Below are 288,358 nucleotides of genomic sequence, written 5' to 3'. Positions count from 1 at the left end.
TGGGTGTCCACAGGAACACCCTCAGAGTCTCGACCAGCACAGACGACACCCAAAGCACCACCGAACACCTGCACTTCCAGATCCACACTGATCCCAACACCACCCTCAGAGGAACCCTCATCTACAGACCCCCTGGGCCACAGTTCAGCGACGCCATCGCCGACTTCGTCAGTACGCACGCCCTTGCCTCCACAGACTACATCCTCCTCGGGGACCTGAAATTCCACCTCGAGAACAAAAATGACACCAGCTCCACCACCTTGATTGACAACCTCGCCAACCTCGGACTCAGACAGCTCGTCACAACACCCACCCCTTCGGCTGGCCACACGCTTGACACCATCTTCTCCGCAAGCTCCCACGTCTCCTTCAGCCACACCACCGAACTCCACTGGACCGACCATCACTGCATCCACTTCACCTTCCGGAAACCCACAATGCACCACCACACTCAACAGATCCCTCGCCAATGCTGGAGTAAAATTAACCGAAGACCAGCTAAACACCACACTCGCCCGAAGGCCACCCGTCGACCCCACTGACCCCGACACCGCCGCCCGCAACCTTAGACAGTGGATAGACGACTGCACCAACACCCTCGCCCCACTCAAGAAACCCTCCAACAGACACACCAACAAGAAAGCCAGTTGGTTCACCACGGACCTCCAGGCATCCAAGCAAACCTGTCAAAAACTAGAGAAGAAATGGCACCGCGATCAGATGCCGGACAGTTACGCAGCCCACAAGAACGCCATCCGCAGACACCATCACCTCTTCAGATCCGCCAAAAGGACCTCCTTCAAAGACCGCCTAGACAACAATGCACACAACAGCAAAGAGCTCTTCAACATCGTGAACGAGCTCTCCAACCCCAGCTCCAACACCAATGACATCCCACCTTCACAAGACCTATGTGACGCCCTCGCCAGCTTCTTCCATCGCAAGATCGCAGACATCCACGACAGCTTCAACACCCTGACCACCCCAAAATCACCGAGACCTCCGACCTCACAGCCACCACCCCCACCGATCCCCTGCTCACCTGGACCGACATAAACAACGACGACACCATCAAAATCATGAACACCATCCACTCCGGCTCTCCGTCAGACCCATGCCCACACAACAAAGCCAGCCCCACCATCGCACCCCACCTCCGGAAAGCCATCAACATCTCCTTCGAGACAGCAACCTTCTCAGAGAGCTGGAAGCACGCAGAGATCAACGCCTTACTCAAAAAACCCAAGGCTGACCCCAAGGACCTCAAGAAGTTCCGGCCCATCTCCCTGCTCCCGTTCCCGGCGAAGGTCATTGAGAAGACCGTCAACAGACAACTGACCCGCTACTTCGAGGAGAACAGCATCCTGGACCCGTCCCAGTCCGGGTTCCGCAGCAATCACAGCACCAAAACTGCCCTCATTGCCGCCACCGATGACATCAGGGCCCTGCCGGACAACGGAGAAACCTCGGCCCTCATCCTCCTGGAACTGTCAGCCGCCTTCGACACCATCTGCCACCGCACCCTGCGCACACGCCTCCACAACGCTGGGATCCGAGACAAGGCTCTGAACTGGACCACCTCATTCTTCTCTGGCAGAACCCAGAGCGTCCGCCTCCCCCCTTTCCGCTCCAAAGCCACCAAGATCACCTGCGGCGTACCCCAGGGCTCATCCCTCAGCCCGACATTGTTCAACATCTACATGGCACCGCTCGCCCATGTCGCCCGACTGCACGACCTCAACATCATCTCCTACGCCAACCACACCCAGCCGATCCTCTCCCTCACCAAGGACCCCCTCACCACCAAAACCAACCTTCACGAAGGAATGAAAGCCGTCGCCGAGTGGATGAAGAACAGCTGACTGAAGCTAAACTCGAACAAGATGGAAGTTCTCATCCTCGGATCCACCCCCTCGGCCTGGGACGACTCCTGGTGGCCGACCACACTAGGAACAGATCCAACAACCACCGACCACGCATGCAACCTAGGATTCATCCTCGACTCTACTCTCTCCATGACAAAGCAGGTCAACACCGTCTCGTCCTCCTGCTTCAACACCCTCAGCATGCTCCGCAAGATCTACAGGTGGATCCCCACTGAAACAAGAAGAACGGTCACACAGGCCCTCGTCAGCAGCAGGCTAGACTACGGCAATGCCCTCTATGCAGGAGCCTCGGCCAAACTCCTGAGACGGCTGCAACGCATCCAGAACGCCTCAGCACGTCTGATCCTCGACATCCCCTGCTGCAGCCACATCACACCCCACCTAAAAGACCTGCACTGGCTTCCCGTCAACAAGAGGATCACCTTCAAGCTTCTCACCCACGCACACAAGGCACTCCACAACACCCGACCGACATACCCTCAACAGATGACTCACCTTCTACACCCCGAACCACCAGATCCGCTCCGCCGACCTCGCCCTCACCACTGTCCCCCACATCCAAAGAGTGAACACCGGCGGCAGATCATTCTCCCACCTCGCCGCCAAAACCTGGAACACCATCCCCATCCTTCTATGGCAGACCCAGGACCTACTCACCTTCAGGAGGCTACTCAAGACATGGCTATTCAAGCAGTAGCAGCACCCCTCCCCCCCGCGCCTTGAGACCCTCACAGGTGAATAGTGCACTTTACAAATGTTATGATTGATTGAACAATTTTTTAATGAATTCTTTTTATTGTCATTTTCAACTTTCTAAAGCATATTGCTGTATATACCAACACACAACATATTGTCCTATTTTGCCTCAGAGTTTGTCTCTTCCCGAAGACTCATTATTGCTAGTCCTATGTCTCCCTCAAGCCGTAAAACATCTCTTCATAGGTCCTGTTTTTGTCTTCTTCTGTGTCCCAGTTACCATGGCGTATCTCCTATGGACCCCGTAGTGCCCACGTCTATCTCCCGGGAGACTTTTCATTGTTCTAGTTGTGTCTCCCAATAGACCCTGTTTTACCCCAGTTGTGTCTGCCAGAAGCCATGTTGGTTCTCTCTAGAAAGCCCTGTATTCCTCTTTGTATGTTCCAATAACCCTAGTTGTTTCCCACAACCCATAGCAGTATTCCAGTGGGCAATGTATTGCTACAGGTGATCGTAGTTAAATCGCATACATGCAGGGGACATCAAATATGTAAAGCCCTATATTACGGGCTGTACTGTAACACAAAGTGAAACACATTTATGGTCAGTATAATAGTGTGGGACATAAAGTGCATTCACGTGCGGATTTTGTACAGGCAATCGCAGTATCACCAAACACGTCGACTGCGCCTTTTGAATTTGTGAGAAGTATTACATTTGGTGAATCAAATAATAATGGAATTTTGAAGGAACTGATTTACCATTGGGCGACTTTTAGTACCTCACATTTCCCTTTAAACGATTTAAATGAGACTGTACTGTGCAGGATAAATTCATTGATAACTGGGCCAATTTTCAGTCATACTCAGCTGTCGCCAAACATAATCTTACTGTTTTGTTCTAAAGCCTGTGTTGGCACCTCCAGAGTACAAAGATGATTCCGCCATATTGGGTCACAATATGTGTCTGTTATTCCAAGAAGTGGGATGTGGCCATACCTAAAGCAGGAGCTATCTGATACTAGCTGAGAGCATCTCATTCAGTCAATGACCAGAATCTCAGTTCGGTCAGCAATGAGCGTCAGCAAGAGGAAGTGAGTGATTATCCACTCCTGCATGACAGGCATCTGAAAGAGACCCGTTAGTGATAGATTCCTTACCTTAGAGTATCCCCAGGCGTCAGACTGGATCCGGAAAAGTTTTTCGTCAGCAGTACCCCTGCACATCGGTAGGTGGCGTCATGCGTCTCCGCGTCTGTCGCTGGTGTCGTAAGTGCAGAGATGACATCACGGAGACTACTTAGGCGCCACCCATGCGCGCTGACATCAGGTCTTTCTTTTTCTGTGCCAGTAAGCGCAGATCTGGTCAGAGCACGTACCTTAGTCACTTTTCGACTATCTTTTTGAGACTTTTTGTCTCTTGTAAGTTGAGTCTACTCTGGTGCACGTAGGGATGCCTGGTTTTAAGTCTTGTGGGGCCTGCCGTCGCAATATGTCAGTGGCGGACCCCCACGACGTCTGTCTCTACTGCCTGGAGAGAGACCACGACTCCCGGTCCTGTATGGACTGTTTGGCCATGGCCCGAAGGCCTTGAGGGAGCGGCGCCGGAAGCTGTTTGAGGTCCGGCACTCGTCCCTGTGCCATTCACGGTCCAGGGGCCGCTCCAGGGACCGCTCGCGGGGCCACCATCATCGCTCCTTGGGCTCCAAGTCTTCACCCTCGGATTCGGGTAAGAGAACACACAAAAAGAAGTCGAAGAAGCGTTGTTGCTCTCCGACGTCCCCACGTCGGTCCCCGGATGAGGATGAGGGGAACAGGGGTTCTGCCCCTGTAGCTCCTTTGGAGCCCGGGAGTCCCGCGGCCTACCCACCTTTCACAGGTCCGTCGGTGACTCCTGCTCAGGTGCAAGAATTTCTTGCTACCATGGACCACCTGTTTAGGCCTCAGGCTCCCGCCGGCGCCCCCTTGGGCCCCGCGGTCCCGTATCAGGATCCTGTCGGGCCGTCGGCGGCCCCGGTGCCGGCACCGCAGGATCCTGCGCCGCTGGCTCCGGCCACGGCGCCACAAGGTCCAGCGCTGCCGGCTCCAGCCCCAGCGCCAACCTCGGCTCCGCTTCCAGCACCGCAGTGGATGCCATTTGTTTCGCCCCTGCCCAGGTTCCCGGACAATTCTGTCCCTACCTGGGATCTGCATTGGGACACAACGCCGGTTCGGCCCCGTCCGGCGCCGGTTTGTTCCTTCCCCGGTCCCTGCCCTGCCGCCGCAGTCTGTCCCACATACGGCAGAGGTGGAGGGCGACTGGGAGGGGTCCGAGGACCCTCTTGTTCGTCAGTGTGACTTCGAGCAGGACTGGGCGGACGAGTTAGAGGAGGCCGGCGGCCTTGATCTCTCCTCTGACCCGGGGTTTGCCTCTCCTCTGCCTACCATGGAGGAGGGCGCTTTGTACAAGATGTTGCTTCGTCGGGCCGCTGAGGTCCTCCACCTCTCCCTAAGGTGGCCCTAAAGACTAATCACCTCACTGAGGTGCTCCAGACGGCGTCCACTTCGTCGGAGCCCCTGCTGCCATTTAATGACGCCCTCACTGACGTCTTACTGGGCACTTGGTCATGGGCAGCCACAGGGGCCCCTGTGGATAAGAATGTCTCCAGGCGTCATCGCCCGGTGCCGGGTGACCCTGCCTTTCTGACCACTCATCCTACGCCAGAGAGCCTGGTCATCCAAGCTTCGACGTCCCGGAGTGCCTTTCCCACGGCTCTGCCAGATAAGGACTCTAAGAAGCTGTTGTTCTCTTCGGCCAGCTCAGGGCTGCGGTCGGTCAACACCGCATGCCTATTAGGACGCTATTCCCACGCGGTGTGGGATGCCACTGCACAGGTGTTGCCTCAGTGTACTGAAGAGACTCAAGCTGTGCTGTCTCAAGCTATTGCTGAGGGTAAAGATGCGGCTAAGTTCACCATTCGGTGTGGTTTGGACACCGCGGACTCACTAGGTAGAGCAATTTCTACGACTGTGGTGTTTCGTCTCCATGCCTGGTTGAGATCTCGCCAGATGTACAAACCTCACTCATGGACATGCCCTTTGATGGCACTCGCCTGTTTGGCGATAAGGCCGACAGTGCGCTGGAGCATTTTAAGAACTCGCGGGCTACGGCCAAGTCCTTAGGTCTTTCCACAAAAAGCCCAGCCACTCCTGGTTTTCGTTCCTTTCATGGCCACGGAAGGGGCGCCCAGGCACATTCCTTCAGCAAGCCTGTGCAGAACCAGCCTCAGCGCGGACGCGGTTTCCACATGGGCGGGTCTGGGAATCAGCGTGGGGGTCAGCCCACCTCCACCCCCGCTGCTTGTACCTCCAAACCTTCCTAATCCAAGCTTTGTGGGGCACCCCACGCCAGTGGGTGGCAGGGTCACCATCACCTCCCCCACTGGCATGCTATCACATCGGACAAGTGGGTGTTGCAGATTATCCGCGAGGATTACTCCCTTCCCTTTCAGTCCATCCCTCCAGCCATGCCACCTCAGTACCACCGCATGTCAGGGGAACACTTGGCAACTCTCCAGCAGGAAGTTGCAGCCCTCTTGGCCAAGGGGGCCATCGAGTGCGTTCCTGGGCCAGAAGTAGGGAGTGGTTGTTATTCCCACTACTTTCTGGTCCCCAAGAAGGACAAAGGGGGTCTGCATCCCATCTTGGACCTCTGGAACGTCAACCGCTTCCTCCGGAAGCAGAAGTTCAAAATGCTGACTCTGGCTCAGGTCTTGGCTGCCCTCGACCCTGGAGACTGGATGGTAGCGTTGGACTTACAGGACGCATATTTTCACATCCCCGTCCTGCCGGCCCACCGGCGTTACCTGCGGTTCACGGTAGGCCAGGGGCATTTTCAGTTTGCCATGCTCCCCTTCGGCCTTACCAGCGCCACTCGGGTGTTCACGAAAGTGATGGCGGTGGTCGCAGTTCATCTGCGCAGGTCAGGGGTGTCAGTCTGGTTGTTGAAGGCGGGCTCGCCCCAGGCAGTTATCTCCCACCTTCAGACTAGGGCCGACCGCCTGCATTTGCTGGGGTTCTCCATCAATGTGCCGAAGTCACACCTGGGTCCCTCGCAGCAGCTCCCCTTCATCGGAGCGGTTCTGGATTTGATACGGTTTCGGATTTATCCTCCCGAGCAGCGAGTCCAGGATATTCAGGCTATGATTCTGATCTTTCAGCCTCTATCCAGGGTTTCAGTCAGGATGACCCTCCGGCTCCTGGGCCTGATTGCCTCCTGCCTCCTGCTAGTGCAACATGCCAGATGGCATATGCGGGCTCTGCAGTGGGACCTGAAGTTCCAGTGGGCGCAGCATCAGGGCAACCTGTCCGATCATGTCCAGATCTCGGAGGGCACTGCACGGAAATTGCAGTGGTGGCTCACGAATCGCGATTGGGTCAATAGCAGATCCCTCTCCCTTCCCCAACCGGAGTACACGGTGACGGATGCGTCCCTCCTGGGATGGGGAGGCCACTTGGGAGAGGCGGATATCAGAGGACTCTGGTCTCCGGCGGAGTCCCAGCTCCATATCAACTTTTTGGAGCTTTGGGCGATCCGACTTGCACTGAAGGCATTCCTTCCCTCTGTTCGGGGAAGTGTGGTGCAGGTGTTCACGGACAACACCACCGCCATGTGGTATTGCAACAAACAGGGCGGGGTGGGGTCCTGGACCCTATGTCAGGAGGCTCTGCGCATCTGGACATGACTGGAACATCAAGGCATTACCTTGGTGGTTCAACACCTAGCAGGTTCTCTGAACACCAGGGCGGACAAACTCAGCCGCCGGTGCTTGATGGATCAGGAATGAACTCGGACGTGGCGCGAGGTCTCTTTCAGCAGTGGGGAGAGCTTTGGTTAGATCTATTCGCCACCGAAGAGAACGCGCAATGTCATCAGTTCTGCGCGTTGGAATTTCCAAGGCAGCACTCGCTAGGCGACGCTTTTCATCACGAGTGGAGTTGCGGTCTATTGTACGCCTTTCCGCCTATACCACTTCTGCCCAGAGGGCATCCTTGTGGCTCCGGATTGGGCACGAAGATACTGGTATCCTGAGCTACTCAGCATGGCAATCGATCCCACGATCCGACTGCCTCTTCAGGAGGATCTTCTGTCACAGCAGTAGGGGACGGTCCTCCACCCAAACCTGTCCAGCCTCCACCTACATGCGTGGAGATTGAGCGGCGACAGTTGACAGCTTTCGATCTTCCTCCTGATGTCTGTGATGTCATTCTGGCAGCCAGGCGTCCCTCCACTAAAACGGTATACGCCGGCAGGTGGAACAAATTTGTGGCATGGTGCACAGCAAAGGCTGTGGATCCCCTCTCTGCTCCTCTTTCTGAGGTTCTTCTGTTCCTTCTTTCTTTGTCCCAGCAGGGCTCTGCTTTGGGCACTAACAAAGGTTATCTTTCGGCCATCTCCGCCTTCTTACGGCTTCCAGATCAGCCTTCTCTGTTTAAGTCCCCTGTTGTTAACCGTTTCTTGAAAGGCATTACGTGCCGTTCATAATGCCTCAATGGGACTTAAACATTGTTTTGACATATCTGATGTGCGCTCCCTTCGAGCCCCTTCATAACTGTCCTTTGCATCTTCTCACTCTTAAGACGGCTTTCCTGGTAGCTATCACCTCTGTCAGAAGAGTGAGTGAGCTCCAGGCTCTTTCTTCCAAACCTCCTTTCCTTTCTGTTCATCCGGACACGGTGGTTTTAAGGACCCGTCCTTCTTTCTTGCCAAAGGATGTCACTCCCTTCCACATCGGGCAGACCATCACTTTGCTCACCTTCTTTCCGCCTCCACATCCTTCAAAAGAGGAAGAGTGGCTCCACCGTCTGGACCCAAAACATGCGCTCTCGTTCTATCTGACAAATGCAAAAACAACAGTTGATGGACAGAATGCAGAACAATGTCATACATTCCCCCCAGTACAGAGATCTGGGCCTAAATCCATCGTTTTTTTGCTCACCATGCCATTCCAGTTTGAACCCAGCCATATGCAAATCAGTCTTGACCCTGTGCCTCATGGGAGCAGTCCACCCCGAACTGCCAAGCCAGGTCCGCCCTGGACTGGAACCAAACATCCTAGGACCGGTTTCGGGGTTTCACCCCTCTTCAGCCAGGATAGCTTGATTCCAGTGGCATGGAGAGCACGGGACTGACGTCTGAGCATACCAGTCCCACTCGGGGTGAAAAATGCAAAAACAACAGTTCTATCTGAAGTGCACACAACATTTCTGGGTGGATGACCAACTCTTTGTTGACTACGTGGGTGCCAAAAAAGGTTGGGCTGTGCACAAACGAACCATCTCTCGTGGGTTGTTCTGTGCATAAAAGCATGTTACGCTTTGGCAAAGAAGGAGCATCCTGTGGGGCTGCGTGCCTTTCTACCAGGGCAACAGCAGCCACTACTGCCTTGGGATGTGGAGTTCCCTTGCAGGACATTTGTCAGGCAGCTACGTGGGCTTCACTGCACACGTTTACCAAGCATTACTGCCTTGACTGGCAAGTCCGGAGAGACGGCTTCTTTGGCCGTTCTCTTCTCTGTGACTTTCTGGTGTAATCTTGTTCGCAGACCCACCACTGGGGTTGGTATTGCTGGGGTATCTATTCTAAGGTAAGGAATCTATCACTAACGTGTCTCTTTCAGATGCATAAGTTACCACTTGTGTAATGATATATGTTAGAGTCGGGGATCTCTGGTTGGCGCAAGGTTGCCCTTGTGTCAAGCAGGAACCCTCTCCTCCACGTCAGGGCGCAGGATAACCCCTCGCGAATGACCCTTGCTCACCCTCTAGGTGCGTGGCGTGAGCAGCCAAGGCGATTCCTCAGGCGTTGTTGGTTAAGCACTTACAATCGTACACACAGTAAATACATCAATCCCCCCAGAAACGGACACCAGACTTGGATATATATAAAAATACGATTCTTTATGTAAAAATAAGGTATATATATCTCAACAGACTTATCACAAGACCAATAACGTTTTCGCTAGGCCACCAGTTTATACAGCAGGCAAATGTTCTTGGTTCGTAGTTTCAAATGGATAGTTCGTAGGTTCTTTACTTGTAGTTCCAGTACTCACAGAGATCGGTTCCCGCGAACGGGGAAATAAGGCGTTGCGGGCCCCGAGCCCGATACTGGAACTTCTTTCGTGAGGTGGAGAGTCGGCACAGGTCGGTGCGACTCTCAGCTTGGGAAGTGTTCTTGGGTCCTCAATCAGCAGGTGTGGGCACGTAGGCAGGCGCGGCCAGCGACCCTTTAGCACGGCGGTGCAGGAGGGTCTCCACAGCGGGGGCGGCGCGGCCTGAGATGTCCGGGGATAGCGAAGCGGGGTCGCAGGGCACGGTCAGTGCAGCTGGATGACCCGGCGTAGATCACAGTCGTCGGACGGCTTCCGGCAGGAGGGGTGATAGCACGTTCAGCGCACTCCAATGGCAGGCGGTGACAGGGATGCAGGCGGCCTGGCCCGGGAACAGAGAGCGGCTCCGGACGGAGCGGGGCTCTCACGGGTTTGAGGCAGGCGAGCTTCTGGGTGTCACGGCCCTAGGAGGGGCGCAGTCTCTTTTCCAGCGGGATGCACACACGGCTCGAATTGGAGGACGAGCAAGAAGCACAGAGAACCCACTGTTCCTGGGGTTCAGTTCAGGGGGCAAGCTCAGATCAAGCCCTTGGAGAATGTTCAAGCACAAAGTAGCAAAGTCTTTTCAGTAAGTCTCTTCCTCTCCTCTCTCAGCAAGGCAAGCAGCAGGCCAGCTCCTCCGGCGTCTTCTTCTCCTTCTAGTCGGGCAGAGGTTCTTTGTGGTAAACAGGATTCTGATTTCTTAGGAGCCAGGCTCCTACTTTTATACACCAATTCTTTTGTTCTTTAGCGCCAGGGGGCCTAGGCCTGGCTCAGTCCAGTTCTGGAGCACTTTGTTATGGTGACTCTGCTCTTTCCTTTCAGCAGCAGGGCAGAGACATCAGCCGCCCCACAGGGGGTGGCGCCGGCTTTGTGGTGGCAGAGCACAGGTCTATTCAAGAGTCAAGGTGTACTCCTCCCACCCATCCAGGTGTAATCTCTCTACCCACCACCTGGCAGCCAACCTGTCTCTGGGGATTCCCCAACCCTGCTCCTTACTGTTGCCAGGCAGAACACATACACACAGCAGAGGCGGACTGAGATGGTCAGGTCAGTAGATACTAACTTTCTAAAAGTAGTATTTACAAACCCAGGATACTAAAATAAACTTGACTACAAGAAGTATTTTATTATTCTGAGTTCAGGCATACCAAACTTGACACTCTACCATGCTCTCTGAGTCCACTGGGGTCACAGCGTTGGCGTGATCCCAGCAGCCCATTCTGGCCTATGGAGAGCAGGTAGCCTTCAATAGTGAAGAACGGAAAGGGCTGTAATTCACTACTAAGACATGCCACACACACCAGGGCATGTCTTACCTTATGCCTACAATGCACCCTGCCCTTGGGCCTACCAGAGGGGTGGCTAATATGTAGGTAAGGGAAGGTTTAGGGACTGGCAAGTGGGGGCACTTGCGCAGTCAGCGCGACGGTCCCGGACCGCGCACAGGGTCTGCGGTGGCAGACCCTAGACACATTTTACACGGCCGCTTCTGTGGGTGGCGCAACCAGCGCTGCAAGCCCACCAGCGGCATTGGCATTCACGAGCCCTGGCACCCCTGGTGCACTTTACTGGGGACTGACAGTGAATCCAATAAACCAATCATGGACATCAATTACAGGTACACTTTACGTAGGGAGCACTTGCACTGCGGCACGGATTAGCCGTGGCGCAGTGCCCTGAGCGGACAACACCAGCAAAACAATCGAGGCACACCATCAAAAAGTGGAAGGGAAACTCACGCCAAGGTGCCAGGTCTAACACGTGTCCCCTCCAGCTGAAATGTGGGGAGAACTACCCTTGCCCAGGGGGTTCCTCGTCACTAAGGCGGAAATACCTGGACAGACCGTCAGCGTTGGCGTGATCTGTACCAGGACGGTGTTCCACCGTAAAGTCCATACCCTGTAGGGAGATGGACCACCTCAACAGCTTCGGGTTTTCACCCCTCATTTGCATCAACCATCGGAGGGGCCTGTGGTCCGTCTGAACCCGGAAGTGAGACCCAAACAAGTAGGGTCTTAGCTTCTTCAGCGCCCAGACCACAGCAAATGCTTCTCGCTCAATTGCACTCCACCTACTTTCCCGTGGAAGTAACCTCCTACTGATGAAGGCTACGGGTTGGTCCCAGCCCTCCTCAGTCATCTGTGAGAGAACAGCCCCTACACCATGCTCTGAAGCGTCTGTCTGGACTAGGAATTCCCTGGAGAAGTCAGGGGCCAAGAGCACGGGCGCCGTGCACATGGCAGTCTTCAGGGTGTCGAAAGCTTTCTGACAGGTGTCAGTCCAAATCACGTTCCTGGGCTGCTTCTTGGAAGTCAGCTCTGTCAAGGGGGCAACGATCGTTCCATAGCCCTTGACAAACCTCCTGTAGTACCCAGTGAGCCCCAGGAAGGCCCTCACTGCGGTCTGCGTCTTGGGGGGTTCCCAAGCCAGGATGGTCTCAATTTTGGGTTGCAAGGGTGCCACCTTGCCACTCCCCACTTGGTGTCCCAAGTACACCACGGAACCCTGCCCGATCTGGCACTTGCTTGCCTTGATCGTGAGGCCTGCTCGGCGCAGCGCCATCAACACTTCCCAGAGGTGGCGCAGGTGTTCAGGCCAGGTGGCACTGAACACTGCGATGTCATCCAGGTAGGCGGCACTGAACGCATCCAGCCCAACCAGTACCTGGTTGACCAACCTCTGAAAGGTGGCAGGGGCATTCTTCATCCCAAATGGCATGACTCGGAACTGGAAGTGCCCATCTGGTGTAGAGAATGCGGACCTCTCTTTGGCCCCATCGGTCAAGGCGATCTGCCAGTACCCAGACGTTAAATCAAACGTACTGAGGAACCGGGCAGCCCCCAGCCGATCAATGAGCTCATCAGCTCTGGGGATGGGGTGCGCGTCAGTCTTCGTGACTGAATTGAGTCCTCTGTAGTCCACACAGAACCGGAGTTCAGGTGTGGCTCCCGGCGCAGCAGCTTTGGGGACCAAGACCACGGGGCTGGACCAAGGACTGCTGGAGGACTCAACCACCCCTAGCGCAAGCATTTTGGAGACCTCCTCCTTAATGCAAGCTCTGACCCTGTCAGTTACCCTGTAAGCCTTGTGCTTTACAGGTAAGCTGTCTCCTGTGTCCACATCATGGACGCACCAATCTGTGACACCAGGAACCAGGGAGAATCGGTCGGAAAACTGTCCCAGCAAGTGGCGGCAGTCTTCCTGTTGTTCGGGCGTCAGGGTGGGTGAGAGGTTAACTCCATCCACTGACCCATCTTTCTCAGAGGCCACTAAGAGGTCAGGAAGAGGCTCGGTCTCCTCTTCCATTCCATCATCAGTGGCCAGCAGCATGCCCACTTCGGTCCTCTCTAAGTGGGGCTTAAGGCGGTTAACATGTAGGACCCTCAAAGGGTTCCTGGGAGTCTGCATGTCCACCAAGTAGGTGATAGGACTTTTGCGCTCCACAACCTCAAATGGACCGGTCCACTTATCCTGAAGTGCACACGGCTCCACTGGGGCCAAGACCCACACCTTTTGTCCAGGTTGAAGCTCTACCAGAGTGGCATTCCGGTCGTACCACCGCTTCATCTCCTCCTGGCTGGCTTCCAGATTTGCCTCAGCAAGTTGCCTGAAACGCCGAGTCTGGTTTCGGAAGGCCAGCATGTAACTATATACATTCTGGGGAGGTTTCCTGGGAGATTGCTCCCAGCCTTCCTTTACCAAACTCAGAGGTCCCCTTACCGGGTGACCATACAGAAGCTCAAAGGGGCTGAACCCTAGAGACTTCTGTGGCACCTCTCGGTAAGCGAAGAGCAGGCATGGCAAGAGGACGTCCCACTTACGCCTCATTGGACCGTCCAGGCCCATGATCATGCCTTTGAGGGTTCGGTTGAATCTCTCAACCAACCCATTTCCTTGGGGATGGTAAGGAGTGGTGAACTTGTAAGTTACCCCACACTCCTTCCACAGGGATTTCATATATGTGGATATGAAAGTGGTCCCCCTGTCGCTCACCACCTCTAGAGGGAATCCCACTCGGGAGAAAATTCCCATCAGTGCCCGTCCCACCACGGGGGCCGTCACTGTCCTCAGAGGGATGGCTTCAGGGTACCGGGTGGCATGGTCCACCAAGACCAGGATGAACCTGTTGCCCAGGGCTGTCTTGGGATCCAGAGGCCCCACAATATCAATACCCACTCGTTGGAATGGCGTACCGACCACAGGGAAAGGTTGCAGAGGAGCCTTGTGCTTCCCTCCGCTCTTACCACTTGCCTGGCAAGTCTGACAGGTTCGGCAGTAGGAATCTGAATTCTTATGCATTTGGGGCCAGTAAAAGTGGGTGACAAGCCTGTCATAGGTCTTGTCCATCCCCAAATGTCCTGCTAACGGCACATCATGAGCCAGCCCCAGTAGGAAGGTTCTGAACTTCTGGGGTACCACCAGCACACGGGCTGACCCAGGTTCAGCAGCCTTAGGCTCGGAATACAGGAGGTCACTCTCCCAGTACACGTAGTGTGTTTTGGCCTGAACACCATTGGCCTGGTCTGCAGCCTGTTGCCACATACCCACGAGAGAAGGGCATTCTTTCTGCTCCCTGCAGAATTCCTCCCTGGAGGGACCTCCTTCTTGCTGCCAATGGGTCAGCTCAGGCAGATCTCCCAGTTCGGCAATCTGTTCCCCGGTAGGCTCCAGAGCATCCCCCTCAGGGTCTACTTCCTCCTGGGCCGTGGGAACTTCGGGGGCCGGTTTCCCGCGCCTCCTGCGCCTTCTCCCTAAGGCCGGTTCCTGGACCTCTCCCTCAGGCTCCAGGACCCTCTCAACACCCCTACTGGCTGCCATGGACCGGGTGGTCACGCACGCCCAGTCGGGTAGACCCACCATCCTCAGATGCGTGGTCTTCTCCACCTTTTCCCAAGGGGAGCTCTCCAGGTCGTTCCCTAGCAGACAGTCTACAGGCATGTCAGTTCTCACAGCGACTTGTAGAGTACCAGAGACCTCCCCCCACTCAAAGGGAACTTGAGCCATTGGACAACGACTCTCTACGTTGTCAGCATTGACAACCCTACAGTAGGCATTGGGTACAATCTGCTCTTGAGACACCAGGTGTTGCCTCACCGAGGTCACGCTGGCTCCTGTATCTCTAAGAGCCTCCACCTTCCTTCCATTGATGGTCACCACTTGCCCATATTTCTTAGTGTTAGAGGGCAGGTAGGTTACAGGGACCATCTCACTGTCTCCTAGCGAGACTAGGGTCATCTGCCCGGGACCCCCACCCTCCTGGACTGCTACTTCCTCCCCAAAGTTAACACTAGCTACTTGCCGGGGTGGAGCACCAGTGGGTGCGGTCTTACCGAACAGGCGACACTTAGGATCAGAGGCAATGTGACCCGGATCACCACACTTATAACAATTGAAGGGCCCCTTTGGAACAGGTCTACCTGTCGGGGCCCCGTTCTGCTGCGGGGGTGGGGGAGGCTGAGAACCCTTCTGCTGGTTCCCTTGGGAATTACTTTGGGGGCCTTTTTGGAACCCCTTCTGTTTACCCTTGTCCCCCCACTCTTCTGCTGGGGACCCTGCCCACCTTTGGCGGAGTCTCCCACTTGACCCTTGTGGACCCTGGTGCTGAGCCAGCGGTCCGCCTCCTCAGCAAGCTTCCTCGGGTTGGACAGCTTGCTATCAATCAGGTGCTGGCGTAGCTCAGGAAAACATTGACTGGACAAGTGCTCCCATGCAATTAAATCAAGCAGCCCTTGATAATCATTCGCTTTGCTACCCTTCACCCAACCATCCAGCGCTCTGCAGAAAAAGGTCACATATTCCACATACGTACTCTCAGGGATCTTCTTTGTCTCCCTGAACCGCTGTCTATATAGCTCCGGAGTTAACCCATACCTGGTCATTAAAGCTTCCTTCATATGGGGGTATGAGGTTTGGAGATCTAAGGGTAAATCTAACAGCGTGTCACGCCCTTCAGCAAGGAACCTTCCCCACAACCCCGCTCCCCAGTCTTTCTCAGGGACCCGGTGTGAGGACATGGCCACCTCGTAGGCCCTAAACCACTGCCCTATGTCATCCTTTCTGAAATACTCCTTTACTACATCTTTGGGGATGTACACCTTGGACTCTACCTGCGCTGGTGGAGTGCTGCCACCAGAAGGAGCGGTGTCCAAACTTTTCGCCTTCAGCTCCAACTCCTTCAATCTGATATCATGATCCATTTGGCGTTGTTGTGCCTCCAGGGCCAACTTCTGCTTTTCCATTTCCATCTGTCCTGCCAACTTTGCCATCTCCATTGCATGCGCCCTGTCTGCTGCCCTGTCTGCCAGCTCCTCTGGCGACCGGACTCGGCTGGGCTCCTCCAGGTTGTCGGGTGGAACGATGTCCCCCGCATTCCGTAGGTCTCGTGACTCCTTCCAGGCTCTCAACGCCTTGGTGTACTGGGGCTTCCTCTTGCATCCAGCATGGGGGACTCTGAATTGTACACTGTAGCCTTTCAATTGCTCCATCGTGTAGCCTTCCAGTCTCTCCCAATCCACCTCATCGATTCCAGAAATCACAGAGAGTGCTCTCCCAGCGGAGTGTGAGCCAGGCATGGTTGCAGTAATGGCAGATGTCTCAACAAAGTTCAACAATTACAAACCTGTGGCTGCGTTATTTGGTCTGCTCTCACTATCTGGTGATTAATAATTCACTGTATGCAAATTACAAGTGCAAATCCGAAATCCCAACCGCTGCCAACAATGTTAGAGTCGGGGATCTCTTGTTGGCGCAAGGTTGCCCTTGTGTCAAGCAGGAACCCTCTCCTCCACGTCAGGGCGCAGGATAACCCCTCGCGAATGACCCTTGCTCACCCTCTAGGTGCGTGGCGTGAGCAGCCAAGGCGATTCCTCAGGCGTTGTTGGTTAAGCACTTACAATCGTACACACAGTAAATACATCAATCCCCCCAGAAACGGACACCAGACTTGGATATATATAAAAATACGATTCTTTATGTAAAAATAAGGTATATATATCTCAACAGACTTATCACAAGACCAATAACGTTTTCGCTAGGCCACCAGTTTATACAGCAGGCAAATGTTCTTGGTTCGTAGTTTCAAATGGATAGTTCGTAGGTTCTTTACTTGTAGTTCCAGTACTCACAGAGATCGGTTCCCGCGAACGGGGAAATAAGGCGTTGCGGGCCCCGAGCCCGATACTGGAACTTCTTTCGTGAGGTGGAGAGTCGGCACAGGTCGGTGCGACTCTCAGCTTGGGAAGTGTTCTTGGGTCCTCAATCAGCAGGTGTGGGCACGTAGGCAGGCGCGGCCAGCGACCCTTTAGCACGGCGGTGCAGGAGGGTCTCCACAGCGGGGGCGGCGCGGCCTGAGATGTCCGGGGATAGCGAAGCGGGGTCGCAGGGCACGGTCAGTGCAGCTGGATGACCCAGCGTAGATCACAGTCGTCGGACGGCTTCCGGCAGGAGGGGTGATAGCACGTTCAGCGCACTCCAATGGCAGGCGGTGACAGGGATGCAGGCGGCCTGGCCCGGGAACAGAGAGCGGCTCCGGACGGAGCGGGGCTCTCACGGGTTTGAGGCAGGCGAGCTTCTGGGTGTCACGGCCCTAGGAGGGGCGATGAGGGGCGCAGTCTCTTTTCCAGCGGGATGCACACACGGCTCGAATTGGAGGACGAGCAAGAAGCACAGAGAACCCACTGTTCCTGGGGTTCAGTTCAGGGGGCAAGCTCAGATCAAGCCCTTGGAGAATGTTCAAGCACAAAGTAGCAAAGTCTTTTCAGTAAGTCTCTTCCTCTCCTCTCTCAGCAAGGCAAGCAGCAGGCCAGCTCCTCCGGCGTCTTCTTCTCCTTCTAGTCGGGCAGAGGTTCTTTGTGGTAAACAGGATTCTGATTTCTTAGGAGCCAGGCTCCTACTTTTATACACCAATTCTTTTGTTCTTTAGCGCCAGGGGGCCTAGGCCTGGCTCAGTCCAGTTCTGGAGCACTTTGTTATGGTGACTCTGCTCTTTCCTTTCAGCAGCAGGGCAGAGACATCAGCCGCCCCACAGGGGGTGGCGCCGGCTTTGTGGTGGCAGAGCACAGGTCTATTCAAGAGTCAAGGTGTACTCCTCCCACCCATCCAGGTGTAATCTCTCTACCCACCACCTGGCAGCCAACCTGTCTCTGGGGATTCCCCAACCCTGCTCCTTACTGTTGCCAGGCAGAACACATACACACAGCAGAGGCGGACTGAGATGGTCAGGTCAGTAGATACTAACTTTCTAAAAGTAGTATTTACAAACCCAGGATACTAAAATAAACTTGACTACAAGAAGTATTTTATTATTCTGAGTTCAGGCATACCAAACTTGACACTCTACCATGCTCTCTGAGTCCACTGGGGTCACAGCGTTGGCGTGATCCCAGCAGCCCATTCTGGCCTATGGAGAGCAGGTAGCCTTCAATAGTGAAGAACGGAAAGGGCTGTAATTCACTACTAAGACATGCCACACACACCAGGGCATGTCTTACCTTATGCCTACAATGCACCCTGCCCTTGGGCCTACCAGAGGGGTGGCTAATATGTAGGTAAGGGAAGGTTTAGGGACTGGCAAGTGGGGGCACTTGCGCAGTCAGCGCGACGGTCCCGGACCGCGCACAGGGTCTGCGGTGGCAGACCCTAGACACATTTTACACGGCCGCTTCTGTGGGTGGCGCAACCAGCGCTGCAAGCCCACCAGCGGCATTGGCATTCACGAGCCCTGGCACCCCTGGTGCACTTTACTGGGGACTGACAGTGAATCCAATAAACCAATCATGGACATCAATTACAGGTACACTTTACGTAGGGAGCACTTGCACTGCGGCACGGATTAGCCGTGGCGCAGTGCCCTGAGCGGACAACACCAGCAAAACAATCGAGGCACACCATCAAAAAGTGGAAGGGAAACTCACGCCAAGGTGCCAGGTCTAACAATATATCTGTAAGAGACATTAGTTAGTAATAGATTCCTTACCGCCCCACCCATCCTCCCCGTTCTGCATACTGATTCTAAGGTTAAGGTCATCCCTTTCAGGGCGCTAGTTTCATGGCACCAGTGGTCAGTTTCTTGCATGGCTCTGCGTTCCTGGCGCAGAGAGTCGTGTACAGAACTGACGTCAGCGCGCATGGGTGGCGCCTAAGTACTCTTCGTGACGTCATCTCGGCGTTTACGATGCCAGCGACGGACGTGGAGCCGCACGATGACACCTACCGACGCACAGGGGTACTGCTGAAGAAAGACTTTGCCGGATCCAGTCTGACGCCTGGGGATATTCTAAGGTAAGGAATCGATCACTAACTAATGTCGCTTACAGATATATCGTTACACAAGTAGTAACTTGTGCTTCAGGTGGGATAATGAATTTCACATTTTCTGTTTGTCTGCATCGGTTTCGCAGAGAGAAGGGGACAGTCAGCTTTGAGAGGTGAGAAAGGAAGGGGCTGGTTAGCTTGTATGCTTCTGAACCCCCCCTGGATGCAGTTCCGCAGTGACAAGGACAGCCCTTGTCGATGATTTGTAGGGATTAGACGACCTTGTATGGTCCAGTGCATTGAAGTGGTGTATAGGTCAAGAAGAACTAATATGCATATCTCATTCCTGTGTTATGCCTAGAGGAGGGTGTTGACTAGGTTGATTATGCCTTTTACATGCAGCAGATTGTCTAGGAGGCAAATTTCCTCAGACACGTGCCAGTTTGATACTGTAACGTGGTTTCACAGTTGAAGTGTGATTGCATTTCCTTCATAAAGGGTGGGTTTGCGATAGGCCTGTATTTATTATTTTTCTTTTTTGGGATAGTTTAGGGGAGTTTGCAATCTTTAATTCTGAGTGATTGGTTTATGATTGATCATTGCTTTTTGACGGTAGCCTGGTGTATGGGAGGTTGTGAGTGGGCTTCAGTTTTGGATGTATGGTTGGTGTACGGTAGGTTTGTGCTACATCTCTGGTTTTGAGTTTGCTCTGACTAGGGTCGTTTTGTTCTACTGCTTTAGTGTTGGATATTTGTTTGGTTAATGATAGCTGTGCAATATGCTTTTAGTTTTGGATGTTTAGTTTGGCCTAGAGTACGTTTGCAATTCGTCTTTAATTTTGGATGCTTGTTTGGTGCACAGAAGAGTGTGACAGCCTTTTAATAAAGGAGATGTGCCTGGTCTTTGTTAGGTTAGCAATAGGACTTCCGTTATGGCTGTGTGTTTGTGCGGAGTATAAACTCTGTAAAAGACATACTAATGATGGACAGAATGCTGAACAAATCAAACATTCACCCCCAGTCAAGAGATCTGGGTTAAATCCATCGTTCTCTTGCTCACTACTCCACCCCAGTTTAGACCCAGACATATGCAAATCAGTCTTGACCCTGCTCCTCATGGGAACAGTCCAGCCCGAAATGCCAAGCCAGGTCCTCCCAGGGCCAGAAACAAGCATCCTAGGACTGTTTTCAGGGTATCACTCCTCATCAGCCAGGCTAGCTTGAATCCAGTGGCACAGTGAGCCCGGGGGCCACGTCTGGGCATACCCGGCGCCCTTAGGGTGAGAAAGCAAAAGACACACAAATGATTAAACCCAGCTCTATGACTGGGGGATAATGTTTCATTTGTTCAGAATTCGGTCCATCATTTGTTCTTTTTACTTTTGTCGCCCTAAGTGGGAAGGGAATGCCCTGAGTTTTTGTACGTATGTACTTAGGTGCTAGGCTTTACTTAGGGTGCTTGTTTGGCACAGTAGGTTTGTACTTGTTTGCAATGTTGAGTTTCATGCAGGTTTACTCAGGCATGGTGACACTTGGCTGGTTTTGAAGGTGAGAAGGTGGTTAGTAAGCACAAGCCAGTGGAGAGTCCGAGCAGGCTCTAGTCCTTGAAGCATCCCCTGGCTCAGGCCTTGGCGGGTAGTAGCTGCTCGCATGCCTGCCAGGCCTACGCTGACGTGGTTGAGGCTTATCACGGGCATCCTTGGGACGCCCGGCATGTGTCAGGCACGAAGCACTAATCTAGGCCTTGGCACCAGGCCACCCCCTCTCAGATGTCAGGGGCTGATGTCAAACATAGCTGAACCCCCATCTCACCCTAGAGGGCCCGGCCTTCAGACCTGGAGCGAACTGTCCTCAGTCATCGCAGGATTAATGAGAGTAGGAATGACCTTAAAGACAGTGAGGGGCGAAGACAAAAGGCCCAAAAACAGTGCCCGAGGGACAGCTGCCACCCATGACCTATTGTCTCGCCTTCCTCCTCCCTGTCCATTATTTCCTTCATCCTCCCTTACCCCTTGTGCCCTCTTCTTCTCTTTGCCTGCCTGTCTCTCTTTCTCCTCGCGCCTCACCACTCCATTCTCACCAGTGCACTTGTCCTTCCTTCTCAATCCATTTAGTCTTAATGACTCTTTGCCCCCCCCCCTTCTACCTTGCTCCCTTACAGCCTGGGGTCTCTCCTTATCAGTGCTTAATTTGAGCCGGTTGCAAGTGGGGCCCACAGGCACTCATTTGTGGAGATCAGCACTTATTTTTCCTCATCAGACTTTGACCCAGAGCAAGAGAGAGAAAACACAAATGGTGAGAGAAGGGAAAGACGTAAAAGAGTTACATAAGGAGAAAGCAGGGGTAACAAAGAACCTGCTAGTGTGAGATAAAGGGGCATGTGGTGCCTGGGGGTGGATGAAAGAGGTTTGAGGTGGAATCAAGACTACTCACCCTTTGTATTTGTCCCCCAACATTCGGTTGAAAAGACTGCGGGCTTCTGGTGAAAATGTTTGGCCCCAGCACCGAGCTTCCTTACGCCTATGCACTTGTGCCCATGTGTCCTCTGACTTTGCAGTCTGCGCCATCTCGGAATAGTGTCTCTCCTTCTGACCCCCTGCGCACTCTCGCAGTAGTGTCTCTCCTTCTGTGCCCTTTCTCCTGTGTGACTACTGCCTTCTCTCCTTTCTCCTCTGACTTTGCTCCCTGTGCCCTCAACAGAGGAATCTTTCTCCTTCTAACCGTTGTGCCCTCTCGGAGCATTGTCTCTCCTCTGACCTCTGCGCCCTTCCGAGTAGTGTCTCTCATTCTGACCCCTGCTGCCTCTCTCCTGTGTGCCTACTGCCTTCTCTCCCTTCTCCTCTGACTTTGCTCTCTGTGGCCTCTCAGAGTAGTGTCTCTCCTTCCAACCCCTGTGCCCTCTAGGACTAGTGTCCCTCCTTCTAGGAGTAGTTTTTCTCCTTCTCCCGCCTCCACCCTCTCTCCTGTGTACCTACTGCCATCTTTTTCCTCCTCCTCTGACTTTGCTCCCTGTGCCCTCTTGCATTAGTGTCTCTCCTTCTGACTCCTGTGCCCTCTCTCCTGTGTGCCTACTGCCTTCCTCCCTTGCGCCATCTACTTCTTTCATAACCTCTGTGGCAACTCTGCCCTCTACTCCATACCCTCTGCCCTGTCATATTCACCCTTCTCACTCTTCTGCTGTTGCTCCTTACTTCTTTGCCCCCTTGCTTCTCTCTCCAAGACTCTCTCCTTCGATGTGTATGCCCTCTTTCTACCCTTCTTGTCATAATGAACTCTCCCTTTCTTTCCCCCATCCCTTGCTTCTCTGTCCCCTCTCTCCTGTCTCTTTTGGATGCCTTCTCTCCAAACACTGTCTCTGAAAGTGCCTAGCTTAATTTGAGCTGGTGGTTTCTGGTGCTCAGCACCAGGCACTTAATTGTCAACACACTTAGACAAACAGCGCCTACATGTGGCAGACTGCTTTAATTTAGAAATCATCACAACAACTTTTATTTATTAATTCAATGTACATTAAGTATGTCTAAAACATGTGGCCACTCTTATAGATATGGGGCCTAGAATAGTCTGAATTGTCACACCGCTAGGTGTGTGGTGGTAAGTAGTTAGGTTGGTACTGTTATTGGCAGTGCTGGTAGGAGCAATGCATGGTGCAAGCAGCAGCAGGGGCAGCTCCTCCGCTAAGGCGGAGGAGCGTCGCCCCACTGCTTTATGCAGTGTTAAAAAAGGACAGATAAAATGATAACTTGAAGTTATTATCATTTTATTTTTTCCTGTTACAGCGTCTTTGTGGGGCAGGGCTGCTCTGAGAGCAGGGGGAAGAGTGGATTGCAATCCCTATGTGAGCATGAGTGATTGGCTGGCCCTCTCGGGCCGGCCAAACAGTCATGCATATATAGCTTGTTCTCCATGTAGGTTGCATTACAGGCTGTGTGGAGACCATGGCCACCTCTTCAGACCCTGGCTGAGCGCCGTGTCACTGCGCTCAGAACAATCGCAAAACTGATTTGCTGCTGGGAGCCTGGGAGCCCTGGTGCTTCCTGCTTCTGCCTAGAAGCCAGGAAGAAAACACAGGAGAGGCATCGGCGGCGGGCAGCTGGCCAGCTGGGAGGTAAGTGATTATTTTTTTTTTTAACCCGATCCCATAACCACACATATTGTTTTTTTAATGAATAACACTATTAATATAGGGTACTTTCAGGCCTAGGGAGAAGTGTGAAGTCACCAGAGTTTTAAACTGCAATGCTTTGCAAAGTAAAAATCTCCAGAAGTTTTTAAAAAATATAAAAAGCAGCCAAGTGGCCCTGTATGTCGGCAGAAACATTTTTGTTACTGCACATGACTGGGAGCATGCTGCAGTTTTAGAGTTCTGACAAGCAGCGTCCCTTCCCTTCCCCAAAGCCGTAAGCACATCAGAGAAAGCGAAGTATGTAGCACCTTGGATGCTGATTCTTCGGTTAAAAATGTCAAAAGCGGACAGATGCCAATACTTAAAATAACAGATCGATTAAACTCCTTTTAGCTCGAGCCCTGCTCTATGAGGCAAGCTGTATTAGCGTATGGACTTGAAGCCCTGCCCACTTTTCGCCCATATTTGTCATTGGCCTAAATGCTGGCTTCTGCTTCGTTAATAGGCTTGTTAGTGCCTCCTTAGTACTGCCTTGTCTTCATTTGTAACCTCCCTTGAAGACTGGCCCTTTTACTTTGTTTGTTACACAGTACGTCTTATTTAGTCTGGAAGCCCTATTTTTTTTTTATGAGTTTCTCCTACTGCAGGCACGACAGGCTTTCCTGAAACATTCAGCGTGCCATGCACGCATTCATTTTCCAAGCAGCCCGGGACAATTGTAGCCGGGGTCTCGCATTTACAAGAGTTTGAGCTATTGGCATTGTCAATTATCAAAACAGATAAATAAGAGTCATAGTTATTTACAATGTCAATAGCTTAAACTCTCCCAAATGCCAGACCTATTGCATTGCAAATGCTTGTTTGTTTTTTGGCCAGTACCCATTCATCTTCATGGCTCACTCACGCCTCTTTACGGCCCTACTAAAGAAAATATCCTAGAGCCAGGCCTGCTTATCTCTCTATTCTGCACGCCACGTTCTTTCCATAGCCCTTTCCCTTCCCTGCCTCTACTCTTCCTCGTCACCGCTCAGTCCTTTCCCGACTCCTGCTCACATTAGAAGGCTTCGTAGTGCAGCCCCTCCATTGTTGCTCTGTGGTGGTGGGTGTTTCTGGCCCATCCCTTGCTGTTTTAATCTTAGAGACAGCCTGATCATCTTAGCACAGCCCAGGAGGTCTCGAGGCACGGGCTTTGCACACAATTTATGTACCTTTCTATGGCATTTGGAAGATACCAACCATCTACCAAAGGCAGGGGACAAAGATGTCCAAATTAAATGTGCGCAACACTCCAGTCCTTTCAAAATGAAACACAACAGAATAGATGGATGCCACTCACATGAGAGAGCTTCAGTTACTGCACAGTCTCTGTAGCCCTGAGGCAGAGTGGAGTTGGTGCTCACTGTATCGTGGATGCTGTCACATGCTAGCCCGAGAGAACAGTGTTTGGTCAGAGTTGTCAGACAGAGGGTGTAGTGCTAGAGACACTCTTGTGGTCTGACACCCTGTGATGACCTTTGACTACCATTATTTTAATTGACTTTGGTGTGTTAGTTTATCCTAGCTTGAATGTACAACGTCCTGCATATGCCTTGCTTCTCTTAAAGGTTTATTTCTTGTAATCTTGCTGTCTTTCAGTGGGAGCTGTCACGGAGTAGAACAGCCTTGCCAAGAACAGAACATTTGGGATGTGAATTTGAAAGCATGAGATGAATAGAGAGGTGCAGAATGTACTTTTTGGTCTTGAAGTGCAGTGTTGTGAGCAGTGGTGCACAAATGTGCACTGTGTTGTACATTGAGAGATGAAGTATGTGATGCTATAAGCAGTGGCGCACAACTGTGCACTGTGTTGTACATTGAGAGATGAAGTATGTGATGCTATAAGCAGTGGTGCACAAATGTGCACTGTGTTGTACATTGAGAGATGAAGTATGTGATGCTATAAGCAGTGCTACACAAATTTGCACTGTGTTGCACATTGAGAGATGAAGTATGTGATGCTATAAGCAGTGGTGCACAAATGTGCATTGTGTTGTACATTGATAAGTATTATGAAGTTCTTACTATTGGCTTTGACATGGCCTCATGCCATCCTGAATTCTGACTCTGCCTGGCTTGAGCTTTATCTGCGTGCACAGCCACGCTTGCAAGTTGTTTGGGTTAATCACGTTCAAGGATTGTTTTTGTGAGAGATTGTTTAATGTACCCTGAAAGGCTTTTGTGAGCTTCGACAAGAAAAAGGCTCGAACATGTGAGACTGTAGAGGAAACGTAAGAACTCCTTCCTGCCATGGAATGCTTGCTTGGAAGCTAGCCAGTCCTAGTAAGATTCCTTTGGTGCAGGGGGAAGGTTTCTCGAACCTTCTAGTGCGAGTTTTGAGATTATAAAGCTGAGGGTTGTTGACTTAGAAACCGGGATTTTGGAATCCGAATGGGAACGGACGTGTCTACTTCGGTACAGCGGAACCGTGGTTGCTGAGGCTCTTAACCCTGGCTGTTTTAATCCCCCGGTCAGGAGTGGGCTAAGATGCAGTGTTTGCACCAGGTGAAGTGTTGAGTTTTGATGATTGCCATCGTGATGTGTGACTGAGTGAGGTGCACATCCAAAGTAATCATTTGATGTATTCAGTGTATATATCAGTCTGATCTCTTTCAGGACGTCCCATTATATCTGCTTGAGTCTTATCTCATATTATTTACTGCTTGTTCATTCATGGTATTATTCATGCATTTAACTGTTGCATTTACCAAGTGCACTATTATTGCTTGCATATAAACATATATATGTCTTTGTGTATTTGAATGTTGTGCATTTGGCATCTGGGAAAGCCTTTCTGGTAGAGAGCATTGTGTAAAACAAAACCCCGAGCCTTATTCTAAAAAGAGAATCTTTGCATTTTGTAAAGTAAAACCCTTTTCTAAAGGTGTTGTTTGTTTTGTGTTATGTCTTCTGCTTCGCCAAGTGTTGAGCCACCGTGTGGGAGATTCTGTATTATCTGGAAGGCGAAGCAAGACAGAGGGTATTGGGAATCGGATTGATGTTGGATCTCTGAAGACCCAGAGATATAGGATCTTTGAGGCCTCGGTTGCATTTTAATCTTCTGGTAGGCTCTAACTCACAATGCCGGACTGAAATATTTTCATTGGAATCTTCAATGGCAGTGCTGGGGATGGAATAAACGTACTTCGGGAACCCATACATTGGGGCTCAAAGTGTGACAGCAGAAAAGGGATGGAGTCATCAGCTGCAGAGTCATGAAATTGGTAAATTTCACACAGCACCAGGACACCCTCGGGTAACAGTTGCGCTCTATTAATGTTATAAATAAATAAAATGAAATGAGGAGTCTGAGAGCGAACGTATATATATTTTTAAAATTCTGCTGCAGAGATATTGGCAACAAAGACAAATGTGACAGTAAATCTGTTCTGGATCACTTAATTGATCACAAAGAGGTTGCATTTTACGAACAGTAAATCTATACTTCATCTATATCCATTTACCTTTTGATATTTTGTCCATGATATTCTTGCCCCAAGATATTCACATCCGCAATATTCAGTAGTACATTCTTATTCAGTGGCGCAGCTAGGCGTGAACTTCAGGGGAGGGGGTGGGGGTGAGGCTAGTACTTCAAGCTGCAGTGGTGGGGCTACCACGTCTTAAACTGTTGGTCAAAACATCCTTGGAGCCAGTATGAAAGCACACCTTGCATGCGTTAGACCATGAAACCCAGACATATCGGCAAACGCCATTTGTTCATGTCTGTAGTTTCACGTTTCAGCACATGACTGCCAGATTTATTGGCTTTGCCAATCATTTCCACTCAGACACTATGCACTGCTGGAGCTTTGAGAGTATTCACAACACCTGGGAGCATCGGATGCTGCAAGGTGGTTGGTACTGAGCAAGCTGTGTGCATATCTGACACACAGACAACAACGCTCTGAAGCCTTATTGGAAAGGTGTCTTTTCTTACCAAAAGCAACTAAAGACACATAATAAACAAATACTTCCATGGAACACGAAGATATGCATGGGGGAGCTTCCAAAAAACATTAAGAAAGTGCTCCCACAGACATCACAAAGTGTGACACGTGTACTGAGATAATGATTATTATATAGGACTATTCCCTGAATGTTACAAAATGAGGGGGGTTCACAAAGAGCTCAAAATGAATGCACATTCACAGAGCAGATTAAGCGGGGTAAATTCACAATGTAAAAATATATTGGTGTTATAGCAAAGACTTACGCGGAGAGTTGTATATTATAAAGAGTAATGGAAGCCGAAACAAGATTCCATACATCAAGTGAGGGCTTAAATCTTTGAATTACACACAATTAAGGCATCATCAGAAATTAAGTGATTTGCCCAGAACTGTGCAATTTTAGGTCCACTGCCAAGCTGCATTCAAAACCAGGTCCCTATGTTGAGTAAGTCACTATACCACATCTTCTTCCTTCGTTGATGAAATAAAACATTAAAAAAGGGTAAGAGTTGAAAATTATCCCAAAGTTCAGCTTCACCAATCCGTGAGAACACTTATGTTCTTTTATTTCCCCATAGGCATTATGCTGTGTTCCCCAAGATGTCTATAGAGTAGATGAAATGCAAATTCTTGTGGTATGTAGGTATTATAGAGTGGTCACACCTTGATTATGTTGTCTCTCATTTAAGTTTCAGTTTTGTCTATGTGTATATGCACTATGGGTTAAAGTATAATGTGATATATAACATAAATATTTACGTAGTTCTAAACAATGTAATGATTTATTAAAAGCGATGCATCCTTTGTACCCATCACAGTGGAACAGAGGTCATGGTCTAGATGATGAGTAAGTTTTTACTGTGGTATTTTCTATCATTTAATATAGTATACAAAGGGTTAAAGAATCTTTTTTCAGTCTGTCCCTTCAATCCTTTCTTGAAATGTCTATGCACTGCTGTGACATGAAAGCACCAACATTGCAAATTACCACTCTACAGCCAGTTTCGGTTTGAGAGTTGCAGGTTAATTGAGATTATATCTTGTTATGGTGAGCATCCACAGTACAGGACACTGCTGCAGGATTAGATTGAGAAATATAAGGATACACGGATGGAGAACCATGTATGTGGGAAGGTATGAGCATGCCTGTGAACCCACTGCCCCCTCACGCTGTGGTGCTGTAGCTCCAGCTGGTTGGCACCACCTGCACCACTAACCAGGAAGGAGCTCATGTTCCTCAGCCTGAACAGATGCCGATGACCTCTTGCAGGAAGATGGAAAGAATAGCCAGTAGTCTAGGGGAGCGCTTAGACCTTTTGTCTGCTGAGCCTACCATGACTGGAGCCTGAGACTGCTGAAGGAAATCCGTCTTCTTGTATCCTTGAAGTAGACCTACTCCCAAAGGTTTTATTTTTCACACATCCATCCACTCAATTTGGGGTTTGTCTACTTTAATCGAGCCTGCAGAGGTCATAGCAGAAGGACCGACAGCCGGTTCACCAGTGAAGGATAGCATTGTGCATGATGTTCTGAAGAAGCAGGACACTGGCATGATTTATATCCATTGACAACAGTACTCAGAGTGAAAGCAGAAGGAACTGGCAGTATATTATGCGCAACAGCTTCATCCCCGCACAGTGCTTGGTTAGTTAAAAAAAACACATAAGTGCTGTTACTCAAAATGTTTCTTTGCACCTGCAACTTAAACTGCTAGCAGTGCCATCGGTGACAGTCAGACTTCTGGTGAAGAGAGCAAAAGGAATATGTAAAATCTGCAGTAAAGTTTGCCTTAGCATAATTTCTTACTGCTTGTTCATATATCACTCTTTCTGTCATTTTCCATTTCAAAAGCTTTTTCTCTTCTTCTTGTCTCAGTCACATTATCCTCTAATTTCTTTCATCCATTCATTCTTTGTCACTATTCTCTATCTCATCTCTCTGTCGCTATTTGTTCACAATTTAATTCCTCAGTCCCTTCGCTCTCTCTCGTCCTCTCTTCTACCCTCCCTAACTTCTCCTCCTGACTCGCTATCAGAGAGAGGCTTAGTCAGATGCTAACCACTCCCACAGATTAGGAGCTGGTGAAAGGTATCTCAGTCCCCAAAGAAGCTCAGCTTTTACATTGCAGGAATTGATACTGAAAGAGTTAAACTCTGCCTTTGAACTGACTCAACGCAATCTGTGAGTCAACACAACTCTTTGGGTGTAGGGGCTCAGCTCTCTATACAGGGACTCTCATCTGGTCCAGTGCAAGAAATAAACTGCCTCCAAAGAAACTCAACATTATATCTGGAGCAGCTCAGCTCCATCTTTGCACAAACTCTGCTGTATGTGTGCAGGGGCCAGAGCTGTCGACTTTAGAACTGACGAACCAGCTTTAAACCTTGGTGCCAGCTCACACCACCTGATTCTGGCCAAATCCCTTAATATGCTCATACAAAAAGTTTGGGCTATACAAAACTGTGAAAAACGCCAACTCTACCTGTGAATGAGCTCCACTCTTCAATGGGATGGGGTCTGTTTCTGACGGAGTCCTACGCTCCCTGCATTTGCAGGAACTAATTTTATCTGTGCAGGAACTCACTTATGTCTTCAAGGTATTCCAGCGCATCTTTAGAAGTGTAACCAACTTCAGTTTTGGCTTTGTGGGAGCAGTAAAAAAGGAAGCGGTATATGGAGAGTGTGACTACAGGGGCAATGAGAAGTATGAAAGTATGAACAGTGCTGAAGCCCAGGTGACTGCCTATGGACGATGTGATAGAAGCCAAAACGCACTGCAGTACATGGGAAAGAAAAAGTGGACCTGGGCCGAAAAGCAAAAGACAAAGAACTAATATGAACAAAGTGGGCTCCATGTTGGAGCCACCGGCATTTAGACAGGGGCCAGTGGGAGGATGGAGGTGGTGCCCAATCTCTTAGGGACACGCATTGGTCACATAGAGGCGACTGCATGATGTTGGCGAAAAACCTAACAAGCTAATAGCATGGTTAGAGAGGCAAGACCGGATCCAGACTGGGTCGCGAAGTTACGACAAGCACTGAGGGGACTCTTAGCTCCGGAGCGGACATTGCGGAGGCGGTTACGGTGTATTACGAGAATGTTTATCAGTCGGCATCTACTAGGTCATTCAATAAGTCCATGGACCTGCTTGCGGACCTATCCCTGCCAACTGTCACAGGAGGACAGGGAGGACAATGACCGGGACCTAACGGTGGAGGAAGTAAAAGGGGCCGAACTCTTTAAATGTGTGGTGACCATCGTGGTGAAGCCCATGCTGGAGATGTTCGTCGCTGCTCAGCAGGAGGGCTTTATACCCATTGACCTATGAAGCGCCACAGTTGTGGTCATCCCCAAACAGAATAAATCCCAGAGCTTTGTGGCTCTTACCAACCCCTATCCCTACTCAGCTTCGTAACAAAAGTGTTAGCAAAGGTATTGGCAAACCGGCTTGCCCATGTGATTTCCTCAATTGTCCATCCGGATCAAACAGGGTTTGTGCCGCAGCGTAACACCAGCCTAACCTTCGACGTCTATACGGGGTGATGCAAACTGCACCGGCTAATCCAAGCGAACCCGCAGCACTGCTATCACTTGACGCCAGCATGGCGTTCAACAGCATCAAATGACCTTACCTCCAGGTGGTGCTAGCTAGATTCGGTCTGAGTCTAAGCTTTGTTGCACGAGTGCGCCTTCTGTACTGGGACCCCAGCGCCTGTGTTCGGGTGAATGAGGTGATCTCCAGACCCTTTCTGCTCCACAGAGGTACACGCCAGGGTTGTCCCCTATCCCCATACTCTTCAGGTTAGCGCTCGAGCCATTAGCGGCGTGGATCAGAGGAGATCCCATAGTGAGGGGCATAGACATGGGGGATATGGGACGAACATACATCATTGTATGCAGATTATATTTTACTCTATGCTGGCAGACCTTGACAGACATTCCATAGGATCATCAATATAATCCAGCTATTTGGTACATACTCAGGTTACCAAATAAACTGGGATAAATCCCTCATTTTCAACCTTGCAGGAGTGCTTCCCCCACTCACTTCCGACAGCGTGGCACTGATACAGCAGGACAAATTAAAATATCTGGGAATCTGGATCACACACTCTCCGGAGAAATTCCTTTGCATGAACGTTCACACGCATTGGCGAGACTCCGCGAAGACACTGCCCACTGGCTCCAACTTCATATTGCTCTTTTATGGGAAGGGCAGTGTTGTTTAAAATGATGGCCCTCCTGCGCCTTCTCTATGCGATACAAAACTCGCCGCATAAACTCCTGGACACTTTTTTTCGCGGCATTGATGGGGAACAGTGCAACCTGCTGTGGAGTAGCGGCGTACAACGAATAGCACTCCTCAAACTGCAACAGGGGTATACGAGGGTGGGCTTACCATACCAGATATGAGGAACTACTACCTGGCGTCCCAACTCATAATATTAATGGCTATGTCTTTGCACCACAATCTGAACCTGCGTACAGGGTGGACCGCCAGGCTATGGGAACGGCGGGGTACCCTTTGGCGTTATATCAGGGCAGTGGGAGGAGGCTACTCCCTGCGCAAACTCAGGTGGTGGTACCGGTGTGGTATGCTGCCATCAAGGCCCTAGGATGGAAAGGCAGATTGACACAACAAACCCCATTCTGGTACATCGATGGGTTGAGTGAGGTGGGACGACTTAGGGGATTCCGCAGCTGGAGTCACATAAGTATAGATACCCTAGGGGACATACGGCGGGGGGGCAGGCTGCTTACCTTCAGTGAATTACAAAAAGAGTACCAACTGGCAGATAGGGAGCAATATCGGTACATTCAACGGAAACATGCGCTAAGGTGTCACATTAGGGACAGGGAAGCTATACCTGAGTACGGCCCTTTAGAGGACCAACTGTTACTAGACCGAATCCCTGACAAAGCAATCTCCCTTACATACAAGAAACTAACGAATAACCTACCTGACCCTCTTGGGCCACTCCGGGCGACCTGGTAATTGGACATAGGTATTCTGGAGGACGATGACCGGTAGGGGGTGATACAGAGCCCCAGAGAAATTGCTATGCGGCCAGATTCCGACTAATCCAGTTACGAATCCTGCACAGAGTGTATTATCCCCGCACACTACAGTACAAAATTGAGCGAGCGGACTCGGACCACTGTGTTAGAGGCTGTGGATCACCCGGCACATTCCTCCATATACTCTGGGACTGCCCAATATTACAACAATATTGGACAAGGGTTGCGGGAGTGATGTCGAGGGTTCTGGGGATCCACATCCGGTCCGGGAAACGGCCACTACAACGCGGCCGTTTCCACGCATTACCATAACCACACATGCATTACAACGCATGCGTGGTTTCCCTTGAACAGCCTGTACCACGCATACCTTTACTACGAGATACGTAGTAAAGGCATGTGTGCTAAAGGGAAAAAAAAGGGGGGTTGTGGGGTCTCCCCCCACCCCAAAAAACATGGGATTGAAAAGAGGGGTTGGGGGGTCCGCCCACAAAAAAACGTACCTGTTTTCCGTCGCGATGTTGAGAAGTGAATAAAAAAAGAACATTCATGAAATAGAAAACTGCACTTACCACGAACAGAAGACAGGAATTCACAAACATCGGAACGATTTCACAGGATACAGGACCGGAATAGCAGCAGAAGATCGAGAATCTCAAGCGAAAATCTTCTTCCTTTAAACGCATGTTCGGCTTCTGGTCAGAGCGTACTTCATTGAGTCATTTTTCGCTTTCTAGGATCATCGTAGATGCGTTTTGTGGTTTGTTTCAGAGGTTGGTGGAAGTCAATGTCTGATGTAAGACATGGAGCGGGTAAGGACATTTACTTTACTTTAAATTAATTCTTTATATATGTTAATAGAGGATAATTATAAATAAAATACGTTTTAAAAACATTTCAAATCATGACTAAATGTGTATTTTAAAATGTAGTTTTGAAAATACCAAGTGCCCTTATTTGAAAGGAATTTCAGCCATCTTGCTTGGGGACACGTTTGTAGAGGGTCACTGAAAGTGACGAAAGAAAAACGTTCAAAAAAGTTACGTGACATAATTCAACCAATCAAAGTAATTAAGTACATTAGAAGGGGAAACGTGGTCAAGGAACGTTTTATGTTTAGGGACGAATTTGCAGTTTAAAAGTAAGCGTGGTAAAATGCTGCGTTGTAAAAAGCTGCGTGCTACTGCCACTTGCGAAGTAACATTTGCGTGGTTATGCCATGCGTGGTAATTGTTTGCGAAGTAAAATCATACAACCGTCCGGCCCCAGGCGTATGTCGGTCCCCCCCTTCCTCGATGGTTCGGAACAGCAGCGATGCAGCACCCCCTTCCTGCGCCGTGCACCTCCACCCCTCTCTACTCCGTTCAGCAGCTAATAAAGCGCCTCTTTGATGCTGGTGTGACTTTCAATGCTTTAGGAAGTCCATCCGTGCGGCCAACGGAGGCGAACCAAGTACAAAGAGATCAGCTTGGGACGTCCAAGGGCCACGAAGAGGAAAACAGTATTTTTTAGCAGCCACGGGGGTATTAAGGAAAAGAAGCAAATCAAATAAATGCGACCATTTAATTGGGAATAAAAAGGTGTGTGGATTCATTAAAAAAAAAAAAAAAAAAACGAAAATGCTGTTTTTGCAGTGACTCTAACTTAAGTACTCACTCAAAGAAAAATAGCGATTTACTCGCGAAACCAGTTTAAAGTTTCGAAGAAGATAAAGAGAGTAAGATGTATATTTACGGGGTGCGGACAAAATAGAGATTCGGTAGAGTGCGTAAATAGTACTATGTGGATAAAAGCAGATTAGCAATAATGAATGAACACAAATCCACACGTGTATAAAAAAAAAACGATTCGCAGTGTGTAAATGGAAGGATCAGATGTAAATAAGCAGTTACTGTTTCAGGTATTTCATTGGAAAATACGTTAATTCCTGTAATTAATAGCCTAGGGAATAAAAATCGGGCGAATGAGACATACATTCTTTTTATTTCACAGTTCTCTTTGAGACTTTTAAATGTATAACTCTCCATCCTAGTATTTCTTGAAAAGGGGACAGCGCAGTCTTCTTTCTGGTCCGCGGTTCCAGTCGCGGAGCTCGGTTAGCAGCAATAACTTGGCAGAAGCTCCAGCGAAACACAAGTAATCACAGAGACACGCTGAGGTAAAGCGTACATGGTTTATTTGAAATTCTGCAGCGTAAACAGACACTAAATCGTATCCAGCGTGCACACGAGAGAACATAAATAATTATTTAGAAAACAAAAAACAGGCACCGGGGCAACACATGTGCCCAGTTCCCTGGAAAGTGCAGTTAAATAGTTAAACATTTGTCAATTGTTTGTGACTTTTAGGTTAAATATTATTTATACGACCCATCCTTTTGAAAAAAATAAATAAAGAAAAGACTCCTGGTGTGTGACGTTTCTAAAGGGGGGGTACAGGAGGCTGCGGGGAAAAAGTAAAGAGGTGCAGGTGTGCAGGTCGCCGTTGAGGTGAGAGGTTAAACTGCTGGGGTGCAACCAGCATAAATTGGGGGGTTCGTGGTTTGATTGTCAGAGCATCTCACAGTGGGGGAGGAGGGTGGCAGGGCTTTCATTGGGTCTGGAAATGTCACACTCGGGGTAGAAAAAACGAATCCCCTCAGCACGAGAGCCGTGGAGCGTGTTTAAACAAGCCCGGAACTGGTGCGCGCGCGAGAAGGAGGAGGAGCCCGGGAGTGGTGCGTGCGTGCGCGTGCAGTCTGCTCTTTTTGGAAGCACTGCACTTGTGCTTGTGGCCCGCCCCTGCTCGCTCCTGCAAGCTGGATGCCGCCACAAACACGAGTATGTTCTTCCAAAAAGAGCAGAGCTACGGCTAAAGGTCCTCCTAAGCAGCGCATGCGTGCTGCATAGGCGAGACCTAAAAAAGAAAATGTTATGACTCCTATTGATGTGAATTATTAATATACATGATATACATGATATAAATATTTTGAAGTGTGGCAATATCAAGAAAGTTTATTTATGTATCTTTAAAATGACCCGAGAATGTTTAATTCTCCAAAACAAGTTGTGTGGCCTCAGGCTACTTTATTGCTTTATTGGTGAATGCAGCTGGTTTCGTGTATTTGCCCAGATGTTATTCCCACTGAAACTCTGCGAGTCCCTCCCTTGTGTTAATGTGGACCGTTGTCTCTGGAAACAAGCTTGAGCTTTAAAATCCCTACTTCAGGAAGACATTCAAACAATGGGAGGTATCTGTACCGTCTCACTTTGTTAGGGGCAGTGCCAGGTGTTGTCTATGCACTGTGCCATGCAGACCCACTTGTCAGCCTATTACATGTTCCGCTCACCATCACCGAGGGCAAGAAGAACACACAGAGTTATGTGAGGTGGACTGTGAGAGGTCAGAACCAGCAGCCCTTGATAAGTCGCAGTGGAATATTGCAACCCATGCATGACCTTATTGTGCGGCACATGCCCCGCCCTACCCAAACTGAGCTAGATAGCAATCATGAGGTAGAAGAGCACAGTGACAAGCTGCTTTTCTCTGCTGCGTTTGTACGAAGAGCTCCAGTAACTGCATGACTATTACAGTAACTGAGACATGATGTTATTGTCAAACCATCACCCGGACGCCAGTACTTCCTGACAGACTCATAGGTAACATCAATGCTTGGGCCATGGCTGGCCTTCCTTCTGGTATAGAACAGTCAGCCAGGAGCATTATACTCAGAGACTGCCCTCTAGACTATATATTAAAAGTTTCTGGGCCCACTAATAAGTTCTGGTACCACCTATCATCAACCACCGAAACAAAGTAACTGCTTCACAGACCCATATTTCCCAATATCACTTTTCATGTTTTGACTTTTTAGCCAGTACATGGCATTTTTAGAAGCAAAAACACAAGCGCCCCAGAATGCAAGATGTTGTTGGTAAAAAAAATCTGGACTTCCTGATGGACACCGAATCACTGAAATAGCATTTAAAACAAGAAAAAAACGTTCTCCTCTTTTTTTGCATGTATACAGCGCATGCTGCCATTGCCAAGGGTAGTAAGCGCTATATACATTCAATTACATACAATCAGAGTCACTGGGATTATGTGACTGGGAGGGCCAAATTATGCAGCAGGGTTGAGCAAATAATGCAGCAAGAAAAGGCACATTATGCTGTGTAATGTGGCACATTTTGCGACACTGTTACTTCATTATTTTGTAATTTTTACACTTATGAACACTGTCCGGCCATTAGTTTCAATTTATTAGTACCAGTATAACAGAAACAGAACACCCCAAAAAAGCAATAAGAAACAGATAGGTGATCAGTCAAGCTTTACAAATGGTCTTCCACTGCCCAGTAACACGTGTTGCTGCCTGCTTAGTAACTTTTAAAGCATTTGAGCTAGAAATAGTTTTTTGTTAAAATCTGAAGATTATGAAGCAGATTATGGATTATGTGGCAGATGCAGTAAACTATGGTTATGCGAAAAAAACGCTGTGGCACCACAATCACATAATTCCAGTGGCCCTGCATACAGCATAATTTGTGATGTGTACCATCTTTGTTTGGAAGGACTCAGGTTAACAGTCAGGTTGGGAACAGGGCAGAGAACGCCATTCAAGCGTAAATGCTGCCTCTGTCATCACAGTGTTAATGGGTAATCATTGTCAAGTCGAAATAAGCTTAATTCGAAATCACCTAGTGAATCATAAAAGAGGCAAAATACATCCATGTCAAAACTTAAAAATCAATTTAAAAGAATAAAAAGATAACGACAGAGATCTAAAAACGGCCATGAATAAAAACAGTTGTCCTCTGCATATTCAATAGCATTTCTACAACTACTGCCTATAATTAATAACACGTATTTACCATTGGACACTGTAATGGCGTTGTTTACAAGGACTTCCATAAAAGGTGTATATTATGAAAGGGCTCGCATTACTGTTAGAATGTCTCTACTAGTTTGATGGGTTCCACGCACGTATTGTCACTAAGTGGATCAAGCTCTGCCGATTTTTGCTGTTTATATACATGAGTAACCCAGTCTTTGTGTTTAATGTTACTGTACAGATGTCAGTGGTTGGGCTCGATTTTGTAAGTGTCACTACAATACGCACAGCATTTAGCCAGTATTGCAACAGTTCAATAGTTGTCCAAAGAGTAATGTCATGAAGACTCTTAGCGCGTACACGCATTCAACACAATAGATACTTTTTTTCCGGAGTCTTTCTTCTAACTCAAGATCAGATTTTAGGTATGACAAGCATTTAGCTGCTGACACACATGGTACGTCACGCGGCAGCTGACTTTTCACCGTTCAACTTAAATAGGGCTCACGTACAAGCAGCTTGCTCTCCCCTTCCAAGAGGAACGTTTGACCTACTAGGGTAAGTGCTCTGCGCAATCGTGAATCTTCCATATTAATTTTGCGTTCTCCCTTTTGGGGTTTTCGACCGAGTTACACCCTGTGAGGCTTAACTCTAGAAATGCTCTATTATGATATTCTTTTGAGGACACCGCCTTGACAGCATGGACCACCGGGTTTTAATTTAATATACTGCTGATTTGACTCCCGGTTACAGCATACAGTTAAGCGCTTTGTAATTAGTCTCGGCCGTCCCTTAGAGCGGCACGCTGTTCTCGGTAATGCGGGAGCGGTTACGGCCTCACATCATTTTTCGGCCGATTGTCCAGTCAGTTTCACGTCATCTCTTTGATAATACTTAAGCAGCCTGATTTCACAGCCCATAAATAAGCACATATTGTTATCAGTGGGTTTAATACTGCGCGCCTTCTGTCACCCACGGCGTTTGACTCACGCTTAATATTTTCATGCCCTGCTCTGATGATGCAATGCTCGAGCCCATATATAAGCACTTAATGTCTCTGTCGGGCTCAACACTGCGCGCGGCACGCTTTAGCCTTTTCGTTATACACTCCCTTTGACTCAAGCACGGTATTGATGTTTACATGCCCTTTACCCGCCCCTAGCTCATGACAGAAGTACGGGACCTTTCTCTCCTGAGAATGAGCCCCCCTGTTTTAATGAGGCGTTCTCGTGCAGTATGCTATCCTGGCACTGCTCTCTACTTACTCCATTCACTGTAGGATCCTAGCACTGACTGCCTCTTTTCCGCCCTCTCCATCACTTCTAGATTCGTTGGAGTAAATCATTTGTGATTAATTTCACCGCGTGACCGATGGTACAACCACGGTCTTCCAAGCAGCAGTAATTCATTTACTTCTCTGAGTAAGTTTGCTTCAATTTCTGTTTAATTTAGTGACCAGGGAATCTTTTTAGGTCCCTTTGCTGACAGACACCTTATCTCTACAGGTGTCCATCACTCTCACCTACGCCCATCGGAGCCATTGGAGCCCCATCGTCCTTGACGAAATTTTGTACCTACTAGGCTTTTCTCACATCAGATACGGTAAATATAGAGACATATTACCTACCTCTGTTCTCGTCCTTGAATCCAATTATCGGACATGACAAACTCCTCATTTTACCCCTTGGTGCCCCTCTGCACTCACCTTCACCATTGTCCTGAGGAAGACCCCGTTAGTAAGGACTAGAACCAACCTACATGGTTTTAGGGGTCGAAACGTCGACACATCATTGATGCCAGTATCATCAACAGTGCACTTTGCACTGTGACTTTCTATTGTACATGGCTACGTAAATGATTGTAAACTATTTGTTATGAATTTTATTATGAATGTGTGGCATTGAGTAACATGCCCAACAATTTGATTGTGATATTTTCTTGAATATTGTATATCACTTGCCTCACTACCTCACTCAAGTCACTCTCCTCCCTCCCTCCACCCAGTTGGGCACACCAACGGTTTTTATGCTAATGTTTTCTGTAAATTGTTTCCTCAATTAATATATATCAGGTGCTTAGTGTGATGAAATAACACTTTAGCACAAATCAGTCTTCCTGTGTTATTGAATTTTTGTTATTCCTTTTAAATGTATTTGTACTGGGACCACCACTTTCTATACTATAATTAATAACAGCCAGCAAAAACCGAGACAATACAGCACATATATACACGTTCGGAACCGTTTGCAGGTACATAATAGCTGGTTGACATTGTGCAAAACCTAGCTGTAGTAACAAGGGTTTAATAAAGTGTTTTCTCAGGCCAGAATAGCATTCACAAAAAAAAAAGTGTGCATTGTACTCTGCATGGAAATATCATCACATGGGCACTTCACCAGGTCAGGCGACCAGTTGTTAATGGTGGGAAAGCTGGTTAGGTGATGGAAAGTATCCAGCCGAAACCGGGTCAACACAAACCTATGACGCAGGTTGTACACATTAGCTGAGTAAAATTGCATATGGTAACTAGTCAAAATCATCTGAGTTTTCAGCACAGAAGGTTTCGTAATCTCTAAGGATAGTCTTGATTTCTCTAGTAATGATAGACATTTCAATTTAAGGGCTTTCCTTTGAATAGTAATCAGGCGCTCAGGATGGTCAAAAAACTCAGGATGACCAATGTCTGCCAAGAAATTGTGCACAAATTTGAGCCAGGGGATTTTGAGTGCAGACGTAGATCTAAGACAGTCTACAATGATTGATCAATTGAACATAGTGTAATCAGAGGACCAGATTTTATACCAGAGTAAAACTAGTCTTCTAAGTAGGGAACACCTAATTCAGAATCACAGACATAAGTTGGACTGCTTTTCGGAAGGGCAAGGAGATTCCTTAGGAACGCATTTTCTGCTAATTGAAGGGCATCAGCATTCACATATCCCCAAACCTCAGACCTGTATGTGGCAGTAGGTCTACATTTGGCCTTGTAGATAGTCATCAGTACCCTCTGATGTTTAATACCTAGTTTTCTGGCAAAATAGTGGTTTTAACAAAATGGAGCCCCCTTGATTTAATTGCCCATGACCAATTCCCAGCTTGACTGCATATAATCCCTAAATATGAAAATGTGGCTGTGAACTGAATTTTAGAGCCCTCGATAAAAATGTTGCAACAACAAGAGGCCCTATTCCCAAGTTTCATTGCAAAAGTTTTGCTCATGTTTATTTTTAAACCATGGGTCTACATGAACTGGGCAAATTCATCAACTAGTCGCTGGAGGCCAAGTGGAGTGCGAGCCATCATTATCTCAAAGAGGAATGCTAAAGAGCATGACCCTGAAGAGTGAAAGCTTCCACTTTGGGGTCTATGAAATAGCATTGTATAAATTACTGGTGACCTCCACCCCTCCATTAAAGGCACTATCCAGCAGGAGGAAAAGCTCAACCTGTTTTTCTTTAAAATAACGACAAGGTTTTCTCTGACGCCGGCTTCCCAAGCTTTCCCTGGGACAAGCCCCCATGAAGCTGCAACCCGGGCTTCGGCTCACGACGGAGGGGCTGAAGTCCTTTTAGCCCAATGGGTGTTGCACTCCTGATCTTATTAGCGTAATTACTCATGCAGACAAATACACCTGACATTTGTACAGTACATGCATTTCTCTTTCATATGGGTGTTGAACAAAGTCAAAAACGTCCCTGGAAGTCACAATTTCTCTTACGTACTTGTGCAGTGATAACAAACTATGTACCTTTGTTTCCCTCCATTGAATTGGCATTTAGATGTAAGGTTCCAGGTGGCTCCCAGACAGGATTATACTCGAACAAAAGGAGAGCTGATGCCCTTCCAATGAAGCCTTTGTTTTGGGTCCAGCTGGATGGCATGTTGCTGCTCTGAACGGAAAGTAGACACCATGCAGGTGCTGCTGAATGTGTCCTGGTATCCGCAAATTACACCAGGACATATTCAGCCTATTTCATAGAGGCAAGCCCAGCTCCTGAATCCAGGTAAGCAACAGACACCAGATCTGGGATCCAGGTAGATTGCACTCATTTCCTACACTGTCCATTGGTGCTCAAAAATTCTTGACAGATAATACATTCCATGTCACAGTTTCTAGCCCTTCATTTTGCAATCACCATTGTGCCGTGGGCATGTATTAAGGAAGAAAAAAATGGTGTTGCCTCCACCAACACATAATTCCTTGCATTTATCTAGGTCATTATTGTAGGAGAGTAGGGTCTGCTTTCTATGTTCACCCCCACTTTTTGCTTTGCTTTACTGGTTTTCGACTTAGATGTGGATGTGGGCCTGCTAATCAGACCCACAGCCCTGCTGCTCTCTCTCTAAATTATTACTATGTACTTTAGGTGCATAACCCATTTGGATAGGATCACCTTATTGGCCCCTGTACAGTGTACCTTAGGTACCCAGGGCATAGGTGTATCCTAGGCCTACCAGGGGCTGCAGCATGTATTATGCCACCCCTGGCCTGGCCTTCCATTATGACACAACTGGCTGATCACTCATCTGGGGCAAGGTCGTGTAATCACCCCTTGCTTAGGTGTAGTATTCCTATACCTATCTTATATATAGACACATGTGTACCTATCAGCCACTCCTATGGCAGGCCTTAACAATCCTGGAGGCAGAGTGCTTGGTAACATGTGAGATGGTGCTCTAGCATGAGCTGAGCCTGTCTGCAGCTTTCAGAACCATGTCCTTATAGCTGTTCTATGATATAGCCTACCATATACTCTTAAAGTGCCTTATAACCTTAAACGGTTATGGTAACTATGGTTTGGCTTTATCAAAACATGTCGTGTAAGGTGTCTAACACTTTGGAATAATACCCCCATCCCATTTCTGGGGATGAGGATATTATCCCTCCCTTCTAGAGGGAGAAGACATGTTGAAACCTACTTACCCGGTTAAAGTTAACCAGAGCCCCAGCATCACGAAATGGATGCTGCTGCCACGACACAAGTCTGACCTCCTGCTGCTGGGAGTGATCCCGGCACGGGAGGCTTGGACAATAGGTTTCCTGCCTTGGGAGGTGCGAGCACCACCCCAGACAGGCCTTAGTGTATTGGGGCAGGGAGGGATGAATGAAACAAGACACTGCCTGGGGCACACAAGGTGTCCCATGCATAGTCCAGTTCAAACCGGTGCTGGGGCACACCAGCCCCAGTCCTGGCGCGAAACTGGACAAAGGGAAGGGGGTGTAACCACCCCCCTCCCAGGTCCCACCCATAAGGCGTGACCTAGCAGGCAACCCAGCCCCCCAGATTAGTATAAGAGTGGTAGCTGGGCCCCAGGAGATTAGATTATCCTGAACCTGCAACTTGAACAGAAACTCTGGACCTTCGACATTCGACGAAAGAAGAAGACTGAATAATCTCCCTTGTGGCCAAGGAGTGGCTACCCTGTGCAAACAGGCACCATCAAGAGACTTACCCTTTGCTTTGCTGAAGTTCTACGAGGGACCGACTGCAGAGCCCGACCAGAGCCTTGACTTCCAGACTTCTCCGACCCTGATCCACATCCACAGCCGAGCTGAGATCCGTGGAGGCGACGAGAGACGTGGGACCAGCTACCTGGGAAAAGTGGCGAGTATCTTCCAGCGCAGCTTCTGAGGTACCCTCGAAGTTGTGCACCGGGGATTGAGAAGCCCCAACCCCATGCACCATCTGCACCGAAGATCAGCCCCCCACACTCCACGAGTCCTGCGTGGGGCCCTTCTGCATTTTCCTGCTTGCCGTGTCTGTCCGGTTGCTTGCCCGTTGGCTAGCGGCCTTTGCGACGACACACCTTTTAATCTTCACTGCTGGTTTGGCTCCTCCAGACTGGCTCCCGCTTCTCTGCAAAAGAGAAGCACCCCAGACCTTCCTGGTCTGCACCAGAAGCAAGTCCTCCATTCTTCGTGGGTTCCGCTTGCCAAGGCTTGGTGAGTCCTAGTTCGACTTCGACGCCGCCGACAGCAAGAGCCTTCGTGGGACAGCTCGCCTCCTGGTCCTGGTCGTCCTCGACGTCTCCTGGTACCCGTGGCTGCTGCGACAAGCTTCACCTCTTCGCCTGCAATCTTCACGACATCGCCTGGTTCCTTCCTGGTTCCACGTGGTCACTGGCTAGTGACCTTGACTCTGTCCCTTCTGCTTGCAGGTATCCTCTCTTCTTGATCCCAGCCTTGGGATCCACCGGACACTCTTCACTGACTGCCTGTCAGCAACTTTCCTTCAGGCATCCATAGAAGTCCACGACGAAACCCGACGCAAGTTCACACCTATGCACCCACAGCCCGTGGGCTAGGTAACTTGGGTACTTCGGTGCTCACAAGGGTAGTGACTATCTAGCTATACCAGAAGTGTCCTAAAACTGCTTATTTCTAACTGCTAGTGATTCTATTGACTTATACGCATTACGCGTGAGTGTTTCCACTCTGCACCTGAATCCCGTGGGCCTCCCACTTCCTAACTGTTGGTAGTGTAGTGTAGTCCCAGCGATTCCCTAGGCCTATCCTATTTCCGTGACAGTGGTCCTTATACCACTTCTTTAGTATATGGTTTGCGTGGCCCCTAGGGCCTAACTGAATTACTTAACTGTGTGACTTAATGTATGCTTGTAAGACTGTGTTGTACTTACCTCGAATCTCATAAAGAGTGCTGAGGGTTTGACTAGAATAAATACACTTTATTTTATATATATATCTGTTGCGGTGTACTTTCATTTGGTATTCAAGGGATTATATATGGTATCACAGCTGGCTTCACATGCCATTCAGAGTTTAGCCTAAGACTGCTCTTGTCCATGCTACCACTAGGATAGCTGGTCTATAAGGTTGACTTTACAACCAATCACCATAAGGGTTGTTTGGACTGATGTAAGGTGTACACTAGAACTAGTGACATCATACATCAGGCCAACTTCTCACAATTATCACACCAATGTCTGCTGGAGATGGGCTCCAGAATAGATGATGGGTAAACACATTACATTAAAATCGACCTAAACACAATTGTCTCACAGCCTGCCCAATGTAGCATAAGGAGCCTGTTGATACTCACATAAAAAATAGTCACCTCAAGGTACTGTCGAGAAGCATGGGCAATTAGGCCATAGTAAGTATGATTGCATGTGTGTATATGGTAATTGTATAGCACAAATCTAGCCAAAATGCAGAGGAGTGCTGTACAAGGTCAAAGGCAAGGTTGCAGCGAATAAGTGATTAGAGAGGTAGCTGGTATGTGGACTGATACTGCAACATGATGTATTGTTTAAAGAGGTGGCCCTTCAACTCTCCTGAACTGAAGCAGGGTTGGGGTGGTCCTGATGGAATTTTGTACATTTCTTTGTATCAGTCTGATGGTTTCCTGATTGTGGTGGTGCTGAGAGCCACCAGAGATGTTGAGCCTGTCAGCCAGATTGGTGTGGTATAGTTCTTCATGGTATTGTAAATAAATGCAGTTGGTTGTAAAGATTGGTGTGGGCAGGCAATGGGAGCCAGTGGAGGTGCCTGAATAATAATAATACTAATAATAATACATATTTTATAGAGCGCGTAGCTACTCTTGTGAGGAGTGTCTCTGCGCTGAACAGTTGGAAACAAGCTGAGGAGACAAACAGGAGAGGGGGGCCGAAAAAAGCCAAGTGTTAAGGTTTTTGCTAAACTGGGGTTCTGACTGGGATTGCCCCAGCTGCAGAGGAAGGAAATTCCAGAGTTTAGAAGCAAGAAACCAAAAAGATCTACCACCAGCACAAGCTTTCTTGTTTCTGGGCACTCGCAAAAGAAGTTTCTCCGAGGACCTTAGGCCCAGTCTTCCTATTGATCCTATAAAAGTAGCATAGGGCCTTAAAAGAAAGGCGCTTTTCAAATAAAAGTAGCATAGGGCCTTAAAAGAAAGGCGCTTTCCACCGGGATCCAGTGCAGTTTCTGAAGTGCCCTACTCATAGATGCATGCTTGGGGAGTTTAAGCAACAGGCGAGCCGCCGAATTCTATATTCGCTGGAGTCGCTTGATCCTAGCCTGAGAGGCTCACAGGCATAAGACGTTACTATAGTCCATCGGAGAGACCACTAAAGCTTGGATAACAGTTTTCCTGGCCAAGAATGGTAGGAGATGGATAAATCATTTGAGAGATCTAATAAAGCCAAAACACTTGCTTGCTAAGTCTGTGATTTGACTCTCAAAAGTGAGTTTATCACAAACCAAACACCCAAGGCAGCACCATACGACCCCTCAAGATCAGGATCCTAGAACACTATCGGAACATATCTAGAACATAAATATAACCGAAGTGGGTCCCCCACTAACGGAACAGTACCATAAATACCACCCACATCAAAAAAACTTCAAATTCTTTGGCTTGGAACAGGTGAAACCATCTTCCAGAGGGGGCAACTGTGAACTAGTCCCGAGACAGAAAGAGAGCGAATACATCTTACGCATGGACGCGGTGGAACAAGGACTAAACAAAGACGCTGAGATGCATTACTTGTTCTTTTGAATGCCTCTTTCACTTTTCTAACGCATGCCAACACATTCTACTAGTCTATCACCTTTTTACTTCATGAAAGTTACTTTTAATCCTGATCTTACATATGACACCTTAAATAGACCTAAAAGGTGTTACATATGATTAATAATATTCTTCCTTCCTTGGTGTATGTTACACTTGTGGTTCGGATCATAATTCCATCACCAGAGCTGGCTTTAAGACTTTCACACATGGCATCTGTCTTTTCTCTCTGATTTTCCTTTTTTCCTTTAGTTATTTTCAGGTTTGCCCCAGAGGGCCTCCTGCCCCGCTTTGAATCCAGGACAATATGTTAACAGATGAGTAGAAGTATTCAACATCTTTTATTCTGATTCGTCAATTACATGTAATGCTGATAAGCACCTTCATTTGTTTAAAAGTTGTGCACCTTTCTTGGCTTGCTGGCTTTTGACCGTTTTAAGGTTCTCTTTCAATATACTTCTATATTCTTCTGCATCAATGGATCGAACTGGCCTGACATAGAGTATATCTTCTGTGTCTTTTGATCCCTTTTGGTGATGAGCTTTGTCATCTACTTATATTTCCTGCTTTTCTATTATGTATTGTTTAATTTGTGGATTCTCTTGAACATGCCTCTCTTTTTCTATATTACTTTATTCTTCTGCCACAGTACCTCTTCCATGTCGCTCCAACTAATCCAAGTTGGATGACACCAGACGTCGCCCACATCAGGTGAGAGTTCATTTATTACAGTGCGGCCCGGCCCTGAACTCACACTGTTCTTGGGACCGCAGAGACCACGTCGTTGTGACTACGGAATCATGTAAGTGATCATACTCGAAACGAGCTTCCATTTAGGACCTAATCTTATGCGCGCATTCTTTTCTTAAAATCGTTTCCCCTAGGATGTAACCTTTATATTAATTTGTTCACTAGAGACCGCACTAATTAAAGCGCACACTTCCTTTTTGGTCAATATACCACCATCAGCGCCACATAAACGGGCGCCTGTATTTTTAGGTCTCGCCTGACCGAGCGCATGCGCTGGTCTGGCGAGACTTATTGAGAGGGCTCCAAAAAGTGCTACCAGGCCAGCCTAGAGCTACAGTGCATGTGCGCGGGCGTGCGCGCGCTTTACCACGATTACTTTCCCTTTCACGGCCGCTTTGATGTGTGATCGCGATCACTTTCACGGCCGCACGGCCGCTTTGCATAGCCAATAGGTCTCTCTTTTGGGACCTTATAAGTATTTAGTTATGCAACTGTTGCATGCCTAAACACTTATAAAGTCCCAAAAGCCAGACCTATTGGCTATGCCAATGCTTGTTTAAACTGCATTAGCAATAGAACATGACCTTTGCAATCGGTTTTATACCCGAAACCGCATTAATGCACTTAATTGTTTGTGGGATACTGAACCACCATCAATGGCACATAAACGCGCGCTTGCATATTTAAATCTCGCTAGTCATTGTACGTGTTCTTGACACTAGTCTTTATACCCGATAGCCGCATTAATCAACACGCACATTTGTTCTTGAGATTACGGACCCGGTTATGTTTATTTAATCTCCTTCACCCACATGCATTTATGGATGTCTAGGCAATTCTAGCTCGGGAACCAACCATAACAGCGCAACCATTACAACGCATGCCATTACATCGCATGCCGTTGCAACGCAAAAGGTGTGCAGAAGTGGGTAGAAGGTGTTGGATTTAACTCCAACACCTTCCCTACTATTGCACACACTGGAGTTGGAATAGAAAATTAAACTTCCAGCACAACCCCCTCCCCCCCAACAGAAAGTCGGAGTACAAGTTTGCTTGCAACAGTGATCCAGCGCAAATCTGGGAAATGGGGAATAACATTTACCGATACCCTCCCTGCGTCGCAGACCCAACGTCACACTAGCTCATACACACACGCAGTCATTTGTGGGGCCCATAACACCAACGCTCACACGTCTTTTTCACGAGTCTACACACACAGGAGGGATGAGTAATTCAAGCGCTAGACATGTGGGGGGAAACCTTATAACCTATAGGGAGAGAAAAGTTATTTTACAAAATATACATTAACATCCTTCACCAACAGATCCTTAATCCTAAACATCAAGGCACTCCACCCACTTGGTCAATGGACCAATTTAGTTGGATTGGTTGATGGTGATTTAGAACCAGCTAAAACACATTTTAAGACTCAGAATCCTTATTTTTCTTAATAAACCACAAACTCAAATTTCTCGTTAATCAATATTTGTTTATCTAAAATTTCATAATGACTTATATTTGCATTTATTTCACCAATGTTTAGAATTTCTAGATTAATTCAAGTAAAACGCGGAACATCATATTTACCTAATCTGGCTATTTGAAGTCCTCTAGTTCATTGGCTCTGCATAACCAAATTTTGTCGTAAATTGTCCGAAAAGCAGGCCAAAGCTCAAAGTTCTTTGCTCAGCACGTTACAGTCCCAATTTCTCAAAGGACCAGAAATTGTGCAAGCATCTATCATAGCCCGTGGATTTAGAAAAAGTTCGCAGTCATCAAGCGGTCGGGCAGCATCTGGATCATCAGGAAAGGCGTCACAAACAAAGTCGTGAAAAGGAAAATAGGGAAGAGCAGTCTCAGCCTTTTTCTCCCTATTCTACTACCCTTTTTAGATCAAATCAAAGAAGATACAATTTTAAATTTTAGAACAGTTGTGATTGGCTGGTCAAGATCGTCCGACTTATTTTTCCAGATTTTCAGTACAGTTCGAGGGGTGAGGTCATTGGTCAGCGAAGTCGGCTTGTTCCGGTTTACTGTAAGGTTGATTGTTATCCTGTCTTGGCGGATGTCCCGTTCTACTTCCTTGACCGGGGACATGTCGTACAGGGGTCGCTGTGAGGTTTAGGAGATTTCTTGCACATGCGCAGCCCCCCCGCGCCTCATGAGACAGTGGCCACTTCGGCGTGTGGTGACAGCGGCCATTTTTGATTTAGGCCCAAATGCCAACTTAAGCAAAACAAACACAAAAGAATAATTAATACATAGAAATAATGAATCTAATGTTAATCCCTTACTAATCCCTCTATGTGCTTGTATTTATCTAGAATATAGCAATATTTAAAGCCATTATATTCACCTTTTCGATCCAATCAGGAACACAAACATCACAAAAGCAACATATATCATGCAGTATTCTATTACCACATATACTATCGTTGATATGCGTACAGAGTTTAGTTATAAAGGTTATTTCGCCATGCAAAATGCAAATCCCATATGTAATTCAATTTTTAATAATGTTGACTAGTACACATGCAATACTTGTTTAATAATATTATAATTAATAGATTATATAATTAGTATTTTCATGCAACAATGGAGGAGGTATACAAAATGTTGCACTAGCTGCTCCATCAATCCCCCCTTTGGTGATTTTATCACCACAATACCTAACATTTTGTAAATTTTATAAAAAGAAGATGAATTTTCTTGATTTTTAGTTCACATTTCTGTTTCCCCAATTTCTTCTTCTCTCGCTTTTCTATACATACTATCTTTCATTTCTTCTAATTCTATTTCTTCAAATTCTCTTTCTCGTCTTTTATTTTCTCTCTTTTTCAATGTTTCTCTTGTTCAATTTTTCTGTATTTTCTTTCTTTTGCAACATAAGCATCCTAATCTTAAAACGAATACTAGAAAAAGTACACATGTTAATGGAAATAAGATTTTACCAATAAATGTACTACCTAATTTTAATAAAAAATCTTTAATAGAAGATAATTTCTTTCCAATCTTTTCCCAAACACCTTCAACCTCCAGTGGTGCAATTTCCTCATGCAAATCAGTTATATTTTTAATGTATGACTTTAGATCTTGACTTTCATCAGGAATGTAAGTACAACAATGTTGAACTTTCAGCATTCCACAGACTCCACCCTCTTTTGCCAAAATTATATCAAGGGCAAGTCGATTTTGCATTACCATGGCACGCATGGCAACCATTTCTGTATTTACCAATAAAAATCCTCCAGCGGTGCTTGTTGATAAGCGATCCACTACTGTTGATAATTTTCTAATTTTGTGTGCATTCAGAGATATTCCCACTGCTCCAAAAATGTCTCCCACAATTTCTGACCAAGACTCTCTCTTTCTACGTGTTAGTTGTCTACCTAACTCATGTACACCATTTCTTCCTCTTCCCACATGGAATATCTTTGGGAAAACCAGGCCCATGTAACGTGCCAAACCAGTGATCTGGTAATCGATAATATGCTTTGTTCCCGCAGATAAAATATAATCCAGGAAAAACTGGATCATTTCCTCCTTTAAATCCCCATCCACCCATGATTCAATATGTATCATGGCAATCACTGTTACCTACAAAATAATTATCATATGCAGTTTGATTCCTTCTAATACACAACTTTCGTTTCTGAGGCCAATCTAAAGCCATTGTTGGACTAGCTTCTCCTTTCAAATGTTTTTCCTTTTCAACATCCCAGACTGTCTTTTCCTCTCTTCCCTCAGATGCTTTCTTTTGCATTTTCAATCTCCTTTCTTCAACCATATCCAAAAAACACTTTCTCCTCCTTCTTTAAACTACAAGTTAGATTATTTCTAAATATGGACTCTAATGTTAGTGCTTTAGTTTCTAAGAAAAACTCACCTAATACCTTTGCTGGTTTTACTTTATTTAATTTTTTAATTACAGGTACTTGTGAAAATATGTTATCTACATCTGAAAAATAATATTCTAATTTCCCTATTTTGTAAAACAAACTTGCTATTACACTACATGTTATTCCATACGTTACTGGGAGGTGATGATAGGTCACTCCCTCAGACACAGATGCAGGTAACTGCATGCAGACTTAGCAGTCCCTCACGTCCATCGTCTTTACATATTCATACAATAATTTTGAAAATACATTGTTAGAGAAATCATTTATGGACCTGTCTTTATGTAAGTAATTTCTATCTATATTAGTTGGATATACTTGCTGAAACTTTTCTACATTGGTTTTATTCTCACTATGTCCTTCTATTGTTTCTAATGCAACTTTAAATGAAATCATCAAAGCCAATGCACTCCATAGAAGAATTAGTAATCCTGTACAACAACAACACATTTTGAACCACCTTCTAAGAAATACACATTTAGTTTTTCTATTCTCTGTGTTTGCCATTTCGAAAAATGATCAGTGTCTTTTGACATCGCCTCTTCTACTTCACAACTAGTTTTGTCTAACCCAAGGCTCTAAGCACCTGCTTGGTTCTATCAGTTATGTCCTTTCCAGCTATTTATTGTCTTTCCATTAGTATCACTTTGGTCTTTTCAGTTTGGCATTTGATAGTCTTTCACTTTTCTCTCACAATCTTGATACAGAACTTCCTGAACATCCGTTTCTTCTCCAATGTCGGACAAGATAACTCTCAGGATTTCTGATTCTTCGTCTTCCTCAACCACTTCTGGTACAGTCACCTCAGGATTTTCTTGGCTATCCGTCTCTTCTTTTATTTCAGGCAGCGCCACATATGACCATTCCGGCGACTTATACTTCTGGTTAGGTTTTCTTGCTCTCTTCTTTTCCTCAGTTGTCGTTTTACCTTCGTCTTTCAACTTTTCTTGACTAGATACTTCATTCACTTGTTCAGCTCTCGGTGAATTCACTCGTGTCAATCGGTATCTCAATCTTTTTATTTTGTTTGGACAAATTTCATCTTTTGCTGATCTTTTCAATGTATTTCCTTTATCATTCTTCTCAGCTCTTTTCCTCAGAACTCGACCTTCAGGTACCTCTTCATCACTGTCTTCTGATTCTGTTGTAACTTGACTCTTACCTTCAACTGTTTTTCTTTCCACCACCTTTTCAATTTTCCCTACTTCTGTCCCTCCTTGTGTATCTTGCAAACAATCTTCCTGCTGACTAACTGTACCTTCCTCTAACTGGATGCTTGAATACCCTACAACTCCTCGGTGGTCTTCCGCAAAAATCTTTCCCTCACTCTCTGTATCTGGCACCTGACCATCTACTTCTGTTACTTCAGGTGGAATTTCTCTAAACTTTTCATCAGGGACTTCCTTATCGAAGATTTCTTTAATTGTTTCTTCACTGCTTTTCTCTTGACCAGTATGTACTTGTGCTTGTTCAGTTTCTGAGTCTGAGCTGGTGTCTGAGATCTGCAACTTTCTTCTCAAGGGAATGTTCTCTGGGGCAATGGTCAAATTTGGTTTCAACTCCCCCCTTTCAGGATTTTGTCTTGTTCTGACGTCCTCAGTATCAGATTCGGAACTAGTTTCTGACTCTTCAAAATATTCTCCTTCCTTGCTATCCACTGGGTTTGGAATTCGCAAGGTATGACTGGCATGGATCCAGTTCTTTACTCCTGCACACTTCACAGCTGTGGTCGTAGTTAGGATCACTTGTTGTGGTTTTCCCCAACGTGGGACCAAACAGTTCCTTCGTCTGTGCACTTTAATTCTTACCCAGTCACCTGGGCTTAGATCACGAGCTGGCTTCTTTTCAAGGGTGGTGGCATCCGATCCAACCTGATGAAACACAGAATGTACGGCGTCAGCCAGCCAATTACAGTAATCCAACACCAAGTCATCAGAGATAGGCAATAACTTGTTGACTGGTATGAATACATGTCTCATTGCTCTCCCCATTACAATCTTGTGGGAACTCAAACCTGTGTTTCTATCTGGAATTGATCTAATAGTCATGAGTACCAGAGGCAAGACATCAGGCCATTTCAGTCCTATGGCTAAACACATTTTTCCTAATCTGTTTTTAATAGTGCCATTTACCTGTTCCACCGCAGCAGAAGCCTCTGGGCGATAGGCACAATGCAGTTTTTGTTGTACATTCAATGCCTCACAAATTAGCTTCATGATTTCATTATGGAAATGTCTTCCTCTATCTGATTCAATTGTAACTGGAAACCCAAATCTAGGGATGAATTCCATCAAAAGCAGTTTGGCTACTGTAATTCCATCACTTCTTCTTGTGGGATATGCTTCTACCCATCTAGAATACAGGCAGACCATCACTAAAACATACCTCAACCTGTTACAGGGAGGCATCTCAATGAAGTAAATTTGCATTCTGGTGAAAGGCCCTCCTTCTCGACCTATCGTTCCTAAACTTACGACTGTTTTCCTTCCAGGATGGAACTGTTGACAAATAAGGCATCTTTGACAAAGGGTCTCAGCTACAAGTCTGAATTTTGCATTATACCATGTCTGTTTAAATAATCTAATCATGGCGTCTCTTCCTACATGTGCTTGTCCATGATACATCCGTGCCATGGGTGACACCATGCTATCAGGCATAACTGGTCATCCATCCCTATAAACCCACACATGATCTATTTCTCTTGGTGCACATCCTGCTTTTACCCATTGTCTCATTTCCTCATCTCCTGCTTCTTCCTGTAGCTGCCTCACTTCTTCCCATGTATTCACAATGTTAGTAAACAACAAGGGATATGAATTCATTTCCTTCTCTTTTGCCCTGTTCACCGAATTCTGGTTTCTCACACAATATTGAGCTATACCTTGTCCCTACTGCTACATAATCTCCGGTCTTGGAGTGTGCAGCACACTTCACAACAGCCAATTGCTTAGGCAGCTGTATCGCCTCAAGCAATTTCCCAACCACTTCAGCATTCTTTATAGGGGTTCCACTTGAAGTCAAAAATCCTCTCTGTGACCAAATCTGGCCAACGTCATGCACGACACCAAAGCCATACTGACTATCAGTTATCACAGTCACTCTCACATTCTTTCCCAATTTACATGCTCTTGTTAATGCGAAGAGCTCATCTACCTGGGCTGATTTTACTCCTTTTAGGTAAGATGCTTCCATTTCTGCTGCAACTGTGCATACTGCATATGCTGCACTCCGATTTCCTTTGTCTGTTCTCAAGCATGACCCGTCCACAAACATCACATAATCACTTTCTGACAAAGGTTCATCTTTTATATCAGGACGTGGTTTGGTACAGAAAACAAGTGCATCCAAACAGTCATGATCCACATCGTCTCTGACTTCCACATTCTCAGCATCTGGCAATAACGTTGAAGGATTCACATTCAGACATCTCACAAGGCTCACATTTGTTGCACCTAATATGACTTTCTCATATTTAGTCAGCCGACTATGCGCAATGAACTGAGTACGGCTCCTTGTTAAAAGGATTGCCACATCATGAGGTACAAACACTCGCAAAGGATATCCCATCACAATTCCTTCACTCTGTTCCAGACTCTTACAAGTGGCAGCTACCGCTTTCAAATAACCTGGCTGTGCTACAGCTACAGGGTCGAGTATAGCTGAAAAATATGCAATTGATCTTCTCAGTTTTCGGTGTTTTCTGTATTAATACAGACAGTGCACATCCATTCCTTTCACTGCAGTATAACTCGAACTCTTTTTCATAATCAGGCATACCAAGTACTGGTGGCTCGCACAAACTGTCTCTCAACTGTTTAAAAGCTGTTAGTTCTTCCCTATTTAATTCAATGGGGTCCTTTAAATCACTTCTTGTCAGGCGTACCAAAGGTTTTGCAATCAGAGAAAAGTTACTTATCAACTGACGACAATATCCAACCATTCCAAGAAACATTCTTACTTCTCTTTGTGTCATTGGGGCTCTCATTCCTTTTATTATCTTGAGTCTTTCTGCTGTTATTTTCCTCAGTCCTTTTTCAATTTTGTGGCCTAAATATTGTACTTCTTTATGACAAAATTGCAATTTCGATGGGGATACTTTAAGTCCTCCATCTGCTAAATGATTTAGCAATGCTATGGTATCCACTACACAAGCTACTCGTGTGTTTGACGCCACAAGCAGGTCGTCAATGTATTGGACTAGTACTGAGCTCTCGGACATCTCCAGATCTTCTAAGGACTTTTTCAATATCTGGTTAAATATTGAGGGGCTCTCTGTATACCCCTGTGGGATTCGGCACCATGCCAAAATACGTTCGCCAAAACGGAACGCAAAAATCTGCTGACTGTCATTATGCAATGGGATGGAAAAGAAAGCATGACACAGATCAATCACTGTGTAATATTCTGCATCATGTGGAATCTGATATAAAATCACAGATGGATTTGGTACAATAGGACTACATGACAACAATCTTGTTTATTTTTCTCAAATCTTGCACTATTCTAAATGTTCCATTAGGCTTTTTCAGTCCCATAATTGGTGAATTACATGGACTACTCATTATTTCTCTCAAAATACCTTGTTTGATCATTTTCTCTATTATAGGAGTAACTCCTCCAATTATTTCGGGTGTCAATTTGTACTGAGGAATATTTGGGTAACTTATTCCTTCTTTTACTGTCACTTTTATAGGATCTACATTTTTCATTAATCCCACATCCTCTCCTGTGAAATCACAGACTTCTGCTCTTACTGTCTTTTTTAGTTCTTTTGGTAGTTCTTCTGGGTTAAATACAGCAAATGCTTCAGTAATTTCGGTTTCCATATTGGCCATAGTCATTTTATACAGTACATCTTCATCAGGCTATATCATCGGGAGTGCAAAATATGGTGCAATTCATTTTGCACAACAAATCTCTCCCTAACAAAATTACAGGGCTTGAATCACACACAACAAAGCGGTGCATTTCAGAAAATTTCCCTATGTTAACCTTTACTGGTTCAGTAAGATACGTTTTAATCTGTCTGTGGGATACTCCAACTACTTGGATTGTTTCGTCTGAGAGAGGAAGGTTTTAACATCAGCTGACCTGACTGTGGATCGAGTAGCACCAGTATCTACTAGGAAAGTAATATTTTCATCATTTACCTTTCCATCCACAAAAGGACCTGTCTGGTCTACTTCTAGAGCTGTGCCAAGTACGCACTCTTCTTCCACCCCTCGGCACCGTCAATAACTTTCTTCTGACTCACTCTCATTGAGTTGTAGCCAATACTGCGAAACAGCACCAGCCCGCGGCAGTTTAGTTACCTGTTCTTCATTATAGAATCCTGTCTCATTACTGTATTTCTGAGGATTTACGCTCTGTAGAAAAGGCAGTTTTGGCACCTGATTCTGTTGGGCAACAACCTGCTGCTGTCGCTGTGGTGAACAACTCACCACTTTCTGCACCTGCAAATTCAAGGATGCATTATCACCATTAGTACTCAGGGGAAATTTACACTCGGATTTTCAGTGCCCTATTCTTCTGCAATTATGACATGGCCACTTCTTTTTGGCTTCTTCTATATTAAATTGTCTCTTTCCTTTGCCATTATTAAATTTTGGTTTCATACCTGCACTATTGGCTTGTTCAATCAATTGAGCTTCCTGTCTTTCTGCCACCCTGACCTGTGCCCACATAGCTTTTTCTTTTAATTTACGCTGTTTAGCTTCAATTTCATCACTAAAATATTTTGCATGTCTCAGTACTTCATCTATTTTCTTATTTTGCCAGTCCACTGTATGCTGTTTAATCATTTCACTTATATCTGGATGCAGCCCATATACAAATCGGTATACAAAATGACTTAAATCTTTTTCACTCAAATTTTCATCACCACTAAACTGCTTAAAGGCAAGGATTAACCTCTCATAATAGGCATGTACCGACTCTTTAGCTTCCTGATGAGTCCTGTCAATTTTTACCCAATCAGTCTCTTTGGGAGGTACTTTGTTTTTCAGAAAGGCAATTACCTGTTCATATTTTTTCATGACTTCGGGGTCAGGGGCTCCCGTTTTTGGATCCCTAGGGTATTCTTGTGTAGGCCAGCTAATCATAATTTTACACTCTGCCCATAAATCTGCTGGTACTATTATGTCAAAAAGACTATTTAAATCAATCCATAAAACTTTTGATAATTTTACGAACATATCCACTTGCCTATACCACTCGACTGGCTTTTTGCGTAGTCGAGGGAAATCATTGGTAAATGACAAAATATCTTGTCTAGTCCAAGGGACATGTACATATCCCCCTCCTGGAATTTCTCTAATGGGACATTCTGTTACTACCTTTTCCTTTTCTCTTACAGGGACAGCTGCAAAGGTTTTGTCTGAAACATCTTCTCGTTTCCGAAACCACCTACTTTTCCATTTATCCACATCTCCCCACTTCCTTAACAAAATAATTATGTCTTTAATCTGAGTTGTTCTTCCTGCGGTGTTTACATTTTCAATGTCCTTTTCAGAAAAATCTACTCTGTAGGGTAGCTTTTACTTTCTCAAAGTCTATGCCCATTTCATTTGCTACTTCTTCTAGTCTTTCATGTAGGTTCCTTGCTCTCCAGGTTATACTTTTATATAAAAATAGTAATTCTTCGTCCTGATAAGCTTTTAACTTCTCCGTGGGGATAGTTCCTACTATTAATTCTGCCAAAACAATCTTTAACTTGGCCACATCTATAGATTGGGATTCTTTATCTTTCTGCTGTAAACTCCTTAGCCATTCACTTAATTCTTCTGAAGTAGGCCCTACACCATCTTTCTCAGCATTTTGTTGTGCTAATCTCTCTGGTGTTCCTGGGACCGATTCGGTCGTCATTATTATCCTATCCACTAAACTTTGATTTACTGTCAAATTTTTAGGCGTACTCTGTTCTGAAATACTTGTTGTTTGTCTCCATGGGTTCTTGTCTATTTTCTTTTCTGGCCTCTCTGTTTGTTTATTGCTGTTATAAGGAATCATCAGACAATGCTCACTATCCTTCTGTTTATCAAAAATAGGCATTACAGGTCCTATGGTTACAGGAACAGTTACGGCTTCCAAATTTTTAGTTAATTCCCTAATTTTCTCAGTTAATTCTAAAGTGGTTTTCGCTAGTTCACCTGAATTTTCATTACCCGCTTTACCATGTTGTGTTTGCTCTATTTCTTTAAAAGGATTGTTTCTTCCTGTCTCTTGTGATACTGATTCTAATTGTATATTCCGTGGAGTCTCTCTCATTGGGGCACTTGGTGTCAATAATGTGGAATCTGACTGATAAGGGGGTGGATTTTTATAAAACATGTCGTCAAGAACATCATCCTCCGATTCATGCACACCATACCCTTTCAACTCGATATTATTTCTTTTCTCCATACTTTTTCTATTGCTAATTTCTTCAGCATTTCTCACGGGAAACAAACCCTCAGTCATATTTGCGCTTCGCCATCTCCTCATTCTAGCATCATGATTCTCCTGTCCATATGATCTACCAAACATGTACTTGTACCTTCTGCCACTCCTCTGCTGTTCCCTGTCATGCATCTCATCTTCCCATTCAGTCAATGCTTCAAACTGTGTTGGTCTAGGTCTCGGTTCTAGATTCATCATTCCCTCTCTCAAATTTCTTAAAACCGCTAAATTAAATGAACCATGTTCTGGAAATGCTAACACTCCATCATCTTTTGTATACTTTGCCCAATTGTCCAACCAAATACATGTATGATATCTGTATTTCGCAACCATAAAGGATGCAGGCGATTTTGGTGCAGGAAGCAACTGTCCCTCTCTAGTCACAATCGGTTTATCCTTTTTGAATAAACTCTTGATCTTTCCAAACCAGGTCTTTTTCTCTTTTTCTGGTGCATCGTAATACATCATTTTGTCTTCCGTGTATCGCTAGATTTTCCTACGACTATTCTGTTGTTTTAACCAATCGTAGCGCGACTCACACTAACGCACCAATCCGGAGCGTCTATGTCACCCTGTAATTCTCCACTCTCAGCGCGGCATACACTAACGCACCAATCAAGAGCGTCTATGTTTCCCTGTAATTCTCCAATCCCAGCGCGACTCACACTAATGTACCAATCAGGAGCGTCTATGTTTCTTACTGACTGGCCAATCCCAGCGCGGTCTTTCTGACGTCAGCTTTTCTCGCTACTCCTGCTTCTGCTGACCCCTCCTTTACAAAATTTATCTGCAAACTTTCTTACTTTCTTTCTGACTCACAAATCTGTTAGTAACGACATAAAAACGCCACCATTATCTGTTTTGCTAACAAAAGAATAGCTAATGACCTTTCTTACAAGAGTTCCGTCTTTCCCGAGAGCAGCGCTTACCTCTGCCCTACTACGGAATCGTTACTGCCGTTGATAAAGTAGCATATCCCTCTACCTTACCCTTCTAACAAGCATTAGCTAACCGTTTCTCCAGAATTAAGACACCTAGGTGGCGATTACGATCCTGGAAAAAAATTCCCCGTACGACTCGTATCCGGTCTTTTTACCGTACGAATCGTACAAGTGCCGTACAAACTGCCAACTACGATTCGCATGGGAAAAAGTCCATACGAATCGCATTGGGAATAATTCCCCACACGTCCTCGGGTCGGAAAATGTGTCTGACACGTCCCCGGACGATTTACCGTATAAATGTGAAAAGTGAAGTCCGACCGCGCAAGTACGATCCATCCTGTGCGTCTGATGTTACAACCGGATGGAAAAAACACTGTCCGCACCGAACTCCTATAGCAACCATGGAGACATGTGCCCGCATACGCGCCCAACACCCCCCCCAGCCCCCGTATGTACGCGCCCAACCACCCCTCCAGCCCTCGTATGTACGAGTCGAACCCCCACCCGTGTATGTACACCCGTGTACGTACGAGTCGAACCCCCACCCGTGTACGTACGAGTCGAACCCCCACCCGTGTATGTACACCCGTGTACGTACGAGTCGAACCCCCACCCGTGTATGCACACCCGTGTACGTACGAGTCGAACCCCCACCCGTGTATGCACACCCGTGTATGTACGAGTCGAACCCCCACCCGTGTATGTACACCCGTGTACGTACGAGTCGAACCCCCACCCGTGTATGTACACCCCCGTACGTTAAGGCCCGTACCCCCACCCGCGTATGTATGGAGCCTACCCCCACCCCAACAGTGTATGTACGGACCGTACCCCCACCCGTGTATGAATGGACCGTACCCACACCCGCGTATGTATGGAGCGTACCCCCACCCCAACAGTGTATGTACGGACCGTACCCCCACCCGTGTATGAATGGACCGTACCCACACCCGCGTATGTATGGAGCGTACCCCCACCCCAACAGTGTATGTACGGACCATACCCCCACCCGTGTATGAATGGACCGTACCCACACCCGCATATGTATGGACCGTACCCCCACCCCAACAGTGTATGTACGGACCATACCCCCACCCGCGTATGTATGGAGCGTACCCCCACCCCAACAGTGTATGTACGGACCGTACCCTCACCCGCGTATGTATGGAGCGTACCCCCACCCCAACAGTGTATGTACTGACCGTACCCTCACCCGCGTATGTATGGAGCGTACCCCCACCCCAACAGTGTATGTACGGACCGTACCCTCACCCGCGTATGTATGGAGCGTACCCCCACCCCAACAGTGTATGTACGGACCGTACCCCAGGCCCCAACACCAGCACCCTCACCCAACATCGCGCATGTACGAGTCGTACCAAGCCAGAGACAAGGACAGCACTGTACAACAAAATGGCCGATGTACACACCGTACAGATGCTAAAAACACACGTACACAACCAGGACAAAGCAAAACAACACAAGAAGACTCCATTCGAGTCGGACAAAGCCACAAAACATGTCCAACAAGCACAAATACAACCTATTCACTGACCTGCAACTGCCAAACTCCCAAACAGAGGCCCAAAACACAACCACTCCTTATAACACACCCACCCAAAGTTCAAACACAGCCACACCCACCAATGGACCAATAAAAAGACCAAACACACACAAACCATGATCCTTTGCAACAGACCCACTGCTGCCAGACCACACCGAGAAACAACTGCACCATACTACAACCTCCACTACACCTTACACCTGCACACCTTCACACAACCACCTTCACAAACACCCCCTCATCACATTCACACACACACCTGCACAACCACACCCACACACCCACAACCATCCACACCCACACCCCCCACAACCATCCACACCCACACCCCCCACAACCATCCACACCCACACCCCTCACCATGCCCACTAACAAGAATCCAAAGTTCACTAGCCAAGAGTTGGAGGTCCTTGTCGACGAAATCCTCAGAGTCGAGCCACACCTCTTTGGAACATTGGTCAGACAGACCAGCATTTCCGAAAAAACAGCCATGTGGCAGACGATTGTCGATGCTGTGAATGCTGTTGCGTCCACCAGAAGGACCAGGCATGAATGCCAAGCCAGGTGGTACGATCTGCGGAGGACGGTCCGCCGCAAAATGACCGACGACCACAACCAGGCCAACATCACTGGAGGAGGGCCGCCCCGCAGACGCGTACAATACCATCCCTGGGAGGAGAAGGTGATGGCCATACTGCCGGTGGTGGCAGTGGACGGAGTAGAAGGACTCCGAGAGCCTGGTGAGTACACAAACAACTCATCTCACATGGGGGGAACGTCATCCACAACCAAACTCACAATCATGCACGCAACCACCCCAAGCTATCGCATGACTCAACCACACTCCATAAACACGCACATGCCACTAGCGCCACCATGCCCCATGCACCCAGCTGGACAATGCCAAGTCACAGGCCACAGAAAACACCAACACAAGACACGGTAACCCGGATGGCGGGAGTGTGGGCCTCAAAAATCACATAGTGCAACTCAGAAGCAGACAACAATGCCCTCTGCCCATATGGCCTAGGTCACAGCCAGACAAACAGTGGGCCCGATTCACAGAACAAACTTAAGACAAAATCCTAAACTTAGTACCATTTTGGTATTCACAGAATGCACTTACTACTTCTGGTATTCACAGAATGAACTTACTACTTTTGCTATTCACAGAATGGATTTACGACTCCTAACTTTACGTCCGCACTCGGGCCGGAAATTCCGGCCCGGAGGCAAAGCTTCCGGGCCGGAGGCGGGGCTTCCGGGCCGGAGGTGGGGATTCCGGCCAGTGGCGGAGATCCGCCACTGGCCGGAATCCCCACCTCCGTGCCGGAAGCTCCGCCTCCGGCCCGGAAGCCCCGCCTCCGGGCCGGAAGCTCCGCCCCCGGGCCGGAAGTTCCGGCCCGAGTGCGGACGTAAAGTTAGGAGTCGTAAATCCATTCTGTGAATAGCAAAAGTAGTAAGTTTATTCTGTGAATCGCAAAAGTAGTAAGTTCATTCTGTGAATACCAGAAGTAGTGAGTGCATTCTGTGAATACCAAAATGGTACTAAGTTTAGGATTTTGTCTTAAGTTTGTTCTGTGAATCGGGCCCAGTGTGTCCCCACACAGGAAAGACTTGCCTGCAAATGGCGGACGCCTTGCATGAAGACATGGGGGTGAAGGCACCTTTTTGCACATGACAGCAGCCAATGAACAGCCAACACTGTGAAAGAGTGGCAGCACACACCACCACAGCAGCAGCGCAGACACAGACACTACACCCAATGGGTGCCTGGAGATCATAAACAAACTCGCATGAACAAGCCAAGGGCCATTCAAAGATCTGCAAAAAGTGTGTGCCTAGGAAGCTGGGCTGAGGTGACAGAGGGTGACACACAGAGGGAGGGAGAGGGGGAGAGAGAGGGAGGGAGACACAGGGAGACGGACAGAGGGAGGAGGCTGACACAGGGAGGGAGGGAGAGGGGGACAGAGAGGGAGTGAGAAAGGGATACACAGGGAGACCAATTCAGCCTTGGGTGGTGTGGGAATGTCTGCTCGTCAGCAGGTGGACTGCGTGCATGTAGACAAGGATGGCCAGTGCCTGAATCCCCCTCTCTTCTCCATGGCAAAACACTGGGCCATGTCTCAACCTGTGCATGAGCACAACGACAGCTACCTGCATTATATAAGTGTGTGGAACAACTCCATGTGCCCACGTACAGTGCAACATGGAAGGCGCCAATGCATGGCTCGCCACACCTGCTCACTCCACTGCAGACTGCAGTCACAATTGACGCAGCAAGTAAGACTGTGTCACACATAGGTAAAGTCTCAAAGGCTGTGGCCAAGGGACATACCCATGCACAAGTGCACTGTGAGTGGAATGCAAGACATATCCAAATACCCAGAGGAAATGTGCCAACTTTGAAACTAATGAAACATGGATGTTGCATGGAACAAAAATAACATTGTCTCTCACACAGTATTCTATTTCGGGGTTGGTGGTTTATCGCCCCCCAGGCACTGACGTTGCTTTTAGAGAGGCTTTTCCTGATGCCGTCAGTGCCTTGGCAGTAGGGTGTGCTAACTTTTCTATACTGGGAGATTTGAATCTTCACTTGGATAACCAGAAGTCCTTGGCTGTTAGCAACTTTCTGGCGGACCTCGAGGCCCTGCAACTGTTCCAAAGAGTCTCTCATCCTACTCACTCTGGAGGGCATGTATTAGATCCCTTTTTTACAAACCTGACGGAAGCTTCAATCCGCTCCGTTTTGCCCCTTGGTTGGACTGACCACTTCCTTGTGGATATTCAGGTGTCTTTACCTGATACTTCTCCAACTTCCTTAGCTCGATCTATCCCCAGAAGACAATGGGGCAAGCTTAGGTTAGAGGATCTCCATCTCGCCCTAACTACTACCCCGCTCGAACTCTCGAGTGATGTTGAACTGGGCTACGATCAGTTCTGTACTTGGGTTACCAGGGGGTTGGACCTTCTGATTCCCATCCGGACTAGTAAGATCAGCCCTAAAAGGTCTAACCCCTGGTATGACAGTACATTACGAGCACTGAAAGGAAATTGTAGGCGCGCCGAGAGAGAATGGCGGAGATCCTACGATACGGCGAAGAAAGTGCTATATTTGGCCTCTATTAAAACCTACCATCGCGCCATTTGTAGGGCTCACGCATCGTTCTATTCCCTTGAAATTCGCAATAGCCTCAATCCTTCCAAGACTATTTTCAAAGCTCTTAAGGAGCTGTTGTCCAAGCGTTCCATCTCCACAGTCACAGCCTCTACCTCGCACTGTGAAGCATTAGCCTCTTTTTTTCTGGGAAAAGTCCAGAACATCTATCGTGCCTTTCCAAGCTCAGAGCCCGCTCAGCAGACCGTGCTGACTGCCCCTGCGTGTTTGACGCTGGCATCTTTTCCGCAACTTTCCTCTGAGGTTTTTGAAACTTTGGCTCAGAAGGTTAAATCTGGTTCGCCTCTGGATCCGGTATGTCCTGCCCTGTTTAGGAACCAATCTTTTGTGGGGTCTCCTACGGTATGTTCCTTGATTAATGCTTCCTTGGCCATGGGTACGGTACCACCTAAATGGAAACGCGCTGTGGTTACTCCTATTTTGAAGAAACCTAGCCTGGACCCTTTGGGACCAGAGAACTATCGGCCCATTTCCTTGCTTCCATGGCCGGCTAAGCTGATGGAAGCTCATGTTAATCAGGTACTTACTGACCATCTAACCCAGGCTAACATTCTGGATGAGACTCAACATGGGTTCCGAGCAGGGCATAGCACGGAGACCGCCCTTCTCGCCATGGTAGAACATCTCCGGTCGGTGCTAGATCAGGGACAGACGGCGGCGCTAGTTTTATTAGATCTGAGCGCCGCCTTCGATACGGTCTCGCACCGTATCCTTCTGCACCGCCTGGAAGAGTGTGGTGTTGTGGGAACTGCCCTCCAGTGGTTCCGTTCCTTTCTTGTGGATCGGTCCTTTTGCGTCGCCATACCCCCCCATCAGTCCAAATTCCATCCTCTGGACTTGGGAGTGCCGCAAGGTTCCTCACTGAGTCCCACGCTATTCAATCTTTACGTGAGACCGCTGGCTGATGTCCTCAAGCAATGGGGCATGTTCATGGTCTCATATCATGACGACACTCAGCTAGCGGTTTCTATCAGTGGCGATACCGATGTGGATGCTCCCAAGTTCCAAAATGGGCTTAGGGCAGTGGCGAACTGGATGACCGCTAACTGTCTCCAGTTGAACGCAAAGAAGACCGAGGTTATGATCGTCGGGAAGGGAAGGGACCTCTGGGGCGACAGATGGTGGCCGCCGGAACTTGGTGTAGCCCCAACCCCAGTTATGGAGTTGCGTAACTTGAGAGTTTGGCTGGATGCTGGTCTCAGTTTCGTGGGGCACACCAAGAAGACCGCGGCGTGTTGCTTTGGTGTCCTGCGGGGCTTAAGGCCGGTCCTTAAGTTCTTCGATCCCCCAACCAGGCAGATGGTAGTGCAGGCTACTGTTCTTTCCCGCCTGGACTACGCTAGCTCGCTCCTGCTGGGGAGTAATCAGGCAGAACTTTTGCGGCTTCAACGCGTGCAGAATGCCGCGGCCAGAGCTATTGTCGGTTTACCTAGGTTCTGCTCGGCCTCTAGCACTCTCCGAGCACTACACTGGCTACCGGTTAAGTCGCGTATCCATTTTAAAGTTTTATGTCTGGTTTTTAAAATTTTGAAAGGTTCTGCCCCTCTGATGCTCTCCAATCTCATTTCTGGCTATGTTCCATCACGTGTATTAAGATCGTCGGAGCAGGCGCTCGCTTTAGTCCCGAGGTTCAGGCTCTGTCGAGCTGGTGGGCGTTCTTTTCGGGTGAAAGCTGCAGCCCTTTGGAATACGCTCCCTTTCCATCTCCGCTCTACCAATGACCTTCTGCTCTTTCGGAAATCCTTAAAAACGTTTCTGTTTTGACCTTGCTGTCTCCGTGGTTCTATGTTGGATATGTTGTACCTTGTCGCGCGTCGGGACGCCCCTTAGCTGGGGCAGCTGTGCGCGTAATAAATGTTACTAACATAACATAACATAACACACACAGGTGAACATCGTGGATCACCCCCCCAACACTGGGGGGGAAGACTCACATGACCCGGCTCTGCGGGATGACGATCCCACCGGCAGCGACGACTCTCACCACTCTGTGGACGACCCCGACCAACCTGGCCCCTCTGGTGTCCAACCACCTGCAGCACCTACGTCAAGTACAACTGGGCCAACCACCACCCCCACTCCTGCCACATCCCAGGAGACACCCAGGATCCCTGCCCCACCACCACAACGCAGCCAGGCTGACCAGGAGGAACACGGTGTACCGGGCACCCAGGAGGAGGCAGGCAACAACGCAAATGCCACCCCTCAGGGGTCCCGGAGACCCGATGTGCCGACAAGGGCAGGCCAGGTGCAAGTGGGCAGGGGTGGTGGGAGTGGAGGACGGCGGAGGCGCGAGCCTGACCAGTTGGCTGCGGAACCGGTATATTCCCATGTAAGAAACATCCTGGGCACATACCGGCAGGACACCACGGGCATGAGCCAGGTTGTGTCCACCCTCAACGAGATGAAGGGGACCCTCGAGGAGATCAAGACCCAGCAGGCCCAGCAACATGCGGAGCAATATGCCTGTCAACTGCGACACCAAGGGCGGATGGAGGACAGACAGGCTGAGATCGTGACGGTGCTCACGGGAATTAACCGTTCACTCCGTCGGATAGCCGACAACATGGGCAACCCTCCCTGTGCCACCAGGCGAAGAACATCACTACCCACAGGGAGGGATCAGGAGGAGGAGGATACATCCGACGGAGCATCCCAAACATCGTCACGGCCTGCTTCTGAGGGTTCCCGTAGGAGGGCGGGTCGTCCACGGAAAAGACCGTGAGGGTCGGCGCAACAGCACCATCTCCCAGGACACCTGGCCTGGCACCTGGCCCAATGGACCAACAGCAGTACATCAGCAAATGACATTCTCTGCCACATGGACTTGCTGGTCACTGTCTGACCAATGTTGACAAAGACTGTGGCATGGACTCTGATGATTTCCAATGGCAAGGACACCAACTCCCCCAGTGAACTTTGGATTCCACACACCCGGAAAGCCCCTCTTGTCATACCCCCCCCCCCCCAACACGTACCCCAACACAAATAAAAACTTAAACGATAAAGAGATGATGCCTACATTTTGCTTATTACCTTACATGTGTCTTGTAAAGTCTAACCATGCCTGAGTTCTCATATGACTTCAACCATCAATACCCTGGGGCCTGAGTCTGGCACAGGACACACATGGGTCACAATGTATTAGGCAAGACAGACATGGAGCACCATACACACCCGTGATGGGCCCAACCAGCTGAGGGGGTGGCCGCACAACCGTGCCGACAGACATATTGAGTACAGCAACAGTCATGCGCAGAGGTCAGGGATCATGTGGAGTGTCCTGGGGGGCACCCAGGTAAGTGTAGACAGGTGGCAGAACCATGTCCTGCAAGCTTGAGTCAGGTGGATGCAGAGAATTGTGGCCTGGCCAACGTTGGATGCATGGGGATGGCACATGTCACAATACCCACACAGTTATGGACATCATGCACAATGCAGAGTCTAATCCCACACAAACAGCTTGCATCTTGCTACTCTACACATAGACACATAGCCACTATCACTGAAAGCCATGCCAGACATGCCGTATGCACCGTGGCAACACACCAGCATTGACTGAGAAGAGGCACCTTGGAGGCATAGGGACACCTTTATTAGTCATGTATTCCGGAATGCAGAGGCAACTCGGAGTACACATACACAGGTCATGTGGATTAACATGTGGGTCCAACACTGGCACCCCCTTCTGCACCACAAATGCGTGATATCCATGGAACTGGCACACAAGTGTCGGGTAACAGCTAAACACCCCCTGCTGCTCACGGAGAGGCTGCCATACACCATTGATCCTCTGATGTGGAAGTCCCACACCATGTCAAGTCAATGCAAACCGTATGTGTCCGAGGGCAGTGTTACACACATTGATGCCATCATCACAATCCACTATCCCATTACAGATGACTGTCAACAAGTCTGACCATCTATTCAGGTGTATCCAGCTACATGTAATGTGTCCCATGGTTATGCGACATGTCTGCAGAGGAACCAAACATCGACAGGGGGAGTGTGCACACATCGTAAACAACTGCCACACCCAATACACCCCTGATGCATCCCTTACCCTAAGGAGACTTCCAAACTTGTCCGTGCGTGTAGCGCTGAGTCAGCACACGATGACGTGTCCATGAGGAATAGCAGTGCCACAACAATGCAACCAGCAGACGCCATGCGCAAGTACCTAGGGATGAGAGACACACAAGAAGTCAGCCACAAAAAGCACAGCCACTTGCATGTGCATGTACTCGACACATGTAAGGATGACAACATGCTAGGTCACAATTATGACTGGGGAAATACACTCATCACTGGCACCATCACTCGAGTGACACATCCACACACACCTCTGACTCACGTGGCATACATGCAGATGGACACACACATCGCAACACATGCCACACGGGGACCAATGCGTGCACACTCAGACACTGGTACTCACCACTAAGCAAAGAAGTCGCGTATGAGCCGACTCCGGATGTCCTCTTGCGGAAACACATCCTCCACATCACTAGCCCCATTGCCAAGCCCTTCGTCCTCCACGGGTGGATGGTCCTGATCATCTTGATCCAGGATGAGTGGCACAGCTTTCTCAACTGCCATGTTGTGCAGCATGCAGCAGACCATGAAGATTTGGCAGACCTTCAACGGGGCATATGGGAGGGCGTCGCCGGTCTTGTGTAGGCACCGGAATCGGCTCTTCAGGATGCCAAATGTCCTCTCTATCATTCGCCTTGTCCGGCCATGGGCGGTGTTGTAGCGGAGCTGGGCCGGCGTGCTGGGGTTGCGGAGAGGTGTGATCAGCCATGGCATGTTGGGATAGCCAGCGTCCCCTACATGGAAACCACATGGACATAAGTAGGAGAGGAGAAGCGGCCGGGCTGGAAGTCTACGCAAAATACAGGACAGACAGAGTGTACCCACCAACAACACATGCTCGTTCGTTGCGCAGTTGCGTCATCATTTCAGGCACCCTGCTGCGCCTCATGATGTAGGCATCGTGTGCTGATCCTGGAAAACGAGCACAGACATGTGAAATCACCATGTTGGACAGACACACCACAAGGGCATTGATGGAGTGGTAGTGCTTGCGATTCCTGTACGCTACCTCCTGTGCCTGTGGTGGTACCAAAGCCACATGTGTCCCATCTATGGACCCAATGACATGGGGCATCCCTCCCAGGGCATAGAATCCACGCTTGACAACAGTCAACTGTTCAGGAGTTGGGAAATGGATGAACTCATCCAGGTGAAGCAACATGGCCTCTATAAAATCATGCAGCACACGGCTGAACATGCTCTGGGACATGCCACCAACATGAGCTATGGTATATTGAAAGGTACCCGTGGCAAGAAAATGTAGGGCTGCCATTACCTTCAGCTTGTGTGTCAGTGCCGTAGGATACCTGTGCAGCGGTTGCAGGTGTGGTGCCAGCCTTGCCGTCAACTCCTCAATCAACGGTTGGGGGAAGCGGTAGCAGCGTATACAGTCATTCTCCCGCATGTCAGCCAAGTCCGGAATTGGTCGGGGAAGAGGCGGCGCTCTGCAGTAATTTGGAAGTGACAAGGAAGAGTGAGTGCACTACAACAACAATTTATATGTACTGAGCACATGTTAATCTGTCAATACACATATGCTACATAGGGAGTCAGGTATGTGCTACATGCCCTGGACACGTATGGCTGCCAGGTGACACTCCTACCAAGACCCAGCTACACACGGAGATTGTGAACCTCCACATCCCATGGCATGGGACTAGCTGTGTCCCAGTGTAAGTGAACAGCCAGACGCAATACAGGAGTGACATACATCAACATATCAGCAGAAGTAGGATGTTGATTGCAGAGACAGGTAGCGGAACACTAGAGCCACAGGTCACATGACATTACACTAGGACAGCCCACACACCTTGCCATGAAGGTGTACATGTCATGACTGACCACACATACATTGAGAGGATGCAGACAGGTCCTTGTTACGCTACTCCGTGTCCCATGCATTCATACACACCTTACATCCGATACCACATGTGGCCAGGTGTGCGTAACAGTGTGCCATGTCCATCTACACACAGACACATGTTGGTTGCAGCAACAGCAGATGCTTTTGAGGGAACACCAACATCAAGCTAATGTGAACACACCACACATACATGACATAGTCACATCGTGCACCGTGGGTAGTCACATGTCTGGTGTGGTAACCCCTGTAGCGGGCATCTGGGGACACTTGCGTGTGTTGTTGACTGTGCGATGCCAGTGACGCTCATCTCAAGTGTGCTGTACGACATTCACACATGTCAAAGGAGTGAAGGGCATGTCTGGCACATATAGCACCATCACACATAACATCTGTACACATCTCATCATACATCTATTGCCTTCACAACTCAGGAGTAATGTGCCAGCTCACAGCCTTTCACACCTGTGCCCCACACATGTAGTACTGGCCAGACAATGCCTTGATGTCCATCCATGGACAAGTATGTCAGCTCTATTCCTTTCTGTGTGCTGCCTGTCACCACTGTTATGTGTGTAAGGCACCGTACATTCGCTCTGAGGGCGTGTGTACGTTCCCTATCACTATGGGAGTGCTGCCGTAGGCCTACCCATAGTGATAGTGAGCGTACGCGCGTGTGTACGGTCCGTATCACTATGGGTACGCATACGCGAGCACACCCATAGTGATAGTGAGCGTACGCACGTGTGTACGGTCCGTATCACTATGGGTACGCATACATGAGCACACCCATAGTGATAGTGAGCGTACGCGCGTGTGTACGGTCCGTATCACTATGGGTACGCATACGCGAGCACACCCATAGTGATAGTGAGCGTACACGCGTGTGTATGGTCCGTATCACTATGCGTTTGCGTACCCATAGTGATACGGACCGTACATACGAGCGTACGCTCACTATCACTATGGGTGTGCTCGCGTATGCGTACCCATAGTGATACGGACCGTACACACGCCTGTACGGGCCGTTGCTATGCATTTGGGGTGCCCTAGGGCCCCGGAACGCACCGTACCTGTGTGTGAATCTCCAAATTACATAGGGGACACATGAGGGACAAGTATAAAGGCCTACATGCATGCTGGTTGTCATGGAGACCAAGTTTAAAGTATGAATTTTTTTCAGCAGGTGCACAGCAAAAGTCGGTTTGAATGAATCTACTTTGTTGCAAAGTGGTTGTGGAGTTTACATCATGCTCAAGAAAAAAAAAACGAGCAAAGCCACTGACTGTGCTAGGTTTAAAGGAATTGGGGGAAACATAGGATGCAAATGTGAGTGACCAATCACTCTGTACTCCTGTGCATGAAACAGGCCAGCAAGGCAGATATAAGGCAGCCAGGTCCCATGAGAGAGCACTTGCCTGCACATCTTTGGATTCTACGACACTGCTGCTGCTCGTGATTCCCTGGCACCATGTCAAGGTTTGTGGAGAGGGCCCAGCCTTTCACCCTGGAGGAGAATCTGGCATTGCTGGATGTGATCCTCCCACAGTACCCCCTGCTGTATGGGCGACCAGGGTTTCAGGTGAGTGCAGAGTCCACTAGCACAGACTGTGTCCCTTTTTTGTGACTGTGACTTCTGGCATTGTGTCCAGGTGTGACACACATGCAATGTACTGTAGGGGGGGCCCCAGGGGGGGAATGCCTGATGTCTCCCAGCCAGAGCATGCTGTGGTGCATGTCTGCCGTCCTCACTTGCAATGTGTTTACTGTGACAATCACTGCATGGTGCATGCCACATTCTGCCTGTCTAATCCTCTTGGGTATGTTGCCTCTACAGTCCTCATGTGATTATGTGGTCAGCCCAGTGTGACAGGTGACTGTACCCACAGATGTGTGTTAGTTCTGTGTACCTGTGCTGAGAGTGTCCACATGATGTGTTCGTACCCTGGACATCGGTGTGTGTTTAAGTCCCCTGTCATGTGGGTGGGTGCATATGTGGAGTGTAGCACCCAAGCTGCATGAGGGATGGATATACCCTGCCCATCTGATGTGAGCAGGGAGCAGTGCTGTGTGTCTGACGTGCAGAGCCAGCCCCACACCTGTGAGCCCCCCCGTCTAGTGGCACATGTGCAGAGTGAGGTTTGTAGCTGCATTTGACAATGGCAGGTGAATGTCCTGTGCCTGTGTGTGTCTGTGTACTCTGCTGAGGTAGCATCAGTGGCCTGTGGCATGTGACTGCTCTGAGGTGCTGCACATAATCCTGGTGTACCTTCTGATGCACAGTGTGAGTCTGGATCATTTATTGTGTCGTACCCCTCATGCCACCTGTGTACTTTCAATGGCACGTGGTGCATTTGCCATTACACAGAGAAAAATGTCCCTATGCCAAAGGTGCAATGCTTTGGCTGCATACTATGCCTTGTTGAAACAGCAAAATTGATCTAATGTGTGTCTCTGTGATATGTGGCAGGTGTATTGATGTAGTCTCACTTTTTCAACCCCACAGGTAGGCGCCGTTGCCAAGGAGCAGATCTGGAGGGACGCCGTCAGTGCCGTGAGGAGGACGGATGGTCGCAAGCGGCGCCTGGCCCAGGTGAGAAAACGCTGGCAGGATTTCCGGTGCTGGACGCGGAGGATCGCACGGGTCCTGCTGGGGGACTCACCTATGGGCCCTAAGAACCATGGGCATCGCCGTCTGACCCACATCCACAAGCGTGTGCTGGCGGTGGTCTTTGCAGACATGGACAGGCGCTTACGGGAGAAGCAGCAGCAGGAAGGAGGTAGGTACATGTGTGTTTGTTGTGTGTCACCAGCATTTGCAAGTGCGCAGTTGCATGGATACACTGCCAGTGTTTAATTTTGCGGTGCAGGTCCTGTCACCCACAGTATAGCGGTGCTGTCCTTCCTCCCTTCCCCTCCTTGTCATGTGTTCCCTGGTCTGTGTGTAGTCACTCTTTCACAAGGTCATCTGGGCTGGCAGTTAATCCACGTGACCAATGCTTGCAGCATCATGTGTGGGGGTGGTGTGTAACAGGTTTTGGCACCTTGCCTGTGCCCTGTCCAGTACAGTACTTGTGGGGTCCATGTCAATTGGCACTGATGCTGAGTCCAGACATAGGAGTATGTCTCTGAAGTGTAATGCCTTACAGCAAGCATGTCCTATGTTGTGGCCTGTGACATGATGTGCATGAGTGTGCGATACGCAGAGTGCAGGGATGGTGGCCTGTGTTGCAGTCATTACCATTCAGGACCATGGAATATTCTGGCCACTACTGTCCCCTGGGGCATACTTTGCTAGGTATCATGTGTGTCATCACAATATGTGGACACTCTCAGAGTCTACAGCATAGGAGGTGCTCTGTGCCATTGTCCCCTGGCACCATGTATATTTACGTAACGTGTTCTACAAGTGTCCACTGTACAGCCTGACCTAATTTTCCTCGTTCATACTCACGGTGGCCAGATCCTGTGTGTCTTGTTACAATTACTGATGATGGCCATTTGTAAATGAGATCGTTGTACAGGCGCACATGGGGTATTTTGGGTGCAATATGGGTTTCTGGCAGCCCATGTGTATTTCTCCCAGACTAAGAGATGCAAGTGCTTCCTGTGTCTCATCACATTGTCTCATGTAGGGGGTGGTTGGTGCGGGCAAGGCCTAAATGTCGACCCCTGAAATCTCATTGTTTGGTCTGGCCAGTGTGTGCTGTTTGTCTGGACATACACTCAAGGTGCAGTGTCCCATTCATGTTGGGCATGTCTTTAAGTATTACCTTTGCAGCATGTGCCTCAAGTTCATGGAGATGGTCCCTGCTCATCCCTAGTTAGGGCAACGCTGTGTGGTGCAGATGCAGTGCTGGATTGGCCCCAGAGCCTGGCTCCTCTGTCCAATTCCATATCATGTCATTTGCAAATGTGTCATGCTCTCTATAGGTTCTCAGTGGCATGGTGGGTGAACCAACTGTGTGTTGCAGGGCCTATATATGTACCTTGTATTGTAGATGTTACTCATCTTTCATTTCAGGCTATGCACTGTAACCTATGTTGATTTGACTCATGTGACATATGTATGCAGGTGTCTGATTAATTCCTGTTTATTCACCTTGCCCACAGCATCGTCGGGGGACACGGATGGAGACACCAGCATGGACCGTGCGGAGCGACCGGGCACCAGTGCCAGCAGTGACACCTTAGCTGGCACATCGAGTGGAACTGAGGCCGAGGGGAGTGAGCCGGAGGACCTGTCCACTGCCACCACAGATTATGAAGCTGACGGGTCCGAGGCTAAGCACTCCGAGGGGGCGGAGGCTGCTCCAACAGCTGACAGCAGCACAACATCTCTCCCCGCCCCCTCCATTGCCATCACCGGCCTCCCACTTGCTCGTGTCCCTTCCTGGCGTGCTAGGTCACCACGTGTCTCCTTCCTGCCAGGCACCGCACCCCCTGCCCCTGTATCCACTGCTGCCGCCAATGCCGAGTCCGTGGACATCCTGCGGCAGTTGCAGGTTGGTCAGGCTGCGATGCTTAATGTCCTCCATGGCCACGGCCAAGTGCTCACCAACATGGAGGCATACTTGGATGGCATTTCAGCATCGCAGGCTGACCAACGCAACTTGCTGCGGTCTATTGACTCGACACACCCCCTACCCATGCCCCATCCACACTTCCCACTCCCATGCCTGTCCCACGTACACCCAGACGTCAGCATGCACACACCCCACCAGACACAGGCACCACACCAGCAGGGAAGGCAAAGCGCACACCTCCCGGCACGCACACACAGGGTGAAGTAGGCACACCCACTGGGTCGGGGGGTAAACGGAAGACACGCAGCCAGAGTGGGAGTCCACATTCCTCACGACCACCACCCTCCAAATCCACTCCCCTCAGCTCTCCTGGCCAAGAGTCGGACACAGGGTCAGTCCTGCCCAGTCTGTCCATCAGCCCCAGTGTGGCACCACCCCGCAAGCGGTGGAGGAAGGACACCGGCAGGGGAGTTGAGTCCCCCCCCCCTGTCCACACCCCTCCCAGTAGCGCTGCGACCCATCCCTGTGACCCCCCCCTCCTTGGGGCCTGTGGTTCCTTCGGTGCAGGGGAGACGCTGAGCGACCTGGCAGTAGTGTGCAGCGCCGTGCTCGAATCCACCTTTGGCGCTGCCCCACCCCCTGTGTTGGAGTCGTCCGTCCCTGCACCCACAACACCTCCCATTGCCTCTCCTGTCCCTGCGGTGCCTGGTCCTTCCCCCCAACATGATGCCCCCCCCCTGTGGAAGACAAAGGAGTCTGACTGTGCAGGCAAGCTAGGGGACACACGTACCACTGTGTCCCCCATCTGGATTGGAGTCCTGGACTGCCCTATGGGCCTTGTATATATTGACATTTATGTTGCTTTTTACTTACATCATGCTGAATAAAGCAATTTGTTTTTTCCTTTGTACACTACTGTTTATCTGGTGTTGCTGTTGGTGGACCAGCTCCATGATTTTGGGTGGTGATAATGTGTTGGGTGTGTGGGAAATGTAGTCTTGTGCTGGTCATAGGGTGGACCCTGGTATCTGTGTGCCATCACAAGCTGTTGGCTAAATTACTTTGTTCATGTAAGCAGTTACTGCATGGTGACATCGTCCCAAGGTGTGTTCCTTCCTCTGTGTAACCTGACATCTTCCCTGCAGGGTGTTTCCACTATGTGGTGCTGAGCTGTGTCTACATCAGCTGGGGGTGTGACGGACTCCTTCAACTTTGCACATGCATGCTGTGCAATGTCTCCACCTGCATCATTTGTGGCATCCTTGGTGGTCACTGTACTTGTGTGTGTAGACTGTTGAGAAGACTTCATGTGGACATGTTCTCTTTTAGGCGCTATGCAGGTGTGTACTCCCAGCCTCGCACACATGTGGTACATGTACTGCAGGGTCTTTGTGCACCTGACTGACATTTGTGGGCATTGTATCTGTGGGTACTCCACACTTTGCGTTCCATGGGCACTGCTGGGAGGACTCTACACCCACCCCTCCTGTGTCTGGGCACTGCTGGGAGGACTCTGCACCCACTCCTCCTGTGTCTGGGCACTGCTGGGAGGACTCTGCACCCACCCCTCCTGTGTCTGGGCACTGCTGGGAGGACTCTGCACCCACCCCTCCTGTGTCTGGGCACTGCTGGGAGGACTCTGCACCCACCCCTCCTGCGTCTGGGCACTGCTGGGAGGACTCTGCACCCACCCCTCCTGCGTCTGGGCACTGCTGGGAGGACTCTGCACCCACCCCTCCTGCGTGTGGGCACTGCTGGGAGGACTCTGCACCCACCCCTCCTGCGTCTGGGCACTGCTGGGAGGACTCTGCACCCACCCCTCCTGCGTCTGGGCACTGCTGGGAGGACTCTGCACCCACCCCTCCTGTGTGTGGGCACTGCTGGGAGGACTCTGCACCCACCCCTCCTGCGTCTGGGCACTGCTGGGAGGACTCTGCACCCACCCCTCCTGTGTCTGGGCACTGCTGGGAGGACTCTGCACCCACCCCTCCTGCGTGTGGCCATGTACGCTCCATACATACACTGTTGGGGTGGGTACACTCCATACATACGCGGGTGTGGGTACAGTCCATTCATACACGGGTGGGGGTACGGTCCGTACATACACTGTTGGGGTGGGGGTACGCTCCATACATACGCGGGTGTGGGTACGGTCCATTCATACACGGGTGTGGGTACGGTCCATTCATACACGGGTGTGGGTACGGTCCATTCATACACGGGTGGGGGTACGCTCCATACATACACGGGTGTGGGTATGGTCCATTCATACACGGGTGTGGGTACGGTCCATTCATACACGGGTGTGGGTACGGTCCATTCATACACGGGTGTGGGTACGGTCCATTCATACACGGGTGGGGGTACGGTCCGTACATACGCGGGGGTGGGTACGGTCCATTCATACACGGGTGGGGGTACGGTCCGTACATACACTGTTGGGGTGGGGGTACGCTCCATACATACGCGGGTGTGGGTACGGTCCATTCATACACGGGTGGGGGTACGGTCCGTACATACACTGTTGGGGTGGGGGTACGCTCCATACATACGCGGGTGTGGGTACGGTCCATTCATACACGGGTGTGGGTACGGTCCATTCATACACGGGTGTGGGTACGGTCCATTCATACACGGGTGTGGGTACGGTCCATTCATACACGGGTGGGGGTACGGTCCATTCATACACGGGTGGGGGTACGGTCCGTACATACGCGGGTGTGGGTACGGTCCATTCATACACGGGTGGGGGTACGGTCCGTACATACACTGTTGGGGTGGGGGTACGCTCCATACATACGCGGGTGGGGGTACGCTCCATACATACGCGGGTGTGGGTACGGTCCATTCATACACGGGTGTGGGTACGGTCCATTCATACACGGGTGGAGGTACGGTCTGTACATACGCAGGTGTGGGTACGGTCCATTCATACACGGGTGGGGATACGGTCCGTACATACACTGTTGAGGTGGGGGTACGCTCCATACATACGCGGGTGTGGGTACGGTCCATTCATACACGGGTGGGGGTACGGTCCGTACATACACTGTTGGGGTGGGGGTACGCTCCATACATATGCGGGTGTGGGTACGGTCCATTCATACACGGGTGGGGGTACGGTCCGTACATACACTGTAGGGGTGGGGGTACGCTCCATACATACGCGGGTGGGGGTACGGTCCGTACGTACCCGTGCCCACGCTGTGGAGTGCTTGTGCGGGCCGTACCCAGGCCTTTGGCACATGGGTACGGGCCGTACCGCCATTGTTGGGGTGACGTGGGCGTGGTACGACTCGTACCCACGCTCTTAAGGCGTGGGTACGGTACGTACCTGTATTGTTGTGTTGCCGGTTCGCGTCGTCGCCCACTTCCGTTGTGGCGGACGCTGGCATTGCTGGACACGCTCCCACCCCCTCGAAGTGACCAGGGCCTGGAGGTCAGGTGTGTGCAGGGCATGTGTGCTGTGTGACTTGGGTGGGGGTTTTGTGTCCTGCCCCTGCCCATGCCCCCCCCCCCCCTTTGCCCCTGGGTGGTGTTCTGACCTTCTGCGGCGTCTGCGTCGGTACCTGTAGCGGAGGCCAAGAGTCAAAAAGGAGGGACTTAAATCACTATTAACCAATACCAAGTTCACCATTTTGAAAGGCACACTCAAGAACAAATGAAAACAACGATTTAAAAAGAGGCGGTCAGCCACATAGTAAAGTATATACTGCATGTCTCAGCGAGACCGCGCATGCGCTGCCTAGGCGAGACCTAAAAAGACTGTCACTAGCATCCCTCAATCTCCAGAAGTGAACCTGCAGCATTTGGGGATTGTGGTAGAGAACGTGGCCATCCTGCTAGAACAGCAGGCTTGTCCTGTGAGAGGGAGGAAGAGGTGGCCGGGAACTAAGTGTCAACAAACTGGATTACCAGATCTTCATTGTTTAATCTGGGGTGATCAGGATCAACTGCGCCTGATACTCCTGTATCTTCAACTGGACTTTTGGTATATGTGGAATCGGTAGAAACGCGTGCAGCATACCCTGAGACCATCTGAATATAAAGGGATCCCCAAGGGAGCCTTCGGCTACAAGTGCATGGTACAAAACTGAGGACGCATTCTGTTCAGGGCAGTGGCGAACAGATCCACTGGTGTACACTCTAATTTTAAGATCATTTTGTCGCGTTGCCGTGTACTTCCCTTTCAAAGTATTCTAGCAAAAGTGCTTGCAGTTATGTTGATGTATGGGACACCACCAGCGTAATCCCCCGTACCTGTGTCAAGGGAAAATATATCAGCCATGGTAGCCAACACAGAAAACGGACCAGCTGATCGTTAGATCACAAATCATGAAGTGGCACCCAGAGGGGCTTTCAAGAAGTAGAGCTGGCTGCCTGGATTCCTCTCTGACCCAGTCAACTGCTAACTAAATAACGAAACGGTAGGAACTGACTTAACCGCTCAATGCTTCTCATTGGGCTTCTGGAACTTGTCTGGGATGCATAAACTCACAGAAGATACAAATCTGACTGATTGATTTAAGAGTTTTTCAATAATTTGTCTGCAGGAAACCTGGGTCAAGGCAGAGATCGCTCTACCTGGCTTCATCTCAGTGGGAAAGCCATCAATACGACTATCAGTGCATGGTCGTCTGTAGAGGGGACTGGCCACCCCTATATCATCGAATCTGGAATTCATCTGGTTCGCAGTCACAATCCCATCAAACTACATCTTGGCTTCTGAAATTACTTTTCATAACGCTGGAATTCTCTACAATGTTTACATTCCTCCAGATCCCATTATTAAAAGACTCACTCAGAATACACTATTATATCATCTCGGAATCTATCAGTCTAAATTTCTGGTCTACGAAGTACTCCTAACTGGTGATCTAAATGAGGTATTGAGCCCAGAAGCACTTAAATCTGCGGTGCTTCATGAACCAAGTAATCTCTATTACATTCCACCTGTATCATGTGAGCACTCGAAGAAAAGCAGGAACGGAAAACATGTTTGGGCATCAGTGATCTGGGCCTGATAAATCTAAATGGCCGCTTTAAACCGGACATTCCTACAAGAGCTACTCAGTGAACAAGCTACTCAGCAAATGTTCTGGAATACACATTAGCCACTTCACGCCTCCTACAGGTAAGTAAATCATTTTGGATTTCAGACAGTGCCAAAAGTCTGGTGTCCACAATAGTGGGGCCACTCCAAAGAGCATGATTTCAGTCTTGCCGGCATTCAGCTGTAAGAAGTTGTTTCTCATCCACTGTGAGATTGCCAGCATGCCGAAAGAGAAGGAAGCTTGGGTCGTCTGAGAGGTCTTGTTGAAGGAGAAGGTAAGTTGGGTGTCATCTTCATAGGATATCCGGATGAACCCATAGTTCCTCAGTAGTGAGGCCAAGGGGGCAATGTAGATGTTAAACATGGTTGGGTTTAAAGATGAGCCCTGAGTCACTCCCTTGGTCAGTTCTTTCGTGCTGGAACGGTACGGTCCCAGATTAACTGTCTGGGTGCGATTAGAGAGGAAACTAGTCATCCACTGAAGTGCCGCTCCCCCAATCCCGGCTTCCCTCAATCTCCTGAGCAAAGTTTGGTGATCGACCGTATCGAATGCGGCGGAAAGATCTAATAGCACCAGTAGTACATTAAGACAACCTACACTCTTTCAGTCATCAGAGTTTATCCAGTCTTTTAAAACCTAGGGGTTTGTTTACTCCAAATCCTGAAGTCTGAACCTCTACTGAGAACTGGCTATCAAAGATGACATACTTATGAGGAAAGAACAAACTTGCTCCTTTGCTTCAACTGAGAAAAATTGTCTTTTCACTCGATTCAAGAGGGCGAAAGCTTTCTGTCCACAGCCGCCACTAGATAGAAATAACCACTAAAGCATGTCATTTTTTTTTCCAGCGGTGGCAAACTACCATGCTATACAACTCCAGAGACGCCACTAGCCAGAGTGCTTCTGCCCCTGTCAAAATGGCCAGAGCCAGTCCCACCACCCAAAAGGGAGCCATTATACTACTCCCACTTTGTCCTTGTAAGGAAAAACAAGACGTTTCATTGCCATTTTAGAGGCATTTATTCTACCCCTTCCTCCCCTGCAAATATTCTTAGTCACCGCTTTCCACATATACTTTTTAGACAGCAGTCTAACCACTGCGCATTTTACTTTTCACTTTCAGCATTTTACCGTACTTGTGAGGGCTTAGCCATAGCATTTTAAAATGCCTGGGCATTGAACACGTGTGTTTTCTCCCGCACATGAAGATCACGTATTGTCAGAAGGTAAACTTTTTTGGGACTCGTTTTGAGTGAGCTCTCATTTTTTTTTTGTTGCAATAATCAGAGCACAGTCATATATGTTTTCGTTTTTCGCATTCAGACTCTGGTTGTATGCTCCACGTATCGTCAGTGTACCGTCTGACATCGTCAGAGGCGCAACTAGAGCCAAATTTCGGGGGGGGCTGAGCAAAAATTTCGGGGGGGGCTGAACTTTAAGCAATAGGCAGAGTGGAGCTGCAGGGGCTCTTAGAAGGGGTGAAACAACAGCAAGGCCTCATTAACATGCAAATGGTCTTTTAAAGACCTGTGAAGTGCTCGGGTGCGGCTGCTTTTTTGCCCGGGAAGGTGTCTCATCCCGGGCTGCCACACACGACGGGGGGGCTGAAGCCCTGTGAGTCCAATGGGTGTTGCGCGCCTGGACATCGTACAAGTTAGTGCAGTCTCACCGTGCATGAGCAGTTGAGCACAGTATCGTCGCGTGCACGCACAGCCATATGCATGAGGCAAGTTTGTATTTTTGTCAGATGCGGCTTTTTCACTTCTTAACTGCCCTTAGGGCTAGTTCTTATGAATTGTTTCCTAATAGCTTATCAGTTTGGATGCGTGCACGTTCGATTTTAGTTTCTTGCCTGGCGGCGCATTGGCATCTTTAGCATATTTGCACGTGGCGCTGTAATTGGTTCATTTGGGCATCAATTTCAGACAGTTCTCTGCAGCTTGCTGCCCATTGGTTTCTGCACAAATCCGCATTTTGCATGGCACATGGTTATCAATTGTCAATCATGAATCAAAGACAGTTTTCCTATGGCATGTTCTGATAAGACCTTGTTAATTTTTCACATTCGTTACCCCTGACGAATGTTTTTTCCTGAAATGCATTGGGTTCACGATGTAAATGTTACTAATGATGAACTTTGAATTGGCATGTGCGGCTGATACATCGTTGGAGTGGTATCTAGTATGAATTTGGAATAACATCATCATCAAACAACTTTATCTCGTTTCAAAGAACCATCAAAATACACAGTAGCAAACATCTCAGTGGTAAATAAAATACATGATGGATTAAAAAAATACACAGTTCATTACAGTACATCTCAGTGATAAAGAACACAATGAATAAAACATACACAGTTCATCATAATCCCAATAAATAAAAAAAGGTTATGGTTATATGGATCTCTGTACTTTAGATCACAAAGAGTAACTCTACGCTGAGACATTTCCAAAAGGACAAATACGCAATACATTACAAGCAAATTATTTATAATTAGTTAAGAGCATATTACATCTGTTTACGATAGAGCACATTAGAGTACCTCCACGCTAAAACAAGTTCCAAAAAGGCAAAACTTCAGATAGAAACTAAAAATGAGCTCTAAGAGGGTCCGCTATGGCAACCGTGATGTCCAGCAGTACACACTAGTTTGGGGATACTCAAGCACTATGCAGGTAAACAAAGTGCACAGAGCATAAAGTAGAACTCTAAAATCATTGAGACATTAAAAATCACCCCTGAGATAAGATATTTATCCCTGCCTTTGATCTAAAGTACCAGATTGGGCTCAGGAAATAGGAGACTGAGTTTACAGTGCTGCACATACTATCTGATTTACAGATTCTCAAGGCTATATGTTGTCTGCCAAGGTCGAGAAGCAGACAGGGTCCAAATACAGAATAAACAAATAGTCACAAAAACCTTTTTTGTATGCATCAAATTGAAATTAGGTAACTAGAGACAGCATAAACAATAAAAGTGTGTCAGTATTCAGAATTCTAAGTCGCTCAGAGTAGTGCAATGTTCCTAGATTCCTGCAAAATTGGACTAGCCATTTGGACGTAGGTTTCTTCTAAACTAGACAAAAAATAAAGCATGGGCCTCTGTTTCATTAACTACGCCGCAAGACAAACATTTTTGCGTCGATTCAAAGCCCTTACCTCTCCAGAAGATGGTAAATATGTGCAGGAGAAGTGATCCATGCCTAAACTGGATGTAAAGCTTTCTTGCTAAAGCTGGTTGGACTTCGTCCAGAAAATATTCCAATATGTAGCTGTCTTTTTGCCCTTAAAATCTTGCTGTGAAAACACCCAGAGAAGAGCTCATCAGGAGGGAAGACAACTTAAACCCCTTATAGCATTTAGCAAGTCCCTCTCAGACACATTCAGGCAGGCCTCAGCAGGGTTATCCCACAGGCTCGCTTCACCTAAGCTTTTTAAAGTTACCCTAATGTAATGGACCCATGGGAGCCTTTCTGCCCACAGTAACACTAAAATCTCCTCCCGGGTAAATCTATAGGAGATCAGCTCAGGAGTGGCCCAGATTCTTCTTCAAAAGAGAAGGGGTCTAAAAACATTTCCCTCTGGAGGGGGACTAACGGAGTTCGGGGGGGGGGGGGGGGGGGGGTGAAGGTGGGTGGAGGGGGGGATTCAAAAATTGCCAAATGAAGCTATTCTTTGTCTGCATGATGTCGCTTACAGACTTGTGTCCCCAGAGCTCGGCCCATGCATAGTAGCACCTAGGGCTTGTGATTTATAAATCTCAATAGTGGTACTAAGAGGTTTAAAGAAGGACCCCCTGAACAACCTGAAGATTCAGCGTGTGTGTTGTTCCAGCTTAAGCCTTTGCTTGGCAATATGGAAAAACAAATTCATGTGTTCACTATGCCAAGCGCGACCATCCGGAGCACTCTTAGGACCCGGCTCCCCCCCGCCCCGTGCGACACACCCCCTTGGGGGCGTCAGCTTGGCCGGCGGCCTGATTGGTTGCCGGTCAGCGGTTGTCCTTCCGGGTTATAGCAACGTTGGGCGAACGCACATTTCCGGTCAAGATGAGTGGAGGTGGGGCGTAGGGGCTATTTAGGCCCGCTTCTCACCTTCACTCATCCTCTCTTCCTGCGGGGACGACGACTACTCCGGAATCTCCCACCCACCCGTCCCTTGAGTTAGGGCTTCAGCTGGTTGGTTGGGGCAAGTGGGTTGCGGAATAGAGGTCACAGGGTTGTGATTTGAAGACAACGGGAGGCCTGTTGGCATACTCCTGAACCCAGCATTGAGGGGAGAGATGGTAAGCTCTCCGCAGGGAGAACGGGGACACCGGCTGTTTGGGAGGCAAGGGCGACAGGTCACACGAGCCTCCTTGAACAGCCTGGTGGCGAGGGGTGGGCCCCCGGTAATACACGGACAAGGATCAAGGGCATTGGGGGCTCACCACTCATGGACGCAGGTAGGTTGCGCCTTGCGTGGTTCTCAAACGGCGGGGACGCGAGCCTGGAGGCCCCTTGGTGCTGGAGGGTATCATGGTCTAGAAGGATATTTAGGTTGTGAAATATGAACACTTGGTTTAATTGTGTGATGTTCTTAAAATTCATGACCTAAGAATTGTCAAATGATATTTGATTGTCATGTTTGTGAAGAGTTATTGTATTAAACATGGCCTGTTTTTTCCCACACCAGGAGTGAGGTTACTTTGTGGTTGCATGGGGGGAGCAGGGGCGAGATGGGGGGTGTCCGGGTTCTAAGAGTTATCTCAAGATAGTCAAACGTGGATACCCTCTCTAAAGGAGTTTCATTCAAACTAGGGTATGGGCATGTTGAGTGGGATGGGTTGAAGATCATAAATTTGAACTTAGTGATGTTGATTTCTAAACCACTTAACTTGCTGAAAGCATTCAAATTATTCAGTACCCTTTGGATACCCATTGGGGTTTTTAAAAGAAGAGGGGTATCATCAGCAAACATCAACGCTGGCATCTTGACAGAGGCAAGCCGAGGAGCATCATTGTTAGTGATGTTCAGTGTGTCCATAAGGTCATTAATATGCAGACTAAATAATGTCGGGCCAACACACATCTTTGTCGAATCCCCTGCTGACAACAAAGGGTTCAGAAAGTTCCCCCAATTTACCACAGCGGACCTGTGCAAAGTTCTTCTCATGGAGTCTCTGAATTATATGACACAGGTAGGAGGAGACACCCATATCAGCCAAAACGCACCAAAGTAAATCTTTTGGTACTAAGTCAAAAGCTAACTTTAAGTCTACAAATATCAAGTAGAGGCCTCTACCCTCAAATACGACAATTTTTAAATCTAAAAGTTGTAATCTGAAAACTTGATCTAGCGTGGATGCACGCTGCCTAAAACCTGCTTGACAGGGGCTAAGAACCTTATTTTCGTCCATTCAATCCTGTAGTCTATCTAGTATTACTGTGGAGAATATTTTTTGCATTGTATCTATCAAACAAATAGGTCTGTAGTTACCAGGCAACAATAGGGAACCTTTCTTATAGATGGGGTTGATTTCCGCCCCCACCCAAGAGTAAGGGATGGGCATCCACTACATGAAAGTGTTGAAGATCTCCCACAAATATGGGCCCCAGACTTCAGTTTCAGAAAGATTAAGGTCCACAGGTATTTTGTCAATGGCAGGTGCCCTACAAGGGGCGATCTTGCTAATGGCCCTAAGAACTTCCACAAGGGTTATCACAATAGTCCTTCTGACTATGAGAAGACTACTCCCTGCTTTGCCGACCTTTGCCAATAATTCTGGCTACGTGTTCTCCGTCTCCCTCTGGGGCACCATACAAGGACCCGTAGTGCTCATTCCACACGTCAGCTGAAATATTATGCTCTATGCTAACTCTACCCTCAAGGTTTCCAGTCGAAACTATACTCAAGGATGCATTGGACTCCTTACACTTCGTAGCACGAAGAAGGGAATCCCATTCAGCTAATTCCCTCTTTTTTTGCAGAGCTAGTGGCATTTTTATAAGTAACTCTCAGAATTTGGATCAAATTGCTATCTTAACTTGTTAATGCCTCTAATAAGACTAATTTGGCGACTTTGCACTGTTTATTAAACCAGGATACACTCTTGCTAGTGCCCCTAGAATGTGCTTCTACATGAAATAAATCCTTGAGTTTGCAACCTAGCATTGCATGAATCTCGGCCACCCTTACAAGTCGGCAGAATTTACCATCAGATGTGATAGCTTTGCCCAGATCTGTTAGGGAAGTACCCACAGCCTTCTACCGAGCGTCTATTGAGTCTGGGGACTGCTTCAACGCAACCCATTGTATTCTACGTTTGGAGGAAGTCAGTCTACTATTCAACTGATTAGCTTGTGTTGCTGTTGCGCTTCTAGTAGGTAGAGCCAGATCAAGGGACAAAGCATTGCAATCGCTATCATGTCTGGGCAGAATTTCCAGATCTAATACTAAGGGCCATAACCTTACATCAACAAGGATGTAATCTATTAAGGGTGAACACCCTACCCGATTAAACATTGTGTTCATTTGTTCATTTCATTTGGAGCAACAGAGGTACCATTACTTAATGAGGGTATAGACAACACTAGGATGGCCCTCAACATATCCTCATCATACAAAGTATTGTTCTGATTGGCTTCAAGGGGCTCAAAGTGACAATTAAAATCGACCCCCACCACCTTGAAAGCACTCTCCGTTAGTGGAGAAAAAAGTAGTTAGTTACTCCACACCGGGAGATTTTGAGGATGATGGTTAGTAAGATGCACAGAATGTCATTGGAGAGAGTCTCTATGTGAGAAAGTGCCCTCTTTCTGCATGGTTGCCCCCACTTTTTGCTGAACTGCTGATGTACTTTGATTAAGTGTGCCCTGGGTTCCTGCTAATCAGGAACCCAGGGCCTATGTTCTTTCCCTAAAACTGCACTGAACACCAAACCCAATTGGCACTATCTGGCTACAGGTCAGCCCCTGGTAAATGGTACCCCAGGTACCCAGGGCACTGTAACCAGGGAAAGCCTCTAAGGGATGCAGCAATTATTTTGCCACGGATGTATGTCATTACATCGCATACTAATACCACGCATGCCATTACAACGCGGGTATTACTACGCGATGTCAATGACGACATGCCATTACAATGCAAATTTTTACCACGACTATGCCTTTACCACGCATGCCATTACAACGCAAAGGCATGCATGGTAAAGCTATACTCGTGGTGAAAGTTTGCAAGGTAAGTGACTACCCTACCCCTACACAACCCTCCCCCGCCCCCCAGTCCTCTCCCTACAATAACACTACACTACCCTGCACGACCCCACAACACTACACTAAGACACTACAACACTACCCTAAACCCTAAAACACTACACTTCTAAAACTCTACAACAGTATCCTAAACCCTAAAACACTACCCTAAACCCTAAAACACTACACAAGCACTACTACACTACCCTAAACCCTAAAACACTACACTACACAAAACTACAACACTACCCTAAACCCTAAAACACTACACTACTCAAACACTACTACACTACCCTAAACCCTAAAACACTACACTAACCCCTAAAACACTACACAAACACTACAACACTACCCTAAAAACACTACACTACACCAACACTACTACACTACCCTAAACCCTAAAACACTACACTACACAAACTCTACAACACTACCCTAAATCACTAAACTACACAAACACTACTACACTTCCCTAAACCATAAAACACTACACTACCCTAACCCCTAAAATACTACACTACTCAAACACTACAACACTACCTAAACCCTAAAACACTACACTACATAAACACTACTACACTACCCTAAACCCTAATAAACTACACTAAACACTACAAAACTACACTACAAAAAAAACACTAAAACGTTATTAAAAAACCCCACACAACACAAACATTACAACACTACTTTTACACTTCCCTAAACCCTACAAAAGTAACCCCCACCCAAGCGCAAAGCCCCTTACCTCTATCCTCTCCAGCGTCGCCGTCGCTGCTCCTGGTTCCTGCTTGGTGCACGTCGTTGTGAGGTAACACCCTCAGTTTTCTCAGAACGACTTGGACAGCCGCCGCCATTACACATTACATCGCATGCGTTGTAAAAGCGCATGCGATGTAATGGTATGCGTGGTTTTTACCATGCGCTGTAACATCGCATGCGTTGTAACACATGCGATGTAATGGCAACGCGTGGTAAAAACCGCATTGTAATGGCTGTTTCCCTTTTGCCACACTTAGAGGTCCTGTACCTTTACACTCACACACTGCCTTTGAAGGCTGCGTGTTTTGGTGAAGAACAAAGTGAAGAGTCGACATGGCACACATCCCTGTGTGCCATACCTACAACCCACAGCCCTGGCATGGCTCAGTCACCCCTCTAGCTGGGTGCACTATACTAGTGGTGAGGGTACAGGGGCATGAGCCCTGTACCCCTACAGTGTCTAAGTCAATTCTTAGACATTGTAAGTGCAGTGCTGCCATTAAGAGTATATGGTGCTGAGAGTTTCTCATTATGAACTCCACTGTGCCATAATGGCTGCACTGAAAACTGAGAAGTTTGATATCAAACTTCTCAGCACATTAAACCCACACTTTTTTAAAAAAATGCACACAGTGGGTGTGACAAGTTGGCCTGATATATGCTGTCCACTAATTAAAGTGGGCACCTTGTACCAGTCCAAAAAACCCTTATGGTGATTAGGTCAAAGACAACCTTTATAGAAAGCTATCCTAGTGGTAGTTGTGGAGAGCAGCCTTCAGGCTAAGTCCCGAAGGAATGTAAAGCAGCTTGTTTTACCAAATCAGAACCTTCTGATCAAATGCAAGGAGAACCACACCAGTGTTATATAAAATATATGTATTTATTACTAAACACTCTCTACTAACCTCTTTATGAGATTAGAGCACAAGGCACACAATACTTAATCAACAGAACAACAGCAAATAGCACAATACACAGCGGGCTCCAGGGGGCGACCGAACCATATACTAAAAAAGTGGTATAACAACAATGACTTCACTAGACACAGTGCCTAGAGCACGTAGAATCGCTGGGACCCCAAGGAACCACCCAAAGGAGTGACACAGGGAACCCACGGAGGACGGGTGCAGTGTAGGAACACAGACGCGAGCTCCGTACAACTCGATGGGAAAGTCGCGGTTGGGAAATTACAGTTTAAGGACACTTCAGAGAGGACTTCAAGCAAACCATTTGGAACATAGAAGGTTCTAAGGCCAGCACCCTTGAGAGTACCGAGGTACCCGTGTTACCTATCTCAGAGCAGCCGGGTGCATAGGGGTCAAGTGGTGTCGGAAACCCTAGTCGTTTTCAATGGCGTGTTGTGAAGAAGTGCTGCTGCTGGGAAGATGAAAAGTGTCCGGTGGAATCCAAGCCTGGATCTGAGGTGAAAAGAACCTGAAAACAGAGGGGGACAGAGTCTGGGTCACTTCAGGGTGACCAGGGGCTCGGTAGACGAATGCCCACCGATGTTGGGTGCTTCAGGTGTGAAGATAGGATGCTTGACTCTGCAGCCACAGCGACAACGAGACGTTGACGACAACCAAAGTCCAGAGGTTAGCTGTCTCACGAAGGATGCAGAGTGCTCAGTGTCCGGATTGAACACCAATAAGCCTTGGCCAATGCAACCTGCGCGGGAAGAGGAAACAAGTTACGGTGAGGACCAGCAAGGTCCAGGAGACTCTCCAAGCTATGGGGAGTCAGGGCACGTCTGGAGCAACCAGGGAAGACCACGGGAAATCAAAGTTACCTTCACAGAGACCCACAGACCAACAGACCAGGGGTCGCGAAGGGACCTCGAGCTGAATCATGAAGTACCAGCCCACAGAGCACTCGTGGAGTGGAGGCCGGAAATCTTAGGTGGAAATACTGCTCGGGGGTCAGGACTACACGTAGCCCAATGCACAGCATCAGGGATCACCAAAAAGCATATACAGCTGCAAAAGTACACGGTGCACAGGGATTCAGGTTGCATGGTCCCCACGAGGGATACTGGTCTCAGGATTGCTGAGAGAGCAAATCGAACTCAGAGACGCTCGGGAACCCACCTCCTGTGTTGCAGAAATCTTCGGAGTCCTTAGGAGCTCGGGAGATGCAAACCGTTCAGATGTATTAAGGTGCCTGCTGCTACAGGGGAGTAACTCCTTTACTCCAAGGGAGATTCTTCTGTCGTCCAGCTAAGTGTAGACCGTCAAAGTACTTGGTTTCTGCCTGCAGAGTTTAGTCCAGGTAAAATCTAATGTCCTGTAGTCAGGTTTCCTACTTTATACCAAAGGAAGGGGTTGGACTAACTCTGGGGACCCACCTAGGGGAGGGTCAGGACAGAGGGGTGACTACACCCTTGTCCTTTGTCCAGTTTTGCTCCAGAGCAGGGGCAAATGGCTCCTGCAACCGGTTTGAGCTGGACAATGCACAGAGACACCAAACGTGCCCCCAGTGCAGACTTTCTGGCACTCTGAGTGCACCCACCCAGTCCCAATACACTAAAGCCTGTCTGGGAGGTGGTCACACCTCCCTGCGACAGGAAACCTATTGTCAGGCCTTCCTCTGCTCGAGCTTGGCTCAGCAGCAGGAGGGCAGACTTGTGTCTGTGGCTGGCAGCATCCATTTTGTGATGCCCAGGTCGAGAAAGCTGGTACCGGGTGTACCGGTGTTTCACATAAGTCCCTCTAGAAGGGTGGAATCATAACTCTCCCGTCAGTAACTGGCACGGAGGTATGATTCCAAGGTGTTTGACACCAAACACAACATGTTTCTAAGCAGCCATTTTAAAGTTAGCATTTACCGCAAGGTTATAATGCACTTAAATATATATGGTTGGCTGCATCACAGACAACCCCGGAAAATAGGTTACAAAGGCTGCAGAGGGGCACTGCTCATGCAGGGGCACCCTCTCACATAAAACCCAGCACCCTGCTTTCAGGATTGATAAGGCCTGCCATAGGGGTGACTGATAGGTTTATTTATGCAGTGATTTAGAATAGATATAGGTAACCTATATCTACGTCAGGGGTGCATGTACCACCTTACACAGGCTGCAGTAGCAGACCTGTGGTGTCATTTTGAATGGTCTCTCAGGGGTGGCACAATACATGCTGGCACAATACATGCTGCAGCCCCTGGGAGGCCTCAGGAGTACCTATGCCCTGGGTACATGGTGTACCATATACTAGGGACTGATAAGGGTACCCCAGTATCCAATATGGAGTGTACCTAAAGTACATGCAATCAATTTAAAGGAGAAAACAGATAAGATTGGAGTCCTGGATAGCAGGATCCCAGTCAGCCCAAGTCGAAAACAGTAATACATCATCAAAAAGTGAGGGGAACTATAAGAAGCAGACCCTACTCTCCTACAGAGGGCATCTTAGAGATGCCCCCTGAAAACGACCTAACACTAGTGTCAAGGTGGAGTGGCTGCTTTCAGCTGCCACCACTAAACATGTTTCCGGACCTCTGGGTCGAGAGCTTGCTGCTCTTGGGCCTGAAACAATGCACATCCTGGGACGAGGTTCTGAGCCTCCTCCCCAAAGATGGGCAGGGTTCACAAAAAGGAAGCTTCAAAGGCCTTCCGCCTTTATGAGCTTCCCCAGGCGTGTTGCTGCTTTCAGGAACCAGTTCTGACCCTCACTTTGGGCGGGAGAATCGGCAAGAAACTCAAGTGAGGTAGAGAGGTGTGCCCACCTTTGCCAACCCTACCCCTCAGATGAGGGAGGTGAGGTGAAGCACAACTCTCAGTCCACGCCATCTTGCAGATGGGGGACCCTAGCCAACCAGAGTGAGGCATATGCCCCCTCCCACTGAAGGGTGGCATAATAGGTGGGTGTACCTACCCCATGGAAGGGACCCATTGGTCTCATCCTTTACTTACCGGAAACGCACATAAATCTAGTAATTAGGGGGCACCCCGAACCTTGGCTCCTCAGGCAAGCAAAGACCAAGAAGAAAAGAAAAAGAAAGACCAAACAGCCGTGCCGAAGCTAAAAAGAGGAGGACACCCACTGACTTGCCCCAGATCTACCGGCCTGTCCCCGCCTCAAACCTACAGAAGCAAAACTCCGGTGTGTCCTGCAGCCAGCAACCTCAAGAACCCCGAGGACCTGCTCTGCCTTCCAAGGAAAAGACTTTGTCTCCCATGAACACCAGATTTGTTCACCCACAGACTACAGCTCCAGCAAAACCTGCGAGTCTGCACCACTCTGCACCCATCATCCATGGACAGAGTTCGAGTGGCCCAACACCGCGAGGAGGTCTCACCGGCGATCCAGACCAGAAGGTCGCCTCAACTGCGACCAGGAGCTGGTAAAGAGATCCGACCCTAAAAGACACTCCTGCACCCGACACACTACGTCCTTGGGTGGCCCGACGACTGTGTCTAACCAACTTCCAGCATCCCAACTTACCTCTCCAAGTGATTTTCGCTCCAAGAAGACCTTCGTACCCGAGCCTGCAGTGTGTTTGCAAACCGGAGAATCCCCACTGAAAGTAACAGGGCACCCGACGACAAACCAGCACCCTGCACCCGGACGTCCTAATGCCGCTGAAGGTGCACCTTTGGTGCTATCTTGAACCCCCATTTGCCCTGAGCTTAAGTCCAGGAGCTTTGCTTCCACAACCTTGTGGCCTGCTCGTAAGCAGCCACCAACCGGAGGCTCCCTATCCCCCATTGGATAACATTGGGCCTCAGCACTCTACACCTGGCCGCCCTAGTGCCACTGAGGGCGCTTTGAGAGTGCATCCTCGACCCTGGGGGATCTCCGAGTCTAACCCCAGAAACCCAACTCCCACAACAAAGTACTTACCTCTGAACCGATAACACTATTTTCTCCCACAGGGTAACATTGACTGTTTTTCTATGAAAAGTTTCTAAGTGTGGAGTTGGAAAATCTATAAAAGTCTTTAAAACTGTAACCAAATAACCAAAATGCTTTTACTTACCTCTTTACAGGAAATGTCCCAGTGCAGTATCCAGGTATAGTGCACTGTGTAAGAAAAGTAATCTGTAAAGTAATATACTTGACATCAGGAGAAGTGTAGCTCACTGGTTAGAGGAGGCATACCCTGAAGCAGAGGTCAGACCCGGGACCAGGGTTCGATTCCCGACGCGGCAGGGTCTGGAGCCCAATTGTCCACGGACTCGATAATTCTCGCTTCGGTGCCTACTCTAAGCACGAGTTCACACTATGCAGCTCTGGGCAACAAGCTTGCTTAATCTCCACAACGGCCCCCCGCGGCGGGATGCCTGGCTTTCACCTTGGGGATGCCCAGTACGGGTTATCTCACAGGGAAAAACCAGGACGGGTTCCCAATGCAAGCGCCGAGATGCCCAAGGGTAATTTGAGCGCTATATAAGACCGCACATACATACATACATCCTATTGAAAAGCCAATACAAAGTATACGTATAATATTTCAAAGCATTGCATTAACAGTGATTCTACAGTAATCAAACCAAAGTATATATACAACTGCAATTAAAACTGTATTATTGCTGCAAAGTACAAATCACTTAACTGTGACATGCTTGCTTGGTTCTAGGAAATAAAATAACGAAAAGAATATTTTTATACAAGACCAATTGATCTGAAGGTCAGTCTTTCAATCAATCAATCAAAAAAATTGTAAAGCGCACTACATACCCGCAAGGGTTTCAGGGCGCTGAGGGAGTGAAGAGGGGGGGGTGCTGAAGCTACTGGTCGAAGAGCCAGGTCTTGAGTTGTCTCCTGAAGGCTAGAAGGTCTTCGGTTTGTCGTAGGATGAGGGGGAGGGTGATCCAGGTCTTGGCGGCACGGTGGGAGAAGGATTTGCCTTCGGCTGTGGTTCTCTGGATGTCTGGGACGGTAGCCAGGGAGAGGTCTGCGGAGCGGAGTTTCCTGTTGGGCACGTAGAAGGAGAGGCGACTGTTGAGATAAGCTGGGCCGGTCTTGTGGAGTGCCTTGTGTGCGTGGATCAGGAGCTTGAAGGAGATTCTTTTGTCGACAGGGAGCCAGTGGAGGTTCCTCAGGTGGGGGGTGATGTGGTCGTGGCGCGGGACGTCGAGGATCAGGCGTGCAGAGGCATTCTGGATTCTTTGCAGTCTGTTGATAAGCTTGGTCGGGGCTCTGGCGCAGAGGGCGTTTCCGTACTCGAGTCTGCTGCTGACTAGGGCCTGGATGACTGTTTTCCTTGTGTCTGTCAGGATCCATCTGTAGATTTTGCGGAGCATACGGAGGGTGTTGAAGCAGGTGGAGGAGACAACGTTGACTTGTTTGGTCATGGTGAGTTTTGAGTCGAGGATGACTCCCAGGTTTTGTGTGTGGTTGGTGGGTGCGGGGGGCGTCCCCAGCGACGCGAGCCACCAGGAGTCGTCCCATGCTGAGGGGTTGGGCCCGAGGATGAGGATCTCAGTCTTGTCTGTGTTCAGCTTAAGGCGGCTATCCTCCATCCAGTCGGCGACGGTCTTCATCCCCTGGTAGAGGTTGGATTTGGTGGTGAGGGGGTCCTTGGTGAGGGAGAGGATCAGTTCCGTGTCGTCGGCGTAGGAGATTATGTTGAGGTCGTGGTGTCGAGCGATGCGTGCCAGAGGTGCCATGTAGACGTTGAACAGCGTCGGGCTGAGGGAGGATCCCTGCGGGACGCCGCAGATGATCTCGGAGGATTCGGATCGGAATGGGGGGAGGTGGACTCTCTGGGTTCTGCCGGAGAGGAAGGAGGAGGTCCAGTACAGGGCCTTGTCTCGGATCCCTGCATCGTGGATTCGTGTGCGTAGTGTGCGGTGGCAGACGGTGTCGAAGGTGGCGGAGAGGTCCAGAAGGATGAGGGCCGCCGTCTCGCCGTTGTCCAGTAGGATCCTGATGTCATCTGTGGCGGCGATGAGGGCGGTCTCGGTGCTGTGGTTGCTGCGAAATCTTGACTGGGAGGGGTCCAGGATGCTGTTGTCTTCGAGGTAGCGGGTGAGCTGGATGTTGACTGTCTTCTCGATTACCTTAGCTGGGAACAGAAGCAGGGAGATGGGCCGGACGTTTTTCAGTTTGCTCAGGTCCGCCTTGGGTTTCTTCAGTAGGGCGTTGATCTCGGCGTGTTTCCAGCTTTCAGGGAAGGTCGCGGTCTCGAAGGAGAGGTTGATGATGTTGCACAGGTGGGGTGCGATGGAGCTGCCGGCTTTGTTGAAGATGTGGTGTGGAAAAGGGTCAGAAGGCGAGCCGGAGTGGATTGTGCCCATGGTCTTGATTGTGTTTTCGGTGCTCACGTTGGCCTAGGTTGTCAGGGGGTCGTGGTCGGTGGGTGGTTGTCGTGGTCGGTGGGTGGTTGTGGTGGTTTCGGCGCGTTGGAGCTTGTTGGGGTCGTCCGGGGGTTGAAGCTATCGTGAATGTCAGCGATCTTGCAGTGGAAGAAGGTGGCGAGGGAGTTGCACAGGGCTCGCGACGGCGTGATGTCTTTGGTGTTGGAGCTGGGGTTGGAGAGTTAATTCACGATGTTGAAGAGCTCCTTGCTGTTGTGTGCGTTGTTGTCGAGGCGGTCTTTGAAGGAGGTCCTCTTGGCGGTCCTGATGAGGTGGTGGTGGTGGTTGAGGATGGCGTCTTTGTGGGCTGCGCGGCTGCCCGGCGACTTCTCGCTGTGCCATATGTTCTCCAACTTCCGGCAGGTGCGCTTTGACGCTAGGAGTTCCGGGGTGAACCAGTTGGCTCTGTTGCTGTGTCTTTGAGAGTTTGTTTATTCAGTGGGGCTAAGGTGTTGGCGCAGTCGTCCATCCATCGTCTGAGGGTGCGTGCACCATCGTCGGGGTTGGTCGGTGGGTTGAGTGCGAAGTTTGTCTGTATTTGTACTTCGGTGATTTTGCCCCGGCAGCGACGGGGGATCTGCAGGGTGCGGTGATGTGTGACGGGTTTCCGAAAGGTGAAGTGGATGCAGTGGTGGTTGGTCCAGTTGGGTTCGGAGACGTGGCTGAAAGAGACGTGGGGGCTAGAGGAGAAGATGGCGTCGAGCGTGTGTCCGGCGATGTGGGTTGGCGTCGTGACGAGTTGTTCCAGTCCGAGGTTGGCGAGGTTGTCTATCAGGGTGGAGGAGTTGCTGTCGTTGTTTTTCTCCAGATGGAAGTTCAGGTCTCCAAGGAGGATGTAGTCGGTGGAGCGTCGCAGAATTGTGGTCGGGGTCCGGGTGGTCTTTATATGAGGGTACCTCTTTGCGTGGTCTTGGGGTCCGTGTGGATCTGGAAGTGCATGTGTTCAGCGGTGCTGAGAGTGTCGTCGGTGTTTGCTGAGACCCTGATAGTTTTCTTGTGGACGATGGCGATTCCTCCTCCGACTCCGTTGGTGCGGTCTCTGCGGGCAATCTTGTATCCGTCGGGGATGGCTATGGCGATGTTTGGAGAGGAGGCTTCGTTCATCCAGGTCTCAGTCAGGAAGGCAACGTCTGGTGCTGCGGTGTCGAGTAGGTCCCAGAGCTCGACGGCGTGTTTGCGTGCGGAGCGGGTGTTGATCAGGATGCATCGGAGCTGGTGGTGTTTTGTCGTGGCGGGTGTCTCTGCGTCTTTGATGCAGGAGAAGCTGCAGTTCCGGCAGGCGAAGGGACCGTGGGTGCGCTTTGGGGTGGCCCTGCAGCAGGTGGGGGTCCGTCCTGGGTTGAGAGCGATGAGGGTGCTGGCGTCGTATCGGGGAGGGTCTTCATGGCTGGTGCGGGGCCAGGGGTTCTGGCGCTGGGTGCGGTCCAGGCACGGACGGACGTAGATGTACTTGCCTTAGGTGCGCCAGCGGTGCACCCATTGAGCGCGGCCGCGCAGCGGCCGCCATTTTAAAGGGAGGTGGGAGGGAGGAGCAGCTGGGTGGCGGGAGGCAGGTGGCAGTGGGCAGCATATGGGCGCGGGACCGCAGGGGATGCAGCGGTGGGAATGTACAGATGGAAAAAATGGGCAGCGGGGCACCGGGGGACAAAGGCACACACTGAAGCGGGGAAACACAAGAAAAATGGGCAGCGGGGCATACTGCTCGCCCACACTACCACAATATACAGAGCCAGCTTCCTACACTCTACCATTTTGGTCGTACATCCCAGATGAGTAGCTACCCACGTGAACAACCCCCTGATGGTTTACCCCTCCCACCTCTGATGGCTGCCTTACAAAAGGCTGCAAGGCCTGGGCGCTGGGCCCCCTTGGTTAAACAGGTTTCTTGAAACAGACAAATATAGTACTTGTCTATAAATGACCCCCAAGGACTGCGATCCAATTTGCTCTTCAGTCAGCAACATACACCACTTTAATAGACTTTGTAGCTAGCGCAATGCCCTGAGGTACCATGATGCCATCCAAAGCATTAGACTCTCCCAGTTATATGGGCCCTGGCTCCAGCCCCCGTATCTTAGAGTTGTTTGCACACCCAGAGGGCTCACTAGGATCAAATTCACAACCCACTCTACTATTACCCTTAGCTTCAGAAAAATCTTCTGAAGAAAGGAACTCTTGGCAAGGTGTATAGAAATCCAAGGGGTCACACACCCTCATGACCTGACCAGCCGCTAGACTTGGAACAGTTATAATCCAATCCCCACCATGGAGCCAGGCCCTGAATGTCACCACTTCCTCGTCGGCCAACAGACTAGAAGTCTAAGACCTCTTCGACAACTTCTTTTTGTGCCTCGACTTAACGGATTGCCCCGAGGACTTGAAATGGGGGGGATGACATCGGACTCCACAAGCACCCCAGGACCTTCTTCTCGACAAGGACCTTGATTTACGTGGAGTGGCATGCGAGGCCACCATGAGCTTAAGGCACCGCTCCCTCAAAGCCTTTGGGTTCATGATGTGGCAATCTGAGCACGATTACGGGTCATAGACACGTTTCAAAGACAAGGTGTGGGCCCAGTCACCGACATCGGCCATTGACAGGCTTCGCAGGGCTTGAATCCTATCTTTCTAGAAAACATCTCCTAAAACCAGGAGGAGAATCCTAAAAAATACTTGAGAAAACGTCGAACAAAATCCACTCAGTGACTGAGGGGCAGCTCTTCTCCGTATCAGCACTGGCTAGCACGGAAAAAAAAGAACTGACGTCAGTGTGCCTGAGTTGAACCTATATAGGGACTGTGACTTCACTTCCGACGCACACAATGGAGGCGGAGCTAATCAACACCACATACCAGCGAGCAGAGGTACTGCTCACGAAAAATCAGTCGGATGCCAGAGAAATTCAAAGGTAAGGAATCTGCAGCTAGACATAGTCTCTATCAGATAAGGCATTACCGAAGTTAAGTAATTTGTTCAATAGAACACTTGCAAAAGGGGGGGGCCGTGGCTTGCTAGCTGAAGATGGTGGACACGTGAGCAGAGAGCTCCGCACCAGCCAAATTATCATGCATTAATCGGAGACGGCCAGGGCCCAATCCGTCTGGAGAGAGCCGGAGGCTCGTTTGCCTGACTTGGAGTCCGGAGGGAGTCGGAGAAGCAGAGGCCAGGAGGCACGCACGCAATCGGAGCGTGCACAAGATGGCGGCCTAGGTCCGGGAGACTAACACTGAAGGGAGAAGAGCCGGGGTTGTGAAGCGATTGCAGAAGTCCTGTGGACGGAGGACCTGTGGTCGGGTGAGCGGCGTTGGAAGTGACAGCATACGGCGGTGAGTCGGCGTGTGAGATTAGTGGAAGCAACGAGGAAGAGCTACTGACGCCGGAGCATGGAGCATTAGTACCCGGCCGGGGGCGAGGCACAGGCGGAGGCCACGGAATGCGGGGAATAGATTGCCTGGACCCGCAGTGGTGTGAAGGAGAGGGCCTAGAAGCAGAGGAGTGGGCTGTGACCTTGGTAGTGTAGTGAGATCCCTGAATATTAACACAGACTTGCACGCTTGGAGATCAGCTGAGAGGCCCGGTGGAGGCGCGGCCCGTAGGATTAGGAGCAGGCCTGGGTGAAGGATACGATCGGGGGCCAGCTGGAGGCCGAGAAGTACTTGCCTAACGAAACCACCACCCAAATAGAACGCGGAGGAAGCACCATGAGGAGGTTCGATGTGGGGCCAGGAGAAGCTCAGTTGGTGAGACACGACAAACAAGGCGGACGGTGGGCACGTCCCAAAGGGCCCAAGAGAGAAAAGAGCTTACCTGAGGCCTAAAACTGAATTTCCGGAATGGTTCTGAGCTGGGGACCTTTGAGATTGGAGGTGAGAGACGGGCCAGGGAACTTTTATAACGACGAGGTCTTGGTTCCCCTGAGGGAACGCTTGGGGAGAGCAAACCATACACCACAGACTACTAGGAGCGAGACCACAAGCAGTATCTCGAATGGGGCCCAGAATCAGACTTTGACAATCCAGAGGGGATACTGGCTAGACTGTCCGGTGGATAACACCCTCTTCATACTATGGGAAAGCCCAGAGGGTAGCAACCAGGGCCCACTCTGGAGCATGAGGACACCACACAAGAATTAATGCAGAAGGAGCCAGGAAGCGACTCCCCTGACAACCCGGTTCAGCAGCAACTGTCTAAAATACTGGAGGCTATTTCAGATACTAAGGCAACGCTCCACCAGGACATAAGCTCGGTGGCAGTGGGCCTGGGCTTGTTGAGAGCAGAGCATGCCAAACTGGCAGACAGAGTCAAGCTGACCGAAACCTCCCTGGCTGATATGGCACCGGCACAACAAGCACTGACACTCTCAATGGGAGACCTGAATAGCAGAGTCTGCATGCTGGAGAAAAGAGCAGAAGATGCAGAAGGGCGGAATAGAAGGAACAATGTGAGGGTTGTGGGGCTGCCTGAGGGAGTGGAAGGAGATATGATTAAATATCTGGAGGGGTGGCTCCAGGCAGTGTAGGCTTCAGAGGGATTGTCACCCTTCTACACACGGGAGAGGGCCATCGAGCACCGGCTAGGCCGCCGGCCCCTGGGGACCCCCGTGCCCTGTGGTGACTCGACTCCACCACTTCAAAGATAGGGATTACCTACTGCAAAAGGCATGTTCGGAGGGACCATATACGGTCGGGAACAGTAAAGTCTCTCTCTCTTCCCGGATTATACGCTGGAGTTCCAGAGGAGGCGCACCTCCTTCCTAGAGGTTAAGAGAGCGTTAAGGGAGAAGGGGATTCAGTACTCATTGATGTTCCCGGCCCGGTTGCAAGGTATTTTGGATGGGAAGACGCACTTCTGTGAGGATCCAAAAGCAGCATGGATTGAGGCCTACAGAATGGAAATCCTACCAGCCACACAGAAAGCAGGAACACGGCCCAGCGAACGAGAACCTGGGAAAAGGCCCAGGAGACGACAGGGGCAGGGAACCACCAAGAAACCTATCCTTTTGCAGATGGAGAAGGAGAGAGCTGAGGCGTTGAAGGCTGTGACGGACATGATGCAGAGCAGAATGTTATCGTCGGAGAAAGGATCCGGATCCAGGAAGGGGTCTGATGGGTTGGACTCGGACTCATCGGGACACAGTAGTGTTTAGCTGCCAGTTGTGACCCCGCATACTGTGGATGATATTGTCTAAATTATCAGGCATCTTTCTTCTCCCCTTCCCCCCTTTCTTGTTTATCTTGGCCTCTCTTATGGGCACGGACCTCTGGGCGAGGCGGGGGGTGGGGGGGGCTGGCCAGGGAGGCTCCTGGGTCCAGGCCAGTTTAGCCTCACAAGGCTACTGTGCCACATGTAAACGTGTGGGGAGTTGTCCTATGGGGATTTTTAGTTGTTATTCTTCTGTGTTTTAAGTGCAGAGGGGGTTGGGTGGGAAAGACAGGGAGAACTAAGGGCTGGGAGCGCAGTAGGGACCGAAGTGGGGGGGATATCCATTCAAAATGCCATCCACATATACTGGATTAAAATTCATAAAGTGAAACATCAGAGGGATTGGACTATGGGTAAAAGACAAAGAGTACGCATATTTAAAGAGGAGGGATGTTCCTATAGCCCTCTTACAGGAAACCCACGTGATCAGTAGTGAAGTGGAAAAACTGTGCAGGAGATGGAGGGGTCAGATACCTTCTGAGCGTATGCCAGAGGGGTGTTGACTGGGGGTCTCCTTTGATCATACCAGTACCAAGATCGATAGCGAAGGCAGGTACGTCCTGGTAACTGGGAGGCTAACGGGGAGAGAGGTGATGCTGGGCAGTGTATAAGCGCCCAACACGGAGCAGGTGACTTTCCTTGGTGCTTTTTCAGCTCAGATGGCTGTCAGCACAGGAGGGAGCTTTGTGATCGGGGGTGATTTTAATTGTGTTGCGGACATCACAGCAGATCGCTCGCACCCTCCTCTCAAGGGAGCACAGGCACACCGTGGGGCAGCTGGGTTCAGGGACTGGATAGAGCAATGGGGTCTTGATACCTGGAGGGTACAGCACGCGACCGATAGAGAATACTTGTACTTCTCCCCTATGCACCAGGTACACACTAGACTGGACACCTTTCTGTGCACACCGGACTTTAGCACCTCCGTTACGCTCACAGAATAACTGGGTAGGACCCTCTCGTATCATAGTCCTTTATTATTGACATATAAACCCCTCGGGAGAAGTCCCCCGATCCCATTTTAGAGGCTAAATCCTTTGATGCTGGAAGATGCGCCCTTTCGAGAGTCTTTGGGGGCTCTTATTGGCACTTTTTTCTCAATTAATGCCAACTCAGCGTCCTTTGTGTTGGTGGAGTGGGAGGCATTTAAGGTGGTGGTGAGGGGGCACTGCTTGGGTCAATCAATCGATGCACAGTGGGAAATTAGGCATGTACTCTTAGATTTGGAATCCAAGATCCAACAATTAGAGAACATACAGGGGCGGGATGATGCCTCAGCGGTGCAACTGCGGGAGGCCCAAGCGAGCTACAGTGACACATTGGACAGGCTGAGATGCCACAGGTATAGGGAATACCTCGACATGGTGCAGAGGGAGGAAGGGAAAGCTGGTCGTTTGTTGGCATGGTTGATTAGATCTGAGAGTAGGAGGTCACCGATCACGCAGATAGAGATGGACACCGGTGAGCAGGTATATGACCCAGATGCCATTAATGATCTGTTCTGTAGATACTACGAACGGCTGTATAATGCACCAGCGTCAACTTCGCGCTCTAGTATTAGGGACTTCTTGGAAACTTTACCGCTTTGAACGTTGGAGGAGCACGTGCAAAGGGCACTAGGAGGTCCAGTGACCTTGCAGGAAGTCAGAGTGGCCATTGAGGACATGGCGATCGGGAAAACACCGGGGCCAGATGGCCTACCAGCGGAATTCTATGCACGTTATGTGGACCAATTGGCGCCACATCTAGTAATCATGAACGCCAAATCCTAGCACCAGGGGGGGGCTCCCTGAATCCACCCAGAGCGCTCTGGTGATCCCTCTCCCTAAGACTAGGGAGATTGGAGCTCCAGTCACACAGTTTAGACCTTTATCTATGCTCAACATGGACTTCACTTTCGGTCGATCTAGAGAAAGCATTCGACACAGACGGCTGGGACTACCTTTTTGAAGTAATGATATGGTTGGGCTTAGGAGAAGGGTGGGTGAAATGGGTACAACTTCTTTATTTATCCCTGACGGCGAGGGTTCGGACAGAGAAGACTGTGTCCTCCCAATACTCTACACCGCGAGGAACCCGGCAAGGGTGCCCCCTCTCGCTTTTATTGTTTGCTCTAGCGATTGAACCCCTGGCGGAACTGTTCCGAGAGGGTGGGGAGGAAAATGGGACTTAGGCTGGATGGATGGCTGCACACTATCTCCCTATATGCTGACGACCTGCTGGTATATCTGAGGTCAGACATGAAGGGTACTATAACGACTCTTAAGCTCTTGGAGCCCTTTGAAACCTTATCGGGCTTGAGGGTCAATAAGAAGAAAAGTTACCTCTTCCCAGTGACAGGACCGACACCTAGGCCGGAGATGCTACCGACAGACATTAACTGGGCCCCACACTCGTTTAAATACTAAGGTATACAGGTAATTCACACCGTGGAAGACCTGAAAGAAAGGAACTTGGGCAAAGCAATGTGGTCGCTTCGAACCTGTGTGTCCTTCTGGTGCACTTTACGGCTGTCCATACTTGCACCGGTCTTCCTGACTAAAATAGTAATGCTACCTTGGTTATTATATTTTTTTGTGAATTTACCGGTCCTGATGCCGCGTGGATGGTTTGGACCGCTGAACTCCTTACCTTGAGATTTGATATGGGGAAATGAGAGACGGAGAGTATCTCTGAATATACTACAGTGGCCCTTGACAGAAGGGAGATTAGGAGTGCCGGACTTCGAACTGTACATGCTGGCAGCCCAGTTGCAGTGGCTAGAGCAATGGGTGGAGGGGTGAATGCAGAGGGGACTTGGCTGAAGGACCCTAATGATCACCATGAAGTACTGTTAGCCTAATTACTGAAACCAAAGACCGTCACTTCCTATCGGTCAGAGCTACAACTTATAGCCCTTCAGACCTGGAAGCAATGTGCGCGTAGACTGGAGGGGTCCCCATGGTACACCCCTTTGCTGCCATTGGTTGGGCTCCCACATGGGGATCCTGTTACGACGTTCACGACTGAGCAAATGATACCATGGACGGAGGTGGGCCTGGACTCGTGGGAGATTGTCTCCAAGAGGGCGCCCTGGTTCCATTTGCTGACCTGATGGACAGCAACGGTCTGCCCCCGGGTCAGTTTCTTCGATATGAAGCTTTGGTCCGTACTTTTGATCAGCTGTGGGGCAAGGGAAGGAAGGAGCCGAAGACTCACCCGGTGCTACATGCACTGATTACACTGGGCAGTGTGAGGAACCAAGTAAAGTGACACCATGAACCTTTGGTCTCCGCATCCACTACCCCATTGGGGGAGCTTCGTAGGAGATGGGAGAGGGTGGTAGATAGAGCGTTTACAGATGCAGAATGGAGTAAGGTCCTCCTGTCCCCCAAGAAGATATCACGAACACCAGACTCAAATACGCACAGTTTAATTATATTCACATGGCCTACATGACGCCTCATCAACGTAATGTAATATATGGCGGAGATGTGAAGAACTGCCCGCGAAGTGCTAATGTGGACGCTGATTTTATCCACATGAATTGGAGTTGTGGAATCATACATACATATTGGGAGGAGATCTTAGCCAAGATCAAAGACGCACTGGGGCGGAACCTGGCCCCCACTATAGAGACTTGCTTGCTAGGGCTTTTCCCAAGACCAACTAAGTGAAAGATGGGGAATAGATTGATAGACCTGGCCCTGGGACTGGCAAAGCGACGGATAGCGCTAGAATGGAAGTCCTCGTTTGGGCCAAGGGTAGCCAGCTGGAAACAGGACGTTATTGGGTGGGCCGGAGCAGAGGGCAGAGCCCTGAGTTGGGAAGAATCGAAGGGCATAAGGAGACGGCCCATAGCAGACCTGTGGGAGGAAGCCTTGATAGCCTGGGAGAATCCTGATCCAGAGCGGAAAACGGGAGGAGCGATGGGGAGAGATAGTGGGTAGCTCACACTCTACTACCACAGATAGCCATCCACCTGTCGGGATGGATGGGTGCAGGTAGTCAGCAGGGAACATAAAATAGACACCCTTTTAAGCGGAGGCAAGGCCATAGGTTGCGATATGACCAGACGTGGAGAGAGGATAGCCCCCCTGAGAAGGTACGCAGAATTTGGCGTTCAAGGCTTAGTAACTGAGAGCAACAATGCATCCCTAGAGTCCGATACCCTGTAAACCCACTCCCCCCCCTGCACGATGTTGGGTTAAATGTTTTACATTTTAATGACTGAGTTTGATATGATGAAGACATTATTGAGCCCTGGGCGATGGCCGGAGTACATGCACTGGGGTGGGACTGAGATGTTGCGATAGGCATTGTCCAGAGAAAAGAGGGCTACAGGGAATCATTGACTGATTGACAAGATCTAGGAAGAGTAACGATAGACTCTGGGAAACAGGAAGTGGTTTTAAGATGGGATATCAGACTGAAATGTGTCTGGAAATGCCTATATAATAACGATTATGCAATGTAAAGTTGAAAGTGAGTAATGTTTTTATATAAATGACTCAAATTACAAATGCCAATAAAAATATGTTTATAAAAAAAAAAAGAACACTTGCCAAAAGGCCTATTCTGCCTCTGCAGCGGTTACAAAAGGGCTGTCCAGAGAAAACACAATGAGTTAATTGCAAAAGATTAATTTCATCACATAAACTCACTGAGGAGTATTTCTGCTCCCCCTGGCAGGAGAGTGGCACACAACATTACATGTTACACCACCATAAGAACAGCACTCATGGTAAGCAGGCTAGAACAAGGCATTAGTGTTCAAACAGCATTTCAACCTCCTTGGACCTGGACCATAGCATTACATGAATACTTTGGAGTCCTATGGTCTGCTTCCATTGACCATACCCAGTTTGAAACCTCCTTCACTTTTCCAAGTTCAGGTTATTACTTTCTAGGCTAGATGAATAGATTTGCTTTTTCAATCTGGCTTCAGATTCTTTTTTCCATTTACTAGTAGGCATAATGCTAATTACGCCATCTGATTGAAATAATTTTTTGGACATCATGTACTTTGCGATTCAATAAAGTTTTTTTCTTCACTCAAAACCGTCTCAGTAGACGTTTCAATTGCTTTGTTATGCTATGCCGCAAGGCGGTGGTGACGTTTCTATTGAAGTTCACTGCCCATTCCTCAAATGCCGAACTTTCTCGGTCACAAAGTCATGTTGGCCTGAAAGGTGGTCCCCATGAAAGTAACTTTTTCAAACAGTAATGCAATTCTGGAAAGCAAGTGAAGTCAGGGTGACCAGCAAGCAACACAAGGCATACATTATCAACCCCCCACCTGCTTTGACAGTTCGAGGTTCAACCTCTTAGGAGTGTTTAGAAAAAGTCAAAGAAAGCCCTTTCTGCAAATACTCAGCCTTGATCAAGTACTAATAAACTGGCACGATTACTCTCTCACCACACCTACTCATTAATATCTGAGATGTTCACAGCTTTAATGGCTTGGGTCGACAGCTATTAAAATGTGTGCTTTTATTGGAAGAAGTCTTTTGCAATAGTTACAGACCTTGACAGAAGACATTAGCACCATCAGTTCATCCCTTATTTATAACATTTATAAGTGCCACATACACAACAGAGGTGGTTTTAAGCTGCTGCCTTATTACATATAGGAAGAAAAATACAGATAGGAGAATGAGAAAGGGACACACTTGAACAGGAGTGGAGATGAGATAAAACATGGGAAAATTATCAGTTGAACAGGGTTGTGCAGGGATAAATGTCTGCAACCAGAGAGGCATGCTGTTTCATAGGTAAAGTTCTTGAAGGAAGAAGGTTTGTCTACGCATTCAACATTTCTGGAAGAATTAGTTATGGAGAAGGTCAAAAAAGGAATTTGGCTACAGTGACTGGAGGGAGTGTATCTTGATAAAAATCATGCATGTTCTATCAGCCAACATTCTTGATGGTAAGGATAACTACAGCAGTTGCTAATGATCTACGAAAGGAAGCGATATCTATCCTTTTGTGGATGTCTGGTCACAAAGTGGATCTTCTCTGCAAGGTACTCAGAAGTCAATCATTTCTCTAAAGTTTCAAAAACAGTACTAAAAAAATGCAATTTGATTTCATCTTCCAATTTCTACAAGCCATTGTCAACACACTGAGGGGCTCCAAGTATCTTTTCAAAAACTGATTCACTCTTTATTGACCTCCTTTGGATTTTGAGGCCTGGGCTCCTCGCCTAGTAAGACAGTTAAAGGTATTAGTAGAGGTGTCCTACTGCTGAATTCCTAAGCATAGGAAACTATTGCTGGGATGTACTGTAACCAGTGGCCACAGGCGGCAATGGAGTGCGAACATCAGGTGTTCGTTTCTCAAGGTATGGGTTGTTCCATGTGTTGATAAAACATTTTTAGAAGTCCTCAAAAAAACGTTTTTGGGTCCAAATAGGAATCCTTTACAATAATGAACAAGGTGGCTCACACATTGGCGATTAATTTATACACAGAACCTGTGTAGATAGGCTCAGTGCACCAAAAAAGTCATAAAGGATCATGCAATCCTAGCAGTTGTCAATCTGCATGCATCTTATGTTCCTTCAGTGTACTGATGGATGTATACCACTTCAAAAAGAGCCTAAAACACTCTTGAAATTTGTACTCTCGAGTATGAAAATGTAATGCTAATCCCAATAATTCTTGCTTCAAACACAGCTGTTTCTACAAATGTTAGACGTTAGTTCCTTGAGAGGAACCTTAATCTTCCAATTAGTGTTTCTCTCTTACATTTAAGGCCACAAATTGGCACAGATTATAGAGAAAATGTGGCTTACCAATAATAGTGGCAACACTATCACTACAGATCAGAAAAAGGGGAGCTGGGCACAATTAATACCAAACATCTGGTTTTAAGCGGCAGCAAGCAGACCACTAGAAAGGAACAACTTTAACCTCCTCGTTAACCATGCATCTACCCGAAAGTAACTAAGATTGCCTGCTATCATGCCCCTTAACCATGAAAGGAATCAGCTTCCTCAAGGGTCATTTTGATTCCACATCAAAAAGGAGTAGGAGAGCGGTCAGCGACTGGGTACCTACCCCTGGATGGTATCTGTGGAATTATTTTTGCATGACCCTGTCTAGAATCTGATTATCTTAAGTTCAAATTAGTCATAAAACCCATTCTTGCCAACTTTACTGGCAGCCTACCACACGGTATATACACAAGAAAGGGGGGAAGAGGGTCCGAGGAGAAAGTTTTAAGATCTGTGAGGGTCGGCTCCCCAAACAATCAACCAAAACACAATATGGGACCCTCGGGTCTGAGCAGAGAAACAAGAAAGATACAATTCATCCAAAGTAAGCCTTAAAGTCCCTTGGGGGAATCTCTTTCGTAGGACGAAATTCCTCACCAACCATAGGTGGCATGCTTTATCATTGTCTTCCCGTGAAGGGAAGGCCTAGTCCTGCCACGGGCTACAGCCCCCTCTCTGAGACGGAGGAGCTCAGGGATGTTTTGTTCGTAGTTAGAGGATATACTAAATCCAACAATGACGAGTAAACTTGGTTAGGCGAAGTATGCAGCGCAAAAAAAGGTATGAGTGAAATAGGGGAGTTAAAACTAGCTACCAGGTACGTAGTCTACCTTTATTAGTTCGTCCTGGGGCCAGGATTAAAAAACAGGGCACTAGCAGGGTTAACATGTACCTGCAAGTTAGTGACGAACTGGTAGGTCTACATTTTGCAGCCTGTTGACCCTCACTAGAGGTGTTGCAGCTTTCGTCAGGACCAATGAGTGCTGCTTCTTGTTATTACATGATTGTCCACAATTATTGGAATCGTGTGAGACAGTGTTAACAGTGGAAAAATGAAGAAATTAAATAAATACAAAGCCAGTGATCTTTAATCTTCTTTGACGATTCACTGGTGATATCTATATAAAGACATAATCATAGATTAACTGACTAGATTGACCTTCATAAGGCATTAGAAAGGCATAAAAAGATATGCCTTTTTTTGTATTTTAGGGATGTTGTTAATCTTTCTTCGTTGTATTTTGAAAGCATGTCTATGCGGTCAAGTGTTAGGCCTTTTGTGCCAACTTAATAAATTCATATAAATAGGAAACCATTGTTATATGTTCATATCTTACCCGTATGTTGCAGGGAATGGCCGCACCTTAACCTATCAAAAAGCTCAGGGAGGGGGCACCACTCTGAAAGAGAGTATGTGAAATAATGCAATTAATTAATTACTTATTCTCACACACAATCAATCACAAAAATGATCACTGGACTGTATCAGGGGAAGTAAAGGAAGAGGTTATTGGTGTAGTGTCCCCTCGTAATGCTACATTCTTGACATAAACCCGAACGTTGATGTTAACAGGGTTCTGAATCTCAGTTTGGCAGCGCAGCCTCCCCCTTCCGGCTGCAGACAACGGCCCCTGGAGTACCGACTGAGAGGTATGAGACCCTTCGATTTTATAAAGGTTTTATGAAGGTTTTTTGAAAAAAGGTTTTTGATAAAAATGTTTCTTTGCAAGTGCCCCTAGAGTTGTTGTGACATGACTACTTACACAGAATATAGTCAGACACCCCCTTCAGGTAGGTTACACACTCCTTCTCACCATACTACACCCTCTTTGCCACTAGCAACTCTGGGAGTACTAACTGTGACTTAGGGGTTATGCGTCTGTGGTGTGACCAGAGACTCTTTCTAATTCGGTGCATGAGTAAACCGCTAGCAAGTGCCTTTGGCAGCCGTACCCGCACTAGCTAGTTTCCCGGCACGACTTAGGGACGGTTACGCCCGGGTACCTCAGAGGGTGCCGGTATGCTCAATAGGGCTCGGTTCTCATTTTTTCCATTCTATGAAAGATGCCAATTAGAATCTTAGCGCCATGACCGGATGCCTTTAGTGGCGCCAGGATGCTAAGCAGGCGAATATGGGTCTTCGCTTTCCTTCTCCTTTTACATTACCTATTCTGTCTAACCTAATAGATGGGCCCACATGGTTGGAGTTCTCTCATCCATTATATGAGGAGCCGTAAACTAGCTTTTTGCAAACTGAGATTCAGAACTCTGTTAACATCAACATTCGGCTTCATGTCAAGAATGTAGCATTATGAGGGGACACCAATAACCTCTTCCTTTACTTTCCCTGATACAGTTGAGTGATCATTTTTGTGAATGATCGTGTGCGAGAATAAGTAATGAATTAATTGCATTATTTCACATACATTTCTTTGAGCGGTGCCCACTCCCAGAGCTGCATGCCAGGTTAAGGTGCGCCCATTCCCCGCAATATACGGATAAGATACGAAAATATAAAAATGTTTTCATATTTATCTGAATTTATTACGGTGGCACATACGGCCTAACACTTGACAGCATTGACATATGCCTTCGAAATACAATGAAGAAAGAATAACAACAGCTACCGTACTGAATTTGCTGTCTACGTGTTGAGTTGCACATGCAACTTACAATACGTAGGCAGCACAAAGCTCCCGGTTCATGTACGCATTCTGCAGCATCTGAGAGCAATAGTCAATTCAGATATGACTTACCCAGTGGCTAGACACTTCAAGGCAATACATAGGAACAAACTAGAAGATCTAAAATATTATGTCATAGCTGCGGTTCCACCAATGAGAAGGGGAGGGAACAGGGAAAAAGTCCTTAGACAATTGGACGCGAAGTTTATACTTGAACTAGATACTCACACTCCCAATGGACTCAATAATGGGGAAGAATTGCACAACTTTCTAAAAGGAAAACTGCTTTTTAGATTTTGTGGTTTGTTTTTTAGAATATTTGTATTTTACGGAAATTGAATATTTTACATTTTTCTATAATATAATATTTATATATATATTTTTGTGGTTATTTATGAAATCATTAAGATATTATATTATTTTAACAACTTATTATATTTGGAATGTAATTGTGAAAATCTACACACAGGCTTAGACCTCCCCTATTCAGGTATACCAATGTTTACATATTTAAATACTTATATATTTTAAAAAAACTTCCCCCTTTTCTATCGAGGTCCCCAAGGGAATTTACCCTGAGATTGTATCTCTAAGTATGGATTGATTATCTGGAATCATTGAAGTGTGTCTCTATATATATGTGTCTATATATATATATATGTGTCTATATTCAGTGAAAAAAAACATAGGTTTCACACGTTATAGTTAGCTGGACATTTTACTGATAAAAAACCAATGAAATTCCCCCGTTATAGTTAGTGCAGGCAACTATAACTCACGCGACCGCAATCCTCTGCTGATGCTAATACTGTATTTAGACAATTATTTGCCCATGTCTTCTTCCATTAAATGTTAGCTATACATATATTACAAATATTTTTTTTTCATAAAGACACATATGTCATCAGCAGAGGATTGCGGTCGCGTGAGTTATAGTTGCCTGCACTAACTATAACGGGGGAATTTCATTGGTTTTTTATCAGTAAAATGTCCAGCTAACTATAACATGTGTGAAACCTATGGTTTTTTCACTGAATTTGCAAGGTTTTTTAAATGCTAATTCCTAACTATAACGTGTGTGAAACCTATGGTTTTTTCAGTGAATTTGTACGTTTTTTTAAATGCTAAGTTACTTTACGCCATTCGTGGCGTGCGCGCCAACTTAACGCAGTTCGTTCCGTGCGCGCACAGTGAGCACGCGGTGCGCTTCGCGCACCGCGCGCCCACTTTACGCAGTTAGTGCCGTGGATGGGCCATGTACGCACGATGCGCTTCGCGCACCGTGCGCACATGGAGGACACATTATGCGCTTCGTTGTGAAAGGTAAACTTTTATGTTTTTACTATAGCAGATATGCAATGCACATATGGTGCCCGGCTGGCACCATTTGCACACGGGGTGGGGAGAATGTGGATAATTTTTTTTTTTTACATTTTTTATAACGTACGCGTACGGTAAGCGTAATCGGCCATTTTTCATAAAAACATAAAAATGATTTTTTGGCCTTGGGGGTTCTTTGGGGACACATTCATCAAGGCTAGGTGGTTAGGAGCTGTCTAAACAGTCCCTTTCCTTGTTTTTTGCCTTTGTTTTTCCTCCCCCCGTCAGAGTGCGAGAGAGAAAATGGCGGCCGCCGCTTCCTGGTTTCGAACGATTCGAATGTTTACTAAGATCTAACAGCCAATCAGAATCACGCTCGCGCACGGCACCGTACGCGTACGGTAAGCTTACCGTAAGCGCACCGTAAGCTGGCTCAGATATATATATTGATTTAAATTGAATATGCTACTTACCAGTATGCATCTGTTCTTGGCATGTAGGGCTGCTGACATTCATATCTGTGCATAGATCGCCGCCTAGTGTTGGGTCCGGATGTTTGCACGTTGTTGTCCTGGAAGAGTCTTCGAAGTATCCTTGGATAGGTGACTCCTCCCCTGGACTACAGTGCGCATGGGCATCCTCTCCATCCTCAGATTGTTTTTCGCCATTGTGGCAGTGATGGAGTAGATACAGAAAGTGATGACCATGCTTGCAGTAATTCTGAGAGCTGCAGCTGCGACAGGCGCCGGGGAGGAGGGAGGGCGATATGAATGTCAGCAGCCCTACATGCCAAGAACAGATGCATACTGGTAAGTAGCATATTCAGTTCGAGGCATGTGGGCTGCTGAATTCATATCTGTGCATAGAATACATAGCAGTGCCCTCTATTAGCGGCGGCTACCCGTGCCAGCTGCAGCGGTCTGAAAAAGTGTTTTGAGAACAGCCTGTCCTACAGCTGCCTGCTGTTTTGACTGCACATCTACGCAATAGTGTTTTGTAAATGTGTGTGTAGTGGACCATGTGGCTGCTCTGCATATATCATGCAGGGGAATATTTCCTAGGAAGGCCATGGAAGCCCCCAACTTACGTGTTGAGTGGGCTCGTGGTGGAATAGTTAATGTGCGTTTTGCCTTTTGATAACAGATTTGAATACACTTAACTATCCATCTGGCTATCCCTGCTTTGGAGATGGCGTTACCTTTGTGGTGTGGGGCAAAGGCAACGAACAGTTGTTTTGTCTTCCTGAATGGTTTAGTCCTGTCGATGTAGTACATGAGGGCCCTCCGTACATCTAGTGTATGTAGTGCCCTTTCTGCAACAGTTTGTGGGTTTTGGAAGAAAACGGGCAGTTCAATAGTCTGGTTCATGTGGAACTGTGATATTACCTTGGGCATGAACTTGGGGTTGGTACGTAGTACGACCCTGTTAGCGTGAACCTGAATAAATGGCTCTTGAACGGTTAGTGCCTGGAGTTCACTAACTCTTCTGAGGGAAGTGATCGCTACTAGGAAGGCCACTTTCCAGGTAAGGAATTGAATCTCGCATGAGTGTAGAGGTTCAAAGGGTGGACCCATCAGGCGTGTGAGGACCAAGTTGAGGTTCCACATTGGAGCCGGTGGGTGACTAGGTGGAATGACTCGTTTGAGCCCCTCCAAGAATGCTTTGATGGCAGGCACTCTGAATAGAGAGAGGTGCTGCCTGGTTTGCAGATAGGCTGATATTGCGGTCAAATGGACACGTATAGAGGTGTACGCCAGATTGCATCGATATAGGTGTAAGAGATAACAGATGATGTTTTGGATGGATGCGTCCAGCGGGTTGATGTCATTATTTCCGCAATAAATGACGAACCTTTTCCATTTGGCTGCATAGCAAGCTCTGGTAGTGGGTCTCCTGGCCTCCTTGATGATGTCCATACAGTCAGGTGGCAGTTTGAGATAGCCAAACTCTAGGACTTCAGGAGCCAGATCGCCAGATTCAGCTGTTGCGGATCTGGGTGCTGAACCTCTCCATGGTTCTGCGTCAAATGCGCGGGTTTGATCCGCAGCCTTTGATGCGGCACCACGGAAAGTTCGAGGAAGGTGGTGTACCACGGCTGGCGTGCCCACGTGGGGGCAACTAGGACGAGTGTCAGGGAGTGTTGTCGGAGTTTGCGGGCCACTAGCGGTATCAATGGCGCTGGGGGAAAAGCGTACGCAAATCTGCCGGACCAGTTCATCCATATCGCATTGCCCTGCGACTGCGGATGTGGGAATCTGGCGGCGAAGCTTGGGCATTTTGCGTTTTCGCTTGTCGCGAATAGGTCTATCTCCGGATGACCCCACTGCTGAAAGTACGGTTGGAGTACTGATGGGTGTAACTCCCACTCGTGCATTTGATGGCTGTGTCTGCTGAGCAGATCCGCCATCTGGTTGTCCTTGCCAGGGAGGTGTTCCGCCATGAGGAACATGTTCCTTTGAATGGCCCACTTCCACATGCTCTGAGCCAGATGAGACAACTGTGGAGAGTGTGTGCCTCCCTGTTTCTGTATGTAGTACATTGCGGTCATGTTGTCCGTCCGGATCAACAGGACCTTGTTGCATAGATGTACTTTGAACGCCTTCATGGCTAGGAAGATTGCCATCAATTCCAGAAGGTTGATGTGCAACTTCTTTTGTTGTGTTGTCCATAGTCCTTGCACTGTGTAGTGGAGTACATGAGCTCCCCATCCCTGGAGAGACGCGTCCGCTGTCAGTACTATTTGTGGGACAGGCTCTTGGAACGGTCGGCCCTTGCAAAGGTTTTGTGGATTCCACCAATGCAGAGAGTTGTATGCCCGACCGCTCACCAACACTAGGTCCTTTAACTGTCCTTGAGCCTGATTCCACTGACGTGCTAGGCACTCCTGAAGTGGGCGCATATGTAATCTCGCGTGCGGGACTATGAAGATGCAGGAGGCCATCATGCCTATCAACTGCATGAACACTCGCGCTGGAAGTGAGTGATTGGGTTTGAATTTGGAGAGCAGCAGTTGTATGCTGTCGATCCTCACTAAATTTGGCTGAGCTGTGGCCGCCAGAGTGTCTATAGTCGCACCTAGGTACTGTTGTACGTGTGCGGGCTGGAGATGGGACTTTGGATAATTCAGTGAGAATCCCAGACTGTGAAGAAGGTGAATGGTGCGGGACATGTGGCTTGCACATTGCTGGGCTGACTTCGCTTGAACGAGCCAGTCGTCTAGGTAGGGGTAGACGTGTATATGCTGCCTCCGTAGATGTGCTGCCACCGTAGCGAGGCACTTCGTGAAAACCCTGGGCGCTGTTGTCACGCCGAAGGGAAGGACTTTGAACTGATAGTGCTGCCCCTGAACAGTGAACCTGAGGTATTTTTTGTGTGAGGGGTGGATGGGTATGTGAAAGTACGCATCCTTGAGGTCCAGTGTGGCTAGGAAGTCTCCCTGCTTGAGAAGCGGAAGGACTTGCTGTAGAGTGAGCATATGAAAGTGCTCTGAAAGAATGTACTGGTTCAGGGGTCTCAGGTCCAATATAGGTCTGAGCGACCCGTCCTTTTTTGGAATTAAGAAGTAGAGGGAGTACACTCCCGCACCCTGCTCGTGGATGGGTACGACCTCTATAGCGCCTTTTAGAAGCATACTTTGCACTTCTTGCTGTAAGAGCGTTAAGTGCTCTGAGGACATAGGACGGCTTCTTGGTGGTATTGTGGGTGGAGTGGAGGTTAACTCCAGACAGTAACCGTATTTTATAATATCTTTGACCCACCTGTCCGTGGTGATGGAATTCCACGTGGTCAGGAACCTTTGTAGCCTTCCCCCGACAGGTGTTATGTGGTCGGGAGGAAGGGAGAGGGCGTCACTGCTTGTTCTTGGGGGAGGACCTGGTGTTGCCGTAGCCGCGTCCTCTGCCCTTTGTGCTGGAGCCACGATATCCACCTCGGGTGTTTTTATCATAGGTGGTCTGTGTATTGCCTTTGTTATATGTTTGTTGTGACCCCTGTCCTCTACCTGCTCCCTTGTTTCCGGGGCGACGAAAGGAGCCGCTCCGAAAGGACTGAGTTTGTAGTGTGCCCATGGACTTTGCAGTGTCCGTATCCTTTTTTATCTTTTCGAGGGTGGTGTCAACCTCTGGCCCGAATAAATAGTCGGGGTTGACGGGCTGGTTCAGTATATTGTTTTGTACCTCAGGCTTGAATCCTGAGATCCGTAGCCAGGCATGTCGTCGCAACATGACGCTTGTGTTTATGGCTCTGGCAGCTGTGTCTGCAACATCTAGTGCGCATTTGATGGAAGCGTTCGTTAGTAGCTGTCCTTCTCTGATGAGCATTTCTGCGCCCTCCTTGAACTGGTCAGGGAGATGTTGGAATATTTGCTCAAGTGTGTCATAGTGCGCTCTATCATAGCGAGCAAGGAGCGCCTGAGTGTTGGCTATGCGCCATATGTTGGCAGCTTGGGCGGCAACTCGCTTGCCAGAGGTTTCTAACACCTTGGACTCTTTGTCCGGGGGAGGAGCGTCACCTGTTGTTTGCGAGTGTGCCCTCTTGCGTGCATTCGCTACGACGATGGAGTCGAGTGGTAATTGTCCTCTGATGTAAGTAGGATCCCCAGGTGCTGATCTGTATTTTTTATCAATCCCGGGGTTTATCACTCGTGCCCTGGTGGGTTCTTTGAAAATGTCCTTGGCTGGTTTGAGGACCCCCTTCAACATTGGCAGAGTCTTTACATGTCTTTCTGAGGATGCAAAGGTGTCCATTAGAAAGTCATCTTCGATGGTATCAGAGTGAAGCTGCACCCCATGGTTATTGGCAGCACGTTCGATAAGAGCATTGAACGCTGCAGTATCCTCCGTAGGAGATGTCTTTGCCCCATAGAGTTGTGGATCCTGTGCATCGAGAGGTGCACTGGGGTCTGCAGGGTCGCCCCAAGTTTGATCAGGGTCCTGCTGGTCATCAGGGTCCGTGTCTACATGGTAGGGGACTTGGTCAGCCATGTAGTCCTCCAATGCGTCTGTATCGGAGCGTGTGGGGGAGAACCGGTGTGGATCCTGGTAGGATGAATGGAAGGGTTCATAAAGGAGAGGTTCCGATTCTGCAGGCAACTTCCTTTTTAGTGGGATCCTGAAAGGGTCCAATGGCGGCTCCGAAGTTATCCTTCGGTCCTGGAGAATCATTCTACCAGTGCCGGCGTCGATGATACGTGCTGGAGACGTCTCAGCAGGTGTGACCGTAGGTTGGGTGACCCGTGTCCTGAGTTGGAACATTTTTGGGATTGTTGACGGAGGCAAGCCGAAGGTAATGTTGGTCGGCACCGAAGAGGCTGCGGGAGCTCCGACCGAACCGGAGCCCGACGTGTCCTGGAGGACAGGTGTGGTTTTGCTGCCTTGCGTCACACCAGGTCGTACTTGGGGCGCCTTCGAGGCTTTGGCACCGGCCAGGCTCGTAGAGGCGGCCGTAGATTTTTTCGGTGCCGGAGGGTCATCGAGTCGGGGTGAAGAGATCACCGTCGAAGTCTTCGATACCTGAGGCTTAGGTGTCGTCGAGGGAGCGATGTGAGACACAGCAGGCGGTACGGCCCTTGGTGTCGTCGGTGCCGGTAGCCGAGCAGGTTTGTCGGTGCCGATGGCTTTTTTCCGTTTGTCGACTCCAACGTCGCCCGCCTCAAGTTCGGCACCGAAGTCCCTCTTGGTGCGGTCGGTGCCGACGCGGTGCGCTGGCGTCGAAGGCCTCGATCCGACCAGCGCTACTTTCAGTTTCGGTTTCGGTGGAACCTGAGCAGCTTTCGGTTTCGGTTTTGTGATAGGGAAACCAGCCTGTTTATGTAGTAATGGCTGCCGCTGAACGTCCGAGGCCGGGCCCGAGGGCGGGGCCGAAGAACTGCGGGATGGGTCTCGGGTAAGGCCCGAAGGCGATCCCTCGACCGGAGCCATAGGCTGTGGCACTGGTGTTTGAACGGTTTGAACAGGTAGGCCTTGTTCATCATTGGAGCTACTTTCTTCGGCCCCGAAGGCCTCCTCGTCGTCTCCTACCTCGGTGTCGTCTTCACCTCTGTGGAAGAGTGACTCGTCTTCCTCGTCCGATCCGGGTTCGTGTTCGGAAACGGGACTGGAGGGCAAGACTTCCAATTCCTCGACGTCCTCGGCCTCGCCGAAGATGTCTGTCGGGGCCGGTGCCGCGTGCTGCGCCTCGAGTCTCGCCGCTCGTCGATTCCGCAGAGTCTTCTTCGAGCGGAACCGGGCACAGGCCATGCATGTTGATTCGTCGTGGTCCGGCGAAAGGCATTTGTTGCACACCGGATGGACGTCGATGTGTGGGTACTTCGCATTGCATACCGGACACCTTTTGAACGGCGTCCTGGATTCCATCGTCGAAGTCGTCGATGGACAGGTAAATGCGAAAGCAGTCGGTGCTGAAAGTTAGTAAACTAACAAATTCTATCGAAACCCGATCGATAAACAGTACCGACGCGAACTAAAGGCCTTTTGGCCTCGAAAAAATATTTTCCTAACTTGAGCTAAGATAGCACATCCGAACCCAATGGCGGAAAAAAACAATCTGAGGATGGAGAGGATGCCCATGCGCACTGTAGTCCAGGGGAGGAGTCACCTATCCAAGGATACTTCGAAGACTCTTCCAGGACAACAACGTGCAAACATCCGGACCCAACACTAGGCGGCGATCTATGCACAGATATGAATTCAGCAGCCCACATGCCTCGAACGCTATTTTCTCAGGAACTACTGAACAGATTTACACCAGACCTACAAAAGGCACTTCCTTGACCTGAGGACTACCTCTCTGCCAAATTTCAAGTAACTCTGTTCAGCCGTTCGGGCTGTAGCTGTGTCTAAAGGTCCTATGGAAAAATGCATGGGAAAAACGCGTTTTGGGACCCCCCTTTTATCTCAGCCCCCGCTTGACGAATCCCCCCGAGACTTTCAGGGTAGGAGCGGAGCGTAGCGCCCCACCTATTTTGAAAATTTCGCGAGGATTCGTCGACCGGCGCCAAAATTATTTCAAATAGAATGTTGCGGATTTCCTATGGAAACAGGGTCCTAACTATAACTATCTACTGGCGACCGCCAGTAGATAATATATATATGTGTCTATATATATATACGTGTCTATATATATATATATGTGTCTATATATATATATATATATCGAGCCAACAGTGACAACAAAATCATGCATTGCCCCCTCTCCAATCAGGAAAGTCACATTGATCGAAGAAATGTTCTCCATTAATCAGTATGCTTATGACAATTAATATAATCAGCAATTTGCTTAATCTTCCCCCAATACTCCTGAAAATCTTGATTTTTTTTTATTAATAGATCTTTATAGTCACAATAAGTACAATTGCGATTATTTATTTATTTTTTTGGTTTTGAAGCACAAATACACTTTAGAAAGAACTTTTTGAAGCACTTTAAAGTATATTCCAATACGTTTTTTTACACAAAGATCAGCAATTATCAAAGCAACATGGTCGTGAAGGATTCAAATAGATCGTTCATAAGCAAGATACAAGGGAACTTCCCATGAATTATTGTGGTTAATCATGTTACCTCTAAGAAGAAAGTAATCTTGAAAGTATTCGCACCTTTGCAAAAGATATAGCGGGTAACACCACGTTGCAGGAATGTAGTATTTCCCTTGGGCGGTTATAGGCACATAAAGTCAAATGACGTTTGTGACATTCATGATAATGATATGTCTATCTTATATATACACACATGAATGTATTTTAATAACTATTTTTAACATGCCTATTTTATTTTGCACTTGACTCGTAATTGTATTTAAACCAGAATTATATATTTTTTCATGATTTTATTCACCCATGTTGCCTTCTGTTATTTATATTTTATCTGGGATTGATCCAGTATTGTATTGCTTTTTTAAATAGGTAACTAAGGAAATTACTGATTGCCAAATGGATATATATATATATATAAAGTATTTATTTTATATTCACTAAATCATGTGACGCAATGAGTGAAGAAAAAATGTGTTTAAAAACTGCGGGAGACGGGAGTCTCATCATGTGAACAAGCCCACTTGTTCGGCGAAACGCGTCTTCCACCATGCCGAAGTGTCTGCCTTTTTAAATAAAGAAAGGAATCGCGCAGTACCTTGGAGTCCGTGTCCCATTGTTGTTTCGATCATGGAGCAAGCTGTGGGAACTCAGGTGTATCTCATATATATAAATATATATATATTTATTTATGCTTTTCTAATGCCTTATGAAGGTCAATTTAATCAGTTAATCTATGATTATGTCTTTATATAGGTATGACCAGTGAGTCGCCAAAGAAGATAAAATATCACTGGCTTTGTATTTATTTCATTTCTTCATTTTTTCACTATTGACACTGTCTCACACAATTCTAATAATGGTGGACAATCACGTAACATCAAGCAGCAGCACGCATTGGTCTTGAAGAAAGCCGCGTCACCTCTAGTGAGGGTCAACAGGTTGAAACATATAGACCCACCAGTTCGTCACTAACTTGCAGGTATATGTTAACCCTGGTAGTGCTCTGTTTTTAATCCTGGCCCCAGGACATAATAATAAAGGTAGACTACGTACCTGGTAGCTAGTTTTAACTCACTTTTACCTTTTTTTGGGCAGCGTACTTCACCCAACCAAGTTTACTCGTCCTTGTTGGATTTAGTATATCTCTAACTAGGAACAAAACATCCCTGAGCTCCTCCCTCTCAGAGAGAGGGTCGTAGCCCGTGGCGGGACTAGGCCTTCCCGTCACGAGGAGAATCCCTATGATGAAGCATGCCACCTATAGTAGGTGAGGGATTTCGTCCTAAGAAAGGGATCCCCCAAAGGACGTTTAAGGCTTACTTTGGATCATTTATATCTTTCTTGTGTCGATGCTCAGACCCGAGGGTTGCATATTGTGTTTTAGCCTACCACACAGGCCAGATTGTTATATTTATGTCCTCAACTGAACTATGCACAGGCAGTGAATTACTCCTACCCAGTATCCAATAGGCACAGCAGGTGACCATACCCAGCTGATACAAGGCTTAAGGCATGGGCAAGTGGAACGCTCTGGGCCCAAGACTCATGCTGACTGTGGCCACTGAGCACAGCATGTTGGAGTGCCTTTAGGGGCAGTCAAACTCAACAAATAGTAGGCACAAGGTATTGCCAAATGAAACGTCCTGTACTCATTCTCCATGTTTCAATTACCCCCAGAAGTGCTGTTGAAAAGGCACGGTCTTGATCCATTCCTTGCACAGCACTGTCCGCCAAGCGCCGGTCACAGGCCTGTGTCAATTATGTATTGCTCCAGTTTAAGTCCGCTCGCCCCAACGCCCCTGCCCATCAACTTATTTGAGACTCTTTTAACACCCTAGGTGTAAAGGATTTCTAAACATTTGCATAGCGGTTTACTGCTTACTGATAAAAATGTCTCAAGTGTGACTTTGGGAAGTGGGAGTTTGGGATATGGGTTGAAGAGTGGTTGCATAAGCTGTGCTCCCCCCACCATCCGAAGGGTTAGGGCATCACCTCCTTAGGTCCATAATAGAGACAACAAGCTATTTTGCAAGTGAGATTTATAAAAAAAAAAAAGGATCAGGCAAAATTTCACTTAATTTGGCATAATCTTGCATAATTTCCAGGGTTTCGCTTTACTTTTGCTATGCGTAATTCCCAACTTTACGCAGTCACATCATGGAGCATTATTCGGCAGCATTTGTGGCAAAATTCAAATGCAGACGCAGGAACAATGCTGAGGTCCAGAACAAGAGTGGCTGTAGTTGGTGTACCTTGTGTTTTCAGCCATTTTTTTGTGTGAAATGCGTTCTCCCTTCCAAAACAGACAAGCCAATTTTGCATCTTGCGTAACTTATCCTAATTATGCAAAAATAAACTACACAAACTTTGCACACCCTAAACAATGAGCCAATACGTCAATCGCAAAGTGATGCTGAAGGTACAGGCAGACATTGGATTGAAAAAACCCGCTCTAAAGTTCGAAGTATATATACATCAATAGGATAAATCCCCATTGTGCCAAAACACTCCTTATGAAGTTTACAGTTGGCAGCCTAGCACTGAACAGTTACACCTGCAAATGAAATAATGAGTGCCCTGACAAAACGTTTAGTATTTCATGTTTGGACTGGGTGGAGACCATTGAACACGTCTTGTTGATCTGCCCGCTAAGTGCTAGAGAAAAATGACTGAATCCCTACTGTCAAATATGGGTTTCCGGAATTATTCCCCTGCTCTACAAATTCTTAGTTAGGATACGAGCAGGGTAACTGTCTTTTGCTGGAGTAGATTTCTACTTGCAGTGGGGGTGACTAGGAAACGCTTGGGCCTCCTGCTATAGTATATGCTTGGTTTCTATATTCTGTTGCATCAAATCAACCTGCAGCTGGCTCACTCAGAGCTGGGAGATATGGATACAACCCAGAGGATTACTCTCCTAGCACGCCTATATTGTCCCTTGTTTCGATCCTAAAATGTGTTGCATGTCCATCCCGTGGGGCTCCATTATATAATGTCATCATGGATTTATATGATGTGCATATCAGTGCTTGAAATTGAAAAATAGAAGTGCAGGTACTTTGTACCAGTGTACCTGCTTGTTTCTGAGCAGTGCCAGTACTCTCCAAGTAAAAGCATTGCATTTCTCTTGAGAAGTGCCGGTACTCTCCCCCTCAAAACAAAAAAGTGCTGGTACTCCGTACCGGACAATTAAAAGCCCTGTGTATAGTGGATATTATCCTTGGTTTCAGAAGATTTTTTAACCTGCTGGTAATGCAGGTTATCTTTATAGCACTTGCACTTTATCTAACCCGGTTGACCCGTGGAATGGTGGTGGGCATGTACATGTTATATTGTATTGGGGCGCAAGAGTTAGTATGCCGGGTGCATGCGGTTTTAGAAGAGAGTTAGGCTGCTGTATTTTAAACTTTTTTAATTCTTGTGTGTTTTTTATTCTGTAATTGGATAGGCCTAGTGATGATTTTTGTATGATGTATTTTTCTGTGTTATAGTGCTTTATGGTCTTTGTTACTGAAATAAAGTATTATGACTGACTGGCTGATGCTGAAGGTGAAAGTTTCAGCATTTCTCAGCATATCAGATTATAAATTCAAATTTCAATATGCAGTTATGGTACACATTTTTGTATATTGGGAATAAAAAACAACACTGTACAGATTGACAACAAGTCACCAAAAGCCATATTGTGTGCAAATTCATCAATAGTTTGTTTTAGTTATTATTAAAAAAGATTTCAATTTAAATAAGAAACAGATCTTTTCCGACCCCCTTATAACTTTTGACCAACCAGCACAAATTATTTCAGGATTAAGCTTGTGTCTATAACGTATCATTTATTTTATTATGCAACATTTCGAGCCGATTTATCACGAGGGACGAACGCAAAAAAAAGGGTGGTCTCCCCCATCAGCTTCCGGGTGCCTATGGCTGATTCTACTCCAAAGCTTAGCATTGGTCTTACAGTCAGAGACTTTGGTCAAGAACTCTTCTCAAATATTATGACCAATCGTTGCAGCTCTTTTAAGTGTGTTTCGCAAAATATAGAATAGGATCATGAACACGACTTGGGTTGGGGGGATGGTGGGGGGTAAAGCAACAGCAGATATTCACTGTACTCCCTCGTCCACCAGTCTCCCGATTTCCCCACAATGTGCCAACCCCAACCACTTCTAAAGCATGTCACACTGGTATTCGGTGTTGTGATTGTAAACGCGCTGGTGCAATGTATAGCTCTGAAGGGACAGCGGATGTGGACATCCATTCAAAAGTAGATGCTGAAGAAGCTAAAAGCAAAACAAATAAAAATATGAGACGAGACAGAACACACAAAAACTATTACCATACACACATGGACAACACGCCACCACAGATGAGCTACATTGTCAAACCACTATTTTATTAGCAACACGTTTCAAAGGCACTTGGTAAAAAACATAAAAATAAAAAGTTGTTTTCCCCCAGTTTATTTAAAGTGAACAAGGAACTTAACCACCAATTTATATACAAAGAATATACTCAATAAAGTGTACCAGACCCCTTTTCACCAGTTAAAATAAAGTCTACAAAACCTACATCCACCTCCAACAGTTTATGATTGCTCAGATTTATTGTTAAAGCAGCAGCGCCTCTTAGCGAAAATGTTCGTTGTTGCAGTCAAAGTAGCACCAGATATTATATGCATCTGAAGTGGTTGTATGTACACAAGAGAACATAAAAACCTCTCGGAGCAGGTGGGCCAACTAATGTGCGGGAAGGCTACAGCGGTACCAGCAGAAAAGATGACTTGATCTCGTGACTCGTTACAGGTCTCATACCTGTGGTAAAACTCGGCGCGCCGGGGGTGGTGGGGAGGGTACCTGTCTCGGTACCCACTGTGGGTACCACCATCAATCACTTTACAACCAATTTGGCTTTCGTCTATATGTATTAAAATGTACATTCGGCGTGCTAATCTTTTCTTGCTATAGCTGTGAATGCTTCCGTTTGTTCCTGCGTCATTCTACGGTGCCCCTGACCCTCCTGCAAACGGGCATTCCTAAAAACGGCAAGGACACAAGCACAGAGTAAATCAGTGCTGCGGTCATTTAGAAAGAAAGACCAGGCTTTAATAAGCTGTGTCCGAGGAAGAACAGCTGCTTCAACAATAAACACAAACACTCGAGTGTGCCCTACCCCCTTACGAAAAGCCCAGGACGTGCTTTTAGTGGTACAAACGATGCATTCCCATTAGCATATCCGACAGACTATGAACCCACCCTTCTCATTTCTACCTCCGCTAACACTCAACGGTCTGAAATGTGCCCAGGCCTGCTCTCCTCTGCCCAAGGCATGCCCTGAAGGCACAACCACATCACCCGCATTCCAGGTCTGTCACTGGTGCTCATCCCACACTTCAGACTGCGCTCTTTCCCTGACCCTGCAGAAAAAATGCACTTGTCTGTCTGGCCTCTCTCCACAAGACACTGGATGGGTAAATCACCCGTCCTTAATGACCAATCCGTACTCTCGGCCATGACCCCTGAGGGGTAAAGAGTCCCGCCCTACCTAAGCTTTCGACCCCGTCTGATGCACACAGACAATCTCATCTCCATCCATGCATGTAAATGTTGGCCACGCCTATATTGTTGGTCATCAGTGCTCCTCACAAACAAAGCGCAAAACTCAAAAAATGACTCATCGTCAAAACCAAAGCCTTCAAATAAAGTTATGAAAAGTGTCACGCGCTGACAGCAGCGATCTCCAGCCCGTACAGGACTGCGCGGTACTCACTGGTGATCCCAAACAGGACTCTTTAACGTTTTACCTCCAGGAAGAAATCTATTTTTAAAAGATCTGTCTGAAATCGCAGTCGCTTCAGGGCAGTTCTTCTGAATCATGTTAGTCGTGATGCGGTGATGGGCCGAGGACCTGTGACAAGCCCAGCTCCATTCTCGGTTTCTTATGGTACAATCCAGATATGCTTTACATAGTCAGTGTAATAAGAACAATGCCAGAGGAAAGATGGGGTTTGGACGCACACTACCCACCTAACAGAAAAGGAACATTTTGAGAGGCTCTAAAAACCTACCCGTCCCACCCCACCCACCGCCGTTCTCATCAATCTGGGGGTCGTCGCCTGGACACTCTCCCGGCTGCATATTGTTCCTGCCCGTGTCGGCTTCCTTGCTCACACGCAGCACCAGCGACTCGTTGAGGCGGTGGGGCCGGCCCGAGAGACCCGGGAGGCTGGTCTTGAAGTGAGCCTTTGTCTAGATTTTTGTAGTAAAATATCTTTCCGCTTTTTGGAAACGTGAGGCGGTTGGAGTGTTGCGAGAGGAGGCGGAGTGCCGACGGGCTTACGCAGGTAGACTGAGTTTCTTGCCTTTGAGAACTGCAAAGGAAGAAAATGGATAACACAATGGTTAGGTCACTCACCTAAAACAAGATATGCAGACATCGGGTCACGCAGAGACCAGCTGGGATTCAGATGCATGCTCACGTGGCGCCATTTATCAAACAGAAGCTGGGAGTATAGACTCAGCCTGCTTTCTGATCTACGAGTGGATTATTCACTAAGGGGCATATGTATCAAAATCTCCATTTGCGAATCTCAAATAGCGATTTTTTGAGAATCGCTATTTGAGAATTGCAAAACGGGATGTATTTAAAAATTTGCACATATTTTGCGAATTCTTAATATTGCTTAATTGCGATTAGCAAATTGCGAAATCGCAATTAAGGAATACCTTCCCATTCATTCCTATGGGCCAGGAGGCCCATAGCAATGAATGGGAAGTCATTCTCAAATTGCGAATCGCAATCTGCTAATCGCAAATTGAGAATAATTTCAAAGGTGCAAGGGTGTCATGATGACACCCTGATGCACCCCTGAAATTAGCATGTGTGCGCATATGGCGCACATACATGCCCTGAGGGCATGTATGTGCGCCACATGGCACTTTGAAAAATGCCAAAAAGTGCATTTTTCAAAGAAATCGCAAATTACCACCAACTTGAAGTTGGTGGTAATTTGCGATTTCTTAAGGAGAAATCGCACAACTTGGGTGCGTGCTACATAGCATTTAAAGAATTGCAATTTGCGATTCCTTAAATGCTTATGCAAAATTAAGAAATCGCAAAATTAGCGATTCCTTAATAATGCGATGCCAAAATGGCTCATACATCTCATTTTGCGATTTTGTATTTGCAAACGCTGTTTTTTTGCGAATCGCAGCGTTTGCTAATACAAAATCGTTTGATACATATGCCCCTAAATCATTAACATTGCGAGTATCTGACAGTATTGTTGCAATTAACAATAGACATTGGCAAAGAATCTACGCTTATTGCCTAACCAACACTCAACACCGCCCTGTTGCTGCCTTATCGGAGTTCTTAATGAATTAAAAGGCCTCTTTCAGAACATTTCAGACTAACCCATTTTTAGTGATGTGCACTTAAACTATCAACACCCAAAGGACCCAGAAAGCAAACCAGTATACCCTCATCCAAAGCCTCCAGAATGTAACCCAACTTCAACCACATGGAGCTCTCCAGAGACCAATCCACACTACTAGTATCCAAAGTCTATCAAACAGCAAACCATCCGCCGAACCCCCCATTAGAACCATCCACACACACCGTCCCTTACAAACACCAATGAGGAACCATCCACATTACCAACAGACAAAGCTCTCAAGGTAACATCCACACTACTGTCACTCGGAGTCTCCCAGAAAAGTGTTTTAGGTGCTCCCTGCCAATTTTCAATTTTTGGGGATTCACCTGCTGGTATTCCAGAAATCAAACACTGGGAAACTTATCTAGTGCTCAGTGTGTGTGATTTGAGCTCCAAAACATGTCGAAATTGGCTTACAACTAGATTGGCACATTTACCTTTCATTCAAGGCCACGCGATATGGGGCAGATATATTCACCCATGCCATGGAAAGTTAAATGAAACTTGTGGACTGCAGCACCTATTGTGCCATCCACTTCAGAGGACGTGAAAAAACTGCTTCAGGCCACCCTGTGCAGCCTAACAGCAGCAGCATGAATCCTTCTGCACAGACCTACAGCTTTTAATGATTAAATAGGTCACCCCCTAAGTGCACCTTGCAGCACACAAGTTAAGGTGCGCAATATTTAAGAGTGGAACACAGGTGACACTAGCAACGGGATGTTCCCCCAGTGACAAGGTCCAAAATGACACTGTCACTGTCCAAAATGACACTGTCCAGGCTGTGGGTGGCAGATAGGAAAAGTCAAAGTATAGATAACAAACTTAAATCTATAACTTTTGACCTGTACCGGCTACCAGTTCATCTATTTAAAGACTCATTTCTATATTTAATGAAAATCCAATTTTTCTAGTCACTGCCCAGCAGATATTTGGCCTGAATTAGGTGTGAAAACTTCTCCCAGAGCATGGACAATGGCCTGAGAGTGGAGAGATGTTTTCTTCCCCAAGCAGGAAGATCAGGGGCCTTATAACAAATTGGGCCCCAGGGGTGCAACATGCGCGTGTGCCTGTTTTCTGCGCTTTCGGGGCACTATAGTATTACAAAAGAACGTGCAGATGCTTGTGTACCATCTTCTGTAATACAGATACACCTGGTGCTGTCTTCAGGGAGCGTTCGCTCATTAGCATGGGGGTATGATCCCCATGCTAATGAGGGAAACATTCTGCCTTTGTGCCCTATAATGGACGTGTGTGCAGGCAGTCAGGAGGTTATCGACTGCGCCACAAACAGGCGGCGCAGTCAGTTTACAATAAGGGCGACCCCTGCAAGGTGGCAAATGGGTCCCATGGACCAACCAGGCAGACAAGTTACTTAGCTTCGGTAACGACTTATCTGGTAGAGACAAGATCTAGCCGCAGATTTCTTACCTTTGAACTTCCAGGAGTCAGGCTGGATCCGGAAGAGTTTTGATAGCAGTACCCCTGCGTGCCGATAAGTGGCATCGGGCGACTGCACGTGACATTGTAGGTGTCAGGTTCGTCAAAGTCCGCATCGTCTACATAGGCTCCACTTTGGCGCGCTGAATCAGTACTTTTCTCGACTTTCCACGGCAGAAGCGTGGAGCCATGAAGTGACTGACCATGGTATGTTTAAAAAGAACTAGGGCTCTGAAAGGGAAACAGCCCTGACTCTAAAACTAATCTGCAGTGCGGGGAGGATTGGTGGGTCAATAAAGAATCTCCGGTCTAGATCTAGTCAGATAAGACGCAACTTGTCCATCTGATAGAGACATCTAGCTGCAGATTCCTTACCTCTGAACAGATACCCAAGCAATACCATCCCCTTATGAGGGACTGGGGAGAAGCTTCAAACCAAGAAGTCCTGCAGAACAGAATGGCCAAAAAGGCCCTCTCTGCGGACCTGGTTATCCAAGCAATAATGCTTGGCAAATGTGTGCAGAGATGCCCACGTGACCGCCTGGCAAATGTCATGGATCGGAACACCACGCTGAAGAGCGGTAGAGGCTACCTTTGCCCTGGTAGAATGGGTCCCAAGGTCTTGAGGAGGCTGTTTCTTTGCCAAGGCATAACATATTTTAATGTAAAGGATGACCCAACATGATATGGTTCTCTTCTGAGCAGCACGTCCTTTCTTTGCTCCAACGTACCCCACAAAAAGTTTGTTGTCCACCCGAAACATTTTAGTGCGGTCAATGTAGAATGACAACGCTCTTTTTGGGTCCAGACGGTAAAGACACTCTTCCTCTTTATAAGGATATGGAGGAGCAGATTGTTCCATGTGAAAAGGTGTTACTACCTTGTGCAGAAAGGAAGCACTACTTTGTCCGGAAAGACGGTAAGGTAAGGAGGCTGAGTTGACAGAGCCTACAGTTCGCTCACCCTCCTTGCAGAAGTTATTGCCACTTAAAAAGCTGTTTTGATAGTGAGCAGCCAGAGGGGACAGTTATGCAAAGGTTCAAACGTTACGCACATCAAGAAAGTGAGAACCACATTAAGGTCCCACTGCGGCATAATAAAAAGTGAAGGAGGAAACAAGTGAGTGTGCCCCTTTAGAAATTTCTGTACAAGATAATATTTTATAAAGCGATGGTTGGTCTGACAACCTGAGAAAAGCAGACAAGGCCAAAAAAAAGCCCTCCAGGGTGACCAGAGCACAGTCCTGCTGTGCTAGAGAAAGAATGAACAGAAGAATGTCTGAGAGGGAAGCAGATAAAGGGTCAACAGACCGTTCTTTACAGTATTTACAAAATCTTTGCCATCAACAGCCATATACCTATTTTGTGGAGGGACACCTGGCTGCCAGGATAACTTCACAGACTTTGGCAGGAAGGTCAAAAGCTGTCAACTGTCGCCACTCCATCGCCACGTAAGGAGGCTGAGAGTGGACACGTTCAGGTGAAGAAAATTCCCCTGCTGCTGCGACAGAAGACCCTCCCGAAGGGGCAGCTTTTTACAGAAGCTCGGGATACCAGACTCTCCATGCCCAGTCCTGAGCCATGTGGATAACTTGGGCCGGGTCTCTCATGATATTTTTGAGCACTCTGGGCAGGAGTGGTATGGGTGGAAAGGCATACAGAATGCCTGTGCTCCACTCGCGACAAAATGCATTGCCGAGCATGAGCCACTTTCGAAACTCCAAACACACAAAACTGCTGACATTGCGCGTTCTCTCCGGAGGCAAACAGTTCTAACCAAGGCTCTCCCCACCGTTGAAAAAGACCTTGCACCACCTTCGGCTAGAGATACCACTCGTGATCCGCAAGGCATCAACGGCTGAGTTCGGCTGCTCTGGCATTCATAAAACCGGCCAGATGTTGAACCACAAGGGAAATGCCCTGTTGTTCCAGCCAAGTCCAGAGACGCAGCGCCCGGTATGTTTCAGTATCACATGGCAGTAGTGTTGTCTATGAACACTTGAACTAGCCTTCCCTTGAGGGAAGGTAAGAAGGCTTTTATTGCCAATCGGATCATCTGAAGCTCCAGTAGGTTGATATAGAGCCTGGCTTCCGCCAGAGACCAGAGTACTCTAATCTCAACCACTCCCAGATGGCTGCACCATTGCAGAAGTGACACATCAGTCACTACTTCGAGATCTGTTTGGGAAAGGGAAAGTGGTCTGCCTCCGACCCAATAATGGTTTGTCAGCAACCAACGCAGGTCGTTCGCAGTCCCCCGATAAATGAAATAGGTCAGTGAGATTTACCAAATGCTGAGCCCATTGGATTTTCAAGTCCCACTGCAGAGTCTGCATGTGCCATCTGGCATGGTCCACAAGCAAGATGCAGGAGGCCATGAGGCCCAACAGCCTCAGTCATTCTCAACGGTATCCAGGATACAGGCTGAAACATTGGTCTCATATCCTGAAAATCCTGGACTCGCCGCTCGAGAGGATAAGCCCGAAACTTCACTGTGTCCATAACTGCTCTGATGAAAGGGAACATCTGATAGGGAGTCTGGTGTGACTTCGCACATTGATAGTGAACCCCAGCAAATACAGGAGGTTCACCGTAGCCTGGAGGTTGGAGACGACAGCTTGGGATGAGCCAGCTTTCAATACCAGTCGTCGAGATAGGGGAAGCCTGGAACCCCTGATCTCCGTAGATAGGCTGCGACCACCGCCATCACCTTTGTGAACACCCGAGGAGCAGCACTGGTGAGGCCGAAGGGGAGCAGGGTAAACTGAATGTGCACTTGGCCCACCATAAACCTCAAGTATTGGCAATGGGAAGGCTGGACGGGTAAATGGAAATAGGCGTCCTGCAAGTCCAACGCTACCATCCAGTCTCCCGGGTCCAGGCCAGACAGGACCTGAGCAAGGGTGAGCATCTTGTCCTTCTCCTTTTTGAAGAAGTAGTTGAGGGCTCTGAGGTCGAGGCTAGGGAACCCTCATTATAGCTCCTTTGGCCAAGAGAGTCTTGACTTTCTCGCTGAGTAGGGTAAGGTGATCCTCAGTAAGCCGATCGTAAGTTGGCGGCATGGAGAGAGGGGTAGCTTCGAAGGGGAGGGAGTAGCCCTTTGGACTATTTGCAACACCCCCCTGTTCGAGGTGATATCCTGCCAGTGGTGGAGGTGATGGCCTATCCTGCCACCAACTGGAGGGATCGGCCTAGGAAGGTTTTGTAGTTAAGGAGGGGTTGTTTGTGGCATGACCTGACTTCTGGCCATCTGACCCGCGAGGTTGGGGTGAACAGTGTTCACGGCCCGCAGAGGTTGTTGGACTTGCGGGATCATTTGGCTGGAATAGGGTTGGCACAGTTGGAAGCCCCTTCCATAGCCACAAAAGGCAGACACAGGCTGGGGCAGAGGCCCAGGGACTTGGCCGTAGCCCAAGAACCCTTGAATTGCTCAGGCGCTGCATCTGTTTTGTCTCCAAAGGGACGGGAGCCATCAAAGAGCACAATCATGAGGTTAGCTTGGACATCCCCCCCCAAAAGCCCGACGTCCTCAGCCAGGCGTTGCGCCTCACGACCACCGTTGAGGAAATCGCTCTGCCTAGCGAGTCGGTCTTGTCTAAGCCACATTGTATGACAAACTTTGCTGCATCTCTCCTATCTCTACCATCTGTATTAGCCTGGGAGAGTAGACCCCGGTTCTCCTCAGAGACCCTGGGTAGCACTTGCCCAACCGTATTCCCTAGCAAATGGGAGTAATGGTCCAAGAGGCATGCAGTGTTTACCGACTGCAATGTGAGGCTGGTGGAAGATAAGATCTTCATACCGAAGTTGTCTAGCCTTTTGGATTCCCTGTCTGGGAGTGCGGAAGGGAATACGCCATGGGAAGTGGAAACTTGGACCACCAAGCTCTGTGGGGTGGGATGGTTGGTGGGTGCCAGTGACATTGAGGGTCTCAATATCGGATGCGGCGCCAGGGAAGGTCAAATTGGTGCAACCGGCACCGATCCAGATACAGGACCAGATCCAAGAAGAGGCCGTGGCCGGAGTAGGATATGTGGAAGCCATAGGGTCTCCTTCTGCTGATCCGGCAGGGCCCAAAGGCGCGCCGGCAGGGTCAGGCCTCCCAAATATGGCACACATGGCGTCATGAAATTCTTTTTGTTGGGTAGGGGTCACTCCTGGCCCCGGAAAGGGACGGAAACGCTGAGCCGACCAAAGCACCCGCTTTGCAGAGCGGGGCCTCGAATGTCGAGACTCCTCTGTCTCATCACGCGACGGATGGGGCGAAGTCGAAGCACACTTTGACTTCTTGCGCTTCTTCTTACCTGACCCCGATGACTTCAACTGGGAGGCTTCGACTACCTGGAGATGTGCTTGGACCTTCCTCCCGACCGAGATCAATGCGGAGACCTCCAGATTGCCATATGCCGGGCAGCAATTAGCTTTAGGGACTGCTCCCTCAAAGCCTTCGCGCAATGGCCCGGCAGTTGGAGCACGACTTCGGGTTGTGGTCACACCGCAGGAACCAACGACACACCAGATGGGGGTGTGACACCAACATGGCGCGATGACAGGCGCAGCACGGTTTGAACCCCGAGGTCATCTTGCTTGACATCGTAAACACCAAAAGGATTCAACAAAAAGTCTGTCAAAAAGTGACAGAGGGTAGCTCTCTTCGTCAGATCTGCGCTGGCTGGCGCGGAAAGAAAAGAACTGATGTCAGCGCACTGAGGTGGCACCTATATAGACGACAAGGACATCATGACCAAGACGAACCCGACGTCATGCGGAGACAACCAACGCCACCTATCGGCTTGCAGGAGTATTGCTATCAAAAATCTTGCAGATCCAGCCTGACATCTGCAAGTTCAAAGATAAGGAATCTGCGGCTAGATGTCTCTATCAGATATTCCCCTGCAGGCAGGTGCCTTAAGTCCCCAAGGGCAGCACAAGTTTGCAATTGCTCTGTTGGCAGAGCATTACTTGTAATAGGATGCAAAGGCCCAGGTGGGTTGGGGCCCAGTTACGTTTTTAGGTGTTAGGTGACACCTGGAAAGGCCCAGGGTTTTGTCCCCCTATTCAGGCTGGCACCAAAACCTTTGGGAGTAAACCTACCCCCAGAACCGGTTGAGGGACCCCAGTGAAGGGGACTGCTCATCACACTGGCTCTGAGTGGGCACACTTGCTCTGCACATGGGGATAAGGGTTTCCCCATCTTGAATTTTGAGAATGAGGGTCACTGTGAGACTGTTTGCAGTGAGGCAACCATGAAATACTGAACAAGTTGATAGGATAACATCTGGGAACTTCTACCCCTTTGGACAGGGCGTGCCCAAGAGTCATCCCCACCCACTAGCTGGTGTCAGGCATAAATGGGGCACCCCCAGGTATCCGTCTCAGAACACTTTCTGGACCTGTGGAAGATCAGAAGAGGACTGGACCTGCTGTTTGTGAACTGAGAGGAGCCCTGAGGGACTGGACCAGCATCCTCTTTTACCCGGGACAAAGAGTGGACTCCAAGGGTCAGTTGGCTGATCTCCTGTGTCGCTACAGGGACCCAATACGAAGCTAGAGGCTTTTTCCTGGAGGTACAGAGTTGACTAGTGGCAACTAAACCTGAACTGGACTTTGCTTTTTGCCTCTGAAACACCGACAGTCTCAAAGTGCCCTTTCCTGAGTTCCTAGGTGTCTTAGAAGTGTATTCCTGTGGTTGTTTGGGCTCCAAAAGAAAGTCAGCAAACTTTGAAAAACATTTTCTCCAAAGCTTCAGGGGGACTTGTAGGAGTAAGAATCCGACTGACAGTTCCATGGTGTGAGATTGAACTTCAGCTTCGTTACAGTCAAGGCAACCAGGACCGCCGAATAAAACAATGAAGTCACATTTTGCTTTGGGAGTTAGAACATTTTCAGTAGGAAATCATGGAAACTTTAGTGGGACAAACAAACTAAGTATCCAGCCTTCAGTTCCCCAGCAGCGGCTACAATATCAGTGGTAGTCTGTTCTAGGAGGCCTTTTTTTCTCAAAAAGTGACAAAATCCCTTCCTGCATTGCTCATGGCTTTGCAAACAGCCATCCCCATTAACAAATGTACAACTGAAAAAAGCTCTCGAGTACGTTCTACCATACTATCAATTCAAAATCCCCTAGTACCTTTCATACTTTTCATTCACAGCTCCGCATGTACGATGCAAACTGCAATCAATCACAGCCCCATAAATAACCATCTATATTACCACCATCCCAGGCTCTCCAGCAAACCAACCCTACCATAATTCAAAGCTCCAAGAGAGCTACCAAAACTAATGCAACTGTCAGCACAATTACACCATTACCAGAAGTTAATCAGAGAGCAATACGCTCTGCCATTACACAAATCAGTACTATCCACACTACCATCACTCACAACTCCCTACACCACGAACAACATTATGAATACTCACATCTCCCATAAGAACCATCCAGAGTGTTAACATTTGTATATCAAAGTAGATAAAATACTGAAAGTACTGAGATGTTTCATAGACAAGACCTACTGGATTAAAACCCCTTGCATTTCTAACAGCGTGTTCCCCACTTTAACTCCAGCAAGAAAAAGTATCGCCTTTCTTGAAGCCAATTCGCCAACAATCCTACAGACAGAGGATTGGAGGCAAACCGTTAAGTGTTTCAGACCACATGACACTGAAATACCTTAAACCTTTCCTTGAGTGCAGAACCCAACCACTTCCATTTCAGGAAATTACTGAAAATATGCTCTATAACTCTTTAAGCTCGCTTTTCCGAGGAACACCTACTATTGTGAAAGTATGACTTATATTAAAAGGGGTATTTCCTGCCTGCACTCTATTGGAGGCTTTCACATGGTTATAGCTTATCAACTGTCTGTGCTAGAGCCATGTCAACATATTGCTTTAAAACAACTGCAACTAAATACATAACAAATACATTTCTGCCAGACTGGAAAAGGATAATGTTACTTACCCAGAAAGCCTCTGTTCTTGGCATGTAGAGCTGTAGAATCACAGGCTTTGCATACTCCTGCCATCTAGTGTTGAGTACGGATGTTTGCAAGTTGTTTTTCTTTGAAGAAGTCTTTCAAGTCAGGAGGTACGGTGACTCCTCCTTTCGGTGATAGTGCGCATGAGCATCAAATCCATTGTTATTTTTTTTCCCCCGCAGAGGGTGAGAATGGAGTTAGTAAAGGTAAAATAGATGTCTATGAGTATGTATAGAAAGTAAGAAAACTGCAACAGGTATAGGTACCCGGGGAGGCAGGTGGGCGCATGTAAATCTACAACTCTACATGGCAAGAATCGATGCTTACTGGGTAAGTAAGATGGCATGTGAGCTGTAGATCACATGCTTTGCACAGACTATACAGCAGTAAACTCTCAAAGCGGTGGCTAACCTTTAGTTGTTACAGTTGTTTGAAAAAGTGTTTTAAGTACTGCCTGGCCTACATTAGCTTGTTGCCTCGCTAACACATCTACACAATAGTGTTTGGTGAATGTGTGCGGTGTAGACCATGTTGCTTCCTTACAGATGCCAGCTAGGGAAATATTCCCTAAGAAGGCCATAGTAGGCCCTATTTTTCGTGTGGTATGCGCTCTAGGGGGTATTGTCAAGGTTCTTTTCGCTTTCACATAACATGTTTATATTACATTTCACAATCCATCTTGCAATGCCCGATTTAGATATAGGAATGCCTTTGTGTAGTGGCGCAAAAAGCAACAAAAAGCTGTTTTGTCTTTTGGTTCTTTCTACATAATATAGTAATGCTCTTCTAAAATCTTGTGTGTGTAGAGCCAGTTCTGCTACAGAATCAGGTTGAGGAAAGAATACAGGTAACTCACCTGATTGATTGATGTGAAAAGCAGAAACCACTTTAGGAAGAAGTTTGGGATTGGTTCAAAGAACCATTTTGTCTTTGTGAAGCTGAAAGAAAGGCTCTTGTATAGTTAGTGCCTGGAGTTCACCAACTCTCCTTAAGGAAATGATTGCAATAAGAAAAGCAACCTTCCATGAAAGAAATTGTAGTTGACACTTGTGCATTGGTTCAAAGGGTGGACACATTAGTTTTGTAAGGACTATGTTCAAGCTCAGACTGGTGCAGGTGGAGCTCATGGTGGTACTACTCTTTTTAGCCCTTCCATTTAGACCTTTATTACTGGTACTCTAAATAGAGATAAGTGCTGTCTGTTTTGTAAGTATGCAGCTACTGCTGCTAAGTGCAATCGAATGGATGTGTAGGCTAATCCAGATTGCTTTAAGTGGAAGAGATAACAGATGATGTTTTGCACTGAAGCACCAAGGGGATGAATTTTGTTATTGAAACAGTATATAGCACATCGTTTCCACTTCGCTGCATAACACGCCCTAGTAGAAGGTTTCCTAGGCTCTTTTAGGATAGTCATACACTCTGGTGGCAATTGTAAATAACCAAACTCTATGACTTCAGGAGCCAAATCGCTAGGTTGAGTTCCTTGGGATTTGGATGCCTGATTTCTTCATGGCTCTGAGTGAGGAGACTGGAGTTGAGATGCAGCTTTTGGTGTGGAACTACTAAGAGCTCTATAGCAGGGTGGTGAACCAAGGTTGACTTGCCCATGTGGGAACTATGAGAATGAGTTTGAGGAATGATTGTCTGAGCTTCCGAACAACTAGCAGAATGAGTGGGAAAGGTGGAAAAGCGTAGGCAAATATCCCTGACAAGTTCACCCATAGGGCTTTGCCTTTGGAGAGGGGGTGTGGGAACCTGGCGGCGAAGCTTGGGCATTTTGCATTTTGAGCTGTGGCGAACATGTCTATGTAAAAAAAGTCCCATTCCTGAAAGTAGGGAAGAAGGGTTCTGGGGGTGAAGTTCCCACTCGTGGATTTGCTGTCTCTGTCTGTTGAGATGGTCTGCAATCTGATTGTTTACTCCTGAAAGATGTTCTGCTAGGAGATACATTTTGTGATGTATGACCCAATTCCAAAAAGCTTGTGCTAGGCGTGTCAGTTGGAGAGAGTGCCCCCCCCCCCCCTTGTTTTTGTATAAAATACATAGCTGTCATGTTGTCTGTGCGGACTAGGACAGTTTTGCCTATTAGGTGAGTTTGGAAGGCATTGAGCTCTAGAAACACAGCTAGCAGCTCTAGGTGATTTATATGGAAGCTCTTGTACTTTAGACTTCACAATCCCTGGATTGTGTGAGTCGGTAGGTGAGTGCCCCAACCAGTGAGTGATGCGTCTGCTGTTAGCACTATCTGTGGAACAGGGTTGAGAAAAGGCCACCCTTTGGATATCTTTTGTGGGTTCCACTACTGCAGAGACCGACGGGTGCGGCCATCTACCAACACTACATCGGTCAACTGACCCTGCGACTGGTTCCACTGACTTGCTAAGCATTCTTGAAGAGGACGCATGTGAAGTCTTGCGTGGGGAACAATTAAAATGCAAGACGCCATCATCCCTAGCAGTTGCATGAATACTTTTGCTGGTAATGATTGGTTGAGCTGAAATTGAGTGAGAAGGGACTGAATGCCATGAATCCTGGATGTATTGGGAGAGGCTAGAGCTTACTGAGCGTCTACAGTGACTCCCAGGTAAATTTGTGTGTTGGAAGGCTATAGATGAGACTTCAACACATTTACTGTAAACCCTAGTTGGTGAAGTCATTGAATAGTGATTTGAGTGTGTTGGAGACACATTTGGTAAGTGCAGGCTTTGATGAGCCAGTCGTCCAGGTATAGGAAGACACGGATGTGTTGTCTTCTCAGATGTGCTGCGACTACTCCCACACATTTGGTAAATACCCTGGGAGCAGTGGTGACCCCAAACGATAGTACTTTAAATTGGTGATGATGATACGCTATCATGAATCTGAGGTATTTGCGATGAGCAGGGTGAACTGGAATGCGGAAATATGTGTCTTTTAAGTCTAGGGTAGACATAAAATCGCCCTGTTGTAGAAGTGAGAGCACTTGTTGAAGTGCCACCATGTGGAAATGCTCTGAAAGTATGTAGGGGTTTAGTTCTCTGAGGTCTAGAATAGGTCTCAAGGAGCCGTCCTTTTTGGGGATGAGAAAGTACAGGGAGTAGACAACTGTCCCTTGATGTTGTGACGGCACAGGTTCTATGGCTCCTTTGGACAAGAGCGATTGGACTTCTTGCTGAAGTCGATGAAAATGTTTTGGTGACATTTTGTGAGAACGCAGTGGAATGCTTGAAGGATTGCTGGTAAGCTCCAGGCAATAACCATTTTCGATAATTCCTAACACCCATTTGTCTGTGGTGATAGATTGCTAAATGGGAAGGAATTGTAGAAGATGTCCCCCGACAGGTGTTAAAATGATCCGGAAGAAGTGTAGGCAAGTCACTGTTTGTTGGGGGAGGGGGAATTACGTGGTGTGGAACTCCTGCCTTGACCTTTGCTGCTGTTGCATCTATATCCTCCTCTAAAGAAACCCCTTGTAGAGGAGGATTGATTGTTGCCTTTGTAGGAGGTGGCAGTATTGTCTGAGGACATGGTTTTCGACCCTCCACGGTAGAAGGAGCCCCGATTAGAGTAGGACTGCAGAGCTCCCATAGACATGACTACTTCTGTGTCTTTTTTCATTTTTCTAATGCTTTATTGACTTTGGGAACTAAGAGATGTTCCTTGTCAAAGGGAGTATTTAAAATAGACTATTGGACTTCGGGATTGAAACTTGAAATCCTTAACCATGCATGTCTCCTTAATAACACACTAGTGTTGATCTCTCTAGCTGCGGTGTCTGCAGCATCTAAATGGCAATCTAATTGAGGAATTGGATATGAGCTTCCCTTCCGGGCTTTTGATTTGTATTCATCTGGGAGGTGTTGTAGCAATTGCTCCATTTCATCCCAGTGCGCCCTATCATACCTGGCTAGCATGGCCTGGGTGTTGGCAATACGCCTATGATTTGCTGCTTGGACGGGTACTCTTTTACCAGAGGCGTCTAATAGTTTTGTCTCTTTGTCTGGAGGGGGAGCATCCCTTGTAGTCTGTGAATTGGCCCGTTTACGGGCATTAGAGACCACCAAAGAGTCTAGTGGCAACTGCCCTTTAATAAAGACTGGATCTGAGGGAGCAGGCTTATATTTTTGATCAATTCTGGGGATGAAAATGCGAGCACGCACTGGATCTTTAAAGATATCATTAGCATGTCTCATCATACCTTTATGAATAGGTAGTATGGATAGCCCTTAGTGTGCTACTGAGCATTTCAAATCGGAAATCTTCCTCTAGAGATTCCTTGTGTAACTGTACCCCATGACATTCCGCAGCTCTAGTAAGTAATTCTAAATATCGTACATTGCAGTCAGGAGGGGAAGGCTTTGCAGGGTAAAGATCTGGGTCGTTATCTGTAGGTGAATCCGTGTTATAATCTTTCCAGGGGTCTATTGGTAAAAGTTTGTCTCCCCTCCCCCCCCCCCCCATCTCCATCTTCATCATCATCAGGTAGTGGTGGTGGAGAGTTAGTTGTAGTAATCAGCAAATGCTGCAAGGGTGGAGAAGTTGGTGTAGGGGAACATGGTGGTGGAGGGGAGGGGTTAGTACTTACATTCTTCTTCTTCAAAAGAATATGGTAAAGAGTGTCTTGCGTTTTGGAGGTGGTTTAGTAAGAACACGTCCTGTATCTGGGTTTATATAAAGTTCCTTCTGTTTCGAGTCCGATTTAGGCGTTAAGGCATCGAAAATCGGGACCTGCAGCTTCAGAGGACCAGTTTTAGGTTTCGGCATCGAGGATTTCGGTGCCGAGGTGGAATATCTTTTCGGCGTGGAAGGTTTCAGTGCCGAAGGAGGTTTGGATTTAGGCGTCAATGATTTCGGCTCCGAAGTGGTCTTTGGCATCGAGCCAGAAGCTTTCGGCTTGGTGTCAGACTTTGGCCGACTCAATCCCGAGCCTGAAGGCTTCGTGCCATGTTTCAGTGCAGAGCCGGAGGGTGGGGTGTCTGAAACATCTTCTCGGTGCCGACCGCAGCCCAAAGGCGGGGGTGGGACCAGAGCCTTTTGTTTCGGCTGAATTGGAGTTTGGGTCAAGGGGCGCTTGGTACTCACGGGACGTTGATCTTATGGCAAGTCTTCTTCCATCTCGGAGTCCGATTCAGAAATGGAGACAAGTTCCTCTTGTTCTTCATCGGGCCCCTGAGCGTCAAATTCGTGCTCGGATTCTTCGCCAAAGATGTCCGGCGTGTCTTCGACGTTTTGACTCTGCATCTCGCATTGTCGAGCCCGACGATCTTTGATCGGAATGATCTGCACGCGTCACAGTCCTGTTCGTTGTGCTCCGGAGAGCACAAGTTGCAGACTCCGTGCGAGTCGGTGCTCGGATACTTTGCGTGGCACCAAGGGCAGAATTTGAATGGAGTCCGTTCCATAGACTGCGAAGTGGACTGACGCAGGTTGGCCAGACATCCTTCCCGAAGATGTTCGATCGAAATAGAGGTTTTCCTTGACGGATACGATATGCAGAGAAGTGGGATACGCGTTCAAAACAATACCAACGTGGGTAGAGTGGATTGTGCACCGAGGGGAACCCGAAGAAACTGTTTTGCACCGTAGAGCAGCAATACATGTCCGAACCCAATGGCGCTAAAAAACAATATAACAATGAAGTTGATGCCCATGCGCATTATCACCGAAAGGAGGAGTCACCTTACCTTGCGACTGGAAAGATTTCTTCGAAGAAAAACAACTTGCAAACATCCGGACCAACACTAGATGGCAGAAGTATGCAAAGCATGTGATCTACAGCTTACATGCCTCGAACAGAATATTTCCACCGTAAAGTGAAATAGCGGATACCTTAAACCAAATAACCGGAGTAGTTGAGGCGTGAGATGCACAAACCAATCCTAGCCAAACATTCAGTGGCATAAATTTCCTGGTAGAAGTCACTAGAGATGAAGAACACCCTCCAGTGATTTAGCAAAAACCAAGTAGCAGAGCCATTCAATTTGAGACCCTCACAGTTGTATTGTTAAGGCATAAAACAAACTGGCTTTGGTGCCTAAGAGTTTCAGGGACATAACAGCTCCACTTGTCACATCCCCTCACCTTTTGTGATGTACAGGTAGAAGAAGTCGCAGTACAGAATTGTCTGTACGAGCCCTGCAACAATAGCGATGAGATCGAAGAAGCCCTCTGACTGGTAGCGCCAGATCCAGTTGAAGAGATAGAGGGTACGATATAGACCAAGGGCGAAGAGATAGTGGCTAGTGATGGTCTCTGCCTCACCAGTCTTGCTCACCATGAAGAGCTGGGGAAGAATGGCCACCGACTCCAAGTAGATGGAGAACGTCCACAGGATCTGCAAATGGAGAGGAAGCATAAGAAGACTTGTAAGGCAGGAATTAACAGAAAAAACCAATCCAGATATGCCCAACGCCAGAGATCAATGGGAATATTGAACAACACATTCCATTCAGTTCCCTTACACACCTGATTTCTTACTATCGCTTTGGGAAAATAAATCACAGCTACTAGCAGTTCTTCCACTTGGGTCAGATCTCCAAGCAGGTATGCCTTTTGAGTACATTCAATGATGAACATCAAAATATGGTGTAATCAGCGGAACCCTTCAGAGATTCCTCATTACTGGCAAAAGTGTTTTTTTCTCAAAATAGTAACTCCTATATTATCCTACATACTGCTAGTGTACCACGCGCTCAAATTCACTAGTTACTTGTTAAATGTTTCAATACTTTATTTTGTCAATATGCCATAAAAGCAGAAGAAGAAAAAAAGTCACATTTAAAACATACAAGCGCTTCACATAAAATAATGAATAATAAAATAGCAATTAAAACCTCATTCAACACACAAGAAACGCTCAGTTAAAAAGTAAAGGCACCCATGCTTCCTCCTTCAGGAGAACAGTATTTGGGTGCACACCATTCGAAGAGCCAGATTATTACAATACCAGAAACAATCATTCGCTTACACGCCCTTTGTCTGATCCTCCACATAGCTATTAAAAAGCGGCAAAGAGAAATGACCAAAAATTGTCTAGCAGCAGTTTTTATAATACAAAGTGCAGCTACGTGTTTCCTAACACCTAAAAGTCGACATACAGGGATCATCCACTTTTTCCTGCCCTTTAAATATGCCAGTCAAAATAATAAAACCTACTCTTCTGTTTCCCTGTCTGCCCCACAAGAATGGCAGGTACACATAGCAAGGTCTACTGTACTGCCACATTTGGCAGTGACAGAGACAAACAGTAGTGTGCAGTATCTAAACTGCAAATACAGCTTCCCGGCTTGGGGGTGGGGGAGGGTCTCAAGCTCGTGTAAAAAGTGTTCCAGCTTGTAATCATCCTTAATCTGGAGAACTGAGTTGGTCAAAGTGCCATAGGAGGTGAAGGCCAGCATTAGATTTGTTTTGTACTGCCACTACTTCCTTTTTAGCGTTATTTCACCAATCATGGGAACTGCCCCCGGATCTGTCCACAAGTCACCACACCGCATCTTTGTTAAGAGAGGATGTAGCCTTACGGCTAGAGCGGTCGACCTTGAAGCTGGGGAACCGGGTTCAAGTCTCGGCAACAACGCTCAACATCCTGTGATTATGGGCAGATCACTTAATCTCCCCGTACCTAACATAACAAGCATTGGCATAGCCAATAGGTCTCGCTTTTGGGCCCTTATAAGTTTTTAGCCAGAGCTATTGGCTATGCCAATGTGTTTAAGTTATGTTGAACAGCAATGTGGCTACTGTCCAGCATGTTGATATGTTATAATAATAAAGTGTTATAAGTATTTTTGTTACCTTATATATAACCAAGAAGACATTATGTATAACTGAACAACCTTATTAAAAAAATAACTGATTAAAAATGTCTGAGTTTTTGTTTTTGTTTTTTGCAATGCTGACAACTTCTTCTTGCCTGTTTTGATGCTTGTTTGTTATAGTTTTTTTTGTTATGGGGAAGATACATAAATAGGAGGGTGGAAGTTGGGAAACAGTACCTAAATTACAACACGAGGAACAGACTGACAGTAAGGGAGAATGTACAGATGCTTAATTGCGAGGGCAGACTGCATTTATAGCAATGGGGCACATTGGAAACTGATTGGACAGAGTATGAAATCAGTATCATCTAATATATATAGAAGCTTTGAGGGCAGAGATAGAGAATGCAACACTGAGGTAAGAGGGTGTGTGTGTGTGGGGGGAGAAATAAACATGTGAGAAATACTGACTGAGTTAGTACGAGAGGAGAACAATAGATTAGAAAGAATGCTACCTATAGGAAGGACAAATGGTGATAGAGAAAGAGCAATATATTGTGTGGGTGTGTGTATGTGCTTGAGAGAGACTTAGAGGAAGCGTAAAAGAATGCATAAAACAGAGAGGGGGCGCACACACAGTGCGAGTGAGAATGAGTGGGACCATTGAGGAAGTGAAATCAATACGCATTAATTATGGGCCATAAAGAAGGAAGAATTAAAATTCACCATATCAAGCTCAATGCACGTAAATATGGGCAACCGTGACAGAGGAAAAGCCAAATGAGCATCAAGAATGTGCCATTATGTAGAGAATAGGCTCACTGTACCGCAACAAAATTCTATTAGCCCATAACAGGACCCAGTTGGCGTAAGGGTCAGAGCTGCCTACTTCGGAGCTGCTGAACTGGATTCCAGTCTCGGTGTCGCCTCAACAACCTGTGATTGTGGGCAAAACACTTAATCTCCCAATTAACGAATGTGTCCTTAACGGCACCGGCTGCGCTGAAGGATATCAGAGACACTGGGAGGGAGGGTAGAAGCCATTGCAGAAGCAGATCACAGGCAGACCAGAGTCAGCCCGGACAACAGCCATCGCAGAAGAGACGGAGGGCCAGGATCACAAGGGGTTCATAGCGACAGCTGAACGGCAGTGAGAGCGCAACGGACGCAAGTCGGTCAGCCGGTCAGCAATTTTGGAAGACCGGGTTTGGGTTACAAGCAACGCGAGACGGTTGGAGGGTAGCTGCTTCAAAGGAAAATGACATCCAGGTGGGGCTTAAAAGGATAGCAAACGAGACGCGTGGAACCAGACAGCAAGAGACATCTGGCCAGAAGGAAAGAGGTACCCTGGCTACAGATGTACGGTAATAGTGAATGATTACGAAAGAGACACCCTCGGAGAAAGATAAGGGTACCCAGGAAAGTAGAGAGGCAACGGAACCCTTGCGGAATAGACTGTTCGGGTAAATAAATGACGCTAGTTGATTGCAGTAAGCTGATTTAGTGAATGCTCTGTTTTTATTAACACCTGTATTCTGTGCACAGTTGCTGGGGGTGACGGGGGTACACGCCGTCCGCCAACTGTTATTCACGGGGTAGGCGCCATCCCTCCTGCAAGAAGTGGACCCCACTGAAATATGCAGAACTTTTTCCGGTGTAATTCTCAGACACCGGGACGCATTCAGCAGGAACCTGCAACATGTCTGCTTTCATTTCTAGCAGCAACGTGTAGGTGGCGAGGGGGCTTTTCATATTTCAGACTCCAGCTGGGCCCTTAACAAAGGCCGAATTTAAGGGGCCATCAGGCCTTCTTTTGTTCCAACATCCTAGCTGGGGCTACAAGAGTCTCAAACCTAGATGAAAATTCAAGGGAGTGGAAACAAAAGCACACAGCTTGTTATCACATCACAAACACCAAGGAGAGGCATGCTTTTTAAATTGTTCAATCCCTGTATATAAGAGATATGGATGTACTGTAACAATGTCAGAAGTGTTGGTCTGCTCCAGTAGTTACACAAATAATTTAAATACCACTATTTTGTTTTATTTCTTTTATGGTACTACTTATCCCAATGCAGGGAGTCGGAGCGCTTTACATAACACGTACACATTATACATTGACAATAAATCCTATTAATGTGTAAATCAATGAGCAAGATGTGTTATATAAGACAGTGAGGGTTACAAGGTGTAGGAGTCGCGTGTCCTTCATGCTTGCTGTTCTATATTAGAAGGATTAAAATTTATGAACTGCGAGTAACAAAATGATATGTGTATTAAAAGCAGTAACTCACCTAGCTATATAAAATAAAAATAGGCCATCTGCAAGTTAGAAGATGTGCTTTGCAGGAGACACATGAACCCTCTACCCTACTTTGATTTAAAACTGGGAATAGAGAAAAGACTGGTCCCTCCAGCAAATGCGTTACCCTACAAACTTATTTTACTATTATTAGTATTCCCTGGGATTCACTGGGCAAGCAATGATCATGATCTCTGCAGCAGGTGCCTTAATCCTGTAAGATATTTTAAAATGAATACTTTGCAACCAATTAAGCTGATTAGATGTACTGCTATGTTTTTCCTTATTGCCAACTTCTTTAAGGCAGAGTTAAAAAAAAATAATAATCATATGAAAAATAAGGACCATCTTTTACGTCTGGATTGCATCACTTATTTGGCACAATTCAGACACAAAATCAAATTTGTTAAATCTTATAATGCACTCAAATGGACTCATGATAGACCTCCGAAACGTGTTAAGTGTTCAGATCTGATGCCACTTCTTGTGATGTCACTTCCTAGGACATCAAGGTTTGTGATATCACTTCCAGTGATGCCATGGTGTGATGTCAAGCATCATGATGACACTTGCATACTAATAAGACAAAAAAGAGTACAAAGTTCCTCAGGCCAGAGAAGAGAAAGTAATGGTCTCAGCAAGCAATGTCGTCTGTCATGGAAAGGGGGAAACCCTTTTGTTGGAACTAGGGCCCTCACACACCCAGCAAGCTAGGTGTCATGCTTCATCATTTGAGCCTGCCCCTCGTCAGGTCGGCGCTGCAATTCCTGACGGGCTCCCAATAATGGGGCTCTTTGGCGGGGATCTTCTGTTCCTGCCGAAGGGTGCTGTGGGGGTAAGGGGCCCTAGACTGTGTAGATGTGGTGTGAGGATAAAATAGGTACTGTTAGTCCACAAAAATAGTATTTAATAAAGTGGTAAACAGCCTAATTAAAAAGAAAAGTGAGGTGGGGATAGCTACTAGTGATTATGACGCTAGTTGTGTATGCCCTACTCTCAAAAAGATCAACATGTTTCTTGCCTATAAAGCCAGTGAAAGGTCACGGCAATTCGTCAGGATCAAAAAAACATAGACTATCTACAACGGAGGTATGTGCGTTTTACATACCAGAGAGGTGCTCAGGAGTAACCTATGGAAAGATAGGAGACATAAAAAACATGACAAAATACTGTATGGTAAACAATACACACATAACATAATGAGCTGAAATCATCAAGAGTGTCTTGGGGGGTGGCTCCCAGGGGGGGTATTAAAAGGTCACAGAGGACGAGACCAACCAAGAGACAGGACTAGGGGCGGAGACAGACAGAGGGGAGGTGCAGAACTCACCTCGTGTACTAGCAAGGCAATCTTGCAGCAGTCTCCGGCGGGTAAAAAGGACTCCCAACGTGGGTCCTGGGGTAAAAAACCGGGAAGAGCGATTATAAAAACCATGAGTAGACCAAAACCATTAGTGGCATGATCTTCCCAGCAATCCAAACGGTAAGTAGAGTGCTGGAGGGTGATGGCAGCCTTACATTTCAAAAAGGTACTAACATGAGCGATATGGTGTGCAGCCATGGTAACCCTCATACTCAGGGGCCAAAGCGTGTCGCCGCCCAAATAGTCAATGAGGTCAATAACAGGATTGTTACGGAAAACTCATGAGCAAAAATGGGGGTAACCGCCGTAGCCCTTGGTAGCGGATGGGTCAGTGCAGGACGTTCTCGCTCGTGGAGTCCGCCTGTTTGACAGTAATCGTGGAATCCTCAGAGAGGTTTTTCAAGAGAAGGGTTTCGTGCCTAGTCAGATTATGGAAAGGGGCCTCCCTGTGGGGTGAATCTAGTTCTTTCAAAACCGCTTTTTCAAATGTGAGGATCTCCACAGGAACCATGTTATTCTGTGGAGTGAAGGTAGAGGGGTTTCTTAATCCAGAATCGATAACCTCGTTGTGAGGTTGGTCCTGAAAGAAGGCTTTAAGGCGTATCTTCCGAAAAAGATTATGGATTTCACAGTGATCCCTAAATCTGTCAACCCTAGGAGTGGGGACAAAACCAAGACCTTTCTGCAGTAGTGATTTCTCAGGAGCTGTGAGGACCCTATGTGAAAGATTCACTACTAGTTCCTCTTGTCCTTCGTTCTGCTCCTGGTGTCCATGCCGCTGGTTGGTAGTTCTTGCCAGTGGACCTGTTTCTGTGCGCCTCTTCTGTTGCGCCTTCTTCCTCTGCCCCAGCCTCTGCCTAAAAAAGGCTGGTTGTTACCATGTAGAATCACTTCCTGACACATACCGGATATCGATAGTTAATCTAACTACCCGTTCCAACATGGCCGCACCACTGTCCATTCCCCGACCAATGGGATCGAGACATCCGTGGTCACGTGACGTAATTGACGTCTCCCGATTTCCTCATCTGGCCAAGACCGACACTGTACGGGACCCATCCCAGGTCCGGCGGTAGGGGTAGGTCTTTCATCCCAAGCGTCGAACGACGCAGGTGAGTGCATCGGGCTCCGCCGCTCTACTTTCCATAAGGTGAGTTTGGCGACACGTAGGGGGCTTTTTGGCGCCTCCATGACTTCTAAGACTCCACGAGCGAGAACGTCCTGCACTGACCCATCCGCTACCAAGGGCTACGGCGGTTACCCCCATTTTTGCTCATGAGTTTTCCGTAACAATCCTGTTATTGACCTCATTGACTATTTGGGCGGCGACACGCTTTGGCCCCTGAGTATGAGGGTTACCATGGCTGCACACCATATCGCTCATGTTAGTACCTTTTTGAAATGTAAGGCTGCCATCACCCTCCAGCACTCTACTTACCGTTTGGATTGCTGGGAAGATCATGCCACTAATGGTTTTGGTCTACTCATGGTTTTTATAATCGCTCTTCCCGGTTTTTTACCCCAGGACCCACGTTGGGAGTCCTTTTTACCCGCCGGAGACTGCTGCAAGATTGCCTTGCTAGTACACGAGGTGAGTTCTGCACCTCCCCTCTGTCTGTCTCCGCCCCTAGTCCTGTCTCTTGGTTGGTCTCGTCCTCTGTGACCTTTTAATACCCCCCCTGGGAGCCACCCCCCAGGACACTCTTGATGATTTCAGCTCATTATGTTATGTGTGTATTGTTTACCATACAGTATTTTGTCATGTTTTTTATGTCTCCTATCTTTCCATAGGTTACTCCTGAGCACCTCTCTGGTATGTAAAACGCACATACCTCCGTTGTAGATAGTCTATGTTTTTTTGATCCTGACGAATTGCCGTGACCTTTCACTGGCTTTATAGGCAAGAAACATGTTGATCTTTTTGAGAGTAGGGCATACACAACTAGCGTCATAATCACTAGTAGCTATCCCCACCTCACTTTTCTTTTTAATTAGGCTGTTTACCACTTTATTAAATACTATTTTTGTGGACTAACAGTACCTATTTTATCCTCACACCACATCTACACAGTCTAGGGCCCCTTACCCCCACAGCACCCTTCGGCAGGAACAGAAGATCCCCGCCAAAGAGCCCCATTATTGGGAGCCCGTCAGGAATTGCAGCGCCGACCTGACGAGGGGCAGGCTCAAATGATGAAGCATGACACCTAGCTTGCTGGGTGTGTGAGGGCCCTAGTTCCAACAAAAGGGTTTCCCCCTTTCCATGACAGACGACATTGCTTGCTGAGACCATTACTTTCTCTTCTCTGGCCTGAGGAACTTTGTACTCTTTTTTGTCTTATTAGTCGTTTGGGTATGTACACTGGACCTCGTTAATCTTACCCACTCATCCCTCTCTTTGTTGACAGACACTTGCATACTGCCTAACTGCGTTAGTCACTCCACTTAAAAAAAAAAAAAAGTAAGGACTCCTATTGCAAGGCCACAAGTCGGCGGTGGTTCAGCGTGTACAGAGTCCTTCACTATGAAGGGGCCTCCGGTTCCCTTAGAGGAAGCTGGTGTGTCATCCTGTGACGCAGCACTGCAACTGCTAGCATCAGCAAACACTGTACATGTGTAATCTGTCTTCAGGGAGGTTCTTAATCCCCACTGGCTGCATGAGAGAGGGCCAGTATAGAGTTATCTTTGAATCTCTTTATCTGAGAATTAGCGGAACATCACACCGTTAACGCTTCTATTGCATAATGAACTACAAATGCGAGGCTAGTTTGTGCTTTGGAACACATAACCTTAACAACAAGCTTGAGTGTTTGAATACATACACCCAGTACATTTTGTTTACTCTGAATAAAGCTGCAACATCTAATAGTAAGCTCGACACATCAGTCTAAAAATAATGCCAATTTTGGACATCAATTGCACAGTGAAATGAGAGAATCATACATGTGATTTATGAAAATTAAAACAACCCAACAACAATCATCTTTTCACATTTCTGCATGATAAAGTAAGCTTGTTTTAACTGAGGAATACCATAATGACAGGACGTCATTGTGAATAACATATACTAATCTCCACTCACAGCCATTTTCTGAGAAATTGAGCCTTGTACATTGCCATTATTACTCGCCTGTTTGTGATGGAAGCAGCGTGCGATCATGTTCTAAGTCAATCATTTGCGCTAGTAGACCATACGATGGCAGTATTGTATCAAATACTCCTTTGTATGCAAGTAGCTAGTGACACAGATGACATCAAAGACAAACCCAACGTGAGGTGGGGTGGGCCTGCTTCTAAAGGGGCAAGAGAAATGTTGCATGCACTGCTTTCGAAATAAAGAACCACGCCCACGCCGAACACCCAAAGCATGCCTTCATAGGCAGCTAATTAACTGTACTCTACCTTTTGCATCTTCGAATATAGATCTACATTTAGACGCTCTTGAAAAGGGCACAGCGGAGCAGAGCATCGGGAAAAAAGCACGCGAGTGGTGCGTGTGCGTAAAGAAGCCCGGGAGTTGTATGCACGTGCGCGCTAAAAGAAAATTTTTAAAAAGTACGCGCGACGGCAAAAGTGAAAGCAGGCTGGCGAGTGGTGTGCGATGTGCGTGCACCATGACGAGAGAGGAAAGCAAGATGGCGCCTCTGCTCGTCATTGTGCGCGTAACCGCACGCTCTATGCCAGCCAAAAAGCTGTGGTCGGCTTTTTAAAGCCCACACACTAAATGTATTGCCAGAGCAGCGCATGCGCCTGCTCAGGCGAGACCTACAATTAATGTGTCCATCTGTAACGGAACTGGTGCTCATGTAAAGCGCTCGGATACCCGATGTCTCTGGCCTAGTTCGCACTATATATATAAAAAAAATATATAAAAAAGCTGTCTTTAATTTACCTGATCCATGGTAAACTTCCTGAACCAAGAATTGCTAGGACGTCTTTGAGCCCCTCTTGATAAAAATGTAACTCGGATGTGGCCCTAATTCATCTCCAATAAAGTATAGTCCTCCTCCTCGCCCCCTCCTTGATTGGCTGAAGTCCCAGATTGAGCCTGAGTGGAAGTAGTAGTGTACTATTCAGGAGCCCAAGCAGGTGGCGTAGGAAACATTTCTCAGTAACTAACAATTTGGGCTTATCCTTAGATAGCTCTTGTGTTTCTAGGGCATCATGATGTGGAAGTGTGCATTCCAGTAATCAGCAGGACGACATCTTGTCATAACGTCATTCTGAAACTGCTTGTGCACACACATTGATTGGAGGGGGGGGGGGGCACAGGCCTAATAATTAATTGCCCTGTGATCACAAAGTAGTAAACAGGGAATACTTTTTGATCACTTTCTGCTTGTTAAATCTTGCAAAAAAAAAAAAAAGGTCTTCCTTTAACAGAAAAAAAGTTCATGTTCTTGCCTTTGTATGTTTGAGTTTGTGATACTCTGCTCTTCAAACAAGCCACATGCTGTATCAGTCCCTTAAAGTCTTTATCAGTTAAATAGCTATAGTTACGTATTTTCAAATATGATGGAATAATTTTAATCACACCTCTAGTTCCAAACAGGTGTCTCTTATGCAGCAGCTATGTACACCTGGTCACTAGTTAGGACCTCTTCTGACGTTATGGACATTGTTGCTACCTTAACCTTTTCCTCAAGAGAACGGTCCTTGGATGTCTTATCCTTGTACCAGGAGCTGGAGTGACATTTTGCATACGCAGGTTTGTAATATTGTGCGATAAGCATGTGCTGAATAGGCATCCGATTTCCCAGAACCCTACCAAGTGAGAAAACACTACTGCAGGGCTCTCATGAACAGGGTTGCTTTCATTTCTTTTTGCATATGACCTAGAACATTATCAACATATTGAGTGAATAGGCGATACCCATCAAATGGCATATTAGTATACTGGGCATCTTCCTTGTGGCTCAATCCAGAAAGCCACAATAAGCCATGGCGTCTTAACCCCTTGAGTGCCCATGACGAGCTGGACTCGTCATGGGCCGCGGTTGCGCTGTGCCCATGACGAGTCCAGCTCGTCATAGACCCCGCCCGCTAATGCAACGGCCGGCACAGGGCGGGGAAAGGGGCGGGCACTCAAGGGGTTAAGGCCAAGCCTGTTCCCAACAGTCTACCTGCTCTGTCAGTCACTTAAAGAGCTGCCTCAATGCTAGTTTTTGCCTTCTTGCCTCTTGCCACTTACACAACTGCCGTTATCTTCTACTGTTCTTCAGGTAAGTACCGTACATTATTCTGAGCATCTTCCACTGTTGGCAGCCATACATACCAATAATAGCAGTTGAACTGGCATTGCTCCTGCAATACCCGCCCCAGTCTCTGCCTTCTTTCACTCTGCATCAATCCTTATACTTTCTTCATCAGGCAGTGATATTTTGTTTACCCAATAGTTGACTGGTGTGGGAGGCTAGCTTAGTATATGGTGCTCACTTATGTAAGTAGCACCCTGCACTAATCCAGACAACCCTTTTTAAAAAAAAATATTTTTTCATCAGAGCAGTACAAGAGTAGTGTTACAGAAGTAAACAAGAACGTATCCATAAAAGGCAAATACATGTCACAGCATGGCCCAACAACGTACAACGAGAGAGACCGATAAAGTGCATACGTGCATAGCAGCAATCTAGTTACTAGATGTTCTTACATAGATTTTATAGCTTCTGCATTCATTGACCTACATAGCATCAGAAAAATAAAGTGCAACAGCGCAAAGTGCAATTATAACGGCATAGTACTTAATTTATTAAAAAATATACAATTTCATCAAACAATAGATACCCATCTCCTGATTTGCTACATTCTCTTGCACATCTTGAAAATATCCACATAATGCAACAACAATCTACTAAATATGCCTGAGAATCATTTGACATACAATGTCGAAAGTGCAAATAGAGCAAATAAAAACCAAAAACCATTCCTACTGTATTCACATTGATTAACTTATAAAAAGGAGAGAAAAGCTTGCCCATATTAACCTAAATCTTCGAGTGGCACAAACTCTCTTTGCATAAGCTTCCTCAAAGCTATATGTCCTACACATTTTACTAATCCAATAACCCATCGTTGGCTGCTCAGTTGTTCACCAATTCTGTAAGATAAGTGATCTTGCCACAGTTATCGATATCAATATAAAATACAGCTGAGGTTTCCTAAGGCATTTAACCTCCCCAGAAGAACCAAATAGAACCAACATACATAATGGGTCGATTGCAGTGGACACACAGAGAGAAATAGTTATAAACACTTTGGTCCAAAATTGCTGTAAATTACTACATTAAAAAAATATATGTACCCAGCCGCCTGCATCCTGCTTGTTACATCTAAAACAGTGGTTACTCATCGTGGGATACATCTTATATTTATTTCGACGGTGTATAATACAGCAACCACCTTGACAAAAAAATGTATTCTTTTAAAATTGGCTCCCCGTAACCATTTGTAACTTAGCTCGCAGAGCGATGACCATTCTTTTAAATTCAATTTACAGCCTGTCTCAGAAAAAAGTTTCTGCAATTTGTCCAAGATATCTTTTTTGCCTTTAACGCTGGTGTGCAACAGATGATACCATGTACCTATCCCCGATGTCTTGATGGCCATCTGTTTAGCAATCTGATATGATGATTCACTTAGAATGCTGTAGTTACTTTTTTAACAACTCGCAATTTGAAAAAAACATAAACATAAATCTGTACTTTGGCTACCGGCTTGCATCTGAACCGTATCCCATGTGATTAATCCATCAAATTTTTTTTAAAAATCCAAGTCTAACAAATTCCAGTTTTTGCCAGAATTGCACAAGTCTTTTAGACAGAGCTAAGCCACCAGTTGGCAATCTTGAATAGGGGTATAAGCATGATAGGCCAAAATATTTTGTGAATTGAAAAACACCTGGATTCTCCCTCACAATGCCAGTAGCAACTTATATCTCGTTTTCTTGGGGAGTTTTGCTAATTGTAGGAAAGTTGGCAATTTTGTTGCGCTTTTATTTATCACATGGTTCAAGAAGAATTATCATAAACTGAGTTTGACTCACCTTTTTGGCTTATCAAATTGAACAGAGATGCCTGATAATATCTTGCAAAATGAGTTAGTGCTAAGCCACCTTATGATGTATTCAGTTGAAGTATAGATAACTTCATGCATGGCTGTTTATTATTCCATTCAAATTTCCGAATCAGACCATCCAGTTCTTTAAAAATAAATTAGGAACTTTCAAAGGGAGGTTGATAAAAAGAAAGAGCAGTGGAAGAAATGACATTTTAACTATAGATACCCGTCCAACTAATGATAAATTCAGTAACGTCCATTTATCTAGTAGTTTCTTCACCTTTGCCAACATCCCTCAATAATTTAATGAGAACAGATCCGCATACTGGTCTGTGACTAGAATCCCAAGATATCTAATAGGGCTGGGCGATACACGTGGTAAACAAGCGGGTATCTCTGCGGGAGTCAAATTAATGTAAGAATTTCTGTCTTTGTTTGGTTAAACCCATAGCCCCCAATTTTCGTAAAATTGTCAGTTTCATCCAACACATTCTTTATATTTGAGCCCTCCGCCTTAAGATATAAAATCATATCATCTACATATAATTTCATTTTCTGCATTCCTACCATAGGGATTATGATCTGTACATTATCCCGAATTTTAGCTGGCCAGTGGCTTAATAAAAAGAGCGAACAGCAGGGGGGATAATGGACATCCCGGCCGAGTGCCCCTGTTAATATTTACCCTGGCTGCTTCTGTTCCGTTAATAATAATCATGGCTTGGCTACATAGTTCTTTTAACATACCTATCAGCTGATTATGAAAACCAAACTCTTCTAATATAAAAAAATAAGGCCCGTCAATCCATCAAATCAAAAGCCTTCCCGGGGTCCATCATCAGTATTGCAGCCTTAATCTGATTAGCCGAGAAGTAGTCTTTTGCTTGTATTCAAAGATAGGTATTAGTTGCCAATAATCTCCCCGGCAAGAAGCTATTCTGATTTATGTGCACCACTGAAGGTGCAATTCTTCTTGCCCAGATTTTCTTAAAAATCTTATAATCTGTATTTAACAGACTGATCAGTGGATATGAAATAGGATTATAAAGATCTTTATCATTGTTGCGAAAAATAATCACAACCGACTCCGTAAATTCCTTAGGAACAGCTGCTCCCTCTTTTATTTGATTAAAACGTTTGGATAAAACTGCAAGTAATTCAACTTGAAACCTCCTATATACTTCTACCGGGATCTCGTCACAACCACAAGCTTTAGCATTGGGCATATTTTTCAGTACGTCTAGAATTCAGATGCTGGATATGTTCCCTCGATACCTATGGTAGCTGAGCTTTGATCATGCTCTGCTATTAACTGCGTGCATTTTTAGGTCTCGCCTGGCGAACGCAGCGCGAAGCGCTGTCGCCAGCGAGATCTATTGTTGCTGACTTGCCTCGGAAGTGGGACAGGAGATGGGCACGCGCATGGTCTCGGCGGATTTGAGTTGGTGTACGCGCCTACAGCCACGCGGCGTGCACATCTCCTGTCTCCCTTCCCTCAGCAAGCCAGTATGCAGTTTCACTTTCGTCCTCATTGTAGAAGTTGTTGCATCTCAGCTCATCCCCTGTCTGTCTGTCTGGGTCCCTCTCTCTTCAGTATGTCTCCTCCCTTTATATCAGTGTGTCCTTCTCTCTCCTCCTGCCCGCTCGTTCCCGGCCCTCTCTCTTCACCTGCCTCCCCAGTCCTGCCTCTCTCAAACCTCTCCTCGGTGTCTTAGCCTCTGTCTTCGGCGCTCCTGCTTCAGGGCCGGTCCGTTTTCATGTTCTCTGTAAATTTCCTTTCTCCGTCTGTGCGCCCCCGACACCCGGCCCCGACTCTCTCTTGCCCACCCGTGTGCTCTGGGTCTCCTCCGCCCCCTCACGGACCGCTCGGTGCGCAGCTTCTGCTGTCTTCTTACCTTCACTCCCCGGCCCAACAACAGCTACTATTGCCCCGCTCTCTCCGGTGTCTTCTGCCCGCTTCCCATCACAGGCATTCTCTCTCTTTCTCTCCAAACTCCCGTCTCCCCTCATTTCCCCGCCCGTCCCCATCCCCCCGGCCGCGGGCGCAGCTCACCTGTCTCGGCGGCTCGCGCTCGGCCCCGCGCGCAGGGCTCTGGCTATTGGCTCCCTCCTCGCCTGGCCCATGCCGCCCGCGGGATGCCGGGCATTGGGGGGTCCGCTCCTGACGGCCTGTGCGGTGGGCGCTGCAGGCAGGTGCCTCGCCCCCGTGGCTCGAGACTGGTGGGTTCTGAAGTGACAGCGCTCGCCATCTTATCTGCCGATGCGTGCTCCCATTGTGCTCGCCTGGACACCCGACAGGAGATGTGCACTTTCCCCCCGGACAGTCCATGTGCACGCTCACGCCGTCTGTTCTCTGCCAATGCGCGCTCACACCACGCTCGCCTATACAGCCCAACGCCACACGGACACGCTCGCACCACTTGCGGGACGCAGCATTTGGTTTGCTTTAACATAAAAGCCGTCCCGAAGCTGCTCTGGCCTAACCACATCCCTTAATTTAGGCCAATAAACCACTGTTGGTTGAAATGGTGCTCCCGATAAGGGCAGATACAAGACTATACAACATCACGTCATCGTAGCAGTCCAGACACTACCGCTCAATAACCGTTCAAATAGCCTCAAATCACAGTCTCAACCACATCACCAATCTTAACGCACCCCATCAAATGGGCTCAAACGCCAACTCCTTCCTTTGTCTTCACTACCCACGTTGACCCCTGGAACTTTACCACCGTCCAGCTTCCCCAGAGCACGTTTGGGTGGTTACAAAGGATTGTTCACATACGCAACTATTTTATTTCTCCCCCGCGCGATACTCACTACGTTGTTCCAAAGCCTACCAGGGGGAGTCGCATAGGAAGGGAAGAACACGTGCCAGTGCTCCCGACTCTTGGGGGATTAAGGACATCCGGAGCTGAGCGCTCATGTTCATCAGAACAGGACCCCCGCCCCCATACCAACCAGCGAGCCACCATTACTGCACTCGGCCGATCTTCACATCTGCCCGGTACGCACACACAGAATCACTCACCTGCCGGTCTCACCCAACTGCTCCAGCTGTATCTGGGTGAAATGTCTCGCAAGCCGGTCACTGCCCGGATAAAAGCATTTAACTTTCAGTTATCACGCGTGCGTAGTGATAGGAGTTGAGCTGAGAGACGTCACGTACGTAAGTAAATTCTACAGAAAACTGCGGGGGCACATTGAGAAAGTAAAACTGCATGAGGCTTAAAACAGCTGACTACTCTGCACGTCTGGCGCATAGCAGTTTCCGTTTGGTTCCCAGTACTTCTAATTCAGTGATTCCCAAACCAATGCTGTGCGCGTGTTATGCTGCGCTGAATTGACATGGTGTGGAAGAGGATTTCGAGACCCCAGTGTATGGTAGGTCGGTGTGTCTAGAGGGATCTGTGATAGGTGGGTGAGTCTGTGGCATGCCGGTCAAGTCTCTGGTAGGTCGGTGTGTCTGGATGCGGCTTGCTGTGCTCGGTTGTGAGTGAGTGCCCTCCGGGGCGTCTGTGTGTTTGAATGTGTCAGTTTGTGAGACCTGTTGTTGGGATGCGTTTGCCGGTGTGAGTGTCATGTGTGTGCAATGCCTGGCTGTGCGTGTGCTCGCCTGCCTGTGAGTGTGTGTGTGCGGAGCAGCGTGTGAGAGCCCTGGCTGTGCCAAGCTGTAGGTGTGTCTGTGTGTGTGTATGTGTGTGTACAACCAGGAGTCCATGTGTGTGAAAAATGTAGGTGTGTCAGCGTATGTGCAAGCATGAGTCAGTGTGTGTGGAGTTGTGGGTGCGTGCATGAGCGCATCAGTGGGAGGTGGCGTGGGCTGGAAATCGCAGTTTGTGGGCATGGAAAAACTCAGTAAAACATTGTATATTCATTGCTTTTAAAAATAAACAGGACATTACGCGCACATGACGCCATTATGGCACTACACTACTAGTGGGTCCTGGATCCCATGGTCACAATATCCCCTTCCTATACCAGACACAGTATAAAAGGATGTCATTTTAAATAAGGGAGGCCTATGGGCTTTTCATTTAATTAATAACAAGCATTTGCAATGCAATAGGTCTCGCATTTACGCAAGTTTGAGCAATTGACATTATAAATGCCAATGCATTTTATTTATGTTTTGGTTTTTAAAACATAAATAAAAGGCATTGTCATTTACAATGCCAATAGCTTAAACTCATGTAAAGGCGAGACCTATTGCATTGCAAATGCTTGTTTTTAAATGCGAGAGAACGATATCCGCAAACTTCTGATTATCCTCTTCTAATTGATTAGATATCGGATCCCTCAACTGGTTTATTATTTGGGAGCTCTCCCGACTTTTGAAAGACCATGCTAAAAATGTGTCAATCTGCTGGTTTTCCTCAAAGTTTTTGTTGGTATGCTTTACTCCCTATGATTTCTACCACCAATAAAAGTCCCTTAGCTCTTCCTAAGGTTTAGATAATTCCTGCTGCCATATTTTTAGCGATTGTTCCTCAATTGCGGCCACATTTATCTTTTGTCTGGCTTTGTCCACAGCTGCTGGCAGCCCCTCAACCTTTTGCTTACACTGTTTAGCAATCCGTGCTTTATAGGAGATAACTTGCCCTCTAAAGGCTACATTAAAGGTCTCCCAGAACGTGAAAATAGAAGCAGTATTTAAATTAAATTTGAAGAATTCTTTCATAAAAACTTTTGTCTCTTCTAGGCAAGTAGGATCCTCCAGCAATGATTTGTTAAACTGCCATTGTGCTTTCTTCTTACAGATACACTGAAGGAAGAATATAAAAGAGACTACCGAATTATCTGAAAAGGAGTTGTCAAAAATCTCAGTCCTACCATTAGCCAGGAGTTTGTCTACCAGAAAGAAATCCAGTCTTGAAGCTGTGCTATATCTGGAGGAATAACAAGTGAACTGGGAGAAGCCCGGGTATCCCGCCCTCCATGGATCTACAAGCGCTAAATCCGTTTTCCTCATATGTACTAACCTTGCCGTCTTAGGTTTCACTTGGCGCTTAGTTTTATTGGAGGTGTCAAATTTCAGATTTTGAATCAAATAAAAAAAATCGTCCACAACGACCAAGGCGCCTTCTGATTGCACTGCCGTATCATAAATTTGTTCTAGTGCTGCAGTATCATCCTCAATGGGACAATAATAATTCACCAGATTTAGCCCCATTTCCTCAATTTTAAATTTAACCCAAAGCCATCTCCCCCTCTGGTCCCGAATTACTTCCAAAGCCTGCAAGTCAATTGAATTTGATAATAAAATCACAACACCATGAACTGCTGCAGTGGCGGAAGAAAAATATGCATAAGGATATTTTTTTGGAAGGTACGTCCTGGGAGTATTAGTACTAAAATGAGTTTCTTGTAAAAAGATAATTTCTGGAGCAAATTTTTCTAACCATTTCAAGAAATGATCTTAACCTTTCTTCTATTTTCAGAAATGTAAACCTGTACCCATTTTACCAGCAATATCGTGGCCTCCCTCTCATTTCTTATACCACAGGATATGCATTGTAGTACATTAGCTCTTGCCCTGCTCAGTTTTGTGACTGCGAAACCGCCCACAACCCTTCAAACTTCTGCCCCCCTCCCCCAACCCAGCACTGAGGAGCTCCCTACCCTCCAGCCCTGGGCCCTCCTTCCACCAATAGGAGCCATGATGTTGCACCTAACCCCCCAAAAACGCTTCCCTCCCACCGGAGAAAAAGAAAGAGAAAAGAAGAAGAAAAAAGCCAAGAATTAAAGATACATTCCCGACTCCACAATCTAGAGTAATGCCACCTATCGTACAGTCAAGCTTTATATTGAGATAACTGATAGCAAAAGGTTTGTATCTTCAATAGAGGAGAAAACGTCAAATCGCCCCTTCACCAACACTTTTAGTTTTGCCTGTTGCACAATAGAGGCTTGCCCCCCCCCCCCAATGCGTTTGAATTCTTGAGCCAGCTCCTGGAAAGCCTTACGACATCTGGCCGTTGCAGCTGCTAAATCCGGGAACACCCTCATATGAAATTTTCCGTAATGAGAAAAGACTTTTGATGAATTGCAGTAGCCAAAACCTGTTCTGATGCGATAGTCTGCAAAATTAACTAATATTGTCTGTGGAAACTTGGCATCAGCAAAGCGCTGGGCGAGGACTCTGTGTGCTCTCATGATGGATAAATCACTCAGGGCATTTGGCAGTATATATTTCTTAATAAGTGAGTTCATCAACTGAGGGGCGTTCTGATTTCCCCCTGAGCCTCGCTTCCTTCTGGGACCCCGATAAACCTCAGATTACTACGTCGTGAATGATGCTCCAACATCTCTTTTTTTAACTTCCAGCTGTTGCAGTTTCTTTATCTCTGGCAAAATGATCTTGTCCATTTTTTGATACCGATCAGAAATTCTTTGTTTGGCCTCAGCGAGATGTTTGGGTAGGTGCATAAGGGTTACCTCAACTGAAGACAGCCTTTGATTAACTGTTGCTGTATAAAGAGCTTGCTGTACTTTGAGAACCCTAAACACCGTTATAATCACTTCCAGCAGAGGTCTCAACTTTTCAGAAATAGCTTCCAAGTGGAGTTCTACATTCGCTGACTTCAGTGCTGATTCCAATACTGATTCATGTTTGTCTTGAGCTGGCTTTAGACCTGTACTTACTGACTCAAGGGCCAAACTAGTTCAGTGGCATTTGGTAACCTTACTGCTTCAGGTATGGCTGATGTCCTATTGTCCTCAGTCTGAGGCAGTTTCAGCGGGTTCAAGATAGTCTCTGTCTGTAGCATATCTGTTTTGGGCAGACTTTTTTTTAAACAAAGGGTAGTCTTTTGGCCTCCCTGGGTCGGCAATAGCTACATTTGATGCTGCCACAATCGGGTAGGAGGTGGGTTGGGTAATCACTTAAGGAGAGCTCTCTTGAAATAGCTCATTACCCGCCTCATCTCCTTCTTCCTCTAAAAAGTTTCTTCTCCTGTTGAGCAAGATGAATGGGCCGACTCCGCCATATCAACCCGCTGTACTTCCATGGTGGATGGCATCCCCACGCTAGCTAGGATCTTCTTCTCTCTCCAGCCTACTACGCAGCACTGAGACATCTTGATCCGCTGCTTTGGTATAACCGGAGTTGTTGTAGGATTACCAGTCTGCTGTCGCATTATGTTGGGACACATGGGTTCCCCCCCGACCCTTTGGTTGAGCCCACCCCGCGACTCCTCGCACGCTGGGCCCACCTACCTCGGGTCAGTTGGTTGCCTTGTGCCTTTCCTCCGTCCACCGCCACAGGGATTTTCAATTCTCTCCAGCAAGCGCTATTTTCCATTACTTCCCCTTGGATAAGTACGGCCATTCTCGCCTCACAGCTTCTCTCCGACTCTCTGCTCCACTCTGGTAACCCTCAATGGAACTGAAAAGTCACACTTGAGGAGAATCATATTTCCAACAATTCCACCTATTCAATTCAGGTGTAAGCCTGCACTAAAGTGGACCCACATGCTTCATGCTTTCAAACCACGGGAAGGCTCTCCAGCAAAAGGCAACACAAACACAGAAAATAAATTTGTGAAGTACGGTGCACGGCCGATCGGCGTTTTCGGATCCTGCTGGCGAGATCCGTGCAGCAGCGTCACATCGCAAGAAGCGTTTGATGTCAGCCGGTGGGAGGGATAGTGTTTCTCAGAGTTCAGCAGTCAAGCATGGGGACTCCGCTAGCTACCTAATCTTGACAACCCTTATGGTGATTTTAGTGGTCTTAGGCAACCTTAGAAAGCTTTTTAAGTGGTAGCTGTGGAGAACAGCCTTCATGCTTAGTCCAGAAGGAGTGTTAAAGCAGCTTGTTTTACCAGAACATCATCTTGATGGTATAGATTAAATGAAAAAGAACCACACAGTGTATTTATAAAAATATATATTTATTATCAGACACACACTAACACATACAAAAATCTCCTACTGAGAGATATACACAATGCACACAATACTTTGCAAATAAAACAGGTAAGTAGCACGAATACACAGTGGTCGCCAGGGGGAGACCAAACCATATACTAAAATAGTGGGATGCGAACCATGACTCAAGTCAAGACTATACCCAGAAGACGTAGAAGTGCTGGGGACCCAAGGAACCACCCGAGGTAAGTAATCAGGAACCCCGCGGAGGCTGTATGCAGAGTGAGGACACGACCACTTGCGCGATTCAAGTCAATAGGTAAGTCGCGGTTGCCATTTTAAAGAAGGACCCTTCCCAGTGGACCCTGAAGAAACCCTATGGAAGACAGAAGGTTGGAGAGCCACCCTACCCATGGATACCCTTGGAACCAGGACACCTACTCCAGGGAAGCTGGGTGCAGAGGTGCTAAGTGGCGTCGGAAACCGCTGTCGAACGCAATGGAGGACTTCAGGAAGAGGAGACAGAGTCCATGCCACTCAGAGGTGACCAGGAGGCAAGGAGGGTGCCAAATGTGCCTTTCAGGCAGTCTCAGTTGTGCTGGCATGCGCCCCCACCCTGCCCCAATACACTAAACCATGTCTGGGAGGTAGTCACAACTCCCTGTGACAGGATATCTATTGTTCTGCCTTCCCCTGCTCGAGCTTGGCTCAGCAGCAGGAGGGAAGAAACATGTCTCTGGTCGGCAGCAGCCCTAGCTTGCTGTCCTGTTCAGGAAGACTGGTACAGGGAGCACCGAGGGCCTCCCGGAGAAGCTATACAGTGCATGGAATCATACCTTGGTGTGGGGGTATGATTCCAACATGTTTGATACCAAACATGGCAGGGTTCGTTACAGCCAGTTTAGAGATAATCATCGCGTAATGACGCATGGCGCCTGTATATATCGTAATGGTTGATGCACTTACAACCTGGGAGAATGGACTCCGAAGGTTGTAGGGATGTCCCGCACATGCAGGAGAACCCTCACACTTAGAACCGAGCACCCTGCCCTCAGGATTGAAAGGTCTGCCTTAGGTGTGACGTATTGGTTTTCAGTGCAGTGATCTCAGACATAGGGAAACCTATAAATGTTGTAAGTGGTGCCAGCACCGGCTTCCACAGGCTGCAATGGCAGGCCTGCAGTGACAGTTTGAGTGGTCTCTCATGGGTGGCATAATACATGCTTCAGTACATGAGTGACCCTTGGTATACCTATGCCCCGGGTACCTCAGTACCATATACTAGGGACTTAAAAGGGGACACCAGTAGCCAATCTGGGATGTACATAAGTACTCACCATAACCACTTTAGGGGAGAAAGCACAGAGACTGGGGTCCTGACTAGCAGGATTCCAGTCAGAAACAGTATAACACCAGGCAAAAAAGTGGGGGTAACCATAAAAGCAGATCCTACTCTCCTACAACTGATGTCTTCCTTTCAGCATTACAATTACTTAAAGTGGATCAAAATAGATTCTGCTGTACCTAGGATACAGTGGCGCTGGTTTGTTATCTCTTTATATTCTTTTTACCGAGTAGTGAAGAGTGTCACTAAAAAAATAATACCCATGTACAGTAACTTGGAAAACAGAGGAAGGAACAGGTCCCTCCTCTGTAGAGGGCAAGTGTTTCAATTAAGAAGCGAGAGTCGTTATCTTTCCCCCATGTATTCCCTATGAAATGGCAGCCCTTTATATCCAACTGTTATTTATGCTTAAGTTGTGTGGTGGAAATGGTTTAACTGGATAAGAGTCAAAATTCTCTGATGGTGAGTCAATGTGATAATTCTACCATCAGACATCATCTCACCTCTGTCGTACTTTGGCCTGCCTGCGCTGTATGTTCCCCATTGTCATAACTATTTTCCAATTAGGTAGGTTCCATGTACTCTACTACGTAGTTTATTTTGCACGCCCTGCTGAGTGTTTAATTTAAAAGGCATGCTATGCACTTTAATTTTGTGTGCACTGTAAACATGTCTATATAATGAAGTACAAGTGCCTGGTATTTATTTTTAAACAACATGCACTCCCAAGCAACCAATTAAAGGCCTCTGTTTCCTGCTGTCCTTGTTTCATGTCTGAATGTCTGTTATATTTGTTTGTACAATTATGCACTGCTGAGCAAATAAAGACCTCAGTTTTAAGCTGCACTCCCTGCCAGGGGGTCTGTTTTTTGTTATACGACGACTGCTGACTAATTAAGGGGCCTCTATTCCTTGCCCCGGTTTCCTGCCGGAGCTTGTCTTTTTATTGACAGGTAGCACCCCCACACCCCTGCACACACGCCTATAAATACCATTTTCAAAGTGTGGCTTCCAGCATGGCTTTGTCAATTCGTCTGAAGAGACAGCAGTGTCTCTCGCCAGCATCGTCTATGGGTTCTGAGCTCCAACGCCAGTGACAAAGAGCAGGGATTTTAGGGGCTTGCAATCTCTCTTGGAATCCCATCCCTGAGAGACAATTTTCTACAACCTTAAACCCTGATCATTCAACCTCTCTTGACTGCGACCAACATTCTCTCACTGCCACTCAAAGTGCCACCAATTTTGGCCCATTACAAGGACCCCAAGTTAGTGCAGGAGCCTGACGCCTCTCGTTTTTGGGTTCTCCTTTCTTCAAGGACATCCCTACAGTTTGAATTTTAATAAGGACGTTTTTAGCAGAATACATAAAGAACAAGCATTTACAATGCAATGGTCTCGGCATTGGTAAAGTTAGAGCTATTAGCATTACTCATGACATTTTTTTTGTTTATGTTTTTGTTTTTAAAACATGTAAAGAAACGGCATTGTCATGAGCAATGCCAATAGCTCTAACTTTAACACTGCCGAGACCGTTGCATTGTAAATGCTTGTTCTGTGCTACTGGTGGATATGACTGATTATTCTACTTGCCACAGTTTGCTGCTTGTTTCGGTTTTTCTCAACTGTTGTGTTATTTTATATGTCTACAGGTGTCTCTCCCGCCATTTCCTTGGGCCATTGCTATCAGGGTGCCTTTAGGAAATGCCTTCAGTGCATCCCATTGAAATGAAGGGATGCGTTATACAATGTGCGATTGTCCGCAAACTCCGTTATCTTTTCTCTTAGCTCGTGTACGTTAACCAGATCCATCAATAGATACTCGTTACTCGAAAGTACCCAATTCCCACTACCAGAGAGGACAGTATACCTGCATGTCAACTATGTTTGTTCTGTCCTGCGTTTTAATGTCTACTCCACTAGGTCGTTGATTCTGGTGTATGCTCTGTGTTGCTCAAAAGTAAAAGAAGCCCCTCGACCTTCCGTGGAAGCACCACGAGTCTACATGCTCCATTTCCTCTGCTAGGGTCTAAAGCTTCCTGCTAGTTGCTGCATCCATCTGACCATGGGGGTTGGAGCGGTCTAGTTCTCTGTCACATACCAAGTTAAAGTTCCCCACCACCATGTCTCCCTCTCATATATGACCCGCTTCACCAAGGACCACAGGCATGCATTCGCATTCGAGTTTGGTGCATATATATTGCGTATGGTTATCAGAGTGCTGTTACAATCAGGTTATATTAGTGTGTACCTGCCAACCTTGTCTTTTTTAATTAATGGAGACTGGATCTCCACAATATGTTTAATTAGTGATTCCAAGTCGGCTGTTTAAAAACAGGACTTTTTTTGGTTCCATAGCCATTACATCAGACTATTTCATGTGTTACATTCTCAAGTTACGATGCGAGAAAGTACGTACAGAAATTATATTTTTTAGATCACTGAATTTAATAAGCATCCCCCCTCTGCATCCCTACGAAAAGTAGGACCGGGCTGCAAACCACTAGTAAATAGTTAATCCTTTGAAACTAAATCACGAGATAGTGCGAATCAGAAGCAGTTAATGTAAACATGTATATGTAGAATTTCGGGTAGTTTAGTAGAACCCAATATAGCCATTTTTGACAGCAACGTACTGACATCATAGAAACAGTCCCACCAAGATGGCACAAAATGGATAACAAAGAATTGCTATAGATAATGCCATACGAGTTATGCCCACAGTAACTTGAATCGGGCCGACCACTTTCCTTTGCCCCCTCCTGTAGGTCTGCTGCTGAATCATAATAACTATGGGTGATGATAAAATTAGGGGAGGGGTCTGATGCACTCTGTTGAGAACCTATTGCGAATACCGCAGAAAAGCCCACCATCTCTCACCTCCTCTGGGCATCGTTGAAACGCCCGTATATGTGGTGCGAGACTGCGGAGGACCAGGGGCACCGGCAGATGTTGCCGTCCCTCTCGGCGCGAGGGTGGCGAAGGACCCCCGAAGGAATCTAGGAGAGTGCCTTAATGAGACCCTGTCTACAGGCGCTAGGGAAATTAGAAAGATGGACTAAAAGGTAAATGGAGTTCGCATACGGCTGGACAACATGTTCTGGTCTTGAACCATGAGGACCGTAATGGGATGACAACACTTCAGACAGGCATTATCTAGGACGCCTAAAAACCTGATGCAACCAAAAGCCAACAAGGAAAGCCCGTCACCAGCGCATCACACAACGGAAACGTGCATGCCCGCAGTGTAGACGGCTGCTCCTCAAGCCCCCCGCTCGAGGCAACGGATCTAAAGACTTCAATGTAGAACTTTGCACAAACGCAGGTCTCAGCCCCCTTTCAATAAAACATATAGGCGGGCAGAAATAATGCGTGACGTTTATTTTTCACGACGTTGCCGACAACTCAACCACACACGAAAAGGACGCGCCATTTTTCAATGGACCGGATTTCACTGAAAGAAACAAACCGCAATGTTCTAGCTACTAGATCCCGTGACGGTCATAACGAAAATTGCACTATTTGGATAGTTAAACGTTTCGCGGCTTGTTACTACTTAAATTATAATTTAAAAAAAATAAAACCACACGTTGAGTTTCTTTAAAATGATTTCCTCCAAATGTAATGAATTTTCATGTAATAGTACTTTGTCGAGCGTCGTACATTACGCACTCGTACACTAGCATAAACGTGACTTGTCATTACGCACTCGTACACTAGCATATTTTATGCCTACATATTACATACCAAGAAGACCCTTGGAGAGGTGAGGAGACCAGAGCAGCAACCGGACGCAGGGGGAGCGGACGATCACACCACTGCCTTTCTCCGAGGCAGAGTAGAAATGCCTCGGAGAAACGCAGCGTCGTTTTCGGATTCGGGGGCGTGTTTTGCTGTTGTCTCCTCCCTGAGACTTTTCGCAAAAAACACGCCCCTCGATCCGAAAAGGACGGGGCCTAATCGGAGTGACTGACCTCTTCTCCAGTGGCTGGCCAGCATTTACGAGGCCAGCCAATGGAGAACAGGGGAGAAGAGGGGCGGGTTCAAGCCCCTCTTCTCCAAGTCATTATCTCTCGCGAGCGAGACTGCGCAAGCGCAGCCTTCGCTAGCCGAGACCTAAAAAGGGACACGTGTGTTGTGTTTGAAGTAACACAACATAAAAGGAAGTTAATAGGATTGTTATCACCAGTGAAGAAACTAAAAACATGCGCTTGAGTTTTACCGCGGGGGTAAGTGTTCAAAGGACCCCCAAGCGGAGTCATATTTCTTTCAGTAATTCTTGTTTGTTAGTTTTTCGAGGACTTGTACCCCAAAAACTCTCTAAATTACCCTTTTTTGAAAAAGAGCAATTATTAGCACAAGTCTAATTTCACATTATGTAGTGTAGAAGGTTAAACTTGATGATGGTCTCCGTAACTAGGTTTCGGGATTGTGGAAGTTAGGCACAAATAACTGAAGCGGGGAGGAGTAAAGCATGCTCAATCTGACAGTGGTTACCTAAAGTGACCTGGCAGAAGGTGTGCACCGTACAATAGAACATGAAGTGTTCTACTCAAAAGGATCAATACACGCCACTCATTCTTTCCACAGGAGCTTCAAGTACCAGAACCATTGCTTGCACTCACTCTCCCCCCCCCCCCCCCCCCCCCATCACCTTTAAACCAAGGGTCAGTCATTGGTGTCAGCTGTAACCTTCTGATACTAAGAATTAACCTCAAGGTAAGTGGAAGATCTTTGCTTCTGCAAAAGCTCTGGAAATTCAGGTGAGTGGCCCATGGTGACACACCTTTGTCTATCTATATTGGTCACCTGAATAAAATAAGCTCTGTGGTGGTCAGACAGAAACCTGATAGCTGTAGAGCCTAGGTGTAGCATTAATCAAAAGTGCACAGCAGCAACTACATTAATAAATTAAAAAACACTGCACAAAAAACTCTTGTGCAAAATCTAGTTAACCTTGTCTAATCTGCCAAAACCTGGGGCCAAAGCAAGGTACACAAGCAGCAAACCCACACATGGAATGCACAAGTGGCAGACTGCAAGGGAATACTAAACGCGCCTCTTTGGTATCACTACATTAAATATATTAAGCACAAAGCCAGCATTGTTCAGAAGATGGCACTGCATCTACAATAGAACAGGCTGAATCCAACAGTACAGCACTGCAAACCACAAAGATAAAGGCAAAGATATTTATAGACACTCTAAGGTAGCATACTGATTTACCTCCAGTGGGCTGAAGTCATGGTTCACCAGGAAGGCCAGTATCGCGGTAGGGACTACTAGGAATTCCACCCGGAATGTGTCGTGGTTTCCATCATAGGTAGCTTTGAACTTGCTGTAGATCATCCAGACAGTGGCGTAGGAGCAGGCGATATAGACCACCTATCAAAGGTCAGGTAGGAAAGTTGAGGAGAATAGTTTGTGCAGGATGGGATATTATAACAACGGAAAGTGGAAACAGAGTGAAGCAAGAAGTGAGTGACAAACAGGCCATGTATGAATGGAAGACGAGAGGAAAAACAAAATACAAAGTTGAACTGCAAAAACATCTTAACCTGTTGAAAATCATCCATAGAAAACATGCAGACATTCAATCTGCATGACTATTTGTTTCTGTCAGTTGCAATTCATGCGTTTTCGTTCCACTGCCAGGTTTACCTAATGATAGGACCTAACTGGTTCAGGAGGGAGTATAGCACACACATCTCAAAAAATGAAACTTGCCGATTACTTCCACTTTTGTTTTGTCTTGTAACTGTAATGTAGATTTTTCCAACTCTGGCTTTATTGCATTCAATTCCCATGTACCACTTAAATATCGACACAGCCCCACCATCTCAACTTTTCTGATATAATCCTTCACAAGTTGCAGATGAAACCATGAATTTGATGTATGTTGATATAAGGCACGTATATTTTTATTCAGTCTTCCAATAGTCTAAATAAATAAGCCAGATTTTTTGTTCCCAATCCTTGCAGTAGCAGGAACAATAGAACACTTACAAGAGAAAGGTGTGCCCCCCTCCCGCCCCCACTAACCATGACACTGGATTCTCTGTGATGGACTTAGTTTAGGTGGTAATACCAGAAGGCAGCACACCGGGGTCAGTTACGGCGCCCACAATCTATGATATAGCCAGGCTTAGGCAGAGGAGATTGAGGGGGCTAACCTTTCAAACTAGAGGATGTGGAGGGCGAGGCTCTGATTAACCTAACGGCATACGAAGGAGTACCTGAATAGCACCAGATTTTCAGTGTGAAGATTCCATCAGAACCAGGGTCCTACAGACTGTTGCCAAAACATAATAAGACTTGGAAACTTACAGGGACAAATGGAAATCACAGGAAATGTATAGCTGTACACGTGGCTGGAAACCTTGATCCTTCACATTCCAATATACAAGAAACATTAAAACGATATACTAGAATCAGGAACTACACAGACATTGTGTTGACAGAAAAGACTTGGAGAACATAAAGGTTACTGGTAAGTGGGTTCAATAAAAGTTCGATAGACGAATGTCTGTTTTCGTGGTTAGTAAGGTTACTGACAAAAGGAATACATATACATAGAGCAGACTTCCCTCGTTTATGGTTAAATAGTTTTATGGTTTCAACATATACTTAATAAAACAAGACTTACATTTCCCAAAAACATAATTTCTTTACTCAGCACAGTGCTTTAACATGCCTTAAATACTGATGGTTTCATTCCTAAGACTCATTATCTGGTCAGGATTTAGGACTTTAGTCATTTGCGGGAGACAAAGGTTTTTCCTCTTATTGTAATAGTGACTTTAGTCCTAAGACAAAGACACATTGACTCACTACTACATATTTGAATGTTCATTCATTTCATCATAGCCACTTCTAATAATAACATTTATGAGTACTGCCAGAGTAAACCGTGCAGCATTTTGGGGTTTCATTGGGTACACATAAACCCTTTTGCTGGCAGGTGCTCTGGAGTTTCTTGGCATCCAACTTTTGTGAGGAGGTTGACAAACAACTGAGCCACGAAGACTGACCGAATTAACAAAATGATTAAAGTCAACCGAGTGCGTGCGCATGGCACACTGAAGAAGAGCGTACATACCTGTCCATCAATATACAATTGTAGAGGAGGTGTTTCCTTACACCAGTAAAAACAGTCACATGGCCTGACCGAAGGCAACATAAACAAACAGATTTTTCAGAAAGTGGTTATGTAGTGCCATTACCAGTTCTTTGTACCAAACGCATTGCTACAGATACTAATTGATTTCTGGCTTTTTCTGTCACCTTGTCCACCAAAAAGGGTTGTAGAACCTCTTTGCCATACAGCAGCATTGCTCGAGAATATGATGGCACTCTGAGAAACACAACAGCGTCAATGGCCGTCTATCGTGGTAAGCTAGTCCTCCTATTTAAGGTTAATCATGTCCTGCACCGATCTCCTCCTCTTAGGTCATCTTCTCTGCATCTGCCATCCTGGGAGAAATACTTTTAATCTTGGTCTCTTGGCCTAAAACGTTTGTTCCAGATGAGAAGATTTCTCTTAAATACAATTTGTATTCTATAAGTATGGTAATATCTCCACAACGGGGAGTGTGATGGAAGTACCACCTTACTTTCAGTGAGAAGACCAAACACTGCACCGAACTGTGAGATACACTTACGTGGACACTATAATAAGCAGACAACTAAAGTAATCAACACCTAGACTGTTAAGTTACTGCGTATTTATAAAGTGCCACGTTAACCAATTTCTTAGCCTCTTGGGGTTTATACAGACTGCAGTCTGTAGTTGTGATTCAATCAGCAAAGATTCCCATTGTAGGAAGACTGTTTCAGACTCATCTTCTGTGTGGGTATGTGGTTTGGAGGGTGAGGGTTATCCTTATGGCAGTGCTCAGTAATATAGGGGGACGTGGTCATCCACAGCCTTCTACCATAAATCTAAGTGTTTGGTACAAGATTGGTTACAGTCATACCTCTTGTGGCGAGCTGATGCAGTATTCTTCTAACATCTATGTGTAGATGTTCTGTGCATCTATACTGCCTGATCTAGGTGGCTAAGAGAGTAGCATCTAGTCTTTTGACTAGGATGTATTTCACTAAATTGAAAGATAGTTCTAGATTATCCCCTTGAGAATCAGGCACTATTCTTGACTGGTTGGATCCTATCCTTTGGCCCAGATTCCAGAGTTTCCCTAATCATTCCAGTGTTTACTGTACAACTTAAAAAAAAAAAAGCACAAAAGAATGAATAGCAGACCTACAGCGTACAGACATGAAGAACTTACCTTCATGCTTGTGTTGTAGAGAGAGATATAGTTGGTGAACAGATCCAGGTATCGAGTAGTAAAAACAATGGCGAAAAGGATCTGGCTTTTCCCAGAGATGCCTAGAGGGGGTATAAAAAGGAGTACAAGGAATCACTTGGTTTGTGTTTGAATATCTGCATGGCCTCAGATTAAACATCACGAATGACAAGATCAGTACATGAATTTAAGCAGGGTTATGACAAACGGGTGTAGAACACTTTAGTATTGTAGATTTTATATAATGCTTTGTACCCTGACATGGTAAGGCAAAGTCGCAGAGTCTCAAAATGAAGAAAAATTCCTCAGCCATCTGGGGGACTCAACCAAAATTCTTGAGCTCATCACAGCCTTCCCTTATATACTTTTAACCTTTTCAAGTAAGCTATACTTACATGGTGCATTGCTGGTACTCCCACCTAACACCAAAAAGAAGAACTTCTACCAATTCTACATCAGATGCCACAATATCTACTTCCAAATCCTCACTCACTCTCTCAACAGCATTCTTTGCCAACATCAATCGTGACAAACAATCTGCTGGAATATTGGGTTCCTGCAACCCACACTAACTATATGCAGTGCACACTTTGCAACTAAGCACTACCATAGCAGTTCTGGCAGCTGAAATCTTGGTGTGACCAAAGCTAAACAAATAATGCACTGCCCAAAACCACACGCACCATCAATCTTTGGATGATGGGATTGTGTCCTTCATAATCCAGTATCCTCTCTGATCTTGTTAAGTCCTCACTCAACCTCTTCCAGCAGCATAAATAGCTATCCTCCACCTCTGCAGCGACACTCTCCACCCCTTCCGTCTCTCCTTCCTCCAACCATAAGCACTTCCACTCACTCAACTTATGACACTGTCCATCGCCATAACTCAGGCCCCCATAATTCTTCCCCCTCATGACTCCACCTCGGTTCTCCCCACACATTTGTGGTTTCTCTGAGTAAATATTTACTATTTCCAGCATTACTGCAACACACGAGGATCATGTTTTACCATACCAATATACTTTTCTTCTTATTTTTAAAACTATTCCTGTTTATGTCAGCACTGAGTTGGTCTTGATGCATTTGGCATAAACGGGCGCAGTGAAGAAAAAGTAGAGCCCCAATGCGCAGAGCAAAACTGAAGGCGGTATATTATCTTGAAAATGACAGAACCACTGCTGAGCCATTAGAAGGAAACCTGGGCAGCTTGAAGTCTCATAGCACAGAATGAAACGTTTTCAAATTGGGAGTCAGCTGTAGTCTGATAGAGTAGTATATTGTTTCCTCTCACAAGCTCACTGGACGCCGTTCTACATAAAATGAACAAACATTGGCAAAGTTAAAAGGTCTCATCTTATGAACTGACTTGACAAAGTTTTCTTTTTTTCCAATTGACCACCGATGAGAAGCCGGTATTGCACTTGCCATTGTTCAATAACTGTGCAAGCATTAGCGAAGGTAATGGCTCGGCTGTTAGGCAGGCATCATTAAATGTATTTAAAAAATATATTTTATACTTGTCCAAATCCAAGATTGTGATGTACACTCCAAGTTTAGATGCAATACAGCAGCCATCTTTGAATGGTTCAGACATAAAAAAAAGAAGAATTTCAAGCTGTGCTCACTCGCATTTTTTGGGATATAACATAACAGCTATCGTAGACTAGTACAGGTATTAACCTCTTGGGTGCTACTGACATGACCTCTACATCACTAGCACTCTTTGCCAGGCCCTGGGCACTTCTGGTAGCTTCTGTGGCACATAGTCCTGACCCCTAGGTACTTTTCCTCAGAACAGTCCTAGAACCCTTGGCTGGAGTCAGAGTACTCCTTTTGCCCAGACCTAAGACGCTGGGACTTTGCAAATGTTTTGCCTGGAGAACTGTCAACGTACCGGTACAAATCAGTCAGCCTTCCCACTGAAGGTGCATCCTCGGTGGTCCTGATTTCGCCACTGCTCCCGTGACCTTCTGCAGCAGCAAATTCAGTAGGCTCGACAACCATGGCATCCAACAACATCGAACCTTCTTTGGGACAACCTGCAGCCTTGCCCCTCAGAGGAAATCCATCCAGAAAGGTGTCTCATCCTAAAGTACAAATCTTCACCGGACTCGAAGGTGAGCAGCATCCAATCGACGTCAATGGCTTCGCAGGCATGAATTCTGGACTTTTCAGGCCTTCAGCAAAGGCTCCACTGAGATGTCATCCTTTGTCAACCAGCAGCCAGCAAGCCAGCCTTCAGATCCAGCCTGCAGCCTTACCCTACCTAGGACTCTACCTTCTTGAACATTTGATAAGTACAAAGGTAACTCATTGACCGGGACTGACCAGGTCCTAGTATGTGACCCGCTCTCCATCGTGTTACACCAAACCTGCCTCTTTCTGGTCCCTCCCCCCAGGGGGGCTGGACAGGGTTATTTAGCCCAGTTTGCCCCTCTGAGGTGGGGTGCAGGACAGAATGCCCAGTGAACAGGGAAAAATGCCAAACAAAGAAGGGGTGGAGTAAAACACCAGGCATGGAGCTGTTTCTCCCCATCCTAGAACGGGAGCTACAACCTTTCTGCCCAATTTGGGTCAGATTGTTGGTTTTACCCCCAATCTGCATCTTCAGGAGAACAAAATCCCACTAGACACCAGGGATTTTACATTGGGCATAAAAAGAAGCAGGTGGGTTACCTTGCTATGCCTGTACTCCAAAAGGAGAAATACAGTCTTTCTGTCCTGTCACGATTGGGGTTTGCCAATTTTAGTTCTTGGCAAAAAAAGGGGTGATGGCAGCCCACTCTGGCATCCCGCCATGCCCCCACACCAAAAGGGGCAATACCCACAATTCCTTGTAAACCTCAATGTTGGCTAAAATCATCCATTTTCCTCACATTTCTGTGAGGGCAAGTTCCAAGATCTGCATAGAGCTGCAAATTTCCTTCCACCACTGTTTCCACACATTTCCCAATAAAAAATGCTACACCCACTTGCGTGGCTTCACCTAGAGCCCGCCACAGGAACAATTTAAAGCAGGATCTCATGTCGCAGGCACTGGACCCACCCACATATGCTAATTTTATCAGAAGTTTGGGAACACTGGGTGATGGATATTTTGTGGAACTGCACAAATTCCAGGGCTTTCCCTTATAAAAATGTGCCGAAAATACATGTTTTTTTTGCCAACGTTTGAGGCTGGCAAAGTATGAGATTTGGAAGACATAATGGGTAAGAAAAGGTAAGGATCCAAGCAAAGAACACCACTCTGGACTCTCCTGGATCTCAGGTTTTCAGAACTGTCTCTTTTTGATAGGTTTTGCAGAGTGGCAGCTAAGCTCAGTCAATGATGGCTTATGCATTCAATAAGTCATCATACATGCAGTCTGTCACTCATCTTAGCATGTATGCCCATTCATCAACCCGCTAAGTCATACAATCACTGTAAACTCCCTCAACATATGCAATATATATAAAAAAAATACCATGCTGCTGCCTAAACTTTGCAGGCCTATGCTTCCAGTAACAAACAAATCAAACAGGACCAGACGTCCGTCTAGCAATGGTATTGTGCACGGTGTTTCGTTGTTTTGCAGTTTCGACATTGCCCCCATGTTGACCATCTTGGAATAGAAAACAGTAAAACTATGGACAATAAATACCATGAAATCATGCTGGCCTGGTCTAGAACTATGACCTGGTACACTGCAGATGAAATGAACATCAAGCAAGAGCCCATTAGCTGAGGAAATATGAATTTTTATGGTCAATTGTGTCCCCTATCTAGACCCCAACGGCTCCATGTACCTGCTACAAGTACATGTATGTTCCCTCCACTTCAAGCTATGAAGACGCAAATACAATTGTGTCCAACGTTAATATGTACTCTTTCATATCTGCCATGAATGGGCCAGATATTCCGTTCCTAAGTATGCCTTGCCACCGTCTTTATATGGTATACTTTTCACGTTTTCCAGCTCTGGCAAGGTAGGCCCTGAATTCTGCCATCGAGCTTTTTCTTGCTTCTGCCTCTGAATGCTCCAGCCTGGACCTGCATCTGTATCCATGAACTTTGTCTTACTTCCTGCGCGGCTAACGGTGCCTAGCCCGGCCTGTTGTCTGCCAAAACTGTATTCAGCCTTCAAGTTATCTGTTCCGCTCCTCAAGAAATGCATTCCTGTCTAAGTAGCTTAGGTAAACATCCCTCTAGCTGCAGAGCAAAGGGCCCGGCCTTACTGTCTCCGTGCAAGTAATTCATGACTCTCGTTACCATGGTAGGCCCATGCCCCCTCGCATCTCATGTAGACACTTAGACGCTTGTACACGCACTAGCAGTCAGTATAGAATAGGATCTGTCCGAAAAGACCTTTCCTTCCAGATAATATAGTTCCTTAAACACAAGATATTAGATATGATTTAGGACTAGGTTGTCCTGACACCCCAGACTTCTGTCTCCTCATGTAGGGCTAAATGTCAAGTTCCCTTCACCCTCTAGATACACGTCAATCACACGTCATGCGGCTGCGCGCGCATCTCTGCCATATATTTTTTGCTGACTTTGCAGGATTCTCTTATGGATCCACCCACATGTGTCATCCTCATAATGACGTTTTTAGTATACGCCTCTATGCACGCCTATTGTAACGCCTTTTTCTATTACGTATGTGTATTCTTATCAGCTGTTACGCCTCCTGCATCTGTCTTTACTGTAATGCATTACTATATATGCCATAACCTGTCAATAATGTATTGCTGATCCCTTCCTGAACCTTCGTGGTGACGGAACTCGATTGCCTGGTTCGAACCATCATTCCTTTGTAAGGAATAAACTCCCTATTATACCCTCGAATACCACGGATTCTGCCTCTTATTTTTACTGAGTTATTCGTATTGTATTTTACCGCATAAATTAAGTCTAGGTAATTTAAATTTACCACATAATTGGCGCCCGAACAGGGGCACCTCTCACACCCCACGCGCCGGAGGTGCGTTGCAGACCCGGTCTCCTGCCACAGCCGGACGGACAATTACGCGTACCCGCAGGATTTCCTGTATCTCCCTCAGGCCAACGGGGGGCGACTGAGGCTGCGATCAACACCCAGACGAGGCGGTGAGGAGTGCGGAGAATCCCGACCAGAGCCTAGCTGAGAGAGCAAGATCCGAGGTATACAGAGGCCCACCAGATTCCGAAGTTCCGAAGTATCTAAGTCACGAGTCGAGTCCAGTCCAGTTTGGTCTAGTCCAGTCCAGACTTCCGAGGCCTTCCGTTCCGTGCTTCCCGGTGAGTACCGTTGCTGAGGACGCATCTAGACGTGCACATTAGTTTGTGCCGGTCAAGACGGGTCTGGGTACACAGACCTGGTCTGCACTGTGTTAGCAGTGTATCTGTGCTGTTTAGCAGTACATACAGTATATTTAGCATTATGCAGTTAACTAGTTTTATTCTAATTATTATTGTTCGTTCTAAAATGTTTTGATATGTTTTAAATGTCGTGGTATGAGTGATTGTTCGATTTTCATTATTGTGTTTATTGTAATTATTGTGTTCAAGACCGAGTAAGAATTAAGTAGCAAGGTTCAAGATGCCGTTATTTTCAAAATTAAGACAGATAAAAACTAGAAAAGGGATACTCGAGGAAGCTGTTCCCATCCCACCTAGGGACACTCCAGGGTACTTTATGTACCATAAACATGGCCTAGATGCCGTATTATATCTTGATCTATGGGTGGACTACACCAAGGATTTAGCAGAGAGTCAGAGATGGCCCGCTGCCGGAACATGGGATGCAGATTGCATCATGAGAATAGAAGAAGCGTTATGGAAAAAGAAAGCCAGACAGTCACAGAAGGATGCCATTGAACTATGGCGTAAAGAATCGCATAGGCGCACAGAGAAAGCGCTCAGAAAGGAAGAGAAAAGTAGGGAAGATTCAGAAAAAGCCCGAGAAAACATATTAATTGACGAAGGTACCCGAGTAAAAACAGAACAAGTAGACAGGCAACGAAACACTCTTATGAATGGTATGTATCCTCTTCTGGCCGAGGGTTTGCCTAAGGCCACCTTGGAGGTACCAAAGGATCTACCACCTCCGTTACTCCCGATTAAAGTACATCCCAAGACCGCAAAAGACATTTTCCTTTCTTCCTATTTAGACGATGCAGCCCCCGAATATGCTAATGGTGCGCAGCCACGCACACCACCCGTTAACGACGCTCAACCCCAAAATCAGCTGCACCCACCTCCGCAGCAACAAACTCCTACTCAAGTTCTAACCATTCCATCTGTTTCTACAGTCCTTCCTGCACCCACACTCTCTACCCTACACCCAACAAATCCTTTTGGACTTGGCACCTCAGGAGGTGCGACAGGAGGTTTTTCCACGCCACCGCCAACAACTAGATTGACTTATAGAGATTTAGCATACCAACGTACACCCCAAAGAGCTAGTGACAATATATTAAATGAGCCTCTTTCCGATTGTAGATATGATCCAGTGCCAGGAAAACACGACAGAATGTTGCTGTCTTCAGTACGTTTGCGACGAGCTACACAATATTTAATGACGTTACTAGGAATGGTTGAACATCTAGACAAAATATATCGTTTTATCCAAACAGGGCAAGGTCCTGAAAGTATTGCCGAAGCCATGGAATACCAGAAAGTAGACATACAAAAATTATTGTTACGCTTTTTCATAAACTGCTTGATCAGAAATAGAGATAGGCCTGAGGTAGATTCGGAGGAAATGCATGCACTTACCAAATGGGGTCAGAATATAACAGACGGGAGACATGATAAACAGAAGTGTATAGAAGCCATGTGCCGAAGGATCAGAAAAGAAGTAGAACGAATACATGAAAGCAGAGTAGAAGCAGATAAAACTGAATCAGAGGAAGAGGAGGAGGAACAGTCAGAAACGAACACAGGACAATATGAATTACCAGCTAAACAAATGATAGCTTATGTAGGAAAAGGAAGATCTTTTAATAAAACAATACGTCCGATACGTCCAGAATGTAACAGAATTTTTTCAAACAGTTATCTCAAATCCAAGGACCCCTGAACACTTATTCCAGGCTACTGATAAATTACTTCGAGAACGAAGGGGGTACCATATGCTCGATTCTATGGATGAACAAGAATTAGCCAGGTCAGCAGTACAATGGGCTGATAGCCCTGAAAAATACAGTGGTGATGCGCTAGCACACACGTTTCTGAATCTCGCCCCAGACGAACAACGTTTAGCTAGTATATACATGATACAACATCTCCTTATATTATATAAAGGCCAACACTCCGATCCTGGTCCCCTACCTGATATATTGATAGAACTACTCATGAATAAATGGAGAGGTTTAGGTACCGATCTAATTAAAGTAATTCTAGAATACAGACATAGATATAGTGCCTTTTTGTGTCCAGAACATGATCCGGCTCCTTCCATGGAGAGAAAAACGTATTACATAGACAGACAGAATCCCTTACGCGAAGTACACCCAGTCAGGAATGATGACAATACGTTTAGACGCGTGTTTGTGTACACGCCCATAACCAAAATAGAACTATTGGAAATGAAAAAATTAGTGCCCAGCCATGACAAAGATCCAGCAGGTTTTCACCGTGAACTAAAGGACATGTTACTCATGGGTGATTATACCTATCCTGACATTATGAAAATATTGAAAGTATTATTGCCTGCCGGTATTTATGAGAAACTCAAGGAAAAAGAATGGGAGGTGGGAGACCAAAAGATTGATTGGACCGCATTAGAAACTGAAGAAAATAGCAGAACTGCAGGCGTAGGGCTTGGGGACAAAACAAAAGCATTGCCAGGACTATTAGTACAAGTATTGCCACGTTTATTAACTACGAAAAAGGAAGATTGGGGAGCAATCTCAGCTTGTAAACAGAAACCCGATGAAGACACTAGTGATTTTTATTCCCGATTTGAAAAATGTTTTGGTATTAATAGCGGCCTGAAAGCAAATAGTGAGTCATATCCACATCTTTTTGTAACAAAACTAGTCGAGAATTCCCTGCCACAGGTTAAAAACAGAGTATTGAAAGTTGAAAGCACTTGGCAAGCTAACACTCCTTCACAAATGTTACAAATGTTACAGTATCACCAGAATAGAATTAGAGAAGAACAAGAACACGAACAAAGACGTATGAAAGACACGAAAATGAAAATGCTTGTCGCTCAGTCAGTTCCAGCTGACGGTCATAAGAAGGGTGCGACACAGTCCAGTAACTCAGCGGTTCCCGTTAAAGGGACATGCAACTATTGTAAACAGCCAGGTCATTATATAAACGATTGTGCAGTTCTAAAACATAATATCTCCACGGGTAAAACTAAGGAGAGACCACGTCCGCCTAGACAGGATCAGATCCAACAACAAGCACCTCAACATGCACAGCCTATGCCGGTTCCACAACAGACCGTAGTGGTTCCACAACAACAGCCACAGCCTATTGCTGCAACACAAAACACAACACAACAGATGTACCAGTATGCACAAAATGACTATCCAGAGTATCAGCGATACACATGAAATAGCCTAGAGAGGGAAGTTGGCTTACCCCTTATTGAGGTTCCTGTAGATCAAGAGGGTCCTTATGTACAGAGTCAAGTATTAGAGAAAGACAGAAAGTTTCTACTTGATACAGGGGCAAGCAGAACAACTATAAGCCACGATGAAGTCCCAGGGGCACCCCTCTCAGGCTCACAAAATATTTCCCTTGGTTTTTCAGGAAAGCCTACTATTAACGAAGTATCGCAACCACTTGCATTTACAGTCGGTCCATTAACACGGACTACAGATCTATTGCTTACGAAATCATGCCCAGAAAACTTGTTAGGTATAAAAACATTGAAAGCTCTAGGAGCTATAATATGTTGTTCTCCGGACGGAGTACGACTATTTTTGCGTGACTTTAAAGGTCACTACGTGTCTAGAGACATGGATCACAGGTTACAGAATCTACCTGCACATTTATGGGCACAAGGCCCCACTGATGTAGGTTGTATGCACATTACACCATATCGAGTCACACTCAAAGCAGGAGTGGTACTACCACGAATGCGACAATACAAGTTACCGCCAGATGCTGTAGTGGCTTTACTGCAAATCATTGACGAGCTCATAGCACAAGGAGTGGTTGTAGAAACCAACTCCAATGTATGTAATTCTCCGATTATTCCGATTCTTAAACGAACTGATCCAAAAGCACCCCCAGTATATCGATTAGTTATTGATCTGCGCGAATTGAACAAATGCATTGTACCACAATATCCCGTGGTCCCAGATATCTCTTCATTACTGACAGCTATTGATTCAGAGGCAACGTTCTTTACTGTAATTGACCTCAAGAACGCCTTCTTTAGCGTCCCAATCGATCCGGAAAGTCAATATTTGTTCGGATTCAGTTTAAATGGACGAAGTTTTAAATTCGCACGCGCACCTCAAGGATTTACAGAAAGCCCTAGCATCTACAGCCAAGCACTGAAAAGACAACTTGACAGTATCCACATGCCTGTTAACACTGCACTGCTTCAGTATGTCGATGATCTGCTGATCACCGCCCGAAGCGAACCCGAATGTGAAAAAGCATCACTGACGGTTTTACATTTCCTAGCCGACAAGGGGCACAAGGTGTCCCCTTCAAAGCTGCAATTCTGTGCCCAGCAAGTTGTGTACCTAGGGCACTTGCTGTCCAAATGGGGGAGACAGCTCACACCTGATCGCATCCAGTTAATTGTAAACATGCCACCACCCAAGACACAAAAGGAGGTACGGGCCTTCATAGGCCTCACTTCGTACTGCAGGCAGTGGATTCCCCAATATGCATTTTTAGCTAAACCACTCATTCAGTTGACAACCCAGGAGGCAGCGACATCGACTGTCCTCCCTTGGACTCCAGAACATACACAAGCTTTTTAAGACTTAAAGAAAGCTTTATGCCAAGCACCTGTTTTAGCGACACCATGTTACAGTAAGCCTTTTACACTCTTTGTTACAGAACGTGAAGGTACTGCCTTGTTAGTACTCACGCAGGAACAAGCAGGATCACACAAGCCATGTGCTTACTTTTCTAGCACGTTAGATCCCGTGGCTCAAGCTCTTCCTGCGTGTCTGAAATCCGTTGCAGCAACAGCTCTAGCGATTAGACAAAGCGATTCCATAGTACTAGGACATCAATTGACAGTACAAGTACCACATGCAGTAGAAGTTCTCTTGAACCGGACACAGACACAACACTTGACTATAGCACGACTGACAGGTTACGAACTCACATTGTTTCAGCCCCACATAGAAATCAGACGTTGTAGTACATTAAATCCTGCCACACTTTTGCCATTAAGTGGAACAGACCCACTGGCACATGATTGTATTGAAGTCATTACTATTACGACGAAACCCAGACAAGACTTGACAGATGTCCCATTACCAGACCCAGACCTGACACTTTATGTAGATGGTTCATGTATGAGAACAAGTACAGGAAAGTTAGTGGCCGCTTATGCAGTCACGACAGACACCGAAGTCATTGAAACAAATTGTATCGACACATTATCAGCTCAAGCAGCAGAGCTTATTGCTCTGACACAAGCCTGTATTCAAGCCAAGAATAGAAAAGTTAACATATACACAGATTCACGTTATGCTTTCGGAGTCGTACACGACTTCGGAGTCCTTTGGCGAGAGAGAGGTTATTTGACTTCTCACGGTGCCAACATTCAACACGGTCCCCTCATTCAAGCCCTGTTAGATGCAATACATCTACCTACTTCAATATCTATCATGAAGTGTAAAGCCCATACAAAAGTCACCGATATTATTTCCCAGGGTAACGACCTAGCAGACCGAACAGCTAAGCAAACAGCACAGAATCAGACTCCTGCAACTGACTTGACAAAGACAATAGTTCCGACGCCGACACACTGCATGACAGTTAAGGATCCCGCCCTTGATGTAATTGACATACAGACACATGCTACACCAGAGGAAATAAAGAAATGGACTGAATTAGGAGGGATCCAAACAGATCAGGGATGGATGACGAAGGGAAAATCTATATGGTTTCTCCCCGACTCAATGGTTCAAGTTATCATTAACACAATACATAGTCCAGCACATCTAGGAGAAAAAGCCATGTTAGACAGTATTCAACACATTTGGTTCAACAAACACTTACGAGCTGCAGCCAAACAGAAAGTCCGAACTTGTATGATTTGTTGTCAGTTCAATCCAGGTAAAGGCGTACCTGTAGAGCAGGGTGGATTTCAACCTCCCGATCACCCTTTTGAAGTCCTCCAGATGGATTATATCCAGATGGAACGATGTCGAGGATTCAAATATGTTCTCGTAGTTGTATGCGCTCTTTCCCGTTGGACAGAGGCGTATCCCGTCTCAGATTACACTGCCCCGACTACTGCCAAACAATTAGTTCGTGAATTCTTCCCACGGTATGGTTTGCCCCGTATCGTGTACTCAGATAATGGCCAGCCGTTCTCATCCGAGCTAATGAAACACATTTCACTCTTGTTAGGCTATCAGTGGAAATTCCACTGTGTCCGACACCCCGAGGCAGCAGGTCTCGTGGAACGTCATAATCAGACCCTGAAAATACGACTTTCTAAAATCTGTAGAGAGAAAGGTGTCGACTGGATAGTAGCCTTACCGGTTGCACTATTTTACATGAGAATGGTAGCACATTCTCGCACAGGGCTATCCCCGTACGAGGTGGTCTTCGGTAGGCCACCAAATATGTGGGGGACGCCCATACCTCGTAAAATAACTGATGTTGATTGTAATATGCTGACAGATTACCTTGCTTCCTTGATGTCTGCACTACAATCTTGCCGTTCACAGGTAGCTGCAGCCTTTCCCGACAACACAGAGGTAAAGCCCCATGAAGTGGTTCCTGGGGATCTCGTTTTCGTCAGAAACTTCGACAGGAGGAGCCCGTTGGAGCCTCGCTGGCTACAACCAAAGCTGGTTCTTCTAACGACGAGGACAGCAGTGAAGGTCGAGGGGCGCAAGGGTTGGTTACACTCGAGTCATATCAAGAAATTGCATGGACTACCAGCCGATCTGAACTCTCAGCCCTGCCCCCTTCCCGAGACTGATTCAAAACTCCCCCTGGTTGAAAAGACCGAATCTCAAACTTATAAACTGAAACTAAGGTCTAGCAAGTCAGACAATTCGATTGTTTAAGTCCTCTCCAAGGTGAATCGGTTGAATTAAGTCTTTGACATGTATCCTCTAGACCGAATAAGAGAGAGAAATAGACAGAAACAGCTCAAGAAACATGCATATTGTAAATCACTTCATAGTCACTGTATAGTGACATTGTTGATTATGTTTTTTCTAAGTCTTTTTATTATTACTGCAAGTATACTGTTACACATGTACTATCCTATTTCCAAGCGTGCTTACAATGTTACAGCCGAACATTCTTTTAGTGAACTACCTCCACATGAGTTGTCCTATAGATTTGCGCTGCGCAACAACACATTCATTAGTATGTTACATCATTCCCATCAGACCAGCAATGCTACAAATTGTTGGATATGTGGCCGACTCCCTCCCTATCAGAAATACAAAGGAGTTCTGCCTCTCTTTCCGTACCCGTTTACACACAATGGTTCCTGTGGAGCATGGTTTAGTTTGATTAACTCTTTAGATTCAAACACTGTAGTTTACCAGAGCAACTGGGTATGGGGAAACCTGAACTTAGTTTTGCTTAAAGCCTGTTATCCTAACAAGGAGGGACTTCCCAAAAGAACAGGAACTGACCTAGAAAATGAAGTATATGGATTAGGTAATTTTACACTTAACCTCATGATTCTGAATGTTGAATCTGAAGCTACACTAGTCTTGCCTGCTATGTCCGTATTACCAGTCAAAGGTGAATTCTGTGTAAGAAAGAATGGTTCAGTACACCTGGGTCATAGTAAATGTACTACTGTGATCGAATTCAGTGATAAAGGCAAGTCTACATTTAGAGCTTCCCGTCACTCCTACTTCATCTGTGGCCACACCGCATATATACGCCTACCCCTAGACTGGGATGGTACCTGTTACATTGCATTCCTTCTGCCACCTGTTTTCCTAGCCCCTCCTGATTATCATAGAAATACCAATCTAGTACACCATAGACCCCAGAGAGATATCCCGATCGTTGACTACACCGAAACAGCCTGGGAACAATATACAGACTTCAATAAAGGTCTCTTTCCTTACATAGGTGTTGTCTCAAACAGTAAACTGATACGTAGATTAACCAGAACCCTTGAAGCAGTAGTGAATGAAACTACCTCTGCCCTAGGCAACTTAACAGAGGAGCAGTCTGCGATGCGGATTGTTGTTCTCCAAAATCGTCTTGTCCTTGACGTCATCCTAGCAGATAGGGGCGGAGCTTGTAGGGTCATCGGATCAAGTTGCTGTGTTTTCATTCCAGAAAACGCGCCATCCGTATATAAAGCCATAACTCGTCTTCACAAGATTGCAAACCAGATACATCAGAATGCAGGCACCTGGACATGGTCCGGTTGGTTCTGGAGCGTGTTGTCAGCCTGGGGATGGAAAGTCCTATCCTTCCTAGGTATTGGCCTTCTCATAGTATTCAGTTGCTGCCTATGTCTACAATGTGGACCAGCGATTTGCGGCCTGTGTGCCACATCGTGTATTCCACGTTCAAGTTTTCATTCAAGATTCCGGAAGAAGAAAGAAGAGCAAATGATGTTACATGAACAGATTGATGGATTCCTGAAGATCGATATTTCATGAGGGTCCGTAGGGGACAAGGAGGGAATGAGGAAATATGAATTTTTATGGTCAATTGTGTCCCCTATCTAGACCCCAACGGCTCCATGTACCTGCTACAAGTACATGTATGTTCCCTCCACTTCAAGCTATGAAGACGCAAATACAATTGTGTCCAACGTTAATATGTACTCTTTCATATCTGCCATGAATGGGCCAGATATTCCGTTCCTAAGTATGCCTTGCCACCGTCTTTATATGGTATACTTTTCACGTTTTCCAGCTCTGGCAAGGTAGGCCCTGAATTCTGCCATCGAGCTTTTTCTTGCTTCTGCCTCTGAATGCTCCAGCCTGGACCTGCATCTGTATCCATGAACTTTGTCTTACTTCCTGCGCGGCTAACGGTGCCTAGCCCGGCCTGTTGTCTGCCAAAACTGTATTCAGCCTTCAAGTTATCTGTTCCGCTCCTCAAGAAATGCATTCCTGTCTAAGTAGCTTAGGTAAACATCCCTCTAGCTGCAGAGCAAAGGGCCCGGCCTTACTGTCTCCGTGCAAGTAATCCATGACTCTCGTTACCATGGTAGGCCCATTCCCCCTCGCATCTCATGTAGACACTTAGACGCTTGTACACGCACTAGCAGTCAGTATAGAATAGGATCTGTCCGAAAAGACCTTTCCTTCCAGATAATATAGTTCCTTAAACACAAGATATTAGATATGATTTAGGACTAGGTTGTCCTGACACCCCAGACTTCTGTCTCCTCATGTAGGGCTAAATGTCAAGTTCCCTTCACCCTCTAGATACACGTCAATCACACGTCATGCGGCTGCGCGCGCATCTCTGCCATATATTTTTTGCTGACTTTGCAGGATTCTCTTATGGATCCACCCACATGTGTCATCCTCATAATGACGTTTTTAGTATACGCCTCTATGCACGCCTATTGTAACGCCTTTTTCTATTACGTATGTGTATTCTTATCAGCTGTTACGCCTCCTGCATCTGTCTTTACTGTAATGCATTACTATATATGCCATAACCTGTCAATAATGTATTGCTGATCCCTTCCTGAACCTTCGTGGTGACGGAACTCGATTGCCTGGTTCGAACCATCATTCCTTTGTAAGGAATAAACTCCCTATTATACCCTCGAATACCACGGATTCTGCCTCTTATTTTTACTGAGTTATTCGTATTGTATTTTACCGCATAAATTAAGTCTAGGTAATTTAAATTTACCACATAGCGCTGTCTCGGAAGCTGATGTATGCTCTAAAGTAATGATAATAAAAAGATAGGTAGGAAAAAATTGTAGAACTAATGCTGATGCACAATAATTTTCAGGTGGATGTGAATGCGATCAGCAAACTTCCGATATTTGGCCAAATAAGCCAATGTCTGAAGTGTGTGACCCATTGCACCATACTGAACGTTATCATGGATGCAGCAGAGTTCATCAGCCAATGGCTCTACTGCCCTATGAGTGACAGTATTCTTCAGATGAGATTTTTCCTTCTCTTTCTGTATCGATTATATTTCTCAGGGGGTAATCACACCAAAATCCTACATAGGTAGTCTGTGAGATTTTCTGTAACAAAAACATCTGCTGGTTTAACATGCTACAATAGCAAATCAACCCTTAAAGGCTTATTGTCTTTAACATATGAGTTTTGTAATAAAGAAAGGTTATTGCCTTTCGTGTAAGTTAAATAAAAACGGATCAAAACTATGCTTTCTGGCATACCTTTTCCTAATGAACAAATCAGGCCTATAGTCTTTATCGCTGGCTTTTCATCATAACCAACTCAGACCTACTGTATTGAGCATAAGCTTACTCAAAAGGCAACCATCAGGTGCAAAATAATAAAATTCCAACTATATGTAACGTCACAATTGTCGAAACCACATAAGATGCGTCATAAGAGGGTCTAATAAGGGTTATTACATTGCAAATCTTATATCCCCATGGGTTGTTCAAGTAGTTGATCTCATCAAAACCCTTAGCTACTATGTTAATGTGTCAGATTCTGCTTAACAAAATACCTGCCTACAGGCTGTGACCTTACACTCCACTGTTAAAACCCAATTGCGTTTAACACATGCTATTTACAGCAAGCAGGTCAGGCCTATTGTCTTTCTCATACCTACTGTTTTTCTCATACCGTTTCATAATAAACAGATCAAAAACGTATGAAATCTAACATAACGTTTCTCAATGAACCAATAAGGCCTATTGCCTTTACCATTGGCTTGACACCATAACCAAACAAGCATTTGCAATGCAATAGATCTCGCATTTGCAAGAATTCGAGCTATTGGCATTGTTACAATGCCTTTTATTTATGTGTGTAGAAAAGCTGCAAGTGGTGTGTAACCACACACTTTGTAATTATAGTCCTTGCTTATGAGAAGCAAGGCTGGCAGTAAAAGAGACGTAGTTAATGCCAACGTTGCTTCTCGTGAGCAATGAGTGAAAGTACAAAGTGTGTGTTTATGCACCGCTTGCTGGTTTTTAAAATACATAAATAAAAGGCATTGGTATTTACAATGCAAATAGCTCAAAGAGTCGCCAATGCGAGACCTATTGCATTGCAAATGCTTGTTAAATATTAGGGCAGCCAACTCGACACAATTTTAGATACACTTCTTTCTTATCAGAGTAAATAATCTTTCTGTTCCAAAAATAACCAATCTTTCTAGTGATATGTCAATGTGTGTTTGTATTGCCGAGCTAAATGCTTCCATCAGGCCGATTTCAGAGCGTGGGTCTCTAGCGTCAGACAACACAGATTGAAAAACATGTGGTCTATTCCAGCCAACCTCCTCCTTCTTCGTTGATAGCCACGTATGTGCAATAAAACAGTTAATTTTCGTTAATTTTTCTCAAACTCAATTGACTGCTGATTTCTTAAATCAAGTGGCAGTCTGTCCACAAGTCTGGACTCCCAGATCTCTATTGTTTAACCTCCAGATCAATTCTTTATAAATCGGTCTCACTATTCCTTTCAGAATATTCTATCGTTAGACTGTACCATACATATTTTAGCATATTTTCTGGCTTCTCTCCAGATCCTGCCGGTTCTAGGGAGCACCTAGAAATTCAATGGTGATTCTTCATGCTGTTTTTAATAGGCCAGGGGGCTCTGAACACTACAGCTTTAATGGTTGACAAACTCTAGGTTTCACGACTCTCCAGTGACAGCCTTGTTTGAGCAGTAAGAATTAATTGCTAGAAGGTGGTGTGAAGGACAGTAGTAAATGCAGAGTTAGCACAAACTGCTACAATTAATTAGGTTATTTCCTAGGTAGAAGTTATACTTCTAAAACAAAATATCTTCATTAAGCACAAAAAAATTATATAACCAGGAAAAGAAAAACTTTTGGTGAAATTGAGAGGTCTTTAGCCAACAGGGTTCATGAGGTATGTCTCCACATAGTTATGCCCGAAACATATTCAATGTAGGACTAGCAGTGGGTAGTGTTTATTAAATACAAGCATTTGCAATGCAATAGGTCTCACATTTACGCGAGTTTAAGCAACTGGCATTGTAAATAACAATGCGTTTTATTTATGTTTAAAAAACCAAAACATAAAAGTCATTTTCATTTACAATGCCAATAGCTCAAACTCGCGTAAATGCGAGACCTGTTGCATTGCAAATGCTTGTTCAATATTATATACAAGTCATAGTTGCTGCTTAATTATCTTATGCAATTAACATCCATTGACAAAGCCAATAGTCCTGACTTGTAGGGATGTTACTTGTTGTATCATATATCTGGTTGCAATGACAGAAACAGCAAAATATGTCGGGCGGCACACTATGCTAAGCACAGATTTTTAATGTATGTGTTTTTAAGCCACGCCCTTAATTACACTGCTCACTCCCCTTTGAGAGACACCCCAGAATTTTCATCCCACTTAAAGCCCTGTTCATCCCACTTAAAGCCCTGTTCGCAAGGGGACGTGTGCGTCAGCGTCACAGCAGCTAAGCTGACTGACTGCATGGATATCACCTATAGCACGTGCAAGCTGTACCACGTAGGCCGTGGTGGAAAGGGGGGACTGGAACTACAAGTCCCAAAATGTAAAGTGTTGCTGGATAGAAGCCAGGACAGGCTGCGGGTGTCACGCATGACACAGGGCTATTGATAATCTATTCATTTAGCACTGTATGTTAGAACGCCGTCGTGTTCGTTTGGTATACCTGGTCATTCGTAGCTCAGCTGACAGATAAATAAATGTACGAAAATATGCACGCAGCTATCGCATCGTAGAAACTATAGTCCAGCGAGTAAGGGGGAAGGGGGTGGGGGGGTAAGTGCATATTGCGTCTCCGGCTCCTGCGCCGAGTAAACGGGACTTGAGGTAGGCGCAGCACCTACCGATCCAAAGCCGCCCAAGCAGCGAGCGCCGCCTCCTTGACCTGCCACTGTGCTTATTATACCTGAGGCGGCGGGGAGTCAGAGCATATCTGCAGAGAGGAGGCGGAGGAGACGCTGGTGCTGATGGGAGGAGGCAGGAGAATTGTAAATTCTTGGCCAGCCAGAGGAGGGATAGCGGCTCCTGAAAAGCTTCGCGAAGGGGAGACAACGAGGGTGGCTGCTGGGGAGGCCGCGCCAGTGGGGCGCGTGACACCCCCCTCACCGGCTGCCTTTCACCGACCCTTCTTGTCTCCTGTTTCGCTGTGAATGATTAAATCATACATTGAAACACGCTTCTCAGCCCATTAACTATCAGAAGAAGAAAGAAAACTAAGTGCAGTGCGTATTTACTGAAGCAAGACAATCTTATAAAGTTTACGGTCTCAGCAAGTGCTCTGAAGTGAACAAAAGGTAACATGTTGGAACTAACGAAAACAAGTGGCAGTGAAAACGATCGCGAAAGCGATCGCTATTGAAAAAAAAAAAGAGTGGTGCGTGCGTGTGCCACAGTGAGACATGTGTTTCCAATTATCGCGCCCGTGTCTGGGCACGATAATTGAAAACACATGTCAGCAATGCACGTAATAGAAACCAATAGGCCATGGGTGGAGCAATGGCCCGCCTTGGGCCAACTGCGTGCTGTCTTGCATAAAAAGACGCACGCAAAGGCCAATAGCGTGGGGGCCAAAAGGAAAAGCACACACACAAGCGTGTGCGATTCCTAGGTCCATTTCCAAACCCACTACAAAAAGTCTCTCGCTGCGCGAGCAATGCTACGCACTGCACCTCTAGGCGCAAGAACTAAAAAGGCCTACTTAAGTGCATATATGCTAGGGTATATCATGAAAACAGTAATAGAATTGAAAATATGTTCAAAATTAGAGCTGGCAAAACAATAAACAAACCCTCTAAAAACAGCCTAATAAAGAATATCAAATATGCTACCTCCAGTATTTGTCACAGGGGAAGATGAACAACAAAACCCTTGACTGCTATGGTGATATGTGAGATTTTATGTAAACGTTTACAGCCTGTAACACATTGTGATAACAATCCACCATTATAGGCATATTGGCTTTAACCCCTTCAGCGCTGCGCGGATTCCCCCGCGGTGCTGAAGGGTTCTAGCGCGGGCGGGGCCATGACGGAACGGTTCCGTCATGAGCACAGCTCAACCGATGCTCATGACGGAACCGTTCCGTCATGAGCATCGAAGGGGTTAACATATGTTTTTTACAATAAATAACAGCCTTTGTCATAACATTTTGTAATAAAGAGAGCAGAGCTATTTTATAATAAGGATATCAGACCTATTGTTTTGGGCATAACTTTACCGGTCAACCAACGGTGTCAGTTATCATTGACTTTACACCATAACCAACTCAGGCACGTTAAATTAACCCCTTAACTTCTGGGCCTCGCCTCCCCTAAGTGCTGAGCCCCTTTTTGGCTATTTGGGGTAGTTCGAACTTAAGTCAGCATACATTTTGTTTCACATAAGGTATCCACTGCGAATTTGCACCTTTTTTTCCACGATACTGAGAATTTTAAAGGCACCCAGGTTTTGTGGATTCCCCTAGAAGGGACCGAGAGAATAGGCAAAATTATAGCTATATTTTGGGGAAAAATAGGAAAAAAGTGCACTGGATAAAAGTCTGGTTTTCCCCAAAAAAATGGCATTAACAAACTGTTTGCTGTGCAAAAGTCACTATCTTCCCAGCTTTCAGGAACATGAATAGTTGAATTAAAAAAATTATCTTTTACCACAGTTTTGGCCTTTCTCAAAGAGGTATCCCATTTTTGTGCTCTCAACCTACTTCCAGTATGTTGTGGAAACCAGTATGATACCCAGGATCCTGGTGATCCAGGAAAGCTATAGTTTTCTATAAAGTAGACAAAACTCTGAAAGGGGTCATACGTGTAGAACCCTCAAGGTTTTCCCACAGAAATCTATTGAAATAAAGAAATATTTAAAATGAGTAGGAAAAGCCAGCCATTTGTGACATTCTCATCAGTAATCTTTTGTCACAATGGCCTATTTACAAAAACAATATACCATTACGGCTATATGGTTTGTAGACTTTCCAAGAACCAAAGGTAACCATAGCCAGTGGCATAACAATACTTGTTGGGGCCCCCCTGTAAAGTGCATGGAGGAGGCCCCCCACACTCAGAAACCCGGTCAGAAGCTCTCAGGCCTATCCATGCACAGTGCCGGAGGGGGCCCCCTTCCACTGCAGGGGCTGAGGGGGGCCATTGTTACTCCACTGCCCAGAGCTAACAACTGAGCTGCACTGTATACTGGTTTTTCATTGTGTACCGAGTATAGACCAATTCGTATGGGGAAATATGTAGAGTGAAAAATTGGCATGAAGGAAACTTATGTATATCTGAAATGGGCACAATATATGGAGTTTAGTAGCAGTGATTATTTGTACACCTCTGAGTTTGTGGGTACCTGTATTAGCATAGGGTTTAGAGGGTGTTTTTCAAAATGTCTTCTTTCTTACACACTGGAAGGCACTAATGCATCAAAATCAAATTGGTAATAAGAAATGTTCTACTATTCTATGCTCCCACGTCTTCCGATTAAAATGATACCTCACTTGTGTGGGTAAGCCTAGTGCCCACAACAGGAAACAGCCTAAACCCCAACATAGATACATCACATTTTTCCACTCAAAACTGACCCTTTTTTGCAAAGTGGGCTGCTGTGGATTTTTGGCTTTAGCTCAGCCGGCACCTTAGCAAACTTGCACATTTTTTAAAAATATACATTTGAGGGAATCCAAGGCAGGTGGGTGACTTTTGTGGCTCTCACCAGGTTTTTTACCCGGAATCCTTTGCAAACCTCAAACTTAGACTAAAAAACTAATTTATCTCATTTTTTTTGATGGAAAGTATTGCAATCTGCGGGCATCCACGAACTTCCTTCTACACAGCATTCCTCCAAGTCTCCTGATAAAAGTGGTACCTCACTTGTGTGGGCAAGCCTAGTGCCTGGAATATGAAGCTGCCAAAAACCCAACATAGATGCATCACGTTTTTCCACTCATTTAATAAAAAATAAACAACCAGGAGAGCCTTGCATTGCTCTCACTAGGTAATCTTTCCCAGACGCCCTTGTAAATATCAAAGTTTGGTTAAAAAGACACGTTTCTCATATTTCTGTGATGGCCACCCTAAGTTTCCACTTGTCCCTCAATAAGAACCCTACTTGTGTGGATGGTCTACGAGACCATTACACTGCCCGCCCTATTTAGGGTGGACTGTGCAATGTCTTTTTTTCCTGCATGTCACCATCAGGAGAAATCTGGCAATGAGGGACAAAAAAGAAATTATGACTCCACATACATACCTTTGGCGAAAGATCACAGGGTGTGGGGGTGATCAGTTTCTGTTTTTCAGAAACAAACTCCCGCTTTGGGACTTTGTTTAGAAAAGAAATGTTTGAAAAGTTTGGTGAATGGCTGTCAAAACTGACGGTGGATTCCCACAAAACATTTTGTATATTGAAAGGAACCAGTGAAGGTGGCTGTAAGCAATTGGGCTATTTATTGAGGGGGGTGACAACCCTACTCAAGCACAACCACAATCCTGGTTGGTGATCCATAAAAGCCAATAAATTAGCCTGTGCTTAACCCTTTGGTAGCCTGCACAAAAGCAGCCAGGCTAACTTAGAGGCAAAGTGTAAAGTATTTATGCAACACACAAATAGTAATAAAGTGAAAACACCACACAAGAAAAATCCCAAACCATTTAGACAAATAGAGGACATTTAAATAAATAAAAATGAGACTAAAAACAACAAAAATCCAATTAGCAGAACCAGAGCTATGCAATTTTAAAGTTTTAGGTATGTACAGCACCTAAAAGCACAAAGCGTCAATCTCAGTCATTTGGTTATGCTACACCGGGGAAAAGGCACAAGTTCAAGCCGACCGCGATGGAGCGTGGGCCGGGTACAGGGACCAGGTTAGTCCAGCTGGAAAAGTTACTTTCTAAAAGTTCAAAACTTCAGGATGTCTCCTTTTCTTGTAGAGGAGTGTACTCTGATGCCAGCCAAGGGTCCGGGATCAGGGGAGGCACCTCTTGGGGATCAGGAATTCACTCTAGCAGAGGTCAACAGGGCCCATGCAGGTCCAGTTGCAGCAGATCAGCTGGGAGTCCTCTGGAGCTTATTGTGCACTGGTAGCTCAGAACAGGAGATCAGCCAATTGACCCTTGGAGTCACGCAGGTAGCCTGGGATGAAGGGAGCAAGTCCACTCTTCCTTTGCAGAGAGCCGGGCAGGCCTCAAGCAGCTGGGCTGTCCTCTGGTAGCAGCAGGGGAGTTCTATGAGGAACAAGACAGGCCTCAAGTAGCAGGGAATCCTCTAGGGAAAAAGGCAGTCATTCTTTTGTAATGTCCGCAGAACCATGAATGTACTGAAGAGTGGCTCAGGAGGTCCAATATCTATACCTGGTTCCATCCTTTGAAGTGGGGGGAATTTTCTAGGCTACCCCCACATCTGGTTCTGGTCCCCTCCCCTGGTAAGGCTCCAACAAGACTGGGGTGGCAAAACACTAGTGGCAGCTTCCTTTGTGTGTGCTGCCCTTTGAAATGTAAGCGGGCAGAGAACAGCTCCGCTCCCAACCATCCTGGCAGAATTGCCCATCCTGCTTACACTATGTCCCTTATTCAGGGCCTGGGCCCAATACTCATTCTTAGCAGGTGAGCCACTAACAAGCCCAGGCAAGAGGAATCTCCTAGAACGCTGTAGAAGCTTTTTGGAGAGGTAAATGGCAACTGTCTAAAAGATGCATTTTCAAACCTGCAATCTAAAATTCAACATCGCCATTTGAAATTACAAATCATTTGAGGCCAAACTTGATATTTCTACCTGCTCCCAATCAAATGTTAGTACTTATTAAATGTAATAAGGTAATCCAATGTTACCCATTGGGAGAGTTAGGCCTTACAGTAGTAAAAATAGAATTTTGTTTTTTTTTATACTATCAGAACATGTAAAACTTAAAAACACTTTCTACTTTTAAAATATAATGTACCCTGTACTATGGGTTGTACAGAACCTACCTTAAAGGAGACTTATATGTATTAAAAAAGGTTTAAGGTTGGAAAAAGATTTATTTTGCCTGGCTGAAATGGCAGTTTAAAAATGCACTACAGGCTACAATGGCAGTCTTAAGACATTTTAGTAGTTGACACAATGAGTGCTGCAGGCCCACTAGTAGCATTCAATTTATAGGCCGTGGTTATATGTACCATATTCTAGGGACTTAAATGTGCCAATGAGGTGTAGTACAATTTTACCATGTTTTAGGGGGAGAGCACATTGTGCACTTTACCACAGCTAAACAGTGCTAAAGTCCTAATCCAGCAAAAACAAAGTTCAGAAAACAGGAGAGGTGTAGGCAAAAGGTTTGGGGGAGACCCTGTAGAGAGGGGCCAAGTCCAACAGTGGTCATTCAGTATACAGTAATAAACGTTGGGCTGGCAGTCATCTTCAAATTTTATGGATGGTGCTCCATCAGGATGGGAGAGGTAATGTTCTCCACCAAATCCTAAAACAAGGTCTTACTGGCACATGCATCAACAATGCCATTTGCGATTCCTTAATAGCGAAAAATAAGGATTCGCTAATAAGGAATAGCAAAAGGCTATGCATGTAGAAATCGCTTACAAAATAGCGATTTCTAAACATTCCATAATTGCTACTCGCAAATTGCGAGTCGCAATTAAGGAATACCTCCCCATTGATTCCTATGGGCCTAGAGGCCCATAGGAATGAATGGGAAGACTTTCTCAATTTGCTAATCTCAATTAGAGAATCGCAAATTGCTCATGCTATTTCAAGGGTGCCAGGGCGTCAAAAAGACACCCTGTTGCACCCCTGAAATCTGCATATGAATACATCTTGCACACACACATGCCCCAAGGGCATGTGTGTGTGTAAAATGGAACTTTGAAAAATGCACTTTAGTGCATTTTTCAAAGTTTTTGCAAATTACCATGAAGTTCAACTTCATGGTATTTTGCTCCCCCTATTAGCGAAATCGCTAATTTTTAAACTTTCATGCATTGCATTTAAGGAATCTCAATTTGGGATTCCTTAAATGCAATAGCAATTTAAGGAATCGCAATTTAGCGATTTCTTAAATTGCGATTTTTGCATTTGGGATGATGCATCCCAAATGCTAAAATCCCAGTCGCAAAGGGGCAGATTCTGAGAATCTGCCCGTTTGCGACTGGCTTTTGCTTTGATGCACGTGGGCCTTAGTGTCTACAATTTAACTAGCACAGAGGAAGTATTTAATGCATTCTCTGTGGCTTTCTTAAAATAGAGACATCTAGTGCATTACTGGAGGATCAATATATATCAATATAAATATATATCTTTATTTGTATGATTATTTAAAACCATTACAAAATTGACAATAAAAACTCAATGTAACAGGTGAGCATTTAAAAGGTATCCGCACATGTTAGAAATATACATATTTAAAATGTTAGTGTCTGGACCTACGGATTAAGCATATATGTCCTAACATTTGCCTTGTTAAAAACATGGCTAGGGCCCTAAAATGTATGTTGTATAAAGTGCTGTTTTACACTTACATGTCTCTGGGTAGCGGGCATGTATGTGATACAAAGAGCCACAGGAACTCACTATGACGTTAGGTGGGTCCCTGCAAAAACATAAGGAAGATAAGGTGCTGAGTTGTCTAGTCCCTGGCAGCCGTAGGGTTCACTGGAGCGATTTTTGAGCACCCAGAAGATATAAGGTAAGTAGGGTGGTGTCTTAACTGGTTTTGCCCTAGTCGCAGTACAGTTTGCGGGCCTTGCTAGGTGGTCCAGTTCACATTGGGTGCATTCAGCATGATGAAGTTGGGCAAGGATTATGCAGTGATCTGTCATATGCCTGCATCAATTTAATATATCTCCCTGCCAGGATGGGGTGTTCTGCTCAAAGATAGGCAATCACAGCAGGTCTGCTGGAGCAAATACCCAGAGCCAAGAACTGTGATTTTAAAAGGGCTGGTCTTTCCTTCAGTAAGGCCAGGCAAACGCAGCTGATAAGCACAAGTGTTTATCCTCAACAGAAGGACAGAGCCTACAGATGTTGTTTAGCCTTTCTCCATTTTGTGCCGGTAGGCAATATAGGGATGGTGATCCTCTAAGCCTGTATCGAATAAGTTGTTGTTTGACATGCATGTTTGGATCGGGTGCAGCCCCAGTTTGATGTAGCTTCCTAGAACCGACCAGGCATGAGAGCATGAATCCGTGTTTTGTTTATCAGCTAGCTAAGATATATAGTGTGCCATTTTGGTAATTAACCTTTTGAAGATGGCATGGGAAGTGGGTGTTGCCCATAGACCGGCCTCCTGTAAGTTCTTTACGGATTGGTTCAGGTAATTCTGGGCGGCAGAGCAGCTGTCCATGTTGGAGATTTTGATCCAGAGTTGGTTTTCCAGCGTTTCAGTGCCTGAAGTGGGAAGCTTGATACAGATTTTCAGAAGATCAACTTTTTTTTGTACTACTTGATTGTACAGAGCTATATATAGGCCGTTGGAGAAACACTTTTGTGTAGGATGAAGACTTTTTTCAAGGTGCTAGCTTATCCAACAGGAGGGAACCTCTTCCAAACATAACCTCCAAACCATAGGCTAGGGTGAGCATGAACTTGGCTTCATTAGAGGTACTAAAGAGGGGGCGTGGAACTTTTTAGATAGCTCGAGGAACGCATGAAGCAGCGAGGCTGGTTTTCATTTTATGGCTTCTTTATGTGGTAGAAAAGGTCTACAGTTATCCATAATAATGCCCAAGTGCTTGTAATCCACGTTACTGGAGGATCTCTTACCATTGCCGTGGTGTTTAGTCTTAGGAGCTAATCACAGATAAGGTATGTAGTGCATTCCAAATTGTTTTCCTATCATGAACAGAAATCTAATACGAGGGATGATATCTTCGTGGCTACTATAGCATGCAAGATATATGTACATTCTTAGTAACTTTTTTATTGTCGCTAAAGTATTTAGGACATTTAATTGACTTTCATCCCAATGGGTTTTTCTGATAGTCTAATAAATGTCTTGTACTAAGGATTTGGCAGGAATATGTGTGTATATATATGGGAATTATGGGGATGTATATAGTGCAAAGCTAGCTACAAAGCACAGAGGGGCGCATAAGGTGTTGGTAGAGGAGATGGGTACAGCAGAGAGGGATGAGGGAGGTGATGCAGACAGAGCATAGGGTTTTGTAAACTGGGGCCCACCGTGTAGAGGTTACACATGGATGAGATGCTGCCTAAAGAAGAAAAAGAGAAAAAAAACGTAATATAGCTGGATACGGAAGAAGATGCAGAATCAAAAAACATGGCAAGAGAAGGCTTTGTATCTCCCTCCTCTTATGTGTGTCTGGAGCACGATGAGGTTGCAACTTTAAGGGTCGCATTGCCTACTAAAGATCTTAGCCTTGCTTAATAGATGTGGAAGGTGGCTCAAGTCTATTGCTCTTTAGAGAATGCTTCAGATAGAAGGTACATTTTCTGTGTCAAATGCCAGCTACCCATTGTGTATGCTATACAAGCGATTTACCTGGAATGGAGGTTTAGGTCACTTGAGACTCATGCAAAGAATTATCTTTGACACACAGTGCAGTAAACATATTCTTCTAAATTTAGGGAGTATGAAGGCAGCATATATGGGGAGGCTGTACATCACATATTTCTAGCACAATGCAAATTATTTCTGATGTATAAGACATTAAATGCATCAATTAAAACATCCTTAGAATACTATACAGGTATAACAAGCATTGGCATAGCCAATAGGTCTCGCCTTTGGGACCTTATAAGTGTTTAGCCATGCAACACTTGATGTTGTTGCACCAAGGATATTGTGCTGGTTAACTAAACAGTATAAGGTCCCAAAGGCGAGACCTGAACTTTGGGGGTGCTCCCTGATAGGCTAACAAGCCATCTCTTTGTGACTTTATTAAACATGATATACTGGTCAGCTATTTTTTGGGCTGAGCAGAAGTTTCCACGTTCTACTACAAATAAAGTTTATTTTTGGAGAGACAGGGGCATGTATGGTTTGTCTGGAGTTTCAGGAACTTACCACAGTTCTAAACATTTCAATGCAAAACCGTAAACTTCCTCCGAAGTCAGAGCTCGCCAGTGCATTAGCAGCACTGCACGTTCCCACACACTTCGCCCCTTCAAAGGTCATACCTCCTTATAATGTTACCGTAAACGAAGTCTATTTATTGGTTGTACATATGCATAATGCACGTTCGCAACATCCAATAATTAATATTTTAATAACAAGGGAAGCGAAGGGCATCCTGTGTGAGTGGAGGCAGCAGTACCTGTTGGCCAGCACCAGAGGCCGCCTTGGTGCAGGCGAGCCCTGGGATAAAAATCTGGCTGAGCCCGGGAGAGCATCCTTCAGTGGCACACATGCACTATTGGGAATTGGAGACGACTTGCAAGCACTTGTTCCCATAACAGCCTGCACCGGCTGAGCAGAGTTTCCTGACCTGCTGGCTCCGGCCTGGGAACAGTGTTGTCAGATTTTTTTTTAGCATTGTCTAGCCCAAAGCCAACCAAAAAGTAGCCCAAAGTAGCCCAATATTGCTACTTTAAAGAAGGAAGGACAGGGATAGCGTCAAGCAGACGGTGAATGCATTGGGATTGAACCAACCTGTTTGTCGCAGAGGCGTAAATATATGTAACTAGTGTGCGCGGAAGGCAAGAAACTAAGCACTTCGGCCGCTGGAGGAGGACGTGCAGCCGGTCTCCCAAAATACTGGGTGTGAGAGATATGCCAGCTTCCGGGCATGTTTTTGTCGGTATTCTGAGGCAGTTAGTCGAGGACACTGGAACAGCGGGCTTCCTGTGAGAACAGGCTCGACTGGAAGGGCAGAAACTGTTGCTGTTTTATAAGATTATTGCTTCCAGTTTACAACGGACTCACCAAGAAGTTGTTGTAAATTTGTATTTTTTAGTCCGATTGCGCAGAGCGCTGGGATTTCGGTGTATGGAATGACCGGGCTGGTCTCAACCTTGCAAAATATGTGAACAGCTCCTGCGCATCACCCCCCAGAGGCGCCCACCCCGGAGCAGTAAGTGTGCAGTTTTGGGGCAGGGTGCGTATAGCATGACAGCTGTTTGACCATCACATTTAAGCCGCGTTGCTATTTTTGGGCAATAATGCGATTTATGTGAACAGGAAATGTATGTCCGCGTGAGGCTGTGGTGACGGAGGGAAAATTAGGTTGATATGAGAGGCACAAAGTAAAGGACCGATTGTTACGCAGTGTGCTGGCAAAACATTTGAAAGGTAATTACTAAACGTGGTGTTCACGTAGAAAATAGATTCCAGCCGCAAAAACCCATCTCTGGGGTCCCGCCCTCCCGCACCCACTGTCCATGCCACAGGGCTGCCACACTTGTGGCTGCATGGAATTTATTATGTGTGTGCGCTTGGGGGTGGGGAGTTCAAAGATTGTCACTGTAGCAGCATTTTTCATTGACGTAGAGTGTTACGTTCCCCGGTTTTAATGGGGACACGCCCACTTGTGCACACCCACTTGTTTCCAATGCCACAACCCCTATTGATATTCTGGATGGCTCTTTGCAAAAGTTGTGATGGATTGGGTTATTTTTTTCGTGTTCATTTTTTTAAATGTAATTAGATGAAGTGTATAAATTGTGGAGGAGGAGGGCCATGGAGAGAGAGCACGTGAGTTTTAACATAGTTATACATAACATTTTTTTTAGAAGTAAGCGCAAACCTTTTAAATGTTTTTTGTAAGCGTGCTTTGTTTAGCATGAAATGCCAGGATATTCAGTGTTTATTTCCTAATGCTTTTTTTTTTTGGGAGAGCTGTATGCAGTGTGAGAGACAGACCAGAGGTGCACAGGAATAGCTGTGTGCAGTGTGATCGACATATGTGAGGGGCAGTAGGAGGTGTGTGCAGGTCTGTCCCTTACACTGCAAACATCTCTCTCAGGAAACACCCAAAAAAAATCAACATTAGGAAATAGAGAATAAACTTCCTGGCATTTCATGTAAAACAAAGCACCGCTTACAAATAAAAGTAAGTTGTTGCGGCACGCTCAAACAGGGACATGCGAGAAGGTGCTATAAGCAAAATTTATTCTGTAAAATGCGAGGAAGTGGCGGACAACATATTGGGTTATTTTTTTCGTGTCAATATTTTAAAATGTAATTAGATGAAGTGTATAAATTGTGGAAGAGGAGGGCTTTGGGGAGAGAGCAGGCGAGTTGAAAAAGAGAAAGGTAGGCAGATGGAATAGAGCCAGTTGGGTGGGAAACGGTAAGAGTGAAACTGAATGCGATCTAAGCAGACCAAGTAGAAAAAATAAAATTATATTTTAAACAGTACACATTAATTCTGGAGAGGAATGAAGTGGTAGATAGAGAGTCAGGGTGGGAATGAAAATTCAAGAAAAAAAACACGGCCCACGCTTTGTTTATTTAATGACGCGCCAGAGTAAGCTGATCCCAAGGGGGGGAGGTGTGCTGTGTCTGCCTGCTGGAAACTGAAGCACTCTTGCTTGTGGTGGCCTCCGCCTTGCGGGAGCGAGGAGCGGAGGTGCGCAAACCATATGTTTTCAATTAAATGTGCGCTGCTGCTCGCTCCCGCAAGGTGGATGCCAGCACAAGCATGAGTGTGGGGGAAAAGGAGCAGCCCAATTTCTAAAGGTCATCTCCTAGAGCAGCGCATTCGAGCTGCCTAGGCAAGACCTAAAAAAAAGGACTTAAGGATTGAGCAACATCTGTGAAATGTTACAGACTTTGCAATTTGAAGCATCCTCTTATAAACAGAACTGTGTACCATGATCGTAAGAAATAATTATGGAACTTGGCATGGGTTGGAGAACAGGTTGGAAGACTTCACAGATACGGGTTCTTTTCAAATATAGAGGCATGAGGCATTTCTATATTCGATCCCAAGTATTTAAGCTGAATATTTAAGCTGAATGTCTGCACAACAGTGAAAACTGTGAAAAGATTCCTCATAAATGAAAAAGTTAATTCTGCTGTTGCACTTCACAGAAAAAAAAACATGTATGCACTTGTAATAACAAATGTTGTGGTCTGATGATACTTCATTAAAATGTTTGCGGTTTGGATGATTAAAATAATTTCTAATGTTTAACTTAAGAAGGTGTGCAAGTGAAATTCCGAATAGTCGTGAAGTGACCTATGAGTGGTATGTGAAGAATTATAGCTATATAAAGAGTCCATGTTACTATAACCTTTCAGTGACTGTATGTTGTTTGTATGGAAGTGATGGACAAGAGTCGTGTTTTAAACAGGCAGTAATATGAATCGGGGGTGGTTTGGATATAAATTGGATTAACTGCTATGCCTCTCTTATGAGACTGTAATGAAAGGGTTACAATATATGCACCTGGAGTGTAAATAAACATTATTAGCTTCACTAATACCACTGTTGCGGAACCCAGTAGGTTCTATGGGACTCTTCATACCCAAGGAGGACGGATCTGATGAGGTCTAAGGGGCACATGCATCATTGCTTTTAGCGGTTGCAAACGGGCAGATTTTCAGAATCTGCCCCTTCGCGACCGCAATTTTTGCATTTGGGATGTATCATCCGAAATGCAAAATCGCTATTTAAGTAATTGCAAAATTGCGATTACTTAAATAGCGATTGCATTTATGGAATCACAAATTGGGATTCACTAAAAGCAATGCAACAAAAACTTTGAAAATGCATTTTTCTAAGTTACATGTTACACACACAATGCCCTTGGGGCATGTATGTGCGCAACATGGGTGTACATAACAATTTCAGGGGTGCAACAGGGTGTCCTTTTGGCACCCTTGAAATTGTATGCGCAATTTGCGAGTACCAATTGAGTGCTCGCAAATTGCGCATGCTATCCCCATTGATTCCTATGGGCCTCTAGGCCCATAGGAATGAATGGGAATCAATTCCTTAATTGTGACTCGCAATTTGCGAGTCGCAATTAAGGAATTTTAAGGAATCAAATTTTTTTTTGCAAATCCTTCATGCATTGCATTTTGTGATTTCTAAATAGCGAATCGGTAAAATTCGCTATTTAGAAATCGCAAAATGCGGGCTTGATGCACGTGCCCCTTAATGTTTCATCTGCATCCCACATGAAGAATTTAAATTAGATTCTTACACCACATGCAGGAGGGTCTGGTAGATTCTCAGTGGCTGTCTGGCATATTCGGGATGAGTAATCTAGTATGATCACAATGTTTTATGTTACCTAAAACCTCTATTATTGGACAGGAGCCGAGAAACTTCAATAAGCAATGACCAAACCTCTTGGTACACCACTGTTTGCTTGATTTGTAAGGCAACGCAGCACATCTTCGAATACTTATCCACAGCTATTGTCACAGATTCTAGCAAAGAATGGAACTATTCTTTTAAGAAAACTTCAAGTCTAACAACACATGCAATTAAATGACCAGAAGACCATACGGTGCTCCTTTCACATCATCTGGTGGAAAAAACCTTAACTGAAGGGCAGGTATCTCTTTGAATAAAAGCCTCTATCAGAGACACTTTTGTACGACCTGTAAACCTAGTAGGTCAACACAACCAGTCATACACCAGAATGTGACACAAATCACAAAAATACCCAACAGCTAGCATTTATAAACAGGATAAAAGATTATGGTAAAAGTGCCATACAAGTATTACTATTATTATGAATCACTGCATGTAATTCACCATATATAAGAGTAAGTCTAACTGAAAGTTCTACAGGGGCTGTTCTCATATAATCCAACACACAAACTATCTATATAGATAACAGAAGCACTGTGTGTCATATGGCACAGCTCAGTAAATTAGCAAATACATGTACACCTCCAAATGAAGGAACATATCATTTAGCATTAGTGCCAATTTGCAAAGTGTAGAATGTAGAGTTGCATATTTGTTATAATCTATAACTTTAACAATGGAATATTGGTATTTACAACTCTTGATGAGGGTTCCAGACTCCCGCCACTTGCCTGATTGGAGTCTGGAGCTGTCGCCAAGGCAGGCCGTGTGCTGATTGTGTAACTTCCTTCAGAATAAACTTCACGTTACTTTAGCTCGTCTGGAACTTTAAACAATACAACACAACATATTTTGGTGTTGAGTTGGTTAACCTTTGGACAGCCCTCTTTGGCCTTTACTTCATCAAATTCCTATTCCTTCGACAGCTTTATTACTACTGCTGGTGAGCCCTCTAGCCAGTAATCCTGTGCTGAATTGAGGTCACATTAACTGTTCTGTGTTTATTGGTATGGTGCCCGCTAACCCGTATCAGACTTATTTTCATCGGTAGTCTATGTTTGATCAATCGGCCAGTACTTTGCCTAATGCTCTTTACCAAGCTAGGCAGCACAACCGTTTGGCACAAGTACCTGACGCGAGGCAGTATGTTTGCTTGCCTTTCGGTCCAGAGGATCTATTCGCATGTCTGTGATTGCTCACCCTCATTGCCTGAGCACTTATGCTGATCGCTATCTGTCCTTCATGGGCTCTACCTCTTTGCCAAACTAAGAGTGCCTACAATTAAAATTATGTAGCAGCAGACTACAGGAGGTTACCTATATACCTGTTAGAGACCAGGGTACAATTAAAATTAATCAGTGTTGGCGGAATGTAGCTCAATCCTGCATTGAAGTGAAAGCATACACTCTATTGGCACCCTGAGCGGCACTGATTTTCATTGGTGGATACAAACTTACACCAGATTGGCTCACTTCTGTTTGTGCTGGAAGTAAGCTCATTTCTCATATTAAAACTACTGTGGTTACTCATATCAAATTAAAATTTTACATTATAAACTTAATCTTATCTTTCTACTGTACTTCATACAATTTTGCTTGGTGGATTACAATAATACGGTTTTGACATGCAGGATGCTAACATTCCTAAAGCATCTCTTGCTGAACCAGATCTGCAGAAATTCAAAGGAAAACAGTGGTTTAAGACTTGAGATAAATACTTGATTGCAAATGATGGTTTTAAATATGATCCTACAAGGAAGTTATCAATACTGTATATTTGCTTGGGGTCTGAAGGTCAAAGAATAGTTGCTCATTTGCCAGCTTTAATTCCACCACCAGAAGGTGAGTTGGACGTGTATGTGGAAGCAGTCAAAAGACTACAGAATCAGTTCAAGGATGACTGAACCATAACTGTTTTAATATTCGCCAATTACAGCATGAATCAATTGACAATTTTCTAGATGCGCTTCGAATTTTGGAATCTACATGCGAGTTTGATGGCAATCTTGATTATTACTTGAGGGATCAAATAGTTGTCAGGACAAAAGAACCTAGGAAAAAAATGCTGCAGAATTCCAGGTCTTGAGGAAACATTTGAGATGGCAAGAGGCATAGAAAGTCTATAATGGTGTTGAGAGAGCTGAATAAATTCAAAACTATGTCTGAAATGGAAAATGTTAATGCCATCACTACCAAACCCAAGTCTGATCTTGATTCTGCAAAAGACCACATGAAAGCTGAGAGGAACACATCAAATTAATTGAATACTTGTTTTAAATGTGGTTACAACACTCATTTAGCCAATTCTAATGTGTGTACAGCCATAGGAAATACCTATTTAAAATGGAAAAGGGTGGGCATTTTGCCAGAGTCTGAAAGAAGATTCATAAGGCTTGTGCTTGGTAATGATCAGGATTCATTCTCTTAGAGTCAGGACGATACAGGATAACACAACAGCGGATGAGTGTTATCTATCAAGATAGTAGAAACCTAAAAAAGACCTGCGAAAGGTGGTGATCCTATCTGCACTATAGGTGTTGGTGACGTTAAAGTCACTGTGGATTCCGGCTTTTCCGTTACTATTGTGAATGATAAACTATATATAAAAGAGTGGAGTTAGGTTCAGTTATACCTCCTGATATTTGTACAAGAACGTCTGCCCCCACTTAGTGATTTTGAGAGTGTATTCCCTCCTGTTGTCCTGATGAAGCACCAGCGCCACACAAATATATACAAACAGTCTGAAATGTCAACATTGAACTTTTGATGAGCTTGGTGTATTTATGGACTGTCCCGATATTCATACTGTAGCTTTGGGGGAATTTAATTCTGACATGATAGTTTATTTTCCTGAAAAGGACACATACAAGGATAGGGCAATTTACACTGAGATTTATGTGGCTAAGACTGGTTATAATATTTTGGGTTGGAGAAATCAAGGAGCATTTGGGATGGTGTTGAGACCGGGTACTGAGTTTTCTATCTTCCTAGCTGAGGAACCCAACTTTCTAGTATAATATCTTGACTGACTACTTGACATATACAAGTCTTTATTAAAGGACAAATTGGGACTTATTAAAGGGTATGAAATTATGTTCAGAAAAGTTTATAACAATAGGTGACTCCTCTCAGTGGATCTCTCCTATTATTGTAGCTAAAAAGAAAATGGGAGACATCAGGCTGTGTGGAGATCTCAGGTCTTGAAACAAAAACATGGTAATGGCAGGTTTCCTTTACCTAAGATTTATGAAATGCTAGCCCAACTGGGAGATCCTAAGGTATTTTCCTCCTTAGAATTAAGAACTGTGTACCACCAGGTTGAGCTCAGTGAGCACCTGCTTTCAACACCCCATTAGGGCATTCAGATTTCTCTGTAGGTTTTTCGGTTTAGCCTCAGCAGCATCTGAATGGTTCGAAAAATCCACTCGCAAAGGCGAACCAGATTTAATGAGGACAAGTTATTTTTAGGGGCTAGTCACCCATTCTGGCGAGCTGACAACAGGTGTTCTGCTTGCTCACAAAGCAAATGAGGAATAAAGATGCCTTTAAATCTTGTTATCTTGTCACATTTGCTTCGCTGTCAGGGACAGAGATAAAAAGTGAATTTGTCTTCCTACATTTACTTTTCTTTCGGTGACTGAAGTTAGAGGATTTTGTAAAGTAAACTGTGTGACCATCATGCTGTGCAAAGCATGTGGAATGCAAGGCTGTAAGATTTCAGGCTTTTTTCTAAGACAGCACTGAAATAGCTAATACGTGAACTGTTACAAACATTTCAAATATATTTCACTAGTTAGGAAGACACATTTGTGTAATTTCGTGGTGAAAATAAGATTTTTATAGCTTCAAAGTAAATTAAAACACTTTTCTCGATGATGTGCAAATTTTTAATACTTTTGCTGAAACACAGTTTCCAAACATTGTTTGTGCGTTATATAGTTTTATCAGTAAAACTACATGTTAGTGGGAAGGTTTTGAGGCCATTTCAATGGAAAATGTGCTATATGTAAATGACAGTATCTGTAAATGACAGTGCAGTACCACATCATGCTTTAGTTATATGTTTATGAAGAGTGAGTGTTTAAACAAAAACTGGGAAATATTCCTGCTCCTGCCCAGATGACATTGCTATTAGTGAACTAAGAGGCAAGCCAGGGATCACGTATACTCTACATGTGGGCTCAATTCTTGTTATATATGGAGCAAACGTTTAGTCTAGCACAGCAGAAATAGTAAACTTGAAGGTGTTCTCTTATGTGATAATGAAGAAAAAGGACGCTCCATAAGACAAAATATTTGCCTAGGATCACGCAATTTGAGACCAGTTCACGGGTCAAATCCATTACAGTTAGGTCGAGTAAATTATTCAAGGTACTAGACTTGCAGGTCTAGTAAAATTTTTATGATTTTTCAACCCCTGATCTGTATTCCAAAAACGTATGTTCAACATGTTTGGGGGCTTATAAATGTGTCGGTGGATCATGGTGAGATTCTTATTTTTACTGATACTGAAGAAAATCACATGCAAGTTTTAGGTGAGTTACTGCAAATTTTGCACAAAGGAAAAATGCCAATTCTTGGTGAGAGAAGTAGAATATTTGGGCCATCAGGCTTCAGGAAAGGATATGAAATCTGAGACTGATTGAGTGGATGCCATTAAAATGAGCCCTTCGCGTAAGGATAAAGACCAGTTGCAATCTTTCTAAGGGCTATGTGAATATTATCCCAGGTTTTAAGAGAAGTTTGGATTACAAACCGAGCCTCTAAGAAGATTATTGCAAAATGGTGTTAAGTATGTTTGAGGAATGGAGGTAAGTAATATATTTAAAGGTTAGAAGGATTTAACTATTGATACTCCAGCGCTTCTTGCTTCAGAGATTATGTAAATTCTACAGTGACTGCAGATGCAAAGAGAGTGAGACTAGGGGTGGATCTCACCAAAATAGTGGATGGGAGAGAAAACACTATTTGCCTTCAAATGTATCGCTGACACTGAGCGCAGATACTGAGAGGGAGAGTTTGGGCAACTAAACATTTTCCACTTACTTAAGGGAAAGGACATTTTACTTAGTTACTGATCATAAGCTATCAGTCTATCTGTCAGAGAAAAGCCTTAACAGAGAAAGTCCAAGGCTGTTATAAAAAATGTATGAATTCAACTTCAGTGTTGAAAACATTCCTGGGGGAATGAATTTTAGGCAGATTTCCTTTCCAGATGTGCTCTTGAAACATTGCCTGGAGATCAAACTGTGGATGATTTGGAGTGTGTCGGTGGGCTAGCTGATGGAGTTACTGTTATTGAAGGTGCCATAATGCTCCAATAGGAATTTTGCTCTGGGCGTGATGTTTGTCAAGGTACAGTCAACAATGTTTTTCTTAAGGGATGACCAAAGTAAAAAAAATTAGAACATTAGATTAAATTGTTCTATAAAGTGAAAGATAAGTTGATCGTGGAGTGAGAAATTAATCTTGAGGGCAAACTTGGTCATTCTGCCAGCTTGTTTACGGTCACGCTTGATATGATTTGCGCTTAAGGACATGCTGGGTTGATCGGAAACAAGAAGAGAATTTGCACATACGACTGGAGGCCTGGATATTGAGTTGTAAGTATTCTTCGGCAGTTATGCTGATTGTAGAGAGACAAACAAATCTTTTCTATTTTATAATACTACCCTCTTCCCTGTGGAGTTCCCTAAAAGGCAGTGGGAGAAGTTGGCAATGGATTTTGTAGGACCCATGTATGATTTATAGGCATATGTGAGGTATGTGCTGGTAGACTATCATTTAAAGTGGTCCAAATGTAAATTTTTTAAGAAGCCCAACACACGTGTTCATTGATTTTTGGATTATTCCATAGGGAAGGTATTCCTAAATTCTAGGTCACGGATAATGGGGTACAATTTAAATCCTAGGCCATGCAGACATTGTGGACATATTTTGGCATTATGCATTTGTAAGTGGCATAATATAGTCCACAAGGAAATGGAAGACGAACAGGATGCTAAAAGAAACAATCCGATTAGCTTGGTCTTTTTGTGCTGATGTCCCTAAAGCAATATCCATACATACGGGGATTATCATAAAACTCCACGTTCTACTGCAGGATTTTCTCCTTTTGTCCTGTTGAGGGGCAGAAACTCGTCTTATAAGTTGTCTACTAATTGGGTTTAGGGAAGGATTCATGCGAGAGATAGGATTTCTAGTTCTGGAGGATGTTCAAGCTAGAAGCAAGCAGACATTTGCTAGCTTGAACAATGTAAAGAATGTGAGATTTCAGGAGGGGGATTTGGCGAAAATCAAGAGGCCCCGGGTTACATTAAGGGAAATTCAAAGTTTTACCCTAATACTCATGTTGTTATAGTTTCCAAACAAGTGATTGTAGTGGAAAATAGTAAGTGGTGGAGTAAAAGAAATGTGGCTATTGTTTAACAGAAAAATTATGTGCCAAGTGAGGTTGATACATCTGAGTCAATCTAATGGTGGCTCAATGACTAATGTAAAGCCAGTTGATCTACTTCACTGCAGGTCTAAATTTCTGGTACACCGGGTTTTGGAAATGGTGATGAATCGCTCATGTACGTGTCAGCAGTGGAGTTTCAAATGGTGTGAGTGTGTCATCTGCTGAGATGCCTAGTTCCTCAACTGTGAGGGTCACAAGACACGCATGTGCTCCCATATATTCACAAGACTGTGTTGGCTTAATTGTTGGAGCATACTTACTTTTAACCTTTTTCTCAGCTGTGGGGGTCACATCATGAGCACATGTTCCCTGACATTTTGGTAGACCATGTTTTGATATATATTATTTTTATTTCTTTTTTTTATATATTATTAAATGTTGTTTTATTTTCTACTATTAGCTTACATTGGTTAGGGTTTGATGATTATTACTGTTATGTGGGCTTTGTAGGAGGGGTAGGTGTGTTATTATCGAACAAGTTACTTACATTCGGTAACAATATATCTGTAAGAGACGTATATTAGTTATAGATTCCTTACCATAGAATGACCCCCAGGCATCAGATTGGATCCGGAGAAATCTTTTTGCAGCAGTACCCCTGCGTGTCGGTAGGTGGCGTCCGTCGACTCAGCGCTCGTCGACGGCGACGTGATCGCCGGAATGACATTGCGGTATCTACTTAGACACTGCCCTCGAGCGCTGACATCAGTTCTTTACACGACATTCCACTACAGAAGCGCAGAGCCATGCAAGACACTGACCACTGGTGCACAAAACTAGGGCCCTGAAAGGAAGTCTCTTACCCTAAAAGTCAGTTTGCAGAACGGGTAGGATGGGTGGGGCAGTAAGGAATCTATAACTAATATATGTCTCTTAAAGCTATATCGTTACCGAAGGTAAGTAATTTGTTCATCTGAAAGAGACTATTGGTTATAGATTCCTTACCTTAGAATAGATACCCCAGCAATACCAACCCCGGAGGTGGGTCTGCAAACTAAGTTCACACTAGAAAGTCCTGGAGAACTGAACAGCCAAAGAAGCCGTCTCTATGGACTTGACTGTCCAAGCAGTAGTGTTTCGTGAACGTGTGCGGGGATGCGCACGTAGCTGCCTGGCAGATGACACTAAGGGGAACTCCACGTCCCTAAGCAGTAGTTGCTGCCGGTGCCCTGGTGGAATGGCCACGCAGTCCTACCGGAAGTTCCTTCTTTGCCAAGGAATAACACATTTTGATGCAAAGAACGACCCACAAAGAGATGGTCTATTTATGCACCGCCTGGCCTTTCTTGGCGCCCACATAGCCAACAAAGAGCTGGTCATCCACCCGGAACTGCTTTTGGCGATACAGATAGAAAGATAGTGCACGATGTTGGACCCAGACGGTGGTGCCTCTCCTCCTCCTTTGAAGGATGCGGGGGTGGGAAGAAGGTGGGCAAATTGATGGTCTGTCCAATGTGGAAAGAGGTAACCACTTTGGGGAGGAAAGAAGGTCGAGTTCTAAGGACAACCTTGCTCGGATGAACAGCAAGGAAAGGAGGCTTAGAAGACAGAGCCTGAAGCTCACTCACCCTGCGAGCAGAGGTAATGGAAATCAGAAAAGCAGTTTTCAAAATTAAGAGTCTGAGAGGACAATTATATAGCGGCTCGAAAGGAGCGCATATAAGGTAAGTTAAAACCAGATTCAAGTCCCACTGGGGCATTACAAAAGGAATAGGAGGAAAGAGATGAGTAATGCCCGTAAGGAATCTATTTACAATAGGGGACTTGAAAAGAGAAGGCTGATCAGGAAGCCGAAGAAAGGCTGAAATAGCCGATAGGTAGCCCTTAAGTGTGCCCAGAGCAGAGCCCTGCTGGGACAAAGAAACGACGAACAAAAGAATCTCAGAAAGAGGATCAGAAAGGGGATCCACAGCCTTTGCTGTGCGCCACGCCACAAATTTGTTCCATCTACAGGCGTATACCGTTTTGGTGGAGGGACGCCTGGCTGCCAAGATCACATTACAGTCTTCGGGAGGAAGTTTGAAAGCTGTCAACTGTCGCCGCTCAATCTCCACAGAAGGAGGTGGAGGCTGGAAAGAGGCAGTCTGATCGGAGCATCGATAGCCATGTGTAAGAGTTCTGGATACTAGACTCTTCGTGCCCAATCCGGAACCACAAGGATGACTTGGGCCCGGTTGCACTTGACCTTCTTCAGCACTCTGGGCAGAAGTGGTAAAGGCGGAGAGGGATATAGAAGACCACAACTCCACTCGCGACGTAAAGCGTTGCAGAGCAAGTGCTGACTTGGAAATTCCAACCAGCAGAACTGCTGACATTGCGCTTTCTCTTCGGTGGTGAATAGATCTAACCAAGGCTCTCCCCACTGGTGAGAGAGACCTTGCATCGCCTCTGAGCGAAGACGCCATTTGTGATCCATCATGCACCTGCGGCTGAGTTCGTCTGCCCTGGCGTTCAGAGAACCTGCCAGGTGTTGAACCACCAGAGATATGCCCTGATGTTCCAGCCATGTCCAAAGGCGGGGAGCCTCTTAACATAGGGTCCATGACCCCGCCCCGCCCTGTTTGTTGCAGTACCACATGGCAGTGATGTTGCTCGTGAACACCTTCACTACTCTTCCCCTGACAAAGGGAAGGAATGCCTTCAGAGCAAGATGAATCGCCCGGAGCTCCAGAATGTTGATGTGGAGCCTGAACTCTGCCGGAGACCAGAAGCCTCTAATCTCCGCCTCTCCCATGTGGCCGCCCCACCCAAGAAGTGATGCATCTGTCACCACTGTAAACTCTGGTTGGGAAAGGGACAGGGATGTGCCGGTGACCAAAGATTCCCCTGATGCTGTGCCCACTGGAGCTTCAGGTCCCACTGCAAAGCCCGCATGTGCCACATGGCATGATCCACCAGCAGGATGCAGAAGGCCATGAGGCCCAGCAGACTCAGGGTCATTCTGACCGGGACAGAGGCTGAAACATTGGTATCATAGACCAAATAACCCAGACTCACTGCTTGGGAGGATATGCCCGAAACTGCGCTGTGTCCAGAATCGCTCAGATTAAAAGGAGCCTCTGAGAAGGGTTCAGGTGCGACTTTGACTGTGAACCCCAGCGAATGCAGGAGGTCCGCCGTAGTCTGGAGGTGGACGAAGACAGCCTGGGTCACCTTCAACAGCCAGTCGTCGAGATAGGGGAAGACTGGAACCCCTGATCTGCGCAGATGAGCTGCGACCACCGCCATCACTTTTGTGAACACCCGAGGGGCACTGGTAGGGCCAAAGGGGAGCAAGGTAAACTGAAAGTGCTCGTGGCCTACCGTGAACCATAGGTAACGCCTGTGGGACAGAAGGACGGGGATGTGGAAATAGGCGTTCTGCAAGTCCAACACCACCTTTCAGACTCCAGGGTCGAGGCCAGACAGGACCTGAGCCAATGTCAACATTTTGAACTTCTCCTCCTGGAGGAAGCAATTGACGTTCCTGAGGACCAAGATAGGACGCAGGCCTTTGTCCTTCTTGGGTAGAAGAAAGTAGCGGGAATAACAGCCACGACCTACTTCTGGGGCAGGAACTCGCTCAATAGCCCCCTTGGCAACGAGAGCCGTAACTTCCTGATGGAGAAGGGCCAAGTGATCCTCCGACATGCAATGGAATTTAGTGGCATGGATGGAGGGGTAGTCTCGAAGGGGAGGGAGTAGCCCCTTCAGACTATCTGCAAAACCCGCCTGTCCGATGCAATGGTTTGCCAGTTGGGGAGGCGATGGCAGATCCTGACAGGACAGACTAGGAGGGTATGGAGACTGCTGCAGAGGGGACGCTGGTCGACTGGCCCGCCCACTGGCCTCCTGACCAACGAAACTGGGTCCCACGTCCCCAGCCGCGCAGAGGCTGAACAGTTGGCTGGGTGGAACGTAGTGGGGCACCCCTTCTGTAGCCACAAAAGTGGCGAAAAGCAGACTGCGTGGGGCGAGAAGTGGTAGCGAGGCCCAAGGATCTGGCCGTAGCCCTAGAATCCTTAAAGCGCTAGAGCACCTTGTCCGCTTTGTCGCCAAACAAGCGACGGGCATCAAAGGGCATGTCCAAAAGAGTTGATTGGACATCACCCGAAAAGCCAGTGGACCTCAGCCAGGTATAGCGTCGCAGGACTGCTGACGTTGGAATTGTTTTGCCTAGAAAGTCGGCGGTGTCCAGCCCACACCTAGTGGCGAACTTCGTTGCATCTCTACCCTCAGCAACTGCATAGGAGAGAGTGGCCCAGGCCTCCTCCGGACAATGTGGCAGCACCTGTGCAACCATATCACACACAGAGTGGGAATTACGGCCCAAAAGATACGCAGTGTTCACCGACCACAGTCCTAAGCTGGTAGAAGAAAACATCATCTTCCCAAGCTTCTTGGATTCCCTATTTGGGGGAGCCGTAGGGAATGCGCCCTTTAGAAGTACAGACTTGGACTACCAAGCTCTCAGGGGTAGGGTGTTGGGAGAGGAAAAGTGGGTCGCCTGGGGCCGGGCTGTGGTGTAAAGCAATCATCCTATACAAAGGAGCCCCTGTGCTGGGCTTGGACCAGGTGCCCAAAAGGATGTCAGTAAGGCTCTCATCAAACAACAGTAGGAGCTTCGAAAAGGTCCATGCCGGTTGAAACACCTCGGTCAGGAGGTGGGTCCTGACCACCACAGTAGGAAGCTCAAGTTTCAGGGCCTCGGCCTCCCTACGCAACACCACTGCGTATGAGACTCCCTCCTCCGTAGCCACGGTAGGGGGAGAAAGCATACCAGGGTTTAGTGAGATATCCAGACCACTGACATCACCCAACCCCTCCCTCCAGTCCGGTTCACTCAACTGGTCAGCTAAAGGGTCACCAGACCCCTCCCAGTCCTCCTTGTCCTCTTCTGGCTGCCACTCAGGGCGAAAACAAACACCAGGATAGAAGAATATTACAAAAGTACTGCTCAGCGCCGGATCTCGGCTTGGTGTCCAGGTTAGGGTGGAGGCCGAGGTCAACGCCGGCTGGGGACACAACCGGTGTGTAAGGGGGCGGAGGTGTCGTCAGGGGATTCGGCGCCAGAGGAGGTGTCGTAAGGTCGACCGACGCCGATCCGGATCCAGATCCAGGCCTGGATCCCTGCGGCACCGGGGCCAAAGCCGCCGGGTTCAAAGGCCTAGGACCTCCAGCTGAGTCGATGGGGCCCGAAGGCACGTCGGCGGAGTCTGGCTGCCCAAAGATCGAGTGGAGGGCTTCGTAAAAACTACGAAGTTTGACAGGGTCCCCTCCGGCTCCCGGGAAGGGAGGGAAGCTTGAAGTCGACCCAAATGGCTCTGCGGGTGGAGCCGGATGACTACCTTCCGCAACCCGCATCGCTTCAGCTAACGGACGGGGAGAAGACAAAGAGCGACGATGCTTCTTCGCCTTCGTTTTGAGCTTCGACTTACCCGAAGATGAAGACTTGGACGTGGAGTGGTGGTGATGGCTCCACGACCGGTCCCACAACCTCCCTCTCGACCGGGAACTCGAGCGGCGCAGAGCAGACTGCCAGGCCTCGAGAAGCTTTCGGGACTGCTCCCGCAAAGACTTCGTGTTCATGGCCCGGCCGTCGGAGCAAGACTTTGGGTCCTGGTTGCGCTCAAAACATCAAAGGTACATGAGGTGCGGGTCCTTAACCAACTTCAATTTGTGACAGGATTTGCAAGCCTTGAAGCCGGTTCAAGGAAGGGACATCCCTACGTGCACCAGGAGTCTAACAACTCGAAAAGAAGTCGACAAAAGTCGAAAAATATTAGTCACAAAGTGACTTGTGCTACCGTTCTCTCCGGATCTGCGCTGGCTGGCGCAGAAAAAGAAAGAACTGATATCAGTGCGCGAGTGCGGCAGCTAAGTAGATACAGCGATGTCATCCCGGAGATCACGACGCCTACAACGAACGTGTCAACCACCTACTGACGCACAGGGGTACTGCTACGAAAAGATTTCTCAGGATCCAGTCTGACGCCTGGGGGTAATTCTAAGGTAAGGAATCTATAACTAATAGTCTCTTTCAGATTGTAACTTTAACAATGAAATTTTGGTGTTCGCATCTGTTGGTTAGGGTTCCTGAATTCAGTCCACTGTCTGGTCAGAGTCTGGAGCAGTTGCTGAGGGACATTGTGTGCTGTTCATATAAATTCCTTCAGAATAAACTTCTTCATCGTTACTTTGTCTCATCTGGAGCTTGAAACAATGCAACAATATGTTCATGGAACATTATTATATACTAAGAATGATAAACTTGCCTGCTGGGTAATGGTATAAAGTTGACTGATTTTCTTCTGAGTTCCATAGCTAATTCGAGCAACAACACGAACCTTACAGAAAATGTTGAAGTTTTTATGTGTAAAAGTACAGCTAAGAATATAGTTAAGAAACAAAGAGCTTAAAAGCCCAAGGCAAGTTTAGTTCAAAAAGAAAAAAAGTTACAATACAAAGCACACACAAGGAGATGGAGGACGGAGCGCTGAAACTTTTCAGACACTCCAGGCATTTGGTGATGCTGACTACATTTCAGAATAAATATCTGTTTGTGTATTATCTGCACGATTCCGAAATTCCAGACAATTGTACGATTAGTTGGATTAATAACAGGGATGACTCCTGGGATCCTGAGCACCCAACTGAGATGGATAAGGAATGATCTGCTCCATTTTTGCACTGTTGAAAAGACTCTTCCATAACATGTTTCCAAAGGTTGAAGAGAATCTGGGCTATAATAAGTTATACAACCAGGATAGTGAGACGGTAGTACATTTGTAACTAGCATATGAGCCCCTCTCACAGGCCTGAAGCAGGACTGGTAGGTTATGTTGCTCCACATATTCCTGTGGTTGTTTTGTGAGTATTTTCCATGTGTAGTAAAGGTTCAATGTTGGTTTTCAGCTGGACTGAATACTGGGGAAGGCTGGGGGTTTCCTCAGATGCAATGTCATTTTAGCTACTTTCATGCATGTGGGGTGTGCGCCATTGGCGAGTGAAGCATAAAGAATGACAGTGTTTTTTGACCCAATATTGGGATAGGGCCCTTGAGATAGGTTGTTGACCACAGTTTTGATGGCATATTGGAGGATTTCATTAGGTTAGCTAGTTTACTCTTCTCTTCCAATGTCATGGCTTTGAAGAAGAATAGTGGCAAGTCTGTGATGCAATGAATAAAGGTTGTTCAAGTTTGTTGGCTTTTTGAGCTCCACAATTTTTCATTACTTAAAGGGTAGTAGATACTCACAATTCAGATGGAAGGTATTTTAGACGTTTTTGAGGATAAGTTATCTGATGGAAAATGGTTAAGATAATCTGAAGGGATTTTTCTTACAAATGGCCCCAAGTGCATGAATAATTATTACCAAATATTATTTTTGGATCTTGCATGGGACAGCACATGCTCTGTATGCACTCTCGCTTGAGGGAGTATTCTTTACAATAAGAGATTGGAGTCCACCCATTGCTTACCATTAATTGGCTTCATTGTCACTCTTCTTTTCTGCCTCCTAACTGGCCAGAGTGTACTGGGAGTCACTTCCTGTTCTTTCTGTGTAGCATGGACCAAGCACTGATTGATTCAACTTAATTAGTGTCCGTTCGCTGATGGAACTGTGATTTAGGTATGCTTTTCCAGACACTTCCTCTGTTTCCAGTTCTCATCCTGTTTTCTCCACTCGTTCTGTTTTCCGATGCATTTTTTTGACAGTGTTTATTTACGCCTGCATCTTTTGGCTTACTTTTACAACAAAAATAAAATAACATTTTACGTGGTATAATGTATCAATTCTACAACAACAACACATTTACATCTTTATGATGCTTGCCGTGGCACGTCTATTTTAGTTGGCTTTCAGCCATTCATTCCCTTTATGCCTCATAACTTTTCGTTGATTTTAATTGTGGTTGTTTGTTTAACCCCTTCAGCGCGGCGGGAATTCCCCCGCGGTGCTGAAGGGTTCGAGCGCGGGCGGGGCCATGACGGAACGGTTCCGTCATGAGCACAGCGCAACCGATGCTCATGACGGAACCGTTCCGTCATGGGCATGGAAGGGGTTAAGTTACTTACACACACAATTGTACTACTCTACGCTTTTCCAGTCTACACCACTCCACCCTACACCACTCCAATCTCCACTATGCCACTCTCCTCTACACACTCTTCTCTATGCCACTAACTATTAGCCATGCTAATCAGCAGTTAAGGCAAGACCTATTGGCTATGCCAATGCTTCATTTTATTCTTGAATCTGCACTTAACCAATTATGCAGCTCTCCTGAATGCGGTATTTCCCACAGAGGGGTGTCTTGCCATCCACTCAAAGTGGTGTGCTACAAGAATATTTTACACACTTCTAAAACCACAAACATGACAAATTACACTCAAATTTACTCAACACACCCTGCAACCCAAATCAGGGTGTGCCATGCCATTCACCCACAGTGGTGTTCTCAAGCACACAGCAATACACTAAACACAGGCCTTGAAAAATCATAAAAATTTTACTAGACCTGCAGGTCTAGAGACTCGAATAATCTACTCGCCCTAACTGCGATGAACTAAACCCGTAGGAACGTTTCTCAATTCATGTTCAAAACTCACTTTTAATACATTTATTACTAAAGCATGATTTCGTAGCACACTGTCATTCACGAAGGGCACATTGAAATGACCACAAACTTTCCCACTAACATGCAGTTTTACTGATACAACTATATATTCTTTAAACACTAGTCTGTAGAAATTGGGTTTCAGTAAAAATATTTGTCATTTGCACATCAAGAAGTGTTCGGATTTGTTTTCATCCTATTCAAAACTTTTTTTCATCACACAGAATTACAAAAAAAGTAGTATCATAACTTCTAAAAATAAATTTTGAAATGTTTGTACAGTTCATTTACAAGCTATTTAAATGTGTGTTAGAAAACAACCTGTCATCCTACAGCCTTTAATTTCATACTCTTTGTACAGCATAATTATTAGAGAGTTCACTTAATAAAATCTTCAAACTTTGCTGCTTATTGTTTTGTGGAGGTTGTGTTTAATTTTCTTTCTCTGACTGCAAACTGTAAGACATAAACTGACATTTGACCTCTGTCTCTGAATGCAGGGCACATGTGACCAGATAAAAACAAGATTTAAAGGCATTTTTATTGTTCATCCACTTTCTGAGAAAACTGAACACCTGTTCTTTATCAGCTCCCCCGAACCTGGCTACTAGGCCCTAAAAATAGCTTGCTCTGATAAAATCAGACACAAAGCAGTGAAGGCTTGGAATAGAGATCGAAAACCCACACAACAAACAACTTTTTTTAAATGCACAAACATATCCAAGAAAATACACTGCTACTGCCCTTTTTGCCTCCATAAAGTGTGCTCTTTTGTGGACAGTACAAATAGTTTTAAACACCTTCAGATTCGATCACACCCATTGGCGATCCAATTTTGAAGCATCCTTTTTCAAATTGGCGCCTTAACCCTAGTTGGTAGGTTTAGAACTATGTAACATCAAGGGTACGATTATGTTAAATGTCCTTACAACAATGAGTTAAAGACCCTCTAGAAGGCAATTTAATATATTCCATTAATATAAGACACTAACGCAACTTCTAACTGGCAATGGATGAGAAGAGCAGAAGAGGCCAATTTGATGTCAACAACACTCAATAAAATCAAAATAAACAGAACACCCCTCCGATCTGATTGCTTAAACTGCAGCAGTGGAAGCTTCCCAGCACAGGATGCACAGTGTAACTGCTGTGTGCCACAAATATGCTGCTGGCGCCCAGCTGCCTAACTTCTCTCTGGGCGACCCTACTTTCCACCAGCTCCAGATTGAGAGCTACATCTGCCGCAGCGAGCCACATGTAACGAGTGTTAGAGGGAATTTAAAAAAGAGCTGAAGTTCATAAAAATAAAAAACGGAAAGCTATTTGAATTGCACACTAATAAAAACGCAGAGGCGCCTGCGTTTTATGATTGTTCCGAGTCACAAAGCTTCCCAGCTGAAGGGAAGCATGGAAGATGAAGAGACTCGGTCCAGTTGTCTGCAAATTTCTTTCTTCTGGTCTGACGAGATGGGCTGTGGGGAGTTTTGATGCAAAATAACCACTACCAAAAACAGTCCAAATCATTAACTAATACAGCATTGTAGGGATGTATAAACAGCATAACGAACAATGACTTGTGTATTTTATGGAGCTCTAATCTAAAGCTCATTACATATAATATCCATGAGGATGTATAACATGTAACTGTGTTCTGGTTCAAACATGGTACTTGAGGGGTTTCACCAAAATGGAAAAAATTAATTTTCTCACCAACTGACACAATCATTCTTTTGCTCTCATGTTAAGTCAGTTCCCTGGTTTTATCTTATTTTGTGCAGCATTGCAGTGTAATCCACCAAATTTTCAAGACCTTTATTTTACTAACATAGGCCATGTTGCTTAAAGGAACTAGGACCACGTTAAAAAAATGAATAAATACATTTCTGTTTGGGAACACAATAGGGGGGGGTGAGGGGGGGGGGGGGGGGGGATGACACAGGCAGTGGTCCAGTTCCCACCAAGGTCACCCGATATGAATCCGAAAGGGGAAGATGCTGAGCTGGAACAAATTCCACTTTGCAGTTGCAATCTCAAAGCATTGATACATGCTATTCTGAACTTCTTGGAAACAGTGTCGCCGGTCTTTTCCTTGATCCCGTGCGAACTTCCTGGATACATTGTTACGAGGGAGCCAGATTACATTGCCCTGCAGCCCACGCGGCGCACACGCCGCCAACGTAGAGGAGAGTGCCCAGAGGCGCTTATAAGACTGACAGGGCTCCCGCAGCGTGGGCGTGCCCGGGCCAAGAGCGGGCCCATCTGCGCCAGTCTTAGACCGAATGAGAACGGGCTGGGTCAACTCTCTAAAATCTCTGCACCCGGGACAATCTTGTGAAGTACTTTTCCAATTTGCTTTTCTCCCCGTTATCGTTCTTGAGTTGTTGCCATGAGTACGCTAAACTAGGTGCAGGTCAGGGCGTTGCTGGGACTCTCGACGCTTTCTTATTGAGGGCTAATTCTGCACTTAATTATGAGATAAAAATTACGAAACGCAGACTATCCTTAGAGCCCTTGCCCGGACAGTCCAGACTTGCCGCTGCTGAGCCGCTTTCACCAAATAATCATGAAAAATCCTCTCCCCGAATTAACACAACACTCAGAGTCGGAAATAGAAATAGTTTTTCCTACATCCCCTAACTTGAAAAGCGGACCCGATAGGCTTAACGTAATTACTAGAGGCCGGAAAGCTACATTGAGCCCTGAAACCATCAATGAACCTCAATCCAAAAAAAGGAAGGGGCGAGGGCCACAGAAACAGCCCAAACTCGGCCCGAAATCAACTGGGAGGAAGCCTTGATCCACCACTACTGACAGGGGTCTTGATAAAGGGCCCTCCGCATCTGCTGCACATACTGTAACGGGGAGGACATCTGAATGTGGACATGAGGAAGAATACTGTGGCAGATTAGAGACTTTGGTGTCAGTATTATTAGACCCGATACTGCAAAAAATAACTTTGGTGGAATCTAGACTAACAAAATTGGAGGAACCGGTTATCAGTAAAACCACACTTTATTCGGCCTCTTGCCAAAGCACAGGACTGGATAGTATATGCAACAGGGGGACGGATAAGAGGGCGGATCAAGCTGGGAGTAGCTCTACTAACTCTAGCTCTACTAACGGGCAGGTTCCAAATCTAACCAGTAATTTAACTACTCCAACCAACCTTAATTCTATTCCCAGCATAGTTAACCCTCCCACTCAGACTGGGCATCCACCCCTTAAAGCAGGACCCCCTCCCCCCCAGTAGCCCCTCATGGCCATTTACAAAGCAGAACTGGCCCTAACGTGCCAGCTATCACAGGAGCGGATGGTCCATTAGATCCTATAAAGAACACTATATATGGGGACGGAGGGAGTGGATCAAATACTCTAGAGCACCAGAAATCCACTCATTGTAATATCATTAGTCCAACACGAAATCTACACCTGCCACCAGAGGCAACCCCTTATACGGTTGTTCTGGCAAACGATCCATCTCTCTCACATAACGCCTTTGAGCATTGGTCCACCTTAAGAAACAAGTCGTTGCACTTCCTAAACTCAAGGACTGGTACATATAATATTCTTTTTCAGAATTCAAAATGGTTAGGGGAATAGGGTGAGTGGGCAAATCAGAAGAAAACATAGGGGGGATTGTGTAGTGTTAACCATTAGTTAACCCTTTTTTGTGCAGAAAATCCTTGATAAGGGAGGGAACCGGTCTGTCAATGTTCAGGATATAAACATCCTATAACTAGGCTTTTTCTATCAATCCCCAGACTTCGCTGGTACTCACATGTGGAGGTGAATCATTTAGAGAACAGGCTGCCTAGATATCTGGTCCCAGTGAGTAACCGATCTGACATTCTGAATCCACTCGAAGAGATAGACTGACTGACCACTGGGTCTGTCGGCCACCCCTTTCTTAATTTTGGCTTCTTCTGCGGAAGGAGCAATCATCCCAGTTTACAGAACAGTAATTATTGCCTGGCCCACATAGAGAGCGATAAATGCCTCCCCCCCCCGTCTAAATGAAGCTTAAGGAAACAGATTTAAGCAGTATTAACCTGAACCTGGACGCTCCAACCAAATTTCTAGTACAGCCAGACATAGAATACGTAAGCAATAATATAGATGGGGTGACAGGTAAGAATATAGCCACAATTAATGCTGTACCTACTAGCAATACAACATTCTGTAATATCGCTTCATGGAATATCTCTGGCATACACCCTAAGTTGAATGACTCTACATGGTGGGATTTCATATTGAAATTTAAGATAATATGTTTCCAGGAAACATGGTCTAAGCAAATGCATCATTTGAATGGGTTTAGGACTTATCATACGTCTGCTGTAGGTGAGGTGAGTGGAAGGGCCAAGGGTGGGTTATATACGTATGTATCAAGTAGTTTAAATGTAAAAAAGATAACAATGTCTATAAACGAAGCTTATTATCAAATGATTGTTATTTATACAGGCGGGAAACATTGTATAGCTATTGCTAATTTTTAATAACATTCCCCCAGAAAAAGTTGCGGCCACACTCAAAAAAATATAGAGAGATTTGAAATCTGTTAGTAATAATAAATCCAAAGATACTGTGTTAGTGCTGGCAGGGAATTTTAATTGTGCACTGTGCCCCAATGCAGGTGATAACTCATGTGGTTTCTTAAACGACGAAGGGACAAGTAATACCCATTTCCGGCACTATGTACTGGGAGAGCTGTTTAATGAATTAATCTATAGTTTCGATTTGGGTTTTGTGAATGAACTTTGCCCATTGCCTGCCCCCATGCCATGGACTTTCAATGGTAGAGGTTTATACTCTACAATAGATTTCATTCTAATATCGAACAGGTATGCGCATACAGTTCATTCATTCGCCGTTGATGATATCGCTCTGAGTGATCATTTCCCCCTTTGTCTCTCCGCTCTGCTAAGCGGTGAAAATATCAGCCAAGATAAAGACGACCAGTTGTTAGAAAATATAGCCATTGGGAAAACAAATGGATATTCTTTGCGCTGGTCGATGGTAGACCAAGACGCAATTACCAAGGCCATGGTCACTAAATGCAACTCCGCCTTTAATATATGTCTGAGTGAATCAGCTGTCCCAGACACAATCTTATCCTCTTTTAAGAAGATAACTGATGCAGTAAGAGAATCTTTGTTAAGGCGAACACGCAATAAGGTCCAATTACGGGGCTGGTTTGATTCAGGGTGTACCTCAGCATATTCTAGCCTAAAAGATGCTCTACATGAGACCCCGAGAAATCTGGACAGAGTAAGACAGGCTAGAACAGACTATAAGAGAAAACTACTTTGAAGAATGAGGCCTGGGAGGCTCTACACAAAGCATCTTTACAGAAAGATGGCACAGCATTCTGGAAGGCGGTTAAAGCACCTTTCTTGACTAATGAAGGAGGACCGTCCATTGAAATCGCCATTACTGAAGAACAATGGAATAAACATTTTTCCAAACTATATGATGGCGTGGTTAATTTCGATGCGACGGGTAGTAACGGTGAAGGGGATCACATTCTGGTATCATCGACTTCCCACTTAGACCTGCAGTTTACCTAGAACGAGGTGAACCGGGCACTTTTTGCAAGTCAGGGTGGCAAGGCCCCCGGCTCCGACAGGATACCTGTTGATTTATACAAGTCAAACACCTCCCGGTGGGGCCCAATAATCGTCCAGGTAATTACGGCTAGCTGTCGTACCCCGTTTTTATCTACTTGGGTGGAATAGTTCCGATTTTTAAAAAAGTGGGACCGGCAGGATCCAGGATGTTATAGACCTATATCCTTGTTGGATGCTATAACAAAAATAGTAGGACACAAATTTTTAGAACGCTTACAGGACTGGGCAGAGGACAATTTGGTTTTGTCCGATTTACAATATGGTTTCTGCGCAGGCATGGGCACGGTAGAGCAGAGTTTAAACCTCTCAATTTTAGTGGGGAAAAACACTAGGGCGAAGCAGGTAAAGCTGTTCTTAGCATTTGTGGTCCTCACAGCAGCCTTCGACTGCATGATCCATAGTAAACTCTGGTCAACATTAGAAGACATGGGGGTTGATTTACAGATTTTTTTTTCTAGAAGCATTTTTACACTGATGCAAAGGCTCGTGTACGCTGTGGATTACAGGGCGAGTGCTCGGCCCCATTTCCAATAAGGAGTGGGGTCAGGCAAGGATATGTCTTTGCCCGTTTTCTTTTTAATCTTTACATCAATGGGCTGGGCGAGGCACTCCTGAAAGGTAATCAAGACCTTCCCCAAGTAGCTGGACGTCCAATACCAGCACTTTTATACGCAGATGATGTGGTATTGATGTCCCGTACACAAGTAGGCCTTCAGAGGATTTTAGATACTTTTTCTAGTTTTATGGAAGATCTTGGATTAGGAGGGAACACCTCGAAAACATTCATTATGCGGTGTGGCCATGGTATTAAGAAGTCCAAGGATATGTTTGTGGCAGGACAGAAGATCGGGGTCACTAGGAGATTTTCGTATCTCGGAATTCTTTGACCAAAACGATACTTGGGCACAAGCAGTCTCAGCAAAAAAACTAGTGTTATTAAGATCAATAAACACCCTGACTAATTTTGCTAAATAATTAGGTAGGAGACCACCAGTTGAACTGATCAAGATTTATAAAGCAAAGTGTGTCTCCTCTGCGGTTTATGGTGCTGGGGTTTGGGGATTTGCTGACCTGCTTCCAATTCAAAGGGCAGAAAATTCCTTCCTAAGATATATTTTATCTGTCCCAAATAGTACATCATCAACTATCTGCCACGCAGAGCAGGGCCTTTCCTTTATTTCTGATCTAATAAAACTAGAGCCAGTTCTCTTATGGCACAGGCTCTGGACTGGAGAAGAAACAAAGTTAAATCAAGATATCTTGATAGATACTTTAAAACTAGAAGGGGCCCTAAAGATTCCATGGCTGAGATACTATTGACATAACGAGGAAGGACCTAAAAAGGAGACTCAGAGGCTTGTGGATACTATTAGAATATCCTCAGAGATCACAAAGCCGACCGTTATGTACAATCAGTTGATTTTAACTACATTTAACATTCAACCCTATGTAACTTTTGTACCAGGTGTTTATGACAGATTTGTATTGACTAGATTCAGGCTAGAGGTTATTCACAGACTCGTCACTATTCCCAAAATGAATGATTGGGCACAAGATCTTGATATGTGTACCTGTGACAACCACTCAGTTCAGTCCATGGTACATGTCGTACTTTTTTGTAAATGTTATCTTGATGCGCGGAAAGTTTGTTTATTACCGATCTTGAAATCACTGGGGCTTCAGAAATGCCGACCGGCTTTTCTTGTATTACAACTCCTAGACAATGTGCACAATGTTTTTAGGATTTTAACTTCTTTTAAACTGGTCTTGAGCCAAAGGAAATATATGTCTATTTAATCTCTTTTAATTTGTAATTTCAAATATAATCGATCTCATTATGTACGTTACTCACCTTTATTTATGGGTGACATTTTTTACTTGTAGGATATTTTATTTTATGAAATAATTGTTGTGTTTTTATGTGCTTTTATGATTGTCTCATATGGCAATCGAATAAAGCTTTCTTTGACTTTGAATCGAAATTAGGAGAGGATGCTCATTTTTCGCCACTTCCTGTGATTCAGAATGGGTCCATTAACCCATTCTGCGAATTAGAAATGCTTTTCCAACTCACAAAATGGGTTTAGAACATAGCAAAAAGCCACTTTGCAGTCGGGATCCCGAAAAATTTGCAAATCTCAAGAGTTTGCGGTCAGAAAATAGCACTTGTAATTTTGGTCTCTAGTTAAGTAGCGCTCAGCTAGCGAAGGATAATTCTGTCGAGCTATGTACTGCAAAGTTGCCTTCAGACCTTACTACTTCTGTCCTCATATATACATTCACTCATACTATTTGGATGTGCGAAGTAAAGCGGCATTTATGTATTCTGGTAACTGACCAGACAGGTGCAATATGGGTGTACCTTCTTACTATTTCCCACGCTTTATATTACTATATACTATATTATATAGTATGGCACTACCAGCACAGGATTACATAATTTCTTTGTATGCACCTGCATAGCTACATGCATGAGCTAGAAATAGAATTAGATTTTGGACTGAACGTTAGTCATAAACCCTGAAAGGAAGCAAAACTAACATTTGGACGAGAATACATATGTTCTACTTGGAACTACAAAGTAGCTCGGACTCTTCTGAGTCAATGTACAATTTAAATGACCATAAAATGCACTAATAAGCGTTTGTTACTAAGAGCAAATAATACTCCTTGTGTCAGTCAATCTAGACTCAGTAAGGACCCAGAAGCCACTTCAAAACAGTAAGCCCAAAAAGGGAGGACTCCCATATCATAAAGTGCTGCGGTAGTTCTGCACCTTGGTCCTTTTTCACTACCTTTCACTTGCCTTTATGGCAAGTGATTGCTTTACAATATTTGTTTAATCACAAAGCACCCAGTTTAAGTTTTAAGTTAAGAGTCAAAGCTAAAATTTATAGTAGTAGAATAAAAGAACACGTGCCACATGCGTAGTTGTGTGTTGTCATATTTCAGTCATGTACCACTACGGTGGTGATGGTATGGATTGTTGAAAGGCAGGCCACAGTACATTTGCTTTAGTTTTGTTTTGCATTTTTGTCTAGTAGTATACATTGTTGTACTTATGTATGTTTCCTTCTGGACAATGAATTTCCATCACATGGGAGACTACAGAGGCACAGGCAGTCGTGCCTCATTGTGTGGTAGGCAATCTTTGGAGTGTATACGTTGTGCACAACGTGCAGTAGTTTGTGGTATTGTGTGTTTTCATCTTGTGTGCAATGTTTTAGGCTTTGCTTGTTAATAGGTATGGTACGAAGAGTGTGATTCTTATTGGTCATCTCATTGTGATACTGTCTTCATATAGAAGACAACTGTGTCCCATTCTGCATTATTGCAATGACTGTAATGTAATGTAAGGTGGATTTGTAGAGCACTGCTTGTCACCTTTGAGGGTATTCAAGCTCTGTCTGTCTCTGAGTCACGAAGAAAGTTCTCTTAGGATGAGTATAAAGGGAGTATTTTGGTTGAAGCAGTTGTCGAGTCGGATGCAAAATCCTACTAAATGGGCTGTGCCCCTAGTTCTAAAGATCAACAGACACATCAAAAACTCAATAAATCAAAAGATGTCTCTTTATAACGCAATAAAACAGCAACAGATGAGAAATACTTAACGAATCATTACATTTTATTAACATGCAACCCAAAAGATAAAACAACATTTACAAACCACTAGGTGTGTCAGGGAAGGGGTTAGGAAAAATATTTTAAACTAAATTATCATTCTTGAATTAACGGGAAACCTTACACCTAATAAATAGATCAATAATATAAAATAGGCAACTGTAATTCAATTACCCTCTTGCCCCTTATTGCTTCCAATATTTGCTTCTGTCTTGTGGATTGCTTATTAATATTCCTATGATTGTTTTGATAGTTATTACAAATGCAAAGGGGTATATTCTTATTTCTCATCCCACATTTCTCTAAGAATGGAACAATATGACCTACTGGAAATTGATTGGGTTAAGGAGTATCTTGAAAACATTGCCCCTAAGGGATAATTAAAGAGTTCACTTAAGAGAATACATTATTTGTAACCTTAGTCAAGTCAAAGTCAAGTCAAAGGATTTTATTAAGCGCACATATTACCTTGGGGTCTCATTGCGCTAGCGAAGACTCCGTGAGGACTGACGATCGAATATGGAGGCATTATAGGTGGTCAAATAACCAAGTTTTTAGCTCCTTACGGAAGAGCTTATGATCAGAGATGGAATGAAGATGAGGCGGAAGCTTGTTCCAGAAAACTGGTGCGAGAAAGGAGAAGGATCGGCCACCGTTCCTTGCGGTGCGGATTCTTCGAGGGATGAGGAGACATTTAGTACTTGATCTGAGCATCCTACTTGGCTGATACCAGATGAGTTTCTTGGCAAAATAACTTAGCCCGGTTCCATACATGTTCTTATGAGCGAGACAGAGGATTTTGAAGCGGCATTGCTGCTTAACAGGAAGCCAGTGAAGAGTCCTCAGACTGGGCGCTGATGGGGCTCTTGATGGAAGGTTTAATACTAGTCTAGCAGCGGTGTTCTGCAAAACCTGAAGCTTGGAGTAGAGTTTCTCATTTATGGAGGCCAACAGGGCATTACCATAGTCAATACGACTTATGATAAGTGCCTGGAACAGTGGTTTTCTGGATTCGATGGGAATCCATTGAAATATTTTGCATAGTTTACGCAAAATGCCATAACAGATGCCAATTACATGATTTATATGGCTTTGAATTGACAACTGATTGTCAATCATCATTCCGAGGTTTCGCACCACAGGTTTGGGAGATAGACATGGGCCTAGATTCTGAGGCCACCAGTCACTGAACCAGCATTCATCCGCTTTGCCAAAAAGAATGACCTCTGTCTTACTTCCATTATGCTGTAAGTGATTGGTACACATCCAGTTGTCAATATGGGTCATGCAGTTTTTAAAACAGATCTTTGTGTCAGTAGGGTCCGGTCCAAGAGTAAGTAATAGCTGAGTGTCATCAGCATATGACACTACAGCAAAGCCATAGGACTGGATTACCCTGGCCAGGGGTGTTACGTACAGGTTGAAAAGCATGGGACTTAGGATGGAGCCTTGAGGGACCCCTATGCTTACAGGCCGACTGCACAAGGCCAGCGTGCCTATTTGTTCTGTGATGGTTCGATTAATTGGATAGTTCCTGAACCAGTCCAAGGCTGTACCCCGGACACCCACCTCCCATAGCCGCTGTTCTAAAGTTCTATGGGAAATGGTGTCAAAAGCGGCTGACAGATCCGACAGGACAAGCATGGCTGACTGCCCGTTGTCCAAGGCCAGTCTAATGTTGTCTACAACCTCCATGACATTTGGGACAGGCTTGATAAATATACCTCGCACATTACAGAAAACGCCTCCATAGGGAAGGGGATCAATTGAGTCGTCTCTTGGCCTGGATTCTCCAGCGGGAACACGCCCCTGCCGCGATTGTGGCCCTGTGGGAGCCCACGGGAGAAATGGTTCACTCAGAGGTGGGGCTACTGAGGGTCCTAAAATCCGATTTGCAGACAGTGTATGAAGCAGACCCCGCAATCAGCGGGGCAGCTTATCTCCCTTACCTTCATGACCTAACCTTACGGTCTATCCCTAAATCGGCACAGAAGGAGCTCGACTAACCCCTAGCGCTGGGGGAGGTGCAATCCGCACTGCAGCACCTACCACGAGCCAAGTCCCCGGGTAGTGACGGGTTCCCTCCTGAGTTTTATCAGACATTTGAAGTTACGCTTCCCCGCCTCCTGTTGCAGGTCTATCTTGAGGCCTTTGAACGCGGAATGCTCCCACCAAGCATGACACTGGGGGAAATATGTATGATTCTGAAGCCGGGAGGGGATGCACATGAGCCCTCGTCATATTGACCGATTACTATGATTAACACAGATGTTAAAAGTTTATGTAAACTTTTGGCTACTCTATTAGGGCCGTACATGCCCCACGTGGTCCATGGGTTCATACCAGGACAAAACACGACTATGAATCTACGCCGGCTTAACCATGTCATGCATGAGGTGCACGATCGGGAGGAACAGATGGCGCTGGTATCCATTGACCTCGCCAAGGCATTTGACACGGTGGATTGGGGGTACCTTTTCGAGGCCTTACGGGCTGTGAGGCTGGGTCCCAAATTCTGTCACTGGATTCGCATTTTGTACACGGCGCCCCGTGCGAGAGTAAAGCTTGGGGGCGCACGATCAGATGACTCGCAATTGGGAAGGGGAACTCGCCAGGGGTGTCCCCTCTCGCCTCTACTGTTCGCCCTGGCCATAGAGCCATTGGCGGTCCGAGTCAGGGCAGAAATGGAACAGTGGGGAATTAGAGTGGGTGACATGAGTCATGTTATCTCCCTATATGCCGACGATGCCCTGTTTTATCTATCCTTTCCCCGGGACGCACTACCTGTACTGCTGCGCCAATTGGATAAGTCTCAATCGCGGTAAGTCCCTGATCTTTCCACTGGCAGGACTAGCCTCAGTACCCCTGGGGGATCTCCCGGACCTGGGGCTGCGCTGGGAATGGGTGAGTTTCCATTACCTGGGGATACAGGTGGCACTGACGGACACACAGGCGCTGGCCCGGAACATAGACCGGATAATCACGTCTCTGTAGCAGTCGGTGACATTTTGGAATACCCTTCCACTGTCATTTATGGGTAGACTGGCCATCTCTAAGATGGTGATGCTTCCTAGGACACTCAATGTCCTCCAGAACTCACTATGCCCATTACCGGCGCGAGTCTTCAAAACCCTGAACATGCTCCCCATGTCCCTGCTCTGGGCGGGCTGGCGTAGTAGGGTAGCTCTCAACACTATTATACGCAGCTACGAAGAGGGCGGACTGGAAGCACCACGCTTCCATTTATATTATTACACGGCTCAATTACAGCCTGCGGCACGTTGGCTGACAGACGCAGACAACTGGGAGAAACGCCTTCTTTCCGGCAGGGTGGACACCCACACACTGCAGGAAGCACTCATGCAGGGCAGGGGGTCGGAGACAACTCTTCCCTACATAGTGCGACATACGGCCGGCATATGGCAGCGGCATGCCGAGAAAGTCCTATGGAAAGCGTCTTTTCACAGGGAGCTTTCGATCTGGATACTGGCACCCTTTATAGACATGGGAAGGTACATGTCCTTTCAACCTTGGAGGGAGGGTGGCTGCAAAGTTCTTCTCAACCTTTTCCCCAACAAGACATTTATCACTTACGAACAGGGGGAAGAGCACCTTGGCCTCGGGCAGGGTCAATTCCTACACCATTGGGAATCCAGGAAGTGGTGAAGATTACCTGGCCACAGTACCCGGACATTCCACCTCTGACACAAACTCTAGATATCCTACTCACGTGTGGTACCAGTCACAAATTAATCTCTCTTCTCTATAAAGCTATGAAACAGGATTACGCTCCCCCGGTGCCGCCATCCCGGCTGCCTGGGAGAGAGATCTCGCTGTCCAGCTGGATGAGAAACAATGGTCATACATTTGCTCCCTCACACACACTGTCTCCTGTAATGCCAGATTTAAACTAACGCACTTTAACTTCTTGCATCGTACCTACTTAACCCCGGTATCCCTAAAACGCATTTCATTTGACAGGGGGGATAGATGCCCGAGATGTAACACAGAGAAAGCGGGCTTTTTACACTTGGCCTGGAATTGTTCGGTGGTCAGGCAGTTTTGGGCAGAGGTGGTGGGCAGGATTGTTTTGGACACGGGTCTTCAGGTGAAGCTGGAACCCTTGAGTTGTCTACTTGCCCAGAAGCCCAAGAAAAAGAAACTCCCATATAAGCTCCTACAACTTATGCTGGTGGTAGCTAGGCGCAGGATAGCTATAACTTTGGATGGGGCAGAGGGGCCCGGAAGTGCCCATCTGGCTCAAAGATGTTCGAGAGTGGTCCCTAGCCGAAGAAGCCCATATGAAACTCACTCGTAGGGACCTAATGGTCTGGCGTGAAATGTGTACTTCTGGGTTGACGGAGGGGGAGCCCTCCTCTCAGGATGCAACTGAGCGGAGAGTGGGTTAGATGTAGAGGACGCCCCTAACCATGATAAGGAGAGAGAGGATCGATCCCAGTGACATGCACCCTGGGAGTCAGTGGCATGTCCCATGCTTCTTCTTCACTGTAATATGCTTACGAATGGATATGTTTCCCCATTGTGCCTTTCTTCCCCCTACGCTACTACCTTTACCACATACCATTAATAGTATCAACGGTATGTCTACAACCTCTACCAATGAGGTTTCGGTACTATGTGCCGCCCTAAACCCCGACTGTGATGGATCCAAGAGTCCATGACTCTCCAGATGGATGGTAAACTGTTTATTAACCAAGGACTCAAGTACCTTTCCAAAATAAGGAAGTAGCGAGATTGGACGTAGTTGCCAGGTACCTTAGGATCAGCAGAGGTTTTTTTTTTAGAATTGGCTTAACCTGTGCTGCTTTCCATCTAGCGGGGACCATAGCTAGTGATAGTGACATGTTGAATAAATCAGTGAGTTTATCCATGAGCAAAGGAGCAATAGTAGAAAAGAATCAGGATGAAAGCGGGTCTGCTGGGGAACCGGATTTAATCCTAGCTAGAGCGGTGGAAACTTCCTCTGATGTAAACACAGTGAATTCCAATAAGAGAGGAAAAGTGGGGTCACAGTTAGTGACTAGGTTATTATCAAGGTTTTTTGATATCGTGGTGGGGAAAGGACCTATGAATAGATGTAATCTTTTATCCAAAAAGGCTGACAGCGTGTCAACCTATTCTTGCGAGGATGTATTACCTGGCGGGTCAGAGAAAGGGGTCGTAAACTCCTTTAATATTTTGTAAAGCTCCTTGGAATTGGCAGCTTTGTTAATCCTATTAGTAAGATACAACTTTTTGGCATGTCTGATGTTATTTAGGTATCCTTGCTGGATTTGTTTATATTTTTGACGATCTTCATTGGCCTTGGTTTTTCTCCATTTACGCTCAGCATTCCTACTGGACAGTTTTTTCCAATAGTAACTGGAATAAGCTCTAAATTACATTAAGCCTTCAATTCCCATCCTTTATTGACTGACTGGAATCTTTAACTTGTAAAATGATTCTCCAAGCAATTGCCATGGGCAGATATAAGAACGCACAGGCAGATTTCATCTATGATCCTTCCTCTAACTATGCCTTCAGCTTCTCCAAGTCTGGCTCTGGAGGACAGATAGTCAAGATGTGGGACTGGAGGCATTGCTTACCAATTAGTAATGGACAGGCACAGGGAAGCAATACTCCAAGCCCGGTCATTCTAAGTTTCTTTCAGGGAACGAATGGTGGTCATTGCAGAGTGTCTACAATGTATAGACTGGGAAGGTACGCCAAGAACTCATCTTAACTAGGTAATCGGGATACAATGTTACTGCAGCTAGGACCTCAATACAAGGATATTATAACTTATTTTGCTAGGACAAATTGTTTTCCGGTGGATTTGTACTTAAGCACATTGAGAATACAGACAAGTATTTTAGAAGTTGGTTCAGTCCAAAAAAACATTATTCGGCAACTTTAACAACAGGCATAAAATATACATGCATTAAATATGCACCATAAAATACTAATACAAAAATATAAATATTAAAAAGAACCTCCTGTTCATAAAAGCAACTATTCAAAGACAACCAATTTCAGCCTTTGGTAATATCTAACACACTATACTTTGCCTTTGGTGTATAAAAAGAGCCACAGTAAAACACACAAAGTAATCATCAAGTGCAAGCACATAATTCAATGCATTATTATATTTTCTAATATTCTGAGCAAGAAGGATTTTTTAAGATAATTACACCTAAGGTTCTTGTAAAAGTCAAAGAACAGCATCAAATGCTGAGTGCTTTACTTAGTCAACCCATCACATGGGCATGGAGTCATGTCCGAGGGACGAGTCTTCATATTAGGAAAAGCGACCGATTGGGGGCCCATACCAGATCTAAATCTGGTCAATACATAATGGTGTTGAATGTTATTAACGCAGGACAAATAATATTGACAACCCTCTTTATTAAAAGCAAGTCCTTCATATATTGCTGATTAACCTCCTTATGGGCATTCAGGGATGAAGCCAAAACCGGTAGACATAGCAGGCGTTTTAAAAGTTGTTTTCCTCAAATTGAAGAGTTACGGGGGGGAGAAACCCCACAGTCCCGCCCCAAAAGTGGCAGTGGAAACCTCTCTGGCCTTATATATCTCAACCATCTCCTTAACAGGTCGACTACCCAATTCATTCAAAAACCTAGAAATCTCCTGACAACTCCTGCTCATCTTGAATTCAGCATCTAATACCTGCTGGGTCCAGGCACTGTTACTGGAGGATAAAACCCCAAAGTAACAAAAGGAGTTTACTTTAGAAATTGTGGTCCCACCAATACAAAGGGATGTATTTCCACTTACATTGTGTAGGTTTTAGTTTTGTCAATCACAATTTTTTTTAGATGCCATAAACTCCCAAAACTCATTTATCAGCTTCTGCAGGCCAATGGGTGTCCTAGATATCAGCCCAGCGTCGTCAGTGTACAACAACACAGGAAAAGAATGATCGGCGACGCTGGGCGCATCGGCCTGCAGGGCCCTTAAGGCATCATAGACTCCATTAATAAAAAGTGAAAACAATACGGAAACTAATACACAGCCCTGTCTAATACCTCTCCCTACTCTTAAACGTAGTTGAACATTCACTCTGGGGGCCATATCGAACTTTAGATGGTAAGTTCCCATACAGGCTTGCAAGATAGAAAATGATTGCCATCGGGCACCAAGAGAAATCAGGGTTGACCAGAGAATAGAATGGTTAACCAAGTCAAATGCACTGTTTAAGTCAGCAAAACAAAGGTATAGGGAGCCCAGCTTGGCCCTAATATACTTTCCAATCAGCAAGCCCAAATTTACACATTGCTCTACCGTCCCCATGTCCTTTCGAAATTCAAAGGGTGTTACTGATAAAATAGAATTATCCTGTACCCATTCCTCTAACCTCATTAGTAGAATCCTACTTATCAATTTTACTGAGGAGTACAGGAGGAAAATAGGGCAATAACATCTGGGGTCTGAATTATCACCCTGTTTAAAAATGGGTACAATTATTGAGACAGCCTAAGAGGGAGGAATCATACTCTCTACAGCCACATTAAACACCCACGCCAAAATGGTTCTTCATATATCCCTGGCTGCTTTAAAAGAATCCATTGGTGGCCTTTCTGCCTGTACTATGGTGTAAACCGAGGAGGACCCCCTTAAGAGTACTATTTAGGGGAAAAGAACTCCAACTTGGATCTCCCTTACACACAGTTAAGCTATTGACCTCCTGGTTCGTTTTAAAAATGTCCAAAAAATGGTGGACTGCCCATGCTTCCCAGGAGACAAAGGAATTAAACTCTGAAATTAGATCTTTATTTTAAAAAGGAGCATTAACTGTGTCCCAAAATAGCTTATTATCCTTAGTTTCAGCTGCTTGGGTCAATGTTGACTATGCCTCTTCTTGTAGTACTTTCTTCCTGGCTACCAATAACTGTTTATACTTTTTACAAAGTAACTTAACAGCCATTTGGTCCCTCAGAAGACTATATAAGGCCGCTTTCAGGTGCTGAGAGGCCCGAGTAAGTGTGGTCAAACCACCCACGAGTCCTAGTTTGTGTGGGTATCGAAATTCGAGTAAAAAAAATAAGACGTGATCAGATTAAAGCTAAACAGCAACTTTTCATGGTCCACCACCTCCTCCAAACAGTAGCTAATCTTGGCTGAATTCCTAATTACTATTTTGTTTAAATACTGTCTATTCAATCCGTACACCGTTAGGCCTAACTGGGGAAATATTAAGGACTGGAGTGGATACCTAGCTATTATTAGCCCAGAAAGAAAAATGTAGCATAATAGAGTTATGGTTACTCGTTGCAGACGGATTGATACTAAGGGTACCAACCAGATCACAAGGAGAAGCAGATACCAATTAAAGAAGGGATCTGTTCTCCATTAGTACCACGTTTACATTCTAACATAAGATCATAGTTAAAAATGACTGAGTTCAACGCATTCCTGCAGTCATTATGACAAAAATGCATAAGACCTTCCCCATCCAGGCTAGAGTAGCCACATAATTGTTTCGTAGGGAGGGGTCATGGCTGTATATTGAAATCACCTGCCCATATCAGTACAAAATTAGATTGGATAGGGTGCAAAAAAGCTTCCAGGTCCATGTCAAGGGCATGGACCACTGCACTGCGGGAGGTATCAAATATGTGGTTATAAAAATTGACCATCACTAAGTCAGGACCTCCTTTTAGCTAACCACAGGAACTGGGAGTGGGATCCTACAGAAGATCGCTTTTAGCAGTTAGAGGTAACTTTTTAGATCTGTAACCCACCTTTGGCACGCCCTACCTGGCAAGGTACAACACCCAGAAAATGAAGGGGAAAAACCCTCCACGTGGGTTGGGTTCACACACCAAGTTTCCTGTATGCAGATAACATCAAAATCAGAGGTAATACACAATCAATCTGGAGAGCCCAACTTATTCTGTAACCCGCACAAATTCCATGTAGCAAATTTATAGACACCATCATATTCCTGACTGGTTATACTTATAGGGGTCCCAACAGGCAGAGGCGCATTAGAACTACAGTTATCTTCATGTGTAATTACAATAGTACGATAAATAGTATCCACCATACAGCCCTCAGTTCCAGGTATAAATCATGAACTGGGGTTAGGCAAAACTGCAGCAGAATCCGGGAGACTGTCCCTGCTTCTCTCCCCACAACGAGGGAGAGAGTATCCCATTCTGTGCTTGAGTCAGTCATGATCTTGCAACAAACTCAAAGCCTGGAACCTGCTGGACATGTCTATAGGGGAAATAAACAGGCGATCACTCCCAGTCAACTGTTGATTGTTTGGCTTGCCACTATACGGCTGGACAGTACTTCATAGATGTTGGTAGAAAAAGCCCAGTGGAAGTAGAGCCATGTTCCTGGTAAAGAAGGAAGTAGTCATCGACCTTGCTAAGGATGTTCCTGCATATCTGGGTTGCTTGAAAATGATGATAATACAGTCCCTCTTAAAGTTTTTCCTTAGTGGGTCAATCCATCCCACTCTTTTGGCCATCAATATTTGATTGGCTCTATTGATCGGGAATATATGAGTCACACTGAGACAATGGATGGCTTTATTCTTTATGGGGTTTCACTTAAACCAGAGGTGAAAGGGGGGACATTAACAAAACTGCCACATACAGGCAACAAGCCGGTGGTAAATTAATTGCCACTGGATCACCAAAAGTCTCTATCATTTCTCACAGGTCAGTTTAATGGTGGTACAGTCATGTGCTTAACTGGAAAGAGTGGATCGTTCTGTTGTATACTAGCCATGGGCAATAACGGTATTGGTGGCTGTGTACCATTTATCGGATTTGATTTGGAAATATGACTGGTGTAAGATGGCGCACTAGTGCCCCCATAGGTTTTGCCACTAGTGGCCTCACTTATAGAAGGCCCTGGGCCACCTTTATGCGTAGGGGCAGCCAACTGTGCTCGCCCTGATACAGGTAAAACTGGGATAAATGAGTGTCCGGAATGTCGGTTTTTGCATTAGGCCCCTGATATTCTCAAAACGTTTATCCTGGAAGACAGTCAGGGCTTCTGAAGGATGCATGTTACTGTGGACAAGGTGATTAACATCATCAATATCTTTTCAAGACACAGTGGTAAGAGGCCCCTTTTTTTAACCCCTGGCGTCTTTTTTTGTCTGAAGGGCCTCTATCAGGGGGTCTATAACCAGGTGGTACTGATAATAATTGGCTGGTATCCTGCCCCTGTTCGTGGCTATCCTCAACAGATCTGGGAGGGGCCTCTATTGTGGCTGGATGAAAGTCACTGGTAATCACATTAGGAATTTGTGCATTAAACTCAGTGGGTGGTAAAGTATCAGCGTACAAGCCTACTGTGGCAGAAAGTTATTGTTCTGCGCTCTCTATTTCTTTGTTAAGGGCTCCCACTACTTTCCTAATATAACCTATTTTGGAATCACCAGCTTTTGTGAAAGGAGGGGCATTCCTTTTACCCATGGCTCAAGAAATCAAAGGTGTATCATCCATCCAAAACAGTAAAAGGAACAAGGCAGTAATTGCAGTGCACCTTAAATTCCCCGCAGGATGGATCCAATAGGGGTGGCCCAGCCCAACCTCTTCCGGTGCAAACGGGCCCGCTCTTCGCCTAGGCACATCCCACGCTGCGGGGACAGAGAGCGATGTTTAAGCGCCTCCTGGTGCGGAAAGAGTGTGGCCCCTCGATACTGTAGGTGAGGCTGGGGCCTGTATTGTGTAGCCCACAGCCACCGGTAAAAGTCATGTTGTTGATGAAAACTAACAATTTTTAAAAAACATTTATATCTAATATCTAAGATTTGGAGTTATCATATTTACCTATGTTATGTTATCTGTATTTTTAAAGCACGACAATGACCCATGACTGTATCCTGGAGCTTGTAGCAGGTGTGTGGTGCCAGTCTGTTGGGCTTACTCAAAAAGTCAAGTTTTCAGCTTCTTGTGTAAGCCGAGAAGAGAAGAGAGGAGGAGGCTCTGATGTGTTGTCGGAGGTCATTCCAGGCTTTAGTGACCAAGTGTGAGAAGACACAAGCCCCTGTCCTGCTTATGTATATGCTTTTGTGTATGCTAGTAAGACTCCAGTAGATCGGAGGTGTCTAGAAGGTCGGTGGAAATGAATGTGGCTGGTCAGGTAAGCAGGGCTGGGGATGTGCAGTGCCATGTACCTGTGGGTGAGCAGTCTGAAGTGTGAACACTTGTGTATCGGGAGCCAGTATAATGCTATTCTGTGACAGGACAGTAAAGATGTTTAGCTTAGACTATGTTGCTCATGCTATGTATGTCAAAGCGTAAAGTGTTAGGTGTTCTATCATGTACATACGAATTGCTAAGGAACAGAAAAGTGATATATTAAAATTGCTGATTATCTTACAGGAGCCCTGACGAAACTGTAACTAATGTTCCACAAAGAGAGCATTGCACCAGAGCTTGAGGAAGTTATTCAAGCATAGGGAAAAGTGCTCTTGAACATGTATTTGAAGTCTTCATTGTTGTTTGTTAAGTTTCCAGGAATTACAACTTCCACAACAAAGTAGAGAGAGTTGGTTACACAGAGATAATGCCAAATGATATACATCCACTATTACAGTTAAGCAGAGAACCTTCTCTCGTAAGTTATTTAAGATATCTATTTGCCTTCTAGGTATCCACTACTTCCTGCAGGTATCCTTGATCAACCCACGTGATGATGCACATTGGTGGAATTCAGCATTTCTGTTGTTTCCCATATCCCATTCACTTTCCTCGTTTCTAACAGTGGCCCTCATACTGCTGTTATGTGGTCATTGGTTGAGGGGATAAGAGATGGAATAGGGCATCGCACCTGCTGGATTCAGAGTACGAGAATAGTGTATCCTGACACAGATGAACAATAACATGATAAGGAAACTTTCTGTGTGAATTTGTACCCTTTCTTTACTTCAGTGATTCAGCTCAGGCCTATGCTTCGCTTGACATTCAGTTGCATGTGAACAACAGTATGACTACAGTGTACTGTAATGACTTTCTGCCCAGAATGTATGCACTCACTGGTTAGCTGTAGAGCCAAAGGGTGAAATTAGGTCAGTTATTTTTTTTGCCGCGATGATGGTCATCAGGTAGTAGCTCCACATGCACAGAAACGTCTTACATAAATAAAAGTGGCCACTTGTAAATTCTTTACAACATAGTTTTCATTACAGAAAGTCAAATATCACTTTGGTAATTTTGCTCAGCACCGGAAAAGTACCCCCACAGGTACAGAATGAGGAAAATTTGTGAAACCCTCTGCATAAATATATTTCAATTTCTGCAAATGGGTTCAGAACAACCTAAGGTGGGTTCGGGGGGGGGGGGGGGCCGGGGGGGGGTTCTCCCCCCGATTTATTTTTTGAAAAAACAGAGTGGACAAATGGTGCATTTTCAAGCAAATTTGAGAAAGCAGGAAGGTTAATAAAGCAATTGTGAAAGTGCAGTTATTACATTAATAAAGAGATGTCATAACATAGGTAGCTGCTTATTCACTATAACCACAGAGCTTCATAACAGACTTCGAGATACAATACATTTCTGAGTATCTCACAGATGTTTTTTATTTAACAAACAACTCAGATCGATTGTAAATTTAGACAGTCCTTAGACCCTATGCCTCTAACTGATCTCTCAGTCTCAATCTTTAATTAAACAAACTGTTCCTGTTTTGCCAAACACCTCTTGTCTCTTGTTTTTCAAATGTATTTCATGTTCAAGCCACAGTGCCATTAAAGCTTTTGTTTCAAAGTGGGGTGAATTTAAATTTTCTGGCTACTCCTTTGAACGAGGGGCTTATTGCATCACCCTATAGCAATGCTTGGCTCTCTGGTTAGAAAGGATTCTACTGTTATGTTTAGTTCTTTGAGTATTAAAGTACTTTTTCTTCTCTGAAGTAAAGCAGAGACTGTGCATTAAGTCATTAAGAGTTATTGTTGTGCCCAAGTGTCTAACACTTGAGTAAGCCTCGGAAGTCTTCGCCCTACTACCCTCTGACTGTCACGGGGTAAAGGGGAGTACTTGGTGATTCAACTTAGGGTCCAGTGCTCCTGTTGCACTGGACACCGGTGGTAAATGACTCCAATTGTCACAATTAGAGCCCAGTGACCATGGACTTCACTGGGACCAGGTCTAAAATCCCACAATGGCTCTCTCATGGCGGATACAGGCACTTGGGTGGGAAGATCCCTACTACCCTACAGACAGACTGCCACTAGACAAAATATCTCTCACCAACAGGAACATGGATCACCAGAGTTATCTTGATGTTTTTATTGATCCTGAAAACTGCTGAACACACAAGAACTCTGCAGAAGATCCCTTTAAACCCATAACTTAATTTAAAAACAACCCCCCCTCTTTTTCTCGAAGGTCAGTGCCAGGTGCGGCTGCACCAGTTGCACCGTCCTGAAGCCGACCCTGCACTCCCACCACATACAGAAGATTGTCAATGGCCGCTCTCGGAGGTGGTTGTGTGTGTCGACCAACGGGACGGATGGACACACTGCCACCCAGACTTAAATTCAGGCTGAAGGATTCCTGGATCCTGGTCTGGAGCAGGCTCCATGGCTGATGCTGAGTCTACTGAAAGGTGGCTCAGAACTTCGGAGGGGGCTTTCGGCAGGGGGTGTATTATTCCTCATAATACACGATTCTACCATCTCCCACCCTCCTGGCCAGTTTAAACCCCCTCTGTCTTCCTTTTCTGCTGTGAAAGAGATCTCCTGCACTCTGTCCTCGGTGAATAAACTCACCAATGAGAAGCTGCGAGTTTGAGGCAAAGACATTCAAGAATGTCGCTATAAGTCACTATTAACGACGGGTTTGTGGTTTAGTATGGACGGCTCACTGGGCTCAAGCACGCACTGCAGGGGTCTTTGTCTGCCCGCAAGATTACAATTTGGAATCCTGGGGTCCACATAGCCTTTCCTCTTCCTGTGTGCACTCCAATGAAACGTTAACCAACCATCGGTCATATAGCGCCCAGAGCACCGTAGAGATGAAGGCGCGCTTTACGGCGCAGGTTATGTTTTATGCAGTGCCCCTGGAACGAACTCTAGCCAAGTGGTTAATAAGAATATATGAGCCATACATTTGATATCACCATTATCAGAGCACGACTGACGTCCCAGAGGAAGAAACTTAAAAGGAAAACAACCATTTGTAATGCAACAGGTCCCGCATTTACGCGGTTTTGAGATATTGGCATTGTAAGTGACAATGCCTTTTATTTATGTTTCGGTTTTTAAAACCTAAATAAAAGGCATTGTTATCTACAATGCCAATAGCTTAAACTATTGTAAATGCGAGACCTATTGCATTGCAAATGCTTGTTCAATACGCAGTACTTCCTTAAATTCCCAACCATGATCTTCCATCATGGGACAGGTACTAATCTCCGCAAATAAGAAAAAAGAAAAAAAAGCATAGATGGACGTTTCCAGGGCCCGATTAAGAAATGCATTCAGGTAGGACAGCTCACTCACAAGAAGACCATATATATGCCCCTGAGGACTTGCAGAGACACCTCTCAAAACACCAAACTCCTAGAACCTAAGGCAACATTATGCAACACACTCATTTCTGGTAAACACAAAAAGTGCAATAAGCCCGCACTACTTTCTGCTAAAGCCAAGGGGGGGGACAGAGTGGTCATATGCGTTCAGTGTCCGGGACAGCGCGGCACCGAGAGCGAACAAAAGTGAAAAAGTTCCGGGAGAAACAAGTGTATCTGACACCCTTAACATGTATCTGTTATTCATATTTTCTAAACAATTAGTAACTAACTTCGATATCACCAAGAAGCCCAGTGTCATGCATAACACATCACACTCTATCTTTTGAGAAGCATTCCTCTGCATGATGGGACGTGTAGAGTCCATGTTACCATTAACACAGAGGGGATGTCGGCTATATAAGATCCTAAATATGCCAGATAACCATACCGTGTGACATACTGCAACGCTCACCATATGTGGCAGAGAAACAATATTTTAAAAAGAGAGATAAGGAGTAGCAAGGTGCAAGTGGGGCGGCGAGAGACTCTACTATCCTTCTTGCGTCTCTTTCCACCCCCTACCCCGGCTGCAGCTCCGGTCCCGGTTCCGGGCACTCGAATCGGTTTCTTCTTCAGAAAAAAACGAAGACATGCTGCTTGGCTCACTGTAATGCATATGCGCAACTTACATGTGCAAGGTTCAACCATGGCTTCGCCTACCTTCTACACTGTTAGAAATAGAAACAGAAGAAAGAACAGGCAGCCCGAGTGGCAAGCACGAAACGTACGGCCATGTTGAACTCGTGACACATCACATATGCCAAGGAAATCAAATGTTATCAAAAATTCAATTGTAAATTTAGACGAACTAACTGATATTACAAAAACATGCCTGGAGAGTCACATGCATTATCTACGTAAAATAAACGTAGTATGATTGTAAAGAAAATAGTGTATTGTGACGCTCAAAAGAAGACGTTTACCTTCCTCACTTGGTTGTTAGTTGTGTTCCTCGTTCATTACAGGAAACAATTCCTTCTGTCAACAAGGGATTGGTTAGTGAAATATAAGCGGAACGTACCCCTTGGAACTTTCCTTACCTACCTAGTACAAGTGCAGCCTCCTCCGTGTGAATCTGCGTTTTACGAGGCTTAAAACGTACATCCCCCTTGTCTGGCACTGAGGTACCAGAGTACCTCAGAGGTACCAGAGTAGTGGCAACAGGGTAGAAATGATGCATGGTATGTTTAGTTGTGTGTCAATGCTAAAATGTCCCCGTTACTTACCAGTAATCATTAATGACAAGCAGAGTGCATTTCGGTGATGCTGTGCTGCATCGGCAAAAAAAGCCATGACGCATGCATAGCGTGCTGACCTCCAAAAATCAAGAAACTTAATTCTGTATTATTCACTGAATGCATGACCTCACGCACAGTGAATAATGAACTCTAATTTAAGTTTTATACGACGTATCTCTTTAACAAGCGAAAGCGCCGCCAGTGTGAACAAGCTATTGACGTGAAAGTGAAAGCGCGGGGCAGGAGATGTGCGTACGCGTGTACAACTCCTGTACAAGCTGTTGTCGTGAGAGTGAACGCGCTATGCGCGCGTTCTGCTCAAACGCCGAGAGCGCGGACAGGAGATGTGCACAACTCTTGTCCTCTGCACGCCTGCACATGTCCTGAACCCCTTCTGACGAAAAACCAACAACAATAGATCTCGCCAAGGCAAAAAGCGCATGCGCTGAGTCACTATGCGAGACCTAAAAAGAACCCAAGCACTGAACAATTTTTTTATCAGGGTTTTTTGAGAGTAGAACATAAAACACAAACAAAAAATGCCACACATTATTCTTATGACATAGGAATGTATTTGTGCGCAATATAAGGGATAGTGCACTGATACCATAAAGCATACCACCATGCGTGGGTAACAACAGCAGTGTAATGCCAAGTAGGTTTGAAAGCTCAGAAATTAGGGTCAACAGTTGAAATAATGTTTTAAAATCACAGAAATGTTTCCTAGCCAATAATATGTGACTTAAGTAAAGCGAGAGAAAACTTAACAGAGTCTACTACAAAGAAATTACAGATGTAAATATTTAAGTAATCGAATTTAGGAAGTATTGCTTAGGAGGGTTGTGGCACATTTACGTAATCTAATGTTATTAGGGGTTTACCTATCTATTTAGACCCTGGTTGTTGTCCTAATTTTTCCCATTTGTCAAACTATGCAATTCTTGTGCTCTATATACATCTCTTGCACAAGCGATTAGAAATATGCTAACCTACAGAACTACATAAAAATACTTTTCTGTTTGATGGGACTTTGCTATAGGTAACGAAAATCTTCAGATTAAATGTGTGTAATTCCGTAGAAATGTTTCCCGATTTCCAGGAAAGAATTAAGGCCATATCTGTTGGAATAACTGTTGAAAGAAATTATGAAAATGTGCCTTAATATTCATTTAACGCTAGAAGTAAACAAGCAATCTACATTTTTTTGTATATTTAATTTACCACATTCTTTCATGTTTAAAAAGTAAGCCATTTGAAATTAGTAGGTTATTTTTCCTCCTCACGTGCACATATCTCTTTATCCCGCGTGTGAGTCCTATTTAGTCTCAGTCCCTTAAGCATCTTTCTTCCTGCTCCCTCTGTACTGTTCCAAGTCTTTGTCTCTATTGCCTCGCACATCTCATCATTGCCTCTATCCATGCCTGTTTCCCCCTAAGATCACACATGTTCTTGCAGATTCAGTCATAGTGAATAGAAGGAAACCACTATAGGGTGATAGTTACTTGGCCTGCAAAGACTCGCTTTTTTAGGCCACTCCTGAGCCCAGCCAGCTTTTCAGTCCAGTTTAGGTTACAGCAAATTAGTACTATCGACTGTGAACAGTCTGCATGCCCTGTTCCTTGGTCCCAGTCATTCCATCTTCCTTTTATATGTTTCTGTGCTCACTCTAGAATGGGTCCAGGCAATGGAGAAGATTCAGTTGTGAGTTCTGAAATGGCTTCTTGTTGAACAATCTAAGTTGTGTATTGAGACTGAGTATTCTGAGCTATTTCCTCCAAGCTTTGAGATAGAGCTGGAAAATGAAGGGTGTATTTGTGTACCTTCAGTTACCACCTTTGAGCATAGACATGCATTTCATTTTGTTGTTAATACAGTGTCTGTGGTCATAGAATTAAAAAAAATGAAGGCGGGCAGATGCAATAAAGAAACATGAGTTTTATTCATTGAGAGTAGACTAACAAGGTTTAACCTAAGAATGTTGTTTGGAAAATACAATTTTGTAAGTGTATGATTACTGTAGTGTCTGTATATGTTATTAAATTCATACAATAAGTTGTCTGAATAAAAACTCTTGATTCCCAATTACCTGAACTAAGATCACCTAAGGCTGAAAACAGTGGGCTCTAGAGCGGGCCATCCACGTTTAGAAGGTTCATGTTTTAATTGGCGCGCTGAAGTGATGTTATGGAAAGATGGAAATAATATAGCATATTTTGACAAAATTTTCATGATAAGCCATGCATAAATGTAAACACTGCAACTGTGATCTTAACCTAGATCCTAGTCTTCATAGTACGTATGAAGTTTTGTTGTTATGACTGCTGACTTGAATAGCCAAGTTCTGCAATAAAGATCTGGACCCTCTGCAATGTGCTTTGTGAGTTTAGATGTAATACTAAATTGGAGCCCAAACGGTTGCAATGCCCAGCTACATGCTGACGATTCGCATCAATGTGGATAGCAGAACAGGCGTTGGAACTCTGACAAAATAATTAAAATGTAATTTCTTAGACTTCTGTCTTGTAACTTGCCAGTACTTTGGCCTCTGTTGTTTACATGCAATCTCATACTGTCAACAAGCGCGCGGTGGGAGCGTGTGAACGCACGGTGGGAGTGTGTGAGGCAGAGAGGAGACGCCATGCGCGTGCACATCGCCTGTCCGTGCGCGGACATGGTTTGTCTCCCTTTGCGCACCAAACCGACAACAATAGTCTCGCCAGATTAGAGATATAACGTGTATATAGATGTATATAGAGAGTTCACATAGTAAAGTAATATGTCACTAACGCACGAAATAGACACGTAATAGACACTGAATAGAGTGTCAACGCATATGTATATATATGTGTAATACAACACACACTATCATAAAATTACACCTTCCTCTTTTTTTTCTTCTTTTTTTAAAAACAAATTTTTTATTGATTCTCTCTCTTTGCACGGCGAGACCTCAAAAGGCTCGTCTGTAGGATAGGAGGAGGGGTTCCCCACGGGGGTGGGGGAAGGGATACGGGTGGTTGGGAGCATGTGGGAGAAAAGTAAAAAATATTGTCCTCACTCTGCTATATAGCTGGTGGCCCACATCAGGGAATGCTAATTTGCTAAGATTTATACATATACAAAGGGTAGCGCAACACAAGATTACTTTTGAAAGAATCGGCTGTAATCTGGTTCTAACGAATGATAGATCTAAAATAATTTAGTGCACTTTGTGTCCTGGAACGTGAATGGTTTAAGGTCTAAGAGGAAGCTGGCTTGTGCAATGGAATTTTTTAAGAGAACCGAGGCCAGTGTTATTCTATTGCAAGAGACCCATTTAATAAAGCACAAATGTATAGACGCTCTTAAAAAATGGGCCTGGGTCCAGGACATTCTTTGCTCAGATCAAAGCTGTAACACAAGGAATATGGATATTATACTGGAAAGCCATCAGACAAATTCCTCCGGGAGGTAGGCCCTAGTCAAGATTAGGATACAAGGAACACCTGTAGTTGTGGTTAGCTATTACGTGCCCAATGAGGATAACCCAGAGGCACTAATCAAATTGGAATCATGTTTATTGTCATCTAGTGTCCCAGTGATACTTGGAGGGGATTTCAACCTAGTTTAAATAAGAATCTGGACAGAACCTCTAAAGCTTAATATGTCACACCATCAAAAACTATGGCAGTGCTTAGAACTATAATTAGTGAGTTAAATTTAACCGACATTTGGAGACTTAAGATAGGGGATAAGAGAGATTTCACGTTTTTTAGTAAAAAGTGTGGTCATCATTCACGGATCGATGTTTTCTTACTAGATCGTGAGCTGGTATCAGGGGTTGATATGATCAAGCATATACCCGCCATATTTTCGGACCACTCGGCTGTTCTCCTATCACTAAATACTCAAAATAGGAGGGGTATAACTAGGTGGACTTTGGACAGGACAATCTTATTAGACAAGGGGGTTATTCTCAAAATGAAAGAAGAGGTTGTGACGTTTTTTGTGGCGAACAGTGTGTCTGCAAAACTCCAAAGTATATGGTATTCCTTTAAGGCCTTTTTAAGATCCATAGGCACTGGTATTATGCTGGGTAAAAAACGCAGCATGAGGCACCAAGAAGAAAAGTTCTTGGAAGCTATCAAGAAGAAAGAACAAGAGGTACAAAAAGCTTCCCTTGAATGCCCCAGTACTGTGACCTCTCTTACAAAGCAGAATCACTGCAAGCAGAATATCAAGGAGCTCTCGATCAGATAATATCAGATAGATGGAGGGCTAGCAAATTGCAGCACTTCACATATGCGGAGAAGAGTGGCTCCTTGCTGGCATGGAAAGCTAAGGTTGATAGAGCCCGCAATCAAATTAAAAGTCTCAGAGAAAATGCGACAGGAGATATAGCAGATATTGATGCTAGAATTGGGCTGGAAGTTTCTAGACACATGAGCCAATTGTATAAAGAAGATATTTCCCCTGGGAGGGCCAATATTGAGGTTTTTTTTTTAAGGACATCGAACTTCCAAAGTTAAGTGAAGATCAGAAGGGGGCCCTATCAGTTGAGATAACAGAGGAGGAGATCCGACAGCAGTTTAGGAAAATGGACAGAGGGAAGGCTGCAGGGCCCGATGGCCTCCCAACTGAGATCTACCTTAGCCTCTTGGATGAAGTGATACCAGTGCTTAAGGAGCTCTTCAATGTAATTTTAAGAGACGGGGAGGATCCTCCCTTAAGTTGGACCGAGGCAACAGTAACACTCATCTTGAAACCTAGTAAGGACCCTATTTTGGTTGACTCGTATAGGCCCATGTCATTGTTGAACACTGATTATAAAGTGTTTGCCGGGATCTTGTCTGCCAGGATAGCAAAGATTATTAAGTGCATTATACATAACGATCAGAAAGGCTTTATTCCAGGGAGACAACTCAATGAGCTAAGCGTCCTAATGCTTGGAGTAGCTGACCTAGCGGAAACTTACAATCTACCAGTAACGGTCGTGGCAGTGGATGCTGCCAAGGCTTTTGACCAGGTGCATTGACCATACCTCTGGAAGGTCTTAAAGAGATTTGGATTTCCCAGTAATTTAATAAAGGCCGTCCTACTCTTATATCGCCTACCTAGGGCAAGGGTGCTTGTAAACGGTGAGCTAACCGATGGGTTCAATATATGGCGTGGAACTAGACAGGGATGCCCTCTGTCCCCGCTCTTGTTTAATATGTATATTGAACCATTAGCGATATGGATTAGGAAGGATACTGCCATTGTTCCTTTTAGATATGGAAACTTCGAGATTAAGTTAGCTCTTTATGCTGATGATCTTTTACTTTATACCCTGAACCCACAATTGTCCAATTCAATATTAATGGCCAAAGTGGAAGTATTTTGGAAAATTTCAGGATACAGGGTGAATACAAATAAGACCGAAATTATGGAATAGAACCAACCTAAGCAACACCCGCTTGCAAAATCAAGCATGCGCTACCTTGGCATTATTATCACGCAGAAATTGGCGGAAGTCACTACGGTGAACTGGAAAAAGATCAGCCAAGAAGTAGGGAGAGTGCTGGTCAGATGGGCTAATCTCCCTCTAAATTTGTACGGTAGGGTAAATCTTATTAAAATGGTTATCTTACCCAAAATTAAATTTCTGTTCAATTCTATACCATTATTATTTGACAATAGGGAGATCGCTAAACTCCAAGGAAGGCTAGGTAGCTTCATCTGGGCTTCTAAGGGCTCTCGCATATCTTGGAAAAGTCTAAGGAGGAGACTGGAGAGGGGTGGGCTGGCTCTAGCGGATCTGACGACATACGGGTATGCTTTCTTCTTTAGGAACTGTCGGAATGTTCTAAGCAAAGTTGACAGCTCTGCCGTCGAAATTCTCTTCGGAGCAATGCTCGGTGAACTGAGGGAGGGCCAAGATCAATTTTTGTTTAAGTTTGGTGACTAAAAGTTCTTCAAAAAAGTAAGATTGAAGATTTTATTGTGGGCTTTGAAAGTATGGGTCCTAATGCGGAAAAAAATAAGAATTTCCTATTATGCATATATGGCCCCGATTTGGTATTCTCCAGGGACCCCTGAGTGTTTGAATGATTCACTTAGCCTCCCACTAAGAAATGCGGGTATTTCTTGTTGGGGATATTTGAAGTCGGGTAACGAGTTAGTGGATTGGGAAACCTTAAACTTAATTACAGGGGGCCAACTTACTAGGTTTAAATACTATCAGCTCTCCGCGTGGTGGGGGTGTCAAGATTGGAATGAAGAGGAAGACGATACCTGGTTAGATCAAGCAATGAGAACTGGTACAGTTAAGAAGGAGGTAGCCCTATGGTATCATACCGTGATTAATGCAGATGACGATCTAGACAGAGCTATCCAGAGGCTTTGGGGAGATGAAATGCTAAATATAAATATGAGGGAAGCTTGGATAGTTTCTTTTGCTAGGCTTAGAGAAACTGTTAAACCTGCTTACTTAAAACGTAATCACCTCTTCACCGCTTATAGGGTGTATTGGTTCCCAGCAAGATTAGAGAAACTCTCAGGGACACATTATGAATGCCCAAGATGTAGAAATCCCGCAGTTGACAATCTTCATATGTTCTTAACATGCCCAGCTATTGTGAAGTTTCGGTCTGAGGTGTGTGAATTTCTTACTGAGGTCACAGGTATCACAGTGAGGGTGAGTCCCCCCCCCCCCCCCCCTTGGTGTTTTTCGGAATTTGGCAAAATGAGGATACTGTGTTTAGCAGGCTGGATGTAAGTTTTATTTTCTATGTAATTCTTTGAGGAAGACGAGAGATATGCAAATTGTGGAAGTCGGACATTTCACCACACTCTCTGGAATGCATAAAAAGTGTTATATATATATATATATATATATATATATAAGTAAACAGGACCTGCTATGTGATCCTAGCAGTCGAGAGAAAGTATGGGTTAAGTTGGTGGACTGGTCTCAAAGTTTGAGGTCCAATGATTAAGCCAATGTTTAGCCGTTGGTCCTGTTCCCTTCCATGTTACGGGCACTCCAGGGAAGGGTGGAAGTGGAAACGGCTGGTCTCTCTTGAATGGAAGGACTCCAACCTGGCCTGATTTATCAGAGAAGGGTGGGAGTATAGCCAACAAGTGAATTGGCAGAATGAGGACAAAAAAACAAAACAACAAAAAAACACAATAGTCTCGCCAAGGCGAAACAGCGCATGCGCTGCTTCGCTAGGCGAGACCTAAAAAGTGTTAAAGAGGCAGCCGGCATTGTGCAAAGGAGAGACATTTCACCAGACGAGCATGAAGCAAAGTGACATTGCTGATGTATACCAATGTGTTTCATGACCATATTTATTGTTAATAATGGCAAAAGGCGGGAGCCGCCGCCAGCCCTCCTTTTCAGCCTCTCCCCTGCAGCCAAGCGTGTTCACACCGCCCATACGGATGGCATGGGATGTGGTGAACAGTGACAGGGTAACTAACTGCTGAGGGCACCAGGGCTGGTGATGACATGCTCAGGTTTTCATCTTAGTTTATCATTTGCACAATAAAACTCTACAAAAAATGGAAGTGCGAATCCACATTTATGAATTAAATACATATGGTAATAAAACAGTTGCACCTTCGTTTTTTCGCCTACCAAACAGTACAAATAAGAACAGACAAATAAATAAATACGGATGGAAAAAATAAAACATGCATTCTAATTGTGAAGACAACAAAAAAGAGCATAACGAGGAATACAGGTAGTAATCCCCTGAGAGGCAGGCAGGGCTGGAGAAAAGGCAGTCACATTTTAGGTTTGACTACTGATAGATCTTAATGCAGAGACTCTCATGTCAGGCTAGCGCCTTTGAAAGGCTGGCAGAGTTGGGATAGAATCAGTTAGATGTCAGCCCAGTGCTTCTGAAATACTTGCAGCACTAGATGAGTCACATGTCAGCCCAGTGCCTTTGAAAGGCTGACAGGGCTGGGACAGAGGCAGTTAGATGTCAGCCTAGTGCTTCTGAGCGATTTGCAAGGCTAGATAAGGCACATGTCAGCCCAGTGCATTTGAAAGGCTGGCAGAGCCGAGGCAGAGTCAGTTAGATGTCAGGCCCATGTTTTGAAGCCGTAGTAGGACCTGGTGAATGACATGTTGGGTTGGACTGTGGTGCAGACAGTCATGTGTCAAGATGGAGCCTCTGAAAGGGTGATGTGGCTGGAAGCGAATCAATACCATGTCAGTGCCGACCTACAGGACTGGGGAAGGGTCTGTCACATACCGACAAGTACCACCTCGTTGAACTGGCGGTCTAGCCTCGACCCTCCCCTCCCCCCGTCCCTTGTTGCAGTGAGTAAGGGGGTAGGAGAGTGCACTCCCAGCAGCAGCAGAGACTCCAGAGGCGGGCAGGGGCTCCAGCTCCTCAGTTTACCGCAGAACTTGGTAGAGGGGCAGCTCGGCCTACGCCATCTCTTCCTCCCCTCACTGCAGTAGTGGTGTCTACAGGCTGGGCCTAATTTTTAGAATATTCGGAGTCTGGCCAACATTCTCTCAGAAGCCTACTGGTGCGATGCCGAATGTCGGGCATGGCCGAACATTATTAAGGTCATATTTCACCTCTGCCTCTTTCTTCCACAGACATGCTCTCCCTGCCCCTTTATGTCATTGACTCATTTTCATCCCTTTTTTTGCCAGTTTTATATTGCCTGATCTGGACCCAATGTTATCGGAACGCTTTACACAAGCACCCTGTACATTGCACAAGCCAGGAGGACACATTAATTTTGTTCTGTTGTTTTCAGGCACAGGCCACAGGGAGGTTAAGTAATTTGCCCAGAACAACAGGATGCGGGCATGTGAGAATTATAAAAGGTACCGCCAATCAGCCCATAATATAAATATAGAACTGTCAAACTTAGTTTACTCACTCTGTCTCTAGCGATCCGAATCCGATTGATTTAATAGATTAAATAATCAGTGACCCAAGCACGAGCGTGCGAGCCGTAGGCAGGCACTTAGCAGCACACGAGGTGTCTGTGGCACATGCCGCGGTCTGCTCCGACGTCATGGTAGTCAGTCACTGTCACGCTAACACAAGCTTGACTGGAAATGGCCAATCAATGTCTGAATGGCTTTATAAGCCATGACAGTGATTGGTCATGATTGTACAGTAGTGCCACCCACGCGCCGCGCCCAATGAGCCAATCCAGACGCTGCTCCAGAAGCGCCAGGATTGGCTTGAGCAGGGGATACTCCCTGCTCATTAGGAGACCAGGGGCTGCGGCATGCAACAACCCTCGGTCTCCTAATGTGCAGCCTAGTACGCATGTTTGGGCTGGTCTGAAAAATGATCAGCCCAAAACCTAACATGCGCACTGACCCTTGCTGCATATTATTGTTGGCTTGACTGTTCCATCAGTGTCGTGTCGCCTCAACTGCAGTTGATCCGAGAAACCTGCTGCTGCTGCCAGTGCGCGTGCCCCACGCACCCCCTTCAGAGAGCCACTGCCCCGGCCCGGTGACCAGCTGGCCCGTTATTTGGAGGATGATTTAAGTTAACTTAACAGTTAACTTTAATTTAATGCACACACAGGCAGCGCCGATGCGATAGCGGGCGCCGATGTGACGCCCCAGCACCCTAATGGACGTACCGCCACTGTACGCACCTCAATCAGTTTCAGCAGTGTTGGTAGTTATGTTGATAGCTGCCACTTTGACCCAACCTTTCCTTGGCCCATGTGACTCAGTCTTTCTTCCTGATGCTTCTGTACACTTTTGGTGCCTGGAAATACAGGCAGAAAAACACTGCAGATAATTTCCAAAATTTCAAGTATCTACCAGAAATTTTCCTAGTGTTAAAATCTGCAGGGAACAAAAATCTGCGCTTTACAAAGAATAATGGGTGTCGCATATCTGGGCTGTCTATACAGTTAAATTAAGTAGTCAAAATACCACAACGATGAGGGTCCAAAACCTGTGCGCACAGGGAGTAACAATATCGTTCTCAATTCTCTCTCTATTACTCAACTGTTGGTGCTCACTTTAAAATGGTCCTCGTCAAACCATTCCCAAAATGTAACTTATTCACACATGCAAGGAGCACCCATGTTAAACATAATATCTCAAAACAAATATTTTTGATTTAACCAATAGGAATATTTATTCTCAATTCTCATATTCTTTCCAACATGAAGAATGTCTCTCAGTTCTCATATTCTTTCCAAAATGAAGAATATAAAGTTGATTCCACACAAATGTCCTCTTAATTTTTATGCCTCAATTAGTTCCATGAACATTTCTCTTTCATCCTTGTTCCATATCAATGTCTATTTTTCATTCCACAATTATTTCCTTTTGATCCATCAATTGTTCATTCCATCCATTTATGATGCAATAATCTTATCAAGGATGATAATTCCAATTCCTTATTTCAAATAATCTCAACAGACGACGCGTTTCGTCCCCTCCTGGGACATCATCAGGGCTGTGAAATAAACCAGAACATCAAATCATAATTTGATCCCTCATGTAAACATATTTGCACCCTAATATCATTTTAAAACCATTCCCTGCATATTTAACAAGCTCCATGATTGGTCAGGATGTAATTATACAGAACATCCTTGTTTTTACCATCAAATTCTGTCAATATTAATCATAACACTGCTTAGATATGACATTTTATATGTATATCTAATTCTTGAAGTTACCCATCACAGTCATATTCAATATTTCCTACATAGAAAACCGTTCATTACTGCATATACTCCAGAAAAACAACAATTTATCCTTTTTCGAGTATATGCAGTAATGAACGGTTTTCTATGTAGGAAATATTGAATATGACTGTGATGTGTAACTTCAAGATTTAGATATACATAACAAATTATTGGATCATAAATGGATGGAATGAACAATTGATGGATCAAAAGGAAATAATTGTGGAATGAAAAATAGACATTGATATGGAACAAGGATGAAAGAGAAATGTTCATGGAACTAATTGAGGCATAAAAATTAAGAGGACATTTGTGTGGAATCAACTATATATTCTTCATTTTGGAAAGAATATGAGAACTGAGAGACATTCTTCATGTTGGAAAGAATATGAGAATAAATATTCCTATTGGTTAAATCAAAAATATTTGTTTTGAGATATTAAGTTTAACATGGGTGCTCCTTGCATGTGTGAATAAGTTAAATTAAGTACTTCGTATTGTAACTTGAAGTCAAATGTGCCAAATGACATTTGACCCAAGTATCTATGACAGATTTTTGTCTGTGTTTTGGCCTGAGCTACTCATTTAGTGAGACAGGTGGCTTTTGCCTGTAACCCACTGAACATTGTCACTGTGGAAGTCCAGCTGATACTTTCAAAAACTCACGTCTTTCTGGCATAAAACACTGGATACAGATGGAATCCTACAGATCTCTGCCAATTCCAGTCTCTTTGGGAGTTCCACAGGGATCTATTCTGATTCCACTAAGGTTTAGCTTGTACCGGGAGCCTGTAAGAGTATGTATTACTCAGCAAACAAGCACTTGCTAGTCATCAATATACACCCAACTATAACTTAAAGTGCCACCAGCCAACATACTTAAACTCAGATTTTCCTGGATGTCATTCAAAATTGGATATATACGGCGGAACTGAAAGTCAGTAAAGTTTTTCCTCATAAATAAAGGAACTGTCGAGTCGTCCTTCTAGGGGTTACGCAACAATATGACATGATATGGTTTCTTCCCTTGCTTGCGTTGCTCTCAAATTAGCTTGGGTTTTCTCATTGACCACTCTCTGTCCTTCAAGGACCATATCAAGAAACGAAAACCAAACAGCTGGATTCCATTTTGTATTATAGCACCGTATCAAACTGTTCCTCCAGCCTACATGCTTCTGGTAAACGGTTAAGGTCCTCATCTTATCACACATTGATGAAGGTAATGCCTTACTCACTGGCCTTCAAGGATTACTGATACCAATCAAAGCTGTTCTTCATACAGCACCTCAACTAATCTCTCATCACAGAAAGTTCTGCCATACTTACAGTAGAACTGCATTGGTCCCTCTGCCTGTCAGACACCTCTCCAAAGCTCGTTCGGTGATCTAAATTAAATGTGCAAGGATATGGGCAGGTCAGGGAAATTAACTAAACAGCTTGGCAGGGATCCAGGTGGGATATAAGAGGGAGTAGTGACTTCTCAGAGGGTGACCCTAAACAAAAGGAGGGGAACTGGAGACTTAAAAACCAAATGCCAGGCCCAAGTGCAAAAATGATAACACATTCTTTTCCATAAGTTTGAAACTCAGAAGAGATGAACATGTGAAGAAGCTAAAAGAACATGGAGTTCAGGTTTAGAGAAAACAAACTGCTATCTCATGGAAGGTTTAAGAGCCAGTCAAATATCTTTATTTGGTTTCTTTTCAAGCCATAAAAGTATACAAAAGAATAAATAAAACATGAGTATATATGTGTACAATGCAAACAAGATCAAATACATATTGATAATTAAAATTCAGTTAGACTTTCCGCGGGCTTCTAAGATTCATTATAGCTTTTTTTAAACTTGCTAGATTAAAAATGATAAACTCGTAGGACAACATATGTAAAAATATGAGTGCTGGACATACTTGAGAGAATCCCTTGTCCTTCAGTAGCTTGATGATATAAGCCCTTCTAGGCTCAATAAAATAGCTACAAAACATCACAAAATGTAGCATGTCCTGCAGAAAGACACTGTCACAGCTACAGGGAACCGAGGACCTAAGATCATAACATCCTCCGGGGGGAGCTAACAACAAGTGCAAGAGATTTAGTCTGAAACTGGTGAGCATAAAACGATGCCTATTGTTTTAAACAAGGGTGAGATAGGGCTCCATCAACTGAGTCACTGTCAACAACACATACCCCCAGACCTTGGGTTTCATCAAATTAATCTCCTCTCGAAACATGGATCTCTTTACTAAAAAGTTATCCTTCACCCACTTTTTTTATCAGATTTGCATATGCTTTTAGGGTAGTTAAAAAGCTTCCCCCTCCATAAATACAGTAAAACAAATCTTAACATATTTAATCCAAGAGTGTTTAAGGGCATAATCAAGCGAAAGACAATCCATCAAAATCAATTTAGTCAGACTGAGTCCCTCCTTGGTCCACAACCTGATCCAGCCAAGCAAAAAGCTAATAACACAGGATACTTTGGGGGACGCATAATAACCGACGCACAAATGTATTTTCAGTGATCTGAAAGCAGCTAGCTGCAATGTAGCCCCAAGTGTTACTTCCATATGAAACCTTGGAGATACACTTGGATGGGTAGCTCTTCACTAAGGCCTTAAAGGGGTTTACTACACAGTCTAGAGCAAAGTTAAAAAAAACTGTGGCAACAGATCTAGTGAGCTCCTCATTCTTAGCTACCACTAGGGATTTCCAGTTCATATTGGAATAGAACAGGACTCCCAGATATGGAAAAGCCTTGACTTTTGAAATGGTGTGATTGCAAATGCTAACAGTTTGAGTCTTAGTTGAACTGGGACACACCACCACCGCAAAGGAATATAAAACTGTCTGCCAAATCTAGCTTATCCATAAAGGCTACAAAGCTATTCAGGAGGGTTTGCAATCCCCTAGCAGTCCTTGCCATCAAAACCGTGTCATACGTGTAAAGCAATACAGGAAGGGATCTTATATGTCGGCAATCAACCTTCGCTGCGAGCAACGCCGGTTTAAAGCCATTAATATAAAGGGTCAATAAAAAAGGGACAATAGGCCTCCTTGACGGACCCTTCGTTCGACATTAAAGTTATCAGTGGTTGCGGTCTGACCGGAATACCTAACTGATGCTGAAGTGTAAGCATGGCGGTCCAACAAAAAATAAACCATGTTAGGGTCCACACCCAACTAAAGAAGAGCCAGGCAAGAACATCCAACTTGTTTCTTTTGTCTGGTGTGTCTAGTCATTTAGGAGAGTAAAAATGGGAAAGGATCAATGTGAATTACATTGACGAAGTAGGGTGTGGTACTCATTGGCTCTTCATTTCAGTATTTTTGAAGAAGGCCAGTGCTATTGTTATAAATCTGTTGTTGAACTTTCAGAAATTGTGTATTTCAAATTAATTGCAGTTGCTCTTACTTCCTCTAGTGCTTCTAGTGAACATAATCATTTTGAATTCAATTAAGAAGCTTTTCAAGGAAGCTTTCTGACTTGTTATTGTTTGTGAACCTTTGGCAGTAGTTCGTGAAGCTCATCTGAAGCACCAAATTTCTAGCCACCCTCAGGACTACAGAACTTTGAGCTGAGTTTACGCAAGGGCAGCACAATACATACAAGGAACACATGTTATTTGGTCTCTAGGTGAGAGAATGTGGCCTAACGGCTAGAGTGGTCGACCTTGCATCTGGGGAACCAAGTTAGAGTCTCGGCAGGAATGCTCAACATACTGTGGTTCTGGGCAAATCACGTAATCTACACATGCCTAAAAAAAAAAAAATGGAATGAATGTGTCCGTCTGTAACGCAATGTGTGCTCTGATGCCTTCTGGTCTAGTTTGCGCTATATAAAACTCGTGCCCCCCCAAAAAATTAGATGCTAGATTTTTTTTCAGTACGCTAGGAGTACACCATTTCTGTTAACGACTTGCTTTGAAATAATTAGAACAGGTAAAACAAAACATGATACATTTATTATAGCCATACTTTGGAATAAAGAATACTTTAATGTAGACATTCTATTTTACTGTATCCACGAAAAAGAAAGTTTCACCTAACATCACATGGACTACAATAACAAAATGTATATAACTAATTCATTTTATGAGGAAAACGTATTGCAACCATCATCACCTCTACTAACCCCATTTCTAACCCTAATTCTTGATGCTACCTTTAGACTAAACCAAACTTATATCCCCCCACCCGCCCGTTATCAGTGTAATTTCCAATAGGAATGATATGACAAAAATTCTACTTCGTTTCATCATAGCGACTTAAAATAAAATGTGTTTAACTACTTTACTTTATAATGGTTTCTTATTAATGGTGTTCCTTTGTAAAGCTTTGTTCATAGTGACACATTTCTACTGATTACACACTGCCCAGATTCTAAACAGGAATAAACATACGTACACGAACCAACATGATGGAAAATTTCCTCAATTATGTTAGCATTTTAAACAGCCAATTTCTATTGACAGCTAATCCCACAAAAATAATAAAATAAAAACAATCCCTAGCCCCTACTCAAGATTCAGTTTTTTATTTTCAAATTTGACAGCTAGGGGAGAAGAACACAGCTTTTAAAGTCCCCAGTGAAAACAACTTCTCAGCAGTTATGTTCAATGTTTTAGTCACAACTCTTTTTTGACTGTTATTACGTGGGAGGGGTGGCCCCTATGACAATGTCATGGACAAATAAGAAAGAGTGTGTGGTTTGTCATCTGAGAGGCCCTCCCCAACCCCAATCCACAGGCATGCTATCCACAAATTTGTGCTTGCCTTCCACCTTAGAAATTATGTTCTTCACGAGATTATGCTGGAAAATAAATCGTAGTCGGGAGATGTCCCCTACCCATCTCAACACAGACCATGCAACACTTCTGTCACTCTCAGGGCAATAAATATACTATACATAGCCGGGTGGATTTAGAGGTGGTCTACAAAGCTATAGAAAGGAGAGATCAGAGATAGGCAAATTGGGGAGGCTCAGAAGAAGATGGTGAGTACCAAAAAGGCAAAAACATGAAATGTGCTGAGGCAGCTTCTGGTAAGGGAGTTATAAAGACTAAAATGGAAAATGGCATTATGTGGGAGTTGACATGGGAATAAATTGGAAAAGCAGTCCAGACAAGGAAGGGAGTAACAATGGGTGGAGGAGTAGGGTGTGGTATCAGAAATCAGGCTAGGTGGTTAAATGGTAGAGACAGAAATAGCAATGTAAGTAAATAGGAGGCAGAGAAAAATACTTGTTACCTGGTGAGACAGTTAAAGATGTTATTAAGGGAATAGAGAGAGAAGGTAAAAAAGGGAAGTGTGCGACCGTACAGTGTATAAGCTTCCAGACTTCAAAGACCACTTCTTCACGTTGCGTTCAAAGTTCGTTTTGTAACTGGCAAGAAAGTCTTACACGTTGTGGGGAACATTGTGCTAGGACCATGAACTGCATCATATGAGCCTTGGGGGTTTGCAAGAAGAAAAGATGCAATTTGAAAGTACATAAAATACAATGACACAGGCTGGTGGGGATGATGCAAACACAAGGAGATGATGGACGGAGCACTGAAACTTTTCAGATATGCACCCTCAGTCACAGATCTGGGTTGAATCCATCATCATTCTTTAGCTCACTTCGCCACCCCATTTCAAACACAGCTATATGCAAATAAGTCTTGATCTGCGTAGGATACGATGCTGATGCCGTGTTGTTGGATGATGGCTGCAAGGGGGGCTATGTAGATTTTGAAGAGGGTGGGACTCAGTGATGAACCCTGTGGGACTCCGCAGGTGATTTTCGTGGGGTCGGAGAGGAACCCCCATTCACAGATCTGGGTTGAATCCATCATCATTTAGCTCAATACGCCACCCCAGTTCTGACCCGGCCATATGCAAATACGTCTTGACCCTGTGCCTCATGGGAACAGTCCAGACCAAACTCCCAAGCCATGCCTTCCCTGGACCGGAAACAAGCATCCTGGGATCGGTTTCGGGGTATCACCCATCATCAGCCAGGCTAGCTTGAATCCAGTGGCAAAGTGATCAAGGGGCCCACGTCTGAGTATACCTTGCCAACTTAGGGCGAACAAAGCAAACACAGGGAGATCATGGACTCCCTGTGGACGGACGGAGCGCTGACACTTTTCAGACACTCATCACCAGTCACAGGCTAGGGTTGAATCCATCATCATTATTTAGCTCACTTCGCCACCCCAGTTCAGACACAGCTATATGCAAATCAGTCTTGATCCTGTGCCTCATGGGAACAGTCCAGACCTTGCATTTGCTTTGTTTGCCCTACGTTAGCAGGGTATGCCCAGACGTGGGTCCCTTGCTCACTTTGCCACTGGATTCAAGCTAGCCTAGCTGATGAGGGGTGTTACCCCGAAACCATTTTCAGGATGCTTATTTCCAGTCCATGGAAGACCTGGCTTGGCAGTTCGGGCTGGACTGTTCCCATGAGGCACAGGGTCAAGACTGATTTCATTATGGCTGGGTCTGCACTGGAGTGGCGAAGTGAGCTAAAGGACGATGATGGATTTAACCCAAATCTGTGACTGGGGGCGACTGTCTGAAAAGTTTCAGCGCTCCGTCCAGCATCTCCTTGTGTTTGTTTCGGTGGGGATGATAGCAGGGTCTGATAATGAGCAGTGCTCAGTCAAATTTATGACCCAGCCTGAGACCCAGAGGTGAGCAACTGAAGTACTGAGGTATTTAACTTTTAAATAAAATTACTTGTCAATTCAATATTGGAGCTGTGAATAAAATGATGTTTCTGAATGCTTTTAAATGGGAGAAAATTAAAATGAAATGTTACCTTAATGATTATGTTAACTCTTCATTTTAAGTTTCAGCGCTCCTTCCTTCATCGCCTTGTGTTTGCTTTGTTTGCCCTAAGTTGGCAGGGTATACCCAGACGTGGGTCCCTTGCTCACTTTGCCACTGGATTCAAGCTAGCCTGGCTGATATGGGGTGGTACGCCGAAACCGGTCCCAGGATGCTCGTTTCCGGTCCAGTGAAGACCTGGCTTGGCAGTTCGGACTGGGCTGTTCCCATGAGGCACAGGGTCAAGACTGATTTGCATATGGCTGGGTCTGAACTGGAGTGGCGAAGTGAGATAAAGAACGATGATGGATTCAACCCAGATCTGTGACTGGGGGTGAGTGTCTGAAACATTTCAGCGCTCCTTCCATCATCGCCTTGTGCTTGCTTTGTTCGCCCTAAGTTGGCAGGGTATACCCTGAAGTGGGTCCCTTGCTCACTTTGCCACTGGATTCAAGCTAGCCTGGCTGATGAGGGGTGGTACGCCGAAACCGGTCCCAGGATGCTCGTTTCCGGTCCAGGGAAGACCTGGCTTGGTAGTTCGGGCTGGACTGTTCCTATGAGGCACAGGGTCAAGACAAATTTGCATATGGCCGGGTCAGAACTGGGGTGGCGAATTGAGGTAAAGGACGATGATGGATTCAACCCAGATCTATGAATGGGGGTTCCTCTCCGACCCCACGAAAATCACCTGCAGAGTCCCACAGGGTTCATCACTGAGCCCCACCCTCTTCAACATCTACATGGACCCCCTCGCAGCCATCATCCAACAACACGGCCTCAGCATCGTATCCTACGCTGACACCCAGCTCATCCTCTCCCTCACCAAAGACCCCACCAATGCCAAACTCAACTTCCAGAAAGGAATGCAAGATGTCATAGTCTGGATGACCAACAGCTGCCTGAAGCTCAATGCCGAGAAGACAGAAGTCCTTGGTACCACCCCTTCTGCATGGGACAGCACCTGGTGGCCGACCGCCCTCGGAAGCCCACCTACCCCCTCAGACCATGCCAAGAACCTCGACATCGTACTTGACTCATTACTCACCATGAACCGACAGGTCAACGCTGTCACCTCCAGCTGCTTCAACACCCTCCACATCCTCCGCAAAACCTTCAAGTGGATCCCCCCTGAGTCAAGGAAGACAGTCACCCACACACTCATCACCAGCAGACTGGACTATGGAAACACACTCTACGCCGGCATCAACAAGTCCCTACTCCGCAAACTTGAGACAATACAGAACACTGCTACCAGACTCGTCCTCGGCATCCCCCGACACAAACACATCAGCCAACACCTACGAAGTCTCCACTGGCTCCCTGTGAAGAAAAGAGTCGCTTTCAAAATCCTCACTCACGCCTACAAATCCCTACACAACGGACCCAAATACCTCAACGACAGAATCAACTTTCACGTACCCAAAAGAAACCTCCGAACTTCCAACCTCGCCCTGGCCGAAACCCCGCGCATCCACAGAGCCAGAGCAGGCGGAAGATCCTTCTCTCACATTGCAGCCAAGACCTGGAACGAGCTACCGGCAGACATCAGATGCGCCCCCTCCCTGAACACCTTCAGGAAGACCCTCAAGACCTGGCTCTTCGGCTAAACAGTTCTGCGGACCACCCCCCCCCCCCATAGCGCCTTGAGACCCTCAAGGGTGAGAGGCACGCTTACAATTCCCTGATTGATTGATTGAGTGTCTGAAAAGTTTCAGCACTCCGTCCATCATCACCTTGTGTTTGCTTAGTTTGCCTTAAGTTGGCTGGGTATACCCAGACGTGGGTCCCTTGCTCACTTTACCACTGGATTCAAGCTAGCCTGGCTGATGAGGGATGTTACCCCAAATGAGGGATGTTACCCCAAAACTGGTCCCAGGATGCTTATTTCCGGTCCAGGGAAGATCTGGCTTGGCAGTTCGGGCTGGACTGTTCCTGTGAGGCACAGGGTCAAGATTGATATGCATATGGCTGGGTCTTAACTGGGGTGGCGAAGTGAGCTAAAGAACGATGATGGATTCAACCCAGATCTGTGTCTGGGGGTCACTGTCAGAAAAGTTTTAGCGCTCCGTCCATCATCTCCTTGTGTTTGTTTCGGTGGGGATGATAGCAGGGTCTGATAATGAGCAGTGCTCAGTCAAATTTATGACCCAGCCTGAGACCCAGAGGTGAACAACTGAAGTACTGAGGTATTTAACTTTTAAATAAAATTACTTGTCAATTCAATATTGGAGCTGTGAATAAAATGATGTTTCTGAATGCTTTTAAATGGGAGAAAATTAAAATGAAATGTTACCTTAATGATTAAGTTAACTCTTCATTTAAATTTTCTCCCATTTCAAAATGTCACATTTACTAGCCGCAGGCCCCTTACTCCCAGTGGCCAGCTGACACAGTGCCATAAGTATAACTGAAAAATACAGCCATTTTTTTTAAATGAGAGAAATTTAAAGTGCAGAAAACTGTTCCATATTATGAAAAAAAATTCAAGAAAATATTTCTGCACTTTAAATTTCTCTCATTTACAAAAAATGATTGTATGTTTGTAGACCTACTCAAGTTCCCATCCAAGATGGAGCTGATCCATTTTGAAATTAACTATATTATAAGAAAATGTGTCGCGGGTATCTATAGTAAGTCAACTCGTCAAATTTTCCTGAGTCAGACTTACAGGAATCTATAGTCATTAGTACTTTAATTATACAGCAAGAAGCACATATTAAGAATCTGGAATAAGCCATACACTGGAATGAAAATAATGCATTTCACATCTTACAGTGATAGACAAGATACAACTTCCTGCCTAGCTGCTTGCATACCTTATATCAAGTACATTCTTGGTAATTTTGAAATTAGGAGTGGGCAAATGTCCACCCACAAAACGGAAAACTGCAAACTGTTAGTTTCTAAAGTGACTGTCTTTCACTGTCACTTCAGAAATTCACACACTTCCACTGAAATTTCCCATCCCGTAGGCGGGATTGTTTTTATGGTGATTAAAATACTGCATTACCTGGACACAACAACAAATCTTTAATTAACGTTTGAACATTTTTGCTAAAAAGAAAAAATCCAACTTAAAAAAATAATCTCATTAACATTAATAGTATTTTAATGAACAGTTCTCCTACATGGAAGTATCACAAATATTATATGTTTGGATAATTTTACTGCACAATAATAAGTGGTTTTTGAAATCCATATTTCACAAGAATTAGGTTGCACCTGTGAATTATTTTCCGTAATTCACAGAAATTACATCATTACTGTGAATAACTTATTGTATCCAGGGGCGGCACAATCTCAGATAAAAATGTTCTAACCAACCATATTCTTAGTCAACCTTTGCCCTGCTTCAGCACAGCTCTTTGGTTTATTTAGAACTTCCTCCATGAAAAGGTCACCACAACTTTCCCACTGTAACTGCAATCGGATCCCATTATTAGCTGAAAATTAGAGATGGCTAATTCAACAAGTTCACTTCTACAGGTAAAAAGTGCCTTGTCATACAATAAATACATTTAAAACCCCCTTCAAAATGAAATAACTGCACATATGAACATTCCATTCACTACAGTGAAACAGTACAGTTGCTCCAGCTAATTACTATAAAACAACCTTAACATAAAAAGTACCTAACAGATAATATTTATGATGGTCTATCCTGCCATAATAACTTAACAGCGAACTTAGCCAAAATCAGTGCCATTCATTATATGTTTCTATCTAATTTTATAGATAGACAGACAAGTTAAAAATAGATTTTAGTTAGAAATTTGCCACTGAGGACACAAAAAGTTGACGATTACTTCCTAACACAGTGCCTATTTTTTTTTAACTGCTAATTAGCTATTATCTTTTTTGCAAGAACGCTTATGGGACAGAAACTTAGATTTTTTCCACCCGCCTAGATAAGGGGTCTGACAAATCAAAGGTCGGCCACAGCACAAGTTTATCAATAAGGTCAGGAAGTCCAGATAGTAAAAAAAACTGAGCAAGAAGAAGCAGGTCAAAAGTCCGAAGTGCAGCTTCAAAAAGGATTTAACAGTGAAGCTGTGGCAAGCTGTACATGATCACAGAGCCTCAGATGACTCTCTATACGAGCATCTCAAAGGGGAAACTTCCCTAGTCATCCACCTTCATAAAATTTAATGGAGCGAAACACGGACGGTAACATCAAGAATCTATCTTAAGTACAGAAATCAAATATAGCAAATATCCGTTTTATAAAATGTTAATATTTTTTATTTGATTTGTATAGTGCTACAAGCGACTAAATCCTTTTCAAAACGCTTGTAAAATTTCTATTTCTAAACAAAAGGAAGTAAGAATGAGAAAGGTGGAGCAACAGTGAAAAGCACTGCAAATAATTAATCTTAGGAGGGTAGCGAGAATTGTAAAATTGGCAAAGCACTAAGCAAGGAAATGTTAAGGTTCTTAATTGCCTCTTGCAAGATATAGAATACTTGCTTATTTTATTTATTTATTTAAGAGATTTGTAGAGCGCATAGCTGCCCAAAGGCTTCCCGGCGCTAGGAGACCGATGCCATACAGAAGTTAGAAATGGATTCATGGCAACTCCTTACACAACAATGGGGGCAAGCAAGACCGTCACCAGGCTGGAAACCAGAAATGTAGAGAAGAGAAGTTGAGGTACCAGCCATTTGGAAGACCTCTCTGGCACTACTTGGAAAGTGTTCATATCTTCTCTGATACTAAAAGGAGCTGAAGATCCTTCTTCAAGTCATATCTTGTCCATCACAATGCAACTGCCCAGACATTAGACTCCCCACTTTTACTCTTTTCTCCTCTCAGCATGTCCTGCCCTTGACTCCTGCACTTTCCTCCATAATGCCCTGAACCAATAATGGTAATCTCTGCTTCCCCATCGTCCAGGCATTCATCCTTTCCTTCTTGCCTTTTTCCTGACCCCACCAGAGGTATCTTTTGCCCCTCATTCTCAGGTACAGTAGTCCACTACTATATAGGCAGTTCCGCGCTATACAAACCATATGCATCCACCTTCTCTACTTAGCCCATGATTAAATTGATTAAATATTTGTGACCAAGAGCATTCTAACAGTGGCTATTTATTTATTTTTAGGAGGATGTTTTTACTGCAACGACCTAGCTCTACAGGCAGCAAAGCACTTGGCACACAATGATCCTACTATAATGCCTGTAAAAACAGCTCTAAAATATCGATAGCTGCAGGGTGAACCTGTGTGCTGGCTCTGTGAATGTTTAAAATTGCTTATCTCCACTACTTGAAGTGTCAAACATTGAGCACATCCAAATTCGGGATTGTTCATTGTAAAAAAGCATGCGCCCAGAAACTTAACCAACCCTGCAGATCCTAGCCTCAAGACAGACCTGACAACTCGACCCACACAACAATCTTTAAAATCCTTTATAGACAAGTATTTGTCCTTACAGAAAAAAAAACCATGACTGAGAAAAATTCCATGGACTGTCACTCTAAAGCAAGAGCTCTGTGCTTCATGGCTAATGGTTATATTTCTTAACATGCAAGAGTTCACAGAATGACCCCCTCTTTTAAACACTGTTTCCTAGAGGAATCACTATTCCTACAAGCGCCAAGAATCCCAGTATCTTCAGCTTTACACAAAGCCTTGAATCCTCCGGGGTCATTCCAAACGTGCCTAACTTCGAAGTATTCAGTGGAGGTATTCCCTCGGCAAACAAGAAGAGCATACAGAAGACCTATACTGAGGAAATATATCAGACAGTCTTCTCATTAGCAGCAAAGAAAGCTGCTGCTCCAGGCGGGCTGCTTTGGAAAACTTTAGACCTCTTTAGCCCCACATTTGTAGAGCCAGACTGGCCGTAGCCGGCGTCGGGCGTTTCCCAGGGAGGTTGGGGCCAGTTTTGCAGCGGTGGGGGCCGGCAGAGATATTTATGGAATCGACACGGTTAGCTCTGGTCCATGCCCCCAGCATTAAAGGGGGGAGGGGGAATGAAACAGCCACCTGTGTTCTGTATAGTCTTGCCCGGATGACCTTGAATAATTCTGAAGCTGGTGGTTTTAAATACCATTATTCTTTACTTAATTCCTAATGTGGGTGATGTGTAAGAGTCTATTACAGATATTCTGCAAAGAAATACTGCGATTATGTTTCATGCAACATCCATAAAAGTTTCTTTTAGATTAAAACAGGACCCTCATATATGAGAAATGGGAGGGTGTCACAGAGATCATTTGCAGTAATATTAGTGAGCTGCAGCTGTGTTACAATACTGAAAACACAGGGCACTAGCCCTGAATATTAGAAGTATACACATTTGGAATTGGACGAGAGTGCCTGTGCACTGTCAGTGAGTGCCCTGACCAAAGAGGTTCATAAATCCAAACCTGTTTCGAACAGGATACTTCAAAATACATTGGGCCCAGGGCCCCCAAAATCCTTAAGATGTCCCTGGGGGCCGGTTTTGTTACGGGGAGGGGGGTCTCGTCCGACAAACTTGCCAGGACTGCTCTCAGGTCTTCTGTTACTCCTTGGGAGGATTGGCATTGTTGAGGTACTGCTACATACAAACGAAGGGGAAAAAAGCATCTATATTAACCATGCTGTCTGAATAAAGATGGATCCATAATTAATGCATCTTTATGGTATATTATCTTAGTGAAATGTAAGCAGCTAAGTAATTGACATTTGCTTTAAATTATGCATTATAACCTGGCACAGTTTTCCGAGTCATTGGCCCCCTCTCCCTGAACCTGGAAAAGATTTAGACTTGGAAATACTGCAGTACACCGGGAACAGATATTTACATATGCAAATCCTGGTATACTGGCATAAATTGCAGCTCTAAAATCAAATCACGAAACAAAATAACGTGCTTCCTGACATCTTCCTTCACATAAAAAAAATCCTGCCATCTCAGTCTTAATAATTTTCCTGCAAAGGAGCTCTCAGGCATGTCACTTGTGGTTGCATCATACTACTGTTTTACTCAGCATTTTAACTTAGACCAGATATGTACGTAGGTGCTATGAATTCTCTTTCCGCATTTAAACGATGTTTTGCCCACAGACTGGGTCTGTATGCATTTCCATTCATGCTTACCTTTGCGCCTCCCTTACCCAGTGGGACACCCCCGCGCCGCACGGCCACCAGCTGCTGCGTGTGCCCCATTGCCTGCCTTCTGCCTCGCAGCCGGCATCGCTGCCGCCTTGCTCGCTCCCCTTTGGTTTTCGCCAGTCGTTTTGTCCTAAATTTGTGCTTGTTTCTTTGTGCCGTGTGATCGTTCTTGAGCTGTTTTTACCTTTGTTTTGCCCGCCATTTGTGCCTGTATTTTCTGTGCCGTGACATCGTTTTCGTTTTCCTTCCTGTTTTGCCTTTATTTTTGCCCTCCATTTGTGCCTGTTTAATTTAATGTAACCTCTGTGCCGTGGGTCAGTTTCCTTCCTGTTTGCCCGCCTACCTCGCCGCCCTCCGCTCTCCCTCCCCGCTTCCCGCTTCCTGCCACCGCCATTTGCCCCGCCCCTTTTCTCTTCTGTTCCCTCCCCGCTCCCGCCTCCCAGCTGCTCCGCCCACCCGCGCACTTGGCCTTAAATGGCGACCGTGCGACGCAGGTGAGTGTGACCCACTTGTGGGACACCCCCGCGCCGCACGGCCACCAGCTGCTGCGTGTGCCCCATTGCCTGCCTTCTGCCTCGCAGCCGGCCTCGCTGCCGCCTTGCTCGCTCCCCTTTGGTTTTCGCCAGTCGTTTTGTCCTAAATTTGTGCTTGTTTCTTTGTGCCGTGTGATCGTTCTTTAGCTGTTTTTACCTTTGTTTTGCCCGCCATTTGTGCCTGTATTTTCTGTGCCGTGACATCGTTTTCGTTTTCCTTCCTGTTTTGCCTTTATTTTTGCCCTCCATTTGTGCCTGTTTAATTTAATGTAACCTCTGTGCCGTGGGTCAGTTTCCTTCCTGTTTGCCCGCCTACCTCGCCGCCCTCCGCTCTCCCTCCCCGCTTCCCGCCACCGCCATTTGCCCCGCCCCTTTTCTCTTCTGTTCCCTCCCCGCTCCCGCCTCCCAGCTGCTCCGCCCACCCGCGCACTTCGCCTTAAATGGCGACCGTGCGAACGCGCAGCGGTCACGCGCAGCGGGCACGCCGATTGTGCGCCGAAGGCGCGCCAAAGGTAAGCCCGTCTGCGCCCGTCCGCGACCGGATCGCGACCAGCGCCAGGACCCCTGGCCCACGAAGACCCCGACCGACCCGCCTGACGTACTCCGCCGCCACCCTCATCGCACTCAACACCGGCCAACTCCCAGAATGCCATCAAGCCACTCCACGTCGTACCTACGGACCCTTCAGCTGCCACACCTGCAAATTCACCTGCATCCGGACCTGCCTCGCACCAGCACCCGCAAAGTCGAACACCAGCAGCACCCACCTCAAGTGCATCCTGCTCAACACCCGCTCCGTCCACAGACACGCCATCGAACTCTGGAACCTTCTAGACGCCACAGCCCCGGACGTTGCCTTCCTCACGGAGACCTGGATGAACGCCTCTTCAGCTCCTGACATCGCCATCGCTATCCCAGAGGGCTACAAGATCGTCCGGAGGGACCGCAACGCCAACCAGATGGGAGGAGGCATCGCCATCATCCACAGGAACACCATCCGTCTCACGACCAGCACCGACAACACCCTGACCACCGCCGAACACCTGCATTTCCAGATCCACACCAACCCGAACACCACCCTCAGAGGCACCCTGATCTACCGACCCCCTGGACCACGCACACAACTCAGCGAGGACATCGCCGACTTCGTCAGCCCGCATGCCCTCCCCTCCGCTGACTACATCCTCCTGGGGGACCTCAACTTCCATCTGGAGAACAACAACGACCGCAACACCAGCACCCTGCTCGACAACCTCGCCAATCTTGGACTCAAGCAACTGGTGTCCACCCCCACCCACCTCGCCGGACACACACTCGACGCAGTCTTCTCTTCCAGCACAGACATCGACTTCAGCCACGCCACAGAGCTTCAATGGACGGACCACAGCTGCGTCCACTTCACCTTCAAGAGAACGACGACCCACCACCACCAGCAACAGGCCGCCCGCAGAAGCTGGAACAAGATCACAGCAGACCAGCTCGCCACCTCCCTGAGCCAGCACCCTCCTGCCAGCTCAGCGAACCCCAGCCAGGCCGCCGACAACCTCACGAAGTGGATCAGCATCTGCGCGGACGAGCTCGCCCCGCTGGGGACCCCGCCCAGCAGACCCAGCAGCAAGAAAGCCCCGTGGTTCACCGACAAACTCAAGAGCTCCAAGAAGAACTGCCGAGCCCTCGAGAAAGTCTGGAGAAGGGAACCTACACCGGACAACAGGACCTCCTTCAAGCTTGCCACCCGGGAGCACCACCAGCTGATCCGCGCCGCCAAGAAAACAGCATTCAAGGACCGGCTGGACAACAACGCACACAACTGCAAGGAACTCTTCAACATCGTGAAAGAGCTTTCCAACCCCAGCGCAGGAAACAACGACATCACCCCATCGCAAGACCTCTGCAACTCCCTCGCTTCACACTTCCACAACAAGATCGCGGACATACACAACAGCTTCAACAACCAACCAACGCACACCATGACCGAACAATCACCCCCCACCACCACCCTCCTCGCCTGGACCCCGATCAGCACCGAAGACACCATCCGCACGATGAACTCCATCCACTCCGGATCACCGACCGACCCCTGCCCTCACCACGTCTTCAACAAGGCCGACGCTGTCATCGCACCCCACCTGCGAGACATCATCAACACATCCTTCGACACCGCCACCTTCCCTGAGAGCTGGAAACACGCCGAACTCAGCGCTCTACTCAAGAAACCAACAGCGGACCCCACCGAACTCAAGAACTACCGCCCCATCTCGCTCCTCCCGTTTCCAGCCAAAGTCATCGAGAAGACCGTCAACAAGCAGATGGCCGCCTTCCTCGAGACGAATGGATCCCTCGACCCCTCACAGTCCGGCTTCCGAGCCAATCACAGCACCGAGACCGCCCTCATCGCCGCCACCGATGACATCCGAGCCCTGATGGACAATGGAGAAACAGCGGCCCTCATCCTCCTAGACCTCTCCGCGGCATTCGACACGGTCTGCCACCGCACCCTAGTACAGCGCCTCAGCAACATCGGGATCCAGGACAAGGCGCTGGAATGGATCATCTCCTTCCTCGACGGAAGAACACAGAGAGTCCGCCTACCACCGTACAAGTCAGAGGCCTCCGAAATCATCTGCGGCGTCCCTCAAGGTTCATCTCTGAGCCCCACCCTTTTCAACGTCTACATGAGCCCCCTCGCGGCCATCGTACGCAAACACAACCTCAGCATAATCTCCTACGCCGACGACACCCAGCTGATCCTCTCCCTGACCAACGACCCCACCTCCGCCAGAGCCAACCTGCACGAAGGGATGAAAGAGGTAGCCGAGTGGATGACGACCAGCCGCCTGAAACTGAACTCTGACAAGACGGAGGTCCTCATCCTGGGCTCTTCACCCTCCGCCTGGGACGACTCCTGGTGGCCTCCCGCCCTGGGCACCGCACCCAAACCGACAGACCATGCACGCAACCTGGGCTTCATCCTGGACTCCTCCCTCTCCATGACCAGGCAAGTCAACAACGTCTCCTCAGCGTGCTTCAACATCCTACGCATGCTACGGAAGATCTTCTGGTGGATCCCCACCGAGACCAGGAAGACCGTCACCCAGGCCCTCGTCACCAGCCGACTGGACTACGGCAACGCCCTCTACGCCGGTACCACAGCCAAGCTCCAGAAGAGACTCCAGCGGATCCAGAACAACCTCAGCCAGACTCATCCTCGACATCCCACGAACCAGCCACATCACCAGACATCTGAGAGACCTTCACTGGCTCCCCGTCAACAAAAGAATCACCTTCCGCCTCCTCACCCACGCACACAAAGCCCTACACGACCAAGGCCCGAGCTACCTCAACAGCCGGATCAACTTCTACGCTCCCAAACGCCACCTCCGATCAGCCAACCACGCCCTCGCCGCCGTCCCCCGCATCCGAAGAGCGACTACAGGAGGAAGGTCCTTCTCCTACCTGGCCGCCAAGACCTGGAACTCCCTCCCGACCGACCTGCGCCTGACCCAAGACCACCTCTCCTTCAGGAAGAAGCTGAAGACCTGGCTGTTCGAGCAGTAGCGGCACCCCCCCTCCCCCAGCGCCTTGAGACCCTACGGGTATGTAGCGCGCTATATAAGTGTCACTGATTGATTGATTGATTGAGTAGCCAATATGCATCTTTCTACCCTGCAATCAATCTGACTTCAAGAATTTACCAATGTGTAAAAGCATTATACAGTTTGTTTCCAGCTGAGGAGTAGAAAGGATGCAGACTGACAAATCCATAACAAAACGTATAAATTAATAAGAGTTTATTTTTCAGGTGATGCAGGCTTGGAACAATTTGGCAAGCTCAGTATTCTGTCTCTCTTTCCTCTCCTGGACCCCGCGAGTCTACTTCTATATTCATGTACCTTGTAACCCTAAGGAGCTCTAAGCAGCAGTCTCCAATATTCAACCCTCTTCATAGGTTAGCTATGAGAGTCAAATTGCAGGTTGATGTGTGTTCCTCATTCCTCCCAAGTGGTACTGGAGAGATCATGTGGGAAAGCACTGCCTCGGAAGCAAATTTAATTGCGATGCTACATTGGCAGCACTTAGCGTTGTCCAGATCTAAAGATGAGTAGTAATTTAGAGGGACTGCACTCATATTGAGTACCCCAAGTCTAAAGTAAAAACAAACTTGGCTATTTTGATGGCAAGTTGTAAATTAACAGTTGCTAAAAGTGTAACTAGAGAAAGGAATTTTGAACTAGATGGAGAGACAAAGCAGGAAACCTAAACTATGAAATTAAGGGGGTAAAACACAACATGGCAGATTCAAATCAACAATAGTATAGGTTAGTCCACTTGAAAGTCCTATAGTTTGCTTTGAGGTAAAATGGTTCAATGAGAGTGGTTGGTTAGCTTATTCAATGTTATAGTATTTTATCAATATGGTGATTCAGATGGCATTTGAGAACATCCAGTCTAGAAAGATGGTGGTACATGCGAAAGTGTCTGGTGAGGGGCTAGGATAAAACATCCTATATTCGTGGATGAATCTCTAATCATCCAATATGAGTAAGTGCTTACACCATGCTGACGTCTGTAGTAATCAAGTTAGGAAAGAGAATTGAACATAGTGATACCATAGGCATAGTGAAGGAGCAAAAAAGGACTGAGGGGCTGTTTCAGTCAAGTAAGGCAGGATCCCAGAGTTCCAAGATAATAGATTAGATGGACACGGTTACATCAAGTTAAACATTAAATTAGAGTAACAGACCAGAGTGCCTACTGATCTATTAATGCTAAGTTTCTAGGTCATATTGAAGTCGGGTGAATTATGACTGGATTCTGGTCTCTGTAAAATGATCAATATTGCAGGTATTATGATGAGCGAAAGCTGAGCATCCTAAAAACTGGGTTGTGGTTCTAAAATGTTTGAGAAGCACTGTGATACATCATTATGAATGTATGATACGGTACACAACTTCCAATATGTTCACGAGCTAGTCTGAATCAAGCAAACGTCTCAATAGGGAATGATGTAATGTCATGTTACAAGTGCCATAAATGCCATGGCCCAGCTAAGGATTAGATCAGCTAGGTGCACAGACAGTAAAGCTACTAAGGCACCCTGACTTTCTGCGCTCCTCGTTATTCTTGTTGGAAAATAGTACCATGATTAGAAAAGGAGCTCTTGAGACCCTCACTCGTCACTTTAATGCCAGTAGGTAAAGTTTAAACAAACATTGGGTCAGATGCGCTGTGGAGATGCACGTCACTTCCTTAAATAACTGGCCTCTTTTGATCCAAGACAGGACATCTCCAGACCAGATCATCACAACTGACCCGAGTGGATTGTCTGTCATCACAGACTTCATGAGGAACTTTCCCCAAATAGAGGTAAGGAACTTTTCCCCTGAACCGGCCCCTTTTTAGGCCTGGCGTTAGCCAAGACCTTTTGATTGTTCTCAAATATGTATAATATACTTATGTATAGGAGCTTTCAGCCACCTCTCTTTATCCATTGCTCTGCTGTTGTGTCATTCACATTTTGTGTATGCTCACTTCAGAATACAGCCTACTTCAGCCACTGGTTACCTTCACTTTTAGTGACTGCATTTTGCTGTCTCACATGGAGCACATGCACAAACAAGCAAGTTTTTTTCCCCTTCCTTTATTTTTTTTCCTCTTTAATTCTTTCTTTGGTTCTTTCTTAAAGGCAGGAGGCTTGCAGACAATGCTAGCCTGATGGACTTTTTTAGGACTGTGTTTGCCAGAACTTTTGATTTTACTAAAATTATGTGTATAGCATAGTTAGTTGTAGGGGTTTCAGCTAGACGTCATCCATTAGTCTTTGGTTGGTGTCATTCTCATTTTTCTTCCAACCACTCCAGCATGCATTAAGGGGCAATGTATCAGCCCACTTCAGCCATTGGCTGGCGTCTCTACAAGTTGTCCTTTCACAAGGAACACACCCTTTCACAATCTAGTTCCCTTCAGTGTCAAGGAGTACTATGGAAATGTGTGTTTTTAGACCCCAAAAAGATTTTTTGCCTGTAGCAAATGATTATATATATCAGCGCTACCAACAAAGTCCACACTTTCGGACAAAGTACAGCACTCAGGGAATATTCCGTAGGTTTGTTTATTCAGCAACAAACAAAAAGACAGACGCGTTTCAGGTTATCCTTCTTCAGTGTCACTGAAGAAGGATAACCTGAAACGCGTCTGTCTTTTTGTTTGTTGCTGAATAAACAAACCTACGGAATATTCCCTGAGTGCTGTACTTTGTCCGAAAGTGTGGACTTTGTTGGTAGCGCTGATTTTGAACGCGGGGCACCTCCGCGTTACAGCACCCGCCTACGAGTGCCTTGGCTTCTGGTGCAAATTGGTAGCAATATATATATATATATATATATACATTTTTTTTTTTTTAGATCAATGAGGGTCCGGCATATACCAAAACAAAACCAGAATTGCTAGTAGGCTTGAGTTCAATATCCAAACAAAAGGTGGGGACCTAGGAGCTGATTACGGTCCAGTGTTCACGCCCCTCATGCCTAGCGATTACAACAAAAGAACACTGTTTCTATGGTCGGGTGCAAATAGCCACCCAGTCCTATCAAATGAAAGAGGGGGCGTGAACACTGGACCGTAATCAGCTCCTAGGTCCCCACCTTTTGTTTGGATAGTGATAGCACGGCAGTTTTGCCGAGGGACCTCTATCTCTTCTCTTTCTCTGCTTCTTTTTTCCTTTCACACACTAGGCATTGTGGTCCCATAATGTGGACGTTTACTTTTTGTATATACAGATTCATGCCTTTATCCAACTGGCTTGTTTTGGGATATCTATCTCCCAACCTCCTGCTCTGTTTTGAGGTACTTTAGGAATTTAGCTACTGGGGTTACCTCCACAATTAGTGTGGGCCACCTTAAGGGACTCTGTTTTACTCTTTTGCAGAGATACTGGCCTTGCTGCACCAGCATCTCTTGTGGGCGGCAAGTACTACTGCACACTAGTTTTTGTGTTCCCGACATCTGCCTGGCAAGAGCAGATATCATTATATATGCATTTCCAACTAGTACACCGATGCGCTCTCACCGGTTGTAGTCTCCCTGGTTGACGCATGCGCATCTTTGATGGTATCTCACGCACGCGCATTACTTGGGAGCTCACGTAGATGCCCCGGAAGGGGATTCCATCTGGGCTCCGACTTCCTTAATTATATCTGGCCCGCTTTTCCGCCAGGAGTAATGCACCATTGGCGGATGGATGGACGGGTTTTAAAGATTGGAGCCAGTCCCAGACCAGTATCGTGAGTACATAGGAGCCACCTGATAGGTGTTAGAACACCTTACAGTGACTTAGTAACCTCCTTGGCTGTTTTACAAGAGTACCTGCCCCTCTCCGCCTTTCTGACTGCCCTCCCTTTTTATTCCAGTACGGCGTGCTCCCCCCTGGACTCCTGAGTTTGGTGGCACGGTATATAATATACACCACGTTTGGATTTTACGAGCACGGTGAGACGACATCTTGGGTTTCGGCATGTCGACTTGGCATTTTAAGTAGGGGAGGTACTTTAGACAGGGTTGCTGCATATTTTATGGACCACGTGGTCGTGTTTGGCGTCCACCAGGTAGTTACCCAAGTCCGCCCTAGTATTGATTTGTGTCCCACGAGTCTGGGTTTATTTTAAGTGTTCCCACTGAGTTTGGAGAGTACATATTGTGTTTAATTATTGATTTTTCACCCGCATGGTCCCTTGAGAGACCAAGCCCGTACCGGCCATGGGTATTGGCCATCAGTGGTACTTGGCCCTTCAATGGACATTTGTGGGGGGTCGCCTGGGTATGTCAATTCTGCCCTTTTGCCTTGTGTGTCTTTATGAGTGTGATTGTGTGCACACGACCGAGGCCCACTATGATACATCAAGCCAGTCTGATGATCATAATTTGTCTTCTTTCCTGTGTTTCTTTCCCCCAGGTTAACATCAGGAGCGTTTACAACCAATGGGTTGTAGCCATCATACAGTCCTACTTGTCAGCCCTGAAATATTGAGAGGGTACCTATATTTTAAATTTGGATATCACTTGCACTCCACTTTCATTGTTTTTTGGTCCTGAAGAAGCGCCAATGACTTTTATGGCAATGAAGGCGCGAAACATGTCGACCTATTAGACCTTTTACATTAGGACATACTATGCCCTGTGGGACAATATTCCTTTTTATGCTGCCTAGGGCTCCATCATTTCTACACATGCTGTATGACGCCCCCCAGTCAGCTTTTAATCACCTCGCACGTTACTATGCACCTTGTATGGAGCACCCAGTTTGCCCCGCACATCCACATGCACCATTCGGCAGTCCTTAAATGATCTCCGATAAAGTGACCCTTCGGGGGACCCGTTGGGAATTGCAGCGCCGGCCCAACGAGGAGCACCTGCCCGATGATGAAGCATGACGTCCTCCGGGGTGTGTGAGGGCAACAAGTAAAAGGACATGTTCTTCCCACTTCACTAGTGGGTTCACGCACAATACCTGGGGTCTTGCCTTTTCCTGTATCTTTCTTTCATTTGATAGGACTGGGTGACTATTTACACCCGACCATAGGAACAGTGTTCTTTTGTTGTAGTGGCTTGACTCCAATGTCAGACCTACTGGCTTTGCCGATGCCTGTTCCCTATAGGGAGTAACCTGGCCATGGTGTGCTTAGACATCAGGTTCATGTCCTTTTATAAATTCTTTTCCCATCAACTGCATTACCCACGCCTATGATAGTCCAGTACCAGACTCCCGTTCTTTTTGAGCTGAGGTTACACCCATCATTAAGACAATCATGATAGTTAGTGTCACTGTTTTGACATTCCCTTAATGCAATTTATGTCATATTACACAGATGCCTGACCACGTCCTGACACTTGATCAGCTATAAAACTCTAGTATCCATTGGTAACTTTGCAGCAACTAACTTGAACTGGTATCTTTGCAGCGCCTAGCATGATAATCATAACCTCCCACTGCCTAATGTTGCTTTGGTGCACAATTTTTGGCAAAAACTATGTGCCTTTACCGCTAGACCGCCTACTCTTACAAATCTCAATGAACCTCTTAGTGTGTGGGAGAAACGCACAGTGCATTATCCCAAGTTCTAAAGGGTAATAATAACTACAACATTGCCTGTAGTTATGGTTATGCTTTTCGTATGTTTCTTTGACTATGCTCGTAAATGTACACGTATTTAAGCCTTGAGAAAGCCCTAGGCCTCTATGCCAGAAGAGGTAAACATGGGCTGGCATTACTCTTGAGCTGTTAATGGAGCTCTGAAATAAAGAGATTAAAAAGCACCAATAAAAATCAACTTTTATTTATTGTTTCAGCTGACAGCTTTACAATATTTTAAAAAATACAATATAAAACTCTGTACAAACTAGCCAGATCCTGAAAAAAATAGACATCATCAAATTCATCAGATACTTTACAATGCAAGTACAGTAAGATGCTAAGAGCACGCATTTTCATCAAAGGCATACAACCTAAAAAACATTTATACATTCTTCTAATGCAAAAATGTGCAAGAGCAGTGGAACAATAAAAGTATGCATTACCATTGGAGGCAACATCCTGAGAGAGAGGAAAACATGTGTGTCACTCTCATTTAAAAAGCATGAGAGCATTTAGGAGTTGTAATCTTTCCAGGTGTAAAACAGTCTACCAACACACCGAGGAAAACAAGTGCAGTGCATAAAAATGGTACAGAATTGTGCAATGTACTCAAGGGCTAACATCGTATTCCATTATGGAAGACACCCATATCTGTGGAGCCTATCTACTTAAGCTAATACCTAGTGTAGTAGGCAGTTCTCTCAGGCAAGGCCATGTAACCCATAAATATGACGCTACAAAGTGACAATGGTCTTGTCAACTGGTTTAATACATAGCGCTGTTGCTGGTTTAACACATCTAACTCCATAAGATTTAAAAAGGTGGAGGAGCTACCTCCACCATGCTGCATCATATTTAGTGCAAAACAGAATAAAAATGGGTTAGATTATCCAGACCACCGAAGCTACAATCGCAGCACTCATATCGACGTTCGGGTATATGAATAGGTATGAGAAGATCCCTGGTCTGGAGGACCAACCGGAATTTTAGATACAATGTTCTCTTCAATTCAGGACAGAATGATGGAGCGGGTAAAACGTTTTCTTTTTATATACCCAATCCATTTATATAAGTTTATATTAAAATGATTAATAATGAATTCTCATCATCATCATCATAGTCTTTATTCGAATTAAAAATAATTCATACAAGACACAAACAAAACACAATTATAAAATATCACAATCACTTGATAATATAAAATCTTTCCAATAAATAGATAAAATTTGTGAATAAGAAAAATATTAAACATTGCAGCAGACAAGATGATGTACAATACACGACAATAATAAGAACAATGATAAAAACGGGGATAACAAACTAATGGTGGGGGAATTATAGCAGAATTTAAAGCCCTACCTATGTGCCTTCTCAGTGCGTTTAAGGGGTTTAAGTCTGAGAGACCATGCCCACCCCAGATATTTGGCTAAGGCTATTGAATGGACTGGTAAAGTGCTTGTGTGTAGGATTCTAATAGCTACGGCAGAGCTCCTTGTGCCCAGTAATTTACATAGAGGAGAGAGCCAATGACGTCTAGGAGTAGCGTATGCAGGGCAAACGAACAGAAAGTGGGCGATTGTTTCTTCTTTGGCATCACAAACAGGGCATGAACATGTGCTTGCACCAAACCACCCGCTAGTTAGGGCCCTGAGTGGAAGGGAACCTGCTCTAAGTTGGAAATAGAGTTTCCTATCCCTTGGCAAGGTAATCAGATCCCAAAAAGGTTCTAAAAGAGGTGTGACCTTTGCCTCTAAAAAACGGCCGGTCATCGTAGAGGAAGTAGAAGCGCCCCACACCCTGTGAGCTACCTGTTCCCAGTATAATGTTTTCAATAGCTTTTTGGGAGGAAACTCAGCAACAACTGGATCGTTCCATAGGCCTACCAACCCCAGAGCTTTTAAAGATTCACGGAGGTTCCTTAGCCACCCTATTTTATGGAACTTGTCAGCCTGAATTACGTCCATGATACCCATTGCGTAAGGTCGGAGCTCAGGTGTAGTCCATAGTCTCCTCCAGTATAGAACCGGACGGAGACTGGCCAGGTCTTTAATGGCCTTTCTACCTAGATCGTAACGCAATGGGACCATTGGCGTGCTTTGTGGTAAGCCAGTAATGTAGCGGAAAAACGGCTGTTAGGGATATTAAAGCATCAAAACCCCAGAGCTCTGCCCCATACAGGACCGAGTTTAGGGCCTTTGCCTCATATACTTGTAACGCTGGTTTAACCGGTTTAGTAAGGGATTTTTTATGCTCTTTGACCAGCGCTCCCGTAATCTGGGTGAGTTTCAACGTGGACAATTCTAAATGTCTGTTCCACCGATTATTGTGGGACACATGAATGCCCAAGTAGGTGAAGTTTGTTACCTCCTCCAGAATTTGGCCGTTCATTATGAGCTTACCAGTTCTATAACTTGGGTGTGGGTTGAATGTCATAAGCTTAGTCTTTGACACATTGACCTCCAATCCATGATCTTTGCAAAAATTTTCAAAAATTGACAGAGCCCTTTGCATGCCGCACGGGGTTTTAGACACTATAAGGGTGTCGTCGGCAAACATTAGTATTGGTATAGGGGCTCCTGCCAACTTTGGAGCGTCGGTGTTAGCTTGCAGCATGTAATCAACTACTCCGTTAATGTACAAGGAAAAAAGTGTTGGGGCCATGGCGCATCCTTGACGCACCCCTCGCTCAACAGGAAACTCGGGGGTTGTTTCCCCCGGGCCGCCCCATTGTATTTTTGCGAAGTTAGGCTCGTGCAGTCTCCTGATTAGAGTCAAGAGCTCCAGGGGTAGACCAAGCTTTTCGAGAACTCTCCAGAGTTGCTCTCGGGGGACAAGGTCAAAGGCAGCTCTTAGATCAACAAAAGTGACGTAGAGACTGCCTTTGCCTAGCTCGACAACCTTCCAGAGCAATTGCTTAAAGCGAAACACCTGATCCACGGTGCTGGTGAATTTGCGAAAGCCCGCTTGGAGACTAGAAAGGATCTTGTTAGCTTCAATCCAAATGAGTACCTCATTCAGTACCATCCTCCCAATGACTTTTTGGATTGTGTCGATTAGGCTGATGGGCCTGTAGTTCCCTGGGAGGGTTTTATCACCCTTTTTATATATTGGGATTATGATAGCACCCCCCCCAGGATTTAGGTACTGGGGCACCTTCAGCCACAGCATTCGCAATTGAAGTGATATACTTGCTCCAGGGAGCTTAGTTGTCAAGGAAAAGATCAGATGGAACGCCGTCCAAACCAGGGGCCCGCCCTGCCGCTACACAAGACAAAGCGGCTAAAGCATCATTAGAACTAAAGGGCCCGGGCAAATAAAAGACATATGGAATTGAGCCCGAATTTCTATAATGTGGGTCACGTGCATATTGGGGTTTAAAATACGCCAACCAATCTTCTTGAGTGACGTAGTTTGAGGGGTTTTCAGGCAAGCCCCCTCTGCCCCACTTTAACACATTCCAAAACAGTCTGGTGTCCCGGGCATAGCAAGCCTCCTTCAAGTCAAGCCAGAACAATTCGTCCCATTTTCTTTTTGCTTGGGCGAGGCTTTTCTTATAAGCAGATCTAGCATATTGAATAAGAGGAATACTCCTACTAGAGAGGGCTTGAGCCAAAGTGCCTCTTGCACTTTTGCATTGTTTGTCATACCACCTAGGTTGCTTAGACGGTGGCATGGTGCCCTTTCTTGATTGCGTGAAGAAGAAGGCACGTAGACCCTCAAAAAATGACTCCTGTATTCCAATTGCTTGCACATTTTGGTCTTGAGTTTTCAAAATTTCCTCGAGGTTCGCATTGATTGCAGAGAGATTAGTATTGATACGGGCCATTACTGAGGTATTAGACTTTACTGAGGTCCATTTTAGCCTCCGCATATCGTTTGTTGGCACACACATCGGGGGAGCCAAGGTAGGTTCTTTGGTCAATGAGCGGGGTTTGCCCCACCATCTATGAGAAACACAAATGGGGTTGTGGTCACTCTCTAATCTAGGCATCACCACCATATCTATAGGATGGCACCACAGCCTCAAGGAGCAAAGGACATAATCAATCCTGCTAGCTGAACGGCCGTTATCAAAGGTGGGTGCTCCCAGCTTGTCTCCTTTTGTTCTTCCGTTCAGTGCCCGTAGGCCACTTTCAAGGCAGAGTGCGTTTACCTGAACTGCTACCATAGTCCACCTTTTAATAGGGGGTAGCAAGAGTACCGGGATACCCCATTGACGGTCCTCATCGGGGTCGAAACCCCATTCGGAGTCTGAATCTAGAAGGGGTTCGAAAGTAACATTAAAGTCCCCGGCTACGATCAAGTCCCTGTTGCACGATTTAGATTCTATAAGTGTAGATAAAATGTCCAACTCCCTTGACTTTTTCCCTTTCGTTCCCCGAAGATAGATGTTATAAATATCCAAAGTGCCCTTGTGATCGAAAGTTAGTCTCACTAATTGAATATCCAGGGATCCAGTGTCGATCACAACAGCGCGTGAAAATAAATCCTGGCGAGCCCAAATAATTAGTCCACCAGAAGGACGGCCCATTCAGGTGAGTCAAATTTAGTCTTAATGCCAGCCAAATTCCAGGACAAGAGGGTGCCAGAGTAGTTACTAGGTCGTGTGGTGTCGTGCACAATAGTCTGTCTAAGTGCATTTGCCCTCTCACTCAGCGCGGGTGGACACGGCGATAGGGCTCTGGGTGATGTGTGAGGTCCTGGCGGGGCCAGAGAAGTAACCGCCTGGGCATCTATGGAAATTCTATCGTTTGCCCTCAGTGTCTTAAGAGGTAAGGTGATTGTCATACTATGGAGTTGTCATTGACAAAAATCTTGGGTGTAAAAATAGTTCAGGTTGTGGGCCTCTATACCAGATCTAGGGCCGTAGGGTATGTGGTCAGTAATGAACCTAGAAAGACGTGGGTCTTTGAAATTGACAATGATGCAATCTCCCTGGATATTTTTAGGTTGAGAGCCTATCCATTGGACCCTTCTAACGAAAAGAATCTGACCATTCAATTCGTTCGGGATTGGTCTATGGATGTTAAGCCAGTGACTTACTTTATTTTTTAGTTGCTCAAAAGATTCATTTTTATTAGTGGGAAGTTCAGGGACGCCCGTTAATATCACAACATAGGGAAAGGATTCTAGTGGTAGATGTATTTGGGTCGAGAGTGTGCTGGGTGCATTACCTGGGAGGGCTATATCAACTGTCGTGCTCGGGTTTTCTAAATTCATAGTGTTAGTGCCCATGGGTGCTTTGCTTGGCCGGCCCTCCCGCCTCGGATGCTGATTATTTTGTTGAACTCCCTCCCGCCTTAGAGGTTGTTGGGTATTTGGAGGTGGCATAGTTGGATCCATGCCTAAACCAGTACCCGTAGTAGTTAGAACAGGGGCGGGAGGTATGCCAAGTAAGGATGGGGCAGCAAAGGTAAAGTTTGCTTCATGGGTGCAATTAGTTTTAGATATATCCCTTGTGCACTGTTTAACAACATTCTTTAGCGAACAAAAATTATCCAGGATAGATTGTTCCAATTTATCAACTTTTGTTGCCACCTTTTCGATCCTTTCCAATAATGGGGAAATTAGGGATCGAACAATTCGTTCTAACTGAGAGACTATGTTGCTAGTATCAGATGAAAGGGGCACGTGTGTACTGGAATCGTTCGTGGAGGGATGGACGCTAGTGCTTGAGATGTCGGGAGGTACCGTGTTTTTAGATGCTTTGGGTATTTTCGCCAGCCTGCCGCCATCCATGGCCCCACCCCTTTTCCTTTTCTGAATGGCTGATCTGGAAGATGTAAATGATCTAGCCCCTGCTCTAGTCTGGGGTCGGGGAGCATGGGGGACGTTGGGCACGGGTGTAGGTACAGCCTCCTCCTCTTGCACTACATCCGTCATAACTGCGAGATCTATCGACCTCCCGAGTGAAGATGACAGTCGCTGAGGGGAATCAGACGTTGAAAGTGGTGTTACCTCCCCCCGCAGCTGCTCTCTAAGAATATTTGGGGACTTTACAAGAGCTAGCGGGCCCAATGATGAACGCCTGTCAAGCAAGGGATCAATCGAAAGGCGTCTTTCAGTAATGGCTATTTCATGTTCCAATACCGAGACAGCGCGAGTAATAAATTGGTCCATAGTCCCAGCCACTGTGGAGGGGGCTTTGAGACGCCTCCCCTTTCCAGCCATTTAACACAGGACCCAACAGGGCAATGAGCAGCGACAGTGAAAAATTGCACAAGTGACAATAATCCGGGAGCTGTAACAGCAACAACTTACTTTTAGAACGTAAATGTCAAGGGGAGAGCCCAGCCCGGCCTGGTCGGCCCCGGACGGCCCCAGACGGCCCGCCCTTAGTCCGGGCTTCGTCCAGCGCCCGCCCGCACGCGTCCCGCGACGCGGAAGGAGCGGCATTCTTTTGAGCGCCTCCGGGCGCTTTGGTGACGTCGAAGGGCGCCTGGGAGATGTGGTCTCCCCTCGCCAGGGCCGCGAGGTGATGTGGCGGCAGCAGCTACGGCAGAGGGACACACAGCAGAGCACCAGCGGAACTTAGGTGAGCGGATGAGGGCAGGGCACCAGCAGCTTCCCCTTTGCAAGTTCAGGCTCCCAAAAATGTCAGGGCTCTAGATTCAAACTTCCCGCTCCACCGAAGGAGCGGCGTTCTTTTGAGCGCCTCCGGGCGCTTTGGTGACGTCGAAGAGAGCTAGGGCGCCTGGGAGATGTGGTCTCCCCTCGCCAGGGCCGCGAGATGATGTGGCGGCAGCAGCTACGGCAGAGGGACACACAGCAGAGCACCAGCGGAACTTAGGTGAGCGGATGAGGGCAGGGCACCAGCAGCTTCCCCTTTGCAAGTTCAGGCTCCCAAAAATGTCAGGGCTCTAGATTCAAACTTCCCCTAATAATTAATTGATTGATGTGATGGTACTAAACCAACCTTATTAACAAAGAAAATACACGTGGGAATGCATTTGCATGGCTAAAGTTAATAGGTGAACTAAGTTGTACGCATATTAAAACGATAAGTGTTGCTTGAGCAGTGTTAATGTGATTTGCGCTTAAATAAACCAGCATTAACGGCTTTGAGTGTTGGATATGGCTAGATAAATACACATAAGGGTATTAGCAAGGGAATAACACTGTTTTAATCATTTCTATGTATTAATTACGATTTTGTGTTTCTTTGCTTAAAGTTGACTATTCTGGCCTACCAAAAGATGGCCGCCGACTGAAACCTAACTAAAGTACATGACTTCATCATTTGAACAATGGAGAAAGGCGCCTGCACTGACTTCGTTCGTGTCCCTTGTGTGACCTGTCAGACCATGCCCATGAAGACTACCCTGGGCGAGGTGCCAATGTCCCTGAACCTGAACTTGATGTTGCAAAATGCAAATGAACTGCCGAAAAACTCTACCGGTTACCAATGAAAAGATACAATTTGTACCTGGGAACAGTCTTTCCCATACGCCTGAAAATATACTTCTTCCACATGATAAAATCAGAAAAAGTGTACTAATGTATTGAGATGTATTTGAATCCAGCCAATCCCTTGCCTGGGAATTGAGAACATGTTACGGTTATATGTAAATTTTTTGTGTCTCTGGGATTACAGAATACTCTCTCCCCCCCTTGTTTCTGAATCCCATCCCCCTCTTTTTAATCACCACCTTGGTCCTGACGAAGCGCTAGGATCCATTAGGGACCGGCAACAGCGCGAAACATGTTGACCACCACCTGTACCCCCTCTCTCTCACTTTAAACCCTCACTCTTACGGGTCGAGAGCAGTGGGACGTATTTACAGCTTTTTTCCCCCACTCAGAATGTTTATATAACATTATCCCCCGTTATTTTTAGCAGACCTCCTGGGCCCACCAATAAATAGTTAGGGCACCATTAGGTCTTTTTAGTCTCACCACCACCCCCCTCCCCACACACCCACACGCACAACTACGGCGACTCCACCAAAAGATCTCCGATAGAGAGCCCTTTCTAGGGCCCGTGAGGGACTGCAGCGCCACCCCCACGAGGAGCACAGCCCGAGGAGCACAGCCCGATGATGATGCTTTGCACCCGCAAGGGTGTGTGAGGGCACTTCTAGTACCATCCAGGAGTCTCTAGTCTCCATCACACTACCACTTTCCAATCCTGTCTGAGACACCTTGTCATCCCCCCCTTTTTCCCCTTTTCTCTTGCATAGTAGACCATACTGGCATATATATTTCTTTAGGAACTGTTACCTTACTTTGCATGCGATGTAAGTATGCACCAGTTCTTTATGATTTTTTTAATGTTATTAGAAGATGAATTGTGAGTGGTTACACAAATGAGTGCAGTGTTTTCTTTCTTTGTACTGGTTTCCAGCAATGCCTCTACTCTACTCTTGTTCTCCTTACAGGCTGAATTTTTTTGTTTACAAAAGAAGGGAGATAAGTATTCTCCCCATTGTTGTTATTACTATTGTCACAAAGGTTACAGCTTTCTGTGCCTTCAACACTAATATACAGGTCAAAGTTTGGTCAACACCAGGGAGGGAATATTTGTTGTGCCCTGGCAAAAGCCCAGGACCTTTTTTGGCCATTCATTTTTGGGCTGAAACATGTTGGCAGTCTATTAGGGTCATAGGACCATAACCTCCAAGAAGACCCTTCTTAAGCTTTTTTAACATCCACTACATCCCATTGAATAAAAGGGATACCTGGAGTTTGTAGTTGGATTTTTATCTTTAAGTCCCCCTGACCTACATCTCTTAAGAGCTCCCTGAAATACGGTTGAACCCACCCTGACCTTTAGGAGTCAGGGTGAACCAGATGATGAAGCATGACACCAATAGGGTGTGCGAGGGTTAAATAACAAAAAGGATTTGCTTCTTTTCCGCATTTTGCGGTACACGCCACATAAGGATTTAAGTAGTTTAAAGAGCCTCTTTGAGTCTGTATACAATATTGTGAGTATAGTTTAAGTTGGGAGGAGGTATCCACACCCTCACCTCTCTCACCCCTTCTTTTGGACAGTGGGGGGCTCTCCACTGCCATCTGTGGGTAAGACGGCGTGAAACAACTCCCTTCATTCTGAGACATTCCTCATCATACCAGGTAACCCATTTTCTCCTCTTCCTTCCATCCAACAAAGCGCTGCGGGACCAATGAGCTTAAACCACAAAGCCTTCAGCTCCTTTGCCATACCATTGTAAGCAGCTAGAATGACACCTTTACCATCATAAGGGGAGTTCAGAGTTGTGGAACTATACTTAATCATTATATTCTTTAACAATGGGAGTTCTTGTGAATATTTCTCCCTACTCCACCTTATTCTCTTTTAACTATTGGATGCAACAATAACATGCTTGTAACTCCCCTCCACTGAACTATATACACATCGGCTCCCCACCTCAGGCCTGATTCCAAGCAAAGTACCTGAGGGTCATGATCACTCTTCAGTCTCCTGACAACAGTCATATCGCACACACATTCCCAACCCTCTATATTAATTAGGATATAGTCAATAATAGACAAACTTCTCCCATTATTAAAAGTTGCCCTTGCAGTGCTATCGGAAGGGGTTGGGACATTAATAAAGCGCAGATGGTAATTTTTCAGGAGCTCAGAGAATGCGCCTCCCTTCTTGGCGGATTTAAAATTGCTCATGGATAACTCGGGAATACCTAAACTATGGTCTTCCAATATGACTTCATCATTGATAATAGCATCCAACGTGTGTGTGCTAAGATCTATACAAATCAGTAACACATACTTCGCCCCTTTGCCCTCTCCAATTACCTTGCCAATAGCCTCGTCCTCCCGAATACGGTCGACGCAAGATACAAAATTCCTCCAGATTGCATGAACCTCTGGGGACCACCCCGGTGAAATATAAACATTCACAATGTCAATCACCCCACTTTCTGTGCCCGTGAGCCAAATTCTCACTTTAGAAGACAATTCAGCTGACCCATGTTGCGCTATCCTGTATTCCAGCTTGTAGACACCCACACAGTGAGCCCTCCAAGGACGGATAACCTTACTGTTGCTATCAAGAAACCTATTAACGACAGCCAATTGCCTCAAGGGCCCATGTTTCTTGGAAGCAGCGTATGTCATATTGTGCAACAAACTTCAGCCAGTCCTCATCCTCTATTTTCCTAACCGAGCGCTATATTCCATGATAGTACATACAAATAGTCATTTCTAGACTTGCTCGTAATACTGGCAGGCTCAGTAGGACACAAAGTAGCAGACTCGTGGGACAGGCTCTTCCATAGTCTATGAGTCGTATCTAGATAGTTTCCAGATTTAGGGGCATATGCATCAACATTAGCATTTGCGATTCCTTATTAGCAAAAAATAAGGAATCGCTAATAAGGAATAGCAAAAGGCTATGCATGTAGGAATCGCTATTCAAATAGCGATTCCTTAACATTCCTTATTACCGAATCGGTAATACCGAATCGGTAATAAGGAATACCTACCCATTCATTCCTATGGGCTTGGAGGCCCATAGGAATGAATGTAAAGCCATTCTGTATTAGCGATTCGGTATTACCGAATCGCTAATAGCTGGAGCACTTTCAAGGGTGCCAGGGTGTCAAAAGGACACCCTGTTGCACCCCTGAAAATGATATGTGCACATATGTTGCACACACACATGCTCTAAGGGCATGTGTGTGCGCAACATGAAACTTTGAAAAATGCACAAAAGTGCATTTTTCAAAGTTTTTGCAAATTACCATGCAGTTCATCTTCATGGTAATTTGCTCCCCTTATTAGCGAAATCGCTAATTTTTTAACTTTGATGCATTGCATTTAAGGAATCTCACTTTGGGATTCCTTAAATGCAATCGCTATTTAAGGAATCGGTATTTAAGGAATCCCTATTTAAAGAATCGCTATTTAAGGATTCCTTAAATACCGATTTCTGCTTTTGGGTTGATGCATTGGGATTGGGTATTTTTTACTTAATACCGGGAGCTAATAAGGATTCGGTATTTTACCGACTGGATTTTGGCTTGATGCATAAGGGTGAATGTTGCCAGCGCATCCAATTCACGGACTGCCTCCTCTTTTATTTTGTGTAAAGGGGATTTTTTTTTTAAACTTTGCCTACTTTAGTCCAAACCTAATGCAGTATCCAAGGTCCATTAACTGGCAAAAATGATCGTTAAGCCAGCTTTTTCTTTCCATAATACGTAAAGCGGTTTTACCTCTGAAAGCTACAGGATTTATTCAGTGTAAAAATGCAGCAAAACAATGACATGCTTGCTGACGATTGCAACTCATTTAATTTGTAAAATTGTACATGCCAGTGCCCGGATACTGGATACGATGACGCTTAACACTCTTCCCTTGCCCCCCGCATGAACAGTAGGAAAATTGCAGCGTTTCAATTAGAAATAATTAACCGAAGATTTCGCTTCCCCGTCCCGGCCGTGCTTATCACGCAAACCCGGGGATTGAGAGGCGGCACTAGGCCGCGCCCCCTTCGTTCTTAGAAGAAGCACAGCTTAATCAGGCCCGGAGAAACGTGAAGGCGCCGCACTCAGGTGACGAAAAAAGACGGCGTCAGAAACCCTAAAATTATAAATAACCGGCGACACCTCCCCCTTACACCAGCGTTTCCGAAACTGGGGGCACCCGAAAGTCGGGGCGTTTTGTAAACGTGTCTGTTTCTTTCATGCGGTTTTACGATTTTTTTTTTTGTGGAAAAGTTTTGAGAATCTCTGCTTCCACGTCACCAACGGCTTCCTCCAGTTCTCCGGGATAATACAAAAAATATTGTACAAAAAAAGCATGTAGAGTTCGATATAAAAAAACAAGCAAATACATCTCAACACAATTACATTATTAATAAATAATGCGCATTCTCTCCGCTGCCTTCGGAAAACATGACTTTACGTTTTAATTTTAACTATATACAAGCACAACACAACCGCCTCTGCCTTTCACAACTTTACAAAAGTAACAACGTGGACATAAACAAACACGCCTCCTTTTCCATACAGGTCTAAGATTTATTATTTTTTGGAACGGCTTAGATTTGTCAGTAAATAAAATATCAATACATTCCTTTCTATCGAAATATTTGTAAGTTTAAATTAAAATTCTCCCCTTGAAGTTAAGTCCAACTATAATGTATCACCCTGAACGTTTAATCACCTTCTGTTTATTTAAAAACGTGAACCACATTTAGTTGCAATTTAAACCTACAGCTGTTTAACTAAGTTTAAAAGACTAGAGCTATGAATATTTACGATATGTTTCGTTTTCTAGAAAACAAAAGGATATTGCTCCAAACTCCTCCCCCACAAAACATTTCAATGTGGTTTACTAGCAACATGTCGGGAGCTCCTGCTGTAATTCTGCTCCAGCAATGATTACAGCGGATCAGCTGTTTACCATTTGACTTTCAACGATTTGCACAGGTCTATCGGAGTTGCTCGAGTTTCTTACCAGCACAGGACCTGGTCTTCCAGATCTTCATCAAGAGGATGATAATAGCCAGAAGGTGGGAAATGTCCCCCAGAAATCTGAACACATTCATGGTGGGTACGGGTGGGATGTAATGCAAAAAGAACCACTGCCGACGGAGGAGCGCAAGGATATACGATCGTGTCCTGGGAGAGACGCGTAGCCGGGCAGCAGCCCTGTATTCAGGGGAGGTTGGAGTGTACTGCGCGCTCTAGGCCTTGGGTGTGTGAAAAAGGAGGAAGGGAAGGATTTCTGAGAAGGGAGGAGGGACTGTGTTCACTCCCCCTGCTGGACTGTGTCTGAATTTCAGGCGAACGAATATATAGAAGCAGGCACACGCCATCTAATATTACTTGAGAAGGAAGCAGTAAAAACAGATAACACTTTTAATACATGACTGTTTAATTTACTTACGTATTCGTTTAGTTAATTTTCTATTGATCTAATAATTGCTGACATTGTAAATACAATCAACGCCTTAACACATAAGCAACTAATTATTTTTAAACAAGAAAACACCTGTTCATATTTATTTCATTATCAATACTCTCACAAACCCAGGAGAGCATCTGCCGGGTGAAATGGTTCATCTTGGGAATTGGCACTGTCTACATCAATGGATGAAGGTGTGTGCAGGATATTTCAGAGGTTTCTGTCAAGTTATTTTCCTCCGATTTTACTATTCTGGGTTATAATCTGGCTGTGAGCCATATTTTTCA

The 288,358-nt window shown here is 46.0% G+C and overlaps 1 protein-coding gene across 1 annotated transcript; it reads right to left on the bottom strand.

The window, feature by feature from the left end:
* Positions 1-121,895: 121,895 nt before the first annotated feature.
* On the bottom strand, positions 121,896-287,934 carry KDELR1 (KDEL endoplasmic reticulum protein retention receptor 1). The gene is made up of 5 exons (XM_085616463.1): positions 287,622-287,934; positions 169,334-169,434; positions 166,272-166,430; positions 139,438-139,690; positions 121,896-123,890 (listed from the first exon to the last, which is right to left on the bottom strand). The coding sequence occupies exons 1-5, from the start codon at positions 287,710-287,712 to the stop codon at positions 123,856-123,858; spliced, it is 639 nt and encodes a 212-aa protein (XP_085472589.1). The 5' UTR covers positions 287,713-287,934; the 3' UTR covers positions 121,896-123,855.
* Positions 287,935-288,358: the final 424 nt, after the last annotated feature.

Source organism: Triturus cristatus, chromosome 7, assembly GCF_964204655.1.
Source record: "Triturus cristatus chromosome 7, aTriCri1.1, whole genome shotgun sequence".
NCBI lineage: Eukaryota > Metazoa > Chordata > Amphibia > Caudata > Salamandridae > Triturus > Triturus cristatus.
This window is presented reverse-complemented; position numbering and strand designations above follow the sequence as displayed.

Excerpts from the sequence above, each read along its gene's own strand:
- KDELR1 (XM_085616463.1), bottom strand. The coding sequence starts at position 287,712 with ATGAATGTGTTCAGATTTCTGGGGGACATTTCCCACCTTCTGGCTATT. Across the intron at positions 169,435-287,621 it reads GAAGACCAGGTCCTGTGCTG|GCATCTCTGGGAAAAGCCAG; the intron begins GTAAGAAACTCG and ends TACCCCCTCTAG. Across the intron at positions 166,431-169,333 it reads TCTACAACACAAGCATGAAG|GTGGTCTATATCGCCTGCTC; the intron begins GTAAGTTCTTCA and ends GACCTTTGATAG.